Source organism: Colossoma macropomum, unplaced genomic scaffold (assembly GCF_904425465.1).
Source record: "Colossoma macropomum unplaced genomic scaffold, Colossoma_macropomum, whole genome shotgun sequence".
NCBI classification, from domain to species: Eukaryota; Metazoa; Chordata; class Actinopteri; order Characiformes; family Serrasalmidae; genus Colossoma; species Colossoma macropomum.
The window spans coordinates 132485-362500 of record NW_023495247.1 but is presented as its reverse complement, the minus strand read 5'-3'; the positions used below and the strand labels follow the sequence as shown (position 1 = coordinate 362500).

At 39.2% G+C, this 230016-nt stretch overlaps 6 protein-coding genes across 9 annotated transcripts in view; 4 read left to right on the top strand and 2 right to left on the bottom strand.

Moving 5' to 3' along the window:
• The window catches only part of dysf (dysferlin, limb girdle muscular dystrophy 2B (autosomal recessive)), a 107315-nt gene extending 99279 nt beyond the window's left edge, over positions 1-8036 (bottom strand). Inside the window, 3 exon segments of the mRNA XM_036561419.1 lie at positions 1863-1954; positions 2226-2281; positions 7943-8036. Coding sequence (XP_036417312.1) covers positions 1863-1954; positions 2226-2281; positions 7943-8036 — 242 coding nt within the window.
• Positions 8037-28711: 20675 nt separating this feature from the next.
• LOC118801238 (zinc finger protein RFP-like) lies at positions 28712-34816 on the top strand. Its single transcript, XM_036561427.1, has 6 exons — positions 28712-29084; positions 29357-29963; positions 30256-30351; positions 31271-31504; positions 31601-31751; positions 32854-34816. The coding sequence occupies exons 2-6, from the start codon at positions 29376-29378 to the stop codon at positions 33600-33602; spliced, it is 1818 nt and encodes a 605-aa protein (XP_036417320.1). The 5' UTR covers positions 28712-29084; positions 29357-29375; the 3' UTR covers positions 33603-34816.
• Positions 34817-58897: 24081 nt separating this feature from the next.
• Positions 58898-151320, top strand: si:ch73-211e3.1 (mastermind-like protein 2). Its single transcript, XM_036561405.1, has 5 exons — positions 58898-59285; positions 109456-111117; positions 148440-148571; positions 148927-148999; positions 149386-151320. The coding sequence occupies exons 1-5, from the start codon at positions 59238-59240 to the stop codon at positions 150423-150425; spliced, it is 2955 nt and encodes a 984-aa protein (XP_036417298.1). The 5' UTR covers positions 58898-59237; the 3' UTR covers positions 150426-151320.
• Positions 151321-156895: 5575 nt separating this feature from the next.
• On the top strand, positions 156896-181072 carry mtm1 (myotubularin 1). Of its 2 annotated transcripts, none has more exons than XM_036561412.1 (15): positions 156896-156984; positions 159574-159659; positions 162610-162682; positions 164077-164171; positions 165835-165945; positions 167486-167587; positions 168827-168910; positions 169606-169755; positions 170042-170227; positions 171544-171729; positions 173059-173262; positions 173490-173582; positions 174543-174656; positions 176446-176622; positions 178945-181072. In XM_036561412.1, exons 2-15 carry the CDS (start codon positions 159597-159599, stop codon positions 179110-179112), a joined length of 1806 nt encoding a protein of 601 aa, XP_036417305.1. In that variant the 5' UTR covers positions 156896-156984; positions 159574-159596; the 3' UTR covers positions 179113-181072. The 2 variants fall into 2 exon arrangements, with proteins under 2 accessions (XP_036417305.1, XP_036417304.1); XM_036561411.1 differs by having other exon boundaries at positions 156907-156984; positions 159571-159659.
• A 1672-nt stretch (positions 181073-182744) lies between these two features.
• mtmr1a (myotubularin related protein 1a) lies at positions 182745-203260 on the top strand. 2 transcript variants are annotated; one of them, XM_036561406.1, is made up of 17 exons: positions 182745-183020; positions 185762-185867; positions 186522-186545; positions 187379-187402; positions 192652-192730; positions 192832-192926; positions 193076-193183; positions 194096-194197; positions 194304-194387; positions 194485-194634; positions 195925-196113; positions 197060-197245; positions 197963-198169; positions 198860-198952; positions 199102-199215; positions 199333-199509; positions 201395-203260. In XM_036561406.1, the coding sequence occupies exons 1-17, from the start codon at positions 182902-182904 to the stop codon at positions 201560-201562; spliced, it is 2025 nt and encodes a 674-aa protein (XP_036417299.1). In that variant the 5' UTR covers positions 182745-182901; the 3' UTR covers positions 201563-203260. The 2 variants fall into 2 exon arrangements, with proteins under 2 accessions (XP_036417299.1, XP_036417300.1); XM_036561407.1 differs by lacking the exon at positions 186522-186545.
• Positions 203261-204177: 917 nt separating this feature from the next.
• cd99l2 (CD99 molecule-like 2) lies at positions 204178-222009 on the bottom strand. Of its 2 annotated transcripts, XM_036561408.1 has the most exons (11): positions 221748-222009; positions 217197-217250; positions 217002-217055; positions 216268-216357; positions 213467-213547; positions 209334-209396; positions 208709-208780; positions 208332-208388; positions 208031-208150; positions 207870-207935; positions 204178-207118 (listed from the first exon to the last, which is right to left on the bottom strand). In XM_036561408.1, the coding sequence occupies exons 1-11, from the start codon at positions 221809-221811 to the stop codon at positions 207057-207059; spliced, it is 783 nt and encodes a 260-aa protein (XP_036417301.1). In that variant the 5' UTR covers positions 221812-222009; the 3' UTR covers positions 204178-207056. The 2 variants fall into 2 exon arrangements, with proteins under 2 accessions (XP_036417301.1, XP_036417303.1); XM_036561410.1 differs by lacking the exon at positions 209334-209396.
• Positions 222010-230016: the final 8007 nt, after the last annotated feature.

Genomic DNA, 230016 nt, shown 5'->3' with positions numbered 1-230016 from the left:
CACATTCCTCAGTGCTCTAAATAGGGTTCTACAATGTTCTGAAGTGACTGTTTTGACTTGTGCAGCCAGACAGAAGAAAGATAAAAAGGAATGTTCCAAAGGTCAGCAAGCCGACCACAATAGTGGCCATCTTTACATCAGACCCTACAGACATTAGCAACTATAGGCCTGTCAGTAGGCCATGCATAGTGCTGAAGGTCACTAATGCCAGGGTAGCACAACTGATGATCCTAATTACAGCTCCTTCACACAGCAAAGGAAGATCCAGGTGGCGTGCAATTTCATTTACCATTTTACCACACACATGTAAGATAATGGACAACCAAATTTAACCAATACATACAGAACTGCCAAACTATTGAAATACCATGAAGCACAGAGTGGCAAGGAATAAAACTACCAGCTTACCCAGATCCGTAAAAGCACCCATATCCAGATGCCTATATAGATTTGAATACCACTAAAAAGTATTCAGTCCACTTTCCCAGTTCAAGATTCCCATGCTTGCACTGTGATTGTACTTTCTAATGAGTGAATTAGCACACCTTAAATAGTACAGAAACTTGGAGTCACTTAAGCTGATGAATTCAAAAAAAGCTCAAAAAATATTTTTTTGAAGATGTATTACATTCACTATTTTTCTCTGTCTTGACTCTAAAGGCTTATACAAAGAGGCCAATAAGTGGTTGTTTTTAAAGATTGTTCAAAATTAATCATGCAAGCATGCAGTTCCCTTGTCTACAGTCACTGAAACGATAAATGTTAGTTTTTTCATTTGAACATTTATTGTGCCACTGCCACGGCAGAAGCAAAGGAAAAATAGCACGTATGAACAAAACAACTATGCACACTTGTAACAGACAAAGGATTGTTTACTCCCTGTACTCACACTAGTTTTACCAGAGGTTCTCTAACTTAAGTGGAGATGGCAATCCTGATGGCTGTTTGGCATTGGGGAAAAGTGTAATGCCCAGCATGTCCGACCTTGACCTTCAGTGAAGTTTCTCCAAATTTTATGACAGTTCTCTTCAGAAACGGTAAAACGGTATAGCACTGAACCATTAACATTAGTATATTACAAAAGTTATTTCTGACCAAATCATTACTTTCACTGAAATACTGATGCACACAAACTACAGCTGCTTAGTCCTGCATAGAATTGCACTATAAAGGAGTGTTACTGCTGCTGTAGCTAACTTTAATAGCATTAGCAATAGCACTTTGCTGCGTTACTGCCTCAGATACTGTCTACTACAAGCTGTTGTATAACATAAACATACATTTTCTTCATCTGAAGATCGTGAAATAAAATTAAATGAACCAGGAAAGAGCACAGTTTGGATGTTAAATGTGAGCTCTTTCAATCTGCCCTCCTTAAGCTCATTTTCTGGTATAAAACAATGAGTTTTTTACCAGAAAATGAGCTTAAGGAGGGCAGACTGCCCTGGCTAACTAAGTTAAATATAGGAGATTCATGAGTCGTTTACATTGTCATTAAGATATTTACGAAAAGGTCTGACAAACTCTATACCATTTTTAGATATTCCACATACTCATCAGTTTTGTTTTTTTTTGTCGGTCATACCGTGTCCATTGAGTGATGTAAGAAAACGTGTTTTCCGAGACACTGTCGCGGTGCCATAAATGAACCCTAACTGTTGCAGTATCATCTGCTGATGCTCATCTCACAAAACCTTTGTTTTCTTTGTATCAGACACTTCAAGGCACATTAAAATGAACATTTGATAGAAAAGCATGTTGAAGATAAATGACAGGACAGTCAGTTTGTTATATTACGATCTACCATGTAAAAGAGGCAGCTTGTCCAATACTCACTCTTACAAACAGATACACACACATACCTGTTCCTTCCCATTTTTTCATGGTCCTTAACGACCACATGCAGCTCCGCTGTAGAGTCTAAGGGCACTCCTTTCAAGTCCCATTCAAAGCCCTGAGCATAACGGAAAAGGTCAGGAGAGGAAGCATTAGACAGAGATAAATGTGACTGTGTCATATAATTTCATTAGGCTTTTCAGCATCTTTAATATGACTTATCATTAAGCTTAATGGTATCCCAAAAATTATGATTTCTCTGATGTTTTGTGTTGGTGGTCTTTACGCATAGAGAAGCTGGTAGCTTGGTTAATTCATTTTTCAAGCAGAATTCCCAGCACTATTGCTACCATTTTATAAATGAGATAACACAGTATGTATGTCCCAACCTCATTCCAGACAGGGTTGACATTGTTCTTGATGACTTTAGTCTTCTTCTTAGTCCCTGAAAGAAAAAACAATGAGGAAAGCATTGTGTCATTGCATATCACACTCAGTAACCATTTCATAACCATTAAAAGATATGTTCACAGGCCCCTTTAGGCCTACCTTTATTATGATCATTACTAGAGGTTTAAGAAGATGTAGCCCAAAGAATAGGTGTGAGATCCTGTCACAGTATCAACAATACACGCAAAAACCATGCAGCTGTTTATGGCATCATCGTTGCTGCATGGGATAAGGCATGATGGGTCAGATTGTTCCACATATAATAGAAGGAAACAGATTTCTTAAAATGGGAGGAGAAGGAAAGCTGTGTATTGACTTCCTGTCCACAAAGGAAGTGGCGTTGCTGGTAATTATAAACAGATCTAAGATTGATGCTATGCTCAAGTGCCTTCTGAAAGAATGAAATGCAGTGCATACATTAAAATAATAAAATTATAATATTAAAATGAATTGTAAACAATAATTAGGATACCAGCCCACCTGGTGGTCTTGTAGAGGTTATTTCATATCAGCTGGCCGTAAATTAAAACTATGAGATGTTCTGTCCAACAACAGGAAAACAACGCATATCCCCCATTCATGATAAGTGCTATGCTTCCATAGGTTGTCTGTTTATATATCTCCTTGGCGATCTTCACTGGGATAGATTATAATGCCCACAGTAGTTACATAATCCATAATACCTCCCCTGGTGGAACTAACTTCCTTGTAAACACACACCTACGTCAAAAGAGCTGCAAAACACACTGACTCTCATGTCATTCAGTCACACACAGTATGTCAAGCTTTAAAATGGTTCAGGAAAAGGCTGTTTGCTTCCTGTTTGGACCATTAAAGGCAGGGGATATTAAAATAACTTATCTGGCAGACATTCATTACCAGGCATTTTTCGGAAGCTAATCTACACTAGCCAGTGGCGGTCTAATATAGTACCACAATCTTGAGCTACCGGGTCAACAGCTAAAGGAGAAAAACTGACAGTGTAACAACAAAATTGGGCAAACATTTTACCTGAAATTGTACAAATGCTGAACTTTGATGGAAATTACAACACCCCACCAGGTTTGGTGGGAATCTCAAAAAGAGAAGTTCACATAGGACTATTAATGCCACATTAATATGGAAAGATAAGCTGTCAAATGAGACCTGAAGGGGGCATATCCTGCATTTTTCTGTTCATATTTAATTTTTTGCGCTAATACTGTGGACCACTTATGACATTTGTATGGGTTATGTAACAAAAATAGCCATAATTCATCTTACATGACCGTTTTCCAACCTCTCTTTATCCCCTAGAACTAAACAGGCTATTTTTGTTACTGTGCCTTTATGACCTCTGCTCTGATTGGCTGACCTGTATTGTGTGAATGGGCAGAACTAAACTGCCATAAGTGGAATATATATGTAAATAGCAATGCTTTTCATGATATCAACAAAATATTGAAAATAACTGTAAAGAGAAAATGGACTAGTTTTAAAACAAGTGACTTCTATAAGTTAAATTACATTGAGATGGAACAAACTGTCAGAACTTAAACACTCAAATACTACATACTGTTTCTCCACTGTTAGCATTTTTAATATAGTTTAGAAATGTTCTGATATTTTGCTTCAGGCATTCCTTCAATGCTACTTCTCTTTCTGTCTCTCTCTCCTTCTCCCCCCTCTCCCTCTCAGAGCTTACTCACAGCTCCCTCTGTGCAGGATAATTTGCGTCTCTGATGTCTATAAATGGAGATGGTATTCAATACCATGAGGGAGGAAGCACTTGCCTGCTTTAACATTAACATCCCTCCCTTACACTCTCACAGACACAACATGGAACCTCTTTTGTTTTTAGTGCAGGTATCATCTTAACAACAGTTCTGTGTCAGCCTGCAAAAGATGATTTCAAATCAGGAAAACTACAGCAATTCAGAGCTGAGATTTGATAAGTGGAGAAACTACAGTGTACACAAAACCGTATGTTGTCATTGAACAGCGAACCATTTACCAGCACTTTAATTACAGTTCCTGCCAGGCAGGGCTTAACCTTCACAGCTACAAATGAAGGCCAAATATTCAAAATGTTCGATTTTCCTTCAATTGTTGTGGTTCTCTGTTTATAGAGTTCTTTTGGGTATGTTTTAGAGTAGAATGAGGTGGCATAAGTGACACTGACTCATAACATTCAGATTTCTTCAAGAACAAAAATTAAAATAAAATCAAAAATAAAAACAATTTTTTTTTTAAAGCTAGCAAATAACATTTTTTCTTATTATGAGATTGTTATTTAACTTTCAGCACTAGGCATTTATTCAATTCCCAATCAAAAAAAGGCCATTAGGTATAAGTTATTCATTTTTCAGAAAATATACATTCTTCAGAAAATTACACAACTACATATACTATTTTTTTCAGTATGTAATACTGAATGATATTATGTTACTCTTAAAATATTTTAAGAGTATATGTTATACTATGTTATAATATGTTAAAGAGATATTATGTTATTACTCTTTTTGCCTTCATTACAGCTTCTATTTTTGGGGGGTCTTTGCATTCAGTTTATTAGCCAAATCTGCAAGGATATTTCCACACATCTGCAAAGTTCAGTCTTAGAAGTTGGTTGCAGTTTTTGCTTCTCACAATCAAAGTAACCCGAACACATTCAGTGATGTTGAGGTCTGGACTCTGTGGTGGTCATTGCATTATTCTGAGAACACCAGCAGCGTCTTTGTTTAATTTGCAAATTTTATTTTTTTCTGTAAGGACTTCTTGTCAGCTACACATCCTTTCAGACTCAGTGTTGAGTTGTCTTCTCACAGTGGAAGGATGGACAGAAACACCTGTGGATCTTGCTTTTCTCCTCTCTCAAAGATAAAAGCTTTAAGTACTGTTTTTCTGATGGGGCAGTTTTGGCGGTCTATCAGGTCTTGCACAATTGTTAGGAGCCTTATTTGCTCTACATCTTACAATCAGTTTTTTAACTAATTCTGGAACCCTTAGTTTTATACTTATTTTCCTTTAACTCTCTGCTTATTCATGCAAGTACATAATCTTATATCTAATCTTCTCAGAAATGTCTCCTGAAACATGAATGAACTTGTACTTAATGACCATTTTGACTGAAAATTAAACTGTTGAAGGCTGGTCTCTGACTTTTGAAGAGTACTATATTTCTAGACATTTTTGTTGTTTAAGTACTTCAGTTTAATGAAAATAATCTGCTTGAGCTGAATTAAATTGTAAACAGTGCAAACACAACATTTTTGTACCTTATGAACTTCACTCTATTTTGTAAATACATTCTCATTCCAAATTAATAAATTTTAACTGTGCTTAATAATCAGTTGGGGACTGAAGACACCAATCCACTACCAATTCATTTTTTTGCCATTCTTCTGTCATACAAGCCTTCAGCTGTGCAATCTTATGGACATTCATTGTTGTGTTTTCAGCTTAATAATGTGACGATGTGTTTCAACTGGAGACAGTTCTAGACTGCAGACAGGTCAGTCTAGCACCTTCACTCTCCGATTCCGATTATGCTCCCATGCTACTGTAACACATGCAGAATGTGGCTTGGCGTTGTAATAATAATGCTGAGATAAGCATGTACATCCCTGAGAAAGACATTGTCTAGAAGGCAGAATATGTTGTTCCAAAATGTGTTCAGCGTTAATGGTGCTTTCACAGATGTGCAGGTTACACACTATTATCCCCCATTCCTTTTAACTTAACTTTTGTAATTGTTTTTTAATGTAGTGGGGTCGAAGGTCATGGGCATTCAGTTGTGGTTTTCAGTCTATGTAGACATTTCTCTAGATTTTCTGAATCTGTTAATCACATACACTGTAGAGGGTCAAATACTAAAATCCTTGCAAACACTCACTGAGGAATGTTGTTCTTAAACTGTTGTATCTTTGCTAAGGCATTTTTTTGACAAAGTTGTGAAATTGTCTTACATTTCTAGTCTTAAACTGCCCCATGCCAAGCTTTTTGAAACCTGTTGCAGGCATCAATTTCAGAATAAGCCTGTATTTACAAAAAAAACAATGAAGCTGATATGATGAAACATTAAACATCTTATTTTTGTACTGTTTTTGTTGAAACACAGGTCAAAGTAGATTTACAAATCACTGCTTTCTGTTTTCATTTGCCTTTTACCTACTGTCCCAACTTTTTGGAATTGGATTTGTATAGCAATATGTAATGATTTGGAACAGGTTGTATCGCAAAATTTGAAATTGTAACTGACGCTGTTTTCAAACCAAAAGTTTTTTTTTTTTAAATAATATACACTAATAAACATGTATCCACATTTGCAGAATAAAGTATTTTAGCATATGTTGTACATGCTAAACTGAGTGCCAAAACATAAGAGTAAGAGCTTGATCTCAAAGCAACTTTTCAATTACGTAATTCAGAGTCAAGGGGTCCAGTGATAGAGATCAACAAAGTGGGCAGTGAACTCAGGAACTGCACTGTTGTTTTCAGTGCCCTTCAACAGTTATCACACATTCATATCTCAACAAAATCACATCAACAGTACAAAGTGCAAAGTCACAGAACAGGGTGTTAAAGATTTTGTGAGTCAAGGACATACATTCCTCCGATTCCTTTATATAATTTGCTGTATTTACAAAAAGAGTGGATGGTGCTATGGTAACCCCACACTCAAACACACGTCCATATGCGTCAGTCCAGGACAGGAAAAAGGAGACAATAAAAGGAACTGCCAGTCATCTCGTACTGCAGTCTCAAAGTGACTAACTACAGTCTGCTTTATTCATTCATTCCACAAAGAGACATTCCTCTCTTTAGCTATATTATCTCCTAACATCTTATCACATTATTCTACAGCTGTGGTCACCAACCCTCCTCCTGGAGATCTACTTTCCTACAGAGTTTAGTTCTAACCTACATCTAACACGCTGACCCCTCCCCTTACCTAACGCTAATGCATCCAGCCATTCAAAGACTGCTTAAGCAAGTGTGGCAGATTGTGGCTGGAATTAGACTCTGCAGGAAGGATAGATCTCAAGAAACATGCTTGATAACATCCCATTACTGTGCATATATGATTGACATTGATCACAATACACTCTTAAAAATGAAGGTCCCTAAATGGGACTTGGCTTGCACTTATGGATCCAGGAAAAAACCTTCAGGTGGAAAAGAAATTTTATGTTACGTATATGTTCTTTAGACCAGTGGTCCTCAAACCAGTCTTCAGGATCTCTCAGATGGTCCATATTTTTGCTCAAACCAACGTGCAACACATAGGGATACAACAAAAATGGGGACTATCTGCTCTCAGGATCAGTTTGACAACAACTGCATTAGATTTTAAAGGTTCTTCACACTCACACTTCATTTACAAATATGGTTCCTTGAAGAGCCATCTGGTGAAAGGTTCCTCTGTGGCATCACTACAAAGAACTCAGAAATATACTGGCATGTGTTATCTGTAGCCAAAAGACTCTCTCACCACAATACTGACAGACTGTTGTTAAAATAAACACCAGTCTTTCTAAAAAGTAGCACCAGGATTATATAACATCTCTGTTCAGAATTGCTGTAAGTTGGATTCCCTGAACCACAAATCCATGGTGACATTAGCAGTTAGCTGAACATTCTCCAAGATTCCCTTCTACACAGTAAGCTGTGTTACCTCTGAAGGTGATGCTGGCCAGAGGGTCGCTGTGCCGCTCTCCTTTCTCCACATTCCTCAGGTTTGTAGCTCTCTGGAGCACGCACCTCAACATGCTGCCACGGTAACCTTACTATTCAACTATCTAACAAACTCACAGAACCTCCACACATGACAAAAAAGGATGAGAAGAGATGAAGAACGTCCCACCACACTGAGTCTGAGTACGCGTGCAGTATGTTCCTCTCACTGTGGACACACAGAATGTAAATCCTTTACAAACTCTAACGCTGTAGTCCAAGAACAGGACTGTTTCCAGTGCCTCCGACACAAACAGGGACAAAGTCATGTGTGGAAGTTGCAGAGACAGACTCACTGTGGACCAAACCCCCCAAATCCACTGACCCAGCCCATAAGTCTAGAGGAAGTCTAATCATTTCCTGCTGCCTTGTCCTCTTTCCCTCTCCCTCTCCCGTGTTCTGGATGGGAAAAGTTATGGAATTATCTGGATGGTAATAATACAGTTGTTGATTCAGTTAGGCTACACATTTCAATTCAGTAAAATTGAGTAGAATCAGCAGATACAGTTACATCAATCAAAAATACAATTGAAATTAATGTAAAAATAACCTTCATGTGTACAGTACAAGGGACATCAACAATAGGCTAAAGCAAGTGAGCGCTGAATGACTACATTCCAATGAGCTGTCCTGTTTATGACTGTCATCCTATTAAACGTGCTACTACAAATATTTTATGCTTTATATAATATGTTTGAAAAGATCTGAACAATGTTCTATGGCAATTCATTAATAAATGTATTTAACAAAATCTGGGACATTCATGTGGCACCGTACGTTACTTCACAAAATGCCACCAATATCTAATTAGATTAAGATGAAGTGACCCTTATTAGTCCCACAAGGTTTTCTCTCTTTGTGTGATACCTATTGAGTCTGCGTTTCAGTGGGTTTAGGAAATTTTCAAGTTACAGCTTGTAATGGCTTGATTTGTTGCATACAAGATGATATCATCTTGCTCTGTGTGCGTGGACAATTTCACTTATACACAAGAAAGGATTTCTTGTGCTATCGATAGCGGACTTCTCACAGCAGCCAAACATTTCACTGTCAGATGCAAGTACTCATTCCTAACAACAGGGTGCACTATGACCACTACACCGGTACTTAACAATACTAACAACAACAAAGATGCCTTCATGAGCATTTCACAGGGGCTGTCAAGTGGGCACCTTCCTTTGTCAGTGACTAGTGGCTCAGAGTATGCCATCTTCAGCCATACTCATGCCCCAAGGATGTGCAAAGTAGCAGCAATAAAATACAACAAAACTAAATCAGTTTCCCCTTAATCAAGTGAATAAAAACTCAATCTAAATTTAAACAGTGCATTCTCATTTCCGTTCTACACTCTGCTGAAACTAAATCCTACAATTACAGGTCTTTGTGAAACGGAGGAAAGTCAGCATCTCTTCGTGCTCTTGTGAGCGGCTCGCTCTCCTCTGAGAGCAGCTGCCAAGAAGATGCGCTCTGATAGAGCAGATGGGAAAATGGCGAATGTTCATGGCAAACTTGTTCACTAGAAAGTTACATTTTTTTGAGTAAACATTTCATTTCAACGTAACCCTCTGTCCAGCTCCCCTGTGTGTTCACGTAGAACTAACCTACCTTCTAAACCTGTTTGCGAGTGGAGCCAAACGTTCGCAGAAGACAGAAAACTGTTTGCAATCGTCCTATTCGCCGGATTTGAATGCACCGGCGGTCTCGACGTTCAGACAATAATGCAATGTTTAGAACTGTAAACGTTCTATGAAATGTGAACAGACTCGCTGTGAATAATAGTTAATTACCTCCATTAATGATTCCAGAAAACAGGATTTCAAAGTAGAAAATGTTACAGCTCGTAACATGAAGTAAGACGGCTTTTAGCATTAATATTAGCTAACTAGCTAGCACAGCTAACGCTAACTTACCGCGATGGATGTTCTTCGAGTGAGCCGTCGCGTTTCATTTTCAGATGCTTCAACATGGAGGATGTGCTCCCGTACCAGTTAAGGTCGGCTTTACAAATATTACAACTAACAACTTTTTTTACTGAGTTTAGCGTGAAATGCTCCCACACTTTTGAGGATTTAGTGCTTGAGGCTGCCATCGCGCTCTTGTCAACTCTCCAGTATGCGGTAACGTTAATGTCAAAACATTCCTAGGTAGCGCGAGAAACGCGCGTGATGACGTCACCAACTAATCAACTATTAAATTAGTTGCCAACTAATTTGGTCGTCGATTTTAGTCGACTAAGCTGAATAATCGATGCACCCCTAGGTGAAGAAGCCCGTTGTTGCGAGATGTTTTGGAGGATGTTATGCCGGCAAACTCTGACAAACTTTACAAGATGTTCTGGATTTGGGCATAGCTATAGCCTGCACCAACGGGCGAGGGTATAGCTAATGAGGCCATGCTTAAAGCCACCTAAATCTGTCTAGGCTTAGAGTGCACATACAAAGAATCGCAAAAATGATGAGAAGGCCCAATCTAAAAAATTCATAGCTAAAAAATACTTGGAGTAGAGCTACAGGATTTTGCAAGGTCCCATGAATTTAATAGAAGTTTTCACATGATTTTCTTTTCAAGAAAATCCATATATAAACTGGGAGGTGAGCTGGTATGGAATGACTCCTCTTTAATATTTCTAGTACACTGAACCTGTAATAGTAAGTTAACAGAGCAATGTGTGTCACATTGTTCTGATCTGTTAAATCACTGTTTGAAGTACAATAAAAGTAAAAATGAAGACAGCCATGGTTAGTAACTTTGTTTAAACAGTGTGCATAAAAAAAACACTCATTTGAAAACCAGCCCAGTGTTGTACGTGAAAAACGTTTACCCGCTATTTTGGGTTTCGATTATAATCTAATCAACAATGTTGAATCGCTGCATATTTTGTTGAGTAAATTCATATATTACATTTTTAAAAATTTAACAACTGCACATTTTACAGGTTAATTTAAAACAATTCTGGGGGATGATTCAATGAACTGGGCCAAGCCAAGCTAACGCCCCTTCAATTCATAATCTTTCAATAGTGCAGATAGTTATACAACCCCATTTCCAAAAAAGTTGGGACGCTGTGCAGAATGTAAATAAAAATAGAATGCAATGATATGCAAATCACTTAAAACCACATTTTGAAAGGAAAATACTACAAAGACAACATGTCAAATGCTAAAACTGAGAAATTTTATTGTTTTTTTATATTCCCATTTTGAATTTGATGCCAACAACACGTTACAAAAAAAATTTGGGACAGGGGCATGTTTACCTCTGTGTTTCATCACCTCCTCTTTTAACAGCACTCTGTAAACATTTGGGAACTGAAGAGACCAGTTGTTGTGGTTTTAAAAGTGAAATATTTTCCCATTCTTATTTGAAACAGGATTTCAGCTGCTCATTAGTTTGGGGTCTCCTTTGTCATATTTTTCATTTCATAACGCACCAAATGTTTTCGGTGGGTGACAGGTCTGGACTGCAGGCAGGCCAGTTTAGCACCCGGACTCTTTTACTCTAGAGCAATGCTGCTGTAATACATGCAGAATGCGGTTTGGTATTGTCTTGCTGAAATAAGCAAGGCCTTCCCTGAAAAAGATGTCATCTGGATGGCAGCATATGTTGTCAAAACATGTATATATCATTAAACATTAATGGTGCCTTCACAGATGTGCATGTCACCCATGCCTTGTGCACTAATTCACCCCTATACCATCATGTATACTGGCTTTTGAACAAGCTGAGTGGTTTTTAGCCTAGAGGGCACAGTGTCCATGATTTCCAAAAAGAACTTGTCGGACCACAGGACACTTTTCCACTTCACTTCAGTCCATTTTAAATGAGCTTGGGCCCAGAGATGGTGGCAGCATTTCTGGATCCTGTTTATATTTGGTTTCTTCTTCTTTTAGAGTTTTAACTTGCATATTTGGTTGCAGCAGCGAACTGTGTTCACAGACAGTGGTCTTCAGAAGTGTTCCTGAGCCCATGCAGTAATTTCCTCTACAGAATCATGTTTGTTTTTAATGCAGTGCTGCCTGAGGGCCCAAAGATCATGACCAGCAAATACTATGTTTGGCCTTGTCCCTTGCATACAGAGATTTCTCTGGATTCTCTGAATCTTTTAATGTTATTATGTACCGTAGATGATGAAAAGCAGAGTGTTGAACTCCGTCTCATCTTTACTTCTGGAAGCCTCTCTGGGATCCTTTCTTATACCCAATCATGTTAGTGACCTGTTACCAATTAACCACCAGGTGTTTTTTTTAGCATTACACAACTTTACTAGCCTTTTGTAGCCCCTGTCCCAACTTTTTTGGAACGTGTTATTGGCATCAAATTCAACATGGGTATATATTTTTCAAAAAACAATAAAATTTCTCAGTTCCAACATTTGATATGTTGTCTTTGTAGTATTTTCAATTAAATAAAGGGTTTAAATGATTTACACATCATTGCTTTTTGTTTTTATTTACATTTTGCACAGCGTCCCAACTTTTTTGGAAATGGGGTTGTAGATATTAACTCAATGGGTTTATTTAAAGCTCTTACAAACTCATGAATTGTTCATTTATGAGTATTATTTATCAGTATGTTTATTTATCTAAAAAACTGTGTCATGTGATTTCCAGGTACTATGCACATAGTAATGCACATATATCAGGGTTGGTTCTAGACTGCTGATTGTAGGTTGGAACACTTTGCTTGTCAGTTTGCATTAAGAACAGAAAGCTGCTTCTTTTTTGAATGAACAGGAACAAAGTTGTCCAGGCACAATTAAAAGCTCTCTTTTGTGCCATAGTGTTGGCATGGATACTCATACAGTCTTATTTGCTTTGAAAACATGTCTTTATCTGTCTTGCCAATTCTGCTTATTGGTCTACTTATGATTTAACTATAAAAATTACACACACATGCATGTAAAATAATTCATTTGAGACCAAAAATCATGGTCTAACGTGTTTTTCGTACTCTATAAAGGGTCACTGAAAGTGAAACTGAAAGTGTTCAATGCTGTGGCACTGTGGGAAATGTAGTATCTTTAGTGAATTCATCATAATTTTTCCATCCATCCATCATCTAAACCGCTTATCCTTCTGGGTCGCGGTGGGGTGCTGGAGCCTATCCCAGCTGTCATTGGGCGGAAGGCAGGATACACCCTGGACAGGTCGCCAGTCCATCGCAGGGCAGACAGACAGACATACACAGTCACACACTCACTCACACCTAGGGTCATGTCCAATCAGCCTGACTGCATGTTTTTGGACTGTGGGAATCATAATTTTTGTGTCCTTTAATTTAACCTGATATTTAAGGTAAAAACTGGAAACTTTACAGCTTAGGTATTGACTTTTACCTGTGATTACAGTGGAACATACCAACATTTTACTGTGGTACATGCTGCAGTAAAGTGGGTCTAGTGACCCCTCTGATATATATGCAGTATGGTATGGCATAACAGTACACATTAGTGGATGAATCTGAAATGAACCCAGTATACATTTTTAAAATTAATTTTAAAAATTACTCAATACAAATACAGTTGGTTTCTTTAAGTATAACAATAACACATCCTTTTACTTTTTCCCTAAAAGAAAAATGTAGACTATAATGTATCTGTTCTAGAACAGTAACCTGAAAACCCTCTTCTCTTCCCATCTTTTACATCTAATAGTATGAATCAGCAGTTTTAATTTATTGATTCTTAGCCTACCATTAGCCAACAAGAAGGCAGCCATGATATTCTGTGGATAAAAGTTAGAAGCAAATTAACAACAATATACTCGGTATACTCACAAACAGTCTGAAACACAGAGAGGGGTCAGTATTCAGGCGCTCTGTACTAAGATCTCGGGAAGATCAGGACTCTTTTAAAAAGAAGGACTGTTTTCATTTGCTTGAGGGTGCATTTGAAAGGGGGCAATGCATTCTCATCAATATATTATATACTTGCTCATTGTTCATTGCAGGCTTTGGCCCACTTAGCATACTGAGATCGAAGCAAATGGCTCTGAACTGCTAGTGGTAGCCCATCTTACACTGATATCTGTAGAAGAGCCTCCTGTCTTAAAGAAAATAAGCACTTAGCCCACATAGTAATTGCTACTTAGAGGAAGAGGAAGATAATTTGCCTTCATCAACATGTAAGATAATACACTAGGTTCAGGCTACTGGGAAATACATATTATATATTGTCGCTGTCATAACCTTGTGTCACTAAAATGGTAACTTCTTACCTTGTGGAGTTAAGAATGGAGACATACTTTGCTCTTTTATAATCAAACACTGTTCCCCTAATTAAATTAGTTCCCAAGTATACAACTTCATAACAGCTCTTTATATAAAAGCCATTAGAAGCTTGTAATGGACATTAAAGTAATGTGTTCTTTACTTTGGATTTTACAATATAGACTCAAAGATTTTACCTCAAAGCCTGTCTCTAAATATTACTGACAGAGGCGAACCCCGAATATTAGAGCTAGGTCTTCAATTTAAGCCATAAATGTTGAAACATGAAGAACCATTACAACTCTTTGATAATGCCAGCTTCTGCTAGCTTCCCTACGGGGTTCCATTAGTTTTGCATGAACATTTTTTGCCAGTTCTAATTTAAACACAGATATTTGAATCTTCTAAAAGGCATTCTATGTTTTACTTGAAGCTTGTAACAGATTCATTAGCATTAATTTTACCCTGTAGCGGTTTGACATTGACTCAGTAGAGTGGCCTTCTGCCACCACGGTTTTCCATTTCTAACAAACCACTGATCAGGCTGCCATATTAATGGGAAACATACTTGACTAATTTTTGTCATGTTGTCGCTGTGCTCTTTAAAGGACATCTGTGATGAGCAGGGAGGAAAAAACGCTTTAATTCAGCTTTTGTATAGTTTGTTTTTGTCCAGAAATGTTTAACCTAGGTTGGATCATTTTCTAGGCGTTGATTGCATATTCAAATGTTGTCTGACTGCATCTACTGTGTATAGCTCAAAAATGGGTGCAGTGGATTCCAGCATTGTGTGACTGTATAGCGTCATGTAGCAGAGTGTAATAGCATGCATGTAAACAAGTTCAAGTTCATTTTTACACACTACTTGTTTAGATTTAATGAAATAAATCTTTCATTTATCACGCTTGAAATCAGTTTTCCTATCTTTTTACAAACTCACTGTTTTTGAGCTGAAAGATACAATGTAAAAAAGACTAGGCTAGTAACATTAGCTGTGGTTACAGACCGTTAGCACTTGTCTGTTTATCTAAAAGGCTGGCTGCCTTTCTGTGTGTAAATTTCAAGACACATGACCCACTGTGGCTTTCTGTGGTCTTTCTATGGCTTTAATTTAATATAGTAATGGCAAAACGTTGAGTTGGGCGCTGAGAAATTGAGTAGTGCTGAGATTGCAGAACAGCTGGAGTCGCAGTGTCGGCGGCAGTGCACACCATAAGGTTTAGAATTTTTGAATGCTGCGCATCACTGTATGGTGGTCTTATATGTTGGACCAGTGTGCAGCAAGATGTTTCTGAAAAGTAAAGGTTTACATTCAAATTCAAAGCACCATTTTGTTTCATTTGTAACTTGTTGACTTAGCATTAACCGTCTGGTATACACTTGTGAGAGTCATCTAAGAAACATACACTTATCTTAGACTTCTCCTATCAGTTTTGTATCACTAGTCTGATTAAGGTCAGAAATCTCAGTGCTCCAAGTTAAAATATCACCGATCTGCGCTAGCCTAGTAATTGCAATAATTTTTCAAGATTTTAGCCAGGAACTGACATCTTCAATCGCAAAAGGGATGTAAACATTCATCTGAAGGGGAACATAATATTACCAGGTAAATACAGAAACTAAATAGTTGTTTACCTGCCTGTACAATCTAGAGCTTGAAAACATGACCAACTGGAAACCTGCCATCTAACAATGGCACGTTTATTCTTGTTTATGTCAAAATGATGTTCGCTGTGAAATCATGCTGGAAATGACAGAGGTGGTGGTAAAGGCAGGGATGGTTGGTGTGGTTATTCTAGTAGAGGGTCAGGCTCTAATTTTCTGTGATGTACAAAAGAAAAGAAAATCCCAGCAGCCTCTTGAAGTTTGTTTGAGTGGGGTGGAATTGTTATCCTTGTTTGATGTGATGCAGAATTGAGAAGCAAATCTTCACAGCCTGTAGAATTACATGCTGTCTATAAAAGGGAAATACAGAAAAGCAGCAGCGACTTCACATCAGGCCCGGACTATCCAAAGGGTTTTATGGCTGCATGCCCAGGGACCCGAGCCACTAGAGGGCCCTCGTGAGCAATTATGAGAAAATCTAAACAGCTATTTTGACTCACGGTCGTAACTTTACAAGTGGCACAGTGGTAAAAATGAACCAGTACATTGTGTCCTAACAGCAAGCGACAACAACAAAAACAAAATGCTTCCATCATAATCAGTGAAGCTGTCTACATTAGCTGAGAGCAGCACAGTGCGATGCGCTCTTTTTGACAGACGGCCCATTTGTTTTTCATTGTGTAGCATCGCTCTGCAATTCCACCTTAAAATAGATGAGAAGAAAACCTTCCATGAAGTAGAGAAGAGAGGGATCTCTATGACCCTTCCAGTACACAATTTAGAGTGAAACAGCCAAAAGCCAGATGTGAAAAACATTTGTTTTGTGTTAGCGAAATAGTTACCTAGCCAGGTTAGCTAAGTAGATACAAGTTAGCATAACCAAGCTGCCCAACACCAGACCAGTATAATGCTATGTTATTTAATCTACTGATGTTAAATGCGGGGATAAAACATAACCCATTACAAACTTTATTAAATGCAACCAAATTTAGTAAAAAGATAGTTTGAAACTAACTAATGTTAACTAATGTGAGCTGGATGAACATTATATAGGCATGTTATCTTCCTTTTTTGGGGGGGTGCAGGTCCACTACAGACAACGGGAGAAAGGCTGTTATGGGTCTCAGTCAACATTAACGTTACCTAACGTTAATGTAGGGTAAGCAAGCTAAATTAGATAACAATTAGCTAATGTTAGCCTGATTTGCTGCACTCTCATGATAGCTGCATTACTGAATAAAGTGTCAACTGAAAACTGTTATTTAAAAATAAAGATTTACTGTCTTATCATCCACACTGCCTTCAGTGTCAGGAAAGCTGTTGAGTCGGCTGGCAAATACTGAGCTGTATTCAGGCCAATTTTCAAATAAGTCAGCAACAAATGCTTGCTACAAACTCTTGTACTGGGTGTCACTTCAACCCCAGAAAGAAGCCATTTTGATATGGTCTCATTATTTGGAATAGAATGTAGAAAGTGATCTTCTCCCTCCTGCATCCAAAAACTGAGCATTTGTAATTGAGTGCCATCTCCTAGTAGCTATAATGTTACTCCAGTAGAGCGATGCGGAGAGTGTGGGAGGGTCAGTTGATTTCACAGTTCATGAATATGCAATATAAGATAGCTTATGATTCGCTATAGTCAATTATCTGTAACGTCTAAGATCGCACCAAATAAAGTGTAATTCCTAAACGGTGGTTAGGGAGGCAGTCTACAAAAAAATAAAAGTTAAAAGAGGTCATTTTATGCACTTGGCACTGACCAATAATTGTTAGACTGAGGCTGAATTATGAAGATAATTATGCACTTACCACTGATCTGACATTTTGAGTTTGCTGGGCCTTTACGGGGAAAAACCACACAAAATGAGACCACTCCCCACTTGTTTGATGCGTGTGGTTGCTAGGTTGCTTAGCAAGCAACTATGCAAGAGCACAACCAATACTTGGCTGTTATCAAATGTTTGAAGACTGTGAATTGATTGGGGTGGTATTAAGCAAGCTTCTGCTTGATTGGCCAGACTATCTCTTTTGCATGTTTGCCTTTTTTGTGTACATCAGAAATCATTACAAAAAAACAATGGGCCTGATTCACCAACCAAACACAGTTTTTACAAAGATTCTGATATTCACCAATATTTACTTACTTAGAAGTTGTTCTCAGGTAAGAACAGAACCTACGCAAACTGAACAGCACAAAGGTTTTAGAACACGTGAACCTGACATACACTTTTTCTTATGACCTTTCTCAGGAACAAATTTAAGAAAAACTTAGGAAGATATTGGTGAATGAGGCCCATTGTTTCTTGTGTTGCTTTTGACTGCTAGTGTTTATTAACCCACTAAAAAATGTATGCATTGAATTTGCTTGATTCAAATGTGTCCATCACTCCACATCTCATATACATTATATATTACATCATCTATTGCTCAAAAAGTACTTTTTTTAACTTCAGCATAAATGGGTGGGGCTAAACTGATGTAGGCTGAATAGGGGGATATATGTAAATGAGTTGATCCCAAAAAAACATTTCATTTAAACCAAGCTGTTTTGCAGCTTAGATTATATATATATGGACTGGCAATTTACTGGTTTGTTTAAGAACTGCATCAAAATCTTTTGCTTAATAACAAAAATATGAAAATGAAATGATGTGGCCCCTTTAACATTTGAAAAGTAATGCAGAGGATTTGAAAAATTGAGGCTGAATAAACAGAAATATTGTGGTCTCAGCAGAATGTCTCTGGTTCAGCATTCACTGCACTGATAAATCCTCACTGCAGTCACTCTGGGGCAAAGAGCAACGAGCATAAAGGCTGTGGAGAGCAACGGTGCCCCAGTTAGTCCTAAAACTCTGATGACATAGCACTGCTTACAAACACACAGCCATGCTGCAGAGCACCCGCGCGCACACACGCTCACACAGCCACAGTGTAACAGGACTCCCCTACATACCCCAGCCCACCACAGAGACAGAAAGAGAGAGAGAGAGAGTGGGAAACTGACTCTGCTATTCCAATAATAACTTCAGCTGCTGAAGTGTGGAGAAAAGAAAGCCAGAAGCAGAGGGCAGGGCAGAAAGAATGGTGGCCAAAAAGAAGACGAATAAGAATGCCAGAATTGTTGCTAGGCCACCTACGTTCTAAAGATGAAAGTTCCTCAAAATGGTTCTTGGCATGTAGGTACAATACCTTTAACTTATATAGAGCCCTTACATTATGTAGAGGTTCTTTAAACTTCATACATCTCAGCTACAAACATGGTTCTTTGATAGACCAACCATTGCCAGGTTCTTCTGGGAACCACAAGTGGTTCTTCTGTGGAGCTCCAAAGAACCGTTTTGGCACATCTATTTTTAAAGCTTCATACCCTTACTAAAATATATTCTATACAGTATCATATTGGTTCTTTGACTGGTAAAAATAGTGCAACCCATTTTTGGTGCTAGAGTCTAATCATTTTAAAAAAGGTTCTTAAAAGAACCATATATAACAAGTTTTCCATCATAGAGAATAACTATTTAACCATGCAAAGAACAATTTATACATTCAAATGGTTTCTTTTAGTGTTCACGGTTCTACATAGAGCCACTGCCTCCACCAAAGAACCCTAAAGGAACCATTTTTAAGGGTGTAGTCTACCTATCATCTCTAAGTCATGACTGTCTGTCCAAAACTCCCAAACCTTACCTTCATATGTGACGCAGCAGTAGGCATCTGTAATGTCTTCATCATGCGTCAGCACATTCTGGGCACAGAGGATAAACACACGCAGCATGAGGAGACTCCAGCCTTGTTCACCAAACTATTCAAACCCAGGCAAAAGACGAGGTGTCTGGACACAAACTAGCCTTTTAGAATGAATCTCTAGCCTCCATAAATAGACAAAAAGAAGCGAGAGAAGTGAGCAGCCCTGCAGTAGACTGTGTCTGGGACAGCAGACTGCTAGAGCTGGTACCGCTGCTGTAGCTGTCCTACGGGCTGCCAGTGCTGCTCACACACACGCAGCTGGAGAGCCTGACTCATGCAGCCACACACACACTGACCCTTCAATCAGAGACTGTAATTTTCTTTAAAGCAACAGGACACATTTACTCAGTACCTGTTTAAATGGAAAATAACTTTGCCATATCCATATTGCACATCATAAAGGAAAACTCTGAAAGAAAAGGACCTAATTATTTTCACTAATAAAGCCATATGCAGAATTTGCAACACTCCCTGTCATGTTACATGTTTTGTTGATTTTCTCAGTGAAAATATCACATAACTAGCTTTAAGGAAACCAATATCTGGACCTTGATAGTTTCAAAGTGTTTTTTTCATGTGTCTCCATTCATGAGATTTAATGTGGACACAGCACTGCTCTGATAGTGTGGTAGCCGTCTCAGCTGTGTAGCCTTTACAGGCATTCCTTATCAAATGGGATCATTTATTAAGCGTTTTTTTTAAGATAGTGGATGCTGTTACTATGTTATGGCCAATCAAATAATTACTCTCTAACCCATGCTCTGCCTTATTTTCCTCAGCCCTCCAATCACTGCATAGCACCTATTGCTATCCGTAAATGCCTCAAGCCTTCGGTTCATAGTTAGCACCCGTCATGTCCAAAACTAAAAGTTTTTGAAGCATTTTATGACGAGACTACTCAATCAGCAATGACTGGCTCTCAGCTGACCTCACACTGATGCAGTGAATTGTTTTACAGACTTAACTTCCCACAGTGTTTATCTCTGTATGACATGCTACGCTAAAGCTGCTTTCACACTGAGCGCGGTATGCGCTGCGCTTGCCGCTCAAGTCAGCGGCAAACTGCTTTCACACCACTTGCTGTGTCTCTACATACAGGAACTTTGTCTTCTTGAGATGTAACATTACAGGTACGTAGCACTACTATAGGCTAACATACCACATAGCTATGATACAATGTGAGAGCTTGTTAGGGTTCACGGATTATGATTGTAAAATGCAATCCCCATAACTTATTTTTTATGCACTTTCATGCAAAATGAACCTCGTTAAAATTTTGATCCTAGTTATGGCCCTGTCCTCTACTGAGAACACACTTAAATATAACAATTTTCTGCCAATTTTGGTGTACAGTTTCTTTTTTTATTTTTCAGTTTTAGTTTTAGATAAGAAATAAAACATAAAATATAAAATGTGAGCTACTGTGCCTTTAAAATGGACTGTATGGTGTCCCTTTAAAAAAGCAATTCAGGCTGAAACACTACTTATAACTTGAGAATGAGCGCGAATGGGTGGGGCTAAACGGCTGTGGGCAGAATAGGCGACTATATGTAAAAGTGTTGGTTTTCGTGACGTCACAGAAACAGTGAATTCAAAATAGGCTGTTTTTGGACCTCATTTTACGTACATGGACTGTGTGGGCTAGGAAGTGAAAGGTGTGTTTTTTTGTAACTTTAGTGATTTTTTTAAATAATATATCAACTCTTTTATTTCATAAAAATAAGAAAAATTCATTTTTCAATGACATTGGCCTTTAAATTTAGCAAAATACAGTATTTGTGCAAAGCCTGAAATGACTGAAATAAAGACAGTAAAATTCAGTTACAACTCTGTTTCCAAAAAAGTTGGACACTGCGCAAAATGTAAATCAAAACAGAATGCAATGATGTGCAAATCATTTAAACCAATTTTTTAACTGAAAATATTACAAATACAACTAATCAAATGTTGAAACTGTGAAATGATATAATTTTTTTTAAATATATGCTCATTTTAATGCCAGTAACACATTTTAAAAAACTTGGAACAGGGCAACAAAATGGCAAAAAAAATCACTTTCAAAACTACAGCAAATGGTCTCCTAAGTTCCCAAATGTTTACAGAGTGTTGTCAAAAAAAGAAGTGATGCAACACAGTGGTAAACATGCCCCCGTCCCAACTTTTTTTAAAGGCATCAAATTCAAAATGGGTGTGTATCTTTCAAGCAACAATAACATTTCTCAGTTTAACATTTGTTGTCCTTGTACTATTTTCAATGAAATGTAGGGCTTAAACAATGTGCACATCTTTGCATTCTGTTTTTATTTACATTTTGCACAGCGTCCCAATTTTTTTGTTAATGGTAAATGTGCTGCATTAAGCGCTAAAATTGCTTACATTGTTTAGTTGAATGTTTCCTCTTTCCCATTAATGTGTTCCTTGTTAATTCCCACCTGCAGGTCAGGGCTCACATGATGCTCCAGGCTTGGGGAGATGGAGCAGGGTGTTTCATAATCTCAGGCTCCTGACCACAGAGGGCTGTGGCATTGTGAAGATTTAAACTTCTGATGATCAGGAGTTTAGGCACTCAGATGGTTGCACCACACTACAGCCATTTCTCTACAGAAAAAAAGAATGAAAACACATCAAAATGTTTAATACCACAATTTAAAAAAGATTTTTTAACACTTTGCTCTAGGAACTTATTATTAGGAATTTATTATTTTCCATTCTTTCCTGTGCTAAGGATGTTAATCACTCTCAGGTTTTCAGGTATTGAATGTTTAGAGATTGTCGCTCTGCTGGGACAGGGCAGAATGATGCACCATGCACTACTCATTAGTCATGTCACTGGAGTTTCCCCTTGACTGGAACATTACCATGTGGGTCAGGCATGCTAGTACTCTTGGACTGATGGAAATGCTCACAGTTGTCCTCACAGTGACACTCAAGCTTAACAAAAAAGATTTTGTCTGTGCTGAAAGCTCTGCGTAGGTGAGAGAACTGGTGAAAGTGGGTGTAAGACAAAGAAAGACAAGAACTATGAGGGGGAAGGGAGCATGGGGGAAATGATACAGAAGTAGACATATTCCTTACATACATTTTCCATTATGGGAAGTAAATATGTCTTTTGGCATCTTTGTGATGTGTGTAATATGGGGATTATACAGTATTGTGCAAAAGTTTCAAACTTTTGAAAAAATATGTAATATGTGTGTATCAGAAAGTGTTTACACTACCATTCAGAAGTTTGGAATCAGCACTCAAGTGCTAGGAATCAATGTTTTCAATAATATGATCTTCCAAACTTTTGAAGAGTAGTGCATTTTAAAGAATCTCTAACATTAGAACACAAATAAACAAATAAACAATACTTGTGATTTAATGTGTCTGTGTTGTAGCTTAACTATTTCCAAACATCTTCAGGAAGCTCAGTATTCAGCTAATCAATCCTTTATTAAATTAAAACACTTGTGCTGTTGATTGACTTTAACAGATCCATTCAATGGCTGGAGTACAACAAGAAGTCAAGAACCAAACCTGTGTTCTTCTAACTGCAACTTTTTTAAAAACAAAAACAAAAAAAATCTTATCCTAAAATCTAAATTCATGCTTATTTGTGTTTATTATGTATGGAATGTTTACTTGAAGAACTCATTTAATAAAGAGATAAATAGTTTTAAACCATTTTTCTTGGCTGCTCCAGACTTTTGCACAGTACTGCACATTGACCTGAAGGTTTAGAGATTCCCTCATTAGATTCCCCCACTAAAAAGTTCTTTTACAAAGCAGTTATTTATCAGCAATGCTGCTGTTTGAGGAATATCCATCCCATTTTCAAGAGAATGTATAAATGTATCAGTGTTATAAACAGGCAGCAGATGGAGACAAACAGCACCTCCCCCTGTTAGTCTGCAGTTGAGAGCATTCATGTGTGCTTGCACTTGGTGTGTCCTGGAGTAGTTTCAATCCTCATAGCCTCATTCTAGTTCATTACAGTTCACTGTTCTGAGGAGAAAATCAAGCTCCACTCTTGCTTCAGATCTGAAAAATCCACAGCTGTTTCTGTCCATCCTTCCACTGAGAGAAGACAACACAACACTGAGTCTGAAAGGATGAGTAGCTGTCAAGAAACCCTTAATGAAAAAAGGAAACAGGCAGGAAAGAACACATTGGTAAATCAAACAAAGAAGCTGCTGGTGTTCTCAGAACAAAGTCACCCCAGAGTCCAGACCTCAACATCACTGAATGTGTTTGGAGGTGTGGAACAATATGCCTTCAGATTTCTATGCAAAACTGAAAGCAAGTCACCCAAAAGATTGAAAGCTGTAATAAAGGTAAAGTGTGGACACACAGTGCATACTGAAAATGAGGCTTCTGTATAGGTTTATGTGAAATATATTTTATTTTGTGAAATATATTTTGGTTTGGTTGTTTGTTTTTGTTTGTTTGTTTGCTTGTTTTTTCCTGACAATGAAAAAAAAACTTGATGAAAGGTTAAAATAAACAAAAGCGTAGTCTCTAACTTTTAAACAGTACTGTACATCAAGACAAATTCAGCTTATGTATACGTAATTATGTACAATATTTAAAATATGTAATGTTACATTTAAGACGATATATGACATTTATCCAGTGTTGAAATTCTCTTTTGAAGTTTTCATATGAAATATGTCACTGATTTATGTTTCTTTCTTTATAATGCAGAGAGAGGCTGGACAGTCTTGGGCAGGCTAATTTAATGCTAGATATTTTTACTTATAAACCACAGCAGTTTCCATGAGGTACATGTCTAATAAGAAAATCACATTAGGTTAAGAGTAAAAGAAGTTTGATTGTGTAACTGAAGTCGACCCTTTCCGGCAGCACTTAGAACTACATGTCTGAAACGTTTGTCTGTTGACTGGAAAATACCAAGAAAGGAAACAGAGAGGGTATGAAAATGTTAACAGTAAACTCCTTTTCACAGTAGCCATAAAATGCAATTATTTCCCACTGTTTTGGAGAAGGTCCCTCAGCTGAAGTGTGCATTGTTTTTCTTCACTAACATTGATGGAATATAAATTGATGGAAATGTTTATAATTTAAAAAAGGGAAGTGAACTGGATTTTTGGTGAGCAAAGAGGCCAACATTTATAAGTGTTTTGATTGTGCTTAAATGCTACTTTGTATTGTGGCCTTTTATTGTACACAATTTTTTGATATTAAGAAAGCTGCTGTATGTTTTTTCAGCACAGCCGTCTTCATGGAGAGGCATGTATTGTTTTCACAGCAGGGGGTTTTCCACTCTTCCCCCCTCACCCCTCATCAAAGTCACTACATTTCACACACAAAGAGCCAACAGTGTCCTATAGTTAATCTAATCATATTTTACTTGATCATATTAGTTAAAAATATGAGAGTTTATTTCTATTCTGCTGGTGGCCATTAGTGGGGCAGCAGAAAGAGGATACAGAGTGCTAAAGACTCCAACCCCCCAAAATGTATTTGTTAGATTTAAATATCTATTTTGGTCTAATGACAAATGTCTCTGAGTTCTTGAGCAGCTCATTTACATTGTCATTTGAGAGTGATTTGAAAAGGCTAGCATATACACTCCCATGCAAAAACAGCAAAACTTGGTCTTAACAACAAATCATTAGTCAGTGAATTAACAAGAATTACCCAAATAGATCAAGTAAGTTAGTATAGGAAAACTTTTCTCTTTGATTTCTTTAACTGTTAACCTTTAGCCTGACAGTCTTTTACAGAAAGAAGAGTCAATATTGTTCTACTCATCAGTGATGGCATCAAACAGCTGAAAAACACTGACAAGCTAGTTTGTGTTTAATGTGAGACCAGATATTCTCTACAGGTTAAAAACTACTAGTATTTTCAGAATGGCCCATTTTTTGCTGAATGGGAGTGTACAGTGTTTAAATGGCTGATGTGGACTTTGGTACAAAAATTAATTGGTCTTGCACATATTGGCTGCTTGATGAAAAACACACATGTATTTGTACTGACATTGCTTATTTGGGTACTGACAAGACACGAATTGAATGACGCTAGTAAATGACAGTAATGTAGCTACTTGATAGTATCATTTATGAAAACAAGTGAAAACATATATAGTGCAGAAAGCCACATATGACTAAAATTGAAATGTATTTTGCAAACACTCTTAACCAACATGTCTAATCATGTTTCAGAGGAAACAAATGTTGCAATAAGAGTCTTGCCTAAGATTTATATATATAACCGCTGTTGGAATAAAACCTAAAATCTCCAAAATCCTAACTTCTTACACACAATATATATATTATATATGTATATATATATATATATGCTGAATCTAAGTAGCAGGAGTGACATTTAGTCTATACCTGTGCAAACATGTTGTAATATAATCTGTACTTTTAATGGCCGAAAGAAAATGCTGATAAAGAAAAAGCCGAAAGCATTAAAGTTATCAGTGCCCTGATACACCTTATTAGGAGAAGCCAAGCTAAGCTGCTTGAAATGATGGAGGAGAGGCAGACAGCAGCAAAGATACAGGCTAAAGGGTTTACTAAGGAGCTCAAGCAGGAAACTGCAGAGCTAAAAGGAAGAAAGATTAAGCTGGGGGTGCTCTTGCTCACTGAAGACCATCTCCACCTCTTACAAGTAAGTGTCCCTCTTTCAGTTCAGAGAACATGCAGAAGAACCTCACCATGCTGAGGCTTTTCTCCTCTTTCCTGCTGCCTCTAGCTCTTCCCATCCACCACTTTATCCACCCTTCTGCACAACAGTGACTGGACCAAAATCAGTATTAACACTGATCAGAGTACAGAGTGTGAGGATAGCTTTTCAACACTTAAGGCAATAGAGAAGATGCCCGAGATAAGTATCTGACGTTTATGCAGTGTATTTTCCATATATGGAGTGGGTTTCACAAGAGATTTCTGTAAAGTTGTCCTGTTGCATATAATGCAAGTAGGTTTCCTTGAAGCAGCACTGTGTAATAGTCTTTGTTAAAACTGAAAGAAATAGCATTACTGAGTGTGGAGAAAAAAGAACACACTAAAATAAGTTGTGTGTGCTCCACTGCGAGTCGCCCTGTTAAGCCTGAAATAACCATTTAAAAGTCAGAGGTCAGACAGAGCGACAGACTTGATGAGAGCTTTTCAGACTGCGTCATACATCTTTACGTTTAATGTCACACAGAGTCAAAAAGAAGATCAGACGCAATGTTTAGGTCTCAAATGTAAAATCAACATTATACTGATGAAGATATGATGACAGTAGAGGAGATTTCATTTATATCCTCAGAAGACACGCCCTGCACCAAGTTTTGACTGAGTTCTCTTATAATAATCTCTGAATTCTTTTAGATTCTGTGTTCTCTTAGAATTCTTTTAGATTCTAAATGAGTTCTCTTAGAATTCTTTTAGATTCTAAATGAGTTCTCTTAGAATTCTTTTAGATTTTAAATGTGTTCTCTTAGAATTCTTTTAGATTCTAAATGAGTTCTCTTAGAATTCTTTTAGATTCTAAATGAGTTCTCTTAGAATTCGCTTAGATTCTAAATGAGTTCTCTTAGAATTCTTTTAGATTCTAAGTGAGTTCTCTTAGAATTCTTTTAGATTCTAAATGAGTTCTCTTAGAATTATTTTAGATTCTAAATGAGTTCTCTTAGAATTCTTTTAGATTCTAAGTGAGTTCTCTTAGAATTCTTTTAGATTCTAAATGAGTTCTCTTAGAATTATTTTAGATTCTAAATGAGTTCTCTTAGAATTATTTTAGATTCTAAGTGAGTTCTCTTAGAATTCTTTTAGATTCTAAATGAGTTCTCTTAGAATTATTTTAGATTCTAAATGAGTTCTCTTAGAATTATTTTAGATTCTAAGTGAGTTCTCTTAGAATTCTTTTAGATTCTAAGTGAGTTCTCTTAGAATTCTTTTAGATTCTAAGTGAGTTCTCTGAGAATTCTTTTTAGATTTTTTCAACACACTCTCAAAAGTCAAATTCATCTGTTTGTTGGGGTCATTACACATTACATTACAAAATGTTCTTCCGCACATTGCGTGCAATTACGTCTCCAAATCCCCAAATCCTACACTGTTGCTTTAAATGCAAATTAAGGCTTTGTTCACAAGACATTTGGTATTGGAATTCAACAAAATAAAATATACTGATACACATAGCTGGTCTTTTGTAGGCGTGTCTTTGGGTAGTTTACCATGCAGGCCATTTCCTGTATTCTGACCAGGAGCACAGGAAAAGCTAAAATGATGGGGACATAGACAGACTGAAGCTGAGGTTTGCTTTGTATTCGTCAGCTTCTTATTCAAATTTTCTGTTCCACCTTAAGGGCGCTGTAGTTACATTAAGGCAACTGCTGCATCATTTAAGGTGGAACGGAAAAGTCAAATAAGAAGCCAAAGTTCAACATCATTCCACAAAAAGTATCCAAATAGAATAACTCAAATCCATGCTTGACAAACATATGTTTTTACAATTTCTCATGACAATAAATCATTTTTCATTTGAGCCTAACGCTGATACACACTCCTCTCGCAGGAACGTTTATAACTATCGAAATGCGAAGTAACTGCAGACAAAACTTTTTTTGTACTCCATGTAGAAACCTTGAATAAAAAATGACTCTTTGAAATTGGTTGAGAAATTTAAAGGTTGTAGTGCTTTTTTTCCAGAAAAACCATAGCTCCCCCGTTTACTTGTATTTGTTTATGGGACAGTCCTGCCTGGATCAGCATGGCAGGCGCATTGATGTATCACAGCAACGGGCCAAAGGAGCCAATGTGGCATCTATGTATATTTGTCTGTGTCGCTGACAACACAAACACATATGAGGCACCATTATAAATCCCATTACTGGAGTTATAAAGTGCTTTAAAATATAATAGCGGCATTAAAATGCTTTATGCTGTTTTGTGTTCAGGAAATGTACTATTCTTCTATGTAAAATTTGTTTGCATTTACAAACTATGATTTTGCTTGAATGCTCCAAATTAACCCACTCATTTTAGGCTCATTAGGAGCGCCCTCTAGCGTTTGACCTACTCAGAAAACAAGACTGTCTCCTCTCTACAAATTCTCTGCTTTCACATGTGGCTGTGTAGAAAACAAGCTAGATTAAGTCACGACGTCGACACCTGCTGGCCGGACTCAGAACTACACTCTCGCGTTTTGTGAGCGATACCATAAAAGAACCACATTTGGTTCCCAAAGGACCGTTGAAAATGCCTTAACGTTATGTGGAGGTTCTTTGAAGTTTGAAAATGTTATTCACACTCACATAGATTAATTCTTAAACTGCAGATTTAAGATTTAAGTAAAAAAGACTGTAACTAAGAACTATACTAAAAATTCAGATGTGAATGCTGAAATGTGGGTGGCGTCAGGGTCATTTTGGAGAAATGAAAGCGAAACCAGGAAGCAGGCAGTGCTGCAGAAAACTGACATCAACAAAATTACAAACTGCAAACCTTTAATCGCCTTTTTCATGGATTAAAGATAAAGACTGTCATCAACGATCAGCAGGCGAGCAGAAAAACAAGCAGGTAAATGTGTTGGTTCTTCAGTTTTTTCTCTTTTGCTCAAGGCTTCGTGAATCTCTCTCAGCGTTATGGCTGCTATAAATGCTAAGAATGCACTACAAACGCAGAACATTTATTTATATTTCAGTAAATTAATATGAAGAACTGAACCATGCTGTAAAATAGTACTACATGTACAAAACTTAAAATAAAAGCACTGCAGTATTGGAGAGAGGGATTTCTGTGACAGCGATGATTTATGAAAAAAATAATGCTAATGTATCTGCTGGTGTCAGTGTTTCTCCTCAGTCAGCCATGGCCTCCTCCAGCACTCTTCTGTCTGAAGAGCAGTTCCAGTGCTCTATCTGTCTGGATGTGTTCACTGACCCAGTCTCCACTCCATGTGGACACAACTTCTGCATGGCTTGTCTCAGCAAGTGCTGGGACAACAGTCAGAACTGCCAGTGTCCGTTCTGTAAGGAGGAATTCTCCAGAAGACCAGAGCTTCGTGTCAATACGTTCATCTCTGGTATGGTTCTTCAGTTCAGCGAGTCACTTCAGGCTAAATCCAGCAGTTGTTCAAAGGAACCTCCCGCCAAGCTTGAATATGTGCCATGTGATGTCTGCACTGATCCCAAAGGGAATGCTGTAAAATCCTGTCTGGACTGTGGAATGTCATTCTGTGATTTGCATCTGGAGCACCATAAAATTGCAGCGAAACTCAAGAAACACAAGTTGATCAATGCTGTGAAGAACCTGGAGGACTATATATGTCAGAAGCATGACAGAGCTGTAGAACTGTACTGTAGAGATGACCAGAAGTGTGTGTGTCTGTTCTGCACTGAGAGTGACCACAAGACTCACAACACTGTTCCCATAGAAGAGGAGAGTGGACAGAGGAAGGTGAGATACTGCTTCAGTTGCCATTATGTCAACATTTATTTTTATTTGAGAGTTACATCTGTATAATATCAGAAATAAAAGCATTTACAGGATAAATTTAAATAATTCAAAACACACTGTGAAATGCAGGTTTTAGCAGGAGTATATCGAAATATATTAATAAAGAAACCTGTAGGTAAAGGACTGATGCTTTTATCAGCTGATTAGTGGAAATGACTCAGTTTGGCTAAAAGTTTTGATGAAAAGCCCTCATTATATCCTTGTTGCATAAGATTTTCTTTTTTCCCTTTAGGCTCAGATGAAGGAAACACAGGCACACATTCAGAAGATGATCCAGGACAGAATGAAGAAGATTGAGGAGATCAAACATGCTGCAGAGCTCAAGAAGGTGAGACTTTGCCAAAGCAACAGAACACATCACATACAATACCAGTCCAAAATTTAGACATACCTGATTAAATGTGCACACAAAAGCTTTTTCAAGGGTTCTTAAGTAAAGACAGCGTTTCTACATAGGACCATGGGCACTCAAAGAACCATCTGCATTCTTTTGTATGGTTCCATATAGGACCTTTTTGAAGAGAGTTGTATATAGCACCAAAAAGGGTTCTGCTATTGTTACGACGTCAAGCTTGTAACAACAGAAGAACTCTTTTTGGTGTCATATAAAACCCTTTTCAAAAATGTTCTATATAGAACCTATACACATTCTCTATCAATCAAAAGAACCATTTCACCAAGCAAAAAAACATTTAATCAGGCAAATGGTTCTTTGAGTGTTCATCATTCTATGCAGAATCATTGTTTTTTCTAAAGAAGAAAAGAAGGGTACTGAATAACTATCATTTTAAAGAGCATATGGTTATGTAATCTTAAAGACATTCTGATTCCATAAATGTATGCTTAAATGATGAAAATTTGAAGAAAAATATAAACTATACGTTGAAGCCCATGCATAAAGGTATGACCAAAACAGAAGTACATTTTACATTTTAAAAAAATAAAAAAATACTGTTGAAAAAGCATGTTTGGAGGCTTCTCATGAAGCCGTGTGGGAGAATGGTAAGGGTGTGGCAGGGTCATCCTACTCACCTAGAGGGAGCAAAGTCACAGATGGCTGTGACATCTCTGGGGACTGGACTTGCAAACTACAGGGCCAGTGCTTCAATGGCTGCAGCACTCAGAAGCCCAAATCTGACATAAATGTATGTGTTATTTCATAGTTTGGGTGTATTTTGTAGGCTGTTATTCTGTGATATGGGAAAGAAAAAGTCATATGGTCTATGTATATCATTTTAATATGTTAGAAAAATGCAGATAAAGAAAAAGCAGACAGCATTCAAGTCTTCACTGCTCTGATTTCGACCATTGAGAGAATCCAAGCTGAGCTACTTGAAATGATGGAGAAGAGGCAGAAAGCAACAGAGATACAGGCTGAAGGGCTCATTAAAGAGCTGGAGAAGGAAATCACTAAGCTAAAGGGGAGAGAGACTGAGCTGGAGCAGCTCTCACACACTGAGGACCATCTCCACCTCTTACAAGTGAGAGTCGCTCTTTTTGTTGAAAAGAAATACAGGACATCACAAGATCAGTCCTCACCATGCTGAAAGATTTCTCTTCTTTCCTCCTGTATGTAGATCTGTCCATCCACCACTTTAGCTACCCTTCCAAACACCAGTAACTGGACTGAAATCAAGATCAACACTGACTGGAGTACAGAGGACCGGAGGAAAGCTCTGTTTCAGCTTCAGCAATTGGTCAGCAAGGAAATAGAGATGTCTGAAATAAGTAGGTATCTAATACCTTAAACTTGCAATGGTGTCATGTTATTAATATATTGTAGGCTGACCAGCCACTTCATTAATACCACCTCCTTGTTTCTACAATTGTCCATTTTATCTGCTCCACTTGCCATATAGAAGCACTTTGTAGTTCTACAATTACAGACTGTAGTCCATCTGTTTCTCTGCATACTGTAGTGTTGGCAGAAGAAGAAACACAGGGGTGGCTAAGCTTTGCAGAAATAATTGCTCTTTATTCACCACACCAGCAGAAAGGCACATACAGATCACTTTAACCCAGGGAAAGGTCACCACTAGCGCTATACTTCAACCCAATGGTGACCCCTCCTCACACACAAAACACACTGACAACCTACATCCCCCAACACAGAACAGGATAAACAACACAGACACACAAGTAAACTAACAAACTACAACATTAACAATAACAACAAGTCCCTCTGTTGGAGGGCGCACACCTTCCATGAGCCTTTGCATGTGACTGTCTGCATAGTCACACCTCCAGAGTCTTTCGGAGGTAGTGTGCACAGTCCCAACAAGCACAAAACCGAGGGGCATCTGCTCTTCAAAGTAGAGCGCCCCAGTCATCCCCCAGGGCCATGCCTCTGCCACCATGGCTCCACAGGCATATGGTATCGCTCCCCACAGCCAAGCACATAGTCATCTCTCTTACAGCACTGACTCGCTAACTGTTCCATTGCTTGCTGTGGTGCTTCCGTGCTGAAGCCTTCAACAGTTTCGCTTGCACTTTTGCCTGCCTCTCTCTTCCATTGTTCCTCACTGCGCTATCCCATTTCTGCCCCCAATGTGACATTGGCTTAGAAGAAGACATGGGAAGCATAGCTCTTCAAATGAATACTCTTTTTTTGGACATAGCAGCATGGGAGACCTGCTGGCTATCCCTCTGTATTTAATAGCGGTGGGTCTCCCCTGCTGCTATGATCAAGAAAAGAGCATCTGATCTACTGATACCAGGTGTACGTTATACATTTTATTAATTCATTTTAATTATTTATGATGTAAGAGTTAATTATGATGCAAGAGTTAAAACTCTTACAATATACTCACCATATGTCTTTTTCCTTAAGTTCCAGATTTGGGCACTCAAAGAGCAGAGATCAAAGAGCTACTTAAAACTCAGCTATTGGAAGGAGACACTTGGTACTTAGTAGACAGTTGTTGGTTCAAACAGTGGAAGAAATATGTAGGCTTTGACCCCTGCGATATGGCCTGCGTGGGAGAGCAGGATCTTTACCCCGGACCAGTGGACAACTCAGGTCTCCTACAAGATACAGATTCACACTCTATCAAGAATTATCTAATTGATGAGCTGGACTATATCCTTCTGCCCACAGAGGGATGGTATAAGTTAATCAGATGGTATGGACTGGCTGAGGGTCAGAAGCCAATTGCTAGAAAAGTGGTTGGGCATGGTATGTTTGTTAAACACTACAGTGTGGAGGTCTACCTCACTGAACTGAAATTATGTGAATGTGGTGATATGGACAATATCATTAATAGGTCTTTCAGCAAAACAGACACAGTATCCTATATTGAAAAGGAAATGCGCAGTCTGTTTAGCATTCCAGATGAGAAGGTGTGCAGGCTGTGGAACAAATACATGAGTAATACATTTGAGCCTTTGAACAAACCTGAAGTCACAATTCAAGATGCTAGATTCTACCAGGGACAGGTTCTGGTTATAGAGCAGAAGAATGAAGATGGAACATGGCCTGGAGTGGTAGGAACAAACATATCTCCTGGAACAAACTTTAAAAATATTCATTTAGCTCAGAAAGGGAAAAGACTACATTTAGTCACCAGAATCCCAGAATGAAAAATCAAATACCTACCCAATAAACGAATATCTGAATAGTCAAATATTCAGGTCCAGCCTTAAAGAATAGCCCTGAGTGAAAGCTTCTGATTGGGGTGTTTTTGTTAATTCTGATAGCTCTTTTACTTCAAATGTGATGGAAATGTAAAATGTGCAATGTAGTACTAATTTGATTCAAAATTTTTATGGATAAATAGTAAAATTAAAAATAAATTTAATCATTTAAATGTTTGGTTTCACTATTTTCAATCATATAAAATTAATTTCATTGACGAATCTTGTCAAAAATTATTCTAATATGATGCTAATATTCTATAGGTGTCAGACAATTTGTAGGAAGCTGTAAAAATGAATGCATGTTTAAAATTGAACGGAGCTGCACTGTAAAAAATGGTTAGTCAGTTCACTGTATTTCAGGGTGAAGATAAAGGTTGACTGATTGATTGATTGATATCAAGTTTATTGATTGTTCTGGCAAACTGCTATGTTTATGTTATCGGTGCAAGCATGACTGAAATGAAGGAAATACAGCAATGACTACTTAGCTCTGGGCTTCATGTGTATGAGAAATGAAAATGAGTAACTATGGTCTCAAGACTGAGACCGGACTCAAGTACTACAACACTAGCTAGAAGCAAAACAAGAAAATATGGGTTAGGCCTATACTAAAGCCCTATAATAAAGAAGCAAAAGAATATTGAGTCTTTAAAGCAATATATCTTATACAAGTAAAACACATAGAACATGTAGTTATGTGAAAGTCTGCGTTCACAAATATTCAAAAGTAAACACACCTAACAGTATTTATTAGGCATTTTTTGTCTTAAATCTCCACATCAGTTTCTGCAGATCACAAGCTGAACCCAATGATTAGAGTCGTTGTGTTTATATACCTGTTCTCTTAGGGTTGTGTAACCAGTTTTATCATGAGCTACAGCCTGAACCCCACCAGGGCTGAAGTAGCCACACTATCATTTCAAAAGTGTAAATCTGTATTCTTTGTTATCTCCAATTTGTTACCTAAAGAGAAAACTTACCTCATTGGATTACCCCCAACTCTTCCCCACCAAACATTATCAGCTCAGGGGAATTTTCACACATTGTTCTTATTGATCTGTTTGAATACACACACACACACACACACACACACAAACACACACACACACACACTAGGGCTGCAACAAACAACTTGATAGTTAAATAATGGATCCATTACTGAAACGAATAATCAATTATTCTGATTCAATTGAATCACTACATTACCAAATAACTTTTATGTAGCTATTAGCTTTTAAATTTAGCTTGAGGTTGTTTCATGCATTTGCTAACTAACAATGAAGACAATAAAGATGAATAACATTCAAGAATTCACTGTTTTAATTAACTTTCCTGCTAATACAAAAGATAAAAAAAACTCCAATATATAAAATTATAACCAACGACGTGAAAAGTAGCAGCAATAAAATAACTTTAATCAAGTAAATAAAAAATCTATCTAAATTTAAATTCAAATCATGTACAGATATAGATTATCAGCATCACTGCTGTACTTTAAATCCACTCCAGCTGTAATATACAAGGGGAAACCACTTTTCTCAGGCTCTGGTTAAAGATGTTCCCCCTGTATTCTCAGTTCTAAAGATTATAAAATATGAATACAAGTTACTGTAAAGACAGTCACATTAGTACCATAACAGTAAGACTTCAGTCTCAAAGACTACAGGGAAACCAACTTCCTAGGTGCACTGAGATACGTAGTCTAACAATAATAACACAGACTAATTACTGTGCTGTGTAACTTAATGCAGTTTATTTATTTCAGAAACAAATGTTTCAAATCTATTTAGAGAACTTAGCGAGACTGATGAGGATATGGGACATAAATACACCTTAAAATCACTTAAGTCTGAACAACAAAATATGTCTGCATGTACGGTAATTAAATCAGAAAAGGCGCAATAAATCTAACTTCTGTTACTCGGAGTAGTTGAAAACGGAGCCAAAAATAGCATTAGCCCACGTAGTGTTTGAGCATTAAAACATCTGCTAACAACACATTTTATACTTTAAAACGTGTTTAACTACAAGTCATTTTACAAACAACGTGATAATTCGCTTACCGAGAGGAACAGGACGAAATAACGGTACAAAAACAAACGAATTAAGCCTATCTAAGCCCCGCAGAGGAGCGTCGACTGAAGACGTCATGATTTCGACATGCGCAATGAGGGGGGAACAGGGGGAACTGAATTTACCGTAACACCGGCGGCCTCGACGTTAAGACGACGATGCAGTGTTTGAAAGTGTAAACGTTATCATCTGAAAAGTGAACAGAGTCGCTGTGAATAATAGTTACTTGCTTCTCTGTTCCAAACTCCATTAACGATTCCAGACAGCACGCATTTCGAAACAGAAAATGTTACAGCTCGGTTCACAACATGGAGCAGGACAGAATTTAACATTAACATTAGCTAACTAGATCGCTAGCACAACTATCGCCGCGTCCCAAACCACACACTTCTGTACTTCACATACTACACTAATGAGTGCACTTCTAACTGTATATGCGCTATTTTTACACACTATTTAGTGTGCTAGTATGCGATTTGGGACGGTGCGTATCTTACCGAGGTGAATCTTCATCCAGTGATCCCGACCAGTTTCCTCTTACGATGCTCCAGCATGGAGGATGTGCTCCCATATCAGCTAAGGTCGGCTTTACAAACAGCACAACTGACAACCTTTTTGCTGAGTTCAGCTCCCACACTTTTGAGGATTTTGTTCTTGAAACTGACATCGCGCTGTTGTTAAATCTCCAGTAAGCGGTAATGTCAAAACGTTAGTGAACGCGAGAAAGACGCGTAATGACGCCATCAGCTAATGGACTACTAAATTAGTTGCCAGCTAATTTGGTCATCGATTTTAGTCGACTAAGTCGAATAATCGTTGCACCCCTAACGCACACACACACTGCCTTCAGTCAGTGTATTCAACATGGATGGGGAGACAATAGATCATGCCGTGGAAAAAAGCATATTATGCTGTGTTCACATGCTTGCAAAAAAAAACCGTGACCAACGGCGGCATGAAGCCATTGCAAAAGTTGCAATGGTGACAGGGTTACTGGCAAAAATGGATGATTATCAAAGGAGAGCTTTAGCAGCATCAATTGTTTATTTAAGGTGGAAAAAAGCAGGAGGATACCTGTACTGTGGCGACGCCTCACGTCTTTTTGAGTTCAGAAACCTCCGCTTTCCCTGAACTGCATGAAGCGCTGATCAGCACGAACAGGCAGAGTAAAGCTGAGCAGCAGAGTCAAACAAAATCTCCATTTCGGCTGGGAGACACTTTTAGACCTGCTGTGTCAAAACCTGTGAAAGTTTTTCTTTAGTTTGGTTCTGACACGCGACTCCACCTGAATTCAGGCAGCGCCGAACAACTAAACCGCGCTAATTCAAGAGAGAATTAAACTCAAGGGCACGATTTTCCAGTGCTGTACTGTCTGCACAAGCTGCTGCTTTAACATTTCACTCTTTACAGATGCTCATATCGTTCCTGTCCCGCGAGCAGTACAAATATTGCCACCATCAAAACATTCTAAAATTAAACACTAAGAAGGAATTAGTATCTAAATATGAATGGCTAAAATGTAACAGAGTAAAAAGATTCCTTTACTCACTGATATACTGTGGTAGAAGTAAAAATATCATGATTTGAAAATACTCAGGAGAGTAATAATCCATCAATGTTTTACTTAGGTATATGTTCTAGAGCAAATGTAACTAGTTACGACCCACCTCTGAATAGGTTTATAAAGATGTCATTAGCATGACATGAAAGGCAATCTCCTGTGGTATGTATTTACAGTGACTCGTTGTAGTCTTAACCGTATGGGTCTTTACAGGCCCAAGACGCAGTGAGCAGTGTCATGTTTACAGTGTTTAATTTCAGTAATAAGCTCTTGTGCTTAATTAATGAAATTTATTGCGCTACATAATTGGACCAGAGCCGCTAATGCCCCCTCATGAACTATCCACCGACTACAGCCACATGTGCAATTTAGTATTTTTCTGCTCTTAAACATCATTTCAAAAGATAAATATAATAAAAGACTTACTACTTGAATTCCAAGTTCCAAGACCAGGAAAATCTCTGTACATTGACAGACTTTTTATTGTCATGCGCAAAAGTGCAGTGAAATTTTATTTGCATGTCATTTTCTGCAGACTTTAATAATTACGATGACGTCGCATTACAATAGTAGCATGTAATCGTAATGATCACCGTGAGCATTACATACGGTTAGTACACAGCATACAAAGTAGGCATATTTAACATGCTGAATGAGGACTTTGCCTGAAAGTCAAACAGGAAGTGTTTGTTTGTTTCTTTTCCTTTTCAACATGCAGTAGTTGAGGTAATATGCACAGAAGGGACTCTTAACCTAGATCAACACTCCTGTGCTGGGATTATTATAAAACCAAGCCCTAAAGTCAGTAATGAGCACGGTTGACCACTAGGTGGAACACTAACACTGAGTAAACACATCCATCCCAACTGCCTTCACACACCATCTCTGAAGCTGCAGTCAGTTTCTTTGTTAAACACTGATACACAAAACGGTCATTTGAGAAAAACTAATGATTAAAAAGATTCACTTTACAATGACTGTGGATAAAACATAAATACAAACCAAACTGTCCCCACACACTGATTTCTTTTTGCTTTATTGCTACTTTATTTAATGAGCAAGTGATTGAATGAGGCGCTGAGTCAGATTATAGCCCAAGTGAAAAACGCTAAGCTAAACCAAATCTTACTGCAGATGCAGTGTAAATCTGGCCCACAATAATATATAAAAAGTGAAGTAAAGTGACCTGATTATTATTCTTCAGCTTTTCAGACTGAACAGTTAAAGGGCCCATTTCCTATAATTCATCCCTTGAGGTCACACTTACAACATCTGTGTAGTTTTGTGTACCAAAATTGGCCACAATTCATTTTTACATAACTGTTTTCCAAGCTGACTGGCGACCTGTCCAGGGTGTATCCTGCCTTCCGCCCAATGACAGCTGGGATAGGCTCCAGCACCCCACTGCGACCCAGAAGGATAAGCAGTTTGGATGATGTGTGTGTGTGTGTATTTTCCAACCTCTCTTTAAACAGGCAGGTTTTGTTATTGTGCCTTTAAGACTGATATAAGATGAAAGAAAGCTCTGTTTTGATTGGCTGTCGTGTGTCTCATTCAAAAAGTACTCTGAAACACTGCTTAGAGCTTCAGTATCAGTGGGCAGTGCTAAACTGCTGTGGGCTGAATAGGCAAAAATAGGTAAATGAGTTGGTTCTCCTGACATCAGAATCTGCTGATAATCTGCCTGTACGGGCAAATAATTGCTGAAAATTTGTTATTATTTGAACAATATTTCAAACTGATAATTGATGACGTGTTTATTTTACTCTGGAAGAATGTTTAAGCAATGCTGCGCTACTTTGAGCTTCAAAACTATCTGTATTTTATTCATACCATAATCATATATCATTTTCATATCCATAATGCTAATTCAGGTAGATCTAGTCCCAAATTCTACATTTTATAAATGTTTATCTGTCGGCATCATGATCAGTATCAGCAGACATATATTAAATATTAGATATACATTTAAAAAAGCATATATCGGTGAATTCCTTGTTACATTCCTCCGTAATGCTAATCCAGGTGGATGTAATCCCAATTTCTACATTTTGTAAATGTGTATCTATCAGCAGATATGTACATTAAAATTATTGTTATTGGCCCCAGAACTGCCACATTGAATCACTTCTGATTTTTACATGAGCATGTTTTGTTAAATTCAACCACATCAGCCATTTAATCACTTTTCATCATTACCATACTATTAACTCTAATCAGCCAATCACAACACAGAGTGGTGCAGAGAAATTGTACCTCGGACCTTCATCTCACGCTGCAATAAAAAGTCTTACACATTGGACGCATTTTGTTTACTCGCTCTGAAAGCCTTCCCTCACCTCGATTCCTCTGAGCACATCTAAAGAACTGATACGTCCTTAAAGATAGTGGACTTTGATTGATTTCCTAGTGACAGCCTGGAGGAGATAGCACAGCAGAACTGAGTAGGCATCAAAATTGTGAATACAAGTGGTAAACTGTACAGCAGCTCAATATAGATTACAGGCATAAAGCAGCTTCATGACAGGTTCAGTTTACACATTTATTATCAACATTTTAGCTCACACCTGAATATTTTCTACTCCGGCATGTCGGTCAGCTGACAGTCTTAGCCTTAGACACACTGTCCACAGATAAATAGAGCATCTGATATCTATGGTAAACAAAGCTGGCCACAACTATCAGGATTTTGTCAATTTCAGTCTGACTGGCTACCCACTTGTCCATGTATGCACTTCTGTGCAGCAGTCTTTACAGTCTGATGCACAAAAGTAAGCAGTTTTGCAAGCTGCTCTGTTCGCAGTGACGGAGCCTTTCAGAGCAGTGTAGTCACTGGAATGAAGTTTGTGAAGTTCACGAGTCTTTAAAAGTTGTTCAAGAGTTTTCTTTGAAGCATTTAGTAGCATTTAAGCGAAGTATCTTCAGGTGTTTTCTGACGAATACCAACGTTTTCCCACAGGTTTTTTTCCTTTTAGCTCCATTTTGAAAATCGAGTGCTAGACACCACACAAAAATAACAATCTGTGGTTGGTTATTTCGCATGTCAATGAAACGGCCCTTTCCTGTCAAACCAGGTGGTTACTCAGCTTAATAAGCACCAGACTCTCTAATAATAGGCACAAGTAAGCTGTGCAAGACTAGACAGCTAGAAACAAACCTGTCCCCTCTGATTGGCCCCAGCTTGTATCAAAGAATCCTTCACTGATATACATACTATGGTCACATAGAGGGCACCAAATAGAGAGTGCTGAATAGAGACAGTGAGGCAGCCTTAACCAACTTCTATATTACACTCAAGCATTCCTGAACTTGTAGCATCTCGTACTTCAACAAGATGCTTACGCTTTCTATCATACAGCCCCTCTCTCCCCCCTCCCTCCCTCTCCGTTCCTTCGTTCCTTTCCTTCCCCTTTCCTGAGCTGAATGAATGGAGGGTCCCCTGCAGCACAATGGAAGCGGCTCTCTCAAGAATGCCAGAAATGTCTGGAGTCAGCAGGAGACTGGCGGCCATGGGCAATGCACCACACGCCCCCCTTCCATTACATCACGAGAGCTGCTGCATTCTTCTCTCGCTCTGTCTCACACAAACACGCACACATCCCTTCACATCATACCATTCCTGTGCTGGCATCCCTCACTTTTTCCAAAGAAATGCAGATCCTTGGCCAGGTCCCTAAGCAAAGGTGTGAGAAAGAATGCTGACTTGGTGGCTGCCTTAACAGGTATCTTAGGCTAGCACACAGGTTTTAAGATGAACTATGTTAAATTATGTGTTTTGATAACCCAGCCTATGTTTAAATATAGTCATATGTTCTGCAAATTAGTGAGCATATTCCATGTCACAAAGACATGGATATAAGACTGGCTTCAGCTATAGGGGGAATAAACAATTGCCCAGGGTCTCCACATTAGAAACCTCCACATTAGAGAAATATTTTACATAGCAATGAATAAACAAGGGCATACATCTTGCTGGGGCCTCAACATCATTGCTCTGCATCAACAAAATGAACAAATGAGTATTCATTTTCTTTTTGGAAACGTTGTCACTGGATATAAAACTAATAAATGTCACAGATTGAAATTGGGCCATCCTTTTTTAAAGTATGAAGAGGTGTAATAGGCCCACGCAGAGCTAACCATGCCCCCACATTTCCTCCAACCTCCAATGGCACCTGCAGATAAATTAAATGCACTCAAAACAAAAACAGCTGCATATGTTGCAGGTACTCCAACATATTAGACATATTACTCAACATAATTTAACTTCTCTGTAATGTCTTGTATTATCTGCCAAAACAATGTTTTTCTGTAAGACTGCAGTTATTGTATTTATGTCTAACATGTAGTCTTCTGCTTTTTTTTTCTCAAGAGAAAAATCCCAGATCTAACTTTTTCTAAGCCATTAACTGAGAGTGTGAAAACAGGCTATAATGAGATTAATTCCTAGAAACTATGAACAGGTATTTTAACATTTTTTGCTGTTTTGCCTATCCCAGTGAGGAAATATTTTACATAGTTGTCAATAAACAACAGCAGACATACTGTTTATTGTCTGCAACTGCAAACATGCATTGCTGACATCCTGTTGATTCGAGTTTTTCCCTTTTAGTGATCAACACAAAATCCTGTTTGAAAGCTTGTGGCTGGTAAACTGTGTGAGATAGGACAAGTCTGTGAGGTGCCTCACATCTAGAAACAGAGAGGCTTAACATTCGTTCATCGCATGCATAAATGAACAAGTGAATATTTCCTTATGAGATTATGTGCATGTTTAATTTAGTGTTTTGTCTTTGTGTTGTAGATGTATGTGATTTAGCACACTACAAGTTTATCACCAGAATCATAATTGCAGAAATGTTCATATATTTGTGTGAAATATAATTTCATATACAGTTGTGCCCAGTGTGCTTAATATGGGATGCGCATATTAGCTGGTTGGGTCCAGACATTCTATATCACACATTAAGCCAAAACATCAGATGTTTTTTTTTTCTTTTTCTTTATTCCTAAAGATGGCTTATTTAAATAACTGTAACTAAATACTAAGATGAGTCCCCCAACCCCCAGGTGAACTGGTAAATCAATGAACACATTTGGTACCTGAAGTTTGCTTCTTTAGTTTTGCACTGGGGTGTAATGTAGCTAACAACTGCTAGTAATTAGCATCATGCAAAATGCATGCCTAAAAAAAAATGAACACAACTACTGATGACATTTAGGCTTAAGAGTGACTGCTTTGCTGTTTTTAGCTATGCTGCATAGCTACCCAATATAACAGTGGGACATAGACTGTCAAAAACCAAATATGCAAGTCTAAACAAGATTAGCAACTAACTCAAAATGGTGTGAAGGAAGTCTGTCATGATTTTGGCATGCTATGTTTCACAATGTTAATTTATATACACTATATGGGTGCGTGTATGCACATGGACTCCCCTCCTAATTTTTGAGTTTAGGTGTTTTAGCCACACCCATTGCTAACATGTGTATAAAACCAAGCACATAGCTATGCAATCTCCATAGACAAACAATGGTGGTAGAATTGGTCATACTGAAAAGCTCAGTGAGTTTAAATGAGACACTGTCATGGGATGCCACCTTTGCAATAAGTCAGTTTGTGAAATGTCTAGACTGTTAGATCTGCCCCAGTGAACTGTAAGTGCTATTATTGTGAAATGCTCAGCCATGAAGCAGCAGACCAAGCAAACTCACAGAGCAGACCCGCCAAGTGCTGAAGTGCACTGTGTGTAAAAATTGTCTATCCTCTATGCATCACTCACTAAAGAGTTCCAAACTGCCTCTGGAAGCTACATCAGCACAAGAACTGAGCAACGGGAGCTTTATTAAATGGGTTTCCATGGCTGAGCAGCTGCGTAAAAGCCTAAGAATCACTATGTGCAACCACCAGACTGGACTCTGAAGCAGTTTTCTCTGAAATTATGAATCACGCTTCACTATCTGGCAGTTTGATGGACAAATCTGGATCAGGTGGAGATTTGGTCAGGAGAACTCCACGTACCAGAATGCACAGTGCCAACAGTAAAGTTTGGTGGTGAAGGAATAATGGTCTAGGGATGTCCCTTAGTTCCAGTGAAGGGTAAAGTTAATGCTACAGCACACAAGGGCATTTTAGACATTTATCTGCTTCCAACTTTGTGGCAACAGTTTGAGGAAGGCTCTTTCATGTTCCAGCATGACTGGGCCCCAGGTCCATCAAGGTCCATAAAAACATGGTTTCACAGATTGTGAATTCAATCCCTGGGTGATCCTATAGCCATCCATGGCCAGGAGACCAAGAGAGCACAACTGGCCTCGCTCTCTCTGGGTGTATAGGATATCTGATCTCACAAATGCTCTTTTGACAGAATGGCCACAGATTCCTACAGATTCCCACAGACGCACTCCAAAATCTTGTGGAAAGCTTCCTAGAAGAGTGACGGCTGTTTCAGCTGCAAAGAGGGGGAGCTCCATATTAATGCACATTGTTTTTGAATAGGATATCCAACAAGACTATATAGGTGTGATGGTCAGGTGTCTGCATACTTTTGGCCATGTAAGCTATAAGCTTCCATTAATTGTTAGCTACGTTAGTCTCCTAGCTCCATTACAGCTCATAGCTATACCAGACTTGTCTTGGTTGGGTAAGGTAAAAAATATTGCTGAAATATTTTTGTACCACAGTGTTTGTGGTGTATAGGGCAGAGAATAAAGGCGGCAGAGGTCATACATTACTGCATGTAACACAGCCCTTTTGACTGTTATCTGTGTTGACCAGTGTCTCCTGGAGAAATGATGGTGGAGGCCACCAGTAAGAGTGGACGGTGGAGGAGATCAATACCACTCCTGCAGCTCTCAGTGTGCTCTCAGTGTGCTCCAAATCACATCTCCTTAAATGGAATAGCACGGCAACAATCCACGCTGTTTGATATATGTGATATTGGATTTCTCTGTTAGTTTTGTGTGGAGAGTGGCTCATTTTTTTCTCTACCTTTTCTCTTTTGGTCTCTCTCTTTCTTTCTCTCTCTTTCTCTCTCTCACTCTCTCTCACTTTCTCTTTTACTTACTCTCTCACTCTCTTTCTCTCTCTCTCTCTCATTTCTGGCCGACGTTCAATTTCACACTTGGGGGAGCGGAATGAGGGGAAGGTCAGGGCTGTGTCAACAGCGGCTAGCATTTTTTTCTTTCTTCTCTTTTTTTCTGCTGATACCATGAGGATGGGGAGAGAGAGAGAGAGAGAGAGAGAGAGAGAGAGAGAGCTCCAACTCTGTTCTTTGCCCTCCTTCACATATTCACTTTCACTCCTCTACATCCCTTTCCTCATATCATCATACTGATTCCACCTCTCTTGTTTTCAGAATTCCAGCTAAAGATGCGGCACTGGTCAACGAGAATGGCTGTAATGTCCGTAGCCGTAGTGTATGTGTATTGCACATTGTGTCTGATGTCAAAATCTTGTAACCCCCATTTTCATATTTTTTCAAATAATTTGAAGAGCTGCCCAATAAGTTGTGTGAATATCTAATGAATAGACTATTAGAAATGACCAAAATAGCTTGGAATAAAAACCTGTTCCATTATCAAACATTAATGTTAAGAACTGTGCTCCTCTTTTGGAGATGTGAGGTTTGTTATGACAGTGATGCTATGTATTTGTTTACAGTTCTTACTGAGGTACGTAACTCTTGTACACACCCTGCTGGGTGACTCATGTTGGTTTGTGGTGCAAAACACAAACAAGGTGAGGTTCAGAGACGTATTTAGATGCATGTTTCATCTTCCTCTCCCCTCTTTCATCTCTCCCTCTCTCTCTCTCTCTCTCTCTCTCTCTCTCTCTCTCTGTCTTTCTTTTGAGAATGTTTTTCTGTAAAAATGCGTAAGTGCATCATTAGCTTACATTACACACACACACACACAGCCGGCTGCCTTTAACAAAATGTGTAAATTTCATGAGGAATGGATGAGAAGAAATGGCCCAAAATGGCTTGGGAAAAAGTCTGGTTACATTGACATACAGCAAATGTTCAAACAGTTAATGTTCTCCTCCAAGCACGTTGAGCTGTCCAGTGACACTGCGTTGTGTGTATATATACACATATATGTATATATACACACAACGCAGCGTCACTGGACAGCTCAAAGCGCTTGGAGGAGAACATTAACTGTTTGATTCTGCTAGCATCATGAGGCCATACTTTCCACCCAAAGCAGAGGTCAGCAACCCAAATGTTAATAAGAGCCATTTTGTCCTTTCAACAAAAATCAAACCACCTTGGAAGCCACAACATTTTATGTCCATTTTATCATCTTGGCTGTAAATATGATTCAGTATGTGCTGATGGACTAATATAAGCAAAAAAATCTACAAAAACATAGACTTACTTTGCTCTGCTTTAACCTTTAGCTCAGCTACAGCCACTTTTCTCCCATCTCCAGCAGGAAACCTTTGCAAAAGTAGAACAATTTCTTGTAAAATCTCTCAACATTCAACTTTTTACGAGACTGAAGTCAGCTTCTCATTGGCCAACTTCTTGTTCAAATTTTCCCGTTCTACCTTAAATGGTGCCTGAGGCGCCAGAATGTAAATACTGCACCTTTTAAGATGGAACGGGAAAATTTGAACAAGAAGCTGGTGACTGAGAAGATGACTTCAGCTTTGTGACTTTTTATTGGTTGACAGTTGCTCACTGCAGATTAATCAGGAAAGCAGCCGCTGTGATTATAAACACAAAGTCCATTCATCTCCAAATTATCGATGTTTGTCTTAAATCTTTCTCTTTGCCTTTTTTAATTAGCTACTAGCTAGGTGATATTGTTGTCTGCATTACTGTGTGGCCAGCAGTCTTCGTGCCAACCTTCAAGGTAATTGAGTGAATTAGCAGTTATACATTAACTCCAGCTTTTAAGACCATTCATTGTTAAACTGTGTTAGAACGATCAGCAGAGCTTTATTTTACTGCAAAGGAGAATTTTTTTGTTTTTACCTAAAAATCTAATTCTGCTGTGGAGCCACAACAGGGTAGTAAAAGAGCCGCATGCAGCACCGGAGTCGCATGTTGCTGAGCCCTGAGCAAGACAGAGTGAGGCCAGTTATGCTTTCTTGGACTCCCAGCCTCATTTGCCTGTGCCATTGCAAGAATTTAGTGTAGTTTTAACCGTATTTCTGAATTATATCAAAATAATCAAATAAAATCAGTTTGTGGTAAAATCAGATATGCACTGAATTGTTTCCTAAAGAATAATTATCAAATTGATTCGTTGTGAGGTCAAAGATTTACCCCCCAAGTCCCTATCTGTCTCTCTCGCCCCTCTCACTTCCTTTTTTTCCCTGTGAGTCTGCTACTCACATTACTCAGTGATTAGCAGCAGTGGACAGAGCAGGGTGGCAGTGCCAGCTTTGCCAGCAGGGCACATCACATCTCCTGACCTATCGCTAATCCCAGTGAGCTCACTCCATATTCACACAAACACACACCCCCTTTAAAGGGTCCATAACCAACATTGTTCTTAGATTTTATTTTTTAAAAGTCCACTTTTGATGTTTGTGGGGTTTTATGTTCCAAAACAATCATTATTCATTTAACATGACCACTTTCCAACCTCTCTTTATTCTGTAGGATTAAAGCTGCTTTTGTTACTGTGTCTTTAAGCCTGATATACAGTGCTGTGAAAAAGTATTTCTTCTATTTCTACATCATGTTTGAATGTTTGAGATCATTAAACTACTTTTAATATTAGACAAAGATAACCCAAGTAAACACAAAATGCTTTTTCACATGATGATTTTATTTATTGAAGGAAAATGCTGTTCTGTCCTAACTGTGTGAAAAAGTAAGTGCCCCCTTAGCTACTAAATCAACCAGTTAACCAAATTCAATTGTCTATCTCAATTCAGTTTTACTAGCCGCACCCATGATCACTGCCAGACCTGTTGAACCTAAACATCACTTAAATAGAACCTGTCTGGCAATGTGAAGCGGGCTAGAAGGTCTCAACAAGCAGCACATGGGGCCACATTCTAAAGAGATTCAAACACAGATATGAAATAAAGTCATTATAATCTACCAGTCTGGAAAGGGTTACGAAGCCATTGCTAAGGCTCTGGGACTCAGACAGCAAACCACAGTAAGAGCCGTTATCCACAAATGCAGAAAAAGAAGAACAGTGGTGAACCTTCACAGGAGTGGCTAGCATACCAAAATTTCACCAAGAGCGCATCAACGATTCATCCAGGAGGTCACAAAAGAACCCAGACGAACATCTAAAGAACTGCAGGCCTCACTTGCCTCAGTTAAGGTCAATGTACATAATTCTACAATAAGAAAGACACTGGGTGAAAATATCCTCCATGGGAGAGCTGCAAGGGGCAAACCACTGCTGACCAAAAAGAACACAAATGCTCATCTCACATTTGCCAAAAAACATCTAGATGACCCTTAAGACCTTTGGAATAATATTGTGTGGATTTGACGAGTCAAAGTTGGAACTTTTGGAAAACAGAGGTCCTGTTATATCTGTCGTAAAGCTAACACAGCATTACACAAAAAGAACGTCATACCAACAGTCAAACATGGTGGTGGTAGTGTGATGGTCTGGGGCTGCCTTGCTTCTGCAGGACCTGGATGACTTGTTATAATTGATGGAACGATGAATTCTGTTCTCTATCAGAAAATCCTGAAGGAGAATGTCCCCCCATCACTTTCTGACCTCATGCTTAAGCACAGTTGGGTTACGTAGCAGTACAATGATCCAAAGCACACAAGCAAGTTCACCTCTGAATGGCTCAAAACAAACAAATTAAGGTTTTGGAGTGGCTGAATCAAAGTCCTGACTTGAGTCCCGTTGAGATGCTGTGGCAAGACCTTGAACAGGCAGTTCATGCTAGAAAAATTAACACAACTCTGCACAGAAGAGTGGGCCAAAATTCCTACACAGTGATGTAAAAGACTCATCGCAAGTTATCAAACACGTTTAATTGCAGTTGTTGGTGCTGAGGGTGGCACAACCAGTTATTAGGTTTAGGGGGCAATTACTTTTTCACATGGATTACATAGGTTTTAAATTAATCATTATCTGCAATAAATGGAATGATCATTCAAAAGCTGCATTTTGTGTTTACTCGTGTTATCTTTATCTTAAAATTAGTTTGATGATCTGAAACATTTAAATGTGACAAATTTGCAAAAAAAGAAGAAATCGGGTGGGGGAAAATATTTTTTCGCAGCACTGTATGTAAACAACCTCTGTTCTAATTGGCTGAGCTGTATTGTACCTCATTCAAAAAGTAATCTGGGCTGAAACACTCCTTATAACATCAATGTAAACTTCAGTTATGTAATTTCCAGTCAAAACAGCCATCAAGCACCAGCACATTTTTTTCAGAAAATATTTATGAGAAAATTAATTATAAAATAATCCACTTGCATTAGAAAATGAAAAGTCAAAGGAAAATAAGTGAAAGAAAACAGAAGAGTTTCCAAAATACATAGTTATTACTATTTTTTTAAATAAATCTAGTCAGTAAGTAAGTAAGTAAATATGTAAGTAAGTACGTAAATAAATACTAATAAGGAAAATGAGAATCACAACAATCACGTGAGAACTGGTAGACCACCAAAACTGTCACTATCAGATAATCAACACTTAAAGCTTTTGTCTTTGAAAAAGAGGAAAAAAGAACAGACGAACATTTGTATGTCAAACGAAGAAGCTGCTGGTGTTCTCAGAACAATGGACTGACCACCCCGGAGTCCAGACCTCAACATCACTGAATGTGTTTGGGATTACTTGGATTATGAGAAACAGAAAGTGCAACCAACTTCTAAGACTGAACTCTAGAGATATGGAAAAATATTCCTGCAAATTTCTTTGACTGAAAGCAAGTGTCCTGAAAAGAACAGAAGCTATAATAAAGGCGAAGGGTGAGTATAATCAACACAGAAAATTTTTTAAATTGTAATTAGTTGTTGAGGCCTCTGTGTAATTTTCAATTAAATGTATAATCCTTTTTCCTGATGCTGGAAAATGAATAACTCAGTGGAAATTAAGTAAATGAAATGTGGTCTCTGACTTTTGCACAGTACTATAGAACATATGTCATTTACATCTATAGCTAGTTTAGCCTGTGAATCCCTGACAATAAACAGAAACATGAGAAAAATTAAGAAAATAATGGTTTAATCATCCCTTTAGTTTCAGACAGAGCGGAGAATGAAATTCTAAATTTGGTGGGCATACACAGATTTAGAATTGGAAAAAGGAAAAACAAAAAAGTGTGTTGTGTATGCACAGTGCATATTCACACCCTGTAGTAACTTATGAACTTATGAAACCCTACACCAAACTCACACCTGATCGTGTTCACCCACTCCTCATTGCATCATATGTAAACCAACCAGTGTGAAATCTTATATGTAACTTATTCTGTATTAAATATCACAGTGATAAAATTCACTGAATTATTATCCTCTGAACAGGTGTCAGTCCCATTTCCATATTTGAATGTAAATCAAGAGCTTAGTTGAAAATGCTGACAGCTTATTAATAGTTACAAATTAAATTCTACCAATCTCACCAATCTGCCTAATTAAATGATTGAGATGTAAACAAAATCATTCAGAGTGATTTCATGTGAAATCCATTTTAGAGAAACTTACTGAGCTATTATATGGAATAGCATTACACTCTCCTGTGACTGAGACGTTGTCGTATGATAGTGATAAGCTAACGTTTTGGCGTAAAATGCATTTTTAGCAATACATTCATGGTGGAGAGGTACATGCAGGCCTGGATCTTCAAGTTATGGGCCGCTGGGCACAAATGTTTGGTGGACCCCTACCTGGCTACCTTTTTGGGTGGTCAGTGATTTTGTCATGATATCACAACAAGTTAAAAAAGGCCTATGCAGCACCACAGTGACAGCGTACTAGCCGCAGTGCTGGCACATCACCACTATGAGCGCATATACATATTTTTTCAAGACAAAACAGTAGCAAGATTACTTACACATTAATGAGAACACAGGTTAACACAAGCCCAACAACTATTTCCATATAAAGCATGTATCCATTTCAGACGGCTGCGATCGTGGACATGTTTGTTTTTTGTTTTTTCATTTGTATTTTACCTCTGATGACGCAGATCACTGCTGACAAAGACAGATCAACTTTTTAACTTGGGTGGTTGAAAAATAAACTGACGTTTAGAAAAGACATGAAGAGCGTCAGGATTAAGATCAGCTGTAACACAAAATTACACCATGTTCTAACAGTATCGCGTTGCAAGGCCTGCAGGATGTCTACATCGAAAACGTCAAGCGTGCATCAAAACATAAATAAACCACAGACCTCTTAAAATATAGATGCTTTACTGGTGGAGCTGTGCAGCAGTGGGTTAGGGACATGTTATTTAACAGTTTGTAACGGGTTACGTTACATCACCACATTTAACATCAGTAGTCCAAAGTACATAGTTAAAACAGCATTACACCACTGTGGTGATGGGCAGCTCGGTTATGCTAACTTATCTTTACTTAGCTAACTTGCTAGCAAACACAAACGGATTTCACCTCTAACTTCCAGCACTCTAGCCGTTTCTCTCCAAAGAAGAGTCATAGAGATCCCTCTCTTTTCTACTTCATGGAAGAATTTCTTCTCCTCCATTTTAAGGTGGAACTGCAGAGCAAAGCGATACGTCAAAACAGAAACGTCTATCAAAAATGACGCACTGCTTGGTGCTGGTGAAGACATTCTAACTGACTGTAATGGAAGCGTTTTGGTTGTGCTGTTCTTGCTCACATCACTTGCTCTTAGAACATTGTGTTAGTTCATTAGTAAAGCTCCCACTGCGAGTCAAAACAGCTGTTAAGATTTTCTCATATTTGCTCGCGGGGGCCCCCTAGTGGCTCGGGGCCTTTGTGCACCTGCCCATAAAACCCATTGGGTGATCCGTGGGTATATGTTGGGTGTTGTAAGGCAAAATAAGGCAAAAAAAATCTCCAAAGAACGTTACATATAAAAACTCAGAAGCACGTGTAGGTTCACTGATTGTTTTGGAAAGTAAATAAAATGGCTGTATTTGTGTTGTAGGCATAGTGACCACTGGTTTCTATCACCACCACTGTAAAAAAAAATCAGAGTTGGCAATGAACCATTTCAAAACGCCTTGAATGACTTTGTTTATATCTGAACAATTAATTTATGCAGATTTTTTAAAATAAATAATAACAAAATTGCACGTTGTTTGTTTTTTGCAATTTTAACTCAGTTCAGCATTTATTCCATTTATTATTCATTTTATCATATTACATTAGTGAATCTCCCTCACACTCACACAGAATGTCCAGATCACTTTTTACTACACTATGTAAAAACACATTTTCTGTCCTTTACATTGTGTGAACATTTAGTTGAATGAATTGAATAAAAATGGACAAAAATACATAGACTAAAATCTTGATACATTAACATACATTAAACTCATCAGTTTTAAGGTTGCTATTTCATTTTTGTTATGATTGTTTGCTGTCTAGTCTTGTTTTGAAAAGCAGAGTCAGATGCAGACATGGACTAATTGATGTACCACTGCAAGGACATATCATAAATCAGGATAACTTAGTGGCTTATGAGGGGAGAAATATGGGCGAAAGAGAATGTGCGCTTGGTTTGCAAAATGCCCCCCATTCATTTCTCCTCTTGTTCCATTTAGCACTCGCTCTCTTTTCACACACTGCATTTATTTCACTTTGAGAGGTGCCTCCTGGCAGGGGGTCTTTATATTCACTAATCTCTCCATGGTTAAAGAGAGGGCCTTCTAGTGTGTGTGTGCGCGTGTGTGTGTGTGTGTGTGTGGACTTTGCTTCGAGAGGCCTCAGAGTAGGAGCCGTGTGAATGCAGTGTTCGGCTGGTGGTTTGGAAAGTTGTATTCTTGTTCTTTTTTCAGTCCTTTTCGGTGCTGTACTAATGATGGTTTTTGAGGGGCGTTCTGGCCCCGTTGTTGGCCGAACAAAAACGGCAGCAAGAGAAAGGGAGTGCTGACCTTGGTCAGGCGGAGGAGAGGAGAGGTGGGCAAATAGATTGCATAGAGGTTACCTTGACAACTGTCCATGCTGATTTTGGCTGTCTCTTGGCCTAAGGGAAAAGAGAGAGACCGAGAGTGAGAGAGAGAAAGAAAGAGAGAGAGAGAGAAGGAGAGAGAAAGGAGGGGGAGGATGGCGAAGAGTCCTGTCAGGCATTTGGTGTGTGTGTGTGTGTGTGTGTGTGTGTGTGTGTGTGTGTGTGTGTGTGTGCGTGTGTGTATGTGTGTGTGTCTAGCACAGGACGGGCGAGGGGTAGGTGAGGAGGGGTTATGCTGAGAGGCTGCCAGGCGTGGAATTCCTCTGACTTTATTAATCATTAACACAATGTTCCAGAAAGACCCTGCCAAACTAACTCGGAAGAAACTCATGATGCATTTTTTTCCCTCTGTCATTCTCTCTGTCTGTCTCTCAACCACTCTCCCTCTCTTTCTCTGTACTTTTGTCTTTTCCTCTCTTTTTTCTTTCAGTTCGTCTCTGTGCATCTCTACCTCCTTTTTTCTCTCTCACTCTCGTATTTTCTCTCTTCACTTCTCTCTTTCTCCGTCTGCCTGTCTGTCTCTCTCCCCCATTTCTCTACTTTCTCTCTCACTTTCTCTCGCTTTCAGAATCTCTCGTTTCTCTCTGTCACACCTTTTTCTCTCTGCCTTGTTCTATCTCTCTTTTCTCTCTCTGCATGTGAATCCCTCCCTCCCTTTCTCTGTCTCTCATTTTCTCTTCTCTCTGCTCTCTCGTTCTTCTTTATGTTCTCACTCTCATTCCTTTTTTTCTCTCCTTTTCTCTCTTCATTTCACTCTCTCTCTATCCATTTTCTCTCTTTTATTCCTTCTCTCTTTTCTCTCTCTGTTTCTCTTGCATACTCTGTCTCTGTTTGTCTCTCTATCTTGCTCTCTCTTGGAGGTCTCTCTTGCCTCTGTCTCTGTCTCTTACTCTCTCTCTTTTTGAGAGGGGGGGTGTATTTTGCCACTCCATTTCTCTGCCATAACCAGAGGGAAGTGGAAGGCCAAACTGTGGCCAAGACATTAATTATTTACCCCCGTGACACACATAAACATACACACACAAAAAACATATACCGTCTCAGACTGGTGCATACAAGCAAACACACACACACACACACACACACACACACACACACACACACACACACTAGAGGATAGTATGCAGCTCTTGTAAAGTGCAGTTCTTTTGCAAACCTTGTATCTCAGAAATGATCGTTTTACAGGAGAAGGGAAAAACATTGTTAACATTTAATGCAGTTTTTAATGATTTCTATTGGCCTGTCCTTCATGAAATTTTGACACAATGTGAAAGGCAGCACACACTTTCCAATATATATATATATATATATATATATATATATACATTGGATACACACACACACAAACACGTATATATGTATACGCATGTCAAGGTCTATGATATATTAGCTGGTAAGCGAACAGTTGGTTCTTGTCGTCGATGTGTTCGATGCAAGATAAGTGGGCAGGCATGAGGACCAGAAAGACTTTGCCAAATTCATTATGGCCAGACGGCTGGGTCAGAGCACCTCCACTGGGCTGCTCCCAGTCAGCAGTGGTAAGTACCCACTGACAGTGGTTTGAGGAGGGACAAATCTAGAGATGGGCAATAAAACAATATATATTGTTATTGTGCCACAACATAATACAATATGTTCTTCTAAATATTGTGTATATTATCTGTGTTGGTAGAACACTGAACAACAGCATGTCATTATAAAGAGCACAAAATTATTCCCATTTAGCTGGATTTATTGCAACACCGTATGACAAATGTTGAATAGAGATCATGGTTTTCACAGTTTTTGATTTTTTTTTAATGTAACATCACTGGTTCTGTTTTCTCTGTACCCACTGATCAAATGTCTGAACAAATCAATATTGTGACATTGTAAAAATGATCACGATATTATAATTTTGATGTATCAACCAGCTCTACACAAACCACTAACCAGCAACAGGGTTGTAAGTTTATTATGAAGATTTGTTTCACTGCCTTTGGCCTGATTGCAATAAGGTGAACCTTTTTGTGAACCTTTTACAAACAAAAGCAAAAATAAATAGCAAAAAATTACCTGTCCCTAATATGAGTCATCAATAGAAAACCCCCCCAAAGATCATTTCATGTGTGTGTGTGTGTGTGTGTGTGTGTGTGTGTGTGTGCATCTGTAATTTCAGCCTCTCCAAAGCCTTGCTCAACAGTCATCAGCTTAATTGAATGAATCGGGCATCGAATGAAGCAATATGTAGCCAGCAATTTGGTTCTGTCAGCCATCTGGATGATGGCTCTGAAAAGTATGTGTGGGGGTTGTTGGCTGTGGGGGGTGGGTGTTAGTGTCTCATTGTATATGCATATATTTGTACACATTAAATCCCTGTTGGCTTAGACAGAATGTCTTCTGAAAAAAGCATACCGACTGGAGGTGCCCATAGCTCACTTAGCACCACTAATACTGCATGAGCACAAGAGCCATAAACACAGTGAGTTACGCACCTGCAGTGAGTTGAACCCCTTAAATGGCCAAAGTTTTACTACACACTTCTATAACCTAAGAACAGGTCAGTCAGTTTGCATTGTAGTCTGTGTAGTTACTGAATAATAAGCCTTTGTATGTAATAAGCCTGGGATTGTACGGGGCTAAGAGAGAATACAGGCTTAGAGGGAGTGACAGGAGAAGGTGATAGTGAGTAAAAGATGAAGAAAACAATCAGGAAAGAACAGCAGTAAATAACTAAGTAAGTGCTAACCCCTCTGGTATGAGTGACATCACTGTACAAACACACTGTTAGTGGAAGAAGCACTCTGTTTCAACTCTTCTGTCACCTCTCTCTCTCTCCTTCTCTCTCTCTCTCTCTCTCTCTCTCTCCCCCTCTCTCTCTCTGCTTGTCAAATCTCACACTGCTGTGACATCTCTGTGAGTTCTTTCTGAAACAATGCTGGAGAATCTCTCTTTCTAGACCATTCTGTTGAAGTAGTTGAAACTGCATATATACATATATATATGTATACATATATATGTGTATATATATACATATATATGTATATATATATATATATATATATATATATATATATATATATATATATATGACAACTGAAGCCAAACTTTGTTCTTCAAACCAGCACACAAATATATACTTGTTTGCCATTGATTTCTCCTTCTTTCCCACTATTTTCATAACTGTAACATTGTTCTTTCAAAACCAGTGTGTTCTAAGATTACTGTACTGTATCTTACATGGGCAGGCAGATAACCATCAGGCAGAGAGAAAGAGAGAGCGAGAGAGAGAGAGAGAGAGAGAGAGAGAGAGAGAGTGTTGTAGGGCTTGAGTTGTAAATGGTTTTATATTTGTAACCTGATGCATGTGGAGGAGCAGCAGGGAGTGTCTGAATGCTTGAGATTGCTATCACAGTGAGACAGTGGTGTGTGTGTGTTCATAGCCATTAGATGGATCAGCAAAAAGTCTTTGTTGTTATTTGTGGAACATACAGTGCAGTGCAAAAGTCAGAGACTGCCCTTCACTTACTCAATTTTCATTAAAATGCCATTAAGAACAAATTATTCATTTTTTTGTCAGCCTGCTTTCGGTGTTTCAGAGAAATCTGCAGGAATATTTTTCACATCTCCGAAGTTCAGTCTTAGAAGTTGTATTTTCTGCTGCTCACAATCCAAGTAACGCAGAGGACATTCAGTGATGTTGGAGTCCAGACTCTGGGGTGGTCGGTCCATTGTTCAGAAAACACCAGCAGCTTCTTTGTTTGACTTACAAATTTTCTTATGTTTTGTCTGTTTCCTTTTCTCAGCAAGGGCTTCTTCACAGCTACGCATTCTTTAAGACTCATAGTGTTGAGTTGTTTTCTCACAGTGGAAAGATGGACAGAAACACCTGTGGATTATTTCAGATATTAAGTTAGAGTGGAGCTTGATTCTCTCAAAGATGACAGCTTACTGTTTATCTGATGGGGACCATTTTGGTGGGCTACAAGGTCTTACATGGTTGTTAACATTATTTTCCCCATAATGTTTAATCTTTTTTAAAATTCTAGTTTTTAACTCCTGTTTTTTCATGTTTATTCCTTTGACTTTTTCATATCCTTTTGCAAGTGGATTATCTTACATCTAATTTGAAAAATGGATAACTTGTAGGGCTGCTTATACTGGAAATTAAATAAACGAGGCATGGTCTCTGACTTTTGCACAGTATTGTATACATATATCTACATGCATGTACAATATTTTGTTGTCTGAGATTAATTGGATTATATTATACTTTAAGTTCACACATCTTTGCATGTGCTCTCACTACACAGTGTGTATATGTGTGGGGTGTGCATGTGTGTGTGTGTTCTTGTATTGCTATACTTATGATAGGACTACATGAAATTTTTGCTCAAGTGAGGACATTTTGCTGGTCCTCACTTGGGAATGTGTTATTTTCACCACAATTGCTTTTTTTATTTTAGAACTAAAAGAGCAGAAAAAATGCCCTTTGGATACTGAGGTTAAGGTTAGGCTTAGGTTTAGGTTTATGTAGTATTATTTAGCTACAGTAACACAAAAATCAATAGAAACCTATGGACGTCCTCATATGTATAGCAAGACAAACGTGTGTGTGTGTGTGTGCGTGCAGAGTATTGTGCTCTGTAACCTAAACTATTCTGAGTCCAGGTGCAGTAAGGGGATCATTGCGCTCTCTCTCTCTCTCTTTCTCTTTCTCGCTCTCTCTCTCTCCCCCTCTTTCTTTTGTATTTGTGCCAGAACTGCAGCACCCTGCCTCCGCTGGGGTTTCACTCTTCCTCTCTCTTTCTCAGGCAGTCCTCCTTATGCCAACTAGGTGTGCTTGTGTGTGTGTGTGTGTGTGTGAAAGAAAAAGAGAGAGAGACTAGACTACTCATTACACCCATTGCTTGAAGAAGACTCTCTCTGAATCAGAGGACGAGTGATAAGGAAATTTCAAATCTATGCAAACATCCGAATGTAAACTGGCTTATATGTTCTAAGATTTGTATTGTAGTTCCACTGCACATTATATTTCTAGAAATGTAACCTGTTTGAGTTTAATTTAAAGGTAGGGTTGTCAAACAATTAAAATGATTATTGTTAATTAATTGTCATTAATTACATTTGTCTTATTTGCTCAAATTGGGCACTAAAGATTCATTTCAATTTATAAAGCAGCACATTTTGTTGCAGCCATATGAGTGGACATAATATTGTGTGAAGGCAGGATTTACATGAACAGAACATGAAAAACTTACATCACCAACATCCACTTGCAGCATGTTCGCTGAGTGTATATCTCATAAATATTATATATACAATCAATGATTCTATCTCCTCCGTGATTGTAACCTCCTGCTCTCGTTCCTACAGCTCATAGATTTTTGTTGTGATTGTCTGGAGCTTACTACTGTGCTATTACTTTTGTTAGTTTGCTGCTCATTAATTTATCCATAGATAAGGACTTTGATGAAAAACAAATTCACCATTGCATGAATTAACTTTTTTCAAGAATGTAATTTACTTTAAAAGCTTTATTTGAATGACAGGACTGAAGTCAGTCAGTGACACACAGCATGTGAGCAGCTGGACTCAAACTGTGATTGGAAGGGTCAAGTGAAATGCATTAATGCCATTAAAAAAAAAATGAATGTTGTTGAACATTTATCACGTTAACACACTATGAACATGTTAACTGTGACATCACTAAGTGATGCACTTTCATTCTTCACTCTAAGTTAATAAGATCCAGCCTAGATTTTGTAATAAAGTAGCAAACATTTAAATTTTTATGCAAACCTTTTCTCACTGTGTGCTTCGCCTTGGTTGCATAAAATAATGGCTATCACAGACCTAACAAATGTAACTGGTTGTTGAATGTAAATGTTTGGATCCACGTTGGCTTTCACTTCAGGGACGTTGTGTTTAATTAAGAATCCTACATTTGCCCAAAACTCACTTAACCTAGCAGTTAAAATAATAATGTGGCTAAAAATAATAACCCAGCCTCACTACCTTGTTCTTGCTGCAAAAAAGTAGGCCTAAAAAATAACAGTCTGTAACATACTACTAATAGACTAACTTATCATTTGTTCACGCTCTGCTGTCTCTTTTGTGTTTTTTCTTTCATTAGCGCCCTGCTAATCTCCTTTTGACTCTCGTGAGTGTCCCTTTAAGAGGTTTCTCCACCTGTTTTCCGTAAAACCCACTTGTTTTCGGAAAAAAACCCGCCCTCCTACGTTCGGGTTGGCTGCTAAGCTCATTATCACTCATAGGCGGGCTGTTCGTGAGTATGAGCTTACCAGCCAATCTTAGTGCAAGCAGCGGAACGCCACTAGCCAATCATAGCGCAGGGCGGGAGGGACTTGTTAGAATACGGGTGTGGAAAGTCTTAAAGCGACAAGCACGCTTTTATGTGGAATACGGGTAGGAAGAAAACCAACAGCGTCTTCTCCTCCTCCTTCTCCTCCTCCTCCTATCTCCGGCTTTACTCCGCCCTTCGGTCCGGAAGGCAGTGAGAGCTGCTCTCGCAAGTGGCCGCAGATGTGAGCTGAGTTTTTAGTCGCTATCTGCTACTACAGCGAACCAACTTTGCCTCCATTCACTTGAACGGCAATGTCAGATTAGCTGGCCTCTTTAGCATCGACGTCTCGTTTATTATTATTTCTTGTCGATGTCGTGGTCGTGTATAGCAGCCGCCAAGGGACTGTTTTAACCTAATTTCGCGACTATTTCTTTAAACGTTTCCTTTTTTATTTGTATTTGATACATGTTTTATCTCTCTGACGGTTGACACACTGAAACAAAAGTGGATTTAACAGTGGCTCCGCCGTGTACCAGCACTCCAAGATGCTCCTGGTCTCTCCGCGGCTAGACTCACCTCGCATGGACCCATTAGTGAGTTGATGAGCTTTTGATTGCTGTTAAGCACCAGCTTTGGATGTGTCTGTGTGTATGTGAATGTGAGCCTCTGTGTTGGGGGGCGGGTTGTGTGTGTGTGTGCAGGGGGTGTATTCATTAAAACTTCAGCACGCTTTCTGTGTTGTTTCACTTTATCTCTGACCCACTTTAAACTTCTACATTGGCGAATAAATCTGCTCACGTGTTCCAGCATCTCAGCGGCACTGTGCTCGGAAACTTGACCGAGAAGCCACCGGCATTAGCTGACGACGCTAGTAGATACACTTTGTGGAGTGCATAGAAGCGGCTCGTGAGCTGGATGAGGGCGAACCCGCGCTATTTAAGTGCGCGAGCTCCGCGTTTCACGTTATCTGCGAGTAACATAAGAACGCTGATCATCCTGATGACACTCATATCTGTTGACGATGTCGTTATATCCCCATATCGGCAGTATGGTGGGGAGTAATGCATAGCAGGCTCCCTAGTGCTTAAAAGAATCTTAAAGGATTGCGGTTCGTTAAAGAACGTGACGTCACAATGCAATGTGTTAAAGGATTGTTGTGTCACAATGTAATGTGTTAAAGAACAGCTACGTCACAATGTAGCGTGTTAATGAATCGTGTGCTGCATCTTCACGCCCGACGAAGAGACCCTCTTTGTTTTCCCACGGCTGAGGAATCGCTGAGGCAAAAGAAAAAGCCCCCACTCTGCTGAGCAGCAGCAGCAGCATGTGGTTCTGCTGGTTGGAGCGAGCGAGGCTGAGCTCCGCCGCTCTAGACAAAAGGCGAAAAGGCAGAAAGACAGCGCGGCTCTGCAGACGTCAGCGCGGGGTTCAGGCGCCGGGGAGCGGTGCTGGAGTTTCAACAGAGGCTGGGGGGAGGAGGTGGGGAGGGGGTGCAGATAGATAGATAGAGGTTGCCATCATATTGACACACGGAGTGGGGAGCGTGTGGGTGGGTGCGCGCGCGCGCGCGGGATTAAGCTAGTGGAATACGTAATGGGATTAAAGGAAGTGGCGGAAGAAGTCGCCTCTGCCTGTAAAGAGCAAGCAAGAGCCACAAACGAGTCTTTATTAGAGTCCTGCTGGATTAGTAAATGGGTTAAAAGCGCCTTTGTGTGTGTGTGTGTGGTTCATATATACAAGCAGTCCGTTTATAGGGCTACTGTCTGTGCATGTTGCCTCGTCGTTCAATAATCCTAGCCAATTAACTAAAGAGGTCTGCTCAGCGTCATGCTGTAGGCAACGCCCCCCCCCTTCGCTTTGTTAGGATTTTGCTTAAACACACCTCGCTAACAGTGCTGTGATAGCAGAGCAAATCCAGCCTTGTGTCATCTTTGCAGCTGGTTTTGGAAACTAAACCGTTTTTCCACTGTCGTTTATAGAATTGAACAAAGCTAAAGTGCTCATTTGAGCATGTATTGATGCAGATTGGTGTGGAAAGTGCTGGTTAAAGGAGAAGTCTAGGAATGTGGGTGGAAAGGTGGAAAGTGTCCAGCCCTTTTTAAAATAGATTGATTTCCTGATGAACTGTGATGCCTTTTTATATGCTGGGTCTTCTGTACTGAATCAGTGCAAGATGAATGAAACCCTGGACATCTTTACTTACTCTTAATTAGTATTGATGAATATTCATGCAAGCAGTGACCCCGCCCTCATCCTTATGGCGTTTAGTGACCATTAACCTCAGTGGACGCTCCTCCTGAGACAGGCTATGGCAGGCCATTGTTTATATCGACATCCAGAAGTGTTTTCTAACTGTGATATTGGAATTGAATGTGTGTGGTGGTGGTGGTGGTGATGTATTAAATCAGTCCAAGCGTGTCCAAAATGCAGAAAAGCTGAAGACAGGGGGTGCCTACAGGGGGTGAGGCTGGAAGTTGGCTTTTAATGCCTGGACTTCGGGGAACTGGAGGTGTCCCTATAGGTTTGAGGCAGGAGCAATGGTGGCTGCAGCTATTAAATAGTTCACCTTTTCTTATGATGACAGATTAGCCTTATTAAGCATTATTAACCTAATGTCTTATCTGCTATGTTGGTTGTATGGTTGATTTCTACACGCAGTACGTTTCCCCGTTTCCCTTAGTAAAATAACAGAAGACTCTTTAACTCAAAATTCACTTATAGTAGAAGCTAATCAGCAGATGATTCTATTATAAGTGTGCTATGAGTCTATGGGTATTCTGTTCTTTTCTAAATACAGTGAAAATGTGTCCTGGTTATCAAGCATATGCTTCTGATGTGGCAGATAGAGAGTGTTGGATTATTTCTTTAATATAATGAAAAGAAAGTATACCATGGATGTTAATGACTATTATTATTATTATTATTATTATTATTATCATCATCATCTTTATTATTATTGTTATTATTGAAAGCTTTTCTTTCTGAGGCCACTTTGCAACAGCATGTGGTTTGTCTGAGCTACACCCACGCTGGGTTTCCCGCAACGGATCTTTCAGCATTTTTTTTTTTCATTTTTTGAACTGATCTATGGCCAAATTAGTCAGAGCACTTTGAAGTCGCTGGTGAAGAAAGAAGAAAAAGCAGAAAGGGCGAGCTGGAATGCGCTCCTCCGCTCAGATCTAAGCCCGCTGAAAGTGGCAGGGTAGCCGTCACCCGGCTATGCGCAGACTTGGATCCACCTCAAAGTAGAACTGGAACGGAAAACAACAACAGTGTGTGTGAACTTTCATCTCACCGACAGCCTTTAAGGATGAGATCACTGAATAAAGTGCGAGTGGAGAGGTAACCGAGAGGTCGCTTTTGTCCCTGAAGCTGTCCATTGCACATGCCTTTCTGTGTCACAGAGTAACTGACGGTTTGTGTCACCTTCCGAGCTGCTGTTTTTTTCTTCCTGAAAAGAGAAGGAGATTGCTGTATCTGCAATACAGAGCCATATGGTGTATCCCAGTGAGAGAGAGAAGAAGGGATAGCAGGGGGTAGGAGCATGCAGATGAAGAGAGAGAGAGAGAGAGAGAGAGAGAGAGAGAGAGATTTTGGCCTTGAATGTGTTAGCCAAGGCCAGCTGTTTGGTGAAAGGAGGTAAAAGTCTCCCGGTGGTCAACGATCATGGTTAGGTCTTTTACTAGTCATAGAACCTCTTGAACAGCAAGGACACATTTACTTGTGGTATAATCATATCAAGCCATTAAAAGCAAAGTGCACACTGTTCATTCAGAGAGTGTGGGAAGTGCCATTTGACTTATTATACTCATTACATGAAGTAATTGGCACCTTTTTCCCAGTTGCTTTCACACACACGCACACACACAAACACACACTCACACGTGCACACACACACACACACACACAGATAGAGGGAGAAACTGTTATTACACCTAACAGTCCTATAGACTGCAAGTACACTCTTAAAAATAACGGTTCCTCAATAGTTCTTGGTTTGAGGAAAAGCTTAGGAAAAAGGTTCTTTTTTCACTGAGGTCTTATGACATTTGTCAGGGCTTGTACACCAAAAACAGCGATAATTCCATTTTACATAGCTTTGTCCAATCTGTGTGTATTCCTTAGAGTTAATGAAGCTGTTTCTGTCACTGGGCTTTTAAGAATGTGTAAAAATCATCTCTGTTTTGATTGGCTGAATTATATGCAAATATTATATATTTTAAACACCTGTTCTGTTGAGGCTAGCATAAAGGCTAATAGTTTTAGCTTCCCTAACTAGTTTATGTCACTTTAGTGAACTTTTTACACATTAGTAACAATTAACACATCAGCGTACCATTGCGGTTCACATTCTGGTGCATTTGGTCATGTAATAGTGCTTAGTGACTTAATCTTCACGTGGAAGAGTAAAGAATTCACTAAACTGTTGTTTGCTTCAGGTGCAAGTGCTACCAAAGACAGAGGAGAACGCCCTTGAATACTATCAGGTCTTATTGGTACATCGTTCTTGAGCGGGTACCAAAAACCAAAAGAAGTGGAAAATTTGGTACTGGACTGATAGCCAATGGAAAAAGTGCAGTTTCCGTTTTCTAGTCCCAGAAGACTTTTTGGAACATGTTTTTTAAAAGTATAGCAAATTTAGAGGCTGTCGCTGCTGTAGGGACAAAACCTTGTATCTCCATCATCCGTTTTTCATTTTTTGACATAATTTGAAAAGGCCAGTTACCATTTATGATGAAATTTTAGGATGAACAGACCAACAGAAATGGTTCAAAATTACTTGGAAAAGATGATGTATTCTTTTATTTCCATTAAAAGTTAAGAACGCTTTTCTTTATCCTGTAAAGTTACCTTTTGGAGATACAAGGTTTTGCCCTGACAGCAGCCATGTATGTATATACACACACATTCAGTATGTATGTTAAATGGATTTTGCGTGTTTTTTTTTCAAACAGCAGAAAGGGACATAAAGGAAAGCTAGAAGGAAAGTAGAGTTGCTGTTATTAACCAATGGAGGGAGATGCTCATGTTTTCCTGCTATCATGCAGGATCTCTTGCCCAACTGTCTGTCTGAAAGCACTAGCAAGTGAGAGGGTGGTGAGGCAAAGAGGGAAAGAAAGAGAAGGAGGGAGAACTGACAGAGAGAGAGAGAGAGTGCGTCAGTGCGACTATCAGGCAAACCCTCACCAGGAAATAACAGTGTTGCCTAGGGATGGAAAACAAACAGGAGCTACATACCAAATATCAGGTTGTGTGTGTGTTTTCTTTTCCCTGCTTTTAGACTTTGCACGAAAAGCGGGGGAACCCACATTATGCTCTAAATGAACCCACCCTCGCCACATGCTCTTGCTAAACATCGAGTGTCGTTGCTAGCTGCTGTGAAGGTAGCTTATCAGCACTTAACTCTTGCCTCAGATAAGTGGAGAGAAAGGGAGAAACAGTGATAGGATGGGGAACGGCGTTGTGTGCCTCATTCATCAATTCACTCTTAGTCACTGTACTTTGTTCTGGAAGAAACTGCCCCAAATCAGGTTACAAGAAACACTGTTTTATGTACACATCTGTGTTAGCTCATAATGATGAATGACTTTTAATGAGGGCTTTTAACTGTTACAAGACTAGAGGTGTTATTTACCTTGTGGATAATTCAGTTCACATTATCTAAATATTTATAGCTATGTAATGACATAGTAATTACATGGTTAATTACATAATTAATTACATTTACAATCAGTTTACATTCAGTAGCTTATCACTAGGTTTGAGTCATTTTTTCCATTTGTTTCAATGTTAAGAAATGACAACAAATATGGCCAAAATATAAAAAAAATATAAAAAAATATTTTTTTTTCCTTATACAAAACATTTGTGTACACAGTAATACATTTTTGTCAAATTCTAATGATTATAGAATATCTTCTCTTCCACTTGCTCGACTGGATATGTAGAGTCTGCCCTTTTGACAGAATTTCTCTGCTTTTTTTAATGAGCTATGAGTAAAAGCTAATTAAACAACATGCAAGAAAAGCCATTTTAAGGCATATATGCCAAGAGGGACCTAGAGAGGGTCTAATTCCATGTTAAATGGTATCACAGAAGCACAGATTAGATGTGTTAAGATGTGAACAGGGTGGTGGTAGGAGAGGCATCAAATCAGGAACGACTCTTTTGTTGCTGATCTGTTGCCTCGGACCATCCATCTACTGTAAAGCACCATATGAGCGAACATCTGTTGTGCCTGAATTGCCCAAAGGAGCACTCCACATTCTCACGTTGAAGAGCCACACAGTTCCACCGCTCATGATCTACCAGAATATGCTTTATTTGATATTTGTGCTCGGATATTTGCATCTGTAGGGCTTAAAAGCATAAAGAGTTTGGATTGTCAGAGAGTCATGCTGTCTATGCTGGATAGCACTGCTTGGCTTTGTGAATGAAAAAGGACTACGAATGGACAGATGTGAAAAATCAGGCAAAACAAAGAGAAATGGAAATGTCTGCTCACCCACACCATGATGTCATCACCACAGTATTGGTTGGATTCTTTTTCTTTGAATTGTTTTCATTACTTTATGGGGTTACAAAAATGGTTGCGGTGGAGTAACAAGGTTTTCCTTTGTGTGCGCATGAGGCGCTTAAGTGAGTCATGTGTAGTAAGTGGCCAATTTATAACTATTTGAATATTCCATTCTCTTCCATTCTACACACCCCAGTCAGGTGGACTGATGAGTTTGAATTCATTTATGGGATCACAAAGACGGTTGTGCTGGACTAGTGTTTCCTTTGTGTATGTGACACTTAAGTGAGTCACGTGTGGTTAGTAGATAATTCATGACTATTTCAATATTCCACTACTTTTCCTACCACACACACACCCACATACACATGCACGCACACATGCTCAGATATCCTAACCAAGTACACTGATGTCATACCAGAAAGATTGTTGGAATGTCCTGGTCTTAAACACCCTCTGCTACGCTGTACTGCTGTTATGCTCCTGAAGCTTTGCAGACAGTAATCAAAGAGAACCTGAATCCTGTTTGTTCTAACAGTGTATCCAGCCTGTCCACTCTCAGCCCATAAATGCGTTCTTTCGTAGAAACCGTTGTAAAGTTGGACAGTCTTTAGAGAACATTGGCAAATATTTTGTTCACCCTCCAATCTATGTTGAAATTTGTTGCATAACATTGAGTTTCCAGTTTAAAATACTACACTACTGCTAATGTAACTGTGTTGTTACTAGACAAGTTGGAAAGCGTTACGACACATTGGCAAAAATCCTATTCAGCCTCTGATGTTTATATACATTTAGTACATGAGATTCCAGGTTAATATGCTGTGCTACTGAGCTATAGCTACGATAGCTATGGTGTTGTAGCTAAACACATTGACAACAACCCGTTTGCCCGCATGCAGTTGGAGAAGCTTTACAGAACATTGTCCGAAAATTCTGTTCAGCCTCTAATATATGTATAAATACACTACTTAATGTTGAGTTTCCAGTTTAAAATGCTTCACTGCTGACCTGTAGCTAATGTAGCTGTGGTGTTGTAGCTAAACAGGTTAACAGCAATGAATTTGCTCTCATGCTAATATTAGCTTTATTACACATCTATTCTAACAGTAACAGTGACATACATACACAGTTTAATACACACACAAACACAAAATACAGCACTGTGCAAAAGTCTGTAGAAAATGGTCCATGAAATAATAGTAAGCTTATATGTATTTGAATTCAATTAACAGACAAACAATACATTATGGTTTTATGCCTGTCAGTGTGTTGGGTTAACCATTTCCACACTAAGTGCCATAGTCTCATATTGGGATGAATGAGATTTTTGCTGATATTCTGTAATGCTTGTCCAACAGTCGCTATGAAAGAAGTTTTTGTGGACAGAGCATGGATAAATAGGTCAGTGAAGAGTAGTCACACAAGGCCAGATGTGATCTCGTAACAGGAAAATCTGGGGACAACCATGAGAAACTTTGTGCTGAATGTGGGTGGGAACACAGAGAGACATTTCTAAACCAATCCCAACACTGAACCAAGTAAACAGTGTTCCTGAAACGTTGATTTTAAAGGATAAACGCTAGCTAGCGAAAGTGTTTTGCTAGCTAGCTTGCTTTTCTTGTGTTGTCGTCTGTAATCCGGACATTAAAGAGCATGGAGCAGAGGAATTTGGGGGCAGGTTTTTGAAGGGGCGAGCCCTTGTTAGTGGCAGATTTTGCTTCAATCCACCAACAAAAGTTTACAAGATGTGTATTGTTGTAGGAAGATCTTCGTCTGGCCCCATGAGACTAAATAAGCAGTAGAGCTGTCTTGAGTGCATCTGTTCTGCATGGCTAATATGAACAATACTCCTCTCCTCTCCACTATGAGAATGTGTTGCATCACTGTTCAACAGCATGCAATACACACCTTGTAATTTCCCTACTGTACCCACATATACACACACACACACACATAAATATACACAGTCGCCAGTGTGTCAGGCTGCTTGGTAGGTGAATATGGGTGGCTGTTGGCTGACTGTGTGTAGGTAATGTAAGTTTGTGTGATATTGCGCTGGCTGAGTGAGAGAGAAAGATGCTGTGATGAAATTGACTGCAACCAAGGGGAGGTGGGAGGGGAATGCCCCCGTATATATAAGCGAATGTGTGTGTATGTGAGAGAGAGAGAGAGAGAGAGACTCTGGATGACAATGAGTGAATGAATGACAAAGAAAGGGTGTGAGAGTGTTGGCAGGTCTCTGACACATTTATGAGATGTTTGAGAGAGTGTGCATGTGCATACATTTATTACCTTATGCTCAGCCATTTAACCAAATAGGCTGAACATTCTTTGTGTCTCTTTTCATGATTACACTCTCAGCTCTCACACCAAATGTCTTTACTAAAATCCTAACCTTAAAGACTACTCCAGTATTTTTACACTTGCATCTGTAGCGTACGGTAAGTCACCACAGAGATTAATTTCCCTGTTCTGCATTTGTAGCTTAAGGTCAAATAATCACATGCAGTCATTTTGACTCCTTTGTAGTAAAAGCCCATTGGCTTCTATAATAAGTGAGTTTCGGGTCAGTGGTTTTTCTGTACTTTTAGTAAGTATAGTAGTGGTCACCAGCTCTCATCTAAAAGGTTTATGCTCCTGCAGAGTTTAGTTCCATTCTGCGTTTAACATGATGACCCCCCTTACATTTCATCAGGTGACCTCCTGCTTTGTTGGAGTGAAAACCTGCAACCATACTGGCCCTCTAGGGATAAGGTTGGACACCCCTGCTATTGACTGTGTTGGTCGACTTTACTAAAATCATTCTGACTTTTCGATTCGACTTTACTAAAATCGTGATTGTGTCTTTACTTAAGACCTACTTAACACCTAAACGATTAGTGTTTTCTCGATCTGCTCTATCTACAGCATGTAGTCAGTTACCACAGGCAATAATTTCCCTGTGCTTAGAAAAGAACAGAAAACCCATTGACTCAACGCATTTATAATATATATTTATATACATTTATACATTTATAATAAAAGCCACTGGGAAGGTGTTTCAGCATCTGCCCATTGACTTCTATTGAGTTTTGAGTCAATGGGTTTTCTGTTCTTTTAGTACAGAGAAGTGAGTCAAAATTATTGCATGATATAATCGACCTTACATAACAAATGCAGCAGATACAGATTAGGTAGAACAACACTGGAATATTTTTTAACTGTTAAGATTGAAAGCATAAAAATCAGCAATTAACCCAAATCAGTAATTAAACACAGTGTCTGCTTAAACTGCTGGACATTCATTGCAAGGTAAGCTGTAATTATCCACTCATTCAGTGCCCGTGTAGGCTCAGTCTATGAGCCGGCTTTGTGTTTTATCAGATAAACACCTTTTGTCTCGGATGAAGCTGAAACACAGTTCTGATGTGTATTCTCCTGAAGCATTCGCGCACATTCGCAGACAACTCGGCTTTCATCTGCCGTCCAAAGTAGCATTACCCAGAATTCCTGGCCCTACATAATGCACTGCTTCCCAGAAGCAGTTGTCGTAGTAACCTTGGCAGCTTTTCACAAGTGTGATCTTTTTTCTCTCTCTCTTTCTCTCTCTCTTCTTCGTCTTCTTCTTTCTGAGTGATACAAATGGAATAGAGTGTGAATTATTAATTAGCAGAAATGGTAGGGGAACGTTTTTATTTATTCATATACAAAGACAGATGTTTTATCTATAAGTGTACTCAGTTAGAGAACAGAAACATATTTAAATGTAGTATGTAGCCTAAAATTATAACAATATCAGATAAAAAGAATGTGTGCGTACAGAAAGATCTGTTTGCTGTTGTATTAGAGTGTATTGTAGGCCTGCCTTTCACATTGTTTTGTTGTTGTCTTGGCTGTGCATGTATTCTAGGTCACTCCCCTCCTCCTTGTTCCCTTGTGTCATCCATTAACTGTGTGCGTGCGAATGCACGGATGTGTGTGTGTGTGTGTTTGTGTGTGAAGTGAAAAAGCGCAAACCAGAGGTCAGCTGTCATCTGTTGTCTCGTACCTAAAGGGTGTACTTGTCCGTTCATGAGGTGTGTGTCTGTTTTTTTCGTGCTGTGTCCGGGGTGCACAGATACAAAAATATGAATCGGCCACTTCGGCCACCAAGTCAAGGAATCTTGTGGCTAAAATAAAGAATCTGGGCCAGAATTATAGAAACATTTTTGTTGTACATACATTGTATTTTACAATTAACAAGCGTGGCTCAGTGCCGAAAAACAAGTCAGGTGTTCCTTCATGCTATTCTCCACTTAGTGTAAATAGAGTGATGTTGATAGTGCACTGAATGTAAATAGCATGATTTTAGTACTTACTCATAGTGTTCATAGTAACATCATGCCATTAAACTTGCAGTCTCAAATGTGCAGGGCAGTGATATTATCCACTACCCTATGCCACCCAGCATCGGTCTGTCCTGTTCAACCTTTAGTAATTGTTATTGTTATATTGATGTTAAATATAATATTCATTGAGCAGTTAATTAAACACTTATTTTTTTCTGGTCTGTTTAACCCATTTATCACTTGAATGTAGCTTCTCCCATTTTTGTTCATGAAAAGTATAAAATGGTAGCAAAAATAAGTATTCTGGGGTGCTAGTCACATGCAAATAGCCAGATTGTGTGATTAATGCTGTTTTCAAATAGGTACTACCTTGCTTTTTGTTTTTAAACTAGGAAATGTTGTGAAGAGATACTAGTTTTTCATAGTATAGTCAGCCGGATTGAAGATTATCATTCAATCCCGCTAACCCATCTCTACATTTATCAGGCTTTGATCGGCCTGTGGGTTTGATATTGGGATCACTAAAGGCAGGCCTGTGCCTGATGATGGTTAATTGAGTTACCATGGTAACAACCTCCAGTGACTGCCAAATCTCATTTACTGCATGTTTAAAAACCCATCGCTCATTTATTGATTTATTTCATGCAAGCCATTGGAAGGCACTATTCCCATAAATTAAAATAATTGAACTTCTAAACATGTTGGGTGATGTGACACCCTACACAAATACCACTTTTATTGTACCTAACATAGATGAGATTGTTGTAGAGATGCGGCTGTTGAGCTGCACTAGTTGAACATACTCTGGGGAGGCAGATATCATGCCTATACAAAAAGCTGCGTGTATAGTATGGTGTACGTTTTAGGACATCCTCTCACCACAGTGGTGGAAAAGCTAATTTACAGTTATCAAATTCCAACAAAATGTAATTTGTTTTAGTTAGCTCAGTGTCTGACCTATTCAAGCTCTGAATCTCGTGGTTCGGGGTGAAAAGTAGTTATTTTGATATTAATGGTGGATATTTGAGAATGTGTGCAAATGTTTCTAGTCTGGTCTGGGAACGTTTAGGACTGAATATGGATGGGAACGAAGACTTATTACAAACTAACTGTGAAATTTCAAAACCAGTCCAATGTTTCTTGAAGGTGGAGCTCAAAGTAGGGGCGAATCAGCGCCCGTCAACATTGTCTAACATACAAGAAACCTGTCTTAAGTACATGGATGTAACATAAGTTAGTATGGCTGAAAAGTCGTAGATATGTGTTGCATGTGTGGACAACACCGTAAAAATAAATATTACCTTATGCAAGGGTAAAACAGTTCCATTAGCCAATCGTCAGATGTTGCTAGCTAGCTTGTTTTGCCTGTGTTATTGATGGTGCTCTGGACAAGAGCATGGGGAATAAAAGGCTAGAGGAAATTGGGGTGGATTTTAGAGGGACATGCCCCCGTGTGCACCAATCCAGAAACAAAAGTTTAACAAGTTGTTCCTGGACATGTATTCTCATTACAAGATCATGTCTAGTCCCAAAAGATTGCTGCTCTTGGGGGTTGTAAAAAGGAAAGAAAATGCAAAAAGCAAAGAAAAAACTCCAAGGCTACTGGCTACTTCTGTCATTATAAAATCTTTTTCTGGTCATTTTTAGTGGCTAAAATGTGAAATCTTGTGGCCAGGGACACAGGCTACAGGCAGTGTTGACCCCTGTGTAAGTGTTTAAGGCACTCGCCATTTTTTACATATCCTGACTTACTATTTAAACACACAGCTGCTCATGGAGTTTTTCTGTTTTTTTCCAGTGAACTTTTCCATTGTTCCTCAGTCATTCATCAGCTACACTTTGCACACACATATTTTCCTTTCTTTTTCATTTCTCTCCTCTCTTCCTTCCTCTCGTCCTTCCACCCACCCCCTCCTATTTTTGCATATGATCCCTGTAATTTTTCTCCCCCTCTTTCTCTCTCTTCTCACTCTCTTGCTCTGTCCCTATCTCTCTCGCTCACTTAGCCTCCCTGACTCTCATTTTGGCTCAGTAATGTTTTTTTTGTGGTTGTCTGTGTGTGTGTGTGTGTGTGTGTGTGTGTGTGTGTGTGTGTCAGCGGGGTCAGTGAGAGTATCGCTATGGCAATAGTGTGTCTAAGCGGAACAGAAGTGTCAGTTTACAGGTCCACACTAACAGATTGTGGCACAGGGTTCACTGCGTAACCTGATAGGGCCCTAATGTTGTACTAAGGCAAGCTGAGGTTAGCAAGTGACTCTGGTTACACTCACACCCACTCACACATACGGCCCTCCCACATCCCACTCCATCCGCTGAGCACCGGCCACCTGACCCATCTTGACCCCAGGTCACTGTAAGGGTGGAAACAATATAATTGCTATATAAGTGATTAATAGTCATTCAGCTGCTCCTTCCACTTTGACTCTAATAGCGTTTTCATTTAGCCATCAGCTTGGGGGCTTCTCAGATGCATAGCAGCAATTACAGGCCTCCCTCCATGAAGCTTTGCAACTGTGTAATTGGGTAGAAATCTTTGCGTGATGTGAATGCTCTCCAGACAGTCAGCTTTCTGGAATTAGCATGCTAACATTCAGATTTAGCATTGTTTGAATATCCACTTCAGCGCTTCTCGTCTGTTTGTGGAGGTGCTCTGTTGGGAGCGTTTGGCTTTGACAGCGGAAAGGGAACAGAAAGTGAGATGGAAAGAAACAGACGTGCGTCTGAACAAGGAAAAGCCTTTTCTGATAGCTAGCAGTATGAGAAAGCTAAGCAACTGTACTACTTTAGAAGCCTAGCGTTTAAAGTGACCTTAATGTGACTGACAAGTGGAGTCATTTCTTTGACACTGGTGTGAAAACAGCAGTGAAAAACAGCTAATTAGAACTATAGTTCATAGTTTTGCAAGATTAAAACATGAAGAGATTGTTTAACAGTGTTAAACACTGGCAGTTCTTCCTGCTATTGACTCCGCGGCTGTAGTTTATGGAGCATACGGGTTAAGCCAACCAGATATCACCACATTAGGATAATTGTGGCTCTTGCATTTTTTTTTCTTCTGGTTTATTTTTAGAGAACATGGGAATAGGGAGTGGGAGATGCTCGTTTTGGCAGGGACACGCTCAAGTGCACACAGTGATACTGTGCTACAGAACGCTAGAGACAAAGAGTGGGTCAGAATGTGTATGTATGTGTGTGCGTATAAGACAGGAATCTACAGAGCACTAAAGACAAAGAGTGGGTCAGAATGTGTGTGTAAGAGAGTTGTCTTGTCTTTGGGAGGTTTTTGTCTGGGAGCGAGTAGGATAGAGACTGTAGGATAGAGAGAAAAAGATAGACAGTGAATCTTTCCCAGTTTAAATCATTTATAACTCAGTCACACGCATCTGCATCTGCATCTGCACTCCTCTCTGCTGCATTCTTAAGCCATTACTGGAATATTGAAACGTTTGCTTTCAGCAGCACTCCATGAACCACCCCCCCCCCTTAACATTCAGCACTATTTAACTCACACTTGGAGTGGTACAATAACTGTTAAACTTCACTAGAAGGGAAAATGTGTGAGAGGATGTGTGTGAGCGTATGTGCAGGTGGTGGATATAGAGGGGGGGGCTCGCTACAGGCTAAGCATCTTTACCTCTTGTCCCGGGAGTGCTACAAAAGGCTGATGATGTAATTGAGAAGGGGGTCATTAGGTAAAGACATGGCTGCCAATACCCTAGTGTAGATTTCCACTGGATTACATCCACATAGCTCCACATTTTCCTACATTCTTCTGACAGAAGCTGAAACCAGGACTCAGAAATGTAATAAAAAACAATCGGTTCAATCTGAGCAGAACCAATATTTTAATGATTATTTTCTTATATTCTTCAATATTACATTCCTAAGACAGGCAGAAGAAAATGTTTGAATGATTGAGTATCTGTTCAGCGATTAAAACGAGATTAAAAGCAATTAAAACTATTTAAAATGGTTAGTTCCATTCCGTTTGAATGGATTTAGAGACCTTCCCTCTTCCACCCTAGCATTTAAACAGTGTATTGTAAGGCGATAAACATGTATTCTGGAAATTGTAGTTAACATGGCCTCTATATATTATGACATTATGTCAAACTTAATCCATTACAATGGCCTGCAACTTTCTGAAGTGAATGGAGAGCAATATATTGAATGAGCTCTTCTCTTTTCATCCATCTTCCTTCCATCTCAGCCACTCATTTCTGTAACAGACCCCAAACCTGCTTTTATAGGGTTAGCCCTACTCTAATGGCTTCAATCACTGTTTGGCCCAGATTCACTAAACCCTGGAGAGCTCTGAAATGAATTAAAATAGCTTAAGACCCCGTTGAAACCACAAAATAGGGGACATCAAAGGGGTGGATTTTTCGCGCATTTGTGATAATGCTCACTTCAAAAACGAATCCTCCCCCAGTGTTGGTGTGACCCACAAGCACAGAGTGTTCTTACTGGGTGAGACACTAAGACAACATTCGGGTTATCTGCTATCAATTTGACACATTTTTTGCAAGTGACTTGTTTGCTTCGATTTGTGGCTTTTGCAATGTCACATTATCTCATAGATCTGATTCAAGCTGCCCACAGTCTTGTTTATGTTAGAGCAGCACCTCAGAGTAAGCTAATCTCTTGTATTATGGTAGATACAGCTTCCAGATTATTATCTCAGCAAATGCAGGTGAAATTATACTGGCTGAAAAAAAAAGGATTCACCTCATGCTTCTGATCAGTAATAATGTCAGTAATAATCTGGAGAGAATCTAGAGTGCAGCTGGAGTGTGGTTGACTGAAGCTGGAGTGAAGCCAGACTGTGGTTTGCTGAGGCTGGAATGAAGCTGGAATATTGTTAACTGATGCTGGAGTGTGGTTGGCTAACGCTGGAGTGAAGCTGGAGTTAGCTGAAGCAGTTGGCTGAAGCTGGAGTGTGGTTGGCTGAAGCTGGAGTGTGGTTGGCTAAAGCTGGAGTGTGGTTGGCTGAAGCTGGAGTGTGGCAGGCTAAAGCTGGAGTGAAGCTGGAGTGTGGTTGGCTAAAGCTGGAGTGAAGCTGGAGTGTGGTTGGCTGAAGGTGGAGTGAAGCTGAAGTATTGTTAACTGAAGGTGTAGTGAAGCGGGACTGCGGTTAACTTGAGCTGGAGTGAAGTTGGGTTATGGTCGGCTCAAGATGGAGCATGGTTGGCTGAAGGTTGCGTGAACCTGTATTTGTGGTTGACATAAAGCTGGAGTGTGGTTGGCTGAAGCTGGAGTGTGGTTAGCTGAAGCTGGAGTAAAGCTGGAGTGTGGTTGGTTGAAACTGGAGTCTGGTTGGCTGAAGGTGGAGTGAAGCTGGAATAATATTAGCTGAAGTAGGAGTGAAGCTTTGTTGTGGTTTGCAGATGCTGGAGTGACACTTAAAGATTGTTAACTGAAGATAAAGTGAAGCTGGAATGTGGTTAGCTGAAGCTGGGGTTAGGCTGGAGAGAAGCTGGAGTGTGGTGTGCTGACGCTAGAGTAAAGCTGGAGCATGGTTGGCTGAAGTTGGCTAAGACTGGCTGGTGGTGTGCTGGTGCCGCTGTAGCGCCTCGCAGGACTGTTGGATTGTTTGCTGTTGCGACAGAGCTGAGGGTGGAAGGGAGGAACATATTTCTACCTCGTGCAGGCGTCCAAAACAAACAGCACTACGAGGGCTGGAGCTGCTCTCCAATAGAACCAAAATTCCACAGCAACCACGCAGCCAGGGAATCTCTCTCTCTCTCTCTCTCTCTCTCTCTCTCTCTCTCTCTCTCTCTCTCTCTCTTTCTCTCTCATTCTTTATCTCTATCTTTTTCTCTTTTTTCTTTCTCTATCAGTCTTTCCTAATCTGTCTCTTTTTTCTTTTCCTTACTCTCTCTATTTTACTCTAACCCCTGTATCTCCCCCTCACTCTTCCACAGACAGATGTTTGTTAGTGGTTGGCCCTTTGAACAGATGTGTTCTGTGCTTGGTGTCTTTCCGTCCAAAAGAGCAGAACGGCGTGCGTTGGTGTTGGCTCCAAAACCTGCACACAACTCCTGAAAAGAACAAAAACAACTCAGAAAAGTGAAATCAGCTCTCTGCTGATGTTTCTGAGAAGCTAACAGCTCAATTAGCTGCATAAAGCCCAGAGTACATCTGCAAACAGGTTCACCCACTAATCCTAACTAAACATCTGTTCCACAAGAGGCAGCATAGAGAGTACAGAGATAGAAAGAGAGAGAGAGAGAGCGAGAGAGAGAGAGAGAGAGAGAGAGAGAGAGAGAGAGAGAGAGAGAAAAGAGCACTGACAGTGTTTTTCCAGGTGATGTTTGCCTCATGGAGATGGACAGTGGGAGGGAGAGAGAGTATTGAGGGAAGGAGAGAATGACCAGTGAGAGGTAAAAATGTCTGCTTTTGTCTCCCTCTCACAGTCCAGCTGTGCTTCTCCATCCTACCACATCAGGAGCTAATAAACATGGCACACACACACACATTCACCACAACGATTTCTCTCGGCATGTTTGTGCAGCTGCTGAAATGACTTCACTCTGTGTGTGTGTGTGTGTGTGTGTGTGAATACACATGTTTCGTCTTTACTGATCAGTTGATATTGTGTAGTTGCCACCCCTGGCACTACACTGGCCTGGCAACCAGACATGGCAGAGTCTAATTGCATGGGCGCGTGCATGCACACACACACACACACACACACACACACTTTTCAGTAATTGTATCATATTTAGAAAGAAATAGTCAACCACATTAAACATCATTTAAAAGGTATATCACTATCACTGCCTTTGAATGTGATACAGTCAGTTATGCTGATAAAAACCACTGCCTCCAAATAAAAGTTTTATCAATCAATTGTTAAGCTAATGGAGCTGTTTCTGAATGAAGGTATGTTCAAGGACAGGTACAAATAATCAGTGCAGTGGATATTTATGTTTTAAATTTGTTGCACATCATTTATTTCTCTTAAAGACATAAATAACAGAAGTGACGTTACTCTTAATCAGTAACTGTAATGTGATCTAAAGAGCTTACATTGTGGTGTGTTACATTGCTTCATTACAGGAAGAAGTAATCACACTGCTGTAACATGTTACATTGTACCGCTTTACAACCAACACCTGAGTCTTCTAAAGCTTCTCTGCTCATCTAGGCGACATGAGACATAACAGAGCAGGACATGCAGCAAAGCCAATCGATCTGTGTGTCTGTGTGATGGAGTATGTCATATAGCATTGATCTCCTCAGCCAACACCCTTTCAGAAGAGGCTGGCTGCATGGATAATAAGCGTATCTCTCTCTCTCTCTCTCTCTCTCTCTCTCTCTCTCTTGTTCTTTCTCTCTTGTTTTTTTCTCTCCCTCTCTCTCTCTCTCTCTCTCTCTCTATCTCTCTCCCTATGTCTCTCTTTCTCTCTCTCTTTCTCTCTGATTGTATCTCTGTCTTTTCTCTGTCTCTCTTTCCATCTCTGCGACTCTTTCCTGCCTGTTCATTTGTGTCTTTCTCTCTGTCTTTGTCTCCTCCTTATATATGTCTTTATCAGTCTCTGTCTCTCTATCTCTCTCTCTCTTCTTATTCCTCTGTCTGTCTCTCTTTCTTTAGCTGTCTTTGTCTCTTTGTGTCTCTGTTCTCTCTCTCTTTCTCGATTTTTCTCTCTCTCTCTCTGTCTCTCTCTCTGTCTCTCATCCACTGTTAAATTGTTATGACACTCAAGCACTTCAGCATCTGCTGTGAAAATATTCCTTTTTAATGACTAATGAACATGAGGATAGATTTCTCCCTTGGCAGGTTATTAACATTTGACACATTGGCAGTGAGGGTGGTGCTGCGCTATAGATGCTTTTCTCTCTCTGCATTGCTATGCAGCTACTGCCTGAGCCCAGGGTCTTCATGCATTAATTCACACCATCAAATCCCCCTTCATACAGATTATTACACTCTTCTGTAACTAAGAGATTATTCTTGTTTTGGAAGTTCACTTCAGTGTTAGTGTGTGTGTTTGTGTGTGTGTGTGTGTGTGTGTGTGTGTGTGTGTGTGCATGTTTGGAGTGTGGTCCACATTATTAGCACTTAAAAAGAGCTGAGCTGATTTTCGTCATCATTGCCTGGACGAGTTGCAGAGAGATTTTACTCTTTTTGCTGTGTGATGTTCAGTAATAGTGGAGATTAAGACAGTGAGTGTAAGAACTAAATGCCATTCATATTCCAGCCACAGTCTGAGCAGCGCGATCTGCAGACTTCATACATATTCATAATGCCATTCTCAACTACTGCAAACAGGTACATTACACTGAGCCCGGCACAGGAGCTCTTAAATGTGGACAAATCACATTAGTAAATGGCAGATCTGAATGACAGCTGTGTGAATAAGTAAGAAGTGAAGAAAATACATGCTGTAAATAAATAACAATAAACACAGCTAAATGTGCATTTTCTATTTAAAAAGAAACTGTAAAATCAAGCACAAGCACCTGAAATAAATACACATATAATGCAGTGTAGGTCAAAGATTCGCTTTTTTAAGAGTGGGTTTCTTACACACAACCAACTCTACCAAGCTCCTTTAAATGCCTGTACCATTGAAAGTCAGACTTTGGCTTTTTTTTCGTGTACACTCCTGGACAAAAAATGGGCCAAACACAAAATGGCAAAACATAAAGCTTTCAATGGTCTTTAACAACAAATCATTAAACAAATAGATAAAGCAGCTTAATACAGGAGAAATTTTTCCTTTGATTTCTTTAACTGTTCTTGATAAACAAACATTAAAAACATACTGTTCCATCCCCCAGTCTATACAGTCCATAAATGGACACTGTAAAAACAATTTTGAGCTTATATTTGTGATGTCACAACCATGAACACATTTACATGTGACTCATTTATTCACATTCATGTAATAAAGAGTGTTGTTACTGCACATAGTCTGTAACAGAGATACTGAAGTGGAAGAAGTGGGAAAAAGATTAAACGCTGCTCTGTTCCTGGATGTTGGGAAGCAATAGTTTCATTCAGCCTGCCAAAGGATCAAACATCTGAAAAAACTGGCTGAAGTTTATAAAGATTTGTTTGAAAACAGAGCTGATTTCAGCCTGAACTGCATTTTGAATAAGGCACAATACATGGCAGCCAGTCAGAACAGAGGCCATTAACATATATACAGTAACAAAATTTCTAGTGGATAAAGAGGGGCTAGAAAGTAGAAAATGGTCATGTTAAAATGAATTTTGGCTATTTTTGGTACATAAACCACGTAAAGGATATAAATGAACTAGAGAGGAAAAAGATACAAGACAAATGTAGCATGTGGCCGATTTAAGAAGGTAAATAAGTGAGTACTACTTGGATTCTTTGCTGCGTACTAAAAGACTTGTGTGCTTAGAATGTCCTGTTCTTGATGTTTTAGTTATGAAATATTGATTGCATATAAGCAGCAACCATACAGTTATTTTTTAACTCTGATAAATGTGGTAATATCCTTTGTTCAGTATGAGAAGAGGCAGCATCCATTGGGTGGTCCTAATGAGTGTGTAGAGGATGAGCAGAGGGTGATAGTGGCTTGATGAAAAGGTATAGAGCAGTGCTGGAGGGGTTAGTCAGTCAGTAGTATGCTCTCCCTGACGTTGGAGAACAGGGCGGGCAGATTGCAGCAGACTGGACAAATCAAAAGCCTACAGTGTATGTTGTACAGAGACCCACAATCAATAACCAGCTCCTCTCCTGCCCCCTCAAGGACATGTTAGCACACACACAGGGTCACAGTACACACACAGACACCCTGGGTCTACATGGCGCCATTTTATGAGCGCTTTAATTGCTGTGACGTGTTGTGGGGAAAGCTACCGGGAGAGAGGCACTCACAAAATTTATTAACAGCGAGAGAGAGAGAGAGAGAGAGAGAGAGCAGAGAGCAGAGAGCAAAAAGAGAGAGGTTATAAAGACCAACCAGGCAACAGTACGGAGCAGAGAGTGTGTAGCAGAGAGTATGAATGAAGGTAGGAACGAGGGATTGAAGCAGTTGGTGAATGAGAGAGTGTGTGTGAGAGAGAGTGAGAGAGAGAGGGAGAGTGATTTTAGGATGAGATTAAAAAAAAGCACAGTTGTGCCTGTCACATCAAAACCTAGTAACATTTGCTCTTTTTTACACCATTTGAAAACGCCAGCTGCTCCTTACATTGTGTGAATATTTCATAATGAATGGACCGATAGACGCAGCCCAAAGTTACCCAAAATAAAATCTTGATTCATTAACCCCTTAACTGGTGGGCTGGTTGGCCCAGGTTTCCGTTCCTCATTATTACAACTGAAATATAACATACGAAACAGACCAGACAAGCACACAGGCTGTTAACAGGTATTTAGCTATGGTAATATTAAACAAAAAATACAATTAATAGAATAAAGAATACAGAATAAATAATAATTAAGAATAAAGAGCCAGGGAGGAGCTAAAGAGAAATGTGAATGACAGTATGCAGATAAGAATACCTATACATATGAAGGACTGATGACATATACTAGAAAAACTCTTATATACAGAATATTACACAGTTATATGAATATTTGCAGAGAGTTAACATCTATACAGTTTTGCAAATAGCATTATGTCACAGAAGAGTTGCTGTAATACAGCAAGGAATGTTTGATGGTTCAGTTTATGTTTTAAGTGTCCACTGTGGATAATGAGGTACAGCTTTGGGGAAAAAGCTGTTAGCATGTCTGGTTGTGCTGGTTTTGATGGAATCTTCTTCCAGAGAGAAGTGGCTGGAAGAGGTGATGTACAGGATGAGAGGGGTCAGCTGAGTGTACATCATCACTCTGCTGTTGTAGATGTCTTGAAGTGTTGGTAGACTACATCCAGCGACCCTCTCCATTGTCCTGAAGTGGCTCGTTCTTGTGAGGTGGAGAAACCAAAGCAGATGATTATGGTTGATGTGAGGATGGACTCGATGATCACTGTGTGCCTTTCTCTTGCTCTCTCTCTCTCTTTTCTTTCCTCTTCCCCTGTCAATTTAGTTCAATCCAAGATGTCCTTCATTGACATGACACACTTGCATTTGCAGTCAAAGCACTGCAACAATCACATATATAAAGTTTTAAAAAATACATGATATATACATATAATAAAGAACATTAATGTTAATATTTGAATATACTAATGTAATAGGATAAAAGAAAAAAAAGACAATGTGAATTATTAAATATGGTTGTATGCAAAAGTGTAAACACCCCTGGTAAAATGACACGCTTTGCTGGCTTGTTGAAATTAATTTAACACGTCCTCTACAGAGAACACACTTCTGCACATTTTAATGCATAATTACTAACATAACATGTGGCCTGTGCAAAAATTATGGCACATTTTATATTTTATGTTTTTTCCCAATATGTTTATTTCTGCAAATAAACAGAAATTGTGCATTAAAATGTTCAGAGGAATGCCATTTTTAAGTTTTTCCGTGTAGATGACGTGTCAATTGTAGGTCTGTACATGTATATTTGTATACTGTCTTTTTTCTCTCTTTCTTTATCTCTCTCTTCCCTCTTCTCTTCTCTTACTCTCTCTGATAGACATTGATTTTATAGACATTGAGCATCCACTGTAGAACACTCTGCTTTCTTGTCTCATACAAATACTTAATGCAGTTCCTTTATGCAGAAAGAGACAGAGAGAAAGAGTTACTTCCTCTGTGCAACTGTCTCCTTAAGAAGCCATCACTATCCATCACAGACACTTTCTGTTTGTCACTCTCACTCCGCATAGATGCGTGTTAGCTAAAAGAGAGCTAACTGCTTTTACGGGGAGCGTGCCTGAAAGAAAAGGAGATTTTTTCTTCTCACATGAAATCTCATATCACCTCATTCTCTCACCCACGTAATAAACAAACGTTCTAATGAGAGAAGGAGGGAGGGGGGTCAAGGTTGGCACATTCCCTTGTCGTCTTGATCTGAACAGCTTTCTTTATCAAAGCAGCACATCCCTGTGTGAGCTAAACACACACACACACACACACGGTTTGGCTCCAAAGGGTGGGGGGTGGTCTGTATAATCAAAGAGGAGGAGAGTTGAGGGGCAGGAAAGAGAGAGAGAGAGAGAAAGAGAGATAGAGGCCTTGAAGTTGTATTGCTGTAGTGGTGGGGTGAAGTAGAGCTGGTGGACTGGAGCAAGGTCGGTGGATTCATTTAAAACTGACAGCAGCAGCGCTCCACATGAATATTTATACTGCTTTAACAAACAGCACAGCATACTGAGACCACCAAGACCTACTGTACGCATGTGTGTGTGCGCTTGACTGTTTCATGCCAAACTTGAGTGGTTTGTTCTTTTTCTCTCTCAATGCTTTGTCTCTCTCTCTGGTATATGATATGGTATGATATATAAGTTATGAATGAGAGTGTAGTTCTCTTCTCTTCTCTTCTCTTCTCTTCTCTTCTCTTCTCTTCTCTTCTCTTCTCTTCTCTTCTCTTCTCTTCTCTTCCCCTTCTCTTTTCTTTTCTTCTCTTCTCTTCTCTTATTCTCTTTCTCTCTCTCTGTTTCTGTCCTAAGTGAGGTAGATAGCTCTTTACTGGTATAACTATGTCAAGTACAGTATTGCTAAAGCATTATAACAATAGTAATAACATAATGACAATAATAACAATGTTAACAATTGTTTTGATGATTATAATTAAACAGTTAGCAGATCAATTAGATTTATGTAATTACCCACTGTCTCTGTGTCTTTCTCTATGTCTCTCTCTCTTTCACTCTGTGTCTGTGGGGAGATCCCCTCAGTAATGGCTCGACGTCAGTGCCATCTAGGAGAAACCAGCACTTCCTCTTTTTCCATCCATCCCACACTGCTTCCCTTCATTCATCATATGTATCTCTATATCTGTCCATCTCCTGCCCTCTTCTCATCCCTTCCTCTCACACATTCACACCATCACATGGATTCCACTGTCAGAACAGCTAAACTAGGTGTTGGACGTTAACTGTGCCGGGTTAGTAATGCTGGGCTTCGTTGAGGAGAGGTTTGGAAATGGTAAGCTGACCTACACACTGACCATAAATCACTTCTTATTATATTAATTATTATTTGTATTTATGCTGAGCAAATAAACACCTAGTGCCCAGTTATATAGCTTTTTAAAATACAATAAAATATACAGTATCATACTGTACTATGTGTGTGTGTTTGTGTGAACTTCAGTTTCAGTTATTGTTTGTAGAGAATAAGAGTGTATGAGTCTGTGTGCGTTTGTGTGTGCACTAATGTGTGTTTGTGACAGTGTTTAAAACTGTGTGTTTGATTTATGAAGGTGTGTGTGTGTGTGCTAGGCATAGAGCAGTATGTGTGTTTAAACTGTAATGAGGTAGTGCTCATTAATATAAAGCCGAAAAGCTTGTTTTCTTCACCGTGAGAAGACAAACTATGTTTTTAATTAGGAGAACTCTGTATGTATTTGTGTGTGTGTGTGTGTGTGTGTGTGTATGTGTGTGTGTGTATGTGTGTGTGTGTGTGTGTGTGTGTGTGTGTGCATCCACAGCCAGTTTAGCTCCATAATATAGCAGAATACTTCTTGTAATTTCAGTGACCCTCCTGTGTTTTTTAAAATAAACAGTTCAGTTGTTTTTTAATCATGTGCACTAAGTGAGAAGACATTTGTACATATTTGTTGCTGATTTTAGGCTGTGGGTTAAGATGTTTTGGTTTGTTATACTGCAAATTAAATGCCTATGAAATGTTTTGTAGTGGTGTGATGATAATATTTTTCAATGAATAATAGCTAATTTGTGCTGTTTATGTACTGTGTTATGTATGATAACTAATTTACTTATTTGTCAGTAAACTACATTTCCTAGCATGCTAACAAATTAGTTGCTAACTTCTTTATGTGTTTGTTAGTATAACAATGTTCTTGGCAAGCTAACACATTTGTCACTATGCTAACTCATTCATTTCTTTGTTAGCATGCTATGCATTTATTAGAATACTACATTTATTAGAATACTACATTTGTGAAGATGCTAACACATTTGTTAGTACGCCATTATTTATTTATTGGTATATACATTGGCTATATTGGTCAGTGCTGTTATGTTTTAGAGTGCAAAAATGTTTGTCTTTTTCTGTCCATGGAAGCATGTGCACATCAAAGTGTGTGTGTGTGTGTGTGTGTGTGTGTTGCCCCTGGGCTCTGTTATGTCTGTGTTGGGCCTGGTCTAAGCTGACCTATTTCCGAAGCCACCCCCCTCACACACACATACACGCACACACACACACACCACAACATTCAACTTGCGTGTCTGTCATGAGAGATCAGACACACAAACACACACACACACACACACACACACACATGACACACACACACACACATACACACACACACACACACACACTGATATCTTTGCTCACACACATACACACACACACACACACACACACACACACACACAGTGATATCTTTGCTCACACACACACACACACACACACACACACACCACACACAGTGATACCTTTGCTTACACACACACATACAGTTTTTGTATGTGTGTGTGAATTATACATATGTTTGTACCAAAGTGTTTGTATTGCAGGGCATGCACACTTTGTACCCATGTCAGTGTGTGTGTGTGTGTTTGTGTGTCTTTGTGTGTCCTTGTGTGTGTCTGCATGTATTAGCAAAGTTACATTTCCCTTTGTGTGTTTTGCACCTGCGTTCCATTTCAGTGTTTGTGTCAGGAAAGTGAGAGACAAACAGGACAGTCTAGTGTGAGTGTGTGTGTGTGCGTGTGTGTGCTGTGCATATGCTCAGCGAAGTGGAAGAAAGCTGGGTTGGGACAAAGGACAAAGAACATGAGGATCTTATCTCACACTTACACACCCATACATACATACATACATAAATATATACATACGTACATACAAACATACATACAAATTTCTTTTCACACAGTGTCAGGACATGTATATATATATATACCTAACGGAATACAAGATTTAAAAATACATATTCAGAATTCAGAATACAGAAATTCAGTATCTGTATTCTGTCCATCTTACATTTTAAAAAGGCAGTTTTGGAATACACACTCGCTAGATAGACTCTTTAGAGGAGCAAAAAGGAGTGGCTTCCTTACACACACTGAAGTTTCTGCTAAAGCCTGAGTAGACTGATAAATAAACATAATGAGCCATTTTTTATCTACAACTCTTTTTGGGGAGATCATCAAAATGAACTGTCTCCTCAGTAGCAAATAAGCTTAGAATCGGTGTGGCACTGAATCAAATCGGTGTCAGGCCAGTATCAGCAGAGCATGCTGGACCGGATGTTGGGGGGAAAAAAGAATTAATTGTGATGTGATGTTGTTGGCTATGTATTTCCTCCTGCAGGATAGTAGTGTGTTTCAGTAGTTTTTAAGCATAATGGCCCACTTTCAGATATTTATCTTAAGTGAAGTGCTTCAGTTAAAAAGTTCTCAAATTAAAGTTTAGGAGTTCTTTAGAGAAATATATCAGATACCAAATCCAAGGCTTGTCAAGTCTTAAGGCATCTTGCTTAATAACTACATACAAAGTAAACTAGCTGAGTTATTGTTAAGTTATAGGAGTGAGGAATGGAAGCCTGGACCTGCCAGCGGCAGCTGGGCGATTAAGAGGTTAATCAGGAGTTTGCCCCCCTCCCCCCCCATGCTACAGTAACAGCCTCTACTTTTCTGAGAAGGCTTTACACTGGATGTTGCATCATTGTTGTGATGATTTGATTGTGTTCAGCCACAAGAGTATTTGTGAATTCAGGCATTGATGTTTAATGATTAGTTCTCGATCACAAATGCCACTCCAGCTCATCTTAAAGGAACTAAATGGTGTGCCATCTTTCCAGAGAACACAGTTTCAGTGTTCCACAGCCCTGCTGGGAGGGCTTTCTAAGCTCTATCCCAGGTTAAGCTTTGGGCATGGTGATTTTAGGCTTATGTGCGGCTGCTCCAGAGCATCCCATTCTATTGGCAACGCTTCTCTGTGGAAAAACTGCAAATAGACGCCTGGGTCAGCAATGGTTTAAAGTAGATAACAACTTTTAGACCTTAATGTAGTGTGTGTAAGGGGTTTGGTGACCGTGTTGGAAAGCTCAACAAAGGCCGCAGCAGAGCACAGCATAGTGAGACCACACATGTTAATCTTTTTAAGCTTGTTTAAACTGAGAACCAGATAGTGTCACTAAATCATGAGCATGTGCCAGCAAAGCATGATATTACACAGCAGTGTTTAAAGCAGAAACTTTGTATTTCATTTTATAAGTAGCCTTTGTTTACCCATTTTGCCACCATTAAGTTAATGCTAAGTTCCGCTGGCCTGTTAATGAGGATTTCGTTATGTTAGCATCAGCCTAATTGTGATTAATAATTTAATGGTTGTAAGAGACATTGAAGTAGTTCTTTACTTTGAATGGATGGTGAAAATATGAAGGCTGGGTGAGTGGGAGTGGTTATTCAGTGGGGTGTGACACTTGCATTGATCACTCCTAATGTGGCTGTGTTTAACTAGAAAAAAATCACTGACGTTCCTCAAGAAAGAAAGCTGATTCCACAGCAGCATGTGTGTCAGTTTGTGGATTCAGAAGGTATTGAAATCTGGAATTGGAGGCTAAGCGTGCATGATAGCAGTGGGTGGGTAGAGAGCAGGAAGAAAGGCTTGGCTTAAGCTGTATTATGAAAGTGACCTGTGTTTGACTGCTGTTTTTGCACTGCCTGAAACCAACAGTGCTATTGCTAGCCTGTCATCGTTATATAAACATGCTAATCTGATTTAAACTGAACTGTAGCCAAGATCATTACTGTCAGCATAATGTGTGTGTGTGTGTGTGTCGGTTTGTGCTGAACAGGTGCAACACTGCCTTAATCTCCTGTGCAATGGCAACCACTGCACCTCCACAATCAATAGACAGTGCTGTGTTAGAGACTCTCTCTCATCCCTCTCTCTCTTTTTTCTCTTTCTGCTGTCTCTTTTATTTTCTCTACTTTCTCTTTTTTCTTTCTTCTCTCCCTCTCTTCTGTCTTTTTTCTCTCTTTCTCTCTCTATCTCTCATTCTTTCTCTCTTCTCTATCTGTTCTGTTTCTCTCTCTCTCTCTCCCTCGCTCTCTCTCTCTCTCTCTCTCTCTCTCTCTCTCCCTGAGAGGACATCAGGCAGTGTATTTGCTGCATGGCTAAAAAGAGACAGAGATATTGCCAGCCATGGAAAAGTGCAGCGAGAGAGAGAAAGAGAACGAGAGCGAAAGAGAGAGAAGACTGAGTCTCTATTGTTTGTCCCACCTGCAGCTCTAAGGCCATTGAGCGCTAAAGGAAGCTGCTCTTTCCTCTTCCTCCCTCCGCTACTCCTGCCTGTCCGTCATCCTTCGCTCCTCTCCTCCACTCTAACACATTTTCTATCCCTCATTCATCTCGCCACAACCCCTCAATCTTCTCCCCTCTCACTCACAGGTTAGCAGATAATGTGAAATCTGCTTCGGCTTGGTCTGAAAGCAGGGCTGAATCTGCTGTAGGCTCCTTCACACACAGTGCAGTACACAAGCCATGAGCTGAGAGCTTAGACACTGTGCTCTTTACTAAGGTCAAAAAGGCAGTCATTTGGGCCAGCTGTGTGTTTTTCTACCTGGTTGAGTGTAGGGTTGTACAGGCCTGGTCTAAGGCCATATAACCAACTCCATTTTCTCCTTTGATGTGGTACTGCTTCTTTCAGATCTTTACATTTGGACTGCAACTAGTGATTATTTCTGCTAACACTTCACTTTCCTCAACACTTTTGTCAGAATAACCACATCGCTGCAGCAAGCAGTGTTAGCCAGTTATCTTACAGCAAAACAAACATCAGTTCTAATATGTTTGTCAACAATAATGACACTTTTTAGTCTGTCATTTCCAAGATATGTCATATGTTTGTATGCAAACAGTTCAGTCAGCAATGCTAACGTTTTGAACAATGAATGAGCAAATATCATTTAACTTTATGCAGTATCATCATGCTGATTTGTGGCTGAAGAGATTTTAGCATGGTTGGCTGAACTGTATTTATATTAATTTCATTTTGTTCTGGCATTGCTCATTTTGTTTTGAGTTACAAACAACCAGTTGTCCACTGGGGGTCATTTACCAAACAATACATGTATGCAGTTCTAAGGACTATTATTGATTAATCAACTAATCAAAACATGCCTTCCTTTAAGGTGCAAAAAGACAACAGAAGCCTTACTGCTCTCCTTTCTTCCTGGTGTACTGCGACTTTCAGAAGGCATGATATAACATTATAAGGCACTAAAGAATGCTTTTGTTTTAAAGTAAACAAACTTTTTGTTCCAGTGACTAATCGACTATATTGTCTAATCATTACGATCCCACTTTGTATCACAAGAAAAACTTTTAAAATCAGAATAGCCTAAATGAATAAGAAGCTGCAGAATGAAAGAAATAAATAAGCTAGCTATGGTTGTGGAAAGGTCACTTTGGGGCAGGTGGAATAAGGTGGACTTTCATGCCACCCTGCCAAGAAACAGTGACGCAAGCACACTTGCTAGAGCGTCAGGTGTACAGGCACTCTTCAGAAATGGACCAATCAGCAGGCTACCCTGACCTTTACTTCGGCCGGAGGCCTCGAAGTTGTGCGTGCTTGAGTTTTGTGTGAATGTGTGTGTGTCTGCGTTTGCATTTCCATGTAACAAGGTCTTCAGATGACGTCACTGAAGCAGAATGAGGCGTCACAGACATTATTGATCTAGACAGACGCACGAGAACACACACACATTCACACACACACACCGTCTGTTCTTCATGTGTGGCTCTTACTCACATTTCAAGCTAAGAACTACTGGAATGAATTGTGCTGATTCTTGACCATGATCCACTGTTCCTCCTCTCTGTCTGTAAACTGTTTACAGTCTGGTGCCGAGATCCTATTACTATTACACACAAGTGTGTGGTGTGTGTGTGTGGTGGTCTTGGTGTTGTTGCAAAGCCAGAGAAAAACAGGGGTAACCAGCAAAGTGGCCCTGACTTTGTAAGCTGCTTTTAAATCACCTTAAAATCTCAGGCTTGTTACAGTTTATTAAGGCTTTTTATTCAGTAACTACATGAACTACAGTGTGAACTGGCTGAGTTATTCTTAGGTTATAGTGTATCTGTGATAAAAGTTTGAACCTATGGTAGGGTAATGGCCATACCCTTGATTCCAGAAGAAACACTGGATTTTGAGGTGTCTACAAACTCTAGCATCTAAGCTTCCTTGTTACTGCTCAGTGCTTAGCTAGCTAGCTAACTCTACTTGCTACAGCAGCTTATTGGAGGGAAAGACTGTTTGGCTGATTGTAAAGATGGGACAGAACTTTCTGCTGACATTCAAGCATCTTCAAGCGATTGCAACCAGTTGGATGCCAGTACATTAGATTCCAAAAAAATAAGATTTTTACCAAGACTAGTGCATACTAGGGCTGTTGATTACTGTTGCTACAGTTGCTTATAAATTTCTGTTACATTTCTGTAGATTACTCTTACTACAACTGGTTATTACCTTCCGTTATACTTCTGGATATTACTATTATTGCACCTAATTATTATTTTCTGTTACATTTGATATTACTACACCTAGTTATTATTTTCTGTTGTATTTCTATACACTACTATTACTACACCTAGTTATTATTTTCAGTTAGATTTCTATGTTATCACTGCACTTATTTATTACTTTCTGTTATGCTTGAATATATTACTATAACGACAATTAGTTTCTATTATATTTATATATATATTACTATTACTACATCTAGTTATTACTTTCTGTTATGTTTCTATATATTAGCATTGCTTTCTATTTCTATATATTATTATTGCTACTGGTTATCTGTTTATTACTTTCCATTATATTTATATATACTACAATTGCTACATATAGTTATAATTTTCTATTATATTTCTATACATTACTATTACTTTACCTAGTTATAACCGTCTGTTATATTTCTATATATTACTGTAACTGCATCTGGTTAGGAATGTCGATGTCCACTGGATTGAAAATAGAAATCACCCTGAAGTGGCATAACTGGACATACAGTTTAACAGTGTGCAGTTTAACATCTGTCTTCTTCTGCAAACTGCAGTGTGAGTCATGGTTTAGTAAAGGTGTGAGAATGTGTGTGTTTGTGTTTACACTGCCTGTGTGTGTTTGCATGGCAGGGTCTCTGTGTGTGTTTGCATATGTGTACCTGTTAGTATTTCTGTTGGCTATGAACACTGCACAGACATGCGCACACACACACACACGCATACGCACACACACACACACACACACACACACACACGCGTGCACACACACACTCCCTGAGCCCTATAGTGTTACTGTGGTATGAATGAGACCTTTATAAAAGGGATTTTCCTCAGGCCAAGACAACCTGCCCTGCCCCTCAGCCTTGTGGGTTATGCCTCCCACAGATCCCTCCAAAAGAGACATTTCAGTGTTCACTGTAATCACTGTCTTCGTAGATAGACAAAGAGCGTGTCATCAACGACGCAGCACATAACTTCCTCAAATATGAACCACAAAAGAACAATAATATCAACTGTTGTCTTTGACTTGTGCATGTTGATCAGGGTAGGTACGTGTTGACAGTTATTTGTGGATGATTTTTTTCCTCCCACAGTTGGGCCCTTTGTAGCAAGTTTCCATTGTTGCAGGTCCAGCAGATGAAGGGCAGGGGGATGAATATGCATGAAGACTGCTGCGTTTCTCAATGACTAAAGTGATAGTTTGGCAAAAAATCAAATGTACACAGTTTTTCCGCTTAAACTACACGTAATTCAGTCAGCCAAAACATGTTTGGTGGCAGAGGTTTTCTTAGTTTTGCACTGCAACTGCAAGGCTAATGCAGCTAAAGTCGTACAGTGTCAACATTTTAATACGTTCTCGATACTGCAGTTTAGCAAACAATTCAACACTCTAATTTTCAATACTTTAAATTGTTTTAAAAAGCCAGCACCATGTTCACATTGTATTTTGCCTGATCAAAAAAAAGAGATTTAATAAGAAGATATGTTAATTTAGTATATATAAATATATATAATTGTATAAACAATACAATAAACATTTATACAATATACTTGCTAATGTGATTTCTGACACTGCATGACATACTCTTTTCTATTAAAATGGATTCAAGCACGTTACATTAGCCTCACTGCTTCAGAGTAAAACTGAAGAAGCAATCTTGGGACACCAAATATGTCTTGGCTGATTGACTGTGTCTGTGTTAAGGGGCAAAATTGGGCAAATTTGATGTTTTCCCAAATTATCACTTTAATGCTTGTTTGCTTTGCTTGTAGTAAGGTACGTTGAAAACACATGATAGAGATGGATGTTGGCCGAAGTGCACTGGGCTTTGAGCACAGCTTGACTGACTAAACCTTACACGCGGCCCCGTACAGTACGGCTCTGTTAGGAATGGGGGAAGGGCCTTCGCAAACCCATTTATTTTATTACTCTTCCAATGAGGCTGCAGTGGCACAGTAATCTGCCATTAAACCATTACTGTGTGCACAGAGATAGACAGAGAAAGAGAGAGAGAGAGAGAGAGAGAGAGAGAGAGAGAGAGAGAGCGAGAGAGCGAGAGAGAGAAGTCACACTTAAGGGGCCTCCCTTTAGGGAAGGGCTTACAGTAAAGCAGCCGGACGCACACAGACAGGCACACATGCCACATGCCTTCTAAACAGTAAAACAGTATAAGCTGATTACTGATTGATGGTGTTGCTGCTGCTCTTGCTGTAGGATATATGATGTGGCGTGAGAATTCCCTCGTAAACACAGTAGCTATTTATTTAAACATTATACCACACTTAGTTCTGACCTCAGAACATGATTGGCTGAGAGGCATTCTGTGACCGCCAATATCTCCCAATAGCTACTTCGACCATATCTATTTCAGCATCACTCCGCCTTATTAGCTTGTAATCTAGCAAGACAACCAGCCATTTAAAGAAGTAACAGCTACAACAGTTTTTATTACAAGCGACCTGAACTATATAAAAGCTTTTATAGAAGAGCTATAACATAACATCTTGTGCTAACAGCAAGCGAGTGACAACGACAGAACCAAAGCGCTCCTATTTTAATCAATGAAGCTGTTTACATCAGACGTTTTTGGACGTTAATAAGGATGATAAGTTTATAAGGAAACTGCTAGCCTACTGGAAGCTTCACTAAGTAGTAATAGGCCAATCAGAATGTTTGTAAACAGAAAGGTTGGCTCTACCTCCGAGTGGATAACTCACATCCAGTCAGCATGGAAGCACCTCAATTTACAGCATAATTTACAATCTATACAAACTTAACAGACAAAACATTGGCAATAACAGTATACAGAGAGAGTAATTCTGTTGTATATGAGTCTCCAATGTCAAATGTGTCAAATTTCCAGTGTTTAAAAGCAGATAGCCAGAGCTGATATGAGTAGTATTAATCCCAGTGAGGGATCCTCTTTGTTTGGGAACACTTGCAGCTAATAGTAACAAGAATTTAGCAAATTCTTTACTCTTCCAAATGAAGAAGTTACCCAGCACTAATATACAACCAATAAGAGCAACAGAATGTAAACTAAGACCATATGTTGCTATATTTAGCATTATTAGTTTGTAGAGAGTTTGACACAAGGCGAAAGTAGTTAAGAAGCTAACACTGTTAGTGCTAGGGGCCATAGAACAAGTGTTTTTGCTCCTATTTTCACACTCAGTGGAGTAAAATAAAGGCTTGTTTGATTCTACACATGATTCTGTGTAAATGTAGACATTTATGAGTGTGTGAGTAGTGCAATGTGTCATTTAATTTGAAGCAATAAGTAAACTGGCAAGTAATGTAGCTAGTTAGTGTAGTAAAATGCTTTAGAGTTACATAACTGAAATGACTGATTGATTGCTAATCATGGTTATTATAAAAGATGAACTAGAAGTAGAGCCGTGAGTTCAGTTGGTTAGTGTTTTGGTCAGTTTTGGCTGGTGCAAGTTCATGATTATATGACATAACCACACCAACTTGTGATGTTATTTACCTGGGAAGAGGAGTTTTAAAAAAGCTGTTTTTTCCAGTATCTTGGTTAAATAACTCTCAGGATTAGTACAAAATCCTGTGTAGCAGTGTACTGTCCACCCTGAAGTAAATTCTTTGCTGCTGTGAAGTAGTGCTGATTTGTCCTATGCCAGGGGTCGGCAACCCAAATGTTAACAAAGAGCCATTTTGTCCTTTTAACAAAAATCAAACGACCTTGGGAGCCACAACATTCTATGTTCATTTTACCATCTTGGCTGTAAATATGTCGCAGTATGTGCTAATATCCTCATATAGGCTACAAAATGTAATATAAACGAGAACACAGATTTACGTTACTCTGCTTTAAGCTTTAGCTCAGCCATAGCCACTTTAGCTCAGCCATAGCCACTTTAGCTCAGCCATAGCCACTGCTTGCATCACCGGCAGAAAACTTATTCGCAAAAGTAGAAAATTTTCTTGTAAAATGTCTCTTAATGTTCAACTTTTTACAAGGCTGAAGTCAGTCAAGTCATTCACCGGCTTCGTGTTCGAATTTTCCCGTTCCAGTTTAAATGGTGCCTGAGGCACCAGAATGTAACTGCTGCACCATTTAAGGTGGAAGGCGAACAAAAAGCTGGCGAATAAGAAGCTGACTTCAGTTTCACGACTTTTCAATGTTTGACAGTTAGCAGATTAAACATATCAAGAAACTAGCTGAATGCTTATAAACACAAAGTCCATTCGTCTCCAAATTATCCATGTTCATCTTAAGTCTTTCTCTTTGCTTTTCATTAGCTACTAGCTAGGCGAGACTGTTGTCTGCGTTGCTATGATGACCAACACTCTGTGCAGCAATTTTCAGGGTTAAAGGTTGGTGAATTAACAGATATGGGCTACATTAACTCCAGCATTTAAGACCATCTGTTGTTAAAACTGTGTTAGAACGACCACCAGAGCTTTATTTTACTGCAAAGGAGGATTATTTTATTTTTTTCTAAAAACATATTTCTGCTGTGGATCTGCAACAGGGCAGTAAAAGAGCAACGTGCGGCTCAGGAGCCCTGTGTTGCCAACCTCTGTGCTATACCATGTTTTTAATCTGCTGTGAACTGTTTATGTTGCTTTTAAATGTGTTACACACATGTAAAACCCTTAGCTGATTCTCTTGAGGCGTTAACAGCTAAGCTGGTTCGTTTATGTTTTGTCATCCTGAAGTTTTTGCAATGCAATACTTCATTTACTAGCATTTATTTGTAGCAGCGCTAGATCTGAGCTATTTTTCTTGACAAAGTATGAATAATTTTCTGACATGGGTTTTCGTGTCGTCGTTGTCAAAAAATTGAGTAATAGATATCAATAATGAAATTGTGGTATAATCTCAATAATGCACTTGAAGTTGTGCTCTGCCATGAGATATTGGTCTCTGTCTATGACCACAGCACGCTGCTGCCAATATCTCAAATATTGTCTTAAAGAAATTACCTGTTGTACCATTTTTTTGTTTTTGTATGTGCTAAAACACATATCATTACAGATTTAGTAACAGTCACCTGCTGCATGAAGCAAATTATACAGTTATTGTGAAAAATATATGCTGTTACCATAAATAACAACATGGAGAGAATGTTTCTCAACCAGTCACATTGTGCTGGCAGATCTATCGTATAATATATAACAGCTTCTTGCAGTCAGATAATATACTTAGCATTGTAAATGCACAATGAGAATCAGTATATGCAGTCCAGAATCCAGGGCATGCACATTGTGACCATGTTAAGTGTTCCACAAAAGCATGACCAGTTTGTGATTATAACCTCCAAAACTGCAAGTTTATTATCTCCTTAGTAATTAAAGGAAGACTCAACCTAATCTGCTGCATCTGTTACCATACACAATAATATGGATGTGTTTTCCCTGTACTCAGTAAAAGAACAGAAAAGCCAGTGACTCAGATTTCCTGTGAAACAGAAACCAATGGGCAGGAGCTACAGCAGCTGTCCATTGACTTCTATTATAAGTGTGTTGAGTCAATGGATTTTTTTCTAAGATTCTAAGTTAAGGGAACTTGATGTGTGTAGTAATCTATCATACGCTATAGCTGCAACAGATAGACATTAGCTTGATAAATGTTGTAAGTTTTCTGTTAATACACATTATTCAGTAATTATTATGAATGATTTGGTGACTACTGTGAAGCTAATATGTAAGTTATGTGGCGAATAGAAATGTGGGCCCACTTACTGGTCCTTAGAGTATAAGTAAAATATGATTGTTGTAGTTTAATAATCAAAACCCTAATGTTTTAAACCAAGAATTTAATCTCCACTTAATGACACTGCATATTCAGTATTCATTACTATAATACAGCAACAATGGAAAGAGCTAGAATTGAATTCAAGTGAAGCTGATTTGCGTTACTCAAAGGAGCTCTGTTACTGACTCATTTAAATAGCTGGAGTCTTTTTCCTGCCCACGCAGAAAAGTCTCTCTCTCTCTCTCTCTCTCTCTCTATCTCTCTCTCTCTCTCTCTCTCTCTCTATCTCTCTCTCTCTCTCTCTCTCTCTCTCTCTCTCTCTCTTCCCTCTTCCTCTACTCCTCTGTGTCTTTCTTTTTAGATTGTCTGTCTTTCTTCATTCAGTTCGTTGTTCATATTGATTCTTGCAGCTGACAAGTGTGAAATGAATACAGTGTCTGTTCTGTGTGTGTGTGTGTGTGTGTGTGTGTGTGTGTGAGTGTGTCTGACTTCTTCCTTGTTCTCCCATTTCTCTTTCTCCCTTTTTAATGTGTCTTCCCATTCTATAGAGTTCAATACAGCCCTTTCCGGTCTCTCTCTCTCTCTTTTCTGTCTGTCCTTTACTAGCTTTCTCTCCTCTCTCTCTGTTCCTTTATCTCTCTATTTCTATCCCTCTCCCTTTATCTTTCTCTCTTTCGCTCTCTTTTTCTGTCCCTTACTATCTCTCTCTTTTCTGTCTCTCTCATTTTCTGTCTCTCTTCTCTTTCTCTCTCTGTCTCTTTCTGTCCCTGACTATCTTTCTCTCCTCTGCCGTATCTCTTTATTTTTTCTCTCTCTTTCTGTCTCTTCTCTGTCTCTCTCCTTCTTTCACTCTCTCTTCTCTTTCTCTCTCTTTCTGTCCCTTACTGTCTTTCTCTCCTGTCTTTTTATCCCTCTTCCTTCTCTCTTTCTCTCTCTTACTTTCTTTCTTTCTGCCCCTCTCCATTTATCTATCTCTCTTTTTCTGTCCCTTACTCTCTGTCCTCTGTCTCTCTCCTTTTATCTTTCTCTCTCTCCTCTCTTTCCTCTCTCTTTCTTTCTGTCCCTCACTAGCTCTCCCCTGTCTTACTCTCTTTCTCTCTCTCTCTTTACTTCTCTCTCTCTCCTGTCTCTCTCCCTTTAAGTCACTCTCTCTCTCTTCACTCTCACTTTGTTTGTCTGTTACTCTCTCTCCCTGTTTCTCTCCTCTGTCTCTCTCAGTCTGTCACTCTATATTTTCACCTCTCTTTCTCTCTCTCTCTCTCTCTCTCTTTAAGTTTAGGAGGTTCTATCTGTGGAGTAAATCTCTTTCTAAGCTCATTCTCATCTTAAGTGGCCAAGACATACACACACCCACACAGATCCCCTGAGAGAGGGAGAGAGAGACAGAGAGAGAGAGAGCTTATTGGTTTAAATTTGTGGCACATGGGGTCATGAGGTCAGAGGGTCAGAGGTTCAGAGGCAGTGTATGGCCTTATGGGATTGAGGAGGACAGAGTCTGTGATAAGGCTCTAATTATGTGAGACTGCTTCTGTTTGTCTTTTGTTTTCTCTGACCATAAATGTCCCTCCACTAAAACCAGCCAGATCTGTGACCACAGCTTGTGAACATGTCTTATTAACATTAACCCTTAGAAGTGAGTTATTCATTTTGCTGTTTGAATGTAATTACGTAGTTACATATTTAATTACATAGTTATTTATATAATTAAATATTTTATTACATAGTTACAATTGCATTCAATTTACCTTCTGTATTGACAGTCTTCAGTTTTCAGTCTCCTTGCTTTCTTCGTCAGAGTAGAGCAGAAATCAGGTGTTTATGTAAAAGTTAAAACCAGCTCAACTGTTCTTGTGTGCAGAGTTGAGTTTGCGGCCCACTATCCCTCACATTTTTCTGTTACCTTCTTTTTAAAATAAATGGGAGCAAAATATTGGATAACAGATTTGGAGGTGGACAAAACTGTTTGTGTAAAATGTTGTTTTCTCATTGGTTCTGCTGTTGTTTTACAGTGAGGAGTAATATTTTTCCCTTTGACCTTCATCTTCCGAGGAAGAAAGTAAGGATTGTGTGTGTGTGTGAGTGACTCACTGCCGCTTTGACGCAGCTGGAGTGTCCAGTGAGACTAGCGGAGCTGCTAAATTAGCCCTAGCCTGCAGCTGCTCTTATATATATAGACAACCACACACGTAAAGGATAAGTGATTTATTTATAAATAAAGCCTGTGCGTGTGTTAGAACTAGGTTGCTCATCGGGATCTCAGCGTCCGGTCAAGATGACTAACGTAAACAGATAAACAAATAGCTTAGACTGTACAGTAGGGCAGAAAAACAACAGCATAAAATGCCATGAATGAACTTTTACTCTCAGGACTGATGCAGATGCACACACACACATGCACACAGGCCTGCGTTGTCTTCTTCCTTTTCATTCCTCTGTTTCCTTTTGTCTTTTCTTCTGCATTTATCGGCTGTTATGAAAAGACCACACATCCGCCCCTCTCTCTCTCTCTCTCTCTCTCTCTCTCTCTCTCTCTCTCTCTCTCTCTCTCTTTCCCACTCTCTCTCTCTCTGCAAGTTCATTGACATTCATTGAACACAGTGCTCAGAGATTCAGCCCTTCCGGCACTCTGTGCTCATAAGCGCTGTGTGTGCGCAAGTGATTCTAACTGTCTTTCTCCACTGTGTGCTGCATCAATAGATGTGTTGAGTCATTACTCTGCTTGGAACACAATCATGCTCTCCGATCAAGAACGCACGGCCTGTTTGTATGGGTGCGTGTATATGTACAGTCGCACAGGAGATCCCCTCTGTTTAGATCTCTTTCGCTTACCTGGTAAATGTCAGTTCATGAAATCGAAAAGGAAAAAGTACCAAAATCCGCTCCCACACAAACACGCGTGAGAGTAATTGACGAGAACAAAAACACAAAGCTGACTCAAAGCGAAAGCAGCGGACTTATCTAAACATTGCATATCCCTTTCCCTCTCTCTCTCACTCTCTCTCTCTCGCTCTCTCTCCCTCACTCTCTTTCATTCTTTGCTTTTGTGCTTCCTCTCCTCAGCGAATAGAGAGACAGAAAGGAGAAGGTCAGTGTTCAAAGGTCGAAAAACTGAAACACTGCGAGTCTTCAAGCACTAACACAACACTGCCTATTGATTTTAGAGCTATTTGCAGTCTGACAGTGCTATCAGTGAGAGGCTCTTTTATGGGGGCAGAAACTGTTGTTTAATATCCAATCCTGTTAAATCCAGTGTTGCCTTTTTGGCATGCTGTAGCACACAAAATATTCCATGCATTATTAAAAAATGAATAAATAACTTGCTCAAAAGATATAGTGGACGCAGTCATATTATTTAAATGAAACACTTAAGATGTACTGGTTCATGATGTGGTTCATGATGTGCATTCATGTGTACAGATATACTAATTAACCCCTTAAATGTCACACACTTCTATAACCTAAGAATAGCTCAGCCAGTTTACACTGAAGTACCTGTAGTTACTGAATAATAAGCCTTAGTATGTAATAAGTCTGGGATTTTAAGGGGTTAAACTATACAGGCTCTGCCCACAAATCTGTTCTTTCATAGTAACTGCTGTTACGTTGCACAAGCTGTTGTAAAAGCAATCCCAATCCCATAATTCCCACTTAAGGCCTTTCACACTGATTACACATGTATAACTGATATCTTGCACAAATGAAAGTGCAACATTATTTTATTCACCCTCTGTTTGATTTTTGGAAACGTTTGCTGGCAACTTGAACTCCCTGACGCAATCTCCGATCTTTTTCACAAAGATTACACATAGATTAGAATCTCCAAAAGCAGCTCAAATGGGGCTCAAACTGGACTACAAACATCCAAACTATACGGACACACTCAAAGTTCAAGCTTCTGAATGAAGCGATAAAGCTCTCCACGCTGCTTTCACTTTCCCGAAAAGGGAAGTAGCCTGCTTAGTGTCACCGTTTGCTCGTTCCATGAGAAGCAAAGAATGTTTTACTTCTACTTGAAGACATTGGGCTTACTTGTTGTATGCTTGGTCTCATGTGGAGCTGCATCTCCAAAAGCAGCTCAGACTGAGTAACGGTGAATCCAGCTGTGAGTAAAAGAGCTCATAAGCTGTGAGTAAAAGAGCTCGTCAAGTTTTAGCTCCTGAATGAGGAGCTCGCTGTTCTGTGTTCTGCTTTTCCAAAGTGGAAAACATCTTGCTCACTGTCACAGTTTGCCCATTTTTGTGTGTTATCCATGTCAAATTTTTAATGTTTTTTTTTTGTTTTTGTATGCATTAGATCAATTCTATTTTTTTTGGCCAGCTAATTTTAGCATGATGGCAAATTTGCTGTCATTTCCAACCTGCCTACTTTCGATTACCTACAACATAGTCTAGCACAGTGCTGTAGCGTTTTTAAGCTGAAAACCCAACAATAGTGACTCCATTGTCGTGTTCACACTCGGTATTAACATCCATTCTAAGTGATTTCAAATGATCCAGAAGTGGACAGCTACATATAAATCTGTATACCTCAGGCATTTCCATCTCGAATGTGTCTCCAGTGGCTACATTGATTGGATTTTGAGACCATTGGATGTGTACCTCACACATTTACTGTGTCTTACCTCAGTGCTTGTTGTCTGAAATAAATGTCATTCAAGTCCACAGTTGTGTACATGTACAGAATTTTGCACACATTTAGATAGCATGGACTGCTAGCAACTTTGAAAAGCTCTGGATGCACTGAACCCTGTTCACATCTGCACTTAGTGCTATGCACTTATGATCCAGTCACCGTGTAATGTCTGGTGTGAACGGGGCCTAAAATAAGTCCAAGTTAAATTCATTAAGTTGAAGAAGATTTTTGTTGATGTTCTGTTAACATCACAATAGTTACAAAGGAACACATTTGTTTTACATCAGAACACTTTACAGTTTTAAATGCCTGTTCATACAACATTCCCCCAAATCCCTATAGTGGAGTTACTGATCATACTTCTTCTTTTCATTGTGGTCATCGCAAAAAAAAGTATGTGTCTGTGTGAGTGAGCCTGAGTCAGTTTTTTGGCCCATGTGCATGTGTGTCAGCTTGCTTTCGTAACTCTGATTAGACCAGTCCCAGTCCCGTCCAGATCTGCAAATCTCACCATGACATCAGCACCCTCGCTGGCTCGCTGTGTTGCCATGACGATGCGCGGTATACTCACCGGTGGTGGTGGATGACGAACAGGCCTGACGTAGCCGGAGAGGGAAAAGTGAGGCTGTGGTTCATGCGTGGTCAGCAGTGGCCACGCTGAGGGCCAGAGACGACTTCTATTACCTCTAACTAAGCTGAGAGCTCACTCTCATTAAGGCTCATTTAGACCCTCGCTCACTCAGCAAGGAAGATTTGTTTTAGTTAAGATTTTAAAAACCTTACTTATCTTTCTCTCTCTCTCTCTCTCTACCCATCTATCTCTATCTTTTTCTTTCTCACTCTCTGTCTGTATCGTTCTCTCTCTTTCATTCTCTCTCTCCTCTGCCTCCCTGCTCTCTTTTTTTCTCTCTCTCTCTCTCTGTCTTTCTCTCTGTAGGGGTCTGTAATCTTCTTTATCCTGTCTGAGAGCTGCTCCACCTGTCGACAAACATCTGGGCACATACACATGTGTGTGCGGACACACACACACTCACATAGGTGTCCAGTTTACAGGGATCGTTTTCAGTCCAGTTTACACACACACACCATCCATTGTCTGAGTTTGCCTCAGCGAGTGAGAAGCATCAGCTTTAACCCCTTAAAAATCCCAGACTTATTACATACTAAGACTTATTGTTTACAGGGACTTCAGTGCAAACTGGTTGAGGTATTCTAAGGTTAGAGAAATATGTAATAAAACTTTGGGCCCACCAGCTTTCACATACGCTATCAGCATTGTAGTCACTGCATTGGGAATGAATAGAGTATGGCCTGCTTATATTTTGTACCTTTTTGCTTGATCAAAAAAAAAATTAGAGAATATAGAAAGATAGACAGACAAACAGACAGACAGATAGACAGATAGATAGTTAGACTGCCATTTACTTTAAAATGTTACTGTAAAATCACTTCATATTTAATACGCTTCTATGACAGTAACATAAATAGAGAACAATGTGGTAAAACAACCTTAACAAAGAACCTGAACTGGAGTGGGTTTAGTATGACAGATACAGATTCATTAAAATATTCCTGGACTGGCGCTGAAACCGATATTCATGAACCAAACTTTATTCATATATGTAGCACATTTCACTCATCAACTTCAAAGTGCTTTATTGTAAAAAAGCATTAAAATAGACAAAAATAAAATAAAATAAGGAAGGAAAGGGCTTCAGGACAGGACTGTGAACCGTGAAATGGCCAGGTTGTAGTCCACTAGTTCTCCTTTCAGCAGGGCTGATATCAGGATGATCCATGACTACGTGTGTACAGTTCCTTCAACACTTCAGTTCAAGGTCAGTGAGGTACAGAGGGTAGAGCTGGACTCCTTTAGGATCCCACATACAGTGAGTTTATAGGGCTGTATTGGTCCAGAAAAAGAGAGCAAAAGAGAGACAGAGACAGAGAAATAGAGAGAGCATATGTTTTTGGAGGCAGTTGAAACTGTGCTTTCCTGCTCTCTCACTTCCCTGTTCCCAAGTGTGTGACATCACTTGGCAAACTGCTATTAATAGCAATGTGTGTGTGTGTGTGTGTGTGTGTGTGTGTGTGTGTATCTGTGTTTATGAATGCTTGTGGGTGTGTATGTCTGTGTGTGTGTGTTTGTGTGTGTGTGTGTGTGTGTAGCGCGTGTCTGGCGGGCAGCTCTTTCTTTATTAGCATATCTAGATGACAGTGGCATCACAGAGACTGCAGTAATTAAGAACACAACAATAGAGCTACTAATGATGATTGACACACCATAGAGAGAGAGAGAGAGAGAGAAGGAAAAGAGGGAGAGAGAAGAGGAATTACTCTAGAGTTAAATGAAGAAGGTCTCTCTGAATCACAGAAGGGTTACTTTGGGTGTGTGTGTGTGTGTGTGTGTCTGTGTGTGTGTGTGTGTGTGTGTGTGTGTGGAAATTTTCACTGTATGTTTGCTTTCAGACTGAATTCATTAAGTTTCCTCCTCTCTGTCATATGCACACAGATTTCTGTGACATGATCTTGTTTTAGAAAAGAAACATCGTCTGCTGCTCTTCATTCCTCACAGCTTATAAACCACCTGCTCTCTACTCACATGCCTAAATATGTTGTCCAGTCAATTTGTGTGTGTAGGATTGTTTATGTTTGTATACATGTATCCGTTTGTATACATGTTATGTTTTTATACATTTTCAGGACAAAAGTTTACTAAAAAACAGAGATTATAGTGTTAACCTATTGACAAAATGCTCTTGACTTTGTAAAGCATGTTTTTAAAGTTATGCGTTTCATTGTTCAAAACTAAAAGAGTAAAAACATTTCTTTGGGATTCTAAGGTTACTGTTAGGGTTAGACTTTATAGAAGAAGGAAAAAAACACTCTTAACATATAATGATAGTAAATGTAACAATTTTTTTTTTCAAGTAATTTTGGACCATTTCTATTGGTCCATTAGTCCTGAAATTTTAACCTAAAGGGAAACTGGAGTTTTCAAATCATGCATATGAAAAAAACAAAAATGTAGATAAAATAATGTTTATACTTATATATAATCAGTGATGAACAATAACAAAGTGTATGTACATCATTACTTTTTTCAACACTTTATTAAAGTTTTTCTATTTTTTGAGCCTTTAATTTACTTCACTACATTTTAAAGTAAAATGTTCTACATCTCTGCAGCATGTGGTGTTTTTCACTAAACCCCTCCCCTAAAATCTGATTGTCCAATCATAGCTTAGCAACTATAATTAAGCACAGGCACCTCTGACAAACCTTCCAAATTTAAAGAAAAAGGACAGATGTGGGATTGTTATAATAATTGAATACTTTTGCAGTTGGTGCTTAAGTACATTTAAAAGCAAATACTTTTGTACTTTATTGTTATTATTATGTTATTATTATTATTATTATTATTCTACCAATTTGTGTCCACATGTCCTGATGTTGTATAAAAACAAACCTGTGTGTATGTGTGATCATGTTTGTACTGTATGTCTCTTTTACACACATTTAGTGCAGTGTATAAGTCTATGAGACTGATCTGTGTTTGGTTGGATGGAGAGTGTGTGGCCAGCTGTAATCCCTGCTCTACTGTTTCTTTTGGCTCAGACCCCCTCCTCCCCTCTCTCTCGCACTTTCCTACACACACATCCCTCATCCTGTTGCTGTGTTCTCTGTGGGAGTGGTTTTGTCCTCAGTTGCCCGTGTGCTGTACAGTAAAACATATGAACAGGCAACAGTGCAACCAAAGTCTTCACACACACTCGTCTCACTGTTCAAACACACAGCCTAATGCACCAGGGAAAAGCAACAGGATCTGGCCTCTCTGACCTGTAAATCTCTGACCACAATTAGGATTCATTAGGAAATGATTCGGTTCTTAATGAAATAGGACGTTCTATTCAGTTCTATTCTTTTTTGATACTTTTGGTTAGATTAACAATGGTCTTCAAAAATACAGTGTACAGTGTACAAATGTATTTTTGAATATACAAATGTGAAGCCAAGTGTAACTGGAGGAACTGTTTACACAGTGTGTATCACTGTTGTTGGACCAAAACCTCACATCTCCAAAATGGTATCTTTACAGGAGAAGGAAAAAACAAACTTTACTTTTAATGTAAGACAGTGGAACCAGACATTTTACAAATAATTTTGTGCCGTTTCTTTTGGTCCATTCATTGTGAAATTTACACTGACTGAAAAACAAAACAAAAATGGAGATACAAGGTTTTGGTCTGACAACAGCGAAAATATATATATATATATATATATATATATATATATATATATATATATATATATATATATTTCCTTTATTAAAGCTGCCACTCGTTTTTGGAGACTTGCTTTAAATTTTTCAAGGAAATTTGAAGGGATATTTTTCCCCACCTCCAAAGTTCAGTCTTAGAAGTTGATTGCACTTTCTGTTTCTCACAATTCAAATAATCCCAAACACATTCAGTGATGTTGAGGTCTGGACTCTGGGGTGGTCAGTCCATTGTTTAAAGAACACCAGCACTTTCTTTGCTTGAACTGCAAATGTTCTACTTGAATGAATAACCTGTGCTTAATGGTAGTTTTGACTGGATATTAAGGTCGGTCTCTGACCGTTGACTTTTGTGTAAATATTTATTATAATAGAATTATTTTAGAGATAATTATATTATAGAATTATTATTTTAATGCAGTTATTACAAGCACCCTGTAAACATCTGGAGTCTTGAATTGCTGCAGTTTTTTTATCCAAGTCTTGCATGCCTTCATCTTCATGCATCCTTTATGTCCGTCAAGCAAGAAGAACAAACCCTAAAGAATCAAAAGCAAAGAGTGTGTGGTAGGTATTCAAAAAGCCTTCCAATCATTGATTTGCTTTAGTTCACAGCACAGAGACACACTGGTCTGTACTGGGCTGGATCAATACAAGCTTTTATGGAAAGGTCTGCCTGTAGGAGCAATAATAAGTCTAGGCTGCATCTAAGTAAAATTAATAGATCCAGAGCGATGGGAGAAAAACACTAAACATAAATCATTAAACGTGCCTGTTAGTTTAAAATATCTTTATGACATGACGTGTTTCTCACATGATCACTGCTATCAACAATGCTTTTGCTGCATTTACTGATAAAATTCAACACAATGTCACACAAAAACACTGCTCAGTTATTATTTATGGAAAATGAATAGAGGATTTGATTTATATTACTTTCCTGAAGTTGATTTCGTCAGTAGCATTAGTCCACAGTATGCGTGCAGATGCTTGTTTGATTGTTAAGCCACATACGGGCTCTTTTCCTATCTCCTGTGTGCTGTATCATTGTAATTATGAGTTATGTTATTTTGCCTGGCTCAGAAAAAAACTTTAGAAATGGGGGCGTGGCGAGTTCTTAATTCTCTCACTGAAATGCTGACAATAAATGTGAACTTATTATTTCTGATCTTATCCACTGGGGTTTGCATCATTGTTTGCATCATTGTTATAACAGCGAGCCACCAATGGCATCAGAAGAAATCTCCAATAGTTAACCAATGAAATAGCTTTGGCTTTCTTTCTAATTCAAAAGCACAAGAACGGAGCACCAAGCCAAAAGCTGATGTTCTTTACCGAATCTAATTTGGTCACATAAGACAGGAGTTAGCAAATAAGCTAGCTATTAAGTTAGCTAGCTATATATCATGCTGCCAAAACTGCTTGATTATTACCATAAGCACATAGCAATAAGAGTTTTATGTAGTACAAAGGTTCTTTAGACTTGTGACAGCACTGGAACCCTTTTTGGTAATATATAGAACCTTTTTTTAAGGGTCTTTAAAGAACCATACGCAACAGTATCTCCATCATAGATAAGAACCATGCAAAGAACCATTTTAAATCTTTGAGTTGTCATGGTTCTATGTATGACTATTGCCTTCACTAAGGAACCCTTTGTAGGGATGTATAGGGATTAAGGATGGATCATTTGTTTATTAACATATCTGGATGAGTGCGACATCACAGAGGCGGCAGTAACAGTCTGCTGATGAGCTTATAAAACAAAGCAGTTTTGGTGGAATTCCCCTTTTAACACTTGTGACGGTGTGGAAAAGTGCATCGTAAACCAAAACCCAACCAGCATTTGGAAAAAGCCTGTAACCTAATCCAGGCACTTGTATTAGTGCAGATGCTTTGGTTGTGTGCAGTTCAGTGGCTGGTGTGAAGACAAGCACCGGGTTTTATGATACATTATTTAAGCCCTTTAACAGTGATTGTAGTAGCGTTCAGTTTGTTCATCCATGATTTGGTTTAACATCTGCTGATGCCTATCAGCGCTGTGGGCTGCTGGAGGGAAGGGTGGATCAAAGGCGTGTGTGAGTGTTACAGAGCACTGTTAGATTGTCTGTGAACAGTAGCTGTCATGGTGAAAAAGCGAACCTCCCTAGAGTAGATAAAAGGACCGCTACGCGCTGCTCTAGAGGTAGAGCCGCCTTCAGGTCACCCAGCAAAGCGTTCTCTTACAAATGCACCAGAGCCAGGCTCATTACTGACACTGAGACAACAGCATCGACAACAAGTCATCACCACAGTGACAGCATCTCAGGGATGGGGACAATTCTCTAGCTCAGCTCCAGATATGATCAGGTTAAAAAAAAAACCCTTTAGTCTGTAACTGTGGTTGTGGCTGCAGAGCTCAACCAAGGGTGCAATCAGCTACTTCATCTGTGTAGAGAAAAATGCTTTTGAGCGCTTTTAAGGTTATTGTCCTGTTTTACCAGTGCAGCTTCTTACATGTTTCCTTGTTGGAGTGCTATTGATCAGGTACACTGTAGTTGTAGTTGTGTGTGTCTGTGTTTGTTTTTGTACATTTTCAGGAAATAATTATAGAAAAGCCAGAAAAAAGGGACAACTTCTACCAGGTGTACATGTTTCAGAGCATTTCTTTTTGGCACTGAGGTTATAACCAAGCTATTAAAATGATTCACCATAATTCTCATGTGTAGTTAATTGTGATTCAGTAACACTAACACTGTTTTCATCAACTGAAGGTGAAAATCAGGTGAACGTGAAAATAGGGTAAACACAGTTCTAGTTATATATATGTATATATATATATATATATGCCCTTGTATCTCTCTGAAATGGTTAAATGAAATGAAAAAACATACTTTAAAAACATACAATGTACAACACACAATGTAAAGGGCAACTTTAAATTCTTTAAATTATGTATAAGAGCTATATATACACGACGTAAGGATATGAATGATATTGTGTTTGTGTGTATCTTCATAGTAGTAATGGCGCTGTGAACAATACAATTCATAGGCCTGTACATTGAGCATCTCTCAACAGCCGTAATTATGGAGTATTTTTGGATTAGATCAAGAGGTTTGCATGACATGTCTGTGCTCTCTTTACCTTTCTCTCGCTCTCTCTTTCTCTCTGCCTCTCACACACACACATACGCACACACGCCTGCTCTCAGTGGTGACAGATGGCGGTGTCAGTCATAATGGGATAAATCCGATTGCTGCCGAATGAAAGATGTCCCTCCGATCCAGCGAGAGAGAGAGAGAGAGAGAGAGAAAGAGAGAGAGACAGTTGATGTGTCTGTGTCTGTATTGATGTGTTTGCTCAGAGTGAAATTGGCGTGGTGAGGAGGTGCTCTGTCTGTGTGTGTGAGAGAGAAAGGCAAAAAAGAAAGCACTGAAATGATGGCTATAGTAATTCATATTCTGTTACACACACAGAGACACCCTTCCCCTCTGTCACGTGTCTACTCCCACCCCCCACCCTCCTCCACCACACACACACACACACACACACACAGCAGGGTGGACACTGCAGACAGCTTGGCGATACAGGGAAGGTGTGTCGGCCCAGTTCTATTGTTTCAGAATCTATGAGAAAACACTTCTAGGGAAAAAAGGGAGAAAAAAGAGAGAGAGAGGGGGATGAGAGAAGGAGGAGGAGGAGTGTAAAGGAAAGAGTGTGTGTTAGGAAGTGGGCTACAGGGTCCACGCCTCTAGACTCTTGGGCGTACTGCAGATAAGAGTTTCTGTTACAATGCTGTGTGCAGATCTACTCTTTACAGCAAGAGGCTTGTGTCTGCATAATATACACAATCGCATATTCTGTAATAGTTTCCTCACTGAGCGTTTCTCCAGGCTTAAAATTTATACGAATGTCTCGTAAAAGACAGAGTAAACTGCTGCACATTCTTCTCCAGCTGGACTCCGAATTATTCATCCTGTCAAGTATTTGTTGCTTAAGAACAGTTTCGCTTTCATCCTACTGGGACAATACAAAAAGTGAAATTATTAGTAACCTTTGGTTTAATTGGCTAGACGAACTTCCTTTTGCACACTCAGTTCTTTATCTCTCTCCCTCTCTCTCTCAGGCACTTACCTTACTTCTCTTTTGTGCAAAAATGTCTACATGATTAAATGGTTAAGATGTAAACAAAGTAATTCACAGTGGTTTGAAGTGAAACGTTCTGTTCTGGAGAAACTTACAGAGTCAGAATTGTCCACAGAGGTGGTGATGGATGTGACCGGACATCTATCTAGTGTTTAAGCTCAGACATCACCAGGGCCCACTGGCAAGTCCAAAGTTTTTAATTACTCACTTCTATAACCTAAGAATAGTTCAACCAGTTTCCATTAAAGTCCCTGTAGTTACTGAATAATAAGCCTCAGTATGTAATAAGACTGGGAGATAAAGGGGTTAATGCTTCTCAAAGCTACCTTATTGGATACTATCACATGAAATGGTTACGAATGTTGCCTGATACCAGATATATTGCTTTATAATAGCTTTGAGATAAAACCTTTAGTGACAAAACATATCAAAACTCAAAAGACACATGTAGGTTCACTGGATATTTTGTATAGTAAATGGTTATGTTTGCATAGACATCATGTTCACCTTTATTGTAAAGAAATCAAAGTAAGTTTGTTTTTAATGAAACATTTTACATCAAACCACTCTGAATGACTTTGTTTACATCTCAGAAATTGGGTCATGCAGACATTTTGAAAAATGCACTTCAAACAGTAAATACAACGCCACATTATAACTTTCTAGGACAACATTACTGAAACTATTCCTGGGCAATGTTCTCTTTTTCATCCATATTTAACTCTTGTGTTGCTGAATAAATTTACTGTCATTAAACCTCACAACATTTCTTTACGCTGACCACTTTTTTATCTAAGCCAGTGAGCATTCCCTCACAGTTGTGCAGCTGCATCAATCTCAGTATCCTTCAGTATGTTTATTGTTTGCGTGTTTGCAAACATCTCTCTGAATGCCAATGAGGACTTTTTGATTGGTGGCTTTTAGTCTAAATCCACCAAGAGGGTCCTCCAGAGATCTGGGGATTGGGAGCTTGTGTAAATGGGGAATTTGGGAGGGTGGTGACCCAGGCGATAATCAAAACGGCCTGGGGAATGATCCCTCTTCTGGCACCAGTAGACAAGCAGCTGGGGCTGTGGAGGGTTCAGAACCAAAGAAAGGACCAAATCATAGAAAAAAAAACTTGGCATGTTTGTAGATAGAGCCTTGAGATCCCTCTAGACCATTTGAGTAGTTGAGTAGTTGAGCCATCCCCTGGTAGTTTTATTGTTGTTTGATTGTAAGTCTAAGCATAAGCATGTGATCTTTAGGTTTTTGTAGATGTTTTCATTGAGATTGTGAGTCGCTGATGCCATCAGTATTCATACTACATCCATGTATTCTAAATGTTATGATTATATGTTAAATCATCATTATGATCATCATCATCATCATCAACATCTTAAACCACTTAATCCAGATAGACTCACGGTTGCAGTCAAGAGAGCAGAGAATCCCAGACGACCCTAAATGTTTTGGTTAAATAGGATATTGCTTCCTTTTGAAACAACATATTATTTATTCCTTATGTGTTCCCATATCTGTGCAGAATTCCATGTGACTTCAATGAATGTCAATGAAATGGATGTGGTTTCTAACAGTGCCATCTCTCTCTTTCCAAAGCTGCCAGGACTGAAGAGGAAGCTGACTGGGGCCGTGGATGGTTCTCCGCTAAACGGGGTTTCCGATACCTCCATGACCCAGGGCAGTGCCAAGCGACTATGCCTGGAGGATGTTACCCTGGCTGTAGGCCCAAGCTTTCCCCAGCCACCCTTCCCCACTGGAACTGGGATAAGTAACCAAGGAAGTGGGCTTGAAGGTAACCGACTGAACAGTAATAACAATAGCTTGGGTTCCCCATACTCCATGCCTCCTAAAGCTAGTCCTGGATCGACACCTGGAGGTGCTGGAAGCTCAGGAAGTCTAGCACCTGCCTTCAACCCAAATGGCAATTCAGCAGCCCCTTCTGTGGAACAAGAGCTTCAGGAGATTCTGGATGAGCTTACAAAGAACCCTGATCCCTCTTTGCCTGAGCTGGACATTGAGAAGATCCTAGGGAACAAGACTGATGAGCAAACAAGTAATGCAGGAAACTTTGTCCACCTAGATGGGAGTGGAACCCCCAAACGTTCCCCACAGAGACCTTCTCACCTGGAAGCCCATCTCACCCAATCCCCTGGTTTCCCTCAGGCAGGCTCTCCTCAAATGGGTGCTAGTCCAGCCGGTGCTCCTTATACCCTACCCCATCCATCTAAACCAGTTCCTTCCCCACTTTCAGCATCACCACTTTCTTCTTCTTCTTCCCAGGGCCAGAACCAGGCTCGATCACCCATGCTTTCAGCCGCACTGTCCAGTAGACCCACTTCCAACTGGCGTGAGGTGTCTCGGGCGCAGCAGCTACAGCATTTGGCATCCAACAGTAAGCACCACTCCACCAGCAGTGGTGGGCCATCACCAGCCCAGCCAGGCCTATCCTCACTGGGCCAGCAGGGATCCTCCTGGGCTGGCCCATCTCCACCATACCGGCCAGGAGACAAACTCCCCAACTCGTCCCCCCACCAGCAACCCTTCAGCCCAGCCAGCAGCATCCAGAGTCCACAGAGCTCCCTCATCTCCAGCATAACTCCAGCCCCATCTGCTGGACCTTCTCCTCCATATGGGCCAGAGAAACTAGCTAGTCCAGCTCTTGCTCAGCCACCTTTCAGCCCACAGAGCACCCTTCTTCCAGGAAGCACTGCATCTGGCAGTTCTAACTCTTCTGTCCAAGGGTCCCAAGCGAATTACCTAAGTGGTATACCACCAACATCAGGCTCCACAAGGCCATCACCCCCCTACCGATCAGACAAGCAACATCCGAGTCCTGCTGGACCAACTCAGCATGGAGCCCAGCCTTCCACACAGGGGCGTTCTTTCAACTCACAGAACGGTCAAGCACCCAGCATGTCCAGTCAGCTCTATAAGGCTATCACATCCAGCCAGCCATCCAACAACAGCCTCAAACTGCTCATGCAGTCATCACAGACAAAATCCGCTCAGCTGCAGCTAAGCAAAACCACTCCAGGCAGCGTAGGTCCAGAAACCTTCTCTTTCAACAACACCAAGCCCTTGCGGCACTTTGATCCTGAACCTCATGCTTCCAAAATGGGGACCGTGTCCCTGGGTGGATTCCGGAACGGCAGCATGCAGCCCACACCTCCCACTTCAGCTGCAGGGCATGCGCATCTGCTTCAGCAGCGCATGCAGAGAGGGATGCAGGCAGATGGCATGGTGCCCCACTGCGGTGAGGTGAGTACTCCCACTTTCTTTTATTTATTTTATGCATAGCGTATTGTTTACGTTGAAGTTTTGTGGGTGGCATATTATTTAACTTCATAAAGTGGAGATAACAATCCCAGGCATTACTTGTTTAATGGCAACAGTTATAACAGTTTCTAGATTGAAGGGGAATTCTGCTGATTTTTCAAAATTTCACCAGAATTTAACTGTTCAGATGTAAACATAGTCATTTGGAGTGTTGCCTAAAGGTGAATTGTAGAGAAACTTAACGACGCTTGATTTCTTTACAGTGGCGGTGATAGGGGTCGTAATATCTATAGTGCAAATATAACCATTATATTTTAACCAAAAGCATGAGGGACACTACACACACCTTCTGATTTTTTAAATGTTGGTAATGGTAAAATGGAACGTACATAGAAAGAAGTACGTAAAAAATATGTTTTCATCACAGTGCCTTACAGGAACCTCTCCACCATTAATTTGTTAAAAAAAAGACATTTTAGGGCAAAGCATTTTCACAGAAGTATTGTAGAACAATGTCAGGTATCAGGCAGTGTGTTCAAACCATTCCAGATAGTAATATTTTTTGATGTGGCTTCTAGAGACATCAAACGCTTCAGATATCCGGTTCCCATCACCACCACTGTGAAACATTTCACATCAAACCACTCTAAATGACATATGTTTATGTCTTAACAATTTAATTAGGCTAGAATTTTGAAAAATCACTGTAATTCCCTTTGATGTAATGGATATGGTTAACTGTAAGGCTAATAAAAGAAGCTAACGTGATATTCTACTTACTGAACAGGTAACGTTTAATTTCACTTGATTTGCTTTCACCAGTAAGGAACAGTATGATGCAGAGAGCAATCTCTGGCTATTCATGAAAATCCAAGCCTTCTGATAACCATACCATGTGGCTTCTACAGCAGTAGATGGTTGCTATTGGGCTTTCTTCTCAGATCTGCGTTCTCATATCTGCATTCTCATATCTGCGTTTTCAGATCTGTGTCACACTCTTGAGCATTGTTTTAGAGAGTCTGTGGACCTAAGCACTAGGAAAAAGACTGTATTGCCATGATAGAAATATGTTTTGACTGGGATTTGCCAACGGAGAACCCAAGGACATGAGGGGAGGGAGGGAGAGAGAGAGAGAGAGAGAGAGAGGAGAGAGAGAGAGAGAGAGATGCCTCAGTACTTTTCCATTTGCTTGCTCAGGTTTGGATATGCCTGCTTAATGCATGCTCACTGGGAAGGGTCATTTGAAAGGAGGGAGGGAAAGGGTGGCACCCTGCAGTGTGTCTTGTACAAGGGGGCATTAAAGATTTTCTGTGTCTGTGTGTGTGTAAAAGGGGGAGATGGAGGATTAGGAAACATCAGAGGTTAATTGAATGGACAACAGAACAGAGAGCAGAGGAATGTGAGGCTTTGTATGTGATTGGCATTCGTGCTCAGGGAATGCACACACGCACACACAGTGCATCTTTATTAATTAGGACCGGGCCATCGCTGTTTCATTTTCATATTCTGGTCTCAGAAGATAACACAGTTCATTCTTGCAGGGGTGAGTAGATAAAAACAAGAAAGAAGAGATGGAACCTTTTGTGCAGATCAGCTTTTTTTTTGATTATCTACACTTGAATTATTCTGATTTTGGCCTTGTTACTCCGTTTACTCCACATTTGTAATTCACACCGTTACAAAACAGAGAAAGTAGATACAGTAGTATGCAAATGTCTTAGGCCATCTGAGAAAATGATATGTAAATCTGAACAGTAATCATTTATTTGTTCAAAAAAACACCAACATTAGAGAAATACAAATAAACAGTATATTGTGATTTTATGTTTCCAGACCTCTCCTCAAAGTAGCTCAACATTTACATTTACCATCCAGTACCTACTTCAGCCAATCAGTTCTTCATTAAATACATTTAACTGATGGAATTTAACAAATCCATAGCACTGCTGGAAGTCAGGAACCAGACCTGTGTTTTTTAACTGCATTCTCCCAAGTGCTATATTAACTGTTAACTTTTGAAAAAATCCTTTTTCGTTTTACTGTTTTTATGTTTATTTGTTTTTATTCTAATGTTATGTAGCGTCATATAGTGTGTTTAAAGGCAAGAACACACACTGTCAAGATGGACCTTTCATGGCTGCCTAAGACTTTTATACTGTACATTATTGAAAAAAAATGTCCATATACACCTGCTTGTTTCATGTGACTTATATGTGGATTGTAACCTATAAGATTGTAACCACATACATTTACACTTGGTAGTCAAATGCACCTCTGGTCAGATTAAAATCTGTTTGCTAGGTGGCACATAATACACAAATCAGCTCATGTACAACAATCAATTGCCTGTGTTGCTCCTCGTTTTTCTGTTATATCAAAAGAAAATTAAAATGTGTTGTTCATTTTCTTACACCAGCAGTGGAATTTTACAAGAAGACAACTGTCTATAACAATTAGCCTCCTGTACTAGTTATTGAGGTCAATGTATTGTGAAATGATGAAAAACGATGAGCTAAAGTGAAGGTTAACCAAGCTGGCTCTTTATTTAAGCTAACTAGCTCGACCAAATGCCAATAAAATAGGCTACACAGTTAAACTCACAGGAGAAACTCATGTCAAGAGCGAACTGAAGGAGCAGCTTTGCCTCTGTTAGGTGGTAGCCATCCAGGGGGTTGCAGGACAGCAAAGACTCCGTCACAGTATTGGGAGGAACTTCGGGTGTCAAATGTGGCTTTGAAAGACAGCTGCATTTACACTGGTGTAGCATCTGACTGGTTTGAGCGATCAGATTTAAATGTTTTACATGTTTTTTGGTGCATTTAAAGATGTGAGTATGAGATATTATCCCAATACTCAAGATCTATGAAACTTCCAGGTGTAAGTGGGGTCTGTGAGATTCATAGTACACTAAAAATAAAGGTGTCAAAAAGGGTTCTTTGAAGCAATAAACCACTTTTGGTTCCCTGAAGAACCTTTCAGTGTAGGTTTCCACTTGTGTACAGGAAATTTGTGAGTGTGAGGAACCTTTTTTCAACTCTTTTTGCAGGCCCCCTAGTTGCCATTCCGCCAGTGGAGTGGAAATCAAGTTGGATTTTTAGTTAATGCAAACAAAAAAATATTGTTTTGTGTTATCAGATTAACTAGGACACTGTGGGCTGTCTGTGTGTGAAATGTTGTGACTCTGTGTTGAGCTGCTAGCGAGCAGTGAGGGGTGAAACGGGAGAGGTGAGAACACCCTGCTGTAAAAACAGTTCACACCTCCCCACAAGGATGGCTGTGCTGAGATAAAATAGTTTAGAACTGCCACAAAAAATATTATTTAACCCCTTAAAATGCCAGGATTACATTATTACAGACGAATGCATGTTATTCAGTAACTGCATGGACTACAATGCAAACTGAGTTAGTCTTAGGTTATAGAAGTATTTGGACCTGCTGGTGTGTCCTGGCCATTTAAGGGGTTAAGCACAATAAAAACTCTTTTATAAATGTTGCCTTGCTTAAACAAATCCAGTTTACTTCTGTTTTTTTTTAATTCCATCAAAAAATATTTCATCAACATGATTGAAGAAAAAATGGTTAGTTCAGATGAGGGACTTCCTTCAAAACAGGCAAAAATGGCATTTTACGGTCACTGTGAGAAAGTCGAAAGAACCTCCACACAATGTAAAAGTTCTATACCAATTGAATTTTTATCTAGAATCATACCTCTAAAGCAAGAGCCATTTGGGAAGGAGTGAATTCCAATAACTGTTTCTGTATTCGTTGCTCTTATTTGTATGTGTGTTTGTGTTTAGTTAGCATCATTTTCTCTTGTCGTAAATCTAAGTGTGCGTTTATGTGGTTTGAAAGAAATGATGTGATAATCTGTGTGCACTAAAGGGAGAATGAGAAGGTGCCTCTTGATGTGTGTGAGTGTTTGCCAACGTGCTAAAGAGAGAAGCAGTGTGAGTGTGTGTGTGTGTGTGTGTGTGTGTGTGTGTGTGTGTGTGTGTGTGTGTGTGTATAGAGTTTCAAAGTGCCGCGGCAGCATTGTGTCTTCCAGGCCGGCGCTCTGTTTGAAGACATAGTTCACCTCTTTCAGCCCAGTAGCCCTCTTTCATCACTCCAATAAAAGATAATGAATTTAGAGGAGGCGGGGCAGGGTCTTGGCAGGCTCGGCTGTGGCTGCGAGCTTAAAGAGGCCCCTCTGACATGAGGGAGGGAGAGAGAACAAACCTGCATCCCCCCTAACCACAGACACCCCCCCACATTCAGACACACATGCAAACTACTACACTTCTAGCATTCTGTTGCTGTTTGCCAGTTGTATCAAACATAATTTCTGTGTGACTTGACAGTTCCACAAAGCAAGTAAACAAAAATCAAGGTGCATGGAACATGTGATTACACTGTAAAAAATAATAGGGAATCTACTGGCAGCAATTTCACCAGTAATTTGCTGTTTATTTACAGTTCTTATTTACATATTATAAATTACAGTGCAAATTACTGTACTTCTAAATACACTTGATTGCTGTATTTGTGCAGTCATTTCCTGTTTTACTCCTGTATTTCTAATGTACAGCCCAGATGTGCTGAAATGGGCTCCCACAGCTGTCTCAGCTTTACTTACATTATGTAGTAGAACATGTAAAGATACAGTCAAACAGGGGAAATGTGTCTAGCTAGCTTTTGATAACAAATGCTTGAACTTTCATGCATGCTATGATAAAGTTAAGAGAACAAGTATGCCACACCATGAACTGAACTCACATTACAGTCCACTGTCATTAAGACTATACAATGAGAGCAGTAAACAAATATCTATTACTATAACATTACAGGATGAACCAGATAACTGCATCATAAAACACCATCATGATTAGCATAACAAGACATGCAAATGCATTTGGAGAAGGAACAGCATGGTAAAACAAACAAAGAAAGAAAAAGAAAGTGAGAGTGTAGGAGATAAGTAATTACAGGTAAATGAACGTAAAACCGTGAGGAAAGCTGTAAAATCCAGCATTTTTACTTTTTCTTCTTGAAAGCACTATTTTTACAACAGTCTGCTGTGCAGTAAATTGCTGCACAATTTCTGCTGTAAATTACATCTGTTCTTTGCAGTTCACTATTTATTAAGTATTTCACTATATAACAAGCCGGTATGTTAGTATTAGTAGTAGTAGTTTTTTTTATATTTTGTATCTTTTTGGTGTTATAAAATTGTATATGTTTGAAGATTAGCACAATGAGCTCAAGTTCCTCATCCCTCTTGGGCACTCTCTTGGGTCCAGTACTGACTACCAATGGAGCTTCCTCTGCAACGTGATTGCTCTCTTTTGATAAGAGTGTCAATATGCTATAAATGAAATGAAATGTAATTCACATTCATTTTGCTCTTTTTTTCTCTTGAAACCAGGTCCCACAAAATGTGAGCCTGTTCAGTTGAAATCATATTGTTTGACATGGTCATGTGGTACAGTTTTGATGGGCTGTTTCATGAAACTTGTTTCAAAAAATTTAAATGATTGACTTTCAAACGTTTTCAGTGACTTGCAGTAGGCCAAGGATCTTCAGATCTGGTCCTGGAGGGCTAGTGTCCAGTACAATTTGGTGATTTTTTTACTCGGACACATCCGAATCACCACGAGTTAGTACACAAGTTAGTACAGCTTCATATAAGTTTCACTTCATAAAGCTTCCTGCAGTTCATGATGTACCACATGAACACATCAAACAATACAATTTCAACTGATATTGCTTTTTCCTTATAATCATTGAGTTTGACGAGCTAGGCAGCTAATGTTAACATGGAAACTGAATTTGTGTAGCTTAACTATACAATATTTGAAATTTCGTGAAAGTATCTCCATGCAAATCTACCCTATATATCCATCAGTTGGTCACTTTAATTCCTCTCCCTCATATCTAAACTTGCGTATCTATAAGTTATATAGATATAACTTACATATTAGTTTCATAATATACCATGAACTACTCTAACACTGCTAGTGGAATTTACTGTATAATACATCTTAAGATGAATAACAGAATAATAAGCTTAAAGTCTTTGAGAGGAATTAAGCCGACTCAGAGTTTGCCATAAACATATCTATATCACATACACCAGACTCAGCCTACCAAGCTCAGACCCTGAACCATGATGGCAGTTCCGGTTAAATTTTAACAGAAAAACTGAGAGTGCTGGCTGCCACAAGTGACAACCTTTTTGACCATTTACAGTAAGAGGAACACAGAAATAAAAGTTGACCTGTTATCAGGGTGTTTTTTGCAAGAGCTCTGTAAGAACTGAGCCATTTTCCCAGCAGGAGATGCTTTCTCGGATTTGTTTACTCAAGTGGGGATCCCCTCCTCCCTCTCTTCCTCTCTCCGTCTATGTCTGTTTCTCTCTCTCACACACACGCTCGTACTCTGGCTGAGGTTTGCTTGTCAGGCTAGTGGTTTGGAAAGGAAGTCTTGGTGAGCGTGTCTTTATCTCATCATCTCTTTAGCTTCATCCATTCAGTCTCAGTCTGTGTGTTCATTATGGGAACAGAAGAAATTGTGTGTTTTAGCATCATATATATTATATATATATATATATATATATATATATATATATATATTTCATTCATTTATTCATTCCATTTCTATCTGTTTTTCTTCCTTTTTTTCTTTTCTTTCTTCTCTCTCTCATTCTTTCTCCTCTCCCTGTCCATCTCTTTTAGTATCTTTTCCAGTTTTTTTCTCTCTCCCCTCCTCTCTCTCTCTCTCTCTCTCTCTCTGTTTTTGTGTCTTGTTATTTCTTCTCTCCTATCTTATTGCTCTCTCTTCTGTCTTGTTGTGACAGATTGGCCTTCCCTGGAGGTGTGTGTGGTGTGTGTGTGTGTGTGTAAGTATTGCTGTTCTCACAGTTTTACAAAGCTGAAGAATTTTGCCCCCTTTCTACCCTTGACCGCACACACTCACCCCCACACACACACACATTCACACACACACACACACATATACTGCCTGCAGCATCTACATCTCTCTCTCTCTCTCTCTCTCTCTCTCTCTCTTTCTGTGTTTAGACTCTGTGTTTATGTGCATATTTCCACCATCATGAGCTAACTGTAACCTCTGCACCTGTCAGTCAAAACCGGTTACCACGGAGCACAGTTTTTGTTGTTGTTTGTTTCCATGGTGAAAGATATGTTGCTGAGGTTAGTCAGCAAAAGTGAGGTTAACATAGGTACAGTTAAGTCAGAGAGGAAGGAAACAAGGCGCGCACACACACACACATAAATTTCTTTGACCTCAGTTCACTCTCACCACTTCTAATGGTCCTTCCACACACCACACCACACCCCACCCCACGCTGCCCCTCTCTCTTTCTTTCTCTCTCCCTCTGTCTCTCTCCCCCCGTCTCTCTCTCTCTCTCTCTCTCGCTCTGTGTGTTTTGATGTCCTTCCTCCAAGGCTAAAGTCGGGGGGGGGGTGGGCATGGAGTCAGAGCAGAGAGAAAAAATATTGCATGCCAGCACCCTCCCTCAGCACACACGCACACATAGACGTCTCAGCAGGGAGCTGAGAGAGTAACCTTGTTTTGAGCTTTTCTCAGCTCAAGCACTTTAAATGTGTCTGAAAAAAAGCAGAGCACACTTTCTCAGTGATTTGAGCACTGGTAACTTTAGTGCTGTTTGTGTGTATTGAGGGGAGAGAGACAGAGATAGATAGATAGAGAGAGAGAGAGAGAGAGAACAGAGTAGTGGTTTTTATCCAGAAAAGCAGAGTGCCACAAGCGTACAGCCTCAGCCCGATGTTGTTCAGTATTTACATTCATGAGTAAGCGGTACTTTTTGGAACAGCCTGTGTCTGCTGCCCACAGATGTACACAGGGTGCCTGATATCTATTGCATGTTAAGCTGGCAACTATCAGAGGTTTGTCATTTCTATTCTGACTGGCTTTCTGTACATCGGCGTGTGCACACTTCCATGCGTCACATTTAATCTCAGGTTTAAACTGGTCTGGTTTCCTACCTCTACAAGCCTTACAAAAACAATTTTAATTTTCTATTAATATTAGCCCATTTCACCATGAACTGCACTACAATTCCCAGCATGCACTGCAATGTAACGTGTGCTCCCATCCCCTCCACAATAACAATCTATGGGACAGTGCCACAAAAAAGGGTAGTTTAAAAACCTACTGTCCACTGGGGACATTTAAAAAGATTTAACAGTTATCTGCAGCTAATGTAGTCTATTGTTTTACATAACACAATTTGGTTTTATTTAGAATTATTTCTGAATCGTTTTGAAAAGTATTCAGTGCCTATTTTGGCAGTTGTATTTTTGGCATATGTTGAACAAACAATGGCCAGTTGGGATCATGGCAAAAGGTTGAGTAAAAATAAAATAAGAACAGCTGGCCTATGGATTTGTTGAGATTTTTTAATATGGCTTTTTTAGTGGTTGAGTACGACACCCCTGAGTTATGCTCTGTTGAACACCCGGCCTCTCAGAATTTAAATTTGTGTTCGCCTCAGAATAGAGCGACATTTTAGGCAGCTATGGCGCATTAGAGCTTCACCTGCACTCCTCTTTCTAATAAATAGTGAAATATGCTGCTGGTCATTGTGAGTTAACATAATGTAAGATCATTCTTCTGTTAACATACTATTAGAAGAAACTTGACATTTTAAGGCCACCCAGTCACTAACGTTTAAACACAGATTTTCTTTCACAATGTCCCCATATAATACTCAGAAAAGATCATGGTGACATAATCTAGCATGATAATGTATCATCATATTGCCTTCCCATAGGTACACTTAACTTCAGCTTGCACTAAAGCAGGGGTGGAGGGCCTTAGTCCAGCACAATCTGGCAATTTTCCTGCTCAAAAACACCTGCTATGAGTTTGAAACAGGTGTGTTTGAACAGGGAAAGCACAGAACTCCAGGACCAAGAAAAAGCTCACAGAGTTTTATATACATTAAAGAGGATAGATCCATCACAATTTGGTTCGTAATATTTTGGTATCATAGCTCATTGCGCAATAGTGAGGTCAAGTATGGGGTCCACTTAGTCATCGAAATTACACCAGAAGGAATAAGCAATAAAACTTTCCATGCAGAATGATTCTGAAAACCCAGAGGAAACCCCCAGCCAATGCACTCTGCATAGAGTAGAATTAAATCAGTGAACATACAAAAAACAATGCACATAAAACTAATTCCAGAGAAACCGTGCATATTAGGGCACCACAGCCCCAAGACCTGAAACTTGTTCAGCTGCTTCAGAGACTTGTTTTGAGACCTACACTTCAACAAACAGATTTAAGATGTTTTCACTTGCTTAAAAATACAATTTCTTGCAGTGTAAACCTGTGACAGCACCACCATCACCACTGACCAGCTTCTGACCAGCAATACCTTACAGCCAAATATAAAATAACCCAGGCTATCTCACACAGTAGAAACAATCACTCACAACATAGAGAGCAATAAACCAGGCCTACTTTCTACATTTTTCTTAAGACCTTTTTCAAGAACACACTTAAGAGAAAACTTAGGAAGATATTGGTGAATGAGGCCCATTGTTTTTTAATAAAATAAAAAATGTTGCTTAATGTTGTAGAAAGATAAATGTATGGAATGATTCTGTAATGCTACTACTAAAACTCACTGAATTTCACCTAATTAATAGGAAGCTGTTAAGAAATTGAAATGTTAGCTGCCTCCAGAACGATAAACAGAGCTGAAGATTCCTTAATGACTGAAAAACACTGAGAATGAAATTATAATGAAATCAACATCTAAAAAGTATTAGTATAAATAAATAAGATGTATTATAAATAAATAAATAAAGTAGTTATCTTAAAATACTTTTTTGGTGTCTGGTGTCTAGCTTGTAGTATTTCAATCTAAACTGAGTAAGTTATTATTAAATAAAATGATATCAAGTATTAGTTTGACAAGTGATTCCAAACTTTTGAACACTAATGTATAAAACCTGGTGTAGGTTCGCTGGTCATTTTGGACAGTAAATAAATGGCTGAATATTTGTTGTAGACATTGTGATCTCTGGTTCCTGTCATCACCACTGTAAAGAGATCTGAGTGAGTGAATTTCTCTACAGAGATTCCATCTCAGTGCTTTTCTTATGCATACATTTTAAAAATTAGTGAAATTTCTGTCTTCCTGGCCAAATGAGGAACAGTCCCTTTGCAGATATAATATAGAGCATCAGAAATGGAACTCAACACATAAGCATGTTGGTCATTAAGGTTTCTGCAAGCATGTATGTGTACAGTCGTATGCAAAAGTTTAAGCACCCCTAGGTGAAAATAAGCTGAAACATCCTCTACAGGGAGCACACTTACTTCTAAATCTTACCTTAGAAGTAAAGAAGGTTTTTGCCCTCTCCTGTAAAGTTACCATTTTTAAGACAACCACAAAAGCAAAAAAGAACACATAAAATACAAAATATGCCATGACTTTTGCATAAGCCATAGTTATGTTAAGCCTATTATGTTAAATTCAGCAAACAGTAATAATGCATTAAAATGTGTAGAAGTGTGTTCTGTGTAGAGAATGTTGAAAAAAAATCAACACAACGTACAATTTGATCATTTGACCAGGGGCGCACAAATTTTGCATACGACTGTATGTTGGTCTGGGAGTGAATGAGTGTGTGTATATGTGTGAGAGAAAGAGAAGCCTGCGTCAGCTTCTCTGTGTAATGTAATGAGCTCGGATAGATGTGGGTGTGAGCAGAGTAGCACTAAAAGATCCTTCACACACAGCACACACCTCACTTCTACATGCTTCTGACCCACTTCTTTCATCTCTGACTCCTCTAATCTTTCATCTCAGCCTGAGATTCCTCTTGCAGTTATATACGGCTTGTTATTTCCATAAAAAGAGTGAGGGGCCTACAGTGTAGCTTGAGAGCCTGTCTGGTTTTCCATGTTCCAGTCTTTAAACAAAATGCAGCAAACTCAGTTCTTCATCACTGAAATGAAAAGGGAAAGCTGTGGAGAGCTTTAGAACGCTTCTTATTTTAATATGGTTGATCACCTTGGAGATAATATTTCACAAATGCATTTGTTTTGCAGCATTCAGCTTTGAAGCACTACATAGAGCTTGCTAACAGAATTCCCTGTAATGCAGGTGAAAAAAGTCTGAGCCACGTGGGATTGTACTGTTGTTGTTTCTAACATTGCTATCTAGCATTTTTATCTAGCACAGGTTAGAGAATAATTTGCTTATGACTCACTAAATATAAAACAGCTGTTTTCACAATAAGCGTCCAGATTTCTGAAGCTTGCAGGAACATGTTGTACACACAGCAGTAAGTAATATATCACCAGTGTCAGATCAAAACATAAAACTCCATTTTCCCAGCTGCCCTTTACATTGTGTGTGAATAACATGATGAATGGACCAATAAAAAATGCTTCACTGTGATTAGGAATTAGATCTTGTTTTGGAGCTATGAGGTTTCGTTACAACACTGATGATACTGTGATAACTCGTCTCTTTAAATCCAAACTATGTGCAGTCATACGCAAAAGTTTGGGTGCACCTGCTCAAACTGACTTTCTAAGTGAAAGGTAGTTAATATGTCCTCTACAGAGATCACACTTTTGCACTTTTAAAAGCTCAATAACTGTTTATTCACTGAATTGAACATAACACACTGATGTGCCAAAAGTCATGGAATAGCAGTACGCAAATTGATCATGAACTGATGTTACCTCAGGGGACGGCTTGGGAACGCCCACACCTGTATAAATTGTGAAGTGTTATCTTGTGAGTGAAGTTGAACACTGGCCAGCGTGCTCATGGCAAGGCAGCGTGAATTATCAGATTTCGATTGAGGCATGATGGTCCCAGACAGATGGGACATTCCATTTCTGAAGATGTGCGGGCATTTAACATTCCTCTATCCACAGTGTCACATGTGTCCCGGGACTACATCATAGAAGTATTTCCACCCACAGTGGACAGCACAGTGGCCACCCACTGGTGCTTAATGTCCGTGACGGGCAGCGTCTGGCTGGAGTTGTCCGTGTTAACAAACAAGTGACTCAGGCAAAAATCATATCCGCATTCAATGCAGGAGGCCTCACACGCATATCCCGCAGGTCAGTGCAGCGTTCTTTAGCTTCCATGGGATATGGGAGCAAAGACACCACAACAACGGACACAGCGCCTCACCTGGGCTCGTGAGGTTGCTAACTGGACCCTAGAGGACTGGCAACATGTGGCGTGGTCCGATGAGTCACAGTTGTTTCGGGCTGATGGTACGGTTCGAGTGTGGCATAGACCCCATGAAGCCTTGGACCCCAGTTGTCAACAAGGCACTGTGTAGGATGGTGGTGGTTCCATACTGGTGTGGGGTGTGATCTCATGGGGTGGGTTGGGTCCATTTGTCCACCTAAACACATCATTGACCAGTGACCACTGCATTTCACTTCTTGGTGACTATTTGCCGCCCTTCATGGACTTCATGTAACCCCACAATGATGGGATATTCCAGCAGGATAATGCACCGTGCCATCGGGCCCAAGTTGTCCAGAATTGGTTCGAGCAGCATTTTGGAGAGTTCCAACGAATGGTGTGGCCTGCGCGTTCACCCAATATGAGCTCAATCGAGCATTAATGGGATGTGGTGGAGAGGTCCATTCACACCCAAGATCCTGCACCTACAAATACCAGGAAGCTGTGGGTGGCTATCCACACAGCATGGCTCAACATTCATCCAGACATCTTCCATCCACTTGTGGAAGCGATGTCACGTTGAGTTGCTGCACTTCACTGGGCTAGAGGGGGTCCTGCAGGATACTAGTTCCTGTCCCATGACTTTTGGCACTCTTTTGGCATTCTTTCAGTCTCTCTCTCTCTCTCTCTCTCTTTCTCTGAGTGTATCTCTCTCTGTCTCTGTCTCTCTCTGTATCTATGTATCTCTCACTATTTGTCTTTCTGTCTCTGTATCTCTCTGTCTCTTTCTCTCAGTCTCTCTCTTTTGCTCTCTCTCTCTGCATTCTCTATATTTGCCTGTAAGCTACATATGAGACAGAGAAAAGCAGAGAGAGCCAGAGAAAAAACATGCTTTAGCTAAGAGAGAGATACAGAGAGATAATGTGAAGAGAAAGGATGAGAAAATGAGAGAGATGGAGTAAATGTGAGAGGGTCAGAGAGAGACACAAAGAGAGAAGGGAGAGAGTGAGACAGAGAGACAGAAAGTCAGATGACTGAGGGTTGGTGAGCTGGTTCATGCACACACACACACACACACACACACACACACACACACACACACGCACACATACACACACACATACACACACACACACACACACAGTTTGACAAACATCTGTCTACAGTAACAGACAGAGCATGTTAGAGCAGCAGGTGAGCTGGAGTTCACACTTTATAAGAGCTCCCTCACTTTGGAGAGAAGAGTTAGACTTTACCCAGAGAGAGAGAGAGAGAGAGAATGAGTTCTGTCTGTGGTATATGTAAAAGTATGAAAGCTTCAAAACAGATCTAAAAAAGGTTAGAGAGAGAGAGAGAGAGAGAGAGAGAGAGATGAAAACCAGAAGACAAACAGGAAGGCATTTGGTTCTCAGCCCTGCAGTGACCTCAGCTTACATAATAATACACACAATAACACACACACACACATAAACACACACACACACACACACACACACACACACACACACAATCTCTCTCTCTCTCTTTCTCTCTCTCTCTCTCTATGTATTGTCGTCATAGTACAAATCTGTGTTTAGTCTGGACTCCAGACTGCAGTGGTGGAATCACTCTGTGTGTGTTTACTGTCTCTCAGACAAACACTCACAAGAACACAGCAACTGCATCCGTGTGTGTGTGTGTGTGTGTGTGTGTGTGTGTGTGTCTTATTACTTTGTTTTTGGAGCAGAGAAGAGCTTTCACAAGTACCTGATTAACCCCTTTTCTCTGTAGCTATGAAATATTATTTCCACCCGTTTTTTCTAAAATGTTAATGGAAGGTGAGCAGGCAGGTCAGCACTTACAGTAAGTGTTTTTATTGTGTTTAAGTTATGTTTTCTTATTGTGGCTGTACACAGTTTTTTGATGTTAAGATTTGTCCATTTTATCCCAGCATGGCTGTCTTTGGTAGGAGGTATGAGTTGTGTTCACAGCAGGAGCAACACCTCCTTTCACCCCTCACTGCTCACTAGCAGCTCAACACAAGGTCACAACATTTCACGCACAAAGAGCCCACAGTGTCCTAGTTAATCTGATAACAGAGTTAAGGGGAGAAATACCAATTTCCATTCTGCCAGTGGAGTGGCCACTAGGGGGCCTGCAGGAAGAGGTTAAACTCAGTTACTCGATTAGAAAGAATCATTGATTAATCAGTGATAAATAAGTAGTGATTAGTTGGCTGTTTGTATAATGATTAATGCATATTTAAAATTCTTCTGCTGATTTCTCTTACAGTGAGAAACAGATCCTGATGGATGTAATACGCGTTTATGTATCCATGTACTCAGTTTACAGCAGTTTAGCCTTGCCTATTAGCACTAAAGATATGAAGTGAGTTTTAGCCAAGACTGCTTTTGAATGAGATGCAGTACAGGCAAGCCAATTAGTAGAGAGCTCATTTACATATACCAGTCTTAATGTCAAAAATTCAAAAAGTCAAAAATTACAGTCAAAAATTGACACGTAAAAATTAATTATGGCTGTTTTTGGCACATAACCCCACACAGATGTCATAACACCTCAGTCAATTTTATTTTGTAATGTTTGAAAGTCTGTGCAGGTTTTTTATAATTCAGTTAAGTTCATTTTAATTGTTTGGTCTTTTTTTAAAAACTCTGGTCACATCATTAATTGTAAAAAATAATCCATGTGTTACTGATGGAGTTACTGATGTGCTTGTTTTGGCTTTTATTTTCTTTACAATGGGACATATATTTTCATCTGTGTGTGTGTGTGTGTGTGTGTGTGTGTGTGTGTGTGTGTGTCCTTGATTCTTATGAGCCCATCCATTACAGAGCTGAGATTGCTCTACTGCTGCCTCCATTTGTTCTGCACGACGGCACTTTCCTGACAGAAGCCAGCACACACACACACATACACACACACACACATATTTCTCTCTCACACTTTAACGCTCTCACTCACACACACTCCTCCACTTTACATCCACAGATACTTTCAGGAAACACACACACACGCAGGTTGTGTATTTGCTGCTGATTCAGTTTTTTCTCTTCTTGGCTTCATGGGACCTGTGTGGCTTTGTTTTCATCTCTCTCTCTCTCTCTCTCTCTCTCTCTCTCCATCTATCTATCTAGCTCTGTATATCTCTCTCCCTGTGTCTCCCTCTCAATTTTCAATTTTCAAATAGCTTTATTGGCATGAATTGCAATTAGCAACTGTTGCCTAAGTGATATCAAGCAAAGTGCTTAATGTTAAGAGTGGTAATAATATTGAAGAAATAAAAAATAAAAATACATCTCCCTCTCTCTATCTTTTTCTCACACTTTCTTTCTCTCTCTATCACTCTCTCCCACTCTCTCGCTCCCTCTCCCTCACTTTCTCTAATTCCTCCGGTCTGACACGCACGCATTTCTTGTTGTCTTTACTCGTTTTCATCTGAATGTTCTTCTCAGACTTCCTGCAGAGAGGGAGATGGATAGAGGCCAGAGAGAGAGAAAGAGAGAGAGAGAGAGAGAGAGAGAGAGAGATGGTGATGTATACATGAGGAGTTTTCAGTCTATTGTTGTTCATTTTTACTCATCATGAGTACAGAGGTTGGCATGGCTCTGAATTGGGAAAGATTTAGCCTTTGGCTGCGTGTACATGCATGTGTGTGTATGTATGTGTGTGTGTTTGTGTGACACAGAGAAAGAGAGAGAGAGAGACAGAGAGATGTTCTTAAGGAGAACACTAAAGATATTGATTTTTTTCCCATCCTGTCATTTCTGTTTAGGTGCACATGCTGTGTGTCGTGTCTGTGTTATACGACTTAGAGCCTATATATACACACACAGACACACACACAGCAATAACTGTGGTCGTACAGATGTAATAATGTGGAAATGATATGATTTTTATTTTTTGGAGCATGACTGTCATGTTTGCCTTTAAGAAAACATTGGTGCACACATATATACACACACAAACACACACATACACACACACACAGACATACACACATGGACAATATGCTCTGTAGCCTAAACCCTGATTGTTCTGAAAGACTGCTGTGTGCAAAACAAGTGTTGAGAGAGAGAAAGAGATGCAGAGAGAGAGAGAGAGAGAGAGAGAGAGAGAGAGAGATAGGGAGACAGATGTCGAGAGAGAGAGAGAGAGAGAGAGAGAGTGTGCAGTGTTGAGTAAATTTCAGTCATAACATGGTGGTTAAATGTTGGAGTTAGGACGGTGACATCACTGACTGTGGTTAAACCAGTCCTGTATTTTGGTTGGCTGAGAGAGACATGGGGTGTGGCTGTGGTGTGGAAGTCAAACACAGGACGGTAGCTGTGTTCCAAACGCTAGACTGCGGTCCAGGTGGGCTGCATTTCTAGACTGCTACGTCATTGAATGTCGTTCCAATCAGAAGGATCTGTTCAGTACAGCTGAGCTGCATTATTACAGCTCTCTAAGACACTACCTGAGCATCCTTTACACTCTTCTGTCACCCATGATCCTTTGCACATGTGTCTGACCTGAAGAAAGTTCAAATGAGAAATGCCAGCAGATGAAACAAACTACTGCACATTAACTGTAAAAAGGCCAGTATATTAAAATACACACTACAATATTTCATAAATTTATGAGGGTGTACATTGAACACAGGGTATGAAATTCACCTGCTGTTAGTGAGTTGCCTGCAGGATAGCATTTAATTACAAATTAAAGGGCCCATATCATGTAAAACTGAGTTTGAGATTTGAGATTAAAGAGTTTAATGCAGTATGTAAACACAGTTATAGTTTCATTATTATTCATTCCCCTGTCCAAACAGTCTGCTAAAGAAGACTCAGTTGCAAAAACAGCCTGTTTTGAATTCATTGTTTTTGTAATGTCATGAAAACCAGACACATTTACATATATCCACCGGTTCAGCCTACAGCAGTTTAGTCCCGCCCACTCACGCTGAGGTTATAAGAAATGTTTCAGTCCAGACTGCTTTACGAATGAAGCACAAAACAGGGCAGCCAATCAGAACAAAGGTCATTTACATATATTGGTCTTAAAGACAAAAATATCGAAGACAGCCTAAGCAATAAAAAGAGGTTGGAAAATTTCCTGTAGAAGTGAATCTAGGGCTGTTTTTGCTGTACAAACCCACACAAATTTCATAAGTGGACCTCAGATAAAAATAAATGCAAGGAAATAAAAATATAGCATATGGACCCTTTTATGTTGTGCCCACAACAATACAGTATTTACATGAGTGCTGTGCCTGCCAGCTTACGATCATTCACATCAACAGTATTGTCTCCATCAGATCTCGTGTGCTGACTGCTTTCTGATGATGTAACAAAGTGGCCTTGGTAGACGGTTCTGGTTTGCATTATGTAATACAAACGATGAGCACTTGCAGGACAGCCAAGGACCACCTTTCTCAGCTTTTGGAACAAAGCTTGTGTGTGTGTGTGTGTGTGTGTGTGATCCACAGTGACAGAGAGATCTCCTCAGCCTGAAATCACACAAAGAGTGTTAATTTCTCTCCGAGTCTTGTTATAGCACTGAGCATATGGACAGAAGTAGGCCATGCATAATTAAAGAGCTCCCAACCAGCATAAAAAATCACACTTTAGCTCTATTTTAAACTGATTTATTTAATGCCTCTCATGTCATTGTCCAACTAAAACACATGCTCTGCTTATTAATCATCACCGTAATGCTCTAAATGACCCGTTTAGTGGTTAAATTACTGTATTCAATGTGAGAGTTCTAATTAATGCAGTTCACATTGTCTCTGAGTGTTTACTGAAGACTTTATATCTGTGTGTTCTGCTTCCCAATAAAAGTAGATAGAACAATAATGGGATAGAAGAGCGAAAGAGAGACAGAGTAAGACAGAGAGAGAGAGGCAGAGAAATTTACTTTGAAATTTCTGTTCTTGTTGAAATTGAGCATAAATTGCTTTTTATTTTTTGATGATTTAAACTACATTTCTTTACTTTTTGTACTTAAATCTTGAAATGTTCTAGATGTTTTAGGACTTTATTTTACTATAAAGCTTACTGAGTTGTATTGCGTTTAACTGAATTTAACGTAACCAATTGAATTAAACAGAACTGAATAGAATAGAATTGAATTCAACTGAGTTTAACTACACTGTAAAAAATGAGAAGTCAACTCAACTTACAATGATATAGTAAATGATTACATGGGTTGAGTTGACTCAACTTGAGGACACCAGAGGAACTCAAACTTCTTGGTTGAATCAAAAATTATTTATTATTAATATATTAATTATAAAATATTTTATATCTCCCCACTAGCTGGAACTCTCTCTATTACACAGTCCCATCTAGTATATTTTCCTCTTAGGTTTCCAGATATAGACAGCTGTAGCATTGCTGGGATTCAAACTCACAATCTCCTGATGTTGGGATAAATTATTAGACAGTTGCACCACATGAGACTATGCCACTCTTCAGTTAAAACAACAAATATTTTTACAGTGTATTAGACACTTATGGACACATTGTTTCACGTGTTCCTGAGTGGTGCAGTGGACTAAGCTGTCACCCCATCAATACCAATGTCATCCATAAGTGCATAACCAAGAGGAAAAAAATGTCTGGTAGGACTGTGTGAGGGAAAGAGTCCTGAGAAATTGAGAATAAAGAATATATTAACTTTATTTACATAACTGAGATACAGAACTATATAATTAAGAGAGCTTTGAAGTTTAAGTGTCCTCAAGCTGAGTCAACTCAAGAAAAGCCATGTCATCAGTTACTATAATATTTTGAGTTGAGCTGACCTCTCATTTTTAACAGTTTAATGGAACTGAATTAACTGGGCTGTCTGAACTGAACTGAACTGAACTGAATTGAAATGAAATGAATTCAATTGAATTGAATTGAACTGAACTAAACAGAACAGAGAGAGACAGAATGAGATAGAGATGTTAAATGAACGTATAAAAATACTGTACTTAACAGTCAAGCATCCTATTGCAGCTGATAAAAAAACCTTTGAAAGTGTATCAAGGATGGAGTGTGATATGTGTTTATGTGTTTTGACATCTGTCAGTCCTAATCCTCTCCCTGTCTCTCTCTCTCTCTCTCTCTCTCTCTCTCTCTCTCTCTCTCTCTTCTCTCTCTCTCGCCCCATGGGCGCCAAACCTTAAACCTCCGCATGCAAAATCTCCCCAACCAATTTACCAAATGAAAGCATGTGTGTGCTGCTGAAAAAGAGCAACCAAACGTCTGCTGTATACAACACAACACAATTAGAGAGAGAGAGCGAGAGAGAGAGAGAGAGAGAGAGAGAGAGAGAGAGAGAGAGATGTTTGTAACCCCCAGATTTAACCTAAATCATCCAGGATTACTATGCTTTACAAAATTAACAATGGAGGAGAAAGCAGGGAAAGGAAGGGGGGGTGGGGTAAAGAGGGAAAGTGAAAATCATCCACTCGAAGCAGATGGATAGATTTTTAGATCTTTATTGCAGAGGGAGCGATAGAGAGGAGAGAGATTAGGTATGTTGGTGCTGTTGTAGCCACAGGGCAGGCTGTGGTCTTTTCTTCTTTTTTTCTAAACAGAGGGGAGCAGGATTTCTTCGTCTTCTCTCCCCAATTAGCCGGTGGTGTCATGCCGAGATGTGTGTGCCTGCTAAATCTGCTGCCTATGGAAAAAGAATACACACCTACAACAGAGTCAGCTTTTTATACAGCTTCCTTCCTATGGCAGCAAACTAACGAGGGCATTTGGAACAAAGCAACAAACACACTTACATTTTTATAAATGTAAATAATTTTATTAATTTATATAAACAATATTTCTATACTTTTCTTGCATTTTATTTATGTAAAATGTTTGTGTGCTTTTATGTACTAAACTGTCAGTTTTGCTACAGACTGTGTGCAGTAGCAACACACTTGATCACTTTAGCCTAAATGGGTAGCTAAAATAATGTAGGCTGTCGTATATAAATGTGTTCATAGTGCTGACATCACAACCACAGCCGTGTTGAGTTCAGAACAGCTTTGTTTCCAGGAATGAACTGGGTTGAAGATTCACTTTCAAACCTTAACAGTGTTTCATACCACATCAGAACTGTCCTGCTTCAAAAGGGTGAGGAAAACCGTGTATGTGGACATTCATTGTGTATATTATTATGTATATTATCATTATGTTACCGCCCCCCCAGTATTGCAGATTAGCTGTCAGTAGCTGGGCCAGCGGTCAACGTTTTTAACTGTAGAGTGTGTGAGGCAGCTGCTAAAGATGGCACGGTCAAATCCACACCAGAACACACACACACACGCCTGCTGAAGCATAGACCCTGCTGTACTAGCCCACCCTGAGGTAGACAGAGAGTGTGTGAGGAGTCTAAAGAGGTGATCTGTTCTGACAGCTGTAATCCCAACACACTTCCTCACGATCTGCATGAGTGTGTGTGTGTGTGTATATGTGTGTGTGTATTCGTGACAGTGGGGGAAAGAGAGGGAGTGGGGGGGGGGAGAAGAGAGAGATAAATAATAGAAGAGGCACATAATGACCAAGGAAACAGAAAGTAAGTGTCTACGCGAGAGAGACTGAGACAGAGAGAGAGAGAGAGAGGGAGAGAAAGAGAGGGGGGGTTGCGTGTCTGTAGTTGATTTAATGGAATGGGATGATGATTACTTGTGTGTGTGTGTGTGTGTGTGTGTGTGTGTGTGTGTGTGTGTGTGTGTGTGTGTATGTGGTGTGTGTTTGAATAACAAAGTACCTAAAAATATAGCCCAGATTTAGCAAAATACTGTAATGCTTTTTATCTATATGTATGAATGTATGTGTAGATTAGAGTAATGTTGGTGAGCAGAAGAAGCAGAAGAAGAACAACATCAATAAATAATAATAATAATAATAACAATAACAATGAAAGAAAAGCACTGTAAACCATTTGATCACCAATTTTTAGAGAAATAAGACGTGTTTACTTTTATACATCAACTGTTTATTCTTATGAAAAACTCGTTATATGCAAAATTGTAATAAATGTATCTACAGCATTTTGGAATTAAATTGTTCAGTTGTGTATCATATTATTGTAATTATATTCATGATAATATTATCTTAGCAGCTAGAACAGTAGCACATTATTGATATTACTGATATTGCCACAGCAAATGATTCTTCAGACTGATAAACATTGAGAGACTTGGGTGATAAACAGATTCACAGTATGGAAGTAGTTGAAAATAGCTTGCTGTTTAAAATCTGTTTGAAGGCGATACTACAGTCATAGCAACATACAGCACACAAGCATTGAGCTTCAGACTGGAACTGCAAATGATTAGAAGATCAAACAAAGAAAATTTGATAATCACGTTGAAAATTATATGCTATTATAATTTATAATTGTAAAACATTATTAACGTCTTAACTTTGACACCACTAATAATTACATAGTCGTTTACGCACTGAGTTACACATTTACATTCTATTTGCAGCTTCAAATCTGCACCTCTGACTTCTTTTTGTTTATATGCTTGTGTGTGTGTGTGTGTGTACATATGTGTGTATGAATGTTCTCTTGGAGAAGCTTTTGCTCAGGCTGTAGCGCTGCCTGATGTTCAGCCCCCTCACACACACACTAAGCGTCTAGAGGAAGGAAGTGCTGGAGTGCTGTTGATAGTTCTTGCAGAGTGAGAGCCAGAGGGGGATTTAGAGCAGACCACCATGCTGTGAAAAAGTGTTTTTAAAACTCTCTCTCTTGCGCTCATTTACGACTGTTGAATAAATGTATTATGTATTATTAATAAGCATTCAGCTCTGCTTACTGGTAGCATCACAGAAGTGGAGGAGGGAGAGAGTGTTTATGTCCTTAAAACTCGCCCCTTCACTCCAGCACTTTCTAGCCTAATAAACCCTCTGTATGATAACATGATTACACTGTAACGCTTAGTGTTTCAAGCATATGTGTTTGTGTCAGCTGTTCTACTGATGCTGTTTTAGTGAAACAGAGCTCCTCTGTGTGTGTTCTGGTGTGTAACATGTTCTCTACTTGTCTCAGAATATTAAACTCTCCTGTGATACTGAGAAAATATGTGCATATGTGGATGTGTGAAACTGTATGTGTGTGTGTGTGTGTGTGTGTGAGAGAGAGAGAGAGAGAGAGAGAGAGAGAGAGAGATTAAATAAATGATATGGACATTGAGAAGCCGCACATCTGGTGGACTGACATGCACATTCCACTGTAAAGCATTAGTAAAATAATGTTAAAGGGCCAAAAGTCTACACTTTTATTGCATTTTATTTTTCCCCTGAGGTCCACTTATAATGTTTATGTGGGTTTATGTAACAAAAATATCATGATTCATTTTTACAAGACCATTCTCCAACCCCTCTTTATCCCTTACAATTTAACAAGCTGTTTTCGTTAACGTTTTTTTCTTTAAGACTGATACATGCCAAGGATCTCTGTTCTTATTGGCTGTCCTGTATTGTGCCTCATTCAAAAAAAGGTCTGGGACGAGTGGGTGGGACGAAAAGTTTTTTTCGTGACATCACAACAGTTACACACGTAGACATACATACCTAGATGCCGCGTTGGGTCCAGCCAGGCACGTCAACGATGCCACCATTTTGGGGCAGTCAGCGTCGCTGCTGGACTTGCATTCAGTACCATTACAGAGCGGCAGTATAAGAAATACAAGTTGAACTATTTCAAGAAAATTGCACTCAGAAAGAGGGATAGGATTATATAACGGATCTTGTTCGAATTTTCCACCTTAAATGATGCATCAGCCAGCTTCTTGTTTGAATTTTCCCGTTCCACCTTAAATGGGGCATCAGCCAGCTTCTTATTCGAATTTTCCCGTTCCACCTTAAATGTTGAATCAGCCAACATCTTGTTCGATTTTCCTGTTCCACCTTAAATGGTGCAGCTTCAGGCACCAGAAAGTGACTGCTGCACCATTTAAGGTTGAACGAGAAAACTTGAACAACATGCCGGCGAATAGGAAGCCAACTTTAGCTTCATCCTTCTTACTGTGTTTTGGGGGGTTTATTTTATGTGTATTAAGATTAGAAGTGATTCACACATTCATTGATTTGCTGATTCTGAGATTGTTTCTACTGGAGCACTAAACTCATATAAAAGTTACTGAGAGCAGTCCGTGCAGCCTACATTAATCTATGTCAGAGGATAATAACAGAACAAATTTGGTGAAAATCAGTTGAGTAATAAGGAAGTTGAGTAATAAGGAATTTAATCCTGAGACTCATCATCTCTCAATACAAGTGAATTTGTTCACAAGCGGATCTTGACTGCTCCAACATGGCGGACGCGCAGATCTATCGCCTCAGATAGAGAACAACAGACAATGCGGCATCTAGGTATGTATATCTGTGGTTACATAGCAGTCAACTCAAAACGGGCTGTTTTTGCAACTCAGCTTCCTGTACCGTATGCACTGAGGAGTGAATGGTACGTTTTGGTACTGTTAAACAATAGCTGCGTTCCAAAGCCTAGGCTAGGGAAAAAACAGCACCATGAAGCCGTTGAAGCCAAGTTTGTTTTAAAATGTAAGTTGTTCATGTCCTTGAATTCATCTTCATGACCTTATAAAGTGTAAAATGTATATATCGTATTTTATTTAGAAGTATTTTTGTATATGTAGTTTATCGTACTACTTAAGAACATCACCTACATTTCCGTGAAGAAATGACAAAGCAGCAAACACACTGCAATGGGCACAATTTTCTTTCACCAGTTGCCTTTCGAGTTTCGCGTCACTCGAGTGGCATCACCACGCAGCCTTGTTAGGACTGTTCCACTTGTGTGACCTAAAGGCTACTAAGGAGGAGTCTTCATAGGACAGTCCTACCAAAGACCCACCCTACCTCGGCTGCAGCCTAGGCTTTAAAATGCGGCTTATAACAGTGTTTACGTACCACATTAAACTCATTTACTCATTGAAAGGGAGTTGTGACAGATGGTGTGCTATTCTCCTGATCTCCTGGTACTGTTGCGTGTCATCTTGTTTTGCAAAAGAAAATGTCGCTATTTCTTGACATGAAGGTGCAAACTTGAAAATAATGTAAATGTATAAAGATTGTAAATCAATTGTATATTTATTGTTAATTGTAAATTTAAATTGTTAGTCATTGTTTAACTAACAATGTAATTAAATATGTAATTAAGTACTTACATTTGAATAGTATAGTGAAATAGTAGTAAAATATTGTATATAACAGGCATATCAGCACTTACTGTATGTAGTAACGTAATCAGAATATATTATATATTACACAGTATAACTGTAATATGGAATTTTGTCCATATTGTGTGGCATTATTGTACACACACACACACACACACTACTGCAATATATTCAGACCCTCAGGAGGGCTTCGTGGGAATTGCGCTCACACTCTCGCCTGAAGGTAGTCACGCTCGAAGACAAAGGCAGACTGACTGTGTATGAGTCCAGCAGCAGAGTGAGGACAGAATGAAGGGCAGTGGATTTGCTCAAAATGAGAGAGATAGAGGAGAGACAGAGCATTCTGCCTTTAGTGTTACTCGTGAGGGAGCAGAGAGAGAGAGAGAGAGAGAGAGAGAGAGAGAGAGAGAGAGAGGGAGAGGGAGAGAGTGTGTTTTGGGGGAGAGTTTGAGAGAGCAGATCAAGAATAATGATGCTAAAACATGAAAAAAGAGCTAGCATCATAGCTCACTGTAATCAATCAGTGAGGTCAGCCGGTGGAGGCTGTGTGTGTGTGTGTGTGTGTGTGCGCGTCTGCATGTCTTTGTGTTTCAGCGCGGCTGGACACAGCCTGTCCCCGCTGACCTTGCCCTGAGGAGAGGGGGAGAATACAGATGGTGAAGAGATACGCAGATACGCTTCCAGGGTGATGGAGGGGTCTATTTAGGACAAACACAAACAAACCAGCATCCAGCACAGGATAAAATAAAGCAATAAGCCACGAGAGGCTACAGTGATTTTACCTCCTTTTAGGGAGTTAGGCACGGTGCAGAACAACACCAAAACACAGTATGATAAAGTACATCAGTGTTCAGTAAATAACTGAATATGTTATTGTGAATAATAGTCATTAACATATCTTCCATCTAATAGTATAGTTCTTTAATCAGTTTAATAATTAGGTATCAAATCTATTGTGTCTAAAAAACTATAAAAAAGATATAATTGTTTTTCGTGGAGCAGCATTCTGAGAGGTAGCTCTTAGAGGCATTATATACTGGTCGTCTGGTTCGTATCACCACCACCTTGGACTATTCTGACTCTGTACGCTTCTCCTGAATGGAGCGTTTCACTTCAGACCACTCTGAGCTGGACTAGACTGGACTGAACTGAACTAGATTTGAACACTTGTGTTGAGCCGTTGATGTGTGCAGTCGTGTGTGTGTATATCAGTTATTTTACAGTGTTTATAGAGCATCTCAGCCAGTCACACTTTTGAAGCAGAACTATCTGTTTTATGATGGTTAGATCAGTAGCAAGTTAGCGGGTTGTGCTAAACCGATACATTAGAGTAAACTGATCTCTACAGTGTAAATGCCACAGCTTTTTATTTTTTCAGCGCTGTTAATCAGTGCTTTACAGAATGCTCTGTTAAGCCTGAGCTGGCAAAGCCTGGCTAATAGGATGAAGGTGCTGCTAATGGTATTATTGTTCAGAGTGGACTGATGATATGAGTGTATAGGGTTTGAGTTTAGATCATTTGTGGGTGTGTGTGTGTGTGTGTGTGTGTGTGTGCGTGTGTGTGTGTGCGTGTGTGAGAGAGAGAGAGAGAGTGTGTGTGTGTATATGTGTGGTGTTAGGCTGTGGAGACAGAACGCAGCTGTAGCCGGAATGAATGGTGAATAAACGCACAGCACTGCCAAGTTAACACTGGCCTGGCACCAACACTGTCCCTATAACACTGTCTCTCAGACCAGGTGTGACCAGGGAGAGAGAGAGAGAGAGAGAGAGAGAGAGAGAGAGAGAGAGAGAGAGAGAGAGAGAGAGAAAAGAGAAAGGAAGGGAGAGAGAGAGAGAAAAAAGAGAAAAGAGAAAGAAAGGAAGCAAGAGGAAGAGAGAAAGTGAAAGAAAAACAGGTTGAAGAGAAAGAGTAAAGAGAGAAAGGTAAAGAAAGAGAGAGAAGAGGAGGAGAAAGAGAGAGACATGAAGAGAAAGAAAGAAAGGGAAAGAGGAGAGGGAAAAGAGAAGAGAGAGAGAACGAAAAGAGAGAGAGAGATGTAGTTTATCGAGTATGTTTTGCCATGTGTTAGCGTATTTGTGTGTGTGGTGGATGTGAGTAAGTATGCATGTGTGTGAATCTTTCTCCACTGTATAAATGTGAGTCTGGCACTGTTGCAGTGAGGGGAGGTGTTTGTGTGTGTGTGCGTGTGTGTGTGCGTGTCTGGGAATTTGAAGCGGTATTTCAAAGGGTCCCAGGATAGTTAGGAGGCTTCAAAGCCACGAGACTGGAGGAGCCGGCGAGGAGAACGAGAGAATTCCTCTCTCTCTCTCTCTCTCTCTCTCTCTCTCTCTCTCTCTCCCTCTCTCTCTTCCCCCATCTCTCTCCCCTTTCTATACTCCTTTCTTCTTTGTTGCCTTTCAAAAGAGGTTACAGGCAATTTCAGTTTTACTTGAATTTGTCAGTTTCTCCTGAAAGAAATGTTTATTCTGTTACACGAGGACAGCATTTATCAGCATGTGTTTCTATCTGTAAATCACACACAATGTATGTGTGTGTGTTTGTATAGAACGTGGTAAGGCAGCAGAGGATGGTTGGCATGAGGGATGGCACAGACTGCCAACTACAGACCACATAGACAGGCGAGTCTTACTGGCAGAGAGAGAGAGAAGTGAAGAGGGGGTTAGTTGATGTGTGTTGTTGTGGAAGTAGGTCAGGCGTCATATTCATTAACATCCTCTCACGCCCAACGACATGCTCCCCTTCCTTTCACACACACACACACACACACACGTTCAAGCAAAGTATCATTCACTAATTAAATATCCTTATTCTGGTCATTAAGCAGTGACAGTAAACATATATGTATATACATTTCAGTAATTCATAGCAATTTGTCTAAACGCAGCTAAGTTCATTCACTATATACCAAAAAGTCTCTCCACACCTGATCATCTAGTGTTTCTTCTGAAATCGAGATTATTTTTAGAGAGTTTGTCCCTCTTTGCTGCACTAACAGTCTCTACTGTTTTGGGAAGGCTTTGCACTACATGATAAAACATTGCTGTGAGTATTTGATTGCATTCAGCCTCAAAAGCATTAGTGAGGTCAGAAACCGATGTTGGATGATTAGTTAGCCAACGCTTGGCTTTGGGCATGGCGTCCTTAGGCTCATTGCAGCTGTTCCAGAGCATCCCATTCTATTGGTAATATTTTTCTATAGACATTATACAAGCTGTATGCACACTATTGAAGAGCTGTGTCAGCCAGCAATGGCTGCACATGAAAGTGGAATACACTTATTAGAACAGTGTCTACAAACTACTACATACAGTACTGTGCAAAGTCAGAGACCAGCCTTCATTTATTTAATTGAAATAGTCAGTCGATATGTCCATTAAGTACAAGTGTTTTTCAGGAGATATTTCTGTGGAGATTAGATATAAGATATTCTATTTTTAAAGAAAATAAAACTAACAACCAAGATAGACCTGATAGACCACCAATACTGTCATCATCAGATAAACAGCACTTAAAGCTTTTTTTCTTTGAGAGAGAGGAGAAAATCAAGCTCCACTTTTGCTTCAGATCTGAAAAAATCCGCAGCTGTTTCTATCCATCCTTCCACTGTGAGAAGACAACCCAACACTATGACTCTGAAAGGATGTATAGCTGTCAAGAAGCCCTTACTGAGAAAAGGAAACAGACAAAAATGTAAGAAAAATTGTAAGTCAAACAAAGAAGCTGGTGTTCTCAAAACAATGAACTGTCCACCCCAGAGTCCAGACCTCAACATCACTGAATATATCCTGAGAAGCAGAAAATATAACTTCTAAGACTGAACTTTGGAAATGTGAAAAATATCCCTGCAGATTTCTCTGAAAAGAATGGATTTTTTTGTCCAAAGATTGTGAGAAAACAAACACACACATTTCCTGAAGCTACAGTAGAGGTCAGTGGTTATTAGCTTTAGTGGTGTGTCTGTATTGCTGGTTATCATTTCAGACTCTCGTCCAGCCATCACTCCATTAAACTTGGTTACCGTGGAGATAAAAGCTGTTCGCCGTGGCGATCAGAGTGCTTAGTGTCTGCCTGTGCTCTGACAGCTGGATGCACGCCAACTCCACACACACACACACACACACAAACACACACACAGTGCAGTTCACTACAGTACTTTGTCCCACTTTCTCTCTCTACACTCTCTGCCTGTAACTCTTCTTTCTCTTTACTCATGTTCTCTCTCTTCCACTCACTTTCATAGCCCCTTTACATTTTCCATCTTTGACCTCTCTTCATCTCTTTTTACCTCTCTTTTACCTCTCTCTCACTCTCTTCCTCTCTCAGACAGTCAAAATGTCTCTCTCTTTCTGCTTCCTGGCTTGGAGCAAGAGTTACATAGAGTTGCACATTGTTTCTATATATCTCTCGCTCTTCTTTTCTCATCTCTGCACCATCACTGTCTGTTAGGAAGATGGCAATGACAGTTAAACTTTGTCTTGGCTTCTGTTTGGAAATGCTGAGTTCCCTGTCAGTGTATGTGTGTGTGTGTGTGTGTGTGTGTGTGTGTGTGTGTGTGTATGTGTGTGTATGGTGCAAACTGTGCAAATGTGACAGACATGCATATTGTCACTGTCATAACAAAACCTGGTATCTCTGAAATGGTAACTTTACGGGAAAATAAAAAAATACCTTTATAAAAAATAGATTTAATAGAATGTAAGAAGATTTTATACCAAAAAAATGTGGATAATTTCTGTTGGTCTGTTCATCATGAAATGTTCACACAATGTAAAATGCAGCTATTTTTTTAAGATGTGACACTACAGGTCAATAGGGTAGTTGGCGATTTAGAAATAAGATGTTATCTAATTAAATGTGCATTCATTTACATATTTACATAATCATTCCTTTGGATGATGTTAGAATACAACTGTTCATTTCTTTGTAAAGTCACACTCCAGAGAAAGGTTTTTTTCAGAACAGATTATTAAAATCTCTTTGTTTAATTGTTTAATCAAGAAAACACTATGCACTGTAACTATAAAACATATTTTAGGTCATGTTAAACAATATCTAGCATGAATCTAGCTATGACTGATATTAGAAAATTGTTTAATCAAGAAAATACTACACACTGTGTAATAATGGGAGAGGCTAATAGGCAGAATACATGTGTAAGTCCTTTGATTTATTGAAAACACTGAAGGAAATGAATCTACAAAAGTGACTTAAACAAATAAAGAGCACTTATGACAAAATACAAAGATAGAAAGAAAACAAAAGACAAAAGGGACATGAAGTTCACTGGATAACAAATGAGAAATAACAAAAACAGGGCCAGAGAGAGCAAAACACCAAGCAGGAAGATGAATACACATAGAACAAACCAGAAACACATGGGACTAATGAGAGGGTGAAGCTACAGACAACAGACAGGTGAGACAGATAACAAGAAGCCAGGGCCAGGGAAGAGACAAAGACCAGAACAACAACAAAAGCACATGGCTTACGTAAACAAAAGCACATGGAACAAGACTACCAAGGGAAGATAAACAAAGGCAAACACAGACAGAAACAAGGAAAGACAAAGCAGGGCAAGACAGGATGTTACACACTGTTATTATAAAATGACTTTCAGGTAATTTTGTAGCACAAATCTAGCATGAATCCAGCTATGCTATTCTTCACAATAGGGTTAGTTACAAACATATAACATTTAATGAAGGCAGGTATTCTAAAAGCAGAGATTTTTGGTTCTGAATGTCAAAAAAATCTGATTTTGAGGAAAAACAAACATTTTAAGAATGGGCCTCGGAAATGTGTTACCCAGCCAGTTAGTACAAAGAAAAAACTATTAATATGTGCATTTGTATATTTAGTGATGTATCACATGACGTGGTTGTGCAGAGTGTGGTTGTGCAAGTCTACATTAAATCCGCTAACTTTTGGAATATATAGTTAAACACAAGGGGGTGTGAATTGACTAAATATGCAGAAATGAACATATTTCTGTCAAGTTTTGACATTTTAATCATTACAGTTCAAGAGAAGACCTCTTATAGATACAGTTCATCCAAAAATCTTAAAAATGACTAATGAGACCAAAATTGTCATTTGTGTGTGAAAATAAATATAAAAAAAATAGAGTTGCAGGGTTTTCAAGTAACAATAACAAAATACACACTTCATATGAGCAGTCCTTTTATTTTTTTCTTTGCCAACATGATCCGCAATGTGCAGGATGTTTGATTACCAGCACAAAGGCTCAGCCCACACAGCAGTGTGAATATGAAAAAAGCTCTTCTCAGAAAGAGAAATTTGTCAGGCTTGAATGGTCATCTCAATGGGTCCATTAAGCCTTTTCACTTAATCAGCTGCATATGTTGGCTGTAATTACGGTCTGTCCTCAGCCCTCTCTCTGTGGCGATGACGTGAGGAGAGGTGCATCTGCACATTACTGACCGCCAGCAGCAAGGTCAAACACATGAGGTCAGGGTTACGTGACATCAAAATGTCTTCAGCCGCTAAATGGCATACAAATGTAGCAGTGCTGCTTTCTGTAACAGCAGATTTGGCCAAATGGAATAGTTGAGTTTACTTAACCTTTCAACCTCCAAGGGCTCGTATGTGGATGCACATTTCAGTAAATCACTCAGAAGGACATCACCTACATATTAATTTTATAGTAGTTACTGTATAATTAATAGTAGTTACTATATAATTAATAGAAGTTACTGAATTATTTATAATTAAAGACTTTCTTAAAAGTCTTAAGATTAATAACAAATAAGCTTGCAGTTGAATCCTTAGAAGTCTAGCAGTTTCATGTATTGATGTTTTGCTATAGCATTTCAAATGTGATTGTGTAATTACATATTTATTCATGTATTTAGTACATTCAATTTACAGTCTGTATAGACATGATCAAATTTGAACTTCTGACTATTTTTCATTTGTTTTAATGTAAAGAAATAACAAGGACATGGCCAAAACATAAAGAATGTGTTTTCCTTTCTGCAAAACAAAATGGTACACAAAACAATACATGTCCAAAAGTACCTAGATGCCCTTTCTAATTAGTGAACTCAGTTACTTTAAGGTGCACCTATTACTGACACAATCGGTTGCACACATTGCAACGGATTGTTGCATTGGGCTGTAGAGTAGTGGAACTGCGTTCTCTGGAGTAGTGGAACTGTGTTCTCCATCATTCCAGAGGACACAGTTCCACTACTCCCCAGCATTGGGCTGTGGAGGAGTGGAACGACATTCTCTGGAGTGATGGAGCTCCACCTAATACCTTGAAGAGCAAAGGCTGTTACTGCAGCAAAGGCAGACAAACTCTATAAACACCCATGATTTCAGAAGAAACGTTGCATGAGGTGTCCACAAACCTTTGGCCATTTTATGCATAGCTGTATTAAGACTAATCACTGTGAATTACTGAATGCATTAGACTAAGTCTGAGCAGATGAAGTTGCTTAAGGTATTCACATTCTACACCACATCATTACACTTGACTTAATGTGCTTGCCATTATAAATAGTTATCGATACTGTATTGATGGGAAACAATTGGTGAACGTCAGGGGAACGTGCTGGTGAGATCACGGCTCTGAGAAAGAGATACTGTTCAAATTGAAGATTCTCTCTGCTCCAGTGGATGCCATTGAGGGGGGGACCTATCTCTCCCTTTGTTCCTCTTTCATACGCACTCCGCCACGGTTGTTTGTGTTTGCCAGAGAACACAGTTGATAACCTCCGCCGTGATATCTAACCTATTAAACGCACCCTGAATGCGAGCTGAATGAAAAACTCACTGCTATGCATAAAACAGAAAGGGGAGGGGTTAGACTGCAAGTATTTTTGAACACAAGCTCTCTCAGTGTGCATGTGTTACTTGAGGCAGGAGCTATCCAAGGTTGCCAGTGTCATGAGAAAGAGAAGGCGGGGGAGATGGTGGGGGGGGTGGGGGGGTCAGGATTTTTCTGCTCCAGTATTGGAGCATCATAAGTCATCTTAGTGTAAAACAACGCAGCTTCCTTCAATCCATTTAGCATTCATTTTTCAACAGCTAAGAATAACCAGCTAAACATTATTTCACTCTAACGCTATCATGGAATATGCATGCCATCCCATTTCATCTGCTAATCACAGCATGGTCAATGAACCAAAGCTTCCTCTGCTATCAGGAGCAGCTCTCTCACTCCTCAGCTCTGTGTGCCTCACGTTAGCTCACAGTCATCACTATGCTACATTTATTTGTATTTTTTTATACGTACAATGTCAGGCAGTTCCTTAAATTTCAATACCTACATGTATGGAAACTATGGAGAGTACTATGCAAAAGTCAGAGACCACCCTTTATTTATTTCACTCCCAGTCAAAATGACTATTAAGTACACATTAGTTGTTTTTCAGGATCAGGACAAAAGCAGAAAACATTTATATTAAAAAGAAAATGACATACAAACACTACCAACCTTGTTGTGTATGAAGTGTCTTGAATTTTGCATCTTGACACATTAGAGTTGAGCTTTATCTACCTCTGTAATGGTATTCAAATAAACAAACTGATCCGGTAAGACCACCAAATGTAACTTCGTAATAATATTCGCTCCTCAGGCATGCCAGCATTTCCAAAATCCAAGATACAAGTAGCTACCAAAAAACAACTTGAGTAGGAGTAAAAAGGCATAAGGTTAAAAAAACACTCTTTCAGTACTGAGATCCCTGTAGAACTGGAGTGGAACTTCTGAGGCCATCCGGCCTCTATCAGCACAGGAATTGAAGTTCTTTAGGCACTATACTTTGCCTTTTTGGAATCTTTTTGATCTGAAATAGAATGGTAAAATCTCAAACTTGAGATGTGTGAGCATCAGCAAAGCAGTCCAAATACTGAACCAACAGAACAGAATGAAGTTACACACAAAAAGAGAAATGGTGGTAAAAGTAGACCTGTGTTTGAAATAGATACCTTTCCTCACAAATATGGTATTATCAAGTGAAAATGCCCAGATGAATAAAAACAACAAAGAAAAGCACAAATCCATCAAATTTGTTCTAAAGTTCCTAGACCTGGGTGACTAGTTATTGGTCATAGCTGAAGATAACAACGGGTTACATTGACAAAAACGAGGGCAACGTTTGGTGAAGCTGGTGGCTGTTTGGTTTGGACAGCCCTGTGGAAAGGGGTGCAGTGGGTGGTCAGGAGCGACAGAGACAAATGACAGAACAGTGAAGGACGAGAAGAGCTCAGATAACACACACCAGCCCATGGGTTTACAACACATGCTTTTGGACGATACCACACACATTTGAGCAACACAAAACACTTCCAGTATCTCCATCTTACTAACCCTTATAATTCTCCACTCTCAGAAAATAAAACTGTACCTTTCAGGGTACAAACACTGTCAAGGGTCCGTCTTCTGTAACTTTTGTTAGGGAAAATAATTGTAACATACTCTATTCCCGTTGTAGTTTTATGTTGCATTCACCCCATAAACTCTATCTTGACTCTAGGCTTTTTATTGTGTTTTTCCAATAAAAGTTACTCTACATAAGGTTTGGTGATTTGGAGACCTCTCTGGTGGAAATATGTAATTGCACACAAAATAAGGTAGAACATTTTGTAGCCTAGGTTGTGCTTTGGAACCCTTCCCTGAACGGATGAATCTGATAATAGCGAGCATGTTGAAAGAGTTTTCGAAGGATGTGCCTTCCGGGAATGTGAGTGAATTATCTACACTCTCAGAAATAAAGGCATTAAACTGTCACTGGGGCAGTACCCCACTTGTCACTGGGGTGGTACCCTCAAGGGTACATCTCAGTACCTTTAGTCAGTTTATTGTTCTGTTTTAAACATTAGGTTGTGAAAAACACACGAAAAATACATACTTTTTACCTGGGAAAAACTTATTTAAGGTTCACAGTTGGACCTTAAAACCACTGTTGTACCTTTGAGAGTACATTTACATTGTTTGTACCTTGAAGCATGCAAAATGTACCTGCACAGTACCTTTATTTCTAACAGTATGCTACTGTCATCATATCTTCAGCAGAAGATGCATTTGAGGCCTAAACATCGAGCTGCACCTTCTTTTCGAGCCTGTGCTTGTGACAGTAATACGTAAAGATGTATGACGAAAAACTCTTTAGAAAACCGACCCAACACTTCAGACTAAAATTATCATATCAGGATTTACAGGGTGTCACACAGAAGTGCTGCATATTTTTTGCATGTTTTATTTTCTCCTGACTCAGTAATGCTACTTCTTTTAGTTTAAATAAAAAAACACAGAGTGCAGTTTTAACGTAGTTACAGTATTTTAAGTTGCATTTTGAAAAACTTGTGTGAGAAAGTGAAATGTAATGTACTGATAAAACCAATTTAAGGTACACAGTTAGATCATTAGGATATTGTTGCACCTTTGAAGGTACAATTACACCTTCAAATTAATTTGTAGCTTGGAGGACAAAAATGTATCTGTACAGTACCCCCATTTCTGATAGTAGAGGGATTGACAATGAGATTTTCTTTGTGCTGAGCGTCTCTGTCATATGTATCACTGTCATATTTATCATATTTGTCCCATTTGGGGTCATAAGCTGCTTCACAAAGCTAGCCAGCTAAAAGTGAGTAAATAATCAGAGCAAAGTCACTTTACATTCAGTTTCAAAGTCTGCTTTCTTTCGCCTAGAATTGACCACACCCTCAACAATGCCCCCTGACAACACCTGACAATTTGAGAGCCTGTGTACCTATGTCTTTACTTTTTTCAGTATTAAATACTCAACATTAAATACAGTTACTGTTAGCTTATAATTTGGTGACATGCCATACATTCAAAAGTCACCAAAATGCAGGAATCTAAGCCTCTGAAAGCCAAATGTTTGAAGAAAGCCCCCTTCCTCAGACCACGTTTTGAAAATCTCTTTCTGAGCTCTTGAAGGGACAAGTGGGCTGAGGTGCGCTCTGGATTTGTTAGCGAGGGCGCATGTGCCATCTAGTGTCGGTGGAGGAATAAATCACATCATTTTAGCAGAGCCGTCCTCACCACCACACTAAACCTCCTCAACTATTTTATTGGCCCTGGCTCTGATGTAGCAGAACTTATTTCAGCCTGTTATAACATTGTTTTGCAAATTAGTCAAATAAATAATTCTAAGCAGCCATCAAAAGTCACTCCTTTTTATATGCTTGAAATTGTAGGCAGTCATACTAATAACAGCAGTATTTATCCGCTCTTTGCTCGAGCTGCATATGGCCAGGAGTCAGACATGGGATCAATACCCATTACCAACAGTGGTGCTGCAGACAAGCCATTCATTTCCACAGCAAAGCAGTGCTACAAGCACTCCCCCCTCACACACATACAAATACACACACACACACACACACCTCCCTAAGGAGAGCCATTTCAGGACCCTGCATACCAAAGATCAGACACAGGCCTGCTCTGCTGCTGCAGATAACTCACATTCTCATGTGTTTTGGTAGTGTGGGTTCTATAGCCGTGCTATGTATGTGGTTTCTTTGTTTTTTGTAATGGAACATACATCCACTTTCAGCATATGCTGTGCACTAATGAATGGCCATTTGAGATTGTTGCACCATCTCAGCCTTTCTTCAGTCTGGTTAAAGCTTGAACCCATTTTCTTTACTCCACATCAGGATTTATTAACAGGACTGTAGTGTTCATATCACATTCAGAATAGATGGTGCCTGTTTTATTCTTAACATGGAACTGAGAATTGATCTGTCTATGCTTCACCCACAAATTCTTAGCAGTTGTTTTGAGGCTGGACAATTTTAAAGACTTTGCAAAAGTCCCATTCAACCAAATAAGAGATTATAGCGTAACACTGTCAAAACATGCAAATGATTCATTGGACAACTACAATGTACAGAAATTGCTGTATGTTGATTGTTGAATTAATGTTGAAAAATGCTACGTTACTGAGCTGTGCAATGTTGTTGTAGCTAATGAAACCTTTACACAACCAAAAAATCCTTTCTGTCCTAAGTGTGACCTTCCACACGCATCCAAAATTATGAATTATTAATTACGTTAGCTTGATTATACATATTCGTTAAACGCTGACTCGATTACACAACATAACTCACTCAGTCTATCCTAACAGTGTGATGTTTCACGTGTACAAAAAAATCATTTGAATTTAGCGTTAACTAAGTTAGTTCAGTTACTCAACTTTGTTAAACATTGGCTTGATTACACAACAAAAACCACTACAATTTCCCATGATTTTGATTGGGATTTTTGCTAACATTCCATAAAGCTTGTCCAACCTCTCAACAGTTGCTACAAAGAAATGTATTTGTGGGTGGAGCCTGGATAGACCAATTACTGTTCTGAGATTATTATTTTATTTTTGTTCTTGTAATTGTTTAAAGGTGTGAGTGTGGTTAGCTGACCACAGATTGGCCTCAGGGAGTATTAGCCTAGAGCGGAGTGAGGAGAGCATTCCCGCTATGGGAATCAGAATATGGGAATGCATGGTTAGACTGGGAGATAGGAGGGGCCTATTCAAGCAGAGCCAACACAAACAACTGTCTGCTGTGCTGGGAAACATGGGTCTGCTTCAAATCTTCTGTGGTTATTTACAGATATTTACGACCCTAGCAGCTGGGAGAAGAAGGCTACGCTACATCTTACAGGCATGCGAGGTGTTGTGTAAGGGCAAGAACAGGGCCATAAGCAACTCTTGTAATTGGTTACTGTCTTAGATTTAACTTGAGAGATATGAGAGTATGAGATAATTATGCTTAAATATAGTGGACACTGCATTGGGATTCTGCCATCCAAGCATGCCTATGTTAGTTTTTATCAGATGATTCCCTCTTGGAGTAATGATAACCAAGTTTGGAAATGGAATGTGACTTAACTCTCTCTCTCTCGCTCTCTCTCTCTCTCTCTCTCTCTCCAGCTCTCTCAGGACCAGAGTGTAGGGATGGTCCCACATCTTCAGGACCCTGGTGCAGGGCCTCGTCCAGGACCTGCCAGCAACTACAACATGCTGCTGAAGACTCAGCTAATGAGAAAACAGCTCCAGCAGCAGGTCAGGATGAAAGCCTCATCACTGGAACAAAAACAAAGGCTTACTACATTTGTAACCGCTGACTTTATTATTTTACTTCAAGGAGTGTTTGATAAATCATGTCCACCTGTTTTGGGGTGTGTTTGAGTATTGCATCACTCAGGAATCGTAAATAAAGGCATATTCTGAAAGAAGTTCTCCTCACTTCCAAAGATGGTGATGGCTGATAGGATTACTCAAGGGAAAACATGCATTTGGAAGAGTCTACTACTGAGTTTTTTTGCCATGACTGTCTTTTGCAGTCTTGATAATGATCGCTTTGTCTGCTGCGCTGATGTTTTTGGGCTGTGTTGGTAATATCTTATGTCTCGTGCAGGAAAAGCAAAGGCAGATGGAGCAAATGAATGGGGGACAGATGCCAGATTGCCAGCAGGTGGTGCCATTTCAAGGTAGTGATACTGTGCACTCACATTAACACAACTGTATGCTAATTACATTGTTTGCTTACAGTCATGTGTTTGAAATGGGAAAGAAGTCTGAGAAGTGGATATGTCACTTAATTTTTGAGTATGTATTGAGGTCAAAATCAAGGTCAGTTGTTTATTTAAATTTGTCACTTGAAATGAGAAAGGAATCCCTATAGTGGATGTGTCACTCAAGCCTCAAGCTTATTTTGAGGTCAAAATTAAGGACAGTTGTTTACTTCAATTTGGGCATTTGAAATGAGAAAGAAGTCCCAACAGTGGAAATATTAATCAGCTTCCAGGATGTTTTGAGATTAATGTTGTGATGATAACAAATTAATTTTGTTATGCTTTTTCATTTTCTCTCATAGGTCCAGGTCGAACAATACCTGAGTGTAGCGCTTACCCTATGAGCACCCCCCAGCAGCCCAACCCTTCCATGGTGGCCCACAGTGGCCCTTTACCATCGAACCGCGTGGGTCTTCCTCCTGGATCCCTCTCCCAAGTGGGCCATGCTGGACCTTACATGGGTGGGACTGGCTCCAAGCCACCATTCTACCATCCTTCACAAGACTTGGGGATGACCATGCATCCAAGCCAGAGCATGATGGGAGTGGGTGGTCCTCCAAGGCAGCCTTCCCACCCGGGACATGTTGTAGCACGGCCAGGGATGGCTGGACCAAACTTGGTGGGGGCTCCAGTGCCAACCAACCACCTTCGGCAGGCGTTGCATCAGGGTAGTGCTCTACCTCCACGTATGATGTTCACCTCTCAACAACAGCCACAGTCACAGGCCTCGTTGTGGCAGAACCAACAGGGAACACATCCACACATGGAACCTTTGAACCACCAGCACTCATTCCCCAGTGGGGCGGCTCCTCCAGGGTGTGGGGCACCTCAGTTCCCTCAGCGTCCGGGCATGGCAGGGATTTCAGCTAATTTTCCTGGTGCCCGACCTCCACCAAACCAGATATCTCCAGGCTTGGTTGGCAGACAGATCCAAAAGTTACCCTCTGGGCAACCTCTTCCTTCCATGGCCCAGCAGAACCTGAGAATGCGAGGTGCCCTGTCCACCATGGGAGTCATGAAGGGTCCTGGAGCTCCAGCCATGATGCACACATCTCATGGCATGGCGCCCCCAAGCTACCCTGTTGCCTCAGTGGGCAAGCATACCCCTGCCCAGGGGTACAACCCTGGACACAATCCAGGTCATAAACTGCCCCCTTATGACTATCCTCCCCAGCACCAGAGCAATGGAACTATGATTGTAGGGCCTCAAGGACCTGTCGGTGGTGGAGGAGGTGGAGGAGGAAGAGGCGAGATTGACTTCATAGACACTTTAGTGGGTTCCAATGATGACTGGCTCAACAATCTCAACATGATTGATGAATACCTTGAACATAACTCATAGAGAAGGCCAGGAAGTCATGTAAAGTGAGACAGCTGGGAACTCGTGGTTCCAGAAAGTTCCAAACCCAGCCTGTCCTGGCTATACTGTAGTAAGGAGACAGAGTGGGTCGGAATCATACACTGCCACATGGTCTCTAAAGGCTCTGCTCCCTCAGATCTGTGCTGGCCCTTTAAGATCTTGCAGAAATGTGTAGAGTCACCAAGCAGTGCCACAGAAATGCATTCAAATAATTGTCAGCACCTGGTAAGCTGTCTGGGAAGTCCTTAAATGTTCTCGTGTCAACGACTGCTCAAAGGCTTCTCTCTGAACGCTCTGTTTTTGAGAACAGTCTTAATAATGTGGCTCCACCAGGCTTGAACACTGTGTAATGAGCTGAGATCAGTGTTATCATAGCAAAACAAATGAGGGCATTCATTCATGAAATGTAATAACCTGATGCATTTCACTCGGTAGCATCACATCAAGAATAGCAAGCATATAGTGGCCTGGTGGCCTGATTGTCACTGTGGAAACAAACACGCTGTTGTAATTTCGCTCATGAGCTGTTTTGACATTGGTATTTCAAAAGGGGCTTAATAATGTACATGGTAAACTATTTTGTAAAATATGTTTTCATAAACTGTAACATATATAAAAGAGAAGTACCCATATTTATACTTCTTTTGTGCAAATACATTCTTTAGATTTCCCTTGTAAATAATTATGAAAATGACTAGTATATCAAAGAAGAAAAAACAATGCTGTAAAAATAAACAAAATTCAGTTGAACTTGGAAACTCTATTGTAATTTGTAATATGCAAGACAGTATGGTTAGTTTTTGCAGTAATACTATGTATTACAATGTTGAAATATTTGTTATGGTTTTGACATAACTGGACTCCTGGTACTCCAATCTGGCCCACGTTTGTGTATAGTGGTCAGTTTTCGACCCAACTTGCACTACAAAAGTTCAATGGTCCCCTAATTGTGTTTTTTTTTTTCTTTTTTATATTTCCAATGCATTTTGCACTAGACATCACTATCTGTTCTATGTGGGGACATTTGCATGGGAAAGGGGTCACATGAGGATTTAAAATCTTTAGAGGCAAGTACCTACACATCACCCATTTCTACATTTAAATGTCTGTGTAGACTTTACACTGAAACTATAGCATCAATTTGGCATTTAAAAAAACTGTAATGCCATCCATTAAGTAATATGGTGTCACAATCTTCTCTTAACTGCATACAGTACTCCCAAGTCTTTTTGTGCCAGAGTCCTGGGTTTCCCTTTGTTCATGATCTCTTAGCTAAGGGCATGAAATTTTAAGCCATTCTAATTTGTGCTTTCTCTGTGATTATTCTATTTTGTCTCGTTATTTTTTAGATTGGACAATAAACTGTATAAATGCAAAAACACTGTGTTTGTGGATGATTGGTCTTAATTCCTTCTGTTTCTTACTTTTGTATGTATTTTCACTCTAGGGTGGCCACCTCAGGCCTGTAAAATCCCTGGAGCCTCAATCAATGGCTTTATTTTTTAAATGAATTGGACAGATAGCTATGCTCACAATGTAATCTAAGGTATTTACAGTATGCAAAAGTTTGGGCACTGCTGGTCAAATGACATGTTTTGTTTATTTTCTCCTCTACATTGAATGCACGTCTGCACATATTACTACACAATTTACTGTTTATGCTGAATTAAACATGGAAAAAATAGATGTGGCCTGTATAAACGTTATGGCACATTTTAGATTTTGTTTTAGTTTGTTCAAGTCAGTATGTCAATAGCAATTGTGCACTAAAATTTGCAGTAAAAAATGCCACATTTAGGTTTGTTCCCTGTAGAGGATGTTTTCCCTTATTTAGCAACAAAGCATTTAATTTGACCATTGTATATTGTACTACAGTGCTGCCTAGTACCTAAACATATAACCAACAGCAAACCGTTCTAAAATAATTGTCCCTATGTTGATGGTAATCTGAAACAATCAAGCACATTCTTTGTTTATGGATGTTTTTTTGATAAAAAAGAGGCAGTTTGAACTTCATAAGTAATGCCAACGTTTGAAAATCCTGGAATTCCAGGACATTTTTGTGTTCAGGAATGAAATTAATTTTTTCCAGGACAGACAACCAAAATCCAGGACCATCCAGGAAAATCCAGAACAGGGCAATCCTGTTCAACACATCCTGTTTTGTCGTAAAGCTGTTGCTTAGCATTTTGCTTGCTAAGCCTCCTCCATTCTCCACCCCTTGGCTGTGACATTCAAATAGCAATGTAAAATTCCTGAAATGAAGTTGTTGTAAGTTAGAGCATCTCACCTGCTTTGATGACTTCAGTTTAGCATGCTAGCTAGTAGAAGCTTAGTTTGCTACTTGAGTTTAGCAATTTACTGGAGGTTATTGTTTGCACAGCACCCAAAGTACAGGCAAAAGAATGGGTAGCAGCATAGTGCCTGTAGATTAGATTAGATTAAATTAAATTACATTAGATCCTACATTAGATTGTCCTCAAAGAGAAAATCTGTTTTCAGTCTGTGCCATTTGTACATAAGTACAAGCAACCCCCACCCATAAAGCATCAACATCAGGCCTGTGTATCTGTTACTTCCTTTAAAAGCAGTCATTGTGGAACATTCATTTCAGCAGGGTAACTTGCTCTGTATCTCTGGCCTGTTAGAAAGTAAGGCGAAGAAAGAGTGTAGTGGATGATCAGGGTCTTGTACTATTGTAAGAGCCTGTCTTAAAATAGCTTAATTCTTTAGGCTTGACAAGTTGTATCTGGGGAGGTCTTCTTCTATCTTTGAGGCAATATGTGTGATGCGTGACAGTTTGTTGGTATTTAACACTTAACATAGTACAAAAAAAATGGAACAGAACAGCCTGATAGGTTGATTATGCTTCTATAGATGAGCAGGAGTAATAAAGGTGCTACATGTAGTACCTTTAACTTTCTAATGACAGAAAGTCTCTGCTGACATCTGATGTAATGGTCCATTACATGCTGGTCAGAGCTGATTTTATTGTCCAGATTGAGTCCAAGTCTACAACCTCCACATCTTCCCCCCCGACAGTAACTTTGGTGAGCCAGTGATCATCTCCTTTGTCTTTGAGCCGTCTAACTGCAGATGATTATCTCTATGCCTTTGTGTTAGATGGGAGATGAAATACTGATAAGCCGCAATTGAATCTTTGTCTTGAAGAAGTCCAAGTATAAGTGTTCGTCTGAATATTTTAGATATGTGAAGACCTGAAACCTAAAACCTAGTGCACAGTCTACTGTCAGTGCATGCAAAACACTCTCATAGCCCCTAGCGTAAGTTAGCCTCATTTTAAGTGGGGTGTTTTCCAAACAGTGTTTTAAACTGTTCTATAGGCATTTCTTTTCCATTAAAGACAATGGGGGTTCAAAATGATTGCTCATGATTCTGTGTGCCTGAATTCACTCTTTTATTTAACTCCAAATAAGTGATGACCCAGCAGCAACATCTTATCACTTCCCCAGAAGCCATTGCTGAGAGACTGCATTAAAATAACATCAGCGCTTTGGTCTGTGGTTTACAATGAGCCTCCAATAAACCTGCAGAAAGCAGAAGCAGCCTGGCAGCTGGCCGATGCTTCTCTAATAATCTCTGCTGTTTTCATGTTGGCCACAGATCTCTATTCTATAAGCTAGCACTCCAATAATACCATTTAAGGCAAAATCTGTCTATATCGTACAGTTCTGAAGGGTAAACACTAGAGATGCAAGCAATGCATGAGCTTTACAACCAAGTTAAAATATTTACTTAATTTAATGTGCTACTCCTGTTAGAAATAAAGACAAATGGAGTCTTGTGACTAGATATAACTGACTATTTTGAGAAGACATAGCAGCACATTTTAGATTGAATCACACCTAATACAGCTAATGCACACCCCATCGGCAGAACACCACCATCTTCATTTGCCACCTCATTCTTCTCCTCATTTATCCATTGCAAATCAATATTCCATGGTCCATGCATTGGGTACAGGACATCAAACGCATAGATAATCTTATACCACAATGGAATGAAACTGAATATTTATGCTTCGCTGAGCTCTGTTTACTTGGTAACTTGAACTCTGCGTCACTTAGTCTCGTGTATGTAAATAGATATTTTTTTTATAGAACACATAGGAAGTGCGCAGGAACTGACAGTTAATGAGAGCTTCCCTTACAGCAGCGAGATTTTGACTGCTCCTGTTCGTCTCAGTTCTGTGTTTGTTGGTGTTGTCTGTTTCATTTTGAGGTCAAAATTGCGGTTTTGCTTCTACATTGCCTCATGCTAGAATGGTGCACCTGCATTTGTTCCCACGTATTCAAAAGTTACAAGAACCAATCATAAAAATAACAGTGAAAGTGGAAAAGTACCGTAATTTACACACGCAATGCATTTACTGGACTCAAACAAGCCAAAGGTGATCCTTTTGTTATGCTATGGCTAAGAGAGGAAGTCAGTGGTGATAATGACCCAGCCAAGTAACACCATCCAAAAATATCCTATGATTTTGTATAGGCATATTGGGTAGCATTTTTACAAGTAAGATCACAACAAGCTGAACTGTTCTCTGGAAAGTACCAGTGAACATAGTAGCTTGAGGGTGTTGCCTCGGTCTTGTGTTTTTTCAGGAAATACAAAATGCTTCTTTGACCGGACACATTTTTGAACAGCAGCTGTGTGCAACTCACTGTCAAAAGCGCTGCCTATGTTTCATCTCTAAAGGACTCTCTCTCTCTGAGACCAGCTTACTGACCGTGATATCAAACTCACCACTTTCTCTGTGTGTGTGTGTGTGTTAATGTGGTGTACTCTCCACCCTAAGCTATATTTCCCACACACTGCAATAGGGTTCATAAGGATGTGCTGTGTGTAAAGGGCTTTAATGATAACCAGCTGGCTAACATCTGAAAGACATAAACTAACACAGTGGTATAGAAAGGCCAGGCTGTGTTGTCCGGTCAGTTAGAAAAGCTCAGACTGCTTGGTTGCTTAAGTCTGGTCTCTGTTTAGCTATTTTTGAGCATAGACTGCTGAGAATGGGCACTGATGGATGTAGTAGGCCTATGTCCACCAGCATATCTTGTGACTGTCCTGCTATTTCTAAATTCAACCATTCTACTTTATTATAACATAAATAAGAAAATATGAACATGTTTATTCAAGTTTATGGCACCAGCAGGTCTAATTATGGTGCTAACAGGTCTGTGGCACTAACAGATTTATGGCGTTAAAAGGTCTATGGCACTAATAGGTCTATGACGCTAATAGGTCTATGACACCAACAGTTCAGTGACACTAACAGTTCTGTGACACTAACAGTTCTGTGACACTAGTAGAAATATGGCCCTAACAATTCTATGACACTAATAAGTCTATGGCCCTAAAGGGTTTATGACAGTTATAAGCATTACCAGTTCTGTGACAATTATAGTTCTATGGCACTAATAGGTCTATGACAGTAATAGGTCTATGGTTCTAATGGTTCTATGACACTAATAGAACTATGACACTACTAGGTCTGTGGCTCTTATGGTTTTGTTACACTTATAGGTCTATGACACCAATAGGTCTGTGGTTCTAATGGTTCTGTTACACTTATTGGTCTATGACACTAATAGGTATGTGGTTTTAATGGTTCTGTTACACTTATTGGCCCATGACACTAATAAATCTGTGGCTCTAAAGGTTCTGTTACACTTATTGGTCTATGACACTAATGGGTCTGTGGCTCTGAAGGTTCTATTACACTTATATGTCTACTACACTAATAGGTCTATGACACTAATAGGTCTGTGGCTCTAATGGTTCTATTACACTTATTGGTCTATGACACTAATAAGTCTATGGCTCTTAAGGTTCTGTTACACTTATAGGTCTATGACACTATTAGGTCTATGGTGCTAACAGATCTATGGTGCTAACAAGTCCATGGCAGTAACAGGGTTATGACACCAATAGGTCTATGACCCTGATGGTTTTATTACACTTATAGGTTTTAAACTATTACACTTAGTAGTATTACTTTCTGTAAGAGTTAAATTATTCTCCCACGTTTGATATGGACAGCTATTTTTACTTTTAATCCACAATTTTTGATAACAGAAATTCAATTTGAACATATAAAAATGTTATCGGTACTAGTAAAACATGACATTTGACTCTAAGATAGTGTAAAAAGGAATTATATTTTGGCATTTAAGAATTCAGTTATAATTAATAATAATGTAATGCCTTTTCCAATTCATTTTAAAGGGAGGAACAATTTCTACATTTATGAATTCAGTTTTCACAAGTAAGAAATCAAATAAAAAATGAAATATTTACACTTTTCTGTCAACTTCCTTTTTAGTAACAGTTTTAATTGTTCAGGACTAGGTTTAATCTCTGTCTGGGAAACCAACCCAAAGTCCTTTAAACCACTGGAGTGAACGATGTGAAAGCTGACCAATCACTGCGCGCTCCGCTGTCACGTGACTGTGTCGGAGCGCTTCCTGCGGCGGTGCTGAAAACACTGTGGATTTGAGGAGCGGAGAGTCGCACTAACAGGGTGAGTACGAGCTTTTACAGCAAAAAACGTGCTCGCCCGCGCCCTTTAGGGCTTTTATGCGAGCCAGGGGGTCGTGCTTTTGTCCGCTGCGGCTGCAGCCTTCCTTACATTCGTCTGTTGAGAGCAGTGGTGGAGACAGGCCCTGTTTCCTGGTCCCACACTGAGTGTGTCTGTCTGTGTGTCAGTGTGCTGGGTGTCTTTAGCTGCTAGCGCGCTGCTAACTCTGCTGACGGAGCACAAACAAGTTATAAAAGTTCAGTTCTGACAGCTGTGCAGAGCTGGTTTTCACTCTGGAATCTCTGTCACTCGTTATTCCGTCCTGAGCGGAGAGATGGGGATTTAATATCAGTTAAACTGTTTAAATTGAGCCCGACTCCAGTTTTCCCCACTCATCACACAAGTTAGCTGAAGAAAGTGTTTAGTTAGCTAGCTTGCTAACATTCACTCACCTGGTGCTGATTAACGTTACATCGCTCCAGAGAAAAAGGTCGGAAGCTTCACTCTTAGGGACTCTTTTTTAATTGTGTCAGTGTAATATGGTGGTGAGTTAAACCAGAGTTGGTTTTACTGGACAGAGCCGCAGTGCTATGTTTTTATTTTAGTTTTATTACACAGGAGAAACGTAAAGGTCTAACGTAATCTTAACTTGTTCTGTTCTTACTTTACCTCTATGATACTTTTAAAAACGGTGATGTGATTTTGATCTTTGGGGTGGAGTACTGTAGCTAGCTAACTTTACCCTGCCTGAAGTCTGACTGCAAAGCTTTGACAACTGATGTCACCCCACCTTTCCGTCTTCTATATAAATAGCTTTGAGAGAGAGACCTGCTGGTGTGTGTTTGTGTCATTTCTACTCTCTGTACAATACATACAGTCCCGTGCTGTGATGGTTAAACGTGAAGGATGCGAACAGAATGAGCGATGCTCGTTTTCAGTCGCTTCTGCTGCAGTTAATTGCAGACATTGGAGCTAAATTTAGCCCAAGTGGTAACTTCAGATCTTGAGTTTTGGACAAGGCCTAAGTTGTGCACATAGGTGGACAGTGCATTCTACCAAAGTTAGAGAGCTGGGCGGGCTGTTCAGAAGACCCTGATTGTGTACTGTCATTGGTGTCTTAGAGTGGGACTACTTCTGAACATTTGGGGGCCCGAAGTGACTAAGGGCCTTTATCTTACCTAACCCCATCCCGTGCATATTCTTGTGTATGCAAAAATACAACAATAATTTATGCTTGATATAAGAAAATTTCTTGACTCACTGAGCGTTTTGTAGTGCTGGGCAGTAAGACAATTTATCATGATAACATTATATATATTATGTTGCAGTACAAAACAGTATGATTTTCTGAACATATCATGGATATCAGTACTTACAGAACAGTGACTAACTGATTGTTTCGTTGTAGAGAAGCAAAATTAGTCCCATTTTAACTGTGTTTAGTGCAACACTGTATGCTCATTGTGTTGGATAGTATTTTTAAAAATGTAGCACTTCTGCTTCTTTTTACTCAGTTCCAACTGATCAGATGTCAGAAAAATAAAATATCATGACATATCGTGTCTTGTGGAAATTTCTTGAAGTACTGTGATATTATATTTTTGACATCAGTCACCTCTAGCTTTTTGGAAGTAATATTAAATAATATAAAAAATACATGCTAGGAGCCCCCTGGTGGCTCAGGGGCCCTAAGCAACTGCTTATTTCTCTTATAGCTAGAAACAGGCAGACCTGCATACAGTGCTACTACCTCCACTTGGTTTTAACATCCTCTCAAATATCGTTGCAGTGTGTTTACCTTTGTTTTGTATGTGTGGGTCCATTGAAGCATTTGTTCACATCTGTAACAGGAGTTTGACGTAATGGTTTTAAATAACAGACTATAACAGCCTTATCAGTATGTTTAATACCTAAGTTCCTAGCAAGAGAAGAACATTTAACAAGTTTTATTGATCCACCTAATTGCTGTCTCCATTCTCTTAAAGGTGAGACAAGTTTAATCATATTCCAATAAGTACCAGTATTAACGATAATAAAAATAATAGTTTTTATTTCACTTTTTTATTTTAGTTACACGGAGTGCTTTATAAGAAATGCTGATAGTTTAAATGTTGAAATTAAGCTACACCCGCCAGAGTACATTTCAGTATTGCTGTCTGGAACAAAAGCCTCAAACTTACCAATTGAGTTTCTGTCACTCATGCAACTGCAACCTACTTGGCTCCACCACCCTGCTCTCATTCCTGGTCAGTGACCAGTAACTGTGGTACTTTCTATTAATTTTAGATCTGCTCTGAAGATCAGTATAGAGAATGTGACTGTGACTCAGGGATATCAGATAAGATTCCACTGAACCACACATTATCATCACTCCTCCATCCTGCCTATGCCTGTATTTGAAGACCGTATAGACTGTGTTCACCTATTTGCATATCATTGCATATCAAAACCTAAATTTGATTGATGGATAGTATATGCGTTAGTTATGTATGTTTTCACACAGAGTGTATTTTAGTTTCTCTTGACCTGAAATTTCATTCTTCCGTCCATTTGGAGTTTATACAGTAGTTTTCTCTTGTCTTTTTGCAGCAGTGGTGGAAGCAGCAGACCCAGTGATGGCCTCGGCTCCCATACCGGCATACAACTCCAGTCCACTGGAGAACAGCTCCAGCCAAAACGTGAGTGCTTTTCTAACAGGTGCTTTTTCTAACTGGACTAGTGCTGGGCGGTATTGTTAAGATTTAATGTTACAGTCATGGTAGCAGATTATGATAACTGACTTTGTATTAACAGAGTTAATACGTGCTTCCTGAGTGCTATATATATGTGCTGTATATATTTCAAACCTGATAGCTTGTTTTGTTTGAGCTCTTTTCTTCTGTTTTCTTCTCTTAAAATTACACAAAGCATGCCTTTCATGGTATTGTAAATGTTGAACAGACAGAATCTGCATTCTCAGACAAGAATTTAAAAAACTAAAAACAATCCTCTTGGTGGCAGGGATGCTGCTATTTTATGCAATTAATTATAATCGTGAATAAAATATTTAAGTAAATGTAATAAAATACTTGTTTTGCTTATGCTAAACAGGGCTGCTGTGCTCTCATGTTGTGCTGTTCTGTTAAACACTATTGGTTCTGCCACTTTCTTTACTTCCCTTCAACTTTCGACATATATGTGTGTGTGTGTATGTGTACGAGCTACATTTATTCTCCTGTAAGTGTACAGTGACACTGCATTCTGTTCTGTTAGGTGGGCTAGACTTTCTCTCTGCATTAATAAATGATGCTCTTCACTGTCATCGATAGAGCTTGTCTCTCACTGCTATATAGCTCCCTCAACATCACTGTATAGAACCCAAGCTCATTTGAGCCATTCTACTGTCATTCACACTAACTTAAGCCTAGTTAGAAATTCAGTAAAGTGTATATTACTTCATAACATATGTGGTATTTATCATTTCAAGGTGTAACCCAACTGAGTCTGAAGTCTCATTTACACTGGGCCTTTACAAAATACAGCAAATAGAAATGATGATGAACATCTGTAAAAGCTGCCCACACTTATCGACTGACCTGATCATGCAGTAATGCTTTGAACTGATTTAGTGAGTTAAAATATATTTTGGGGGCAGTTTCCTGGGTGGGGTTTAAGCATAGTGCATGACAGGGTTTCTTAGGTTCGTGCTTTGGTTGGTGCTTAGGTTTATGTGTAAAGTCTTTATTAAGTGTTTGGTAAACACTAATTTGCAAACTTACTAAGGCCAAGTCCAGAAGTCAAGTTTTAACTAGTAACTACCTAATGCGTATGGCTAAACACTGTAACTTTAGCATGATGACAGTAAGTTCAGAGCCAATCAGTATACATGCTGCCATGGAAAAAAGCCAGTATATAACACTATGATGTGTAAACACTTATTTTTATATAGTGAAAACTAGATGGTGGTGTGCAAACTGGTTTTAGTAACACGTAAGCGAGACTTGACTGGTAAAACTGGTGGTGCTGCATTTTTGCCGCATTTTCACACTCACATTCAAATACAAACCACAAGGTATTAGGAGAATCCATTCCAAAGCGATCTGCACGATGATGAACAATTCACAGACTTCAACAGTGTGTCATACCATTTACTCTTTACTGATCTTCACTTACTTGATTCTGCACAGCTCAAGGCTCTACATACAAAGACACAGAAATTAGTCTCATTGAGTACCAAACTTTCATAGTGGGATGATGACTTACTGAAAACACAGTCACACAGAGTGACACAGTGCCGGTCTTGGCAGGCGGTGGGCCTCTGGACTGAGCTGAGGTGGCAGGCAGGCAGAGAGTTGGCGTGTTGTGGTGTTGTAGCTGGACGGCTGCTGTACAGTACATATGTTACTGCAGCAGAACACCTGGCAGGGCAGAGACAGTGGAGCAACACTGTCAGCTCCCCACCTTCACGCCTGTCTGTGTTTACCACTCTGACCACATCAGGACAACATTCATCTGTCTCTCACTTTATCTTTCTTTCTTTCTTTCTTTCTTTCTTTCACTTTCTCTCTGTTCTTTCCCTCATGTTGTGTCTGTCTGTCTTTCTTCTTTCTTTCTTCTCTCTTTCTCTCTCTCTCTCTCTCGTGATATTTTCTCTCTCTCATTAGCACATGCTTCCTCTCTCTGATGCATGCTCTTACTTATATCTCTCATTGTCTCTTCTCACTCTCCTTCCTCTGTCTTGCTCTGTCTTGCTCTGTCTCCTCTTCTTTCTCTCTTTCTCTCTTTCTCTCTTTCTCTCTCTCTCTCTCTCTCTCTCTCTCTCTCTCTCTCTCTCTCATATTAGTTCTCTCTCATATTAGTTCTCTCTCATATTCGCTCTCTTTCTCTCGCTCTCTTACTTATTTCTTTCTTGCTCTATCACACCTTCTCCCTTTTTTTCTGTCCCTCTCCTTCTGCCCCTCTCCTTTTCTCTCATATTCAGTACAGGTGGTAATAGTTGATAAAAACAAAAACAATATTAAAAGTAATAATAAGCAATCAATATCTCCTCTTTTGATACACTCCTCCTATCCTTACTTACAGAGTAGGTGTGTGTTTTTGTGTGTCTTTGGTTTGCTTCATTAGTTCTCTCCAGAGAGCAGAGTTCAGGTCATTACCCAGCAGGCCTTGCTCAATTCTGCCCATCGGGCTGCAGTGAGTGAATCGAACGCATGCGTACATGTTAGTGAGTGTCGCTGGACCGCCCGCATTCTGCTCCACTGAGCTTCAGCTGCCAGCAGGACAACAACCCAGAGAAAGACCCTCATGACACACAAACACACACACACACACACACACACACACACACACATTAGTGAAAGACACACTCAGACAGACAGTGAAAGAGAGATAATGCTTCTTCTTTGTTCTCATTCTCTTCCTTAATCCACTGCCCTCGGTTCAGTCTTCCCCTTTCCTGTTTGGTGAAAGTGGGTGAAGATGTGTTTTACCAACAAGCAGACATGCAAAGAGTCACTGGTCAGCCACGTCTGCTGCTTTCTAGCAGTGTAGAGGAACACTTGTTTAGTTGTGGTTTTAGAGTAAGACGCGTGTATGTTTATGTGTGCGTGCTCCATGTCAGCCTGATGTTCCTGTGTGTTTTGATGACAGGCGTCCAGGGAGAATCTGAAGATGGAGCCACTCGCAGATGTTGCCTTATTGCCGGGAGAGGAGAGAGTGATAGGTGAGTGTGAATACAAGAAAAAACAAGAAAAACAGGAAAACCTGTAAAGTTATTTTTATACCCCCTTTATTTTGTTTCTTTAAAGGGATGTATTGTGCAGCTTTGTTCTATATATGGACTGAGGAGTGAACTGTACAATCTTAAATTTGTTTACATACAATGTTTACATTGTACATCTTGTATTTCTCTGCTTGTATTTCAAAAAATGGAGGAGAAAATTTGTTTTTCTGTGCAATGTTACCTTTAAAACCAAAAAGGTAAAATAAGGTTAAGGCTAAAAATGTCTTTTTAGTTGAAATTCAACAGTGATTCGGTGCCTTCTCCTTTCACTGGGTCATTCCCGTATTCCCATGTTGTCAGTAAACATTAGCCAGCCTGAAGGATCTTGGTTAGAGGCGCTAAATTTAGAAGGACCTTTCTTGGGATTGCCACTTTGAATCGCTCCAGTGCTGCTCCGCAGCTCAAATCTGACAACTCCTATTACTGCACCGCACAATCCAACCAGATTTCATTACAGACACAGACAGAGAGGGAGAGAGACAGAAAGAGATTAGATTTTGTGGATTGTGTGTGCATCTTTATGCAGTAACCAGGGATCTGGCTCATGAAGCAGGATTTCTTGCTCATTCAGCTAACTTTAAGCTTAGCTCCATCTCACCTTAGATGTTTGGTCTCACAAAGATAAATCACGTTTTTTATCGTTCTACAGCACCATGGTAACTTAGGCTGTTCACCTAACCTGCTCTGGAGCGGATTAAGTTCCGGATTTAAGATCATAAACAGCTTTTGGACCAATCGGGCTGAGCTTCTGGCTCAGTCAGGGACAGCCTTCTGATGGAGCTGGACCCCTCCGGACCTTTTTTGGTCACTTTTTATTTTATTTTTTTTAAACATTTCTGGCATTAGTCATGTGGAAAACATCTAAAAAAAATTCATACTAAATAGATATCAAGTTTACTTTCTATATATTTGCATAGTATGATTTGTTTTTCCTTCTTAAGCTGCTCAACTCCTCTTTGTGTTTCACTCAAAAGTTGTTAACTTCCATCGTAAAACAGGTAAAGTGCAGTTATGTTTGTTAGATTCTATAAACTTAGTCAGATACCCTTCTAAATTGCTTCCTCGTGCCTCCTGCTGGTAAGATCATGCTTTCACATAGAAAGATGGTGCACATAAAAAAATGTACATTTTATATCCATCAACATATAAATGTATGTAGGTGAAATTTCATGTTATTTGGAGATGTATTGCTTGTTGGTTTGTTTAATAATAGAATGCATTAGAATGCCAAATTTGTTTAATAGTGTTTTATTTAGTAATAAAATGAATCTGAATGACAATAACTGTCCGTGTTGCTCAGTTCTTATATTTGATATGTCTGTTCTCACTCACAGACAAAGACGTCATCTACATGTGCCCGTTCAATGGAGCGCTCAAAGGGAAAGTATTCATCACCAATTTCAGACTGTACTTCAAGAGCACTGACACGGTGAGAGACTGTCTGTCAGTGTGTGTGGCAGAGTGCGTGAAGAATGGAACCTGTGGGTGAATAACAGAGTTTTATTGAAATATTGAAAGACAGAATGGGCTGACCGTGTAGCTGTTTGTTCCAGAGGTTTGTTCTGCCGGTGCAGATGCTGCAGTTTTTGTGTCTGGTGTAAATGTGCTCAGCTGAGGAACTTTGTCTGAATCATGTTTCCTTTCACCTCTTCAACACTGTTACCTTCAACAGCAGCTCACGCAGTCCCTCTAAAGACTCGCCAGCTCAACAAGAAAGTCCTTCCTTCGTTTCCTTCCTTTGTTTTTTTTTATTTCGTTCTTTGTTTCTTTCTTTTATTGCTTTATTGCTTTGTCGCTTGCTTTCTTTCTCACTGTTAGAACGCCCTCACTCACTTCTTCTTTTTTATTTCTTTTTCTTTCCTTCTTTCTGTTTTCTATCTTTATTTTTCTTACTTTTTGCTTACTTTCTGTATGTTAGAAGGCCCCATCCCTCTCTTCCATTTTCTTTCTTTCTTTCTTTCTATCTTTCTTTCTCATCTTTTTTTTTTTCTTTCCTCCTTTCTGACTGTCTTCCTTGATCTTGCTTGTTTACTTTGTCTTACTTCTATTTCTCTTTCAGATGGCCCATCTATTCCTCCCTCCTTCTCTCTCGTTCCCTAGGCATATTCATTCTTTCTCATCTTAGATTTAACATTGTCCCTTAGTAATGCAGCACATCATGTTTGTCTATCTGTAGCAGAGGGGTGTAAGAACAGAAGAGATAGGGCTTAAAAGAAGGAGGTGGTGCAGGAATATCATATCAGGAGTCTTTCATCTTTGTCCTGGCACTGTCTGTAGTTGGCACAGAGCAGGAGGCACCTGCAGGCCTGCTGGAAGTTTCGGCTGTTACCATGATCTGTTAGAAGGAAGAGGGGAGAAGGGAGAGTAAAGGAAGAAAATGTTGGGATTTTCCCTGTGGAAAAGTTTATTCAAATTTGATGATAAATTAAACAGGTGTTCCCTTATTTGGGGATTTTCCTATTGCACCAGTACGGACTGTTAGCTGTTGACTGTTAAACTCAAATGATACAGAAGTCTGTAATTGTGCAGAACTTGTTTAAACTGTCCTGCATCTGGGTTGTTTCACCTGAGTGTAGGCTCATATTACAGCATAGCTTGGTCTCTACTCACATGTTAAGGTCTTGTCTTAAGCAGACAATAACTGTGCTTTCTCCACTGAAGTATGTTTAGGCCTTCGGCTGTATCTGGAAAAGTGGCCCAGAACAGCTTGTCATTTAAACACTCACAATTTGAACTGAAGAGCAAACACTTTCTGATATCCTTCCTGTTTTAGAGTATATTTATAGTAGGGGTGGAAGGCGGACTGGCATAAAAGTGTTATTGTTGTGCTGATGTTTTGTTCTTTTTATTATTATTGTTACTATTTTAATTTTATTCACTTTTTATACCATATTGTTATCATAGAAAATACTGTGATATAAATATCAAATTCATATCGCCCATCCCTACTGAATGTCTTTTGAATTGAGATTCGGTACTGAGCTTACTAGATTTATAAGTTAAGATGAGATGGACCTGAATGGAACGGGTGGATGAGTGTACCTGTAATATTGATTGATCTTGATGAGTATGTCTGCCTGTATGTCTCTCAGGAGTCCACAGTTACCCTAGATGTGCCGCTGGGTGTTATCAGCAGGATAGAGAAGATGGGCGGAGCCACCAGTCGAGGGGAGAACTCTTATGGACTGGACATCACCTGCAAGGTAACACCCACGTATGGTAGACTGTACATTTAATGGCTGTTTATTGATTATTATGACACTAATGATATACTCTATTAGCATTTAAAACTAGACTCATGCACAGCATTTTCATATGCTTCATGTCACTTGAAATTCTGTTTTTTGAAGTATGGCAAGTGATCTCAGGCAAAAAAAAACCCCTCATTTGTTAAACAACATGGTCAATGTTAAATATTGCCTCTTTTTGTAGGTATGAAGGTTATGTAATGGGAGATATTTTTCTAACCTCACCGTAGAAATCCTTATAGACTGTAGCCCATCTGTTTCTCTGCATATTTGGGTACTGGATCATTGTCAGCACTGCAGTGACTCTGACATGGTGGTGGTGTGTTAGTGTTTATTGTGCTGGTATGAGGGAATCAGACACAGCAGTGCTGCTGAAGCTTTTAAACACTAAATAGTGTCACTGCTGGACTGAGAATAGTCCACCAACCAAACCTATCCAGCCAACATCGTCCTGAGGGTCAGCATCCTGTTGAAGGACTAGAGGATGACCAACACAAACTCTGTAGCAACAGATGGATTTTACAAGGTGGACCAAAAAGATGGGAGTGTCTAATAGAGTGAACACAGTGTTTAAAAACTCCTGTCTCTGATCCACTTGTACCACACAACACACACAAACACACCACCACCTCAGTGTCACTGTAGTGCTAAGAATGATCCACCACCCAAATAACACTTGCCCTCTAGTGGTCCTGATCATTGAAGAGCTGGGTGAAAGGGTAACAAAGTATGCAGTTAAACAGATGGGCTTCTGTACAGTCTGTAACTGTAGAACTACAAAAAACTACAAAAAAGTTTGTTGTGGAGGTTTAAATCTGTGCAGTAACTCTTGAAATAAAATATGGACATTTGAATGTGATAAGTGTTTTTTGTTGGGGATGCATGATGATATCAGAATCATATCGATATCGGCAGATGTTTGCTTAAAAAATAAATATCTGCATCAGACAGATGTTTGATGGAAATGTTAATTTCGTATTTGATTGTATTTATTTTACTCTAAGAGCAGAATGTTTAGGTGATTCTGAGATGTTGTACTACAGTCTCTACTTTTTTTTTTGTTGTTGGTTTTTTTTTTTTCTCCTCTGCATTTGTACCTCTACAAATAAGTGTTACATTTTTTATAATGCTAATCCAGGTACATGTAGTCCCAATTTCTACATTTCATAAATGCTTTTATATCAGCATGAATATCAGCAGTTATGTACATGAAAAATATATGCGGTATTTGCAATTCCTGTATCAGTGCATCCCTGTTTTTTTTTGTTTTTTTTTGCCTGCAATAGCACATTTGTCTTTGCATAGCTACAGGTGTTTGTAATTTTTTTCTATCAACTCTTTGAATTCAATTAACATAGAATTTAGAAATTCATAGGAATTATGATCATCATTAATTCTCAAAGATGCTGCTTGAGCATGTAGATAGCTGGATCTGCATGAAGTCTGTATGTATATCGTGTGGAAAATTGCCTTGTTTGTGCATGTGTGCTTGCAGGACATGAGGAACTTGCGGTTTGCTCTGAAGCAGGAGGGCCACAGTCGAAGAGATATCTTTGGAGAGCTGTTCAAATATGCTTTCCCTCTCTCTCATGGACTGGTCAGTTCAAATATTATATTCATTTATACTGAGAGTCCTCATTTATTACTTTTAAAACTGTTGGTTTTACATTCTCCTAGCTCTTGTGACCACCTCCTAAATCTCCAGAATACAATAACTGAATTCCAGGAACTTAAAAACCAAAACAATTTATAGAGCAAAATGTTTAAATATTTGTTTTTCATGGGTCAAAACATCTTTGTCTCAGTTCGAGCCAGGACATTGTAATTTACAACAGTTAGTTCTAACCAAGCACTCTGATTGGTTGAAGAAAATCATTTTTTCATTATACCTGTATCAATTCACTCAATGCCTGTTTCTAAGTAACAGTGATCCCTTTACCCCAAACTTGTGGTGAAACATTTTTGTCAGATGAAACTGCTAATATTGAAAACAAATCACAGTAGTGATCTTGTGCTCTCGTGTTCTGCTGTTTATGACCAGAGATGTTTGTTGTTTGTTCTGGACATTGTTGCACATTTATGCTTTTTGCTTTGTCTCTTGCTCTTAGCTGTATGCAAAAGTTTGTGCACCCATGGTCAAATGTTTTGTTGATTTTTGGAAAAAAGTAAAAATTGTGGCACTTTTTATATTTTGTTTTATTTTTCCAAGATTGTGAACAGCAAATAAATAGAAATTGAGCACTAAAAAAAAAAACATTTAACCGGTTTGTGTATCTTTTTGTTTAAATTAACTTTTTAACTTTTGTATTCACGGTGGTCATCACAACTCTCTTGCTTATAGGAACCTCTTGGTGTGCAGGGTCTAAGTGTTTTTAAAATCAACGAATGTGTAGAAAGTATCTTATTTTGTAAAATTCAGATTTGAAAATTACACTTCTCAAAAGATTATTTTGTTTAGCTTCTTCTTGAACAAAAATGGAATTTATTATTTTTTTTATTATTTTAATACCATCAGTTTCTTCTGTCTAAAAAATCTGACCATGCTCTGAATAGTGGTGATTGAATTGATATGGTGAAAAAGTGCCTTTCTAAAAGGTTTATTTATTCATGTAAAATCAGCTTTTTAAAGTGGTGAATGAATAATGCTCTTGATGTGAATCTTAATATTTAAATGACTTGCTTTTTATCACAAGTAGCATCCCTGTCATCCTTATTCTCTTGACAGTGTGTGTCAGATACACCTTAGAGATTTTAACAGATCTCAGCCAACCTGAATGAAATGCTTGTCTGTGTGTTTGACTACGATTTGACACTCTGCTCCTTTTTCTTTCTGTAGCCACTCTTTGCATTTTTGAGTCAGGAGAAGTTTGAGGAGAACGGCTGGAACATTTATAAGCCCATGGATGAGTTCAGACGTCAGGTAAGGTTCCTTTTACATAGTGATCCAAGTCGATTTCTGTTTACAGAAGGGATCCTGAAACAGCACTCAGTCCCGTTCATTTCTGTGAACATGTTCCTAGGCCAAAGACTGCTGAATGTGCTTAATGTAAATATTGGTGTCTGGCCTTCCACATGTTTTATATTACCCTGGATCCTGTAGATTGCATAAGAAAGGTCATCTCTCAAAGCATGTTCCACCCAAACTTATTCATATGCACAGACTTTGCTCTGGGTGTAGTCATGTGTAACACCACATTTACACAACTGCAGATCTGTAAGAAATTGAACAGTTCTACTCAAGTTATGACTACCTTGAGGTTATAGTTGGGCTCTGGTTAATTGTTAGCTTTTATTTGTTTACGTGTGAAACCCAGCAGAATGACTTTTGGTAAAAAGTCTTTTGCTATTTAAATAGACCATATATGAGCTTAAAATGAAGTGGTCCTTACTGTGAAGCTGCTGATCATGTTTTTATCTTTTACCTGAAAATAATTATTTGGATTATTTTGGGCCACTCTTCAAGGCTGAATGTTAATTTGGGATTAGTTATTGCTTTTTCATATCTAGAAGAACATGATGACGTGGACAAGAAGACATTTTCATGATATGTTTTTATGATTGTCCAACCCTAGGTCAAACTTATATTTTGCCATTTCTGCCTTCTGCTTTCTCTAGGGTCTACCCAATGAGAGGTGGAGGATTTCCTTCATGAACACAAGCTACGAGTTGTGTGACACTTACCCCACCATCCTGGTGGTTCCATACAAAGCCACAGAAGAAGACCTGCGGCGAGTGGCCACCTTCCGCTCCCGCTGTCGTATACCGGTGAGCCTTAAGCTTAGGAACCAACAGCAAATGCTGTTTTCCTACAATGTTTTATGAAACAGTTTGTTAAAGTTAAGAAGAGCTAAAGACCTACTAAAAATATAATTTGGTGCACTGACTTCACAACCAGTCTTTCAAACTAGAATATATATTGGTTTCACACATTTGGTTAATTGGCTGTTTAGATGGTGATGTAATATCCTGGGTAATGGCAAAAATATAGTACCTCAAAATGACCCTCTCCACCCTGTATAACATTTATCTCTCTAAACTCTGGTGTGTCAAGGTGCTGTCATGGATCCACAGGGAGAATCAAGCAGTGATCATGCGCTGTAGTCAGCCCCTGGTGGGCATGAGCGGCAAGCGCAACAAGGATGATGAACGCTACCTAGACATCATCCGTGAGGCCAATGGCACCCCCAAGCTCACCATCTATGATGCCAGGCCTAATGTCAACGCTGTAGCCAATAAGGTGAGGCAACAGAAGCTATGTCTAAGTGGTTGGATTCAAATTGAGTGATAAACTAGCAGACAAACATAGATTTAGAGACTTTGGGGCTGTATAACTAAAGTTAGTTGTGGGCAATATAATGACATTACTAATTAAATTCAATCATAACGTGCATTTCTGAGTACATCGTTTGTGTTAATAGTACTTGTAGAACACTGAATTATTGTTACATAAAGATTTAGACCACTGAAAGAGATCCTGTAAACAACAACATCCAGTTTATAGTAACTGCACAAACTTTATAGTAACAAACAGCTAGTGGGATGTCAGCCCTGTTGTTGCTACTGTCTTTTTGTGGTGTAGGGTTCCTACTTTTGTAGCTGCACTATGTTCTGCTAAGATTGAAAGAAGCAGCATTACTACACATTACTATAAAAAAACCAACACACTAAAGTATGATGTCTGCGCTGCTGCGAGTCTCCTTGAAAACCTGACATAATAATTTAAAAGGTGTTTTTTGGACTCGTTGTACGTCTTTATGTATTAACGCCACACACACAAGTTCAGAAGGAAGGCCCAGCTCGATGTTTAGGTCTCAAATGCAAAATCAACATTATACTGATGAGGATATGATGACAATAGTAGATATTTCACTTGCAACCTCAGAAGACATGTCCTACACCAAGTTTTGGCTTGAGATTCATCCACTCGGGGGAAGGGGTCCAAAGCACAACAAATATTACAAAATGTTCACATTTCCACCAGAGGTGGCTCCAGATCCCCAAAACGTACAGAGTACAGATTTTATGTTTGTGTCATTAGACTGTTGCACTACTGCATCTTGGTTGAAATGACACCATCTATACTGTGAATCTGATTGTTTCATCATAACCCATATTTAACCCATGTTCTGATCCACTGAATGTATGGACGGGTCGTGATACTCCCTGTACATGGACTCCTTTGTTCTGTTCTCATCCCATTTGTAGGGGTGTGGGTTGTTTCTGCTTGATCGGTTACTCACCACATCAAGAGACGTAACCGAGGTAGAGTCGAGCGAATAGAGGACCGAATGCTGAGTGTGTGTGTGTATGTATGTGTGTTTGTGTATAGCAAAAGCACAAACTGCCTGAGGTGGCTGCAAAGTGGAGCACTAATCTGGCAGTGATGTAGAACATCACCATATTCTACTCCGCTGACCATGCATTTTGAAAAAGGCTGTATTGATCCATTAATTTCACTTGCACAAAGTGTTTGCAACCGTGTGCAGTCTGGCTGAGCACATTAGCTGTGGAATGTCCACATTGACCTTTTGACTCATCACTTTTGAACCCTAGGCCACAGGAGGGGGTTATGAGGGTGAAGATGCCTATCAGAACGCTGAACTCGTTTTCCTGGACATCCACAACATCCACGTGATGAGGGAGTCGTTGAAGAAGCTCAAGGATATCGTTTACCCCAATGTAGAGGAGTCCCACTGGCTGTCCAGTCTGGAGTCCACTCACTGGCTGGAGCACATCAAGGTAGAGACTAATAGGAAATTAAAACTATTGGGATTGTTATAAGGCAGCACGTTTAACTAAACAATTCTTTGACAGCTTAAGCATGCTATTGCAAAGTTCAGAGGGTGTTTTGCGTGTTGTAAACAGTTGAATGTTGAAAGCTGCTGCTAAAAAAAAAAGAGAAGTTTTGCATTTTTGTTATCCTACACTGTTAATCTTATAGTGGTTTCATCAGTTGTACATTGTAAAATGGTTACACATCTTAAATCTTGTCTAAATATCTAATATTATATGTAATATAATATTTTGATGTTTTATAAGATTATAAGATTATTCAACTTATTTCTAGACTTTTTAAGTAATTTTATCAAGGGAAACTTTACTTATACTGGTAGATAATTGTGCTTGTTTCTAGCATATTTCTTGAAAAAAAAATCTGCCAGCCTAGTGAGAGAATTTCCATTGATGAAATTACTTGAAACAAGTAAAATGTAAAAATGTAAAAAATGACCTTATATTCTTTCTGTCACAAAATGAAAACTATTAGAAATATTGATATTATTAAGAAAATTTCAATTTGCTGGCTCTGTACTCGTATGTGTTGTATGTGTGTACTTTTTAATTTTTAAAAAGAATAGGCAGTCTTGCTTATTTGTATTGCTTCAGAGATTCAAAGATTAAGGAGATTCACTGACCTGAATGTCACTCAGTAGATTAAAGCATTTATTAACATAATTAGTTAGTTATCTTTTCAGTGTGCTTTGCCATATAGACATAACAGGCAAATGAAATGGAAAAACTGAATGAAATTATGATTGTTTCAGAAAGCCACAGTTGAATTATTAATATTGACATATGTTTTTGCTTTTTTTTAAATTTTATTTTAGCCATGCCAAATACACGTTATATAGAATCTCTTAACCTTTATTAAAATGTTAAGCTTCTTGTAATGTATTGTGACAGTGGTACTGCTTAATGATGCTATCACAGGCACAAATTTAATAGCAAACTTTGATGCAATGAATGAAATAATAGCAGGTTAATTAGTGTGAAGACTTTCATTAAAATGAGGTTTAGTGAACTAATTAACTCATTGTGCCCAGTTTGCTGCCATACTGCCTTTTTGCATGAATACCAAACAGCCTTTTATAGTATTTTAGAAATCAGCATGTTGACAGGCTAGCTGTGCATATGACAGTAAAAACTACAACAAAAGGCTGTAGAAAAAAATTCTTACAACATCTACCCAGATTAAAAGGCAGTAGTTTAAAGGGGACAGCACATTTATCTGAGGCAGTCAGTATAGATGAGTGCTTGGCCTGCTCTCACCCCCCACCTGTTCTGCTGTAGCTGGTGTTGTCAGGGGCGATCCAGGTAGCTGATAAGGTGTCTTCAGGGAACTCGGTGGTGGTGCACTGCAGTGACGGCTGGGACCGCACAGCTCAGCTCACCTCCCTGGCTATGTTGATGCTGGACTCCTACTACCGCACGCTCAGGGGCTTCCAGGTGCTGCTGGAGAAGGAGTGGATCAGCTTCGGACACAAATTCGCCTCGGTGCGTATTTTTCTAGTGCACTTTTTACCTAGTACTCTGTCACTACACTTGGGTAAGAGCTCTAACTTAATGTGTATTCTCCTCTTTGACTTCTGACAATAATGACTGTATAATTTGTTGTAAAATCAGTGTTTTTTTTTTTTTTTTTTTCTTTAATCTTACTTTTAACCTTTTAGGGTTACTTAAGAATGATGTGTATTTGTTTCCCTATGCGCATGCATGTACAGAGAATCGGCCATGGAGACAAAAACCATGCAGATCAGGACAGGTCACCCATATTCTTACAATTCATAGACTGTGTGTGGCAGATGACCAAACAGGTAAGAGCCGTGTCCAGTGATGCAGTGTAAATTTCTTTATCTGTTCTCTGGTATTCCAGTATGTGTCTCAACAAGACTCACTTGTTCTTTAAACTCAACCATGCAAACTTCAAAAGATAAAAATTGTAAATTGTCTTTGCAGTACAGTTTTGTTTAGGCTTTTTATTACCATTTGTGTGCATTAAAAATATGTATGTAAGATGCTGAAACAAAAACTAGAATTAATAGATGTTATATTAATAATAAGAGTTTAAATTAGTAATATATATAAACTAATTATTAATAATATACCTCATAAGATAATATTTAATAATGTCTTTGTATTTTGAAAATAAAGGTTTTTCACAATGGCATAAAATACCACTTTTGGTTCCCTAAAGAACCTTTCAATGGATGGTTCATTAGAGAATTTGGAGATATGGAGAGTGTGAGTGTGCAGAACCTTTTTAATGCCAGTGCATCTCCACACAATGCAGAGGTTTTAGGAAGAACCCTTACTGTGGTAAAGAACCTTTAATAATAAAATAATCTGAAAGTTCTTTAAGCTTTTAAAGGGTTCTTCACACTTCCTGGTTCTTTAGGGAACCACAAGTGTTTTTTCTAGGGCATCACTCAAAGAACGCTTTGTGGCATCTTTATTTTTCAAAGAGTAGTTATGATGAAATAGTAACCTCAGTTCTGCATGTACTTCAGATTTTGAAAGTGACATTGGATCTAAATGGATGCAAATGTAGTGCAAGGACGTCCATTACTTCTGTAAAATGTTTTTAGAAGGTCTGGTTATGCACAACAATGTTGTCAGCAGGTTCTTCAACTATGTTTGAACAAATGAAAACCTACCATACCATGTATGAAAGTAATATCAGCAGGCTCATGAGCTTTTTCTTCAGTGGCTTTATGTCTGTTCAGTGTAAGGTAGCCAACATTTGACAGTGTTGGACTTTTCTGTTCTGCCTACAGTTCCCAACAGCCTTTGAGTTTAACGAACATTTCCTGATAATGGTCCTGGATCACCTGTACAGCTGTCGCTTTGGTACTTTCCTCTACAACTGCGAGAGCATCCGTGACAGCCATGTAAGAAATACGTGTACATACACGCCGAAAGCATGAGCATATCTGTCTCTCTGTTTGGTATTGATTAACTATATTGGTTTGCAGTGTTCTGTTGACTTACACTGGTTTGGTAACATTTTAAAGAGCTCGTAGAGGTGCTAAGAAAGCTTTTTGGAGAGATGGCATAGAGGAACCACTTTGTTCCTTACAGAACCTTTCAGTTCCTTAAAGGAACCATTTTAGCAAATGAGATGTGTCTGAAGAGCCTTTGAATAACCTCCATATAATGTAGCCAAGACAAAAACCTTTTAGGAGCCTTTATCTTTAAAAGTGTAGTGGCTTTATAAAACAAAATTTATGAGGCCTTTTTTCAAGGATTCATTTAATTACCGTTTTCAGGATTTATCACCCTAGTCATTTAAAGATTGTTGCCGTCTCTGCCCACTGGAGACCTGTGGACTTCTTTGAAATGAGACAGTTTTGTCTTTCATTGGCTTTCACTTTCTCCTTTAGTAAGCATGCTCTGTCTGTCTCTCTGTCGCGCTCTCTCTCTCTCTCTCTCTCTCTGTTTCTGTCTGCTCATTGTGTGAAGTAGAGCGTGAGTGAGGGGGATGCTTCAGTGGCTCTGAGCGGGAGCAGAGTGCACTTAGGGGAGATGAAACATTCATTTTGTGGCCCCGCAGAGCCATGCACAATAACTGTTTTAGAGAACGCAGGCCCACTTCACGCTCACACACCTCAGCGATGCTTTCCTCGCTTTCTCAGAGCAGTCTGCTCTTCACTCTGCTGGGCTTCTCCCTTCCAGCTGTGTTGGCACTGATGCATGTAAATGCTGCATAGTGGTGCAGCGTGTCATATGGCTTGACAAAGCACTGGAATGGTCAAGTTCTAATGCTTATTGAGACCAGAATTGTATTACAGTAGTTACATTCTTTCTCGTGTTACTGCTGGGGCTGTCACAATTAACTGATTGAACTTGATTACTCAAAAAAAAAAAAGATGTGCTTTTTTATTAATTGACAGTGATTATTTGGCAGTTTGCATGATAATGATGAATACTGATAAATTCTCCTATGATCCCTCATGCAGTAAGAAACAGAGTTTGATGAATATGTTTTCTGTGTATGTCTCATTATTATTTACAGTTGTATGCAAATGTTTGCACACCCCCGGTCAAAGTGTGTGTTTTGTTAATTTTCTAAGTGAAAATAAGTTAACATCCTCTACAGGGTCCTTAACTGTGGCATTTTTTCTGCCAAGTTTAGTGCAATTTCTAATCATTTTGCAGAGTTTAACATATTGGATGAAAAATAAAGCACAAAATGTGCCATATCTTTTGCACAAGCTACATTTCATTTTATTTATTAATGCACCGCCACGTCAATGTCAGTGCAATGCTGAGAATGATCCACCACCAAAATAATACCTGCTCTGAGGTGGTCCTGTGGGGTCCTAACTGTTGAAGAACCAGGTGAAAGGGGGCTAGCAAAGTATGCAGAGAAACAGATGAACTACAGTTTAGAATTGTGGAAACAAAAACGAGTGTAGAAACAAGGTACATGTACTTAAGTGGCTGGTCAGTGGGTATTGTGTTTAGTTGTTGTTAAGTCACTTTTTATTGTCTGTCCTTTTTCTCTGATTCTTTGACAAAATAATCCATACGTGTCAATATATATCCATAGATAGGCATTTTGACAGTGCTTAGCACTGCAGTGTGTGATGTTTTTCTGTACTAAGTGCCTCATTGGTGTGGTAGACACTACATTAATTGTTATTAATTAGTTCTTTTCTGTGTCTTGCTGTTTTTCAGAACGTCCGGACAAAGACAGTGTCTCTGTGGTCTCTGATTAACAGCAGCACGTCTTCTTACACAAACCCCTTTTTCACTCCGGAGTCCAGCCGCGTGCTTTACCCAGTAGCCAGCATGCGCCACCTAGAGCTGTGGGTGAATTACTATATCCGCTGGAACCCTCGTATACGGCACCAGGTATGAAGATGTCGACATGATGGTTTAGATTTATTGTCTGCAGCTAAGGACTGGTAAGGTGCATTTGCATGTTAATTTGTATTTCTCAGCATATTGGCTGCTGTTGGTGTGAGTCCTTTGTTGATCTGTTAGGGTGTGTGTGCTTGTTTATGTCCTCTTTTTCTGTCTTTGTTATTGCCTTTGGGAGTGTGTGTGTGTGTGTGTGTGTGTGTGTGTGTGTGTGTGTGTGTGTTTGTGTGTGTGCTCACCCCACCCTCTCAGATTCAGTGGAGCAGAAAATCCTCTTTCCCCAGTTTAATTACGTCCTGACTGGCACTACAGAGAGCTGCCGCTCACGCTGGCCTTATCTCCACAGCAGACACACGCACACATGCTCTGTCTCTCTTAGTGCTTTTACTGCAGGCACAACTGACGAATATGCCACATGTGATTTAAAAATAATCAAGGAAATAAACAAGACTGACATCACCTAGTGAACAAATTTACACTTCAGCTGCTGCTAGAACTGTATAATGTTCTTTTGGAGCTTTCAAGGAGTCAGTGATATATTATGTTTTTCCCTGTTGAAGTTAAACTTTTGTGATTGCTTGTACTGCAATACCAATCAGTGACCTTTAGCAACAAGAGGGAATGTTATGTGATTCATTTCTTTTCTCTGTTGAATTTGTGTGTCTGTTCTGCCCTCTGGTGGCTGAAGGATGTATTACAGCTACTATATTAGAAGTCTGCTGCCTGATGGGGTTGACAAAATATTGTTCTATATCGTGCTCTAGTTTGGCTCGGGTTTTCATTCTCTCTCTCTCTCTCTCTCTCTCTCTCTCTCTCTCTCTCTCTCTCTCTCTCTCTCTCTCTCTCTCTCCTCTCTCTCTCTCCTCTCTCTCTCTCTCTCTCTCTCTTTTTCTTTCTCTCACATAACATCAATCATTAATTTATAGGCCCCTGGGGACAAACATTTGAAGGCCCACTACCAGGCTACATTTATGTTTTTGTGTTTTTTTTTGTTTTTTTTTGTTTTTTTTTATGATGTCACAGTAGGCTACATGAGGGCTGTTCAGCACCATGATGGCAGCCAAGTAACTGCAGTGTTGGGCATTTATTAATTTATTTGTTTGGTTGCTTAATCATGTATTTATTTAGGGATAATATTTGGTTTAATTCCAGCTTTTGGTTTTTATTTGTGTTTGGGTTAGAAATGGCCATCCTCAGCTGAAAAATCAGGTCTCAGTTTAAGAGGTCCCTCAGGCACAACTTTTGAACATCTGGAGCTTCAAATTCAGAGTACATTCACAGAAACACTAATTCACTGCTAAAAAAAAAAATGAAAGCTTGACTGAAGTAATGACGAATAGTGGAACGGTTCCTAAGCAGAGATGGGAGAAGAAATGAAGCGGATGTTTAGGAAAGACATGACAAGCTTCAAAATTCTAATCAGTCATGACACAATGGGCCTGTTTACACCTTCAGGAACATGCGTTTGGTGATCGGGTCACATTCATATTTCACTTGACTGCATGAAAAGTCATGTGAAATGCCCCCAGGACGCTTTGTGGTCAGATTACGCTCGTATCACTCAAACCATGTTCGGAGGTGCTCACACACCGATATTGAGCACATTTAACACAAGTGTAAACACTTTGTGATTTGTTATTCCTATACGGTTATGTAAGTGGAAATGCATCTGCCCAGCACTGACTAGCCGGTGCGAGAATAAACAAGAAAACAAAAGACAGAGGATACGTGAGGCTGAAGGTAGCCCCAAACCAAGTGCTTCCTGGCCGATGAAAGTATCTAAGCCAACAGAGAAAAGAGTAAACAAAAGTAGCGGGAACAATGTGTATGTTGATAAGCATTTTATGTGGGAAAAGTACAATTGGATCTCATCTGGTCAAACTGGGGACACATTTAGTGAGAGGTGTAAATGGAATCTGGCCAGATACAATATCCAGATGTAATCCAGATACGAAACGTGCTAATGCAAGGTGTAAACAAGCTCGATGACCAAGTTGAAATTAGTCAGTTTTTTTCACTTTGCTACTAGTAAACTTCCCACCGTGATTCAGGATAAGGTTTAGTGCAGTCGATCAACTTAAGCGCTTGGCAGCAAAGCAAAGCACTGTAAAACCACATCTGAGAAAATCCATCTCTGTCAGTTGCAAGCCGGTTTGGGTCAGGTTTGGGTTTAAAGTTTAGCAGTACCACTTGTGCGTGGTTGGGTTGGGTCTCAAAGCTGGGGGCACATATTAGATTTGGGCTTTGATCTGATTCCTGTGCAGACCTCTATTATATATTCTTCTCTTATTGTGTTTATGTCTGTGTTGGCAGCAAAGTCCAGTGGAGCAGCGCTATAAGGAGCTCCTGGCACTTCGGGATCAGTATCTGAAGAAACTGGAGGAGCTGCAGCTGTCGGACTCCACTCACCTGAGCAACAGCTCCACTCCTAATGCTGCCTCGCCCAATCAGCACATCACACACCTGCAGACACCCTTCTGATCACACCGGCACACCAACACGCAGGACGTTTGTACATAGCAATAGTAATAACTGCGATAACACAAACAGTAGTAACGTTGATGATAACAAGTAACTGAAAAATACGCGATTATGCAATAATGTCACATTACGGCCTTCATAGCGCAAGTCAGATGTGGGTGACGTGAAGCCTTAAAGAGACAGTGATATGTTTTTATGTGTACTAATGAACGTAGTGTGGGCAAAAGGCTCTAGCTCTTCCTAAACTGTGTGCACTTATTTGGTAGATGATTGATCATAAGTAAGGTAGTTGGATGTGATGTATACAGGAGGTGTTGGTATGTGTGTTAAGGCTACAAGACTGTAAATGTCTAGAGATAATCTGAAACACAGTATGTAGATTCATAGACCAGAGTAAGAGAGTTTATGATAAAAAGAGAGATGCACTAAGTTTTGGATGGTTGATTTCTCATTGACATAACCACCTTTAAAATAGTGAAGTAGTGTGTGGTTTATGGAGAGCTATTGGCTTTTGCTTGGTGTTTTGTCCACTCAATCCAGTATCAGCCAGAGGTTGCATACCTCTGGTTCTAAAAAGCAATCTCTTGTCAGTGTCGATGACTTGGTCGAATTGGTGACATGAATTTTAGTGTCTGACCACAAAGCATTTGTCTTGAATAAGTTAATGTTGTTTTAACGTTCAAGCATACAGGGCATTGGCTGCTCAAGATAGACATGTCTGCAGTTTGGGAGGAAGATGTCCTAAAAGATGCTTTGGATGCGCTTATCAAACAGAACCAGGGTTTTGGGGCTAGAGAGACCAGTTCTGTGCCTTTTCTGTCCGAGGTATTCTCTAACCTCAAGTAGACATTTTATAAGCAAAACTTGTTTGTTTGTTTGTTTGTTTGTTTTCTGTAGGCGGCATCAGTGGCAATGAAGGATAATTTCTTTTAGCTTTCTATTTTTGATTGACAGGATTGCTCTTGAGTCACCATGCACCAATGGCTTCCGGTTACCTCTTAAATTGAAGTACAATCGCCACGGACACTTCAGCTATGCTTTGGGTCCCTTCCTGTGGATGGGAGCACATAGTCCATATGAGCTGAAGCTAAAGATAAACATGTTGGGAGAAGCTGCCCTCTTGAGCTGTTCCAAAGTCAGTTCTACCTGTTGCAAATACTGATTAAGGCTAGCAATAAGACTGGACTAACCTGATCCGGGACAAGCTCATTGGGGCACCTCGGTGCCATAACTAATGCTGCCTCAGAAAAGCGTACCTTTTGAAGTCTTTGGCCTCAATGAGGAGATGAAGTTTAAACCATATTGTGAGAAGAAGATGAAAAAAAAAAAAACAGCAACAAACACAAACCCTTTACTGTCGGTTGTGTTTTTAAGGGGGGAAATCTATTTTTTATTTTGTACAAGTACCATAACTATGTAATTACCTCAACAAAGCCTATTTTACTGTTGAAAGTTCTATTGTTGTAAAATATAATTATTTTATTCAGTGTAAAATTTGACAGTTTTATACAAAGGAAAGTAATAAGAAAACGTGTTTTGATTGGTTAAACTGTTGGTAATTAGTGGACATCATATATTTCTTTACTTAATGGGCATTTAGGTTTGTTTATGACATCATAGAGATCTGAGAGTTCTCAGAATTCTAAGATTTTTTTCCTTTCAAACTTTCTAGGGAATTTTTGTTCTCAATCCCTTTACTGTGTGTGTGTGTGTGTGTGTGTGTGAGGTTGAGTGAAGGAACTCTGCACTCGTTTTGTTTCCTTTTCTTGTGTTTGTTTTGGGGGGGAGTGGATGCTTTATTATCTGACATTATCTTTGTTTGTGCTGTTTAGACTTTTTTTAGGGAATGAATTTTGTGTTCTGTTCTCCCTCATGTATGCTCCACTGTTTGATGGCCGCCTATTGTTCTGTAAATAATGCTGATTAAATTAATTTAAAGATTTCACATGTATGAAGATGACATGTACAGCGTTGTCTCTCTTTGATTGCTGCCTCTTAAATGATTATTTTTCTTCTTTTGCTAATGCTCGAGTCTACACTGAATGCAAGGGGGGGGCAGACTGTACAGACAGTATGAACTCACAAGCTTATTCACTTCACTGTGTTTATATGAGGGGGAAAAGCTTAGCTGTGAAACCTGGGCAACGATAAAGAAAAGTGAAAGACGGAGATCAGCAGAAACACCTGGCGTAATTAAGTACGTTCACACTTGAGTAGTCAGGGTGGAGTTTCCCAAAAGCATCTTAGCATTTGTTATTCTTAAGTGGTAGAGTAAGTATCACACTGAACTCTCAGTCTACCAGTTGATATGATCTTAACACTGAGATGCTTGTGGTAAACTGGGCCCACAGTTGTTCACAGTGGTGGTGATGGGAACCAGACACCCGAAGTGTTTAATGCCTCTCATAAGTATTGCAGGAAATAGATGCAAATATGTTGTTTGATGACTGAGACATTGTTTTTATTGAAATAAGGTATTGGCCTAAAATATATCTTTAAAACAAATACAGGGCAACAGATACCACCATTTTACCTTCATCAACATGTTCTGGATACTAAATAAAATGTCTTTCTGCGTAGTAGACATCACAACTTCTGGTTCCTGTCACCACCAATGTAAAGAAATCTGAGACTAGATTTCTCCACAATTTCACTTCAATCCACTCTGAATGACTTTGTTCACATCTCAACAATTAACTATAAAGATTTTGAAAAATTGGTGGGATTTCTCTTTAAACTTCTTAAGCTCTGCAAGGCTCGTTTGACTTGAAGTGCTTCTTCTTACATTTTAATTATTTCATATTTGTATGTCATTGAATTTAACAAAGAAATAACTTTGAAAGTGCAGATTCTAAAGTGTCCCTCGTGGAATACATTATCACACTTTTGCCTGAAAACTGTCCCTACACTGTAAATTGAATGTAAATGTAACTCATTACATAGAGTCCTATGCAAATGTTTGGGGGGCCCTGGTAAAATATTTTTTTGTTGATATTCTAAGTGAAATTAAGTCCATATCCTTTGTAACTGTTGACTAGCTATGTCATTAATGATCTGATTACAGAAGAATAATTAGCTGTGTATCAAATGAATAGCAAAATGACAATAACAACTACAGACTCTTAACCTCTCAGAATCTATTTATATTTTCTCAATGTAGACAGCATTTGGGTTCCTCATAATAATAATAGTAATAATAATAATAATAATAATAATAATAATAATGAGTGGCAGCTCAAAAGGCTAAAATTAAATGGTAATACAATTGAAATAAAGTAAAATAAAATAGAGCAGTACATAAAAATAGACAATAACAAAATAAAAAGATAAATACACAAAGCAAGATCGAATTAGGCTGCCAAATAAAAGTAAAATTGAGTTCCATAATAATCGAAGCATAAAACACTTTTTTCTTGACTTTTTCTGTATCTTACCTCAGGCCGGTACAGTATTTGCGGCTGTAAGATCGCGTGTTGGAATAAACACGACACAACCGTTGACTTGTGAATCAGTGAATCGTTGAACCGGACGCTCGATTCAATGAACCAAACAGTTTTACAGAATCGGTTCGCTAAACTGAATCGAGCCTCCCATCACTACTGAATGAAAACAGCGCTGTTTATCAGCGGAGCAGAAGCGACAGGAAGCTGTGACGACGTCCGGCTGGGGAGGGGAAGAGCACGGAGCACACAGGGCCATGGCATCTTCGCAGTGACGAGCAGCACGTCTCTCTGCTCACAAAAACACACTCTGCACACCCGGACCGCCGAGGAGACAGAGACCGGGGAAATGGAGAAACAGCCGAGCTCAGGCTCAGAGAGCAGCGGGGCTCCCCCGATACCGAGAAAACCCCGGAGCCTCGGAGCTGTCCCGGTGTCTAGACAAGAGAGCGGAGACTCACTGGACAGGTGGGTAAAGAGGAGGCTGGGCTTTACACACCAAACCCAAAGATAAATGTAGCCTTTACTGCACACTGCACAGCCTGCGTGTAGAAACAGACGCGAGCCTTCACACCTCACTGTGCATCCTGCACGAAGCTGAAATCATTTCAAATCTATTTGAATTGTCCCGGTCCACCTTAAATGGTGCAGCAGCTACATTCTGGCGCCTATTTAAGGTGGAACGGAACAATTTGAACAAGAATCTGGCGAATAGGAAGCGAACTTCAGCCTCGTCACCCTGCACTGTTGAGCCTCTTTAACGAGTTTTCCGTATTAGTCGGAAATGCGATGCAATAGTCCGGTTGCTAAGTCTGCTGTTTTCATCATATCCACCCATCTGCTGTTACATGGAGCTGCTCGCCATTAATGAGAGCATCTGCGTGCATCTCATCGCGGTTTGCTCTTTATTCTATGTAGGCCTGTTTATCAGTGTAGCTTAACTCCGCGTATTGTTAAAAAACAAACCCGACCTGCGCTTAAATCTCGCTTATAGCTGCTCCCCACTGAAACCCACCGACACATTTTAGTGACCTCATAACGCCATCTGTCATCTTAACTCCCTCCAGATCAGGATGTATGAAAACACAGCCTTTCTACTGCTGGTGAAGATCAGCTCTGGTCCTGGAGAAGATCTCTCCTGCACACTAGCTCACACACTGTGGTGCTGTCTCACTCTAACAGCTCGGGAAGGTTTTATTGTTTACTTCATGAGCTGAATGTACTGGAGCAGGAAAAGCACTCAAATATGCAGCTCAGTGCTGTTCAAGGATAGGACTGAACGACTTGGGGAAGATATGTATTTTTTTTTTTGACCAATATTGATTAATTTATTTAAAAAATCTTAATTTTAATGTGCATGTCTGTTACTTAGACTATCTACTATTTCCATCTTGAGGTTTTAACACTGAACTTGTTGTGCAACCTGCCAGTTAACTGTGGTTGTGATGTCACAGCCGATGGCTGTTTGGTTGTTTCTGATTGGTGTAGCTCACGTACAGGCAGTTCACAAGCTCTGAGTTATTGGGTTAAAGTTTTGATAAAGTCAGCTATAACTAACATAGCAACCTTTCAAGTTTTGATTACTACTTAATGACCAGGAACCAGAAACACTACTGTAGAGTAAGTAGCCGTTAGGGGTACAACATGTTTTCTGGCTCCATACCATTTTCGGTCCTGAGGTCAAAATTTTAAATAGTTTATGTGTTAAAATGTGTTGATGCTAGAAAGCTCTGTTTATGTACTACACAAGCCCTATTTAGGGTTAGTTTTAATTGAGGAGGTGCTGTAGTGTAATTTATGAGGAATTTGACTGTCAGATTCATACAGGATAAATGGGATTTCCCCAAATTACTCCAGATAGCATGTACCAAAACATCATAGCCCAGAGGATCACATCAGCATTAAGGTTAAAATTATACCCATCCACATGAGCAAACAACAAAATTTAACTTCCAATTAGTCAGATACAATACCAACAAGTACCACCCAACAAGACAAATCGCACTGCCCTGTGAGAAGTACTTCCAAGATGTTTTCTTTCTAATTAGGCCATTAGGCCAACAAAAATGTTATAGATTACAGTAGGCCTGCAATCAAACTCGCTTGTCTCTCAGCCACCAAAAAACAGTCACCTTGTCTGTCAGCAGGATTTATTGTTACATTACCGTGAGGTTGATTCCAGCAGGACTGCTATTACTGAAAGAGCTCTGGATTTGACGAAGTGTAAGTTGGAGCTGTAAGAATGTAAGTTGGTCTATAGTTATTACTTAACAGACTTGTAAAAACTATGGACTGACTGATTCATACTGGATTAAAATCACTGATCTCGTTGGTAATTCAGCTTGAACATGGCTAAAGACTACTTAACCTGTAGAATTTGTAAGCAACATAAGAAAAAAGGCGTGGGTGCATGAAATAGAGCATGAGTTTGTCTGAACGTGATGCACCAAATGTCCATCATGGGTCCAGTCAGAGCTGGACATCGTTTGCCAAATACGTGTTGGGCTTAGACTAAGACTTCGCATTTGGGTTCTCACAGCCCACCTTCCACTTCTAACAGATTTTCCCCTGCTGTAGTTGTTGTCCTTGCTTTATTATCTTCATTACCTCAAACGGTTTTTATTAAACTTAAAGATTTTTATCTGCCATGCTGGAGTTGTTGACAGTATTGTTGACAGAATTTATCACTGAGGGTCACGAGGCCTCAGCGCATTGTGGGAAGCTTATTCAGATTAAAAACATTTGAGATGTTGTTTGAAAGCATTGCTTGTTGAATAATGTAACTTTAATTTTGGACAGCAGATTATTTTATTGTTATATATTGTTTTCTCACCATATTTATTTGTAGTCTAATCACAGCTATACTGCTACATGGCAGTGTTATTAGAAAAATTAGGTTTTATTTGGCACTTTGGGTGGCGAAGGGCTGGTCAGGTTCAGACAGAATTTTGTCAGGCTTGGGTCGGGTTTGGACTCAAAAGTTGATGATGTAGGTGAGGTCACCCTCAGAAAGTCCCCACACTGTATTTGGGTTTAGACCAACATTTCTATGCGTGGCATAAGCCACTCCCCTTCTCTGCCCACTTTTTGTTTTGTTTTTACTGGAATGAAATCGTTACACCTTTGGTCGCCATCCTTGAGTCTTATTAACTAACCAACCAATCCAGCGCTGGGTGAATTCACTCATACTCTCTGTGTATCTCCCTCAGTCCCACTGGTTCCCACGTGGAGTGGTGTAAGCAGTTGATCGCAGCCACCATCTCCAGCCAAATCTCTAGCTGTGCTCCTCCTGAGGTTGTGAGCCGAGAATGCAAGGTGAGCTTATCCCAGATCTAGACTGAGTTCCACGTCTGGAAATGACCATTTCATTTGTGAATACATTAAGTTGTTTACATTCAAGAAGCACTGTATGATTCAGAGACCTAATACAAGTTTCTAGAAGCAAAATTTCACAATTCAGTCATTGAGAATTAAAGAGTTATTTAGAGTTGTTTGATGTGAAATGGTGCCCGACTCTTTTTTTGTACTGAATCTTGATACTGGTGAATTCATGGTAAATTAAAAAAAAACATTATTTATGTACTGTTTTGCCTTACAAGACTCTGCATGTATGTCTGCACCCTGCATATACTTGAAAATATGTTTTATGCCAAAAATCTATTGCAACATTATAATGTCAGGCAGCGTATTCATAACCATTTTATGTAATAACTTTCTATGATGTAGCTTTTAAAGGCCTTTAACTCTTCAAACATCTGGTTCCTATCGCCACCACTGTGAACAATTCTGTATTTTCTCTTGAACTAAATATTTTATATCTAACCACTCTGGTTATGACTTTGTTTATATGTTAATTATTAAACTGTGCAGAAATTTTGAAAAATCTGTTTTTGGAGAGTCAGTATGTATAAGATCCATTCTTCATTCACCGTGTCATTGTGGTGCATGCATTGTTTTTTCAACCCACAGATCGGGTGGAAAGTAGACCATAGGGTGAGATTTGAGAGCTGATATGTGTGTCGGCGTGCTTATACGTGTCCACCTTAATAACATCATGACTGTCAGAGATGTATATTAATAAACAGCTCATAACACAGTCATGAATAAATGCGTATTGCTATAAATATCTGTTGAGTTACCTGTCTGTATATATCTGCTTTTGCTTTGCTTCTGTTTGTATGTGAAATAAAAGTTATAAACCTACTTTGAAACAGGTTATACTACACTGTGATCTTATAATAGACCAGTAATTCTTTGTCACAAGTGCTTTTGCTTTGTTGGTTTAAGCGCAAGAAATGTGTTAGGCAAGAATTTTTTCTAGTTCTGTTTATTTGGCATTGAACAGTTGATAAACCAACAGGAATTTTGCGAGTTGTTCATAAAAGTCTTTGCGTGCGCCTCGTGCTATGTGTGTTTGGCCATTCCTTGACACCTTTTGTGTGCTGATGTCTCATTAAGTTATTGCATTGGTGCTCAGTCCTAGTCTGTGCGTAGTTTAGTGTTTTCCCTGCTCTAATCAGGGCCATTTCTGGACGTTTAGGAGCCACAAGCAACATACTTGGGCCTAACATACATAGTCTCACTGAATCGTTTCACTCTTTTCTAAATGAAATAAACAAAAACCCTGCATGTTCTTGGCCACCAGGAAGGACTTGTTAATCACCCAAACAGGTGAATCGAGTATATTATAGCAGGGAAAATACCAGAATATGCAGGACAGAGGTACTCCAGGAGTGAGCTGTTGTAGGAAATCCAGCCATTGCTGGTATTGAGTGTGTGCATGTTTGTAACCTCATGTCTGTCTTGTTATCGTCTGTGATTTGCAGGTATCCAAGAGGCCGAATTTAAGGGTAAGACTGTCTCAGAGTGCTGGGCCGTATGTTCAGAAATCTCAGAGGTCAACTGCTGATATGGGTCACTTTCCCTAACTGCTTTATTATATCCATTATATGAAAATATGATGGACAGAAAGTGACCTACATCAGCAGTCGTACTCAGGGATGTTGCACATATGCAACCCCTTTAACTCTGCTTTATTTTCCTCTTCCCCTTTTTTCTCACATAGTACAGGCTAATTCCTTTCTGCCTAGAGTGTGTATTATATTTCTATATGACATTTAATATGCATATCATCACTGTGATAACAAGTCCTCATATCTCCATGGTGAAGAAGAAGGAAAAAGAGTTCTTCACTTTGAAATGCGCATTAATATAATGATAGTTTATGCCAGGTCATTTTGGATAGTGTCTATTTGTGCGTTCATCGTGAAATATTGCACTTAGACGGTTTTTAAACAGTAATTATATGTAACCTTATCAGTAACCATTCAGATAACACAGACCTCTGAAGCTGTGGAGTCGCCGTCATGCCCATATTAGGAACTCTGGGTCTAAGCAGTTTTAGTCTATGAGAAAAATGAATGTTTTTGAAAGTCGCTACTTTTGAGCCCTGTGGAAAACAGAAATGCAAGCAAGCTAACGCTTACAAATCTAAAAAATACTATGATATACCAACACAAATGACTAAAACTGCAGGTTGCCAGTCTTATAATGTCAGTTCAGTGCCTGGCAGTGTTAGCTGTATGTAAAAATATTCATATTTGGGCTCCTTAATGATCTTGTAGCTTAATGGACCTGGTAACATTCATAGGAAAAATGTCCGTATAGCAAAATGTGTTCAGTTTGGAACAACGAGCCTCATTCACCAACCATTCTTAAGAAAAAATTCCTTCTTAAAACCCACTTATGCAGTTTTTATAAAGATTCTGACATTCACCAATGTTGTCTTATTTGGGATTTGTTCTGACACACACAGAATCTACACACACTCAGAGCACAAAGGTGCAAACAGTTCAGGAGTTTAAGAACACATCATGAATCTGAGGCCCATTGTTGTTAACGTGCGATGGCAGTGATTTTCAGAAAACACATTCATTTTTCTCATAGAGAGAACCAGCTTAGAACCAGAGTTCCTATTTCTGGTGTGATGCAGAACAATGCAATTTCAGAGGCCTATAAAAGCTTGTAACACTCAAGAAAGTGCAAGCTTGCAAAAGTGTATGATGGAAAGAGCTTATACATAGTGCTTAAACTACACTGTCATCTTTAGGAGGTCCCTTATCAAATGCCTTTCCCTTCAATAATGCACACAGAATGTCTTACTTCACAAGTTACATTAAAAATCGAGGGCTGAAGAAACAACCATTGCTTCTACAAACCACACAAGAACAGACTGCCATTCAGCTGACTGTGGTTTGTAAAAGCACATATGGAGTAATAATTGTCTCTCGAGAAGACTCCCATCTATGCTTGCCCACTGATGTAAAAGCATAGTGCATAAACAATCTGATGCTTTCTGATGGATTCACAGCCTCACATCATTCCATATGCAGTTAGTAGAAAATGACTGATTTGTATTTAGAATGCATTCCGCTTTCTGCAGCTCACATGTTTCTGATTTTCTAGGAGATTTGAGGCTGAGGATATCCACTGTACAGTGGTTGTTGAATTACTTATCTAAGCAGTTTGTTTATCTGAAATCTGGAAACTAAGGAACTGTGAACAGGGCAAGGCATTGACAATGAGTGCCTAGATTCCTTCAAATATATGAGAGCAGGTACAAATCTTTATTGTAAAGAGCACCAGTGTAGGATACTGTTTTTTAGAGAAGCTGAGGTTCCAGGATCAAGATATGCTCTGCAGGTTCGGTGGTGGTTGGATCACATGATGTTTGGCTTGCTATCTTGGTGGAGAAACATAAGCAAAAAGAATGTCAACAGATATATACCACACAACCAGCAGCGCTGCTGTGGGTGCAGTGAGAACATGTAGGCTTCATTTTTGAGAAGAGTAAAAGTCATAACCATTGGAGGCAACTTACTCAGCGCTTTCTGCACCGTCTTAGCCCCTTAAATGGCCAGGAGCCAGTGGCAGAACCAACCTTCCTCTCCTCACTTCTTTAACCTAAAAATAACTGCATTGTTTTCTATACAAGAACTCAATAATAATAATAATAATAATGATAATAGGGACACAGAATGTAATAAGCTTGTGAGGTTAATTAAGAAGGCTTTTTTTACAGCAAACGTTGTTCCAAGGTACTTCACCCTTATCATTAGTTAAGAGTTATAAGTATTACTGTAGCCCCCTCGTCATGTCCGGTGAGTGGTGTGTGGGATGTGTGTGTTCTGTCTCTGTTTCCTCTCATCACACTTCCTGCCTCTGTGTCAGGGGGTGTGACCTATAGGTCTTCAAGAGGCTCTGTGATTGCTGCTGCATTCTTTTCTCTCTCTCTGGAATTCTAAACACTGCACAGCAGTATTAACCCTTTAAGGCCAATGCAAAAAAGTGTCTATTTCTGTTGTTTTTTATGCTCATTTCCGTTGATACCGTGATTTCTGAGTGCTGTTGTTGCATTATTTTGGTATGTAAGGAATGTGATCTGACAAGCCTGAAATTGCACAAATTTTTATTCAGTTTGTGTTACAAACTACCATTTTGAAAAAGAAAACAAGAATAGAAGTATAATGCACTTATCAGCCATCTTTACCGTTACACTGACTAAACTAAACAGTAAGCACTTGGACGTGCATGTGGTGTAAGTGCTGACAGAATTAAACAAGTAGCTTTCTGTTTTTTTGGGTCGGGGGGGTGTCCTGGTACCAGGCTCATGCAGTTTTCTCTTCCTCCACTGTTATCTCTTGTGAATTCCAAACACTATATATCAATTAGGGGTGGTAGGAAAATTATAATATATAAAGTCACTGGTCGCTTCACTAAGTACACCTTGCTTGAATTTACACTCATTGTCCATTTTATGAAGTCCACTTACCATACAGGAGCACTTTGTAGTTCTATGATTACATACTATAGTCCATCTGCTTCTCTGCATACTTTCTTAGGATTTTCTTCATCCCATTCTTTGATGATCAGGACCCCAATAGGACCACCACAGAGCAGGTATTATTTGAGTCGTGGTTCATTCTTAGCACTGCAGTGACACTGACATGGTGGTGGTGGTGTTAGTGAGTGTTGCGCTGGTACAAGTGGATCAGACACAGCAGTGTTGCTGGAGTTTATAAACTCCAGTGTCCACTCACTGTCCACTCGTTGGTCCACCTTGTGGATGTAAAGTTAAGGATGATAGCTTGTCTGTTGCTGCACAGTGTGTGTTGACCATCCTCTGGTCTTTCATCAGTGGTCACAGGACGCTGCCCACAGGACACTGTTGGCTGGATATTTTTGGTTGGTGGACTATTCTCAGTCCAGCAGTGACACTGAGGTGTTTAAAAACTCCAGAAGCACTTCTGTGTCTGATCCACTCGTACCAGCACAACACACACTAAAACACCACCACCATGTCAGTGTCACTGCAGTGCTGAGAATGATCTGCCATCCAAATAGTACCTGCTCTGTTGTGGTCCTATGGGGTCCTGAACCCTTACTATTAGAGCAAAGGGGGGGCTAACAAATTATGCAGAGAAACAGATGGACTACAGTCTGTAATCGTAACACCAAAGTGCATGTGCATTGTAAGTGGACCTAATAATGTGGCCAGTAAGTGCAGTATTACAATATTTTAGGTGAAAAAATAGTGGAAACATAAGTGTTGATGCCCGTAACATTGCATTAATGTTGCTTGGTTAACTTCCTAGTGCTTAAATGAAAAGTATTTTAAGTATAATGAACAAAGTGTAAACTTCATTCTGTAAATCAGAGAAAGTTTTCTTTTGTAGAGTGATTTGCAGTCAGAAGGAAAACACTGCAGTACATTGCAGTGTGTCATAACGCAATACTTGGCACATTGTACATCTATAAAGATTGCGGTAGAATCACAACATTCAGGAGTTGGCCCTTGAAGGACACACACCTTCCCAGCTCGGTAGCAATGTGTGATAGGAGAGAGCTTGAATCATCATTGGTTCATGCATCATGATAGTATCATATTGTGATTCCCACTGCTAATAATATTAACTCTGTCTTTTTCCACTTTCCTCTCTTTCTCCTTCCCTTCTTCACTCCCATGAATTCTAATCGCTACATCGCAGTGTTAATTCTGTCTTCTTCCACTTCTTCTCTCTCTCTTTCTCTCTGTCCGCCTCTGTCCTCTTCGGCTGTGTATGCAGGACTCTAGTGAAGAGCTTGGTTATCAGTGTGACAGTGACTCTGAGCTGCCTCCTCACGCTGTGGCAAGTCTTCCTCTTTTAACCCATAGTATTCCTCACTTTTTCTGCTCTCAGCCACTTCTCTGACCACATACTGCATGTCCTGTCTGTCACTCTTCTGTTTCTGCTCCACCCTGACTGTCAGTAGAGCTATTACTTGAGCTGAGTGCTTGTCCTCTCCCTGCAGTGCTCCATTTGCTTCTTCTGTCTCATCACATTAGTGTATTACAGACTACATTGAATAAACACTCCAGAAATAACCATGACTGTAGAAATAATGTATCAGCTGACCAGAGAGAAATGACCTTTATAACATGCATTATTCAGGATCAGAAAACGAACTCGCTATGAACACTATAACTCTAAAAGATTAGAAAATATAGCAATAAACTAGTGTGTTAGCATTTTATTATTATTATTATTATTATTATTAATAGTAATGTAAATCTCACTTTTGATTCATTCTTAAACAAGTCAGTGCATTCAGTGTTTTATGCATTGAATTGTTTCCTAAAGAATCATAACTGAATCAAATTTTGAGCAAGTTAACGTGATTGAATTTTATTGTACTGATTACTATAAATTATTTTGCTCTGAATTCACAAATGTGACTGCTGTAACTGTTTACACAGTAGTGGAATGTAGATAATAAAAAGAATACGCAAAGTTTTTTTGAAGGACGTCCAAGAAATTTATTTTGGCCGAAACATAAGTGCATGCTTTTTTCATTTAACAATATTATTATCAGCATCAAATTCTAAATCTGTGCTATTGAATCATCACATTTAGATCATTTCATTTCATTTTTATTATTATTATTAATCATGGGCTACTGTATGATTGATGATGCATGATTCTGTGTACTTTTGAGGGTTGATTTGTTAAGACTGCCGATTGAGACTTAGTCCTGATGGGTAGTAAATTTGCTTGAGTAGCAGGTATTCAAAGACACACAGAGGGTGATCCCCCTGGATGAAGTTCCACTGGTCCCAGGAGAGACCATTAAAACCACTGGTGAGTCTCTTCCTGTCTTCTTTCTTACTACACGCAATATTTCCTTACCACCTGCTTCCGTTATAACACCAAGAAATCTCTGGTTGCTCTGTCTTGCGTAGCTAAAGATGTGATGTACATCTGTCCGTTCACTGGAGCTGTGACTGGCACACTGACTGTCACAGACTACAAGCTCTACTTCATCAGTCTAGAGAGGGTAAGGACGTCTCATCCTTTGCAGTACTGCAATGTGGTTGCATGTGTAAAAATAAAGAAGGTTTGAATTGGCAGCAGGTCAAATAAGGATCAAATAAGTAACTCACTCATGTTTTTGTCCTTGTTTTGTTTTTGTTTTTTTCCTTTCAGGATCCTCCATTTGTGCTGGATGTGAATCTGGGGGCGATCAGCAGGCTGGAGACCATCAGTGTTCAGAGCCATGGAGAAAACACACGGGGCATGGAGATCGTCTGCAAGGTGAGAGACTGACCTACACTGGCCTGGATCCTACAGGTGGGCGATATGGCAGAAATATGACATCATGATGTCATATATACCACTTTCCCCCTTCCGATACAGATATTGAAATGTCAAGTATCGGCCAATACAGATACTGATCTGATATTTCTTCTTTATAAACTACTAAGCTTTGCTGCCCAAGGAAGCATCACTCTTTTTTCCTCTGGTCATCTCCACAAACTAAACCTTTACTGATTTCCTGGTACTGATTGTTGGGATTATGTTGATTTCCACTAGTGCCTCTCTAGGATTTCCAGTGTTATCCCATTGCTTATTCGATGCCTTATTTAAATACCCAATACACTGATGTACGGATGTCCATATATTTAAACAGACTCCCCACCACCTCATGGTGGTCCACCAGTTTTTGTTTCAGACCTGAGGGAAACACCATGATACCCAGTATGTATCACTATATTTTGTTTGTGAACAAGTTTGAATGGGCACTGCAGCAAAACAGTAGTCCCACATTTAAAAAAGACTTTGAAAAAGGGATTTGTTTACAATGTGCACAATGATTTTTTCAGTTTTTGCAGAAAAATAAGCTATTTAAAGAGGAACAGGAGGAACAAACAACTGGTACAAAGTATATTGCAATAGTTGCTGTGCAGTTTTTATATGCTGGTTTTCTGATACAGGCAGTTGTTCAGTGTTCTAAAAATATTGACAATATCCACAATACACATAATTTGTATGTTGAAGTAATTTGTCGTGATAACTCATCATCATATTGCCCAGCCCTATTGGACTGTATGTTTAATGCAAATGATGCGACAAACTGTTGTGAAACCAGGGGATCTTTACAAATGCTGATTCATTCAATTCAGCAGTAAGTTTTCATCTCTCTCTCTCTTTCTCTCTCTCTCTCAGGACATGAGGAGTCCTAGGTTTGCCTATAAGACAGAGGAGCAGTGTAAGCTGGAGATTGTGGAGACGCTTACCAAGTACGCCTTCCCTCTGTCCAACGATCTGGTCAGTAATCCTGGCACTCAGCCTCACTTAGTCATCAATAGCTCTTAGTCCTCATTAGAGGAGTGCTTCAGGAAGCTGTCAGTCATTTATTCTAATTTTTTTCCAGCCTCTGTTTGCTTTCCAATACAAAGAGGAGTATCCGGTAGATGGATGGAAGGTTTATGACCCAGTGGCTGAGTACAAGAGACAGGTTCTATATTTATAACGTTTTGTAACTATTTCATTAAATTAGAAATATATCATGATTTAAAATAACTCATTCTCTCATTCCTGTGCTCTCTCTGTAGGGTCTGCCTAATGAAAGCTGGACTATCAGTAAGATAAACAGTAGTTATGAAGTGTGTGACACATACCCTGCTCTGCTGGTCATCCCGACCAGCATCAAAGACGATGAGCTTAAAAGAGTGGCCTCTTTCAGAGCCAAGCACCGCATACCGGTTAGTGTGTGTGCACATGTGTGTCCACTATTACTGATTCAGTTTCTATTTGCTCGTAATGCAGGCCTTTTCACTGGTTGTGTAATTGATATTAGAGATGCAAATGTTTGCAAATTCTTTGGACTGATAACAGACAGTTATTGTCAGCGATTAATCAGTATCCGGCAAACGTAGAAACAAGGATGTGATCCATTAAAAATAAGTTATAAAATGAACAGTTCCCGTTCTTAAATTTGACTGGCTGAGACACATTTGAAGCTGTAGTAAAATACCTGATATACACACACTTAGGAGAGCACACATCAGCTGTATTCTGTGGTGATGCAATGGAATGTAATGCTGAAACCGTATTAAACACAGACTACGTTTTTCTTTCAACCGAGGGCATGACAACTGAAATATGTTCAAGAATACCAAAATTAAAAGCTGATGAAGTACATTGCACACCCATGTGTGGTTTTCCTTACATCACACTTTCTGTCCGAGATCACGAACAAAAAATTCTTACCACTTGTGGATATTTGCTTTTGATATGGTACGTCATTATACCCGTGCTGCGTCCTCTCCAAAAGTGGTCCAGAACATCACTATTCATAGCTGCATGCTTCTGCTTCCAGCAGAACCAATTACCTAATGCGCCCTCATGCATACAATTCAGAAACGTTCCTCAACTTAGATGATAAGTTCTTAGTGCTGTTTACTGGAAAGGAAACGGAATTCAAATGAGCTTCTAGTGATGTTTATTTGTTGGTTAACGGTTAATCAGTTAATCATGTTCATCCCTAGTTGATAAGTTGATAGTTTTAAGTTCATATCTTAAATGCTGTGTTGTAGGCCAAGTAGCCCATGGATGTATAAAGAGCCATACAATATATTGTTTGTGAGTCATTATTAGTCATTATCATAATATTAGCTACTGATGTCGAAGAAGGCTGCAGTTTTCAAACAAGCCTTCTAAAAATAAATATTTTTATTGTTCTATGATGAGCATCCTGCTCAATCTCAGATGTTACACTTGAGTGTTCTTTTGGTGTTTTAATGAATGAAGACATTCAAGTGATCCTACAAACATGGATAATTTTGTAATGAATGCATATCGTATCATAAGCTCACCAGTGTGGTTTTAATAGACTGCAAGACATTGCAGTATGTAGCTGTGGTATTTTGATCCATATCGTGAAGCCCTGTATTTATGTATGGCTGCTTTTCCCTGCAGCTAGTAAAATAGCTTACTAGTGATGTCACTTTTCATGTGTGACATGGCATGTGTTTTCACCTGCTCTCTCTCAGGTCCTCTCATGGATCCACCCTGAGACTCAAGCCACTATCGTGCGCTGCAGTCAGCCTCTGGTGGGCCCCTCAGACCGGCGCTGTAAAGAAGATGAACGTTACTTGCAGACCATCATGGATGCCAATGCTCAGTCACACAAGCTCACCATATTTGATGCCAGGCAGAGCAGCGTCGCTGACACTAATAAGGTAAAAAGAGGACTGAGACAGGGTTTAAAATGGAGTTGTGCTTATATATGTATATGATTATTGCGAAGAATGATTATCATAGGTTTATTAGTAAGGCTGTCAACAATTAAAATAATAAATCTATTAAGATTAATTACTAATATTAGTAATTAATTAATACACAACGATTTCCAAAAAAGTTGGGACACTGTGCAAAATGAAAATAAAAATAGAATGCGCTTGCTTTAAGCATGCGCCAGCATACGAAATAATGCCTGTCAAGATAAAAGGAAGACAGCTATATATTCATATCTCTGTATGCTGATGATATATTGTTGTATATCTCCAGCCCTCCAGTGTCCACCCCTCCACTTCTTTTGTTGATAAATACTTTTGGATCATTTTCTGGATTTACAGTCAATTGGAAAGAAAATGTAATTTATTACATTAAAAGCATGAACTTATCAACTATTTATTATGCTATTTAAATATAATCACACAATTACATGATAAATTAGTTTAACACGATCACAGTTAATTACATGGGGAATTACATGTACATTCGATTTACATTCTGTATCAACAAGTTTCGAGTCTGCACTTTGAATTTTTTTGTTTCGGTTTCCACAAATAACAAAAATATGAACAAAATGTACAGGATACTTTTTTCTTTCTGCAAAACAAGCCTCCACGCACAACAAGAACTTTTTATCACATTCAAGTCATAATAAAATATCTACTGTCCTACTGAGGTGGTAAGGATTGAAAGTTCAGCACTGGCAGAATCTGTATTGTCAACAGAATTTACCCGCTTGTTTCCGTGAACTATGATTGAGAAATTAATTACTATCAAATTATTCCATGCTTTTGTTCTCGCCAGCAATAAGATTATGATTCTATCTATTTTTACATTTTTTACTCACTCACTTACTCTTTCTAATTCTCGTTTTCATCTTTTCATCTCCAGGCGAAAGACGGAGGTTACGAGAATGAGAGTTTTTATCCCCATGTGGAATTGAATTTCCTGGATATCCCCAACATCCATGTGATGAGAGAGTCTCTGCGGAAGCTGAAGGAAGTGGTCTACCCCACCATCGATGAACTTCGCTGGCACTCTGCAATAGACGCCACACACTGGCTGGAGTATATCAGGGTAAACAGTACACACACACCATTATTGCGTCATTGTTGGATAAGCTACTTTACCTTTTATCTGTGGAACTTTTGTAAGCTATTCAAAACAAACAAATACTGAAATGTAGCAAAAATAAGGAGCTGTTATGATGGACACCAGATCGAAGAAACAGCGAACCAACAGGCATTATTTCACACAGATAGACCAAACACACTGCCACATTGCAGCTGTGCCACAGAAAACCCACATTAACCACCACATTAACAAAGTAATGTCCATACCTGAAATATGGTATTTCCTTTGAATCATATATTCTCTTAGCCTGCCTGAGCACAAATGAAATCTCCAAAAACATATGGGTATAAAGTGGGGTTTTATTTATTTAATCAAGTTCAGTGTTTTACGTCACATGGAACTGGCGATTGTTACCAAAACAACAGCATATTCGAATTTGTTTCTGAATAAAAATATGAAAGTTACATGTAAAAAAAATCTACAAAGGTATAAATATACATCATATGTCAGGTTCTATGGTATTTTTCGTTATCATAGTTAATTTAGCTTTTGGACGTGTTAACTAGATGACTGAACAAATGACCTAAATTCTACAGAAAAAGTAATGAATAATATCCATACATATATATAAACTATGTGTAAACTAATCACTGCAGTGGTGATTTGTCACCTGTCTTTATTTACCCTAACTTTACTGGTTACTTCTGTGTGTGCTGTTAGCTGCTGTTAGCAGGTGCGGTGCGTATAGCGGATAAAGTGGAGTCCAGTAAGAGCTCAGTGGTGGTGCACTGCAGTGACGGCTGGGACCGCACAGCTCAGCTCACCTCCCTTGCTATGCTGATGCTGGACTCCTACTACCGCACGCTCAGGGGCTTCCAGGTGCTGCTGGAGAAGGAGTGGATCAGCTTCGGACACAAGTTCGCCTCGGTGAGCACCAACAGCAGGGGGTGTGCGCGTGTACAATACTGTTCAAACGTTAGAAATCACTCACGCTTTTTTATTGTTATTATTTATTCAGTAATGTAGATTGATTAAGTGTAGATTGATATAAACTAGTCACCAGAATACATGTTGTGATATTTTATGTATCCTTGGAACAACTAGGACATATTAAATAATCAGTGTTGTGCTGTAATCTCCTGTAAACAATAGTTTTTTTGTTTTGTTTGTTTTTAAATTTGACTTGATCACCACTTTTGTAATACTAGACATTGTGTATCATTATTATTATTATTTTTATTATTATTGTCATTATTATTATTACTATTAAAAAAAATTGTATTACATGTTCATTCTTAATATTATACAGCTTTCTCATTCATTTTGGAATCATGTACAGCTCTGTTCATCAGTCTGAGCACATCTATCATTTCTTCTTCCAACAAATCATTTGAATCATGTGAAGTTGAGATGAAAGAGATGAAACATCGTTTTAGAATTATTTTATACATGTATCTGCAACAACATTGGCTTTATGTTATTTAACTATTGAATATGAATACAAACTACTCCAGGCTATTATTATACGCCAGGGTATATTAAAATGTATTAACCTTTTCTCTCTCTCTCTCTCTCTCTCTCTCTCTCTCTCTCTCTCTATCCCTCTCTTTTTCGCAGCGTGTTGGTCATGGAGATGAGAATCATGCTAACTCTGAACGCTCGCCTCTCTTTGTGCAGTTCATAGACTGTGTGTGGCAGATGATGAGACAGGTGATCTATTTGTACTACAGTAAATATTAAGTTTCCTTTTGTACCTCTACCGTTCAAAACAGGAAACTGCATGCTTCATTGTACTAGATATTATTAAGAGTAAGTTCTAGTTATGGTTATAACTGTATGTATGTGTTTTTTTTTCACAGTTTCCCTCTGCATTTGAGTTCAATGAACTCCTTCTTATTACCATCTTGGACCACCTGTACAGCTGCCTCTTTGGTACATTCCTTTACAGCAGTGAGCAGGAGAGGATGGAAAAGGCATGATCCACTTTATAACACATGGGGGAGGCTTTGTAACTGAAACACTGTTTGTACTGTACAGTTTGTCCAGTTCTCTTAAATACAGCTTTTCTTTCTATTTTTCTTCTAACTCAGGAAGTGCAGAGTAAGACAGTGTCTCTGTGGTCCTACATTAACAGTCAGCCAGAGGACTTTACTAACCCATTCTATGTGGACTATGAAAACCATGTCCTGTATCCCCTGGCCAGTCTGAGGCATCTGGAGCTGTGGGTGGGCTACTATGTGCGCTGGAACCCTCGCATGAGACCACAGGTGATTACACTGGAAAACTCATTTAATACTCTTGTGAAATATGTAGATGGTTTAAGAAAATGCACTTTGAGTTCCTCTGTTCTATATGAGAATTTGTATTGAGACAAACTAAGCTAAGTTTACACAGAGTACAAGTCAGTTAAACCTTGAAATCTGACATCACTATTTTCGTCTTTGCATTTTTAGTTCCTGTTTGTGTTGCAGGGCTTCAGCAAGTGACATTAAAAAAAAGGATAGTTTTTCATAGCCTTTAGTAAAGCTCTGGTGTTTTAATGGTGGCACTGACAAGTCACCTCTAAAGTGATTTACAGTGGTAGGTAAAGGTAGCATCAGGAGACTTGCCCAAGGACTTTATTGGTGTAGTAGTGGAATTCTGTCCTGGATGGGAATTTAAACCCCAGTGTCCCTCTGGGTTATCCACTACACTGTCCAGCTATCCAGCTAAATCTTGGGGTGGCACACCAAACAATAAGCCGTAACTGAATTTCAGGAATTCTATTATGCTTGCTTGATAATGCTTTTGTAGTATATTGACTAGTTGAAAACTATGTTACTATGAGAGTTAATGAATTGCATACTGTGATACTTTTTTATTTTATAGCTAATGTTACTAATTATCTGGTGTGCATTAGGGCTGTCAAAATTGGCCAGAAATGACAGTATCCCATCTAAAACCATGTAGGTTCAAACCATTCAAGTATCTGTTTTGGCACATTTTGTCCATAAGAGGGCAAACCAGTACAACAAGAGTGTTGCATCAGATTCAGTTCCCCCTCAAATTCACGTGCTGCTTTCACTGAGAAGAAATCAGCACCAAACAACACTGCAACTACATAAAGTAAAAAAGATTCAAGAAAGGTGTAAATCTTCACTTTGCCACCGATTGGATTATTAAATTGAGGCAAAAGCCTTTTTTTTTACCCATTTCGCTTTCCATTGTTTCAGTGCTGTGTACCCACACACCACACACCCGCAACCATGATCTATCAGGGGGAATGTGACTTTGAGGAGGAACTGAATCAGATGCATATGGGTGCATATTTTCAGATGCCCTCAGCTTGCTAGTGCTGGAATAATAGGCTAACTCATGCTTACAAAGCTTGCATAAAACTTCATCTCAAGGTTTCACAATTTTGCTGTCTACTGACCTATAAGAACTGCCCTGAAGTATTTCCAAACAGGGCTTTTTAGTTTGCTGCTTTTTTCACAATTGAACATTAATTTTTACAATGAAATGTGTGTGTGTGTGTGTGTGTGTGTGTGTGTGTGTGTGTGTGTGTGTGTGTGATTAACAATTTGATTATATAATTGAATTTAGAATATTTGTTGACAGCCATGGTACCTAGTGTAATACATCAGATAGAAGCATATTATGCAGCATATGCGTATGCCACTCACCGGGGGGCCAGCGATGGTATCAGGGTGATGGTGGCCCTCTTGGCTCCCCCCTTGACGACACCATTGCTATTTCTACTAATAACACCATGGTCAGATCCCTTGGACTCACCACACACACACACACACTTTCTAAACTGCTTATCCTGGGTCGGGGTGGAGTGCTGGAGCTTATCCCAGTGGTCACTGGGCGGAAGACAGGATACACCCTGGACGGGTCGCCAGTCCATCACAGGGACACAGACATATACATTCCTTGGTCTCATCAGAAAGAGTTAAAAACAAACAAAAAGAAAAAACTCAGCACCATGTTGAAGACTAAGAAATCAATTGATTTCTATGCAGCTAGTTTACCAATAGGCTTAATACACATTAAAAGTATACCTATATATTAAACTCTGTGTACTGTTTTTTCACCCCACATTTTGCAATACCAGTATTTTTTCCTCCCAAATCTACTGAACTGTGTGTTTCTGTACGTTTCGTACAGGTGCCAGTACATCAGAATTTGAAGGAGTTGTTGTTTTTACGTGCTGAGCTGCAGAAGAAAGTGGAGGAGCTGCAAAGAGAGGCATCATCATCACGATCCATCTCCTCATCCTCAGAACATGCATCTTCACCCTCGCATAGCGGTACACCACTCCACACCACTGTTTAAATATGCACACACATGGGCGACATTTGGGGGGGGGCAATAGGGGGCATTTGTCTCTGCTAAAATGTTTGTCAACTCACTTTAACCATGGAATACTGCCATTTTTCAAAACAAAACTATTTACTATGTATAGAGACTGAGCCCTACAACATTAGGGGGCGGACTGTGTTCTGATGTGAGGAGTTTCCAAGCAATGCAATGTACTATCGAAAGCACTGCAGTCACCAACTTTAAATTATGCCACGGTGAAGAGCCTCACTAGAAGCACAGTCTCTACTCTGTTAGCAATGGGAACAGATAGCGACTTTCAAAAATTCTGGAAGCACATGGTTGACTTATGCGCTTTCTGTAGTTCCGTGTCTTACTTGGCATTACTATGTTACTACAAGGAATTGTATTTTGGTGTACTGGACAAAACCATACAGAAATCTGCGAGAGCCTTCAGGAAAATGACATGGAAAGCCAAATCACACTGAACAATATGGAACTATTCTTGCTTGTGTCGACTGAAAACATGAGAAACACCATGAGTCAGGAGTCAGGAGAGACTGTTGGAGTGCTGAATTATGAACGGGCCATTCACATAGACTTGGAAAAAACGGTCAGTGCGTTAAATGCTGTGCCCAGTGGGTGCCGTCTTACGGTAGGACATTGTTTATACTTTGATAAATGTAGGCTATTTGCTAAATACAGGTTTTGTACTTACTGTGTAGTTGACTGAGATGGCTTGCCCCCCTGACGTAAGTCTCAAATGTCGCTCATGTGTACACACATCACACCCACACGCAACAGCACTTATCCACAAATACTCACTCAAGCAAGGGCAGTAAGTGCATGAGTACATCAAAAGAAATGAGCAAAGACACAGACATTGATATTCTCGTTCTTAAACCCGTAAGTCACTGTAGTTTCGGAATTTTAAAGTTTCAGACCTTTTTATAAACTGTGAAAAAGTGCTCATAATGTTTCTTTGCGTTCTGTAATGATATAGTTAAGATGTTTGGGTCATGTTGTTTATTATCTAATATTGGAAATGTAAATATGAACAAATGAATTAATATATTTGTACTTAACCTAAAAACAGTGTTGTATCCATTGGTTTATGCTGTTTTTCACTCCGTCTTTACTTGCCATCCCACAGTTGCCACTCTGTGCCAACCGATCCTTTTCATGTTTTTTTTTTTACATTTGTAAGCTGTTATTAGTTACTTGAACTCATTCAATATTGTGTAATATTTTCAAAGAGAATACTTTCTTCTACTTTTATATTTGATTGCTTTTATTTTTCCATTTTGTCTTTTTTGTCATTACACTGAAGTTTGATAGCTATTTCAGTATTTTTTAATAAGGCTAATGTTCTCATTGGTAATATATGAAGCACTGATGAAGAGGGATGATGTAGTTTGATAGTATGAAGGAGTTGAATGTGACTGAATTGTACTGCTCTATAAGGCCATCATTGAATCTGTCTTTTCTTTGCAATTGTATGCATTTTTTATATGAGGGAAACCGTGTCATTACTGATATGTTGAGGGTCATGAAGGTCACAGTTGTTACATACATGAAATATTAGCTATAACACAATTTACTGTGACATGTCAGTGCAGTGTTGATGTTACAAGTTGAACTGGAGGTACTTTATATGTTTGTTTTTATTCTTCTAAGTTGCCCATTTATTAGTTGTTTTGTATCCCAATATACTTTGTGGCAAGTGTGTTCAGTGCAGTGGTGGCTCCACAGTGAGGTGTGTCTTCATTTAATATGATCCAAAACAAAACTGTTTCACACCAATTCAACTAACTGTTTGGTTGGTATCTTCATGATTTGTTTACAGAACAAAAAGCTTCTTATGGCCAATGTCTGGCACTTGGTGTCTTAAACCAATATCTCACTTTAGAAATAGGGAAAGCAGTATGTTGTGTGAAAAGAACATGCAGATATGTGAATGAGTGATTAGGGGGTAAATTAAGAGGGGAGTTGGTAATAAAATCATCGATGTTGGTACAAAACCTTCTAACTCCAAAAAGGTAACTTTACAGAATGCTTCATTTTTAATGGAAATCAACATTAAGATTTCATTTTGGACCATTTTTATAGGTCTATTCATCAATGTAAAGGGCAGCTGGCGTTCAAGTGGTGTTAAAAAAATATATAATAATTTTTAAAAAATGGTGGTAGTTTTGTACCAACAGTGACAGTATGTTGAAATGAGGCCAAAGGTGCTTTACATGGATGTAGAGACATTAAAACATTAAGATTAGCACGTTTATAAATAAATAAATAAATAAATAAATAAAAAGTGGTGCTTGGCTGAAATCTTGTCTGCCAGTCATGCTTTCAGTGCATTTACTGAGAATGCCAATTCAATCATAATGCCACCTTCACCACCGATGCACTTGCAGTCTATTATTTGTGAGACTAATGTTCTAAGCTTATTCACTGTATTTCTTATTCCTCACCCACCATGTTTATGCACTCCTTCTATACATTTTAAAATGTTACCACATTTACTGTAGTTGAGAATGTGCCATGCCTTATAGCCAAGTTTAAAGAAACTTCTGACATTCCAGTGGGAAAAAAATAAAGAAAAAACATTAAAAAAGCATCGAAGTCTCATGTAATTTCAGTCCATTTTATTGTTTTTTTGTTCACATTAATCTCTTTCTATCAGGAATTGCCAGTGAGATAAGGAGATTTGAGAACAGATCTGTAGTGCTAAAAAACAGTAGAAACGTGACAGTTTTAACAGTGAAGATTGTCGATAGATCTTAACTAACTCTGGCCTTCACTCGGGGGTGAGTGTGGGTGCAACAGTCTGACCTGAACAGAGCAGAACAGGCACTGATGATCGCAGTGAGACTCCATGCAGAAAATCAAATCTGGTCAAGGTCAAAGACAGTGCAGTAATCCCACAACACAAAGTCTACCGTACAGCATTACAGTCTGATCTGCAGCATAGGTGTTGTAATGCTTACATACAATCACATCACTGGCAGTGCAAATCCAAAAAACTCTCTCACTATAAAACTCGTCCAAACTTCAGAAGTCAACCAAGTACGCAAGAAAAAATGTTGTCTATAGCTAGATAACCAAAGCATGCATCTGTGTTTTCACCCTTTTTTGAAGAGCGTTGCGGTTTGTATCTAAATGACACAAGAAAGCCCAGAATTCCTTACAGACTAGATGCAACGTCCGACTCATGACCTATATGGAATACGTAATCTCGTTTCATAGATTAAGCCACAGTTCACGAAGGATGGTCGAATCCGCCGGTTATAACAGTCAAATTATGAAGAACAAACACTGTCAAATTTGTTGTTAAAAATTCGAGTAAGTGGTCAAGGCATTTGTGAATTTGAAATTTTGCTACAAACCAACTCTTATCTGAACAGTCACCAGCTAGTCAAAGCACATGCAAAGGGACAAGATCACTCCCTCATTACCATATCTTTGGTGTTCTGCATTTCTGCCATAAGTAGCTCCCAAGATGCTACATCTAAGTGGTAAACCTAACAAACAAAATGGCAGCGCAGGAAAAAGTTACATTCAGCAGACATTCTGTTTGTTAGTTAGAAACCATGGATATGGAACGGAACCCTTGATAGGACGTGACTGTCAGTGCAGTGCAAAAGGTAGCCGTATTCAAGCAGGAGTATTAGAGCAACAGCAAGTGGTTGATGTTCAGATCTTTCTATTCTAACTGTAATCTTGCAGAAAGAGAATATTTGGGTTGTTGGATCTGTGTTCTTCTGTGACATGTTGGAATGTCCTACCAAGAGTTCAACCACACACATCTGGTTTGGACACATTCAACTGCAGTCAGTACTGTATTCCCTTCTGCGTTAGTGCTGTTTTTCCCCCTGTGTACAGGGTAAGGCATAAAAAAGGAAAGCACCAGCAGGAAGTGGCTAAGAAGATAGAGAAGGTGCATCAGAACGGAGCATGACAAAAAGGAGGTGACAGGTGACAGAGAAAGCTGGGAAATCTCGGGAAGGAAAATAGGGCAAATTTAGGCTGTGCTCCAATTAACTTTTTGCTTCGTTTCTCTTCAAAATGAGCCCTCTGGTCTTCACGGTTAAGTAAAGCTAAGGAAAAGAGCCATTCAACACAAATGAACTACGAAAGGTCTTCTCAATCACATGGATCTTGTGAAAGGACCAAACACGCAAATTGGAACACAGCCGAAAATTCCGTAAGGCAACAGCAAGACTGTGAAGGGTGCAACAGATTGTACTAGGATTAAAAAGACAAAAAGCTAAGTCCAAACGCTCCACTAATAATATGACCGCTAAGTTAAGACAACCCCATTCTAGTAAAGCGGGAAGAGTGGGGGACACAAATACCTCCATACATATACTGCTACAAGTGTGTATAAGGATACACTGATATGACCATTCGAGTACAAACTTGAATACACGCAATACACAATTTACAAGCACAATATCTTTAAAAAGTCCCAAAAAGGCAAATTCCATAAGGGATACAAAAACGTAATAAGCTGTTCGAGTACTGTCAGCACAAACATTTAAGATTGACCTCGGCGTCTATGTATTCCTTCTCTTAGGCCTAATTCATACAAGCCTACCTAGGCATCTTCTTCATATTCAACTCACCTATTTCTTAAAAACATGAACTGCTACCATTGGTGTACTGATCATCAAAACACACGAAAACAAAGCTTAGTTAGCAAGACTCAACACAGTTTCTTCAACACAATCAACTTTTCACACAGGTAATTTCCAGTTACTTAAAATGCAAATGAAAACGTGAGCAGCTGTAGGTTAGAGTTTGACATCAGTGTCAGTCTGTTTTTTTTTTTTTTGTAGCTTCACTAGAAACTAGTTAAGATTCTAGGACACAAAAACCTGCTTATGTACAACAATCACTTCACACTATGTGTAAAAGCAGGGCAAATATATACAGATCATGTAAAAACATTTGAAATTGTGACAAGAGTGTGCATTAAAAGGTAATAAATCGTTAGCAATTGGGGGTTAAGGTCACCTCCATCAATAACCCATTTGCAAAGTTTTTCCTATGGAAGTGGATTTCAGATCAATGTATATTAATATTAGTTATTCAGTCACCTTCTACAACATTTGCGTAAACCAGATATGGATTAAACACCTTAGTTACACAGTGACAGTGTCGCACTCATATGTGAAGCCAGCGGATTTAGGGCAGCTGTAATAAAAGTATTAAATTGTCTGGAACAAAGTACACAAATCCTCTTGCAATAGCACTTTTCTTCATTTTTGCAGAATTTCCCACTTCATAGGAATAATATTGTAAACAGTCATATATTACTTGTGATGAAGGCAAACAGTTAAATAAATATGATATTTACAGAAAGTCTGACTAGATGAGAAAGCTGAATGGGTAGTTCAAAAAAAGAGTGGGTTAGCAGGTGCAGGCTGGGAAAGATGGTGTTTTCCCCATCAGGAGGGCATTCATATTTATCACTGCACCCTCCTCAGACTGGAAGATGCAGTACAGGTTACACTGCATTATCTTCTGCAGGTGGCTCAGCATTAGCGGGCTGGAGTAGAGTTTGTTGAACTGGGAGGACAAAATGACGAAAACACAAGATTAATAGATACATCATAAAATTAATTAAGACAATCAAACAACAGTGACAATGGACATTACAAGAATATTGATCTTATTCTTGTATCTCTTCAATTAAACTTTAGAAGTCCCAGTTATGACCATCAATAAGCAAAGCATAGCATAATATTTCTCACTTGCAGTTCAACAAAATAAGCGTGGATTCTAAATTTCGATCGATGCCACGTTTTTGTTCATAAGTAGTTGTCTAAAGATGGATAGTTTGGGACAGAAGCTCAGGAAGGTCTGTCATACTGGGAAACAGACCTCCTATACTCCTTGTACTACTCCTAATGATTGGAATGTGATTAAAAGTTACTGTTGTGAATACAGAAAGAAAAAATCTTTACATTTACATTACACGTCAGTGGAAAAAAGTCTGAAGACTCATAGCTGTCACTACAGAATGTAAATCGAATGTAATTCATTATATAACCATGTAATTAAATATATAATTATAGAAATTAGTTAAATGTGTAATTATATATAATTACATTTGTATACTATGGTAAAAATGCAATAATACTCTAGACTTCTAAGGCTTAAGCATTATGTGTCAAGAAATTTCTTTAATGTGTAATACAACTTTTATGTCTAATCAACTGTCTTTTTGTGTGTTTGTCTTGTTCTGGGAGTTCTGGATTCGCTGATACATCTTTCAAAAGATCAGGTTACTGATGAAGGACGAGGGTGATGTATTTACCTTGAGGTTCCTGGGCCACAACAGCTTCTGGATTGTCTGTCTTAACCATGTCTGCATTCAGACTCTCTGGAGAAAATATAAAAAGACAATAAGGTACACTGGAGACTAAGTGGTAATAAATGGTCCACATATTAGTAAAGGTGCTGGCTGCTTGTTCTTACGCTGTACGCTAAAGCAGAACTTCTTCTTCTGGTAGGAGATGTAGCTGCTGACTGCACCAACCAGTGCCATAGCAACAGCGCTTACAATGCCAGCAATGGTACCAGTCTCTGCCATAGTGTCTAGAGGTGAATAAGACAGTTTGTCATAATGGGAAACTGACCTTGCTGATATAACTGACCTAACCTCTCATCATATCTCTAACAAAACATAAGAACAAATGCATACAAGCCGGGATCAATCTAAAACACATTTAAATTACCTACTTCTATTTTAGTTTAAAAAGTTAGGTATAATTCTTACCATAATCACCATTATCAGTAGAGTCCAAATCACCACTGTTTGCAGCTCCTCGCCCACCTGCGGAAACATGCACATCTGTAAATACTGCTGAGCTGTTATACTGGTTTTAACTATTCTATATTTTTGGTAGAAATTTACCTTCTCTATGAATCGGCAATGATAAGTTAGTAATCTGCATGATGCTAATGCATATTTAAAAACTGTCCTACTGGTCTCCCATATGGTAAAAATACAAGCATGAACAACACATTTTATATCCATCTTTTTGCCAAGTAGTTTGCCAAAGACAGCTCTAGATACTGCTGCCAAAACACAGTGCAGACAAAAAAATCATCAGGTTAAAAGTGTTGAAAAGGAAAATGGTCTAAAAATGCCACCTTTGCCTTTGTCAGGTTTGTAGCTGTCATCACTTCCCACATCCAGAAGGTCATCATCTGTAAAGGTACCACCTACAAGGACAGAACACAACTGTTAAGTTGGGAACAACAGGCTATAGGTAGATGATTGATGTGTGTGTCATCAAGCATCTACCTATATAAAATCTTCAAAACTGAGATCCTATAGCGAAGATTCCTCAAAAGGTCTTAGAAAAAGGAATTCAAGAGATACGTACATCTAGCTAGAAGAGAGAACAGCCTGCATTTCCAAAAGTAAAGAAAGTTAGCAGCTCACAAGATCCAGCAGAAGACCTATCAAGAAAAACTACAAATCTGGTGACTAAAACCACAATAACCATGCAGGGTTATTGGTTAACAGAATACAAGGTGATGGTTTATTAGTGAGATGTGCTCCTTACATTCCTTAGAACTATGTGTTTAGCCAGACTATGAATTAGGCCTTGTTAAATGCGAAGGTGGATTTAACTGTGGGGGGCAACAATGAGGCAGAAGAAAAACCTTCCAGAATTACAGGAGAGAGATGCCAAAAGACATGGAAGAGAAATACAGATTTTAGTTCCATGCCACAAAAGGTCACCCTTAAGCAGACTGCTGGGTTCCTTACCACCGTTTCCACCTCTGATACTGGGTCTGCCACCACCTCGGCCCCCTCCTCCAACACCTTTATCTGACAGGAACACGAGATTACAGTTCCCCACTATGATTTTACACTTCTAAGACAGCAACTAATGATACAACTCCAATCAATATGGAAAACTGCTCAACAGATCATCAAATCAAGATGATCTGTAAAATAATCTGTAAAAAGTAAGATGACCTGCTAAATGACTACTAAATGCTAGAAACAGTACTGCTTGCTAGTAGCAGAAAAGCTAGCCGGGTTACTTTCACATTTTTGGCACTGTTTTAAAAATGTTTGATAGCTGTTTCTGGTCTATTGACGACTGTTTTTCCAGACACAGGTTATGTCTTTTCATGGAATACATTACACATTCCATGGGAATTCTCCATAGGAAAATAGTCCATCCTCTGGCTGGAACTCTAGTTGAGTCTTTTTGCTTTAGAAATGATTCTGGCTCTCATTACAGTATTTGAGTCCAAGTACTGCAGTAGACTAAGAACAAAAAAAGCCCTGGGGTCTCATGTACAAATGCTGCAAGCCCACAAAAAGACTGTGCATGTCAGTTTTCAAACACATGCTGGCTTGACATGACAATCTGTTCTGCTATGATTTCAGACCATGTGTACAGATTCTGTCAACTAGTGACCTCAAATTGCACAGTCCTTCAAAATCCTGACTCTGAAGTGACCTATCAAAACCTGAAATAGCATTTGTTTGCTTATTTGTGTGGATACTTGATTATTCCTATTTGAAAACAGGACTTTAAAACTATGCAACATACAGTGATGCTGGCTCCTTTGCCAAACGTATGAGGGCAACTTTTGTCATGTGTGGGTTTGGCTATTTCAGCTACACCCACTGTTAACAGGGTGCACAAAATTAAGCAGACATGCATGCAATCTCCATACACAGACACTCGCAGCATCTCGGTCAACTTTCAACATGGTGCTGTCATAGAATGACAATTTTCCATCAAGATGGTTTATCAAATCCATCTTAGACCTTGATGTGTTGTTCCTTTATTGTTTTTGCACCTTTCAAAACATTTTCAAAAGTTCTCTGCTGTGCCCTTAATTAAAGACCTTTTTTTTTTAAGAAAATATGAGTAAGAAGACAGGATAGATGTTTTTTTGTTTTTTTTTACTTAATGAAGGAAGACATTTTTTTTTGACTGAATAAAACATTTGTATATATTATGATCTGTTTCCCAACTAATCGATTAATCAAAGTCATAATGGAGCAACTAATAGGTTATGAAAACAGTCATCAGATGCAGCCATAAAGAATTTGACTGTCCTGCACAGAGCCGTGACTTCAAATCAATCTTTGCAATGGCTGAAAGTATGTATATGTAACATAGCTTCAGATCTTAACACTGGACTACACTAGTACAAGTTATCACTCTGAAATATGCCAAAAGAGCAGACTTTTTCTGATAAAACGGGAAACGAGCCATTTAAGATATGAATCTTGAATGACTGACATCTTTTTAAATGTCAAGTGCACAAAATCAATACATTAGTCTTTAGTCTGAGGTGGCTGTATTGGTCCATTGCATTGGTCAGTGTAATTAAAATACACAGTCAAGTCTGGTTTGGGCTGTTACAGTGATACTGCGTAGGGCACCAGAATTTCGCAAAACAAACTCTTTTTGAGTGTGAAAATCCACGGCATTCATGGCAGAGAGACTGCAGCAAAGGCAAAAAAACCATACAACTTTACAGCCATGCAGGCTCTGCCAGTGATACTCAAAAACACCTAGCTTGGCTCTAGCATGACACTGTACAAGTATGCCAACAGAACCAGTTTCCAGCTCATTTGATTCAGAAAGTGAGTCGGACTTGTGTCGTTGCATCATCGGCACAGATTAACGGAATAGGGCAGTCAGCTCAGAGTGTCTCTCAAATGCGCAGTGAGCACACAGTGAAAACACATAAAAGGAAGAGGAAGCTACAAGTTACAGAGAGAGAGAAAAATCTAAATAATTCAAGGTTATTCTTAACATATGATTTTATTAAGCCATGGTGGGAAATGCAGGCGTTACAGCAAAGTAAATACAACATAAGCAAGTAAAATAAGAATAACTGAAAAGATACATGATGTTAAAATGTGATATTTTTTCTTATGATCATGAGGTTAAATTGTGAAAGGGCATTACTTGATTGTTTTTTTTGCCTATAAGGATGTGACCACTGTGTAGATACTAAAGAAAAGACTAGTTTACTGAAAAGAACTGGACATAAATATGGGCTAGCTAGCTAGCTAACACACCCAACAACTTCTCCCCTATGCCCACCCTCTTGACTGGGTGCCAGTCCAGTCATTTCAAGGATTTGAACCTGCATCCCTCCGGTTACTGACACACCTCTCCTACCACTTGGCTACTGGCCACAACTACTAAACATTAACCCTCAAGTGATCAAGGGTACCCGCTCAAAACGTGGCTCAAAACCGCGCTCGCCAGCATTTCGACTGAGCAAGAGTGCCAGTGTAATTATGTCCATTCCCAGACTCAGGAGTGGAAAAGGGCTACAGTACTGTGGTGCATGTATACTATGGTGGTAGTGTATTGTACCGTGTTGCTTGTATACTATTTTTGCAGTATATTGTATCATAATGCTTGTATACTATCGCAATAAAATATGGTATTGTGTCATTGTCTCATGATGCGCATTGTACGGTTAAGTTGCTGCCAATACCCTGCCCTCATCCTGACTCTGGCCCTCCAGACATGCAAACAAATGAAGCAGCCCAACAGCTCCATTTCAAAGCAAGAGAAAGGTTAAATGGTAAGCTGAGCTCATTTTTTGACCAGTTCCTTTAATGAAAGACTAATCTCATGCAGAACGCTACCGATATTTCTCAGTTCATTTTTTACATTTATGATCTCATCTACAGTGTTTTTTTGATGTTCACACTCATGCTCCTCTGTGACTGAAGCACAGGATGCAGTGGACGCATGTTCACAGCCAGTTGCTGTGGATACACCAGACACAGTGGGCTTGGCATCACCTTCCCCTTCTCCCCCTGAAGTAATGATATCCAAGAGATCAAAGTCCCCTGTGTGAAGAAAAATGAACAGCACTGCATAACCTCGCATGTGCAGCCTGATTTCTGTTTACAGTATTGGGAAATGTTTAATTTGTGCTCTTTATTACAAGTCAATAACTCGCTGTCACCAAAAGTCAAATCCAAATCTACCTTCCACAACTCACCAAATGCCAGATGTTAGAATCTCTCAGATAATCGAGGAAACTCGCTGCTTCGTCAGCCAGCAAACAATGATTCTTCTTTTAACCTCAACTGTGACATCTTTTTTATTTGGGGTATTGTGTCATTCTCTCAATCAAACACATTTGCTGCCAGTGACTAGCTTTGCCACACAATCAATTTACATTACTTGACAAACCACCGAATAAAACATTTCTCCCGGCCTGAACATCATCATTCATCATCTCTATTTCACTGTTACTGAAATGTTTCTTTTTCATATTTTTTTCCCATATTTTGTCTTAACGAGAAAGTCAAAAAAAGGGGGCATCTGTCATTTGCATATACCAATAAGGCATATCTCTGGGTAGGGACAAGGTGGGGTCATAGGCTGGTGTGCTCAATTTCACACTGAGTGTGTTTCATAAAGGAAAGGTGAGCAGGACACATGTATGCACGCTTTTGTCTGAATTTCTGTGAGTGCACATATTTTCAAAGCTTTGTATGTTTGCCACCTTTAGTGTTCTGCTGTGTCTCACTGAAGAACAATCAGTGAACTATAAGGTCCTACTATATTTACACTGGATGTCCAAAAGCAACATTTTTGACCTGTAATGTAATTAACAGAATTATTCTGCTTTGACACTAGACGTTACGCCTAACCTACATTACTTAATTCTATCTCTCTGAAGCCGTGATAAACACTGATATCACCAGTACTAAAAAGAAAGATCTGAGTTAATTACAAAACAAGCACATGTAACAAAACACTCTGGCATACAAACTAGCCATAAAAATGACAGCAGTCCCATATTGAAATTATCGTAAAATAACTTCAGATAGCATCCTTAACATGAACCCAACATCACAAGCAAAGGAAAAAGAACAGGGGAAGAAACACCTACCTCCTTTGCCAGTGTCTTTCCCTTTCCCTCCAATGTCATTGCTGGGGTCCAAAGCATCACTGAGGTCAAATTCATCTAAATCTATGAGGTAAATATTATGTATTACGTACACTGTGTTAGATCTTCTTTAGAAAAAAGGTAGTGAATTCCGTCATATAACAATATCAACAATATGACAACTATTATGGTATTTACTAGGCCTAAATGATGTCACTATAACATGCTACAATCTATTGATAATGTAAAAAACAACAATTTTATTGTATATAATATAGACCCTTATAGACCCTGATGTAACATTTTAAACAATGAATGATTTAAATAACATTATGCATTTAATGCTGTGCAGCTGCCATGCAGGATTACAATTAACTACAAAACATTTAGAATGAGGGAAGAAAGAAAGGAAATGATATGTTCTGACGTAGTGCACTTAAGGTAGCAGCCTTGACAGCAAGCTGTTGTTTATGTTGCAGTTTAAGTGCTGGTATGCAATATGTCACTGATGACAGTGAGTTTAAAGGGCTCACATCTTACACTGTTCTTGCATTGTTTTTTATCTGAGGTGTACTTATAATATAAAACAGTCAAAATAAAATTTGACCATTTTCCAACCTCTCTTTATTAAAAAAAAAACAGGCTGTTTATTTCTGCGATATGGGCCCTTCAAGTGCACAGAACAGACAAACATGGACGCAGACTATGGGAAGAATGTTTTTCTGTCACATTTCTAGATGAGAAGATCGACTCACATTAAAATATTTAAAATATTTCTACATAATATATTCAAAGCATAAAAGAGAATGGTGCCAGGTACGTAAAATGTCTTAATGACATAACTGATTTTTACAATAAATACTGTAAAGGCACCCTTTTCCTTGACGTGCTTTGAATCGTATGGACTCACACAAACTCAGGGACTGTAAATGACACCACTAAGGGGGATATAAACACAGTACACACCATCCTGGACCTTGCGAGGGGGGGCAGAAGTTCGAAGGGGTCTGATGGTTGTACGGGGCAACAAAGCCGGCCGCACGGTGGGCGCAAAGAAATTAGAACGGGTCTCCTCTGTCAGTAAAAGCTAATATGTTAGTAGGTTTAAGCACACACATACACGCTGCTCCAGAGCCAACTCAAATGAGGATTAGAACATTCAGAAGGTAGAAACAGGGCAGGTTTGTTATAGCACAGCATGCACAAAAAGCACTTTACAATCAGTAAAGGTCTTTAAAAACTTAAAATGATGTATTTTTCCACCATGCTCCTTAAAAACTTTAAAAGAAAAACAGCAGGTAAAAGTCATTCTCCTAACACGTGCAGAATTTGCACAGGCTTTTTTATCCATCATTTTAAGGTCCACATATTGTATCCCTTTACTCTCAAATCTTGACTTGACAGCAAAAACACGCTCATACACAATGGCTGGTTACCTAATACAAGAAGCTGCTACAAACGACAATGTCATAATCCAAAGGCATTCACCACCAGGCTAAATTTGTTTAAGTTAAATAGTTAGTCAATCTAACATTGAGGAATGAAAGTTACGCTGCCTCTTGACTGAAACAGGTATTGATAAAATACAATCCATGTACTGATGCCATTACTCTTTGGCAAGTCGGACCGATATATATCGGGCGGCCAGTAATATTAGCTGCTATTCACAGCTTGTCAACTTAACAGCTTATTAATATCAAGAGACATTTTACTGATAAGACCCTGACAAGTCTTTTTTTTTGGTTGTGGAATAACTGAATTTATAACTCACAATGTCCAGACAACAGGGCAAAATCTGGTCAACATTTCAAAAGCATCCAGACCTATCATGAGACTAACAAGTTAAACAAAATTGCAAAGTATTCTGAGCAGTTTAATCTCACTGCTACAATGTTTATATTATTTAAGACTGAGTTCCTGAAATCTGACAACTGAGAACTGACAATCATATCCATCAGGAATGCATTATACTGTAACTATTGTGAAATCAACCTCTGCAACATATTATTTTGGCCAATATTATTCGGTTGCTGGTATTGGTTAAAATTAGTATCGGTATTAGCCACATAATGCTCATATCAGTCAGGCCCTATTATTTATAATTGGGTAAGTTAGCTAGCTTTTATCCTCCTTTGTAAGTAAAACTAAAAGAATGTGTTACTGTTGTTTCAATCCTCCCCCCCCCAATAAAACAGAAAGGAAATTCAAAATATGCTGCTTAATTTGTAAACTTTCTGCTGATAAGATTAAATCTCTTGTCTGTATTCTGATTCAATTACTGTATTTTGTATATTTCACCAGTATCCCAAGTTGTGTAGTCAATAAGAGCAAAAACTGCCCCTTAAAAATGATTTTCCACCATGCTAAAGACTACCTTACATTAAACCAATCTGTCCACCAACCCAGGAATCCATTTGTATAGAACGCCCCTTGGTCTCTATCAAGTACTTTTGAGCAATGGGTCACAGGTTTATCGGCAAGCATGTGCTGCAGCCCTACTCAAAATGAGACCATAGAAAATCACTATGTGCCAGCAGATAGCGCAAACGACGACCCTGAGGACTACGAGCTGTCTCTTTAACAAGGCAGCGCACTGATTTCTGCAGAACATGTTCAGCCTTCACAACTTAAGTGAGCAGCTTTTGAATCCGAGAGCAATGGTGGCTACTGATTTAAGCATTGCCTCAACATGCATGAGTTACCACAAGCTAGGCTTAAAGAGAAGCATAGGAGTGTGCATTAGAAAGACGGGTCCATCTGAAACAAGACCTAAAGAAACCGGGTTTGGAACAATTGACTCTTACCTGGTTTGGGCTTGGGCTTGACTGGGACTTTTGGTTGGACAGGAGGCTTTGGGGTAGGTTTATCATCAAAAAAGTCTGAAAGGTCCAAGTCTGCAGAGCAACACAAAGCACTATGTTAGAAATTGGAGTGAGTAACATCATTTATCAGTTATCTGGCTATATAGAGGACAGACTGTTCAACTGAGCCAGCCATGCTCTGATCACAAACGCTTTCTTTTGTAGCAACTTTTGCAAGGTTAGACGAGCTGTATTAAATTCTGGCAGAAATTAGAAACTGTAGCTCAGTTTTTGTCAATACAAGTAAATTATTCACACCAGACCACTAGTGTTTGTTCAGAGTCTCTGAGCTGAACGATGTTGTAGCTGATCAAAATTAGGCAGGTTGGAAATTATGCTGAATTTGCCACCATGCTAATGTTAGCTTGACTGTATGACAAAAACATTATATACAATCTCTACTAATAGTGTGACCTTTCACTGTCTGAAATAATTAACTCATTCTTTAATTAGGCATTTTGACAAAAAAATGCTACACATGCACTACAATTTCCCTTTAGGTTGAATGGTGTAATGACTGTTCTTACTATCTTGCAACAGTTTCTAAAAAGAAAGGAAGCATAGATAGGTCAGTTCGTCAGGGTGTGTAAATGCTTGTTAGCATGTAATGAGTAACTACAATGTAAACTGGAACAATAATTTATCTGCTAAAAGTAATGTCACACTGTAGCAATTACCTCCCCCTGTTCCTGCTCCTCCAGCTGGCTCCTTTGGTTTGGGCTTAGGAGTAGCTGAGGAAAACAACACAGCTGAAGTCAGTGCTGGCCAGATTCTAGGATCTGGATTATTGTGGCTTAGTCAGGCCTACAAAAATGTTTATGAGAAAAGTTCTTGCAGATGGAAAGGAGCTTGCTGTGCTAGGTTTTACTTACGAGTGGCCGCCAAGTCATCCAAAGCATCCAACAGGTCCAAATCCTGCCCTAGACCTAAAAGACAGAGGATGACAACTTTTTAATACATACTATAAAATAGACACAATACTGGAAACCTAATCTGAAATAGAAAATCATCCCAAACAAGAATACACATAAATGTACACTTGTATGAAAAGGATTGAACACCCTGTTGATTTTCTAAGTGAAAATAAGTTAACAAGAAAAACTTAAATATTGCATTTTTCTGCAAATGTTAGTGAACAATTTCTATTTATTTGCTGAATTCAACACATTACAAAAATAAAACATACAATATAAAATGTGCCATAACCTTTGCAAAAGCAGCATTGTGTTTTTCCCATTTTATTAAATTCAGTAAATAAACTGTAATTGTATATCAAAATGTGCAGGAGTGTGCTCTCTGTAAAGGGATGTGTTAACTTTCACTCACAAAATCCACAAAGATTATAATTTAACCAGGGGAGCCTGAAATTTACTGTATTTCAAAATATGTAATTTTTTTAACCCGAAAATCTCATTCTTTATTTTATAAAGCTCAAAGTAATCATTAGTGACTTCACATTTTGTCTAATGTTCATACAGCTGTATTAGTCTGTTATCTGATTAATAATAGTCATAGAAACTAAAACATCTATCCCAAAGTCAGACCAACAGTTTTTGAGTGACAGTCTTACCTTGCTGACAATGAAAATGCAATTGCAAACAGACTGCAAAAAGGGTCTGACCTACAGAGCTATCCTAATAAGTCAGCATCTTTCAGGCATTTGCAAAAAAATCAAACGTCTTTTAGAGGTTTAATTCAATCATGTATTTGCCACTGCATTTCCTTCATGAATGTGCATTGAGACATACTTCAAATTCAGTTGAAAAACAGGTACATGATGTGTTTGCATTTGTGTACAGTACTGTAGAATGGCTGCCAGCTTTAAAATGTCATGGTATGGAGCAGGAGTAGAGGAGTACTCAGCCTCCTGCTGTCTTCAAGCACTCTTGTTAAGACACAAATTCCACAACACTACAAACACATTCCAGCCACTCTGGATATCAACAGAGCCTGGAAAATGACAGCTTGTCTCTGCATATGCATAGTACACAAGAACAAAAAATCTTTTGTAGTCCACAGAGCTCAGAAGGAAGATATTTCCCAGAGGATTTTTCCTTTTGTGTCATTTTGGTGGATTAAAAAGCTTGTAGTGTAAGACAGGACTTCTCCCTAGCAACTGTCTGAGAAAGGACACACAGAATGGGCGCACTGGCTTTTAGTTATATTTGTGCGAGTAGTTCTCTCACTATTATATACTTCACATTTCACTGATGAGTTCACTGCAACTCAAACAGCATCTATGCTTAACTAGGGTTCCAATGTGTATTTTTTAGTTCTGAGGGTCAGTGACAGTCATTTTCTTCACTTATGTGATGACTAGTTCTAGAGTAATCTCAGAGTAGGTCAACTGCACAAAGACTCTTTTCTAACTCTCTGTCTAGTATGTCAATGTCTCTCTCTCTCTCACCATGTAGCCTGGATAGGCTTCTGCAGACTGTGCCAGATTTAGTAACAGCACTAAAAACACCAGCCGGCCGCTGCACCACTGCCAGGCCAGCTCAGCATAATGCCACCGAGTCATGTGACCAAGCACATGTGATTTAGCTTACCTCTCATCACAAATCAGAAACACTGATTCGTTTACCCTAATATAAATAAAGTAACATTAATCCATTCTTTTGTGCAGCCAACTCACAGTGGGCTGAAATCAGGGGTTAAAAATATAAGCCTTTTTCAGAAGAAGCATAAAATGTTTTTATTTTTTTTAAATGAAGAGCCCACCAATAAGGGAATTTTGGGCAGATGACAACAATATTTTTCTTGTACATATATACCTATGCAGAAACGTAAACCTTTATAAAAGGTAGAAACTGGAACTGTATGTACCTGTATCAGCTTAACAGAGAAATATAACATTTGAATAAAAATGAATAAGGTGCAGAAATTTTAGCACTGTAGCCCAGCGTTGCCTAAACATTCTGCTTTTCCGAAGTACAATAATGACATCATCAAAACAAGGGTTTGAAATATTGGTCAAATCTGCCAGATGCAGACTTTTTTTAATGCAACAAACTACTAATAAAACATGACTCTCATATCTTTGTGCATGTCTATTTTCATTGGTAAACCTTTAACTTTTTTCTTGGCTCAGTTCCCAGTGCCGGGATTAAGCCTTTAAGTCCTGGAAGACACAGCATTCTGTATGGAAATTCTCTACTGAAAGAAATATCTAGTCCTAGGACAAAACTTGGTCTCTGTCTGAGAAACCGAGCCTTAAAGTTAATGTAACAAAATTCATATTCCAGTCATTTTGGATCATTTCTGTCAGGAAATTTTCACATAATCTAAAGGGCAGATGTGTTTTATAAATAATAAAAATAGCAATAAATAAATAGATAATGAAAAAGAATGCAAAAACAAAACATTCTGGCAAATATAACAATGTTGTGTCTAAAACATTTTTTTTTTTTATTTAGATAAAGGTGTCTTAATTTCTGCATTAGTAGGCTGTTACCTGCCTTTTGTCTTGTTTTATAGCTACGAATGAAAACGCCTGAGTCATGTGATCTTTTTTTATTTCCATTCACAGAATTTTTTTCATCAAATGCAATTCCATCAGAATTTATCCCTTTTCTTTATTACTGGCAAAAAAATGTATCCAATTCAAGTGATCGAACCATTTTTTTTTACAAGAGGTTTAATCATTTGCCATTTATTTCAATTCTTTTTAATTCGATATTTCAAAATGCCCATAAAACGTTGTGAATGGAAACCTAGCTACCATCTATATAAGGATTAAAGCCAATTCTAATCTCAAAAGCAATGCATATAATTCCATAACTCCATTTAATAATGCATAACTATAGCTATACTGATACCACATTGTAGCCACCCATCGATGAATGACATGTGGCCCCCCCCAGCTCTTAAATCTCCTTGCTAAAAGCTAAATTCTGATTTGCAATAAGGGCCTGTTCTTGTTGTCACACAGTAGACCAGAGTCTCATAGGGAATCCTGACAGCAAAACACACCTGAAACCAGGCAACACAGATGACTGTTACACGCCCATGCATAAGTAATGAATTATTCGGTACCGGAGCATTAAGCACATGGCTACAAGCATGGATCTAATTACATACACAACAGAGGGTGTGGCTGAAGGAGCAGAGGAGGGAGTGTGCCGGTTCATGCCAGAAACACAGCTGAGTCCTCACACTGGATCCAGCTACTCATTTAGCTGGAACCTTTTTTTGGTGGGCAGACTACAGCAAGAAAAAGGGGGCACACTACTGCTGCATCATGGCTCAACATTAACATCAGAAGAACACTAATCAGACAAATTTCACTCAATCACACAACCCAATACTTTAGGACTTGGCTAAACAGATACTTTACAAACTTAAAAAACACCTTTGAGAAACTTTCTGCCCTTGCAAAGATGCACTTTGTATATTGGCCCACCACCCCATGTTAAAAGCGATGGTATCTCCCCATATTCCGCAGTCTCCAAAAAACTGCACCCATGCTGTACCTGGGCTTGTTCTGCCACAGTAGGCGCATGCGTTCTCAGTTCATGCTCCACCGTCCACCTGGGCGGTTCTGGGCACAACACAGGACTGGACAATACTGCCATTCTTATATGGATGTGTTTCAACGGAGCGGATTTTGTGCAGCTTAAATTGTGCTATTTTGAGACATTAGATCATTTTTACTTTAAATTTGAGGAGGAACTGAAATGAGTTCGAAGCATCTGATTGACAGCAACAGCATAATACCTGGAAAATCATGAATGCTCTGGTTTGGGGGGAAGGAAGCCTATTCTTGCTAGACTAGTAGCCTACATAATGTTATGAATATATGGCTGCTTTTTCAGTGACTCGTGCCACACCTAAATAAATGTATTTTGTTCATATAAATCTCAACGCAGGTGATTTAAAAATTCTGAGAGGCAGTCAGTCCTTTTTTTGGAAGACAAAATACTACCGGCACAGATTAAACATAGCTAGTAAAACACATTCTGCTGCAGGACTCTGCAATATGCCCCAACAGCCGTCCTCATCAATATGCTGAACGTTAGACCTGCGCCTCTCAAATATGTACATATTACACAGCAAATTACAATATTCACCTCACACAACCCACTGCAGTCGACATGGGGGTACAGCAGTAAAAAAGGATTCAAATTTTGCTTTTTTGTCGAGAAAAACGATGCAACCTGTACAGCTTTGTATCAACCGGTGTGGACAGACAGAGCAGAGCTAACTAGTCTTTACCAAACGGCTGAAAAACGGCTGTAACATTTCACAAATGTTCAGTTAACAAAGCAGCCTGTAAGAGACAAACCTGACACTGAGACATGAACATTTCAGACGTTAACGTGGTAAAAAGATTACAGACACTCCGGTGGTCGAGAGAAAGGAAAATGATGAAGTAGGCATGACCTACAGGGTTTCAACAAAGAGGGTCGAAGGGCTGAGCTTACCTTTCACTGCTAACAGAGAGAAGAGTGCTAGGAGCGTCCACGCCGCCGACGAGAGTGTCCTCATGGCTGAAAATCACGCGCGTTCACACTAACAGGATTGAGGCCAAACCTTAACGCGGACCGTTATTTCTTTAAAACTGTCCTCACTCCGGCCTACAGACACTGTAAATGATACGTAGTGGAAGGCCTGCTGTGGTGAACGCAGACAGTGACTACAAACCGCTGCAACAAAGTCTGCAGTGCGAAGAGAGAGAGAGTGAGAGAGGCGGAGAGAGAGTGGCTTACAGAGGAGGGGGGTGGGGGGGTCACATTCACAGCTTTGGGCGGTTCCTTTTGCTCACCAACTCTGCTTTAAGGCACATTAGGCTGCAACCAAGCAATATTACGATAATATCAATTTAATACAAGCAACAGCATGATGAATTGTTCATGTGTTGTGGATAAACTGTCACTAAGCCTCGTTTCTCAGATGTACCACAGTGCGGTAGAGCGCGTGCCTCTCACATATAGCGGATGTTGTGGTTGACGCGTTTGTCGCTTATTAGAAGATTTGCCAAAATGCTCGCTGTTGAAGAATTCAGTGTCTAAATGCTTCTTTATAGAGGTAAACGCACTCAGAACACGTGTCCCGGGGCTCAGTGTGTCTGCTTGCATTTCTCCTTTCCTCAGAGAATGACCTTTTTTCCAGACATTAAGCAATCCACACAATCCACCACGTTCGTGTAACTTTAAATAATTAAGTGACTTAAGTAACTTGACCTCCAGTCAATACTGACACACACGACACCTTAGTTAAAGATCCTATACCCTGCATTTTTTTATTTACTTATGATATTTGTGTGGGTTTATGTACCAAATCAGAAATAATTCTTTTTTACGTTTACTTGTTATGCACTTTATACAAGTGACTGAGCTCTGTTCTGATAGGCTGCCTGTGTTTGTATTGCGCGCCATTCAAAAAGAAGGCCAGCCCAAAACACTACTTATAACTTCAATATGAATGCACGGGGCTAAAGTGGATATAAGTAAATGCATGACATCACAAAAAGAGTTAATTTAAAACGAGTTGCTTTCATGGCAGCTTAGTTCCTACATGTGGACTGTGTGGAGCAAGAAGTAAATGGCAGTAGGCTATGTAGTATGTAAACACTTTTAACAATGTTTGCATGCTACATCTTTACATGTCTTATTTCATTAAAGTGATGAAAACAGTTTGCCATAAATGAGCTTTTTAAGGTCATGCTAGAGCAGATAACTTTAAAAACAGTGACAGAGAAATCAGTCCAAGCCATCTTCCAGAGGCTGCCATTTATATACGTTGGCTTCTTGGTCAGTGCATCATGAGCGGTTCTTGAGTTCTTAACAGTGCAGAGAGAATCCTCTAACTGGATTTCAGGTTCTTGATTGGCCTCAATTCGTGATTACCAGTGTATCAAGCATCTCTATGGCCAAATGGCAGCATGAAGTGTTCTCTTCTAATTATGTCCAAGCCTACAAATGTAGAAACTGAATGGCAATCTCATAATGTTTGTTTTCGTAATTGTGCTAAAAGATATAGCCAGGGTATCTCTTCCAATTAGTGAATTCAGCTATTCAGCTTTTAAGGTCACTTAACGCTGACCTAAGCGTTCAGTAGTGCACACACCTTGTATAATCTCTACAAAAATATTGCCAATAGAATAGGAATCAATGAAGCAGTCACCATTCTCAATGCCAAGTGTCGCTAGAGGGGTATAAAGCCTCCCAGCACTGAGCTGTGGAGCAATGGAATTGTGTTCTCAGATGTGAGGGAACACCATCCAATACCTTTGGGGTGAGTTGGAGTAGCATTCGTGATCCAGAACTCATCATTCATGTACAAGACTACACTAATGCTTTTGTGTGTCTGAATGCAATCAGATCCTCACAGCAATGTTTCAACATCTAGTGTAATGCCTTCCCAGAACAGTAGATACTGTTACTGCAGTAAAGGGGGACAAACTCCCTGTTAATACCCTTGACTTCAGAAGAACTGTGGTGTGTCTACACATCTATGGGCATGTAGTGCATTTACCCTTCCACAGTGACAACACTGGGGATTCTAAAAGTAAATAATATAAATAAATAATGTCTATTGTAATTACAAACAGAGTGCAAAACACCCATCCATACCTGTTGATAAGGTGCATGGGAAAGAGCTCTGTTGTGTTTACTTATTGTTACTGTCCAAAACGAATACAAGAATCTCCACTTTACTTTTAATGTGAGTATAAAAAAAAATAGAAAAATTTGAGATACTTGTTTTTCTTTTTTCTTTTCTTTTTTTGGACAGTGATATCACTCTTAAAGGCATGGTAACAAAACAGTCTGATGTTAGAAAATGGTCATTTGAAAATAAATTATGAATGTTTTCAGTAGATAAAACCACACAAACATCATACACAGACCGCAAGCCATAGATGAAAATACAACAAAACTGTAGTATTGTCGGACCTTTAATATGTTTCATGAAAAATTCACTTGAATCTCAACTTCACTAAGATTTAGCAGAGTTTAGTTTCACTAAGATTAATAGCTGATCGCATTGATCTATCAGCCTACTCAGGCTTTAGCAGATCTCAGTAACACTGAGATTAATAGCTGATCACATTGATTCATCAGTTTACTCAGGCTTTAGCAGAGCTCAGTAACACTGACATTAATAGCTGATCACATTGATTCATCAGCCTACTCAATCTTTAGCAGAGCTCAGTAACACTAGATTAATAGCTGATCACACTGATTCATCAGTTTACTCAGGCTTTAGCAGAGCTCAGTAACACTATGGTCAATAGCTGATTACACTGATTTATCAGTTTACGCGGGTTTTAGCAGAGCTTAGTAACACTGAGATCAATAACTGATCACATTGATTTATCAGTCTGCTCAGGCTTTAGCAGAGCTCAGTAACACCAATATCAGTAGCTGATCACATTGTTTTATCAGCCTACTTAGGCTTTAGCAGAGCTCAGTAACACAAATTAATAACTGATCACACTGATTTGTCAGTTTACTCAGGCTTTAGCAGAGCTCTGTAACACAGATCAATAACTGATCACATTGATTTATCAGTCTAAGCAGACTTTAACAGAGCTCAGTAACACTGAGATTAATAGCTGATCACATTGATTCATCAGTCTACTCCGGCTTTAGCAGAGTTCAGTAACACTGAGATTAATAGCTGATCACACTGATTCATCAGCCTACTCAGGCTTTAGCAGAGCTCAGTAACACTGAGATTAATAGCTGATCACACTGATTCATCAGTCTACTCAGGCTTTAGCAGAGCTCAGTAACACTGACATCAGTAGCTGATCACATTGATTTATCAACCTACTTAGGCTTTAGCAGAGCTCTGTAACACTGAGATCAATAACTGATCACATTGATTTATCAGCCTACTCAGGCTTTAGCAGAGCTCAGTAACACTGAGATTAATAGCTGATCACACTGATTCATCAGCCTACTCAGGCTTTAGAAGAGCTCAGTAACTCTAGATTAATAGCTGATCACACTGATTTATCAGTCTACTCAGGCTTTAGCAAAGGTCAGTAACAGTAGATTAATAACTGATCACATTGATTTATCAGTCTACTCAGGCTTTAGCAGAGCTCAGTAACACTGAGATTAATAGCTGATCACACTGATTCATCAGTCTACTCAGGCTTTAGCAGAGCTCAGTAACACTAGATTAGTAGCTGACCACACTGATTCATCACGTCTACTCAGGCTTTAGCAGAGCTCAGTAACACTGAGATTAATAGCTGACCACACTGATTCATCCGTCTATTCAGGCTTTAGCAGAGTTCAGTAACACTGAGATTAATAGCTGATCACATTGATTTATCAGTCTACTCAGGCTTTAGCAGAGCTCAGTAACACTGAGATTAATAGCTGACCACACTGATTCATCCGTCTATTCAGGCTTTAGCAGAGTTCAGTAACACTGAGATTAATAGCTGATCAAATTGATTTATCAGTCTACTCAGGCTTTAGCAGAGCTCAGTAACACTGAGATTAATAGCTGACCACACTGATTCATCAGTCTACTCAGGCTTTAGCAGAGCTCAGTAACTCTAGATGAATAGCTGATCACACTGATTTATCAGCCTACTCAGGCTTTAGCAGAGCTCAGTAACACTGAGATAAATAGCTGATCACACTGATTCATCAGTCTACTCAGGCTTTAGCAGAGCTCAGTAACACTAGATTAATAACTGATCACATTGATTTATCAGTCTACTCAGGCTTTAGCAGAGCTCAGTAACACTGAGATTAATAGCTGATCACACTGATTCATCAGCCTACTCAGGCTTTAGCAGAGCTCAGTAACACTGAGATTAGTAGCTGATCACACTGATTTATCAGTCTACTCAGGCTTTAGCAGAGCTCAGTAACACTGAGATTAATAGCTGATCACATTGATTCATCAGTTTACTCAGGCTTTAGCAGAGCTCTGTAACACTGAGATTAATAACTGATCATCACACTGATTCATCAGTCTTCTTAGGCTTTAGCAGAGCTCGGTAACACTGAGATTAATAGCTGATCACATTGATTCATCAGTTTACTCAGGCTTTAGCAGAGCTCAGTAACACTATGGTCAATAGCTGATTACACTGATTTATCAGTTTACGCAGGTTTTAGCAGAGCTTAGTAACACTGAGATCAATAACTGATCACATTGATTTATCAGTCTACTCAGGCATTAGCTGAGCTCAGTAACACTATGGTCAATAGCTGATTACACTGATTTATCAGTTTACGCAGGTTTTAGCAGAGCTTAGTAACACTGAGATCAATAACTGATCACATTGAATTATCAGTTTACTCAGGCTTTAGCAGAGCTTAGTAAAACTGAGATTAATAAATGATCACACTGATTCATTAGTCTATTCAGGCTTTAGCAGAGCTCAGTAACACAAATTAATAACTGATCACACTGATTTGTCAGTTTACTCAGGCTTTAGCAGAGCTCTGTAACACAGATCAATAACTGATCACATTGATTTATCAGTCTACGCAGACTTTAACAGAGCTCAGTAACACTGAGATTAATAGCTGATCACATTGATTCATCAGTCTACTCAGGCTTTAGCAGAGCTCAGTAACAATGAGATTAATAACTCATCATCACACTGATTCATCGGTCTACTCAGGCTTTAGCAGAGCTCAGTAACACTGAGATTAATAGCTGATCACACTGATTCATCAGTCTACTCAGGCTTTAGCAGAGCTCAGTAACACTGAGATTAATAGCTGATCACATTGATTCATCAGTCTACTCAGGCTTTAGCAGAGCTCAGTAACAATGAGATTAATAACTCATCATCACACTGATTCATCGGTCTACTCAGGCTTTAGCAGAGCTCAGTAACACTGAGATTAGTAGCAGATCACACTGATTCATCAGTCTACTCAGGCTTTAGCAGAGCTCAGTAACACTGAGATTAATAGCTGATCACACTGATTCATCAGTTTACTTTACACAGATCAGTAGCTGATCACACTGATTTATCAGTTTACTCAGGCTTTAGCAGAGCTTAGTAAAACTGAGATTAATAACTGATCACATTGATTTATCAGTCTACTCAGGCTTTAGCAGAGCTCAGTAACACTGAGATTAATAGCTGATCACACTGATTTATCAGTTTACTCAGGCTTTAACCGAGCTCAGTTATGTTGAGATTAATAACTGATCTTCTTATTGATTTATCAGTTTACTCAGGCTTTAGCAGAGCTCTGTAACACTGAGATTAGTAACACTGAGATTAATAACTGATCACATTGATTGATTGAGTCATCATGGAGAGTCATCATGGAAAGGATCGGTTGGATTCTAAACCAGCGGCGAACAGGTTTTAATTAAACATGCAGAAAAATGTTTTATTTTGTTTGACGTTATTGTTAATATTCAGTAATTATAGAAAAAAGTTCATTTTCCAGCTACCTCAAGCAGAGGATTCCAAGTATACCATACACTGAGACTAAGACATTACTGAGTCCAAATTTTCTGTTGCGATTAAAAAAAGATGAAGACCGTTCATTTATGATCTGGACCAAAACTGGACTCAAGTACAACAACACTACTAATAAGCGTGTTTGCTACACACTGTGCGCTGATTCTTAAACACCAGAAGACAAACTAAAAGCAAAACCTACAACACAGCAAAATAAACCTAGAAACTGGCAACAGCAACAAATAGGTCACAAAGGCAATGCAAGACAAAAAGACTGAAAAAACACAGGGGTAAAAATACACTGAGAACAAACAAGAAACACCTGGGAATAAAGTGAGGCCGGGGCTATAGGCGACACATGGGTGAGACAGACAACAAAAAAGCAGGACAGGGGAGGAGACATGAACAAAAACAACAACAAAAGCACATGGCTAGACCAGGAGCGAAGGTAAACAAAGGCAAATACAGACTGAAACAGAGCAAGGATGTTACAGGGTGCACCCACCAGTCATGAACTGTCATACCTGATTCCAATTTCTTTACATTTAAATCAGCCAATGGTTGACTGTTTTGTTTTTTAATATATGTAATTAACAGATGAGAGAGACAGTAACGATGCTTATATGATCTGTACCCAGAGTTTGCACTCTGTGAGCTTAATGACCTCACTGATATGAAACGTAGCCCATCACATGCACACAGCATTCAAAATGTAGCATGTGTGTACTTGGTTGGCTCACATTATCAATGTCATAATCTGTACACAACTGTTACAAGTGTTATAATTGTTCTACCCACTCACCTAAATACAATAAACTGGAACTAATCATGGTCCAGTATCGCTCAGTGTGCAAGCGAGCTGGAGAAATTCTATCAGCTGCTTTTGTACCTTTGTTTCTTCATCTTTGCTTTGGTTTTTCTGTCCTAATGTTTTGGATGTCCTTTTCAATAAAAATGCATGTAATGGCTGCAGCCCAAGGCCAAGAATCATCTATTCTCCAGCCGCCTCATGCTGCTCTGCCCAGCAGAGATGGTTATTGGCTTGGACCAATATTGAGCCTCTCTGTGCTGATCTAAACACATAAATACAGTTGCAGCAGTGACCTCAGTGACTCAGCTAGAATTCTGTCAAGACATTTGGAGCAGGAACATGAATCTGGATGTTCAATAACAGAAAAGTGTATTAATTCCTTTACCGAAAGGACCTATTTGATTGGTATAGCCCTTTAATTTTAATTTTAAATTAATAAATGTCCAATTACAAAGAATGCATCACTAGCTTAACAGCTTTCGTTCATGTCTCAGACATGTCCTGAAATGCAACCACATTGATATTTAGAAGTTATCATGCTTAGATGACATGTTAACAAATCACTATCCTCTATCTTACAAGACTTTGAGAAGTAAACTGATAAGTACAAGGGAACATATACTACACATAATGAGGCTATGGAATGGAGAAAATGATCCGAGGTTGGCACCTAGTGGCAGTTTTATTCTTCTAAATTTAGCAAAAATACATAAAACATGGTGTTAGATAAACAACAATCAATTTGTTACAGCAGACTAGACAATCTATATCAGATTGGCCCTGAATCATAATATGCTCTTTAGGACAAGGTTTTGTAGAGTTTTTGGAGATTTTGGTTGGTGACAGAGGGTGCTGCACTCTGGGATTTGTGTCACTACATCATATGGGGAAACGTGTGCTGACTCACACTGATTCACACAGAGATCAGTACAGCAATTCAAAATTGTGCCATATGTGCATGAGCTCAGGAGCTATAGGAACAACTAATTGAAAGAGTAGATAAGAGGCCAAATCTAGAAAGGATTTAAGTTAAGTCTATGAACAAAGGCTAACAGTATTTTATTTCAGCCCTATTAGCAATCATGGTCTCAAGGACCCTGGGCACAAGCATCTTTGAAGGCCCCCCCACAATATGCAATAAAGCAAAAGAAATAATGAAAAAAAACCCTGAAAAATAACTAAACAGATTGTATTTATTTAAATGTGCTTTAAACAGCAATAAAACAAAATGTAAACAAGCACAGTTGTGCAATTGCCTATTTTTCCCACATAGTTATAATTCTGTAAATGTTTGGTTTAATTGTTTCAAATATGGTGGACTGATAAGCTTTTATATAGCTTTTAGCTTTTAGCTTTATTTAGCTTTTAGCTTTTAGACATTACATATTCAAGGCCTAACATTCATCTAATGTTTTGCTTATGCAGTGGATTGTCCCCAGTCTCTGAGCTGCCTCGGGTCTTCTGGTCTGAAGCACCTCAA

Bases quoted from the DNA above. Each gene is read 5' to 3' on its own strand.
- si:ch73-211e3.1 (XM_036561405.1), top strand. From the start codon at position 59,238: ATGCTCCTGGTCTCTCCGCGGCTAGACTCACCTCGCATGGACCCATTA. The intron at 111,118-148,439 runs GTGAGTACTCCC...CTCTCTCTCCAG, and splicing joins TGGTGCCCCACTGCGGTGAG to CTCTCTCAGGACCAGAGTGT. The intron at 148,572-148,926 runs GTCAGGATGAAA...TGTCTCGTGCAG, and splicing joins GAAAACAGCTCCAGCAGCAG to GAAAAGCAAAGGCAGATGGA.
- LOC118801238 (XM_036561427.1), top strand. From the start codon at position 29,376: ATGGCCTCCTCCAGCACTCTTCTGTCTGAAGAGCAGTTCCAGTGCTCT. The intron at 30,352-31,270 runs GTGAGACTTTGC...TTAATATGTTAG, and splicing joins ATGCTGCAGAGCTCAAGAAG to AAAAATGCAGATAAAGAAAA. The intron at 31,752-32,853 runs GTAGGTATCTAA...TTTTTCCTTAAG, and splicing joins AATAGAGATGTCTGAAATAA to TTCCAGATTTGGGCACTCAA.
- mtmr1a (XM_036561406.1), top strand. From the start codon at position 182,902: ATGGAGAAACAGCCGAGCTCAGGCTCAGAGAGCAGCGGGGCTCCCCCG. The intron at 183,021-185,761 runs GTGGGTAAAGAG...TATCTCCCTCAG, and splicing joins AGCGGAGACTCACTGGACAG to TCCCACTGGTTCCCACGTGG. The intron at 185,868-186,521 runs GTGAGCTTATCC...TTCAACCCACAG, and splicing joins TTGTGAGCCGAGAATGCAAG to ATCGGGTGGAAAGTAGACCA.
- mtm1 (XM_036561412.1), top strand. From the start codon at position 159,597: ATGGCCTCGGCTCCCATACCGGCATACAACTCCAGTCCACTGGAGAAC. The intron at 162,683-164,076 runs GTGAGTGTGAAT...TCTCACTCACAG, and splicing joins GGGAGAGGAGAGAGTGATAG to ACAAAGACGTCATCTACATG. The intron at 176,623-178,944 runs GTATGAAGATGT...CTGTGTTGGCAG, and splicing joins ACCCTCGTATACGGCACCAG to CAAAGTCCAGTGGAGCAGCG.
- cd99l2 (XM_036561408.1), bottom strand. From the start codon at position 221,811: ATGAGGACACTCTCGTCGGCGGCGTGGACGCTCCTAGCACTCTTCTCT. The intron at 216,358-217,001 runs GTAATTGCTACA...GTTGCTCTGCAG, and splicing joins AGGAGCAGGAACAGGGGGAG to ACTTGGACCTTTCAGACTTT. The intron at 207,936-208,030 runs GTAAGAACAAGC...TATTTTCTCCAG, and splicing joins GTTCTGCTTTAGCGTACAGC to AGAGTCTGAATGCAGACATG.